Here is a 263,470-nt window from a genome sequence, read left to right as displayed (position 1 = left end):
TGGTCCAGCTCTCACTTCCATACATCACAACTGGGAAAACCATAGCTTTAACTATATGGACCTTTGTCAGCAAGGTGATATGGCTCTGCTTTTTAAGATGCTGTCTAGGTTTGAGAAGTAGACAGATCATGTTTAAATGATATGCTGTTATGTACTGCAACACAAAAGTCATACAATGTACTTTGCAATGGAGAACACTACCAGGCCAGCGGCTGGGGTTGATGAGAGTTGGAATCAGCAGCAACAGGTTCCTTGTCCATGCTTTACTTACCAGTTTTGCATTTTAAAACCTGCCTCTATTCAGCCCGGGATGGCTTTCTATGTGCATAACACAGGAGATGCACTAACTCCCCGTACTAACTCCTTGGTTAGTGGAACTTAATCCATTCCAGGTTTGTGGCATTCAGGAGCCAAAATGTCCGAGTACCAAAGCGTTTGACAACCAAGGTATGACTGTACTGTGTAATACAGTGGTGCCTCGCAAGACGAAATTAATTCGTTCCGCAAGTCTCTTCGTCTTGCGGTTTTTTCGTCTTGCGATGCACGGTTTCCCATAGGAATGCATTGAAAATCAATTAATGCGTTCCTAGGGAAACCGCCTTCAGACCAGGTCCGGGGACAGTCTGTGTGTGCCACAGAACCAAATCCCCACTGCTTTCCTTCACTGGAACAGAATAACTGATTTTCCAGCACTAGATCAGTCTTGAAGTCAAGGAAATGGGTTCACAGATTTAAAAATGGGAATGGTTTGCATTGTAGTCAGTGCATGAAACCAGACCTCTGATTCTATCTCCTTTCAGTCATTCCCAGTGTACGAAGACAGAGCAGTTGGGGAGGAATAATGAAGCCAATGGAAACAACAACAATAACAAAAGGATAATTTTCTCTCTCTGTGATATTAATACTCAGCTGTTACTTATAGGAGTGCAGCTTCCAATGGTCAGGGCACTTGTAGAACATCACAAGGATGGACATATTTAGAAACACAAAGGGATGCTGACTACTTTTTGCTCGTCAAATCATCCTTCTAAATGTCAGCTGAGTGGCAGCAGCCAAAACAGCCAATGGTTTAGTCACTCTTTGCTATGGGCAAGGGAAATGGTGTCCAAGCATGAGCAGAGTTTGCTACACATGCCGAGGCCTGCCAGGTAGCTTTATTCCTGTTGCTGGGTACCATGCCAGGTGGATAGAGACATCTTCCAAGACAAGTTACATCAATGCATAGTAGTCGAGAAGCCAGGCCTGAGACCTGGAACAAGGCCAGCTCTCCCATTTGGCAGAGGGAGGCAGCCTCCTCAGGCAGCTGATATGGGAGGTTTTTTTTTTAAAAAAAGCAAATTATTATTCAATTTATTAGTGTTATGTTTCAATTCCCAGGGAGAGAAATCTGTGGGGTATTTTGTACCTGAAGGAGCGTCTCCACCCCCATCGCTCTGCCCGGACACTGAGGTCCAGTGCTGAGGGCCTTCTGGCGGTTCCCTCGCTACGAGAAGCCAAGTTACAGGGAACCAGGCAGAGGGCCTTCTCGGTAGTGGCACCCACCCTGTGGAACACCCTCCCACCAGATGTCAAAGAGAAAAACAACTACCAGGCTTTTAGAAGACATCGGAAGGCAGCCCTGTTTAGGGAAGCTTTTAATGTTTAATAGGTTATTGTATTTTAATATTCTGTTGGAAGTTGCCCAGAGTGGCTGGGAAAACCTAGCCAGATGTGTGGGGTATAAATAATAAATTATTATTATTATTATTTATTATCAGGTGCCAAAAAAAACTTGGCATCAGGAAAAGGAGCACCATATGCTATTCCACCTCAGGCAGTAAATGCTGTGGTCTGGTGTTGCTCTCGTGCTAGAGGTACCACATTTATACAGCCATTACCCTTCATAGGCCACAGAATATAACAGATATCATAGAATCATAGAATCATAGAGTTGGAAGAGACCACAAGGGCCATCGAGTCCAACCCCCTGCCAAGCAGGAAACACCATCAGAGCACTCCTGACATATGGTTGTTATCGCTGCTTACTCTTTCATTTGAATACAATCAGAGGCTGGAGAGGAGGGGGACCAAGAGTCAGAGATGAGTTGGAAGGCGAGGGACCTTCAGTCCTCACAACTGCCTCGTTGGGGTAAGTTCTCCCGGGTAGTGTTGCTGTGCTCACGAGGCCTGGCCTCCTGAGCTGATTGTGTTAGCTTGAATAAAGAGTTTACTGATGCCGTGTCCTTGCACACCTCCCTCCAGCAACTCCTGCAGCCATATCAGCAAGTTGACAGGAGTTCGAGTCCTCTGTAGGGCTACAGGTGCTACACTCCTAAGCTGCGTTATAATTCTTTTAAGAAGGTGCTAAAGTGACCTAACGCAGCTGGGTTTCTGCGGCTTGTCTGTTATTCTTTTTTTGAAAATTGCAAAGTCAGAATAAATGAGCCTCCTAAAAGAATGGAAGAAGTAATGTCTGGAAAAAGAATGGTTTGATCACTCAGTTGTCTGGAGATGTTAGTGAGCTGGAAGTGTCCTCGGATAATTTGTATGGGAACAGTCGACTTTAAGTGAGTATGAGCTGTGCTCAGCCTCTTCGCTAAGAGCAGGCAGTTGTATGGGCAGTGCAACCACAGCATGTATGTATGTATACAGTGGTACCTCGGGTTAAGTACTTAATTCGTTCCAGAGGTCCATACTTAACCTGAAACTGTTCTTAACCTGAAGTACCACTTTAGCTAATGGGGCCTCCTGCTGCTGCTGCGCCGCCGGAGCACGATTTCTGTTCTCATCCTGAAGCAAAGTTCTTAACCTGAAGCACTATTTCTGGGTTAGCAGAGTCTGTAACCTGAAGTGTATGTAACCTGAAGCGTATGTAACCCGAGGTACCACTGTACAGGGAAAGGCCTTGAGATCTTTGCAAATATGTCTCTGTGTGTGGAGTTTTCTTGGCAGGGATACTGGAGTGGCTTGCCGGCATGCTCTGGTCCATGGGGTCACAAAGAGTCGGACATGACTAAACAACAACAACATTGTGTGTGTGTGTGTGTGTGTGTGTATGTATAAAATGCCTCAACTCTTGGCAGGCATGTAGACCATATATTTGCCTAGTGCCGCCTGGTGGCTATATGAAAGAAATTCATTTGAAAGTGTTCCTTTTTAAAAAAATAATCAGCGACTTGACAGTGTTGATATATTAACACATAAACTGCTAAAGAATAAAACAACTGTTCCAATGGATCACTTTAAAAGTCTCGTGCGCATAACAAATATTAATTAAGATCAAAGATCTCTATAAATAAATGTCCACATTTTTCTTTGTCTCTGTGAATTGAAGGGAGACCCTGGCTGTGTACACACTATATATATTGAAAGCACATTTGAAACAACTTTCTTTCCCTCAGTAAATTCTGGGCACTGCAGTTTGCCCCTCAAGACTTAATGATTCCAAAGTGATGTTTTGATCTGCCATCTTGATTCATAATGAAGCCTGGTGTCCAAATGGTGACAATGTCTGCTGCTTCACTTTGAGAACCCCGGTGCCAGGTTTGGTGATGATATCTCAAGTGGTGGCTGAACCTATGACAAAAAAAGACGTGAACTCACACCAAAGTCATGTTTCAGCCTGCCATTTTGATTCAAAATGGCAACCATCTTCCAAACATCAATGAAGAGTACTACCCCTACCTCAGAAACCCTTATGCCAAGTTTGGTGGCATTATCTCAGGAGGTATCTGAACATCTAAGGAACAAATAAATGTACTTGCAGACAGACAAACAAACCACTTTCTAGAATCCTGGAAACTGTAGTGTGTTAAGGGTGCAAGGAATTAACGCTCTGTGAGAGATAAACTACAGTTGTCATGATTATTTTTTAGGAAGCCACATGCTTTAAACGTATAGTGTGGGTGTGAGCAGACTCATTTACACAAGAATCATAAAACAGAATCATAAAACAGATGGTATCTCTTAATGGAAGAACTCTGGATGCTTAAAAGAAAATGGGTGCCTTTTCTTTTAAAGGACACACAAAGCACCAGTAATCACAGGTTCTTCCCACACAACGCATCAGCAAGTCACAATATTTGTGGGCACACGCAACTGATTACCTAGCTATTCTTACTATTTTTCCTCAGAATTTTTCTTTCTCTCGCTGAGTTAGCAAGAAAGTTGAGTAACAGAGGAAAAGGAAGCAAGAAGATGGGTGTATGTGGCTTTCCGTCTTCCATTCTGAGGTCAATCGCAAAAGGAACTTGGTGGCAAAAATTAGGGTTGGGAAATCATGAGCAAAAGCGTGGAGAGAAATGCACACACACACACAATGTAAACATGTTCTTCCAAACCAGGGGGGCAAATTCCATGTGGGACAGGATTATTTCAGTCTTGTAGTAAATAGCCATTCAGCTGGTCATTCACGGTGTGTAGAAAAAGCCACACCAGGCAGGGAATCATCTGTAAAGTGGAGAAGGTGAGACATAAATTGTTGCTTCCTTGCATCCCTTGCCACAGTTTTTCAGCCTAGCCTCCCTCACAGAGTTGTTGTGAGGGCAAAATGGAAAACACTGAACCATGTGCACTCCATTGACTTCCTTGGAGGAAAAGTGGGAGATACATGTAATAAATAAATCCTCCCCTCAAAGAATGTGCTCGGAGTGGATTTGTGCTTTTGATTCTCTCTGTATGTCTTTGTGCATTGAGCTCTGGTTGGTAGATTTTATTTTATTTTATTTATATACTTCCCTATACCCAGAGGTCTCAGGGTGGTTCACAGAATAAAATCAAAATATAAAACCACAAAATTCATAATCAAAATAAAAACAACCACAACAAACCAGTAGCTCTCTGCCACAAAACCCCCACACATTTTAAAAGGATGTCAAACAGATCAACCAAAGGCCTAGTTAAAAAGGAACATTTTTGCCTGGTGCCTAAAGGTGTATAATGAAAGCCCTAGGCGAACTTCCCTGGGGAGAGCATTCCACAGACAGGGAGCCACTGCAGAGAAGGACCTGTTCTTGTGTTGCCACCCTCCGCACCTTTTGAGGAGAGACACACGAAGGAGGGCCTCAGAAGATGATCTCAGGGTCCGGGTAAGTTCATATGGAAAGAGGTGTTCCTTGAAGTATTGCGGTCCTGAGCCCTTCAAGGCTTTATAGATCAAAACCAGCATTTTGAATTGGGCCGGGAAACTACAGTGGTACCTCGGGTTAAGAACTTAATCCATTCTGAAGGTCCGTTCTTAATCTGAAGCACCACTTTAGCTAATGGGGCCTCCTGCTGCTGCTGCGCCGCTGGAGCACGATTTCTGTTCTCATCCTGAAGCAAAGTTCTTAACCCGAGGTACTATTTCTGGGTTAGCGGAGTCTGTAACCTGAAGCGTATGTAACCCGAGGTACCACTGTAATTGGTAACCAGTGCAGTCAGACGAGGATCGGTGTAATATGCTCAAAGTGTCTTGCTCCAGTGAGCAACCTGGCCGCTGAATTCTGCACTAGCTGAAGTTTCTGAACCATCTTCAGAGGCAGCCCTATGTATAACGCATTGCTGTAGTCTAAACTTGAAGTTACCAGAGCATAGACAACAGTAGTCAGGCTATCCCTGACCCAATAGGGGCCTAGCTGGGCTATTAGCTGAAGCTGATAGAAGGCACGCGGGGCCACTGAGGCCACCTGAGCCTTGAGCAACAGCAAAGGATCCAGGAGTACCGCCAGGCTACGAACCTGCTTCTTCAGAGGAAGTGTGACCCCATCAAGAGCGACATACTAAAGATGCAATGGATGTAGCAAAGTATCTTTCTTGCTGCCTTCACTGCCACTAGGTAGGCTCAATAACGAGCCTTTGCCAGTGTTTGATTGCATTAATTTGGATCTTTCATCCACTTGCATTCAAGCCGTCTCCCAGCTTGTTTCCTCGCCCTAAGTTCTGGAGTATACCAGGGGGCCAAACTGGCTCCACAAAGTGGGCTCGCACTCGGGGGCGAGCGTGTCAATAGCTTGAGCCATTTGGGTGTTCCAGAGGTCGGCCAGGGCTTTGACAGGGGCGCCAGTCATATCAGTCAGAAAACTCCCAAAGCTGTTTGGAATCCCACTGGATCCATCAGCCTCCGAAGGTGGGCCTTCCTACTAGGTCCCCCACCTCTGCAGAGGGAAAAAGGTACTGGCTGCCTAAATCTCAACAGCAAGTGATCTGATCATGACAAGGGACTGAGGTCAATGTTCCCACCTTCAGATCACCCTCTTCCTGTCCAGTCGAGAAAACAAAGTCCAGAGTGTGTCCTGCCGTGTGTGTTGGGCTGGTGACATGTTGGGACAGCCACATTGTTGTCCTGGGAGCCATGAAGTCCTTGTTGGGATGCATCCAGGGATCGGGGGCAATTTGCAGGCCCCCAGTTGGCTCCAGCCCACCAGCCAGCTGCCGGGCAAACTCCCTTGGAACAGCAACAATCAGCGACTCATCGCTTCAGAAGCCCTCAGAAACTTGAGCACGCTCTGATCAGCAGAGTGAATAGCTCTTCACAACGCAAGTGGCGGACAGAGGCATATGTAAGCATATTTACAGCATTTTATTCAGCAGCAGGACAAAGGAAAAACATGTCTGCTTCCCTTCGTGTCCAAGCAAACAGCAGCATAGGCAAAAGCTATGTACAATGGAAGTTCCCAGCAGACTGTGCTGGAAGTAAACAGACATGTGACATACAACTCCACATGCCTGTTCTAAAGGTGGAATGGAACTATATCCTAACAGTCCTGAGCCGCCCCAGAGCCAGCTGCTTCAGCATGGATGTTGGAGTCTCCCAGAACCAGCAGTCTGGGAGTCCTCAACACTTCCTCCGCGACCAGCTCAGGTGGCGAGATTGCTGGGCAGTGAGGCGGCCGGTAAACCAGCAGAATCCCTAATCTGTTCCGATTGCCCAGCGCCAGGAACACACACTCTAGATCCCCCCCCCTGACTGGACAGAGAACCTGGAGACAGAGACCACAGCAACTTCCCCTCCCTGACCCTCAAGTCTGGCCTGTACCCTGGTGGGCACAGCTGGGTGAGACCAACTCCACCCTGTTCACCCACCCCAGCTTGCAGTGATACATGCCAGATCAACCTCCTCATCCATAATCAGATCATGGATGAGGGAGATTTTATTCTGGGCTGACCTGGCATTCAATAGCAACAGTTGCAGATCTGAGAGCTGGCTTATATGAGAACCACAATTCCCCAGTGAAATATACTCAGAGTCGAGTGTGGATTTCATGCCCTTTATTCAGCTCATTGTGGTGAGAAGGAATGGAAGTTCCCCCAGAATGTCTGCTTTATATACATTATTTACACAATGGGCCCCACGTGATTGGCTAATTCTGGGATTCACCTGTAGGCCAATCAGGTTGCGGATTCACTTCCACCTGGAGCTGGATTGGGTGGCTCCTGTGGACCAATCAGACTGCTGCATTCTGGACCCTATAGTTCTAGGACCAATCAGACTGCTGCATTCTGAATCTTATTGTTCTAGGACCAATCAGACTACTGCCTTTTGCATCCTATTCAACTCAGTACATAACACCCAGGTTGGAGGAGGGGCTGGCACACGGCACTGTCACTAACTACCTGTGGCCTGCCCGTCCTCCCACACCATACCCCTGTTAGAATTCATGCTCCATGATTTCAGTCATGGGATTGTTGTCTTTCACATGACGGTGTATATTTTGACTCCATAGAGTGGGAAGTGACGGAGACAGGATGTTTGTGTTACAATGTTCCATGAAATGGGACTATTGTCCTTTGTCCTTTTTCTCTTTGCTGCCTGATGCTAGAGAGAGAGGGAGCCACGTTGCAGTGCTCTGTGTGCATTTATATGTAAATAAAGTAGATTAGCCAAAATGCTGAGTTGCTGAGGTTCTGTCACGCATGATGCATAAACTCTGCGGATCCCTAAGTGTGCCGGTGTCGGTTGGCATCAGTCGCTGTGATGTTCGGGCTGAAGAAAGCTTATGAAGTTCCCAAACTATCGACCAGGAGGGAGAGAACATGCCAGACGGGCATGTGTCTCTGCCAGGGTCCTACTCGAGTGTAGGCTGAACTCCTGACAGCCTCCCCCTACCCATAACCACTGCAACTGGGCCTCTCTCTGCTCTACCCCGCTCCTCTACTCCCAGGCACATCCCACCAAGTGCCCTTACAACCCAGTTAAAAACAGTTAAAACATTTTTTAAAAACCAATTTAAAAGGATATAAAAAGCAATTTAAAAGCAAAGAAGAAGCCCTCTCTGAGCAACAGCAACAGTCCTTATAAAAGCTGCTTGAGTCAGGTGAAGAGAGGCAGGAGGATCTCAGCAGGGTTCTGGTCAAAATCAAAGTAGACGTGATGAGCCTAAGGTGTCTTTAGTCTCCAGGCGTGCCCCTCTCAAGGTGGCTTGCAGCTGGAGACGGAAGAGAAAGAGCTGTTGCTAAAAGAATAATGGGTTGCCATTCCCCCCTGGACCTTTCACTACAAAAGGTCACCGAAACAGTGGAAAGAACATCTATTAAAAGCCACCTGGGAAGAAAAAGTGGTTGCTATTGACTTAGTTTATTATTGCATATGATCGTTGCTGGGACAGACCCTTATTGCACCTGTTGAGATTTGAATAGTTTTTTTTTAAGAATGGGGAATCCCTTTCCCCTCTTGGTGCTCTAGAATGCTGCTGTGTTCACTCGGTGCTGAAGTGCTGTGTACATTGATGCAACGGCATCTAACTTCTCTGCAATCCAGCCAGCACAAATACCCCATAAATAGCTGCTGTGTAGCTTTCCTGCAAACTTTGCCCAAAGCAATCGGGATGGATGATCCGTCAACAGGTCATCTGCACTCAATGTTTGATGTCATTATCCCGTCAGGCAACGAGGCGAGCTTTTTAAATAGACACTCTAATGGCTGATTGATTCATTTTTTCTTTAGTTAATGATTTGAATAACTGGCGACAGTATACTAAATTTTGAAGTTTAGGAGCAATTCCCATTAGATCACTCAGAGACTTGCATGACTATACTTTATTGCAGGTCATAGGAGCCAACTCCTAGGGGCTGTGGGGTCTCCAGCCTCCCCAATAAAATATTTGAGGGGGCTGCCTCCCCCCAAGTTGATGGGCATTGCCATTCAAATGCTGTCTGCTTACTGCATCATGCGATTGAGTGTGCAGGGCAAGGCTTACTTGGGCCCTCCAATATTTTATTCAAGTTGGCACCCCTGTCTCTGGTTGTCTCTCACGACAGATAAAGGTAAAGGTAAAGGGACCCCTGACCATTAGGTCCAGTTGTGACCGACTCTGGGGTTGCGGTGCTCATCTCACTTTATTGGCCAAGGGAGCTGGCGTACAGCTTCCAGGTCATGTGGCCAGCATGATTAAGCCGCTTCTGGTGAACCAGAGCAGCGCACGGAAACGCCGTTTACCTTCCCGCCAGAGTGGTACCCATTTATCTACTTGCACTTTGAAGTACTTTCGAACTGCTAAGTTGGCAGGAGCAGGGACTGAGCAACGGGAGCTCACCCCATCACGGGGATTCGAACTGCAGACCTTCTGATCAACAAGTCCTAGGCTCTGTGATTTAACCCACAGCGCCACTCACGTCCCTCTCACGACATGTAGCTTGGTGTTTTTTTTAAAACAAGCAAGCAAACAAACAAAACAGCCCTGAATCTCTGGTTTATATTCAGGCACCACTTTACTACTAAAACGTGGGCCACCAGGGGTAGCTATGCAGCCAAGCAACAGGCATTTATGAAAGAAGAAAGAAGAAGAAAACAGTTTGCGTGTGTACCTTTCTGTTTACCTTGTAGAGAGGAATTATGTGCCCTTTCCCTATGCATGTGGGTAGCAAAGCACTTTAAAGTAAAAGAAAAAGATGGGGAAAAAGAAGGGATTCTTTATCAGTTCAACATATCTTCAATTTATATATTTTAAAAACATTCTCTGTTGCAGTTCAGGAATATCTACGTTACAAATTTAAACTGCTCTGTCACGACTTCCCCCCAAGGCAGGAGATTTAGGGTCCCCTTGGGGCCGGAGAGGTGGCCCCTGACTTGGAGCTGCTCAAATGTTTATGAGAGCAATCCTGTGCACCAGTAAAGCAAGCTGGTGCTAAGAAGTTAAACTGGTGTAAGGTTATAGCAGATCCAAACTTCATTTGGCAGTGGGCTAGCACTGGCTGAGCTGGCCTAGGCTTGGCGGAGGTCAAACAAGGCTTTTAAACAATGCTACACCACCCTTTTTGCTGGCTTAACTAACGCTGGGTTGCCGGGTCATGTGACCTAGCTGAAGGGGCTTAGGATCCCCTTCAAGCACCCTTTTCAGGGCTTACACCAGCTTAAGCACCACCAGGATAGGTGAGATACACATCTCCAGCTAAACTGAGGATAAAGGAGTTATGCTGGTTTAGCCAGGCTGTGTTAGGAATCTCCCAGCTCAGCTGGAGATCTGCTGGATCCTAACCTACTCATCCTGGCAGATCTCGCTATGGAATTGCTCCCCAGATCACAATCTATTGGATGCTTCCAGTTTTGCAGCAGGTTCTCCCTTGCACTGGTTTTGTTTTAGGACTTTTCTGACTGGGATTTTCTGCTGTTCTGATTCATTTTGACTTTGTTTGAATGTGTGTGTTTCAAAATGTACTTTATGTAAACCTCCCAGAGAACTTTGCTGCATGGGCACTATAGTCATACCTCAGGTTACAAACACTTCAGGTTGCACATTTTTGGGTTGCGCACGCTGCCGAACCCAGAAGTACCAGAACAGGTTACTTCCGGGTTTTGGCACTCGTGCATGCACAGAAGCACTAAATCGCGCTTTGCGCATGCACAGAAGCACCAAATCGTGACCCACGTGTGCGCAGATACGGCTCTGCGGGTTGTGAACGTGCCTCCCACATTTGTAACCCATTTACACTGTATATGGATGTATCCATATTATGATAATGATTGCAAAGTCCCAAGAGTGGATTATCAGTCCATTTTTTTCACAGGGAACTCTGGGAACTGTAGCTGTTTGGGGGGAATAGGGGTCTTTTAACAACTGTCAGCTCCCTTAACAAACTACAGCTCCCAGAATTCTTTGAGGGAAGCCGTGACTATTCAAAGTGGTACCATAGTGCTTTAAACGCATGGCGCAAATGTGACCAGGTTTCATACCCCTGCTGTGCTCTTGGGGCAGTCCCCACCTCTCAGCTTAACCACCTGCCAGCTAACATCTCTCAAAAGAGTTTTTGTGAGGAGAAAGTACAGAGAAAGAGAAGCACATATGGTATCTTGAATTCCTTGAGGAAAGGCAGGTTGTTGTCATTGTTAGTAGTAGGTGTGTGTGTGTGTGTGTGTATATGTCTCATGGGGAATGAAAAAGGAGAGGCATGGGTATGCCTAAAGTTTCAATATGCTCAGTTATAGATGGCTTCTGTATAGATGCAATTCTAAATTTAAATCTGAATACAGTGCATCTCATCAGAATGGGGAAATGACCGCTGAGAAGAGTGTTGGACTTTGGGCTTTCATCGGCTCACAGTGCGAAATCACAATTCGGTGCGCCTGCCTCTCACCCATTGTTGTGGGGCCCACCCTGTAGCATCTCCTCACAGTAGCATAGTTAGCCAGGGGTGGGAGCAGTCCGCACGGGGGGGGAGGGGTCTGTAGTGCATCATCATGGTGGCTACTGTTTGCTTCCTAAACAAAGCCCAACAACTTTAATCCACCCCAGGCACTGGCATGGGTTGCTGTTGTTGTTTAGTCGTTTAGTCATGTCCGACTCTTCGTGACCCCATGGACCAGAGCACGCCAGGCACTCCTGTCTTCCACTGCCTCCCGCAGTTTAGTCAAACTCATGCTGGTAGCTTCAAGAACACTGTCCAACCATCTCGTCCTCTGTCGTCCCCTTCTCCTTGTGCCCTCCGTCTTTCCCAACATCAGGGTCTTTTCCAGGGAGTCTTCTCTTCTCATGAGGTGGCCAAAGTATTGGAGCCTCAGCTTCAGGATCTGTCCTTCCAGTGAGCACTCAGGGCTGATTTCCTTCAGAATGGAGAGGTTTGATCTTCTTGCAGTCCATGGGACTCTCAAGAGTCTCCTCCAGCACCATAATTTAAAAGCATCAATTCTTCGGTGATCAGCCTTCTTGATGGTCCAGCTCTCACTTCCATACATCACTACTGGGAAAACCATAGCTTTAACTATACAGACCTTTGTTGGCAAGGTGATGTCTCTGCTTTTTAAGATGCGGTCAGTGCTCCCCAAATCTGCCTCTGTAGGAGTGCAGAGAGAAGAAATGTCATGGTACATGTGTAGCAGCAGAACTGGACGCCTTCATCTGCCCCACCTGCAATAAAACATGTCTCTCTTCTTTCGGTCTCTACAGCCACAGCGGGTGCTCTCCAACAGTTTGACTTTACCCCCAAAGGTACACTCTTCCAGCTCTGAGGGCCTTCTGGCGGTTCCCTCGCTGCAAGAAGCCAAGTTACAGGGAAACAGGCAGAGGGCCTTCTTGGTAGTGGCACCCGCCCTGTGGAACGCCCTCCCATCAGATGTCAAAGAGAAAAATAACTACCAAACTTTTAGAAGACATCTGAAGGCAGCCCTGTTTAGGGAAGCTTTTAATGTTTAATAGGTTATTGTATTTTAGTGTCTTGTTGAAAGCCGCCCAGAGTGGCTGGGGAAACCCAGCCAGATGGGCAGGGTATAAATAATTATTATTATTATTATTATTATTATTATTATTATTATTATTATTATTGGCTCCCAAAATGGATGGATGTCAGCAACAATGGAGAAGACCAGTTACAGATAGGTAGCCGTGTTGGTCTGCCATAGTCAAAATAAAAAAATTCCTTCCAGTATCACCTTAAAGACCAACTAAGTTAGTTCTTGGTATGAGCTTTCGTGTGCATGCACACTTCTTCAGATACACAGATGTATCTGAAGAAGTGTGCATGCACACGAAAGCTCATACCAAGAACTAACTTAGTTGGTCTTTAAGGTGCTACTGGAAGGAATGGAGAAGACCATCAGGGGTAGAGGACCAAACTCACACAGGGTTTCCTCTGCCAATGCTTGGAGCTTCCTGACCTATATCCTCTCCCCCCCCCTCTTGTTTTCACTGCCTGCTCATGGCCATTTTCACATCACCTCAAAAAGAGGACAGAATTGCATAAAATTCACGTGGGCCCATTTTTCTCTATAGATTCAAATGTAGACATTTGACCTGTGTGCCAATGCTCATTCTGGAGCCCGTTGGGACTGGTTGGGAGAAAGGTAAGGAGCCCATCAGTAGGTGGAGCCAGAGCCAATCGCAGGCAAGGGCGACTAACTCTGGTTTTGTCCCGCCCCTCTCCTCCCTGCTGACTTCTCCAAGATCTACAAAGAGGAGGAAGCTGCCCACCAGTGCCACGCTTGTGGGGAAAAAGGCAAGCAGGGCAGACTGAGGTTGGTGGAGCATTGTCCCAGTCGCTGTATTGGCTCGGCTACCACTGTGTACATGAAATGAAGGTGAAATAATTCTGGGAATCTCCTGCAGGCCAATCAGGTTGTGGATTCACTTCCAGTTGGAGCTGGATTGGGTGGCTCCTGCGGACCAATCAGACTGCTGCATTGTTCTAGGACTAATCAGACTGCTGCATTCTGGACCCTATTTTTCTAGGACCAATCAGAGTGCTGCATTCTGAATCCTATTGTTCTAGGACCAATCAGACCGCTGCTTTTTGGATCCTCTTCAACTCAGTACATAACAGAAGGTGATGAGAAATAAGATGTTCAGATGCTTGGACAAGTGATAGGATTGGCAGTGCCACCGCTAAAGATGTTCTTGCCCGTCTGCCCCCGCACAGTTTGCTCTAGAGCTGACTCGAATTTCACCCTTGCCTGCCCTACAACTTTCTGGTTGTGAGGATAAAAAAGAGATGATCCGAAAAATGCACATTTCACCCTCATCTCTCTCTTTTGCTGTATCCTCTTGATTATCCATAACCCATGAAATAAGTAGGCTTCAGTGAGAGAGAGAGAGAGAGAGAGAGAGAGAGAGAGAAGGGGCAGATTTATTTTTTATTGTTATTACAACGCAGGTGGTACTTTCATTCTTCACCGTTTAGTTTCAATGTGCCTGAGATCTCCTTTCTTCTCAGAGAGGTTTCCCTGCTGAGTACAATATGAGTGATATCAACAGTACTTTGTGCACAAGGCAGTGTTTTCCGAACTACTGATAACCGTTTTCTGAATTTAAAATTATAATACGTCCATGATACAGGTGCTCTGGAAGCACTGGTTTTCAGAGTGTGGAAGTGTAAACAAGTAGCACAGCCTAAAGAAAATAAAGAGCAAATCCAGCATCTCAAATTGTGGTTTGAGTAAATATGCAACAGCAACAATAATGGCTAAAGTCCTTAGTGAAAATGTTATTTTTTTCGGTAAAGATGGGTTTCTCACTATAGGAGTAATATTGTTCTTTCGAATCCTTCACTTTCCACATGGTTATAAACCAAACTCACTCTGCATAAGAAGATATTACATTTAATATTATGCTGCAAGGCTTTGTGACATAGCATATTCCTGAGCAGTTAAAAATTATATATATATATATATACAGTGGTACCTCGGGTTACATACGCTTCAGGTTACAGACTCTGCTAACCCAGAAATATTACCTCAGGTTAAGTACTTTGCTTCAGGATGAGAACAGAAATCGTGCTCTGGCGGCATGGCAGCAGCGGGAGGCCCCATTAGCTAAAGTGGTGCTTCAGGTTAAGAACAGTTTCAGGTTAAGAACAGACCTCTGGAACGAATTAAGTACTTAACCTGAGGTACCACTGTGTGTGTATATATATATATATATATATATATATATATATATATATATGCAGGTTTTGGTGTCTTCGGGTGTCTTCCCGTGTAAGAGTCGGGGTGTCTGTGCGACGTTTCGACGAGGTCTCACTCGTCATCTTCAGGCTGGTGCTTTCGGCTTCTTGTTACTGGAACAGAGCAGAGTCTGGTGTTTGAGTTCCTATAAATACTGTTGAGGGGTGTGGTGTATAGCCTCCAACGTTCTGGGCAGAGAGGAAGTTCCTAGATTAGTGTGCCTTTTCTTCTTTTGTTCCTTAATTACTTGAGGGATATCTTGGGTGATTTCATGAGTGATATTCAGAATATCACTGGGTGGGTCATTAAGTGTAGATTAGTTGCTAAAGCTTTCGGTTCTTGACCTCTTGAGCTTGTGAAGAGTTTTTCTGAGAAGATGGCTGTGCTGCATTTAGTTGTGCTCTGGCTTGGCTTCGTGTATAGGGGCGAGCTATGGTTTTGTGCCTTGTGCCAGCCAGATCTGTGTAGGGATTGCAGGGGGGTGCAGCATCCGGAGGTGCCACTATAGTTTGGCTACTGGATGGAGTCTGTAATATGTCTGTGGAGAGGGTCTGGGTTTGGGTCTGGTGTGGTTGATTGGTGACGGCGTTCTGTGTGCCTCTGGTTCTGGTGTCGGTTTTTGTGGGGAGGGCTAATTTCCAGATGTCTGGCAGGCGGGACGTGTCGTCACGCTTGTTCATGTTGTGAGGGTGTTTCTCTATCTCGATGGCTTCCATGATTATTCTCTTGTGGTGATGTTCCATGTTAAAGAGCAATTTGGAATCTGCAAAATTAATTTCGTGTCCTGTTTCTTTCATGTGTTGGAAAAGAGAGGAAGTTTTTTCTTCTTTTTTGACGGCATTCTTGTGTTCTGCGATACGTGCATTTATTCGTCTGTTTGTTTGTCCAATGTACGTGGCTGGGCAGATTTTGCAGGGTATTTCATAGACCCCTTGGTTTTCCAGCTGGATTTTGTCTTTTGGGTTTCTGAGGATATTGGCTATTTTTTGGTTGGTGCAGAAGGCTGTTTTGATATTGTGTTTATGGAGGATTTTGCTGATTTTGTCTGTAGTGCCCTTGATATAAGGAAGGAGGGCCATGCCATTGTTTTCTTCTGTGTCTTGGTTTTTGGGGGGTGTTTCTTTTTGGATTAGCTTCGTAACCCTGTTTTTCTGGTATCCATTGGCGATTAACACATTTGAGAGATTCTGTAACTCAGTTGTCAAGTGGTCTTTGTCAGCCAGGCGTTTGGTTCTGGAGATGAGAGTCTTGGCTACGGAGTTTATTTGTGCAGGGTGGTGGTGTGATTGTGCATGTAAGTAGCGGTTGGTGTGTGTTTTTTTCCGGTAGATAGTGTGTCCTAGGGAGCCATCAGGTTTTTTGTAGATTAGGACGTCAAGAAAGGGGAGTTGGTTGTTGTCTTCTATTTCCATAGTGAATTGTATTTTGGGGTGTAGGCTGTTGAGATGTGTGAGGAAGCTATCTAGTTTTTCTTTCCCGTGTGGCCAAATTACAAAGGTGTCGTCAACATATCTGAGCCAAAGTTTGGGTTTGTGTTCTGACTTGTCTAAAGCATTGGTTTCAAAGTGTTCCATGTACAAATTTGCGATGACCGGTGAGAGGGGTGATCCCATAGGTGCTCCTTCTATCTGTTTGTATCTTTGTCCATTGTGGATGAAGTACGTGTTGGTTAGGCAGTGGTTGGTCAGGTCCAGGATGTATTTGGGGGGGTTGTATTTGTTTTGAATGGCTGTCAAGGCTTCATTAATGGGCACTTGAGTGAAGAGAGATACAACATCGAAGCTCACAAGTAGGTCATCGGGATGTAGGTATTGTTTCTTTATTGTTTCTATGAACTGGAAGGAGTTAGTAACGTGTGAAGCGATGGATTCTGCATAGGGCTGAAGTTGCTTAGCGAGAAATTTAGCGAGATTTTGTAGAGGTGAGCCTATGGAGCTGACTATTGGTCTGAGTGGTGTTCCTTCTTTGTGTATCTTGGGGAGACCGTAGAGTTTGGGGCATCTGGATGATTTTTCTCTGGGGATGATTCTTAGCTGGATTTCTTCACTGATAGGAGAGGCTTTTATTTTGGATTTGGTGGTTTTTTCCAGATAGGTGGTGGGATCTGTTTTTATAGGTTGGTAGGTAGGGTCTTGGAGTAGATTTGATAGTTTTGCTTGGTAGTCCGATGTGTTCATCACAACAGTGGCGTTGCCTTTGTCTGCTGGGAGAATGATTATGTTGTTGTCTTTCCTCAGGTTGGTGAGTGCTTTCTGTTCTTCTTTGTGTAAATTGCTTCTGGGTGGTTTGCTGGAGCAGAGGATGTTGGTGACTTCAAGTCTGATTTTATTGGCTTCATCTGGGTCGATTTTGGTCAGGCTAGCTTCGACTCCGCATATGATGTTTTCCGTGGGGATGCGTCTCGGGGCGACTGCAAAGTTGAAACCTTTGGAGAGTACTTTGGTTTCAGTTGGGGTTATGTACAAACAGTACATAACATATCGGACAGGATCCTCACCCCAACTGAAACCAAAGTACTCTCCAAAGGTTTCAACTTTGCAGTCGCCCCGAGACGCATCCCCACGGAAAACATCATATGCGGAGTCGAAGCTAGCCTGACCAAAATCGACCCAGATGAAGCCAATAAAATCAGACTTGAAGTCACCAACATCCTCTGCTCCAGCAAACCACCCAGAAGCAATTTACACAAAGAAGAACAGAAAGCACTCACCAACCTGAGGAAAGACAACAACATAATCATTCTCCCAGCAGACAAAGGCAACGCCACTGTTGTGATGAACACATCGGACTACCAAGCAAAACTATCAAATCTACTCCAAGACCCTACCTACCAACCTATAAAAACAGATCCCACCACCTATCTGGAAAAAACCACCAAATCCAAAATAAAAGCCTCTCCTATCAGTGAAGAAATCCAGCTAAGAATCATCCCCAGAGAAAAATCATCCAGATGCCCCAAACTCTACGGTCTCCCCAAGATACACAAAGAAGGAACACCACTCAGACCAATAGTCAGCTCCATAGGCTCACCTCTACAAAATCTCGCTAAATTTCTCGCTAAGCAACTTCAGCCCTATGCAGAATCCATCGCTTCACACGTTACTAACTCCTTCCAGTTCATAGAAACAATAAAGAAACAATACCTACATCCCGATGACCTACTTGTGAGCTTCGATGTTGTATCTCTCTTCACTCAAGTGCCCATTAATGAAGCCTTGACAGCCATTCAAAACAAATACAACCCCCCCAAATACATCCTGGACCTGACCAACCACTGCCTAACCAACACGTACTTCATCCACAATGGACAAAGATACAAACAGATAGAAGGAGCACCTATGGGATCACCCCTCTCACCGGTCATCGCAAATTTGTACATGGAACACTTTGAAACCAATGCTTTAGACAAGTCAGAACACAAACCCAAACTTTGGCTCAGATATGTTGACGACACCTTTGTAATTTGGCCACACGGGAAAGAAAAACTAGATAGCTTCCTCACACATCTCAACAGCCTACACCCCAAAATACAATTCACTATGGAAATAGAAGACAACAACCAACTCCCCTTTCTTGACGTCCTAATCTACAAAAAACCTGATGGCTCCCTAGGACACACTATCTACCGGAAAAAAACACACACCAACCGCTACTTACATGCACAATCACACCACCACCCTGCACAAATAAACTCCGTAGCCAAGACTCTCATCTCCAGAACCAAACGCCTGGCTGACAAAGACCACTTGACAACTGAGTTACAGAATCTCTCAAATGTGTTAATCGCCAATGGATACCAGAAAAACAGGGTTACGAAGCTAATCCAAAAAGAAACACCCCCCAAAAACCAAGACACAGAAGAAAACAATGGCATGGCCCTCCTTCCTTATATCAAGGGCACTACAGACAAAATCAGCAAAATCCTCCATAAACACAATATCAAAACAGCCTTCTGCACCAACCAAAAAATAGCCAATATCCTCAGAAACCCAAAAGACAAAATCCAGCTGGAAAACCAAGGGGTCTATGAAATACCCTGCAAAATCTGCCCAGCCACGTACATTGGACAAACAAACAGACGAATAAATGCACGTATCGCAGAACACAAGAATGCCGTCAAAAAAGAAGAAAAAAACTTCCTCTCTTTTCCAACACATGAAAGAAACAGGACACGAAATTAATTTTGCAGATTCCAAATTGCTCTTTAACATGGAACATCACCACAAGAGAATAATCATGGAAGCCATCGAGATAGAGAAACACCCTCACAACATGAACAAGCGTGACGACACGTCCCGCCTGCCAGACATCTGGAAATTAGCCCTCCCCACAAAAACCGACACCAGAACCAGAGGCACACAGAACGCCGTCACCAATCAACCACACCAGACCCAAACCCAGACCCTCTCCACAGACATATTACAGACTCCATCCAGTAGCCAAACTATAGTGGCACCTCCGGATGCTGCACCCCCCTGCAATCCCTACACAGATCTGGCTGGCACAAGGCACAAAACCATAGCTCGCCCCTATACACGAAGCCAAGCCAGAGCACAACTAAATGCAGCACAGCCATCTTCTCAGAAAAACTCTTCACAAGCTCAAGAGGTCAAGAACCGAAAGCTTTAGCAACTAATCTACACTTAATGACCCACCCAGTGATATTCTGAATATCACTCATGAAATCACCCAAGATATCCCTCAAGTAATTAAGGAACAAAAGAAGAAAAGGCACACTAATCTAGGAACTTCCTCTCTACCCAGAACGTTGGAGGCTATACACCACACCCCTCAACAGTATTTATAGGAACTCAAACACCAGACTCTGCTCTGTTCCAGTAACAAGAAGCCGAAAGCACCAGCCTGAAGATGACGAGTGAGACCTCGTCGAAACGTCGCACAGACACCCCGACTCTTACACGGGAAGACACCCGAAGACACCAAAACCTGCATATATATATATATATATATTTACACTGTTGCCAGGAAAGTTCAGCAGAGCTCTGTCATGGGAAAGAAGGGGAACCCCCATTGCTAGCAGCTCCTCAAAATGCTTGCCATACTTTTTTAAAGAAATATGTCCTTCAGTAATGTTTCCACATTCTTGTCACTGTCCCCAGGCTCTGCCTTCAGTCTGTCATGCAGAAACTTGGGTTGAGGTGAACAACAGAATGTCACACGACAAGCATGGGGTGAAGTTAACAGGAGATGGGGTGAATCACTACACATCTGTGAAAGGAGGAGAATATGGAGAATAGAAAGCGCAAGAGGGGAGGAGAAAAGAGAACTGGGGGAGGAAATTTTATGTGCTAGACACTCGTGGGATGAGGAAAAAATATGCTTTACATGACGCTGTTTGTAGAAACAGGAAAAAAGAAAGTTATATGTGCACCATACCCTGTCTCCAACATTTCTCCAATGAAAATTGGGGCGTCCCATCCCATAATAGTAATTATACTATCTGACTGGGTTGCCCCAGCCTCTCTGGGTGGCTTGCAACATATATAAAAACATAATAAAACATTAAACTTTTTTAAAAAAACAACAACAACAGTATACAGGGCTGCCTTCAGATGGCTCAGGGGTCAGATAGCTCCATACTCTCCAACATCTCTCTGATGAAAATAGGGACATCCTAAGGAAAAGTGGGGATGCGGGTGGAGCTGTGGTCTAAACCGCAGAGCCTAGGGCTTGCTGATCAGAAGGTTGGCGGTTCAAATCCCCGTGACGGGGTGAGCTCCTGTTGCTCAGGGGAACCTTTACAAGGAACCTTTACCTTTAAGGAAAAGTGGGACATTCTGAGATCAAATCAGAAACCGGGACTGCTTCTACAAATCCAGGACTGTCCTTGGAAAATAGGGACATTTGGTGTGCAAAGGCTGGTTGGGGAAATGGGCTCTTTGGAGGTTTGGGAAGGAAGAAGAAAATAAGATTTTTGATACTGCAAAAGCATGACATGACTTCTTAATAACAGAGTAGAAACTATGCCAAAACAAAAGAGCTACAGAGTGGCTTAACAGTCAGTCCTTCTTTCCAGGGTATTCTGGGCATTGCAGTTGTGTGAGGGGAATAGGGGTCTGCTAACAACTCTCAACACCTATAACCAACCACAATTCCCAGGATTCTTGGGGTGAGGGAGCTACAACTGCTTAAAGGGATATCATAGTGCTTTAAATATATAGCGCAGATGAGGTTGATGTTGCATCAAACAAGTGCTATCCCACACTTTCTAGTACTGAGTTGAATAGGATCCAAATTGCAGCAGTCTGATTGGTCCTAGAACAATAGGATTCAGAATGCAGCAGTCTGATTGGTCCTAGAACAATAGGATCCAGAATGCAGCAGTCTGATTGGTCCACAGGAGCCACCCAATCCAACTCCAGGTGGAAGTGAATCTGCAACCTGATTGGCCTACAGGAGAATCCCGGAATTAGCCAATCAAGTGGGTCCCATTGTGTAAATAATGTATAGAAAGCAGACATTCTGAGGGAACTTCCATTCCTCACTACTCTGAGCTGAATAAAGAGCATGAAATCCACACTCGACTCCGAGTATATTTCACATGGGCAGCATGTGATTGAATCCCGTTTGAAAACAGCAACCGTCTGGAAACACCCAGAGTGGTTTTTTCTGAGGGAATGTTTTGTCTTTCCAGAGAGGATGTGTCAAGGAGTTGAATCTGGGACCCTTGTGAATGCAAGCTTTGTGCTCTACTACCACAATCGGCTCCAAGGCTGAGAGCTAAGCTTATCCTAACAGGAAGAGGTCAATTTGAGATGGCGTGCGAGTTTCTGGAGTTTCAAAATGGCTGGGCCCTCAGTCACTGAGGCATTCTGACTGACAGAGTCACAAACTTAGCAGGAGATTATAGTTTACTCTGGCAACTTGAATCAGTATATTCCTTTGAGATTCTGGGACCTCGAGACCCTCCTCCTCTTCAGTGCTCATTCCACCTTGTGGGTCTCAGTAGCCAAACTCGTATTGTGTGTGTGATCCCTCTTTCCAGGCCCTTAGTTTGTAGGGTTTGCTGCCTGGTCACGGGCAGAATGTCCGTTACTTTGGGGCTTTCCCCCACTCAGCAACTTCCTTCAGGCTTTTCTTTTCATTTTGAACCATCTTTCTCATGCTTTCTCTCTCAACTGGTCCCCCCCTCCTGTTAGCATAATTCTACCCCTCCTTTCTTTTTCTTTTTTTCTCTTAAATAATCTTTATTAATTTAAATTACACACTTATACAGTGGTACCTCGGGTTACATACGCTTCAGGTTACATATGCTTCAGGTTACACATTCCACTAACCCAGAAATAGTGCTTCAGGTTAAGAACTTTGCTTCAGGATGAGAACAGAAATAGTGCTCCGGTGGTACGGCAGTAGTGGGAGGCCCCATTAGCTAAAGTGGTGCTTCAGGTTAAGAACAGTTTCAGGTTAAGAACGGACCTCCGGAACGAATTAAGTACTTAACCCAAGGTACCACTGTACAAAAAATTTGCAATCTCATACTACAAAAAGAAAATTTAAGAAAAAACAATTAAGGGAAAAGAAAAGAAGAAAATACAGAAAAAAGAAAGAAGACAAAGCAAATTTACGTACATAAAAAAACCTTAATCTTCCTAATTAATGTTAATTAAACACTTAAATAAAAAAGACTTCTGACAAAACGAGTTTTCCAATCACTCTCATTGAACTGTTTATATTGTCATTGTTTTTTCGCACAGTTTTATATCCTTTAATATTGTTCCCGTCTGCTCTGCAAATTGTATTTATTGTGTTTACAAGTATCACTCAAGTTCTGCTGATATGGTGTGGTTGGTACAATATGATCTTATATAATCCTTAAATATTCTCCATTTTCCAAATATTTTCTGGTTCAATACTCCTCTAACTCTTCCCGTCTCTTCTACCCCTCCTTTGTCTTGGAACACTAAACCTTTACTTCACGTGGGTATGCTAGTTAGAAGTCAAACACTTACTTATTTTTAAAAATGAACCAGGTGAAAAGGAACATATAGTAGTAGCGTGTGTGCCTGTCTGTATCGGAGAATCTGTAGCTTCCAGTGGCCTATGGGGATAGCTTTTCCCCCTCTCTGTCCATATCTGCAGGGAGTGATGATTCATATAAGCCCTGAACCAAGTCTATGCCATCTCAGGAAGACAGGAATTGCCAACGTGGCAATGCTGTGTGCAACTCCCATCAGCCCCAGCCAGCTCAGCTGATGGAAGTTGTAGTTCAACGATATCTGTGTCTCCACATCAGATTGACAAAAAGCTGCAGGAATGTGTCCACACGAAACCTGGAAATTCAGTATCAGGGTCATGGGCATAGCCAGGATTTATTTTAGGGAGGGGGGCAGGTTTTTGTTTTTTGTTTTGTCAGGGAGGCAGAATCGAGTTATCTGTGATGGAGTTGGTCAGTTAGTTAAGCATTTTTATTTATTTACTTCATTTTGGGGGGCAGCTGTTTCCCCTGCAACCCCCCTGGCTACACCCATGATCAGAGTTGGTTCAATCTAAATTACTGTCCAAGCCACACACAACCCCCCCCCCATAACATTGTATACTGTAATGTAGCATTACTGCACAGTTTATTACTGGATTTCACATATTAGGCAGTATCCTATAAGTGAAATCAACAGTCATGATTTTTCTACCAGATTTAAAGGATTACAGTGCCAATTATCAGCAACAAATGGATGGTATCCGTGAAATGTGGTATGTGACTCTAATGCTGCTTTGCCACGAATCGTAGAATCTTTGAGCTTGAAGGGACCAGCTCAAAGATTCCCCCCTGGAATGCAGGAACCTTGGCTAAAGCATCCATGACATATGACCATCCAACCTCTGCTTAAAAACTTCCAAAGGAGGAGAGTCCAACACCTCTCGTGAGAGTTGGTTCCACTTCCAAACAGCTCTTACTCTCAGAAAGTTTTTTTCAAATGTTTAGTCAGAACCTTCTTCCTTGTAACTTTAAGCCTTTGGTTTGAGTCCTACCCTCCAGAGCAGGAGAAAACAAGAATGAGATAAACATAGTATCTCAAGATAGCCTTCGTTCCAATTTACCTAGAAGTAAATTCCACAGTGGGACGCGGGTGGCGCTGTGGGTTAAACCACAGAGCCTAGGACTTGCCGATCAGAAGGTCGGCAGTTCGAATCCCCATGACGGGGTGAGCTCCTGTTGCTCGGTTTCTGCTCCTGCCAACCTAGCAGTTCAAAAGCACGTCAAAAGTGCAAGAAGATAAATAGGTACCACTCCAGCGGGAAGGTAAACGGCATTTCCGTGCGCTGCTCTGGTTCACCAGAAGCGGCTTAGTCAATAAAGTAAGATGAGCGCCACAACCCCAGAGTTGGCCACGACTGGACCTAAGGGTCAGGGGTCCCTTTACCTTTACCTTAAATTCCATACATATATTTAGTATGCCCTTTACACAGCGTTGATCATGTTAGTGCATGGTTTTTCTTACAGAAATAGCCAGCTGAGGGAATCCAATCTGAATTGGGACCCTGGAGAGATGGTAGGGGAGTTTAGCCCACTGCTGTGGTCCTAATTTAGCTCAGCCCGATCCCCACAACTTGCATGAAGGAAAAGCTACCATGGAAGTGAGGTACATCTGCATTTGGCGCGAGAGAAAACCTCTCCCATCGAGAAAGAGCCAGGAAGGGAGACTCCAGTGTGTCAAACTCCTTTTACTTCACAAATTCAAGTGGTTTTTCTCTCAGAGCACAAAATATAACAACTAATGGCCTAGTATAAATGGATGGCTTGAAAGAGTTTCATTCTTCCTCCACACAGTGTTCACTTCAGCCTCTCTTGGGAGTTCTTAAGACAAATGCTGTTCGCATGTGCTTCTGAGTGAGTCCCCTGTACTGTGGGGAACTCCCCTCTCAGGGGAAATTCAGGTGTAGTCACAAAAAGGGGGGGGGAGTCCCCAATGATGAGACCACAGTGCACAAGACCTCTGCAAAAATGGCCACGTGGCTACAAAAACTTTTGCAGTAACCCTATCTTGTTCTACAGTGGGTATACTTTGAGAGGAGAGCAAGAATTTTCAACAGTGCTCTTTGGAAGCACTGCTATTTATTAATTCCAGACACCAGTCCCAGATTTACAGAAGCTGTCCCACTTTTTGGTTTGATCCTAGAATGTCCTGCTTTTCCTTAGGACGTCCCTATTTTCATTGAAGAAATGGCAGAGGGTATGGAAGGAGATTCCTATTTTGATCAGAGTAATGTTGGAGGGTATGGAGTTATCCAACCTCTGAACCATCTGAGGACAGCCCTGAATGGGGAAGTTGTTGTTGTTTTTAAAAAGTGTACTGTTTAATTGATTGCTTTCGAATTATGGTGGTGGAGGAGACTCTTGAGAGTCCCATGGACTGCAAAAAGATCAAACCTATCCATTCTTAAAGAAATCAGCCCTGAGTGCTCACTGGAAGGACAGATCGTGAAGCTGAGGCTCCAATACTTTGGCCACCTCATGAGAAGAGAAGACTCCCTGGAAAAGACCCTGATGCTGGGAAAGATTGAGGGCACAAGGAGAAGGGGACTACAGAGGACAGGATGGTTTGACAGTGTTCTCAAAGCTACCAGCATGAGTTTGACCAAGCTGTGGGAGGCAGTGGAAGACAGGAGTGCCTGGCGTGCTCTGGTCCATGGGGTCATGAAGAGTCGGACATGACTAAATGACTAAATAACAACAACAATGTTTAATTATGTTTTTTAATATGTTGGAAGCCACCCAGAGTGGCTGGGGCAACCCAGTTAGATGGGTGGGGTATAAATAGTAAAAATATGATTATGGAATAGGACGTCCCTATTTTCATCAGAGAAGTGTTGGAGGGTATGTAATTCCCCACTATGCTCCTTGAGCATTTATGCACAACTTTTATATAAATACATAAATGAAATAACAATCCAGCAGAAATGAAAGCTACAAAGCTCTTGTCTCCTGTACATATTGTTATAGACTCAGGGTGGGGGCAAAACCCCAGAAATAAATAAATGGTAGGATTTTGATTATTTGGGATGTAAAGAGAGAAATACAAGCTGCAGAGGAATTCCTGGGCTACCCTAGGCAAAGCAACCTGGCCAAGGTAGAAACAATACAGGGCCATTGAGGGTCACTGGCAATGCAAGAGAACTGTCCTCCTCACCTTGCATTGAGGTGTGAACAGAGACTGAGAGTTGCAAGGTTGCCAGGGTAACTGTGGTTGAGGTGACAGGAAAAGAGTTTTGAGAAAGGGTTGCTGGGAAAAAGAAAAAGGAAGAGACTTGGATCCATCTTGGGCAGGTTGGCTGCAGGCTGGCTAAGAGAAATGCCTTGGACTCTGCACTGCTGTGGGGTATAAGCCCCTCTTGAAATGACCATGCTGTAAGATCTGGACTCCCTCTTGCAGTCTGAAGGTGTAAATAGGTGAATAAACCATATTTCTTAAAGCTACGACATTAGTCTGTCCAGTCAGTAGATGACTTCATATCTATCACGTTTCAACAGATTGTGCACAATGCAACTAGAGTAACGTTCTGCCACCTCATCAGTGGACCAAACCAGGAAAAATGTGATTGCGTGATCTTATGAAACCAAAATGACAAATTTAAAACATGTTCAAAATGGAAGCGATAAGCTGTCAGTAATAGCTGGGCCTTGAACTAGGGGCTTTCATATCGCTATCCTGTGGTGAGCTACTCAAGACCAAAGAGCGAAGTCTCTAGGAAGGTGACAGACTTTTAGCAGAACAGAAAGCATAAAGCACGCTGCAGTTATGCGCTCGCCCACTCTTTCCCTGAAACCTGGAATCTTCATCAATGCCATCTGAGTTGCAGAGAATGGATGTACCTATCAATTTCAGTTTCTCTCGGCTTCTTCTTTTTCCAGCCTTACGTTCACATCTTCACTAGTTCATTTATTATTGTTAAAACCGCATGAAAATTCACTGGCGAATTAGTGCAAATTTTCCCCGAACATCTACAGTTTAACACCCTTTTGCCCGATATATGCATTTTTACATGCCATTTCCTCTAACAGAATCTGTTATTTTCATAAATATATGCATTTTGATGAATACGTTGCGCAAGTATACGCATTCGTGTATGCGTTCCTTGGCCTAAGAACTCAAAAGTCCCAGCATTCTTTGTTAGAGAAGCCACCCAATCACTTTGGCTGTCCTTTTATTGTGTGTTTCTCAGCTGATTCCCAAAAGATAAGGCCTTAAAGCACCTCTGATAAACCTCAGGAGGAAAAGAGCTAGGGGCACCTCTGGATGAGTCTTTTAATGTGCACTCAACTCCGCCCTCCAGATGTTTTGGAACTACAACTCCCATCATCCCTAGCTAACAGGACCAGTGGTCAGGGATGATGGGAATTGTAGTCTCAAAACATCTGGAGGGTCAAGTTTGCCTATGCCTGGTCAAGATGATCTGTGAACTTAAAACTTTCTAGGGAGGTGTTATGTACTGAGCTTGGATCCTAGAACAATAGGCAGGTAGGATACTAGAAGGCAGCAACCTGATTGGTCTGCAGGAGCTGCCCAATCTGGCTCCAGGAGGAAGTGAATCAGCAACCTGATTGGCCTGCAGGAGCAGCCCAACCGGCTCCAGGAGGAAGTGAATCAGCAACCTGATTGGCCAGCAGGAACAGTCCAATCAGACTCCAGGAGGGGAGTTGAATCAGCCAATCACACGGGATCCATTGTGTAAATAATATATATATAGCCAGAGGTTTTTGGGGAAAGCCACTCACTCACTGTTTACCATGAGCTGAAATAAAGAGCATGAAATCAACACTCAACTCCGAGTATATTTCTGGAGGGATATGTGGCATGATTTGTACGCCACACATGGCCCATAGCTTCCTGCTGAAATCCTGTAATTTTTCATAACACAAACACACAAAAACACATTATGGGGTTTGTTCCTGCTTTTGTGGCACTGTAACATTGGGGTGCTCTGGCAATGTGCTAATGTGGTGTTTTCCAGATGTTATGGAACTACAACTCCCATCATCCCTGACCGTACTGGCTCCCTTGCATCTATGCCTGTGTTAGATCAGTTTGTGTTCAGTAAGGAGAGAACTCCTACTAAGCCAGGAGTTGGGAACCTTTGAACCTCCAGATTTTTCTGGACCACCTCTCCCATCAGCCCTCGCCAGTATGGCCAATAGTCAAAGTTGATGGGAGTTGTAGTCCAACAACTCTCTGGAGGGCCAAAAGTTCCCCAACCCTGAATTAAGCTAAACCTTGGCTTAGCTCAGTGTGGTGCGGGAACATAAAGGACCAGGGAGGTACAGAGTGGCTGCAAGCTTCTCTCTGGGAGCCACACGTTCATGTAGTTCCACTAAGCTGCAGTTTGGTTCACTGTGAACAAACCATAGTATGCATCCTGTGTTGGACTTCAAACTATGAATGCCAAAGAGTAAGACATGCACAGTTTGGGGTTGGCAGCCTCTTATAACGTGCTTGTTAATATTCTCTGGTGTGGGAATATAGAAGCAAATCCACAAAGTTCATCGGAGATTATAAACACCTATGAATGTCAACATCCACCACATTTGGAAACAGTTAGAGGAATGCACATATTGTATCGAGAGGGAGCTGTGTTGCAAAAACAAGGAAGAGTCTTGCAGCACTTTAAAAAGTAACAAATATATTGTGGCAAAGAAAAAGTAAAAAAACGTTGTGGCACAAAAGCTTATACCGTAACAAATTTGTTTAGTCTTGAAGATGCCACAGGACTCATTGTTGCCTATATGTATTTGTATCTACACACTCCTGTTACAATCATACTCCAATTCTTCATGTGTGGGAAACCTTTGGCTTTCCAGATGTTGTAGAACCTGCTATACTAATTTACCTGGAAGTAAACCTCATTGCATTGGGACGCGGGTGGCGCTGTGGGTTAAACCACAGAGCCTAGGGTTTGCCGATCAGAAGGTCGGCGGTTCGAATCCCCGCGACGGGGTGAGCTCCCATTGCTCGATCCCTGCTCCTGCCAACCTAGCAGTTCGAAAGCACGTCAAAGTGCAAGTAGATAAATAGGTACCACTCCGGCGGGAAGGTAAACGGCGTTTCTGTGCTCCAGAAGCAGCTTAGTCATGCTGGCCACATGACCTGGAAGCTATACGCCGGCTCCCTCGGCCAATAAAGCGAGATGAGCACTGCAACCCCAGAGTCGGCCATGACTGGACCTAATGGTGAGGGGTCCCTTTACCTTTACCTAAACCTCATTGCACTCAACAGGACATATGCAGTCCATATGTCCACACAGGTATCTAAATATGGATCATTATAAGCCACGTAGAAAGGGCAGCAAGATCTTCAGACCACCAATTAGGGGGTGCTGAGTTTTTGCCCTTCCAGCTTTTCAATACAAGTCACTTTGTCATCGTACATTTTGAGATGTCCTCCTGTACACGCAATTTTGAGTTAGAGGATACTGTTGACTGGTTCTGTGCTGAAAATCATGTTGAGATGCACAGCTGACTAAGCCTGTGAAACACACCTGCTTCACGACGCCAGAAGAAACAGTGAAACTCTGAAAATGGTTTGATATGGTTTCAGCTCTGAAACTACGACAAGACATTTTGGCAAAATACTCCAACCAACACAGGAAACCTACCTTCATTTCTATAGTGACTTACACCCCCCCCCCCGAATATTTGGCCAGATACTATCAGTTTATATTAAACAGTAAAATTACTCAGCAGTGGAAAAGCTCCTAAATATGAAATTGTCTCTCTACATTACTGCACTGCCCAGATATTCAAGCAGATTAAGATAAGTTTCATTTTCTGTGCGACAGTGACAAATAAAGGAACCATCACAGCAGGTGAAATAACAACAACAATAATATAAAAGGATATTGTGAAATTTCCTGGAGTGGCTGCTTGCTTTTATTTACAGAAATATTTGGTCAAGTGATTTGTTTGCTAGTGAAATGACTTCGCTGAGGGTGATAGTTTCCAGTGGAAAGCTGTGGCAAAGACGATTATATTTTGGGTGCCTTTCCTCATGTTCCATCATTAGATGACGTGCATCATGGAGGTTCAGATGGGTGGGGAATAATAATAATAATAATAATAATAATAATAATAATAATAATAATAATAGCCTGCTCTGAGGTAAGGTCTGGCACTGACACCATATTATTTCCAGCATCAAATTAAACCCCTTTTGCCTCAGCATTTTACATTAGGTCATTTCTAGCTGGCTGAATGGTTTTTAACTCTTAACTTTAGGGGATTGTTGGTGATGCTTTATATTGCAATTCTTGATTTTAAATTATTTTATCTACCCTGAAATCAATTTTTGGATAAAGCAGGACAGTGGCACAAAAACCTCCCTGGTCCATTCAGCCCATACAGCTTCCACTTTGTAGAAGTCACCAGTTCACATACCGTATTTTTTGCTCTATAAGACTCACCTTTTCCCTCCTAAAAGGTAAGGGGAAATGTGTGTGTGTCTTATGGAGCGAATGCAGGCTGCACAGCTATCCCAGAAGCCAGAACAGCAAGAGAGATTGCTGCTTTCGCTGCGCAGCAATCCCTCTTGTTGTTCTGGCTTCTGAGATTCAGAATATTTTTTTTCTTGTTTTCCTCCTCCAAAAACAAGGTGCGTCTTATGGTCTGGTGCGTCTTATAGAGCGAAAAATACAGTCTCTTTGATTACATACTTGCCTTCAAGAAGGGAGAGGTGGGCTGTCATTGCAGTAGCTGCCACCCTGATTGCAAAGTAATTCTTTCTCCTCTTATGTCTGGGGTGAGGGTTAACTTTGGGTGCTTTTTTCCAAGGTGAAATTTAACAATGGAGAACAATGATTTTTAGAGGACTTCATCCTTTGCCCTGGCCGGTGCCATGCAATGACAGAATCTGGACAGAGAGGTTTATGCATTTTGTGGTCCTAAAGGTGGGAGTATGTCATTGTTTGCCTGTCACTTCCCATCCACAATGTAGGCCACAGGAAGCTTTGGGAACTTCACACAGGCCATGCCATCTACACAGTCACAATAACAATGGGATGAAGGTGCCCTTCCTCCTACAACAGGTCCTGGGCTTGACAGACCTTCCTTTTTCCATGTGTCCAATTTATGAAGACAGAGATTTGCAACAAGTGTCATTCTAGTACTACCCTTTTCTGCATCTGGTTAGGACCTTTGCTGAATTTGAACAAAGGCCAATAATGTGCAGAACCATCCTTCAGATTGCAAAAGGGAACTCTGGTTATTCTTCATTTTTTAAGGGACTTGGGCTTTTGAGAATGGAGCTATGAGTCAGGGTAGTGAACCTGAGCTTTTCCAGACGTTGCTGAACTCCAGCTACCTTTGGCCTCAGCCAGGGGTGATGATAGCTGTGGTCCAACTACATCAGGAAAGCCACCTGGTCCCTTTCCTTGCTATAAATAGGCATACACATACAAGCAAAAGATATGGAAGTCAACCAACAAAGTATTTTTGGCTTTTTATCTCTATTATTCTCCGCTGTGCAAAATTAGCTATGATGCCCTTTTTTTGTTACTGGAGGAATGCCTTATTCTTATCACTGTATGACAGATTACTGAAGGATGACACTATTTTGCCTGGTGGGCTGTATCTAATCCCAGTCATCCCTTTAGGCTGAGAGAGAAGTGTGGCTCATTTAGTATATGGCATTAAATCGGAATGACCATAGGGCTTCCTGAGTGGGTTTTTTAATGTACAAAATCCATACCCCCGGTCCGAGATATCTATTTTCTCCATACTATCACAATCATGGCTGCCTACTGAACTACAGTGGTACCTCGGGTTTCATACACTTCAGGTTACATACGCTTCAGGTTACAGACATTACTAACCCAGATTAAGCACTTTGCTTCAGGATGAGAGCAGAAATCATGCTAAAATGGCACGGCAGCAGCAGGAGGCCCCATTAGCTAAAGTGGTGCTTCAGGTTAAGAACAGTTTCAGTTTAAGAACGGACCTCTGGAACGAATTAAGTACTTAACCCGAGGTACCACTGTATAGAATTGGAGGATGTTTGTAACAGAAGTGTGTAGATACAAATACATATAGGCAACAATGAGTCCTGTGGCATCTTCAAGACTAAACAAATTTGTTATGGTATAAGCTTTCGTGGACATTTTATGCCACAATGTATTTGCTGGGGGTGTTTTTACTTTTTCTTTGCCACAATATATTTGTTACTTTTTAAAGTGCTGCAAGACTCTTCCTTGATTTTGCAACACAGCTCCCTCTCGATACAATATGTGCATTCCTCTGACTGTTTCCAAACTGTATATACATGCAGCAGTTGTAAAAGTCATTGGGATTTCGATGTGAAAATTCTAACAGAAGCTCATTGTGCAGCCAACTGTCTCATAGCCTAAATTAAACAAAACAGCTTTGAGTTCCTTAGAGAGAGATACAAACATGATAAATTAGCACCTAATACAGTGGTACCTCGGGTTAAGAACTTAATTCATTCCGGAGGTCCGTTCTAAACCTGAAACTGTTCTTAACCTGAGGTACCACTTTGCCTCCCGCTGCTGCCACGCCGCAGGAGCACAATTTCTGCTCTCATCCTGAAGCAAAGTTCTTAACCCGAGGTACTATTTCTGGGTTAGTGAAGTCTGTAACCTGAAGCATCTGTAACCCGAGGTATCACTGTATTGGAGTAACGTCTTAATTATGTCCTATTTCTTTGATGGAATATGAGCAGGGTTCCTCTTGAGATGCTATGAATCTTATTTCCTGGCTTCAAAAAGGAATCTTAGCAGATTATAAAGCTTGCAAGACAAACATTCCAGCCTTATAAATTATTCTCTGGCTTGGATGTGTATCAAAGCTGGAAAAGGGGGTCAAGTCATTCCTTTCTCTCTCTAACTTCCTTGTTGCTTCAGTGATGGTGGGAGGTATCCCCCATTAAGGTAACAGGCCCCCTGCTACATCTGTGAATCAGCTGCACAGGGATATATGCACAGCACCACTAACATTCTGGATTTCCAACACTGCACTTGAAGTTGGCTTTTAACTCTGTTATTCTGTATTCTGGCAAACAAGCAGGAGTGATAAGATATGTAATTTCAACGAGGTGTATATCCACAGGGATGCCATTAGATCCAGCTTGTCTCAGAATAAACCAAGTTTTGGGGGAAACAATTCCAGTTTTCCAAACACAGTTCTAAGCTTGACCACAGGTGACTTTGCTCTGTCAGAGTGGAATCTGCTTGTGACCTGTCAGACCTGTGTCATACTTTGCTGGTATGTTGATTCCTGGTCCCTTTCATCAATGTTCTAACAGGCTATTGCAAACAGAATAAAGGATAGGGAGGAGGTCTGGTCTGCTTAAGTTACTAGCAACTGCAGATGCTTCTAAACAAAAAGGCTTGTCAACTATAAGAATGGCTTTTAAATAGTGCAGTTCCATAAAGTTTTGGCTCTCCAGTTGCCACACTCCAACTCCCATCAGTCCCAGTCAGCATGGCCAACAGACAGGGATGATGAGAGTTGTAGTTCAACAACATCTGGAGAGCCACAGGTTTCCCACTCCTGCTATAAACTATACTTGGGTTTTAAATTAATTATTTTTTTTAATGTGCAACTGTTTCAAGCTTGTTTCTCTAACTTTTGAGGTACCCAAAACACCAGAAAACCATTAGCTACTGTAGGAGACACAAAAAGTTCTTAAAGCTTGTAGCTCTATGACCCTTTTTCCTGGGTCAAACCACAGAGCCTTGGACTTGCCGATCAGAAGGTCGGCGGTTCAAATCCCTGTGACGGGGTGAGCTCCCGTTGCCCGGTCCCTGCTCCTGCCAACCTAGCAGTTCGAAAGCACGTCAAAGTGCAAGTAGATAAATAGGTACCACTGTGGCGGAAAGGGAAACTGGCCACATGACCTCCCGGAAGCTGTACACCGGCTCCCTCGGCCAATAAAGCGAGATGAGCGCCGCAACCCCAGAGTCGGCCACAACTGGACCTAATGGTCAGGGGTCTCTTTACCTTTAAGTTCCACTTCTCTTTTTAAGGGAGTATTTAACTGGGTACCAAACTGCGGGAGGCAGTGGAAGACAGGAGTGCCTGGCGTGCTTTGGTCCATGGGGTCACGAAGAGTCGGACACGACTAAACGACTAAACAACAACAATTTAACTGGGTGTAAACATGCATAGGATTCCATTGCACTAAAGCTGAGTAGGTTGTGATGGATTACAAACTGCACGCAGAAATCCCCACGATAGCTTCTGGTAAAAAACAACAGCAGGGGTTTTGAGGGCAATGGAGGCGGAATTTGCAAAAACGGATGGGATGAAAACACGGCACACACCACAGCCGATAACACTACCTTCGACACGCCCACAAAACAACAACTGCTTATCTCCAGCTCCGAAAACTTTGCTATAACTGGAACATCGAAATACACGTCGTGGTAAACAATGTTCCAATGTAGCCATTTACTGGAAGAAAAAAAAGATCCTGCAACGAGGGCTTGAACTCTTTTCTGACAAAGTGCTGATTTGCATGAACGGCAAAAAATAGAAATATTTTATATGCAAGAGAAGTAAGTCGCGGAATTGGGCTGCCCCTGCTCAGAAACTGAACGTCCACGCCCACAGTTCGCCTAGAAGCCCCAGACGCCGCTTACTCATCCTTCCAGGAATGAAAGCTCACGCTCCGCTACGCGTTCGAAAGGGCGGAGTCCGTGCTTGGCGCAGCGCATGCCGGGAGCTGTAGTCTTCGAGCCGCGGCTTAGCCCGGCGCGGGGTTAGAGTGAAAACTACGAGTCCCAGAGTCGCTGGCGGCGAGATCGGGGGGGGGAAGCTCGCTCGGCGCCTGGATTTTAACCGCACGTGGGAGTGGTTGAAGGCAAGGAGGGCCGGAGCGAGACGCAATTCCTGGCAAGGGCGAGCTCGCAACTAGTTCAAGCCGAGCTGCTGCTCCGATTCCAGCCGGGTCCAGGGGCGGCCGGGCGGAAAAACCTCCGATCATAAGACGCCTAGGAGGAAAGTCCCGGGCTGGCAGACAGTTTTGCGGGCGGGGGGGGGGGGAGATGCTGGCGAGCTGCGCAGCAAAATAACAACACAACCACCCCGTTTACCCAATTTCCCATTCACAACGGAGTAAATACTTCCTCCTCTGCCCATCGCGCATTTTTATTTTATTTTATTATTTGCGGCGTCCCACCAACTGGGCTGCTTCCAGTCTCTGGTGCTAAAGTTTCAGACCGCTTAGAGCCATGGGGAATGGGATGAACAAGGTAAAAAAACCCGCTGCTTATTCTGTTTTGTTTCTGGGTTTTGTTTTGTTTTTTAAATGCGTTCGCGCGCGAGGTTTCAGAAACGATCCAGTGAAGAAACAAATAGAGAGGATTCCCCCCACCCCAAACTAAGCCACCCGCTCGATGCTTGTTTTGATCCGTGGGAAATAGGGCGTTTTAAAGCGACGCTTCCTTTAAGGGGAACTTTCTGGATACTGAGTGGCAACAAGCGACTGCTCTTGTGGTGGTGGTGGGTGGCTAGCAAACGAAGGCGCTTGAAGAAATGGGAGGCTGGCTTGCCCCGTCTCTGCCCCCCCCCTCACGTGCATCCCGACCTCCCTCCCCCGGTTGTTTACTCGGAAGTAAGCCGCACCGAGGTCAATGTCTGAGACTTGAGGCTGCAAGTTTATTTGCTGCTGGGGAGGGGAGGGTAAGGTGCAAGCGGGACTTCCTTCTGGGCACACGCATCATCATGTGCGTAGGCTGGTTTTGTGAGCCTGTGTAGGACAGAAGCCTTACACAGTTGGGCAAGCTCGTTCCTGGCCTCACACCTCGAGTCCCCAGTATTGGAGAAAGCAAACGCCTCATAATTCGCGCGGCTGGATCTGCGCCAGCCTTGCCACCATCAACCTCCTCCTCCTCCACCACCGCACATAGTGTGCTATTTTCACGGCTCGTTTCCTGGAGGCGCATTTTGTCTTTTGCATAGGCAGGCGGAAACGCTCCGGTTAGTCGAAGAACTTGCAGCTGGGTTCCTCCTTGGCCAGCTCTCGTGCATGCTCTTTAAATCGCTAGAGGAGCCTCTTGCAGTCGCCTTCTCCTTTGGTCATAAGAAGAGTGGTGTTAGCTTTATAGAATCATAGAATAGTAGAGCTGCAAGGGTTATCCCGTCCAAGCCCCTGCAATGCAGGAATGGACTCGCATTTGGCCAGTGGTCAGGATTGATGGGAGCTGGAGGGTCACAGATTCCCCATCCTTGGTTTATATTTAAATAATAATAATAATAATAATAATAATAATGTAGAGGAGATCCTGGGCTTCTTGCACATTTCCACACAGGCTGGTAGCTTGCATGTGTGTGCATCCCAGTTGCCCCCACTGATACGGATTGTGTTGGAAGTTGGTGGCGTTCAGTGTGTGATGGCTTGGTGCTGCTGCTGCCCATGGCTTCCTGATGCCACAGTGTACCAAGGAGTGATGCCCGTATTGCAAAGTGGGAGGCTGACAAAAGGAAGCTGGATAGTTTCAATGCGGGAGAAGAGGAAAGAAGCAGAACACTTTGGCCAGACTTGGCTATGTCTGCCTGACAAGAAGTTGGATGAGATGATACACCATGATGTCTCTCTTAATAAAAAGGAGGACACAGGAAGCTGCCTTATATCAGGAGCTCAGTTGGTCGAGTAGGAGGCACTTAATCTCAGGGTCATGGGTTTGAGCCTCAGGCTGGGCAAAAGATTCCTGCATTGCTAGTTGACACTTGTGCTCCCTTCCAATGCTACAATTCTATTGTTCTAAGTCAGATCATTGGTCTACCCGGCTTAGTATTATCTACACCAGCCTTTCTCAACCTTGGGTTCCCAGATGTTCTTGAACTGCAACTCCCACCATCTCTGACCATTGGCCATGTTGGCTAGGAATGGTGGGAGTTGTAGTCCAGCAACATCTAGGGACCCAAAGGCAGTGGCTTTCCAGTGTTCCTGAAATGAATATTTCCCGGCCCTTTCTGGAGATACTGGGGTTTGAATCTGTTTCTGTACAAAGCATATTCTCTACTACTCTGCTTGGGTTACTCAGAACATCGTGGAAGTGGAAGTTTTATCCATCACAATGAAGTGTCCATGTAAGATGGTTTAGGGTTCTAATCCACTTATTATTATTTAAGGTACTTGGAGATGGCCTTTAATGCAGCTTACATAAAAGGCTTCCTTCGCCTAGATTGATAGGATCCTCTGGTCAAGTGTGTGGGCGTGGATAAGTAGGAGAGGTGGGCGTGCCCATGAAGAGTCCCACCCACCTTGTACTTTGATTTACCGGGCTAGATCTTGGCCCCAACAGCAGCAGGCAAGTTTGGCTGTAGCTGGGGTCATAAGTGTGCAATTAGGAGAGGAAGTGGCTGCTGAGTGAGTGGGCTTGCGAGCTGCTTTTGGCCACCTTTTTCATCCATAATTACCGTGATGGGGCTGTAATGACTGGTCGCAAGAAGCTCAGAGGCTAACTGCAAAGCCACGCACCCCTGGAGATGACCAGGCCTGTTGGTATCAATGCCCTTAGTTGGTAAACGGAGTGTACCCTTTTCCCGTAACCATGTATGGTGTAGGCAAGAGAAATCGGCCAGCAGTGGATTACTTGAATTTTTCCAAAAACACCGCAGCCCTTTGTTCGTAAGCCAGGCAGGCTTACTCGCTTCCTTAATGTTTCTGACAAAAGGCAACCCCCAGAGATTGCTAACAGCTGCTGTTGCCACAATTGGATCATCTGGCTGTTGTTTGCTCCTGCCCATTGCCTGACCCGTCTATAATGCTGCCTTCAGTCGCTCGCCTGCTGCTCGAACCTCCCTGAAGCGGAATCGGCAGCATTTGCTCACATTCTTCCTCTCACACACTGTGGTCTCTCCCACCCTTTGAGCCTTCGGTTTCCCCCCACTGTCTGTTTCATCTTGTAAGCTCCCTGGGGGCGGGGATCTGCCTCAGTAAGTTTGGCAAGTCATCGAAGATGCTTTGTTCCGAATCAGACCAATGCTCTATCTCGTTCGTCTTGTCCACACGGAACCGGTAGCAAGGTTTCCAGGGGTCTCTTCCGGCCCTTCTTGGAGTTGTGAGGGATTGACCTTGGCATCTTTGGAATAGAAAGCTTGTGCTTTACTGCTGAACTGTAATTCCCTCCTCTGGGATCTGATGTGCCATGATATTGTTACAAAAGTTGGGTGCCTCCCCTCTGTCTGCTGAGCGGTGGCAGGAGCCCATGGGGTTCCAGACACAGCGGAGACTGTTGAAGCTTTAAGAAATGGTTTATTCACAAATTTACACCTTCAGTCTGCAAGGAGGGAGTCCAGACCTTACAGCATGGTCATTTCAAGAGGGGTTTGTACGCCAGCCAGCCAGCCAGCCAGCAGCCAGCCTGCCCAAGATGGATCCTAGTCTTCCTTCCCTCTTCTTTTTCCCAGCAATCATTGCTCAAGACTTTCACCTCACACCCAGTTACCTTGGCAACCTTCCAACCCCTGTCTCTGTCCCCTTCTCAGGTGGGGAGGGGGGAAGGACAGTCCTCTTGCATTGCCCATGGCCCTCAATGGCCCTAATTTGTTTCTTAATGGCCCTAGCTTGGCCAGGTCGTTTTGCATAGGCTAGCCCAGGAATTCATCTGCAGTTTGTTTCTCCCTTCACACCTCAAATAATTAAAATCCTACAATTTCTTAGTTTCTAGGGTTTGGGGAGTCTCCCCCAAATCTATAAGAATATAGATCATGAACAGGAAAATTAAGACACTCCAGATGTTGTTGGACTTCAGTTCCCATCAGTCATAGCCAGCATGGCCAATGGTCAGAGATAATAGGAGCTGTAGTCTAGCAACATCCAGTGGGCCACAGTTTCCCTATCCCTGTTGTAAGTAGCACTTCCCTCCCCTGTATTTAACCCTCGCCCCAAAAGCATGGGCAAAGAGTTTTATGCATCAAGACCATTTGTGGCTTCATTTCATTGTGCTTTGGAGTTCAGTGGGCAACACCGAAGCATACTGAAGTGCATTTATGAGGATCTTATAATTATCAGGCGGAACGGCTACTAAAGTTTAGGGACTAGGCAAGCATCTTCTTGTGCCAACTTGTGGCTCTTTGCCACTGTGATCTAAATCATGGGGGAATGCATGCTATTTTCTCCTTACGTAGCATCATTTCCACGTCAGCCTCTTCCAAAGAACGTGCGGTGCTGATGTGGTGGCATCGTATGGAGTGAGGGTTCGAGACCATCCGAAAAGTATGGCATGCATCAAGAGAAAGTTCTGATCCGGGAGATTAGCGTTGGTTCGAAGGGGCCAAAGTGTGAGAAGGGCATGGAAACAACATGGCCTGTTTTGTGTCAATTCCTGTGCGTTAGCAGTGCTACGTGTTAACTGCATTTTAATGTTTTAATGTTGTATTTTAATCTTGTATTTCAATCAATTGTTTTTCAATTCAATTGTATTTCAATCAATTGTTTTTATATTTGGTGTTAGCTGTCCTGAGCCCGGTCTTGACTGGGGAGGGCAGGGTATAAATAAAATTTATTATTATTATTAACGAGAGTGCAGCCTCATTTATCATGGCTGTAGAATTGTAGAGTTGGAAGGGACCACAAGGATCATCTAGCATAACTGCAATGCATGAAACTTTCACCCAACATGAGATTAGGAGTCTCATCCTCTGCTGGTTGAACGATCCCTCAGGACTGTGATGTGGCCTGGTCCTTGTGCAAAGGCCTGCCTGCCTGCCTTAAGAAGTGTTGTGAGAGGAATGGCAACTGTGGCGGGGAAAGGGGACGGCACCCTAGTCCACACATGTCTTGGTACATATGCAGGTCACATAGTACCTGCAGGTCCCTTCAGAGAGAGGCAAGCATAAGTGATGTACGAGAGTTGCATTGTTCTGGCTGTCATGGTTCTCTGGTGAAACAGGGCATGGAAAAGCTTCCTGTGACTTTAACTGGCATGTGCCTCTTGGTGCTGGCCTATTTTTTAAAAATGTCAAGTTACATGTTGCTTGCCATTGTCATACCTCTGATATCAGCCTGTGTACATTCCTAAAATGATGAGCAAATTTCCTGCCCCCCCCCGCTGTCTATCTCATTGTCACAGGAAGGCTGGTCTGCCAAAGATCATGAGAAGCCGGATAAATCTTGAGCACATTCTTTGTTCAAGCTGGCAGGCTTTTGATATATAACCTCTTGCCACACTCGATCCATGTGGCTTGCAGTCTTTTGCATTTGCTTGCTTTGAGTTTGGATTTCGTTCAGGACTTGGGAATGATAAAAGATGAGGTACTGGTCAGCCCCGGCTGTCAAGCGGCTTCGAGTGACCCATTTAGTCATATGGGGGATACTACTAATGGCCATGGCACCTTAGGGGAGGGATATATTCATCAGAGCTGCAGCATGGGGCAGAAGATTTAACCAGCTTCTCCTCTTTCACATGCTGGGCGTTCTCTCTCTCTCTCTCTCTGTGTCCTCCTTCCCTGGCAGCTATTTAAATAGGGCAAACCAAAACCACCCTAATCTGACATTGGAGCTGCTTTATAGGCCAGGAGCTGTTCGTTTGCATGTGGTTGTTACTTCAAACCCTCTTGGTGCCCTCCTCACCTCTACAAAATGGCGGGAGGGCTGGAGATCCCCTGCTACAAAAGCCACCGTACACAAATAGCTCCCCTTATCCAGCAGATACCACGTAGCTAGGAGCTCATAGCAGATCTGGGCTGAAAATCATACCATGGACACGGATAGTCCACCCCAAAATTTCTGGCTATCAATATATATGATGGCCATATAATGAAGAGGGCATGAAGAGTTGTCCCATCTCCCATAATCTCCAGTCCTGTTTCCACACCCACACTCTCTTCATGTCTTTTGCCTCTAAGTTTCCAAATAGAGATCTAGTGAAACCCTCAAGGTTCAGATATGGTCCTTGGACTGCCAGTGTCTGCTCCTTCCTCTAATTCCAAATGTGTAAGAGATAGATTGTGGATGGTGATGAAGACCCATAAACCAATGGCTACAATTGTATACACTGGTACCTCAGGTTACATACGCTTCAGGTTACATACGCTTCAGGTTACAGAGTCCGCTAACCCAGAAATAGTACCTCGGGTTAAGAACTTTGCTTTAGGATGAGAACAGAAATGTGCAGCGGTATTGCAGTGGCAGCAGGAGGCCCCATTAGCTAAAGTGGTGCTTCAGGTTAAGAACAGTTTCAGGTTAAGAACGGACCTCCGGATCGAATGAAGTACTTAACCTAAGGTATCACTGTATTAAGATGTAATGTAATTAAGTTCAGGACACTTCAAAAGAAGTCAGAAACCATCTAAGGGACAACTGAGGACCAGCCCTGAGTTCAGAGATAGCTTCAAATCAAGCCATTCCCATTACTGATTTAAGTAAAGTTACAGTATTTTTGGTGTAAAATGAGTGATAGATTCTTAGTTTAGAGCAGGGTTTCCTAGCTGTTTTCAAACTACAACTTCCATCATCCCTAGCTAGCAGGACCAGTGGTCAGGGATGATGGGATTTGTAATCCAAAAAAATCCCTGGAGACGCGAGTTTGAGAAACAGTGGTTTAGGTTTCTTTTACTGGTCCCCTTCCGCCTTTATTAAACTGCTGTTAAGCTACGGGACCCTGAAACTAAAAAGAAAAAAGCTTCAAAGTGAAGTGGGGAAGATTGGAAGGAAAAACACGCTGCCCTTACCATGTTGCCAGACTCTGCAGATATAAACAGTGTTATGTTCCATTCTGTATGCAAATTGAACTGCGTCAGATCATTTTACCACAAGAGATGTACATTTGATATTATATTTCTTTCTGTCTCACAGATTCTTCCTGGCTTGTTCCTTGGAAATTTTAAAGGTAAGTTCAGTGTCATTAGCAGTCATAGTGCCCAACCACATTTTGCTTCCAAACTTTGTGTCTCTCTGTGTGTGACAGCTTTGTCTAGGCTTTGTCTAGGCTTGCCATACGTCAGGAAAATTCCTGGCATGTCCTGGTTTTTGGGTGTAAAAATGGCATGGGGGGATTTGCTGAATTGGCAAAATGTCAGGGAAAACCTGGATGTATCACTATTTGGGGGGAGGGCTTCCTAAAAAAAAGCTGAACAGGAATGTCAGGAATTTTATTTTTACTTTGTCTCTCCCAAACTTTGGATAGTTCTTCTAAGGCAGGAGTAGGAAACCTGTGGACCTCCTGTTACTGTTGGACTAACCATCAGGCCGAGCTACCTTGGCTGATGTCATGGCTGACGGGAATTGTATTCTAATAAAAGCCATCAAAAACCACAGGTTCCTTGCCCCTGGCCTACAGTTGCTTATGTGAAAGAGACACAAGTCTCTACCTAAACCTGTCTGGTTTTGTGATCATCACCACTAAGCTTTCAAGTGGGGTATCTGCTTACTCCTTCCCCTTTGGTGCAGAGAACATTGCCACAGCGCCTAGAGTCTTGTATTTGAAGCTAGCATGGTGCACACTCCAAAATCTGAGGAAGGCAAATTCGGGTTTGCCCATTAAAGAAAATAAAAATGGTCATGGGACAGAGCTCAGCAGGTTCTCACAGAACAATATGAAGAAGCTTTGCTGAGTGGCAAGTCTGATGCTAGTTCCCATTGCCTGAAGAGAGGGAGCTGCAGGAATGATAGTTCCCCACATCTGTTCCATCACTGCTACCTACTCATTTTGGTCTTCAGCTACCCTGCTTTCCTCAGCTCAACACAGCCTTTGTAGACATTAGCTGAGGAATAGATGAATGAGGCCCATGCTGTAAGTCTGAGACATAGTAGTATGTGAAATGTTACTCTAGGGGCAAGCTCAGCATCTGGTGCCACAGAAGTATAAGATAAGGGACCCCTGGATGGTTAAGTCCTGTCAAATGCGACTATGAGGTTGTGGCGCTCATCTCGCTTTCAGGCTGAGGGAGCCGGCGCTTGTCCACAGACAGCTTTCTGGGTCATGTGGCCAGCAGCTCTAAACTGCTTCTGGTGCAACAGGTCACCATGACAAGTGCTAGAGTGCGTGGAAATGCCGTTTACATTCCTGCTGCAGTGGTACCTATTTATCTACTTGAACTGGTGTGCTTTTGAACTGCTAGGTTGGCAGAATCTGGGAGAGAGCAATTGGAGCTCACCCCATTGTAGGGATTCGAACCGCTGATCGGCAAGCCCAAGAGGCTCAGCGGTTTAGACCACAGCACCACCCTCTCCCCTGGATGGGCCACATAGCTCAAGCATGATCTGTAAGGATCATAGAACTGTAGAGTTGGAAGGGAACCCAAGGGTCATCTAGTCAAACCCCCTGCAGTGCAAAAGTTTGGAAGCTTTTACTTCTGTTTTCAATTAACCACAGTTTATGTACTGGCCAAACCTCAACAAACTGTGGTAAGATTGACTCTGGTTTCCTGAAACAAACCAACTTCAGATTGCAGTTTACGGAGTTGGCTTGTTTCATTAAACTATTCAATAATCCATTGTTCAGATTAAGCTCAGTTTAAATTCAGATGTAATGGTAAACTTCCAGCCTTCTTTCCCAGATTTGTTCATTCAATTCATGTAGTTTAGTATGACATGTGACTAATGTTGGAGTATTTGCACTGGCAACAGTGCCAGACTGTGCGTCAGTAGAGATTTTAATTTTGAAAAGTGAGATTGAGAGGCTTTCCCTTTTCACCTCTGCCCACAACCATTTTAAGGGAAAACGAGGTGACAGTGGCAAATCCTATGTTGACATTACTTCTTTTTTGCTCTAAAGTTGTAGTGGGCCATGGTACAATTTCAGCCTCATGGCAGAGGAATGGCATTTTCAAACAGGTAAAGACCGGATGGTGCGGGAGGCACTGTGGGTTAAACCACTGTCCTGCTTGGGCTTGCCAATTGAAAGGTCGGCGGTTTGAATCCCCGTCACAGGGTGAGCTCCTGTTGTTTGGTCCCTGCTCCTGCCAACCTAGCAGTTTGAAAGCATGCAGTGCAAGCAGATAAATAGGAACCACTCTGGCGGGAAGGTAAACGGCGTTTCCGTGTGCTGCCCTGGTTCTCCAGAAGCAGCTTAGTCATGCTGGCCACATGATCCAGAAAAACAGTCTGCGGAAGCGGACAAACACCAGCTCCCTCAGCCTGTAAAGTGAGATGAGCGTTGCAGCCCCAGGGTCGTTCACGACTGGACTTAATTGTCAGGGGTCCCTTTACCTTTACCTAAAATCCGGATGGGCGGCAAGGAAGAGATGGCAGGGTTAGACACTGTTGCCAACTGCATCCCAAGCCACACCTTGGGACAGTAGCACTGCTTAAGTTCATACCTGAAAAGGATCGTGCTACAGTTCCAAAAACAGGCCCCAAGCCAAAGAGGCTTAGTTGTGTAACCTTCACAGCACTATGTTTTTATCAGGTTTGGCTAAAAGCTTAGCCCCTTTATTGGTTCAGTGCTTTGGCAGTTGACAAGAATGTGTCATTTGGGGAATGTAAATAAACGATTAAATGGTGGATAAAGAATAAAACTGGTGAACATGGGAAGAAGGTAAGTAATGTGGATTAAGTAACACGGTGGTGTGGTTTTGCGATTGTGAGAAACAAACGTACAAACTGATCTGAGGTTCGTCGGCTGTAACACCGAGACCTTGGTGGCTAAAGGTTGAATACACCCAGCGCGGCGAAACCGAGACCTGGTATCTGTTTCCCAATTTGGTTCTTTTTAGATTTCTCCCTCTGTGATTGAGTCGAGGCAAAGAGAAGCTGGCTGATATTGCAGAGTGAGTCAGCACTTAACCACCGACTTCGAGCTGTGCAGCTTTTCTGACTTGCAACCTCTGCTAGCTGCTGCATCAGTTGGCCTGTGAAGTGTTGTCCACTGTTTCTATGGAGGCGATATATAAATGCTGGTGGTTAAGCTGCGGCAGTTTAATCCTTCAGCAAGCTGCCCGTTAGTTCACCAGGACGACTGCTGGGAACTCGTCCCAATTCAGCAATAAGATCTACAGTTGGTTGTGTTTCAGCATGCTAAGTGGAACGCAACAGGCCAATTTCTAAATAACTAACTCCTCTTGTCTTGGTTGTTCTGGACTTAAAATGTAAGATGGCTACATTTGAAAGGCCTCTTTTTAACTGCCATGGTTTTTACAGTTTTCTTGTTTGGAAGGAACAGACTAGTGCATTTGAAGCCTGCAACTCCTCCCCCCAGCTATTGGCTCCCCAAATGTTCCACTGGAATTACTGATATTTCAAGTCTGGATCATGTTTATCCTTAGGCAGTGTCCAACTGACATTAGGGAAATCTTGAATGGAGAAATGTTCTAAAATTTATTCTATGAGATGTAAAAATGGCATATTCTGTAGCATGTATATAAGTCACAAAACTTCAAAACAAAGTAGGCCTCGAGTGAACGTGTTTGGGGAGGGCGTTCTATAGTCAGGGCACCATGAGGGGGAAAAGACCCTGTCACTGTTGGCACTCCCCCTCAAAGATGTGGCACCCAGCTCTTCTTGTCAGAAAGTTCTTTCTGTTGTTTAGTCATAATCTCTTTCCTTGTAACTTGGATTGATTGGTTCGGGACCAGGAGAAAGCAAGCTTGCTCCATCCTATGTGTGACAGCTCTTTAGATATTTGAAGATATCTAAAGGGGTAGAAAGATGAGAGAGTTGGTTTCTCCTGGTCTCTCCACATGAAACTGGAATCTACTCATAACATGCTCCTCCACCTACCTCAAGGCCACCAAATAACACAGCAACAAAACAAAACAAAGCTTTGTTACATAAAATACCTGCCATCGCCTTACTGAGTCAGATCATTTCCCATCTAGCTCAGAACAGTCTACACAGTCTAGACTCTGTGCTGTCTGATGATGCCTCTCCTTGGTTGCATTCAGACAGGAGTCTTTCTGAGCCCTGCCTACAGGAGCCGGGAGTTGAACATGGGTCCTTGGGAGCATTCAAAGCACATGCCCTACAACCAAGCCGTGGTTCTATCTGTACTTTCCATAGACTGTAAATCAAAGCTGCCCACAAATCCAAAGTTGATATTTGCTTGGTAGGAGAGAAGCATACGTCTACTCAAAACACCAACATATACTTCAAATGTTGAGTGTTGCTAGAACCTAGGCAAGATTTGTAGATTTCTGGGTATGGTCTGTAAGCACATGAGGTCACCGCCTTGCTGAAGGTCAACAGGCTTTGGTCTGGTCAGTGCCTCAGTGGGTCACCACCACTTAGAGCCTATGTGTATGTTGACTTGGGTTTCCATGCAGAAGAAAGGTATGGTACAAGTGTAAGAAAATATACAAATAAATGAATAAATAAGAGCATAAGGTCCTGCTGGATCAGTGGCCCATCTATTCCAGCAGCGAAGCCCACAATATTATTATTATTATTATTATTATTATTATTATTATTATTATTATTATTATTACAAGGAGGACTCTCAGGCATATACCTCCACATGTGGTGGTAATGTCCCAAAATCCAACTCTTCTGGATATCATTCATACAAGAAATATGTAAAATAACTAAGCAAGTGTTAGAAGTCACCCCAGAACAGGCCCTACTCAACATCTTCCAAGACAACAATGCCCACTCATAACACAAAGAGCTCATTGCCCATCTACTCTCAGCAGCCAGAAGCATCATAGCCAGACACTGGAGAGACCTGTCAGGAGTAAGCATAGACCAATGGTACCAAATAGTATGGGAAACACCCTTATTAGAAAAACTCGCCAACAAACTGAAGCTGACATGGGGACAAATAGAAGAAGACACCTTCACCCCAGTTTGGTTTCCCTTTATCACATACACAGCCCAACAAGACAACAACAAGAACCTGCCAACAGCATTCAAATCAATCTGGCCAACCCAGGGGTCTGCAACCTTTAAGACAAAAAGAGCCACTTGGACCCGTTTCCGAAAAAACAACAACAACTGGGAGCCGCAAAAACATTGCAACATTTAAAACAAATATAACACTACATATATTGTTTCTGGCCTTAATGCTATATATACAGGATCGTGCAGTCAGCTGTCAATCTCAAGAAAAAAGGACAAATTAATAGCTAATTAAAATATTTAATTTACAACCAGGTAACCAGGTTAATGGGACTTTTGCTCCTGAACCTCAGTGCTCAGTGTCTGCACATCAGGGCTGTAAGACGTCACCTTCATTTTCACACAGGCTTGCAAGCTGTCATCTGTGAGGCGTGATCGGTGCTTGTTTTTAATATAGTTCATGTTGGAGAAGACCTGCTCACATACATATGTGGAAGAGACCACAAGGGCCATCGAGTCCAACCCCCTGCCAAGCAGGAAACACCATCAAAGCACTCCTGACATATGGTTGTCAAGCCTCTGCTTAAAGACCTCCAAAGAAGGAGACTCCACCACACTCCTTGGCAGCAATTCACCAAACTTTCACCTGCTTAAGTTTAAAAAGGGGCTTCAAGCAACTAAAACGGGGCTTCAGGCAACTAACTCCACGTGGAATTCCACGCGACCGCGACTGCATAATCAATGCCACAAAATGCCAAAGAAAATTAACCAGGGCCCCAGTGAACCATAAATCATAATCAGTGCCTGATGTAAATAATAATTAATAATGAGGGCCCAATGGCATCCTCATCATTATAAAAATAATCCCTCTCTTCGTGCCGCCCAGCCTCCCAAGAAAAAAACCCCACTTCAAACGGTCACAAAGCACAAATTCCACGCGACCGCGACTTGCTATGCCCAATAATCAATGCCCCCAAATGCCATAGAAAATTAATCAGGGCCCCAGTGTACCATAAATCATAATCAGTGACTGATGTAAATAATAATAATGAGGCATTTGTCATTATAAAAATACCGTATTTTTCGCCCCATAGGACGCTCCGTCCCATAGGACGCACCTAGCTTTTTGGGGGGGAAATAAAGGGAAAAAAAATTCCCTTTATTTCCCCCCCAAAAGCAGGTCGGGGAAACCGAACCAGGTCGAGGAACAGCGGGATGGCGGCGCTTCGCCTCCCTGCTGTCCCCCGAGCTTGTGGGGCTGGCCGATGCCTGTGGGGCGGCAGCCTGCTATCCGCAGCGTGGGAAGCCTTGCCGGGACCTCCAGCAAGGCTCCCCACGCTGCGGATGTCTGCCTGGCGAGGGGGGCGCTCTGCTTTACGGCGCCCCGCCCACCGGGCGGCAGGCTGGTCACCTCCGCCCCTCGCCTCCTCCCCTCGCCACCGCCCCGGAGCCGCAGCAAAGGCTTTAAAGAGCCGCATGCGGCTCTGGAGCCGCAGGTTGCCGACCCCCGGGCTAACCTGATCAAAACACACACCCCACTCACAGACAAAAGCAGATTTCACTAGAGCCAATCAAAGACAACCAACCACACCCTAGGTCAACCTCTTTCACCACCAAAGGAATACAAGCGAATAGTAAAGAGAACTCGCTCAAGTGACACTGACACACAACCTCACACATACACTAAGTAGAATAGAAGCATTGCCACTGGACCCCACCCCCACTCAACAGTCCCCCCTCCACCTCTTTCCCCCTTTTCTTCCTAATGTAACACAAAGGTCTCAGCAAATGAAACTGATCTGTAGAAAATGTAACTTGGAAAAAGGGACATTGCACATACTTTTGTAAACCAAGAAATGTTTAATAAAGATATATTAAAAACAACAAGGAGGAGGACTCTCCTTGCTCCTGCAGTTCCCAGCAAATGATTTTCAGAAGCATCTGTGTCCAAACAGTAGAGGCAGCCAACAGGGTTAGTAGCCACTGATAGTCTTATCACCCATGAATTCTTTCCTGCAGAAATCTTCAGTGCATGTATTTTGAGTGTCATTTTACAGTACGGTATATAGGAGGTGTATAGGAGGCTAGCAATACCTTTACTGAAAAGCAAATGACAGCATGAGTCTATTTCTAGGTTTTGATCTATAAAGTCTTAAACAACCTATGGCCTTTTTTTGTGAAGTTAGGAGAGATCCTCACCAGGTCCTCTGGGGGAGAGCTCAGTAGCTCGAGAGGTGGGTGCATTTAGGACTTAAAATGTTAAAATCAGTACCTTGAATTGAGCCTGGAAATGAACCAGGAGTCAGTACCACTGGCCTAGAATTCACTCCCCCCCATATACTTTGACGTCTAATGTACAACTTTTAAGGTCGTAATTGGTGATAAATCTAGATTCCGCCCTCCTCTATTCTCCTCATTGTGACATGAATTGTTAGTTTAAATGATTAAGAAGATTAACTGATCATCTACAGAGCAGCACTTTCCATTGAATGAACTGCTTTTGGGGCTCGTGGTTTATAATGGGAGATGCCAGGGATTTTCCCTTCTTCAGAAAACATCCTTCTCCAGTTTATGCGTTCAAAAGCTTTTCTCTGCCCCCCCTCCCCCCGGCACAGAGATGCTGTGATTGGGGACAAAGATTGTGACTGCTGAATTTTGAGCTATTATGCAGCTTTTAAAGGTGCCTGAGCGAATTGGTGTTACGGTGACAATTCTTGTGATCATATATGTCTGGTTGTAAAAGAGCCATTGACTTTCCCCAAAAAGAACTCACCCAGCACAATCCATTTATAGCATTTATATCTTCCTGTCCCTTTAAGGAGCTCAAATCGGCACCCATTGTTCTCTCCCCACAACACCCCAGTAGGTTAGGCTGAGAAAACGTAACTGGGCCAAGCTCACCCAATGAACTTCATTCCTGAGTGGGGATTTGAACCCGGGTCTCTGCCGTCTTACTCCCAGCACCCTAGTCAGCACAGCACACTGTTGTTGTTGAAAGAAGAGGAGGAGGAGTTTGGATTTGATATCCCGCTTTATCACTACCCGAAGAAGTCTCAAAGCGGCTAACATTCTCCTTTCCCTTCCTCCCCACAACAAACACTCTGTGAGGTGAGTGGGGCTGAAAGACTTCAGAGAAGTGGGACTGGCCCAAGGTCACCCAGCAGCTGCATGTGGAGGAGCGGGGAAGCGAACCTGGTTCACCAGATTACAAGTCTACTGTTCTTAACCACTACACCACACTGGCTCTCTTAAGACCATTAAGTAGTCAGTCAGTGCTTCTGTGTGGCAGCAGATGCTCAGGAAAGCTTCTCTTCTTTGTAGCTCAGCAATCCACTGCTAATAGGGAGAGGAGCTCATTTCAAAGTTATGCTTTTTGTGGTGCTATTTGATAATTGAGTTAAATATGGCTCACCGTGCTAATGGATTTTCCTCCCTGGTCTCCTTTTCCACAGATGCTCGTGACACCGAACAGCTGAAAAAGAACAACATAACGCACATTCTTTCGATCCATGACAGCGCCAGGCCCATGCTGGAGGTAAGGGAAGAAAGTTGGTACAGCTTGAGCCATCATCACCTCCCTCACCACAGCCTTCTCTTAAGCTCCCCGTTACATTACTCCATCACGGTGTTTTAAACTTGCCTTGTACAGTGGTCAGTGCATCATGGGCACTTTCACCTGATCAGTCAGGCTCCGGAGACTTGGCTTCCTCCCCCCTCCCCCGCCATTGGTTGTAGATAAGCAGGACAAAGCGAAAAGAGTCCCTTGCCAGAGCCAGGGCTTTTTCGGACGTGGCCTCGATCTGGTGGAACACTCTATCACAAGAGACTAGGGCCCTGCTGGACTTGACATTTTTCCGCAGGGCCTGCAAGACGGAGCTGTTCCACTAGGCCTTTGGCCAAGGCACAGTCTGACCCCCTCTCTCCTTCTGCAATCCTCATAGAACTCTAGCCCAATGGTTGCCATTAATTTGACTCTGAGTTGATTTTAGAATGAGTTGATTTTAGAATGTATTTCAATTAATTGATTGTGATTTTATGTAAACTGTGTTATTTTTACTGTTGTTAGCCGCTCTGAGCCCGGCTTTGGCTGGGGAGGGCTGGATATAAATAATTTATTATTATTATTATTATTATTATTATTATTATTATTATTGAGTCTTTAATGATCACAGCAAAAGGTGTTCCCACTTCCCCCTAGTCACTTCTGTCTTGGAACCTGATCTCGCAACCCCCCCTGTTTTTGTATCGCCACCTTATCTGCTCTACGTGACCTTAGACTGATAGGCTGGACACTTTCCAGCCAGAGAGAGTCTGTTAGATCTCTCTCTTCCAGTTCTTCTTCACCTTGCTGTCCCCCTCCCAGTACGCCCCAACTTTTGTCTTCAGAACTATGCCCCTCTGCAAACCACCGTTCCAAATCTATACTGCTCCACTGCTCCTGGGCAGCTTCAGGATCCTGGTCAGGAGCAGGGGGAGGCTCCCAGTTGCCCTCACAGTTTGCTCGCCGACTTCCCAGGTTCAGCTGGGAAACACAATCTATGGGTTCATTCAGACTTCCCCTTCTCTCCCCTCTTTTCCCCAGGGGAAACCCAATCTTTAGTGCTGAATTGGAGCAATTGTTTGATGGCGGAGCAATATCCTGGACAACGGATGATGCAGAAGCTCTCTCTCCCATCTGCTTTCACAGGACTTGGGTTAGGATCCTTGGGCTGTGATCATCCATCTTGCTTGCTTGCAAGGGGTGTGGAGAGGCCTGTATTTGGGTGGCAACATTCGGAAAGGCTGAAATTTACGGCCAAGAGCATAATATCACAATTAAACACACACACACCCCGCCAGCAAGAAAGGTTTGCTCAGTTTGAAAGTCTAGGTTACACTGTGGTTATTTGATGTGTCACAAATTTGGCGAGCTTAATGTGCACTCGGCTGGGTTTATACTTTCTTGACATATATTGCCATCCACTTGGAAAGTTGCCTTGAATCTTCTGTGATTGGCGATGAAGACTCCATCTGCACTATGCATTTAAAGCAGTATCATGTCATGTTAAACAGCCCTGACTTCCCCTACAGAAGCCTAGGAATTTTAGTTTTTAAGGGTGCTGGGAGTTGTTAGGAGAACCGCCCCCCCACACCCCAATTCCATGGTCAGAGCCAGAGTTCTCATAGTTCCCTGGGAAGAGGAGTTGATTGTTAAACCACTCTGGAAATTGTAGCTCTGCGAGAGGAATAGGAATTTCCTACACTCAGCACCCTAGAAAGGATTCTTCAGAGGAAGCCATGACTGGCATGATACTGCTTTAAATGTATAGTACAGGTGGATTGAATTGGATAGCACTGAGGTTAAAAATCAGTGGGAGTTCTGGCATCTATTCTTTTTGGATGTGGATGCACACTTTTAAGAAGGTCTAAATTTAAAGGCACAAGGGCACCCTGACTAACATGTCTTTCAGAGTTTACAGGGTAAATTTTCACAGCAAGTTCACGTTTTACAAAACTGATGGGGGGAACTCTGCTAAGAAAAAACAACACCATTCCACCTATATGCTTCTGGCAGGATAGTTTCACATGAGTCGTGCATGTACATCTTCAAAAAATAGTCAATAAGACATTGACTTGGATTTGTTCCAGATTATAATAGGGATGATTGTTCACTCTTAATGCTTTATGAATTGACTGAAGAGATCTGGGAGGCAATTTTATTTTTCTTTAGTTACAGGATGCAGTTGACCTCTTCACAGCTGCAATTCTGCGGGGAATGGTGCTGTAAATTTCATCACACCTCGATCCGTTTTATCAATTTACCGTCAGATTTGTGGCTTTTAAGATTGAGAGGTTTCATAGTACAGGCTAATTAAATGTTTCTCTGTTTTGAATTTGAGATCTTTCTGTGTGTGAAGCACTGTCGGATTTCATTTGATGGGTTGATCAGTTTCCCTGTTACTAAGCACATTTGAATTTTAATTTTATTCTCCAAGCTGAGGGCAGGACATCCCCTTGCCACTTCTGTAGTCTGTGCCCTCATGGCGTTAAAGAATCAAACAGAATTGTGATATGAAAACAATTGCTTGGAATCTGGGGAAAGCCAAGGTTCCACTGATCTCTTTAGAGAAGCATTAGGTTTACTTGAAATGATCGTTTTTTTACTTTGCCTGAAGAAGTTTTAGTTCAAGAGTTTACCATTGGAGTTTTAATGTTTCTTATATTTTGGTTCTCAAGACCAGGAATTCAGTTGCATGAGGATCTGTTTTTGTAAGGCGAGGTCAATAGGAACAACGCTCAAGGATGGTCAGGGCATTTCCGAAGCAAATTCAATCTTAAGATTGTGATTCAACAACCACTTTTATTAGTGGTGGAATGGAACCTGTCCTGGTCGGTTAGTCTCTTGAGTTCGGAAACAATTGCACAATCCACCTTAGTTGGTTGCCTTCTTGTATTTGAATTTTACACAGCCTGTTTCCCTCATGTGTTTTCAACAAATATTTCAACGATAAAATAACAGCGAAATGGCTTTGCTTATTGCTGAAACTTTTGAATATTTTCAATAATAAAATGAGTCATGAGCATTTGTACTGTACTTGGGTGACTGCTCCTTAAAGCAACTGAAAGGACAAATAAACAAATTACTGGGGTTTTTTCTCCCCCGAAGCGGTTCTTTAGCTGTACTGGGCAGAACTCTTGATAACCTCTTGTTGTGTTTGAGAAAACCTTGAGAAACCAACTGTTTCCTAATTAAGCCGTTTTGATGAAATGCCTCTCATTCGAAAGAGGTATGTCCACCCCTCATCTGTTGATGTGGCAAGTCAAAATAACACATGGGGTTTTTTTTTCTGGGCTAACCTGAAAGAACTTGCCAGGTGTTTGAGGGTTTTTATTTGCATCTTCCTTCAAAATGAGGTGCCCCGAGGTTTTGTTTTTGGCTCTTAAAGTGTTTCTTGGAAGCTGTCGTTGAAAGGTTTACATAAATTTAAATACCGAGAAGTTCAATGCCAAAAATAAGGCCTTTCTTTCTTTCTTTTTAAACTGCTTAATTTCAGCCTAGAAATTTGTGGTCATTTAGGACAGCTCAAAAGTCCTGATTGGTTATTGCCCTTTCCATTTAAAAAAGATGATGATTCATACATCTCCGAGAAGATAGGCATCTAAAGTTTCAAAGTTTCTGAAGTCTCAAATCAAACTTTCAAACGGGAGATTGGTGTTAGATCAGGGGAATTAAATATCTGAACCTAAATTTGTTTGAACAGCATGTAACTGATAGAATGTACTTAAAAGTAGATGGTTACATTTTCTTCATTCATGACAAATTTAGAGTACTTGGATTACTAGCTTAAAGAACTTGAATAAGTATTATTCTTTTCGCTGAGAATGTGTATATAAGAATGAAACAATTGGTTTAATGATCTTTAATGTGGACATTTGTTTCATTTATGTTTCTTTGAAATAAACTCTTTGGCTTCATAACTTTCTTAAAAAAATTGTTGTTCACATTCATTTATAGCAACTGAATGCAAGTTGCTATTGTACATTCTGGAGATCTTACTATCCTGCGTTTGCTCATTCTTTATTCTTTTAAATGAACAAGAATTGGGACCTAGTTAAAAACAACAACAATTACTGAGTGGTCTGTCTCCTTCAGAATCAGAAGTGGTGTTATGTGGCTAACAAAATTGTGAATCAGAATTTTCAAATTGTTGTCGGTTCTCCAGAGTGTTAAAACAGAAGCTAAAATACCTTTCTAAAGAGATAGCCAGCTATTCAGTTCCATGCCCTAGAAATTTTAAAGCATTTTCTTTATACAATTTTTATTTGTATTTTCTATATAAATGTAGAACTCATTGTGGGTTTCATGAGCAAATCTGGTAACTAGCTTAAAATACTTACTGCCGTGATTTTCCTGTTAACTGAAAACGAATATATGGGTTTGGAAAATCTGAAATATATGTAAAATTTGATGACAGCTTTTCTTTAAAATGTAAAATTGAGTGAGTAGTTTTTATCTGGGCAAAGCCCTGGTGAGGCAATTTACCTAGCATCAGAATTTCCCAGCATCTTGACCTGGTACCAGCATGATGGCTGTTAGAGTAATAAGAGCGAATATCAGACATTCTGCAGAGCTGAACTCTTGCTTCTTTCAGCTATGACAATCTTGAAATCTGAATACTTGCGCTAGTTTTGTTAACTCTCCCTTTGTATCGGTTTAACAGTTCGCTTGACTTTCAGGGCCTAAAGAGAAATAAAAAAGCTTCTCTTTGTGGTTACTCTTGTCTGATGAAATAGAAAACTGAGAGGAAAATGAATTTATTGGCTTCCAATGCACGCCTTTTCGAAGGCACTGGAATTTGGAGAAATTGGCCTTGTTGTATTTTGACTGAGTTTTGGTTTTTGCTGGTTGATGTCCCACTCTAGATATTATGCCAGCAACCCCATACCCTCCAACATGATGTCAGGAAAAATGAGAACACCATATTCCGGGGCCGCACTCCCACGTGAGTCATGTGACCTGCGCGAGATTGCAGTCCCAAAGAAAGCACTTTTGGGGACACTGGACCCAAAAAGTGCATTTTTGGGCACCACACAAGATCGTGCCCGCCAAAAGCTTTTTTTCAGGCATAGTGCCCCAAAATGTGTGAGATTGTGTTTTGAGGGGGTGAGAGGGCACCCCGAAATCACATGAGACCACGGTGGCCAAAATATCCACCATGCTCTCGCAGGAAAAAATGAATGTCCCTGTTTTTCTGGGACAGTTGTGGGGTGTGCAACCCTGATGTAGTAAGTTTCAGGGTGAGGCTCTTGTCATGATGACCTGTGATAAGACAGATTTTTGTTATGGCGCTGCTTAGAAAATACCTACACAAAATTGGGAATTTGCATGAAACTGCTCATGCCTGGCAACTATGTTTGTTGCTGCTTCCCTCACCATACATAAGTAACCCAATTTTTATGCATCTATCCTGCTCTTTATATTGTGAAATTCAATGCAGATTGGATGAAGTTGCTCACAATACCACAGAACCATTGAAATTGGACCTGCAGGGGATGTGATTCAAAGACCAGCTGGAATCGGCCGGGTCTTCCATTCACCCCACTGCCATGTATTCACCAGCCTTGCCGTCGATATTATCTGCACCTTGAATCAGTTACACTGGTGGCTGTCGTTTCCCCTTTTCTCTTGCAGTCAGATTTCCTTTAGTCGTCCACACTTAGCCACAAAACCCCCGATGAAGTCTGCTTACATAATAAGCAGCAAAGTTTGTTGTTGTTGAATGTAATGTATACATATCAAAAATAGATGGATGCTAGATAGATAGATAGATGATAGATAGATAGAATATATTGCACTAGAACAGTGGCTTGTTGACAATTGGAGGTCATTTTGGGACAATTCTTAGACAGCTTGTATGCGGGTGTGCACAGGAAGGATTCTGCTTTTGATCAACTACGACTGCAAAATGAGCCCTGCAATATTGAACACATCCCTCATATATATATATATATATATATATATATATGCTTTCGTAGATTTTCACGGGTACAGGAATGCAGGTTTTGGTGTCTTCGGGTGTCTTCCCGTGTAAGAGTCGGGGTGTCTGTGCGACGTTTCGACGAGGTCTCACTCGTCATCTTCAGGCTGGTGCTTTCGGCTTCTTGTTACTGGAACAGAGCAGAATCTGGTGTTTGAGTTCCTATAAATACTGTTGAGGGGTGTGGTGTATAGCCTCCAACGTTCTGGGCAGAGAGGAAGTTCCTAGATTAGTGTGCCTTTTCTTCTTTTGTTCCTTAATTACTTGAGGGATATCTTGAGTGATTTCATGAGTGATATTCTGAATACCACTGGGTGGGTCATTAAGTATATATATACTTAAAAATCATCCAGATGCCCCAAAATCATCCAGATGCCCCAAACTCTACGGTCTCCCCAAGATACACAAAGAAGGAACACCACTCAGACCAATAGTCAGCTCCATAGGCTCACCTCTACAAAAATCTCGCTAAATTTCTCGCTAAGCAACTTCAGCCCTATGCAGAATCCATCGCTTCACACGTTACTAACTCCTTCCAGTTCATAGAAACAATAAAGAAGCAATACCTACATCCCGATGACCTACTTGTGAGCTTCGATGTTGTATCTCTCTTCACTCAAGTGCCCATTAATGAAGCCTTGACAGCCATTCAAAACAAATACAACCCCCCCAAATACATCCTGGACCTGACCAACCACTGCCTAACCAACACGTACTTCATCCACAATGGACAAAGATACAAACAGATAGAAGGAGCACCTATGGGATCACCCCTCTCACCGGTCATCGCAAATTTGTACATGGAACACTTTGAAACCAATGCTTTAGACAAGTCAGAACACAAACCCAAACTTTGGCTCAGATATGTTGACGACACCTTTGTAATTTGGCCACACGGGAAAGAAAAACTAGATAGCTTCCTCACACATCTCAACAGCCTACACCCCAAAATACAATTCACTATGGAAATAGAAGACAACAACCAACTCCCCTTTCTTGACGTCCTAATCTACAAAAACCTGATGGCTCCCTAGGACACACTATCTACCGGAAAAAAACACACACCAACCGCTACTTACATGCACAATCACACCACCACCCTGCACAAATAAACTCCGTAGCCAAGACTCTCATCTCCAGAACCAAACGCCTGGCTGACAAAGACCACTTGACAACTGAGTTACAGAATCTCTCAAATGTGTTAATCGCCAATGGATACCAGAAAAACAGGGTTACGAAGCTAATCCAAAAAGAAACACCCCCCAAAAACCAAGACACAGAAGAAAACAATGGCATGGCCCTCCTTCCTTATATCAAGGGCACTACAGACAAAATCAGCAAAATCCTCCATAAACACAATATCAAAACAGCCTTCTGCACCAACCAAAAAATAGCCAATATCCTCAGAAACCCAAAAGACAAAATCCAGCTGGAAAACCAAGGGGTCTATGAAATACCCTGCAAAGTCTGCCCAGCCACGTACATTGGACAAACAAACAGACGAATAAATGCACGTATCGCAGAACACAAGAATGCCGTCAAAAAAGAAGAAAAAACTTCCTCTCTTTTCCAACACATGAAAGAAACAGGACACGAAATTAATTTTGCAGATTCCAAATTGCTCTTTAACATGGAACATCACCACAAGAGAATAATCATGGAAGCCATCGAGATAGAGAAACACCCTCACAACATGAACAAGCGTGACGACACGTCCCGCCTGCCAGACATCTGGAAATTAGCCCTCCCCACAAAAACCGACACCAGAACCAGAGGCACACAGAACGCCGTCACCAATCAACCACACCAGACCCAAACCCAGACCCTCTCCACAGACATATTACAGACTCCATCCAGTAGCCAAACTATAGTGGCACCTCCGGATGCTGCACCCCCCTGCAATCCCTACACAGATCTGGCTGGCACAAGGCACAAAACCACAGCTCGCCCCTATACACGAAGCCAAGCCAGAGCACAACTAAATGCAGCACAGCCATCTTCTCAGAAAAACTCTTCACAAGCTCAAGAGGTCAAGACACGAAAGCTTTAGCAACTAATCTACACTTAATGACCCACCCAGTGGTATTCAGAATATCACTCATGAAATCACTCAAGATATCCCTCAAGTAATTAAGGAACAAAAGAAGAAAAGGCACACTAATCTAGGAACTTCCTCTCTGCCCAGAACGTTGGAGGCTATACACCACACCCCTCAACAGTATTTATAGGAACTCAAACACCAGATTCTGCTCTGTTCCAGTAACAAGAAGCCGAAAGCACCAGCCTGAAGATGACGAGTGAGACCTCGTCGAAACGTCGCACAGACACCCCGACTCTTACACGGGAAGACACCCGAAGACACCAAAACCTGCATTCCTGTACCCGTGAAAATCTACGAAAGCATATATATATATATATATATATATATATATATATATATATATATATATAACAATTATTGCAAATCAGGGAGGCTGAAGGCACATGGATCCACATGTGGTGGAACTGTAATAAGATTAGACAGTTCTGGAAAATGATTTATAACAAGCAGAAAAAAATGTTCAAATGCTCCTTCCCTAAAAATTCGGAAGCCTTCCTGCTAGGAATTATGGGTAATGAAATTCACAAAAAGTTTAGGAGAGTCTTTATGTATGTTGGGGGACGCGGGTGGCGCTGTGGGTAAAACCTCAGTGCCTAGGGCTTGCCGATTGCATGGTCGGCGGTTCGAATCCCCGCGGTGGGGTGAGTTCCCATCTTTCGGTCCCAGCTCCTGCCCACCTAGCAGTTCGAAAGCACCCCTAAGTGCAAGTAGATAAATAGGTACCGCTTTATAGCGGGAAGGTAAATGGCGTTTCCATGTGCTGCGCTGATGCCGGCTCGCCAGAGCAGCTTCGTCACACTGGCCACGTGACCCAGAAGTGTCTCCAGACAGCGCTGGCCCCCGGTCTCTTAAGTGAGATGGGCGCACAACCCTAGAGTCAGACACGACTGGCCTGTACGGGCAGGGGTACCTTTACCTTTACCCTTTTATGTATGTTACAGTTGCTGCCAGAATTTTAATTGCAAAAGGCTGGAAGGGAAAAGATATCCATCCAAATAAGACTGGCAAAATAAACTCAGAGAGTATGCTGAACTAGCGAGACTATCAGTGAGGTTATGAGACGTTACAGATGAAAAATTTATCAGAGAGTGGGGCATATATAGAGTTTATGTAAAAGAACATTGTCAAAATATTAATCTGTTGGCAGGTATTGATTGAACTTAACTTCTGTGAGTGAATAGGATAATATTAGAAGACTTAAAGTTAGTCAAACAACATGGAGAAAATAAAGTTAAGTGCGCATCCAAGAAATATAATCTGGGAACATAATGGAAAGATCGGAGGTCACGTTGAAATCAATTGCAGAAAGGTGTAAAAAGAAAATAACTGAGGAATGAACGACTGTAGATTTTTTTTCTTTTGTTACTTTTTATGCTGTCTTCAACATCTAATGATAATTTCTGTTATTCAATTTTCAATTAATAAAGCATGGAAAAGGGGGGGGAACAATTCTTGCAAATCTTGTTTTTAAGCAGTGGCATTTAGATTGAAGCAGTAGAGCAGGTTTAGCATTCATAGGTAAAATAAGCGTAGACTTTAAGTATTGAACTTAAGGTAAAGGTAAAGGGACCCCTGACCATTAGGTCCAGTCGTGACCGACTCTGGGGTTGCAGCACTCATCTCGCTTTATTGGCCGAGGGAGCCGGAGTACTGCTTCTGAGTCATGTGGTCAGCATGACTAAGCCACTTCTGGTAAATCAGAGCAGCACACGGAAATACCGTTTACCTTCCCGATGGAGCGGTACCTATTTACAGTGGTGCCTCGCAAGACAAAAAGAATCCGTTCCGTGATTCTCTTCGTCTTATCGGATCAGCTGATAAGCGGCTTAGCGGCTTAGAAAAAGGGGGGGAAAGGAAAAAAAACCCCGCAGGAGCTCGCAAGACATTTTCGTCTTGCGAAGCAAGCCCATAGGAGATTCGTTTTGCGAAGCACCTCCAAAACAGAAAACTCTTTCGTCTAGCGAGTTTTCCGTCTTGCGAGGTATTCGTCTTGCGGGGCACCACTGTATCTACTTGCACTTTGACATGCTTTCGAACTACTAGGTTGGCAGGAGCAGGGACCGAGCAACGGGAGCTCACCCCATCATGGGGATTCGAACCACGACCTTCTGATCAGCAAGTCCTAGGCTCTGTGGTTTAACCCACAGCGCCACCAATGTCCCTTAGCTGTGTGTTATAAGTGCAAGGGCAGGTCTGTTCTTACGAGGATTTCTTACTGGCTCCATCAGTGGCAATTCTAACAGAAAGCTATCTTCTTATTCTGAAGCAGTGCAACACTGAAGCCATTTCCAGGTGACTTGTGAGCATTGATTCTGATGCGTTTGCACAGTTTGTGGGGGGCTCACGTGGTACCCACTGTTCATTGAGCATTTGTGGCACATTGAACAAGGGGCAAGTGGCACATTGAACAAGGGGCAAGTGAACATAATGTGCTGAAGCGACTCCGGCGTCTCCCTATCACATTCGCACATGGTGGAGGCTTGTCCCTTTGAGAATCTGTCTCAGGACATTGGAGGGAAAAACGTTAAACCTCGCTTTGGTGAAGGCCAGCCTATGGGCAACAGACGAAAGGGAGGAGAGGTATGATGGAACGCAGTAAGTTAAAGTGATACCAATGTTCTGGGGCGAACAAACACCTCCCCCCAGCGTATAGTTTCGCTGTAAATCAATGTCGTCCAGTCTTTGGCGGATCAGTCTTAGAGCAATGATTTGATCTAGATTAAGGGAATCTAAGGGAGAGATTCCGTAACTCAGGAGTTTGGCATGAATTCTACTAGTCCAATATTCTATTCAGAGCATTTGTTCACAGGCAGGTTACATGACTTCCCATCAAGTAGTTGTTACCTTGTAGTTTCCAATACATTTCTCCAGGACCAGCCTTATTGCAGAGAAGTCTAGTTTTGTGGGCGACGGGAATGGATTTGTTGCCCAAGCTATTGTGCAACCTGCATGTGGTGGAATCCCACACACAAAACAGGGCCATTGTGGTTCTCTCCTTATGCTGTTTGACTCCCAACGCCCATCAGCCCCCAGCCAGCATGGCCGGTGGTCAGGCTTGATGAAAGTTGTAATTCATCTACAGTGGTACCTCGGGTTACACATGCTTCAGGTTACAGACTCCGCTAACCCAGAAATAGTACCTCGGGTTAAAAACTTTGCTTCAGGATGAGAACAGAAATTGCATGGCGGCAGTGGGAGGCCCCATTAGCTAAAGTGGTGCTTCAGGTTAAGAACAGTTTCAGGTTAAGAACGGATCTCCAGAATGACATAAGTTCTTAACCCGAGTTACCACTGTACATGCGGAGGGCACCATGTTGGCTACCCTGGCCTTTGGGCATCCTGGTGCCGTCCGGATGTTGATGGACTACTGTTCCCATCGTCCCATGCCATGCTGGCTGGGGCTGATGGAACCGAGAATCCAACAACACCTGGAAGCCACCATATTGGCTGCCCCTGCCCTAGAGCACCCTTCCCCAACCTGGTGCCCCCCCATACGTTTTTGATTGTGCTGCCTGGTGCTCATGGGAGTTGTAGTCCAATTCATTTGGAGGATACCAAGGAAGGATCCTGTAGAGAGATGTCATTCTATATACGCAGCACTTAGCAAGACGGTCCCATCCAGCACTACAGTTCTATGAGTCTTTAAGATTGGTCAAAGGTCTGTCTTGGTTTAAGTTGGCTTCCAGTGCGGAATGGAGTATCATCTTTGTGCCCAGCTTTTAAAGTTTCAATGTTGTCTGACTGGCTGCTGTTGAAATGTTGCACTAGATGAGACTCTTCCATGAGTTATATGTATCTAGTGAAGCAATTTTCTTAAAAAATATAATCTTTATTGATTTTATGATTACATACTATACATATACACATTAATTTACATTTACAGTGGTGCCCTGCAAGACGAATGCCTCGCAAGACGGAAAACCCGCTAGACGAAAGGGTTTTCCGTTTTGGAGGTGCTTCGCAAAACGAATCTCCTATGGGCTTGCTTCGCAAGACGAAAATGTCTTGCGAGTTCCTGCGGGTTTTTCCCCCCTTCACCCCCCCTTTTCTAAGCCGCTAAGCCACTTATCAGCTGATCTGATAAGCCGATAAGCCGCTAATAGCGCTAATCCGCTAATCCGTCAATGGGCTTGCTTCGCAAGACGAAAAAACCGCTAGACGAAGAGAATTAGAGAGCGGATTCTTTTCGTCTTGCGAGGCACCACTGTACATTTACTCCTATGAGTTGACTTCCCTCCTTCCCTCTTCTGGCTTTTTAATGTCGTCTCTAAGTTTTTCGCATTGTCTTTATTGATTTTGTATATTGTTGTTCTTCTTTCAACTTTATCCGTACAGTGTCTATATACAAATAATTTTTTCTGTATATATACATCTTGTTGTTTGTCTATATTCATTTACAGATACAACTAGTTACCTTGATTGTATTTTACATTTTAATTCATATTGTCATTAACATCCAATAAAGTTTCTTTTAATTTCCCATTATGAAATCAGTAGAATGGAAATAGTGAAGCAATTTTTAGCTTAGGTTTCTTTCTGTCTTACTACCGAGACGCCCACTTCTAACTCTGTCTGAGATTGAATTATTTTGGTGAGGACTGATTAAGAATACGTTTTATTGTGGGGAGGGAAGGCTTCATTCAGCTCAGCACTGTAATAATCTTGAGAACGAAAACATCTATTAAAAAGTAATACCCATGCTACACCGTTACTCTTTGCTTTCCATTACTTATTTAACTAATTCAGTATAGCACGGCAAATAGTAACAGCCTTCCCCAACCAACATTGAATGCACACTTACTTAATCTACATTCATTTTAAGAAAGTGGTAAGTTGTGTAAAATAGCACATTAGCAATTTATAGCATTGCAGGACAAACAAGACATGTTAAAATGACAAATGCAACAGAAGGGCTGGAGGTAATGTTTCCACTGCCAGAATTCACTTTGACGTCTGGGTACGTGGTGGTTTGTGATCGTGCGCCGATGAAACCAGGTCTTAAAATGGCTTCCCGGGAGCAGCACCAAATGAAAGAAGACAGTCTTTGAATGTGTGTGCACTTTCTCTTCCTTGATATATTTATATTGTTTTTTAATGCAGGGAGTGAAGTATCTGTGCATTCCTGCTGCAGATTCGCCCTCACAGAATTTGTAAGTATTTTTTTTTTAATGGCAACACTAGACAAATGAACTATAGACCCGGTACTGTTTGATATGGAATGCCTCCCTCTTGGATATGTAAATATCTTTGATTTCTTAACGACTCCATTTTCCTTTTTATTTTTACATGCAACAGGTGGCGGTATTCTGTGCTAATCCTACGCAGAATAGTTTCGCTTAAGTTAATGGGCTGGTTTGTGTCCCTTCATTTCGTTGGCTCTACTATGTGTAGAAGTTTGCTGGATACAGCCCTATGTCTAAAAGTCCTGTTACTGGTGAGAGATAGGTGTAATGGTGGACTCTTTGACTCGGGAGATCTGAGCTCAAATGTCTATCTGTGCCATGAGGTTTCCTAGGTAGCTTTGAGCAAGTTGATGTCTCCTTATCTGCCATATTTCAAAAACACAAAAGTTGTTGAGCTTTTTAAAATTTTTGGCCAAAATCTCAAAGAAGAAGAAGAAGAAGAAGAAGAAGAAGAAGAAGAAGAAGAAGTAGTTTAGAGCTATTTTTAAGGAAACTTGCCAAAATCTACACTTCTGACGTGTTGACGTATGTCTTCATTTTCCTGGACATTTCAGTGATTTCCCCCCGAATGCTGTTTACGACGGCCGAATCCTGGCTGTGTCTGGGAATTCCAGATGTATGGCAGCCCTAAGGTTGTTGGGAGGATAAAAGGAATCAGTGTTCCTGGAAGAGTTATGGCAGGATAGAAAAGTGGTAGATAATGGGAATCAGAAACATGGTGTCTGTGAGCCTGGCTACAGTCTCCTAAAACAGGTCTGTACAACTGGAGATACACCAAGCCAAATGCAGCCAAATGTTCTAAAAACCCCTTTCTTTCGTTGCCTCCAACCTAGAAATGCAAGAATTGGGAAGGGGGGGAGAGGAGAGGAGAGATTGTCATGCACCTCGCAGGCCACAATAGCTGGCTGGGGGAGCTTGCATTTGAGTTGCCAGTTCTCAGGTTGGGTTGACCATGCAAAGGGGCTTTGGGCTACCTTGACTCTGAAGAGTACAGTGGTACCTCAGGTTACATATGCTTCAGGTTACAGACGCTTCAGGTTACAGACTCCCCTAACCCAGAAATAGTACCTCGGGTTAAGAACTTTGCTTCAGGATGAGAGCAGAAATTGCACAGCAGTGGCCTGGCGGCTGCAGGAGGCCCCATTAGCTAAAGTGGTACCTCAGGTTAAGCGCAGACCTCCAGAACGAATGAAGTTCTTAACCCAAGGTACCACTGTAATTGCATCAACTTTACAAGAACACTTGGACAGGAACCAAGTTTTTCTTCTCGTCTTCACTGTTTATGCGTATGGGAGGTGAGGAGGGAGGGGAGTTTCAGCCACTTCCTGATAAATTGTTTTATAGAGAAACAAAAGTAGTTTCAAAGGGCCTGCCTGGTGCCTACGGAAGGAAATGTAGCGCTGCCTTTTTCTCTCACATCAAAGCACTGCCTCTTTGGCCTGATGCTTTCGAGAGATATTTTTAGTAGATTTGCTTCTCTCATGCAACAGAGAGATCCCAAATATCTTGAAAAATGGGTTGATTGATTATTTCAGTTCATGTTGGGAATACTGATCTGGGGAGCAATATTTGAGCACCTTTCCTCTTTTCATGGTTTTTGTTGCTTATATAGTTCCATTTATGCCCATAGAGCCTCACAGAGTTGTAATAGTATTGAGAGAGGCTGAAATTGACACTCCCTATATCTGCTGATCTGAAGATACAGTGCCATACCCTGCTGCTGCTTGGCACATGGAATATTTTCATCTGTGTTTCCTGGTGGTTCTCAAGGGTTCTAATGTGGCTTAGGGAACTGGATCAGGCCAGCAGACCAGATTCTCTGTCCCCTAAATCTATCCCCCACCTTGGGCTAAATATAACAGGTTGGCAGGAACTCCTCCTGTTCAATCATGTGGCATTACAATGACACTGAGTGATGCAGCACTTTAGAGTCCCAACAATCAGCTGCTTACTGGGACGTCAAAGCACCATGTTGGGTTCTTTAGGATATTCCTCTTTGCTGATATGGTTTCTGCAGTTCCTCTTGGCTTATCTCTGTGTTAAGCCTTTTTGCAGTTCCTCTTCGGTCATCTGTGTGTTAGACTAGTTAAGACTTTTTATCTATTAGTTAAGAGACTTAAAAGAATAATAATTTGAAGCAAAAAATGAGATGTGACGTTTTTGTATCATTGGAAGAGTTTCCAGCTACAGATTCAATGAATTCAGGTGCATTTGGATGTCTTGAAAAGCTACCACCCTGAAGTGAATTGTGTGGCACCCCCCACCCAGGTGAATCAAAATGTTGGAAGGTTGTGAGTCTAAGGAATGGGTAGGCAAACTAAGGCCTGGGGGCCAGATCCGGACCATGGACGGTAGAGGAATCAGCGTGTTTTTACATGAGTAGAATGTCTCCTTTTATTTGAAAAGCATCTCTGGGTTATTTGTGGGGCCTGCCTGGTGTTTTTACATGAGTAGAATGTATGCTTTTATTTAAAATGCATCTCTGGGTTATTTTGGGGGCATAGGAATTCGTTCTTCTTCTTCTTTTCAAAATATAGTCCGGCCCCCCACAAGGTCTGAGGGACAGTGGACTGGCCCCTGCTGAAAAAGTTTGCTGACCCCTGGTCTAAGGACCTTTCCAAACTTACCATTTATAGTGATATAGTTGCTGGGTGTTTTTTTGTTATTTTAAAAAATGGCATGGTTCCAGAACAATATAGTCAAAAAATCCATTTCTTTCTATTGCAAAAAATAATAATAATCAAACTTTTGGGAGAGATCCGGAATAGTAATAGTAATTTATTATTTGTACCCCACCCATCTGGTTGGGTTTCCCCAGCCACTCTGGGCGGCTTCCAACGAAGATTAAAAATACATTAAAATGTCACACATTAAAAACTTACTGGAACAGGGCTGCCTTATCTGAATAAGGTGTCTGAATAAATTATCTGAATTTAGATGTCTTCTAAATGTCAGGTAGTTGTTTATCTCTTTGACATCTGATGGGAGGGCGTTCCACAGGTCGGGCTCCACTCCAGAGAAGGCCCTCTGCCTGATTCCCTGTAGCTTAGCTTCTTGCAGTGAGGGAACCTCGCTGTTTCCATTTGTGTGGCATGTACCAATCATGGTCCCAGTTTCTGTGCAGGAAGGGTTGTTGGGTGCGGTTTGGGAGATGCCTGTCTTGCACCCCTTCCCCTCTGACCTGTGCAAGTGGTCTGTGATCTCAGCTCAAAGAAAAGAGATGGCAGAGAGAGAGATGATGGTGCTGACTCAAAGTCCTGCCCACGACAGCAGTCATTAGCTACAGACAAAATTTCATCACAGTAGCCAGGTTTTCCATAGCTCAGGCACAAATGTGGCTCTTTTTCTAATTTCCTGGTATGCCCCACAGAGGACCTTAAGGTCCATGAATAATCATAGTTTAGAGGTCTCAGGCCCTAAGGAAGTTAGATTATCCTTCACCAGGGCCAGGGTCTTCTCAGTGATGGCTCCGACCTGGTGGAATGCTCTGTCCCTTGAGACAAGGACCCTGCAGGATTTAACTTCCTTCCGCAGGGCCTGTAAGACAGAGCTATTCCGCCTGGCTTTCAATTTGAACCTGGCCTGATCTTTTGTTCCCCTTCCTTCCCTTCCCCTCCCCTTTTTGTGAAGATTGCCTGCTCTGAGATCCCACAGCTGGTTCTCCCCTGGTCTCCTCGCTGGCCCAAGTGGGACTAATTTAGCCAGCTAGCCCTGGTGATCATCTAATGTTTATTGGATGAATTTCCCCCTTAAATTGATTTTTGATTTTATTGTTATTTACGCTTTATACCGTATTTTATGCTGTTGTGTGGGTTTTTTGTAGCATCAATTAAGTGTTTTTAATTTGTTGTTAGCCGCCCTGAGCCTGGTTTCCTGAACCAGGAAGGGTGGGGTATAAATAAAAAAATATTATTATTATTACTACATACAGGGTGTTGAGCATTAAACACATATATACCCAAAGGAAGCATGCGCCTAACTCCAGTGTGTACTGGGCTGGAGGAGCACAAGAGTATACACAAGGGGTGTGACTAACGGACACAGAACATTTCTCAACTTGGGCACAACCCGCCATTAGTGTGGAAAGGAAAACCCCACACTCGCAGTCTAATAATGGCAGTGTGTGACCAAAAGTGCAGCCGGGGCAGCTAGAAATTCACTCTTGAAAACGTTGGATCAAACAGCTGTCAGACCACTATAAATGGTGCGCGTGGAAAAAACCCAGTGTGATCCCTGTTTCCTAATGAGTCGCCCTTCCGGCCTGCTGAACTGGTTGTTGAACGAGCTACCAGCCCTTTCCCAGAAACCAGATGTGTACTTGGTGCTGTCACTGGGCGAAAGGGCAAGATGGGGACATAGGAGCTGCCTTCTTCCAAGGCAGATTGTTAAGTCCATCTAGGCCAGGACTGTCTATGCTGACTGGCAATGGCTCACCAGGTTTCAAAGAGGAATCCCCCAGCAGAACCTGGTACCTTCTGCATGCAAAACATGAACCTAACCGCTGAGTTACAGGCTTCCCCGCATGGCTGTTCGGTTCAGTGAGTTCCCTTGAGACACTGTGCTGCTCACTGTGGTTACCGTGACTATACTAATAGATGCCTTTGTGTATGTGTGATCTGGTAGCTTTCCCAATTTAAGTAACCAAGACCCAGATCTCCTGTGCTCTGGATTTCCCTGGGCCTTCCATTTATTCCCCCGTGGCTCTTGCGTTGCCTCGGGTGGGCCACACCGGCTGCTGCCCCGGGCACAAGATTTTTAGGATGTGTGAGATTTCAACACCCAGTGCTGCCTCAATATAGCTGGGCTCCATTGAAAACAAACCGGGAAATTACCATATTTTTCGCCCTATAGGGCGCACCAGCCCATAGGGCACACCTAGTTTTTTTTAGGGGGGGGAATAAAGAAAAAAAATTTTATTTCCCCCCCAGGCACGGGGCTGGGGAAGCCCGAGCTTCCCCTGACCCCAGCCCCCAGAACAGGCTGCTATCCGCAAGCCTGGGGTTTAGGATGCAGGCTGCTATCCGCAAGCCTAGGGAGCCCGGCGGGAACTCCCGCGGGCTCCCAAGGCTTGCGGATAGCTTCCTGAAGCCTGGAGAGCGAGAGGGGTCAGTGCGCACCGACCCCTCTCACTCTCCAGGCTTCAGCGAAAGCCTGCATTCGCCCCATAGGACGCACACACATTTCCCCTTCATTTTTGGAGGGGAAAAAGTGCATCCTATAGGGCGAAAAATACGGTACCTCTCCGGACAACGTAATGACTCTTCTTTTATTATCTCTGCAATCTCCCGGGTGACATGGACATCGTTAAGCCATTGAATGTGCATGTGTATGCCATGCATCTCCCTCCCAACCACCCCTTCCGAGTGGCCCTGGGCACAGGCAAACCACGCTATGCCACTAGGAAGGGCCCAAGCATCTAGTGGCGCTACAAAATGGCAAGAGTGAGAAGATGGGTTCTTAATAGTTGTAAGACCTGTTGCAGCAGTAAGAACAAATTCAAAGAGCCCTGCTGGGTCAGCCCCAAAGGCCCATGTAGTTTAGCATCCTGTTCTCTCCGTGGCCAACTGTATGCCCATGGGAAGCCAGTCAGAAGGACCTGTTTGCAACAGCACTGGTGATTTCCAGCAAGTAGTAGTCAAAGGCATAGTGCAGGCATAGGCAAACTCGGCCCTCCATATGTTTTTTGAGACTACAATTCCCATCATCCCTGACCACTGGTCCTGTTAGCTAGGGATGATGGGAGTTGTAGTCCCAAATGTCTGGAGGGCAGAGTTTACCTATGCCTGGCATAGTGCCTCCAACAGTGGAGATGGAACATGCCCTTTGTGGCTAGTAGCCACTGATAGACTTATCCTCCATGATGTGTACCTTCTCTCAACACATTGTTGTCTAAGCTGCAGATGAACCCCACAAAAGGGGTTGTAATTTCCCAAGGCTGAGCTGAAAAGCTAGGGGTGGGTGGGAAGACTCTAGCCTTGCAGATGTAAGATTTAGGAAGTTTACACTCTGAGAACGATTGTGGGGATTTCTTCTGCGTTGGGTACAAATGTTTATTTCAGACTGTGCTGTGGGTGGTGATGAAGTGTCCCCAGCCGTGGAGCAGCTGCTTCAAATGAGCTACTAACACTATACAGTGGTACCTCAGGTTACATACGCTTCAGGTTACATACGCTTCAAGTTACAGACTCCGCTAACCCAGAAATAGTACCTCAGGTTAAGAACTTTGCTTCAGGATGAGAACGGAAATCGCGCTCCGGCGGCAGCAGGAGGCCCCATTAGCTAAAGTGGTGCTTCAGGTTAAGAACAGTTTCAGGTTAAGAACAGACCTCCAGAACGAATTAAGTACTTAACCTGAGGTACCACTGTATTTTATCACCCATTATCCCACCCCTCCTTACAACAGCTGTATAAAGTAGACTAGGACCCCACGTTAAGGTCCTTGGAATACAAAGGCGGTATATACCGTATTTTTCGCACTATAGGACGCACTTTTTCCCCTCCAAAAATGAAGGGGAAATGTGTGTGCGTCCTATGGTGCGAATGCAGGCTTTCGCTGAAGCCTGGAGAGCGAGAGGGGTCGGTGCGCACCGACCCCTCTCGCTCTCCAGGCTTCAGGAGAGCCCCACCGCCAGCCCCACAAGCTCGGGGGGCAGCGGGAGAGGCGCAGCGCGCCCTTCCCGCTGTCCCCCGACTTGGCTAGAAGGCTGGCGGGGGGGGGGGAGCCTGCTCCTCCCCGTCGCCAGCCCCGCAAACTCGGGAGACAGCAGGAGAGGCGCAGCGCGCCATTCCCGCTGTCCCCCGACTTGGCTAGAAGGCTGGCGGGGGGGGGGAGCCTGGTTTTGCGGGAGGCGGGGGAATCCCCCCGCCTCCCAGGAAAGCCAGGAGAAGCCGCGATCTCTTTAAAGGGTTTGCACGGCTTCTGCGGGCTTTTGGGAGAGGTGAGGGAATCCCCCTACCTCCCAGTAAAGCCAGGAAAGCCCTGTGCAGCCCCTCCGCCAAGGAGAGGCTGCACGGGGCTAAAGGGGAAGCCAAAACAGCGAGCGGGATCCATCCCGCTCGCTGCCTTGGCTTGATCCATAGCTGCACGCAACCCCTCCGGCAGGGAGAGGTTGTGTGCAGCCTGTACGCTGCTCTTTGGGGCTGCGGGGGGGGGGGAGATTTTTTTCTTGAATTCCCCCCCTAAAAACTGGGTGCGCCCTATGGTCCGGTGCGCCCTATGGTGCGAAAAATACGGTAAATGTAATAAATAAATAAAATATCTCTTTATTAGACTTGACAGCTGTGGCTGTAGCTTGCCTAAGGTTACCCATAGGCTTCATGGCTGGGCTGAGATTTGATCAAGCCAAGGAGTTGTGACTTGGACCAAGGGGTCCTGGTGCACAGAGTGTGCTGCTAACCACTGAGTTGCTTGGTGTTATTCATACATCCGGACCACACTGTGTGGTCCGGATGTACAGCCACATGTCACCACCCAATTTACTGGCTGCAAAAAGTGGGAGGCCGGGGAATTTGGGAAGAAGAAATGAGGGTGGAGGACGCTTGGTACCTTGATTTTCTTGTGATAATCACTGGCAAGGTAGCCATCATACATACATACATTCATAAAAACGTAAGAAATCATTACACATTATAAAGCTTCCCTATACAAGGCTGCCTTCAGATGTCTTCTAAAGGTTATATAGTTATTCATCTCCTTGACATCTGATGTGAGGGTGTTTGGCAGGGTGGGTGTCACTACTGAGAAGGCCCTTTGCCTGTTTCCCTGTAGCCACTGGCGGAGGAAGAGGAGTGCGGGGGGAGCGCACCGCCCCCAGCAGCGCGATCCCAAGGGTGACGTCGCAACTGCTGCCCTGCCTGCGCTGGGCGCCATGCCCCTGGGACGTGCGCCAGCCCTGCCCCCACCTGCTCTCCGCCCCCCGGTGCCGGAGCATGAAGCTCCACCACTGCCTGTAGCTTCACTTCTTGCAGTGAGAGAACCACCAGAAGGCCCTCAGAGCTAGAGCTGAGCGATGGGGGTAGAGACGCTCCTTCAGTAACAAGGGGAATGTCCTTCCCCGCACAAAGAAAAGATGAAAAGCAAGAACAGGCCACAAATCAAACCACATCAAGTTCCACACGCCTGGGAGAACAAGAAGGCTTTTGCCCTTGTCCCCAGAAACCCACAAAGTTGGTGTTACTCAGTATGTTGCATTGCTATCCAAATATTTGGCTGCAAAGGCAACCATGTCTCTCTAAAATACAGCACTGGGCAATACTGCAAACCTCTTTCAGAAGCCAAATCAGTGGGACAGAGGAATAAGAAATCCCTTAGCTTAATTGGGACTAAATCAAGTCTACGTCTAATTTTTAAGGGTCAGACACTTCAAAGAAAGCATTGAATTTATCCATGAATGCCGACTTGGAGGTCAGAGCTGCCTTGTTCACTGGTACGTATTTCATTTAAGACTATTCTACATTTGATTATTCCTGGTTTCATGCTCACTGGTCTGTTTTCAGGCTCCTATAGGTTCTCCCCTGTGAAGATATATTGTAGTCCTGTAACCCTTTGGGTGGCGCAGTGGGTTAAACCACAGAGTCTAGGACTTGCCGATCAGAAGGTCGGCGGTTCGAATTCCCACGACGGGGTGAGCTCCCGTTGCTCGGTCCCTTCTCCTGCCCACCTAGCAGTTCAAAAGCATGTCAACGTGCAAGTAGATAAATAGGTACCGCTCTGGCGGGAAGGTAAACGGCATTTCCGTGCGCTGTTCTGGTTCGCCAGAAGCGGCTTAGTCATGCTGGCCACATGACCCGGAAGCTGTATGCCGGCTCCCTCGGTCAATAAAGCGAGATGAGCGGCGCAACCCCAGAGTTGGCCACAACTGGACCTAATGGTCAGGGGTCCTTTTACCTTTACCTAACCCTTTGGGTTCCCTCTGCTGATACATTTGGTGTGTGAACTGTGTGTCTTGGCTACGTAAGGATCCACACTCAGCTCTGAATTTCAGAAAAGGCGAAATAATTTGAGACCACTGTTGTGGTGGTGGGGAAGGAAGGAGTATTTTGGGTATAGGGTTTCAGCAACAGTAGCTTCTATGATCTTTCAGTTTGGCAAAGGTAGCTTTTCCACTGAATGAAGCTGGAGTAGAGCTGGGCCTGCACAGATCACGACAGAGGGAGGCTGGTCGAGCCCCATCAGCCTGATGCTTAGCCAAATGGGAATCTTCTCAGCGCATCGGCCTCTGCTTGACTTCAAAACAGTGTTCTGGGATGAGCACAGGGCAGGGCAGAGATAATTTGGGCCCCATTAGATTACCATGCGGGGTGGCGCTGTGGGTAAAAGCCTCAGCGCCTAGGGCTTGCCGATCGAAAGGTCAGTGGTTCGAATCCCCGCGGCGGGGTGCGCTCCCGTTGTTCAGTCCCAGCGCCTGCCAACCTAGCAGTTCGAAAGCACCTCCGGGTGCAAGTAGATAAATAGGGACCGCTTACTAGTGGGAAGGTAAACGGCGTTTCCGTGTGCGGCTCTGGCTCGCCAGAGCAGCAATGTCACGCTGGCCACGTGACGCGGAAGTGTCTCCGGATAGCGCTGGCCCCCGGCTTCTTAAGTGAGATGGGCGCACAACCCTAGAGTCTGTCAAGACTGGCCCGTACGGGCAGGGGTACCTTTACCTTTACCTTTAGATTACCATGCAGTCTGGCAGGATGCACCCTTTTTGCTTCTCAGCCTTTCCAGTCTTAGTCATGATCCTGCCTTCCGCTCCCGAAGATTGGGGGAAGCAAATGCGTCTCTGAAGCGTTGCTGCTTCCCCCTGCTGCTTATTGTACTGGAGAGAGGCAATAGGCCCACTTTTGTCATTCCTTCCATGGGTCCAGAAAAAAATGTGGCATTGAGAGCCGGGCTATACCCGCAATGTTGCTGAAGCCTGACTGTGTGCATGCATGTATACCACGTTCCAGCTGTGCATTGTTCCAAGTTGCACAGAGCATATATGCTGCTGAAGGCATGAAGGTGCCCATTTTAGGTTGCCTGCTGGTGCAATGTCTTTAGAAATAAGGTTCATTGAGGGCAGGGCATCTTTACCAAACTACAATTCCCAGAATTCTTTGCGGGAACTCATGCCCACTGAACTGGTATAAGCTTGTGGCGCATTCCTGTAACATTGGTAATGATTATAATTATAATTTATTATTTATACCCCGCCCATCTGGCTGGGTTTCCCCAGCCACTCTGGGCGGCTTCCAACTGAATATTAAAAACAATACAGCATCAGACATTAAAAACTTCCTTAAACAGGGCTGCCTTCAGCTGTCTTTTAAAAGTAAAATAGTTGTTTATTGCCTTGACATCTGCTGGGAGGGCGTTCTACAGGGCAGGCGCCATTACCGAGAAGGCCCTCTGCCTGGTTCCCTGTAACCTTGCTTCTTGCAATGAGGGAACCGCCAGAAGGCCCTCGGCGCTGGACCTCAGTGTCTGGGCTGGATGATTGGGGTGGAGACGCTCCTTCAGGTATACAGGACAAAGTATTTTCCGCAGATGCTCGTATTTTGGAACATTGCCATCATGTTCAGCACTGCACTGCTTTGGGAAGTATGCCTTGCTTTGAAACTTGAAATTTATACACTTGTTGAATGAGAATCATCATTATTTTGTATGGTTTGTTTGTTTGTTTTTTTAAAAAGAAAAACATGCTTTCTGTCAAACCTAATGTCCATGATGCGCTTTCAGCTTACTATAACCTCTGTGTATCTACTTGTCCACACCTGCTTGGCAATGCAGCCTTGCAGGCGTTTCCAGGAGTGCCACCTTGGTTGTGGCCTACATAATGACCATCACTGATCTCGGCTGGGAGGACGCGCTGTCGGTAGTGCGAGCATCGAGATCGTGCGCCAACCCAAACGCGGGCTTCCAACGGCAGCTGGAAGAGTTTGAGAAAACTGAGCTTGCTCATGTAAGTACGTAAGGACTCCACGCGAGAATCAAGGTTGGGGAACTCCTCTTAACCTGAGAGGCCCGTTCCGTCTCTCCGGTAGCCTTCTGGGGCCACTTGCCGGCAGTGGGTGGGGCCAGAGCAAGACATTTAGCAGCAGCTTGGCTGCAGGAGTTGTGGGAAGGAGGCATACAAGGCATCATCCAACCATCTTAGGGACTCCACTCTGCATTTACTCCTTAGCCATTTCCCGAAGATATCCCGCAAGGCAGCGGAGGTGGAGGATCAGAGTTTACCTTCTCCTAGATGGGCTACCTTCCCAGGTTGATGAGCCCCATCTGCCCCTCACTTCCCTCTACAGCAGCCTTTCTCAACCTGTGGGTCCCTAGATGTTGTTGGACTACAACTCCCATCACCTCTAGCTACCAAGGCCAGAACTCAGGGATGATGGGAGTTGTAGTCCAACAACATCTGGGGACCCATAGGTTGAGAACCACTGCTCTACAGCATGTGCAGACCATTGGACCCACTATTAGTCTCATCCACTCTATCTGCCAGAGTCTGTCTTTGCATGCAGAGGAAGTCCCAAACCTGCCAAGCATTTGAGACCCATCAGCTACCCTCACCTGGCCAATCAAAACCATTTCTTGGGGTGTGGTTGCTGTCGCATGCTGACAGCTTCTAGGAGCCACAGGTGAGAGCTGAGCGCAGGGTGGGGACTACCCCAGAATAATGGGAATGTGTATTAGTTTACTTCACAGTGTGGTAATAATAATAATAATAATAATAATAATAATAATAATAATAATAATAATAATAATTTATTTATACCCCGCCCATCTGGCTGGGCTTCCCCAGCCACTCTGGGCGGCTTCCAACAAAATATTAAAATATCGCAATAAATCAAACATTAAAAGCCTCCCTAAACAGGGCTGCCTTCACATGTCTTCTAAAAGTCTGGTAGTTGTTCTCTTTGGCATCTGATGGGAGGGCGTTCCACAGGGCGGGTGCCACTACCGAGAAGGCCCTCTGCCTTTCTCCCTGTAACCTCACTTCTCACAGTGAGGGAACCACCAGAAGGCCCTTGGCACTGGACCTCAGTGTCCAGGCAGAACAATGGGGGTGGAGACGCTCCTTCAGGTATACTGGACCGAGGCCGTTTAGGGCTTTAAAGGTCAGCACCAACACTGTACAGCACTTGTAAGCCTTTCCTCCTGTGTTTGGGGGCCCATCCTGCTTTTTGTGCTGCGTGGGGCTGTGGACCTCTGCCCCCAAGGCCTCCCTGGATGGCAGCACGGATCTGACATGTCAAATGTCCTCTAATATATGATGCATTCATTAGTACATTTTGGGCAGCTCAGTGCGTTTGTAAAGTCTGTTTAGCCCCTTATCTTTTAAAGAAGAGGCAAACTGGCTTTGTTAGAACATGCTTGGTAGCTCTGAATCAGCTGCTGCATATAAAATGAATGTATTCTTCAGCTCTGAATATTTGTTTCATCTCAAAGGCTTACCGTTCCCAAGCAATGGAGGAGTAGAGTCCATGGAAATAAACTGACTTTACAGAGGGACTTTCCAGCCTGGTTGTCTCCCTCTTTAATTTGAACCCTCACAGTCATTTCTGATCTGATAAAGTTTTGACTTGAAATGATGGATTGTCCTTGCATTATGCAAATGGTGTTTAGGAAGATCATCGCATGTATGTGGGTTTGGCATTTTGTGCTGTTCTTTTCTTTCCTTTTTTCCAATTCCATGTAGGAGAAGAGTCTGCAGCTTTCATAGAAAAGCACATGATATCTTGCGAAAATATAGGGGCTGCTCCATCCATCTTGCACATATGGCAGGAGTGCCATGTCCACCTGCCATCATATATATATAGCGAAGGTGAAAACCTGCCTTAGCCAAAAGTGGGGTGACAGGTGGATCAGTTCCCAGTACAGTAGTACCTCGGGTTATATACGCTTCAGGTTACAGACTCCGCTAACCCAGAAATAGTACCTCGGGTACTATTTGCTTCAGGATGAGAACAGAAATCATGCTCTGGCGGCGCAGCAGCAGCAGGAGGCTCCATTAGCTTAAGTGGTGCTTCAGGTTAAGAACAGTTTCAGGTTAACAGACCTCCGGAACAAATTAAGTACTTAACCCGAGGTACCACTGTATAGCACTTTGAAAGAGGCTCTCAAGTCAAGACGAAACAATCATCTGATTGGTGGGTCTTGCTGAGCCTCTTTGAAAACGCCATCTTGTGGAACACATTGCATCCCCTGATGTCATTGGAACATCGGGTGATTGGCAGGTGGGTAGCCCCGCCTACCTGTCAAACATGGCCTGCGAAGGTTAGGGGAAGTAACCTGGCTTGCAGACCAGATCGTGTTCCTCATCCCTGCTATATATGTATGCAGTGCTTTTTTTGGAGGGGGGACGCAGGGGTATGCATACCCCTAAACATTTTGTGAATCTAAGTTTGGCCACATTGAGGGGCAGTATTTCAATATGAGTAGGAAAATGAGACTACCCCTAAACATTTTTAAAGAAAAAAAGCACTGTATGTATGGGATCTGTACATTTCTCCCTATGAATCGGGGGTGCCAACTTAAATCAAATATTGGGATGGGGAGGTAAGCCCCACCCCACATAATCACATGACATGACACTTGATGGGCAATGCCCATCAACTTTGTGGTGGGACCTTCCAATACTTTATCGGGTGGACTTTTGCCCCTAGGAGTTGGCTCCTATGCTCTGTGTTATGTATCTGTTGCCAAAAAATGGGCAGTTTTGATGTTGACTGCTAACAACATGGAGCTCTAAGCAATGAATCCTTCTCAGCTCAGTGCGTCTCTATAGGAAGTGTGCATTGCAGCCCTGATTCCTGCTTTCCCCTGCCCCTTCAAGTCGTGTGACACCTCAGAATAATGTAGCTGCCAAGGATGAGTGAGGTGCAATCCATCTCTCCTCTTCACCTAGTGCAGTCTGAGGCATTTAACGTTCATTTTGCTTTAAGGATGGTCGTGCTCAGAGTAGCCAATATGGCGGCCTCCAACTCTTGTTGGATTCCCAACTCCCATCAGCCCCAGATATCATGACCAGGAGTCAGGCATGATGGGAGCTGGCTCTCAATAACATCTGGAAAGAGATCCCAAGAGTTAGAGCCAGGGGAATAAATTGACTTAAATTCATTCATTTAATTCTACCTCCCTCCGTTAGTTACCCATTAGGGTAAGTGCTGCTTTTCTCTGCTCCACGAGCCTTTTCAAAGGAGCAGAAAAAGAAACCCCCTTTGGCTAAGGTTATTTCTCTCTCTCAGCTATGTTTAGCCATTTCACAAATACTTTTAATCTGATTTTTTCCCCCTTTCAAAGGATGCCGGCTGTCCCTTCCTGGTCCCCCAAGGGAAACTATTTCCTGTTTGTTTTATTTAAAGACCACATTTCTGCCAGGCTTGTGTCCACCTCCCACAACTAGAAAACTGCTGCTGCTACTACTGGGTTGGCTATCCTAGTATGAGAATAGTTGGGAGAGAGATGCTGCTGCCGTCATCCTTTACTCACCTTCATAGTTGGCACTCCTGTCATTTATATATTCCCTTTCTATTCAATGTATAAATATTATAAGCTGCTGCAATCCTAAACACACTTGCTAGGGCAGGCATCCCCAACGTTCGGCCCTCCAGATGTTTTGGCCTACAACTCCCATGATCCCTAGCTAACAGGACAGGTGGTCAGGGATGATGGGAATTGTAGTCCAAAACATCTGGATGGCCGAACGTTGGGGATGCCTGTGCTAGGGAGTGGCCCACACTGAACTAGGAAGCTCTTCATACCAATCTAGACTGCTAATCCATCTAGTCAGTACTTTTTTCGGGGGGGGGAGTGGGGGAACTCACCACAAAGTTTGTTTGTTTGTTTGTTTATTGTGGGCCCAAGGCACAGTGCCACAGCCCTGCCCCACCCTGGTAGTGGCTAAATGTAAGATGTGATTAATAAACTCAAGCAGACAATGATCTGAATTAGAAATGGCCACAGCTTTATTGATTACAGATAGAGGTGGAATTCTGGCTCAGGCATTGGGTGTATATCTGTTCCAGACTCCTCTCCCCCCACCAACCAACAAACAAAAAACAATTTTTTCAAAGGTAAGGGAACACAGTTCTGCCAAGTTCTGTGTCCAGTTCTGGGCACCACAATTCAAGAAGGACACTGACAAACTGGAAGGTGTCCAGAGGAGGGCAACCAAAATGGTCAAAGGCCTGGAAACAATGCCTTATGAGGAACGGCTAAGGGAGCTGGGCATGTTTAGCCTGGAGAAGAGGAGGTTAAGGGGAGATATGATAGCCATGTTCAAATATATAAAAGGATGTCACATAGAGGAGGGAGAAAGGTTGTTTTCTGCTGCTCCAGAGAAGCGGACACGGAGCAATGGATCCAAACTACAAGAAAGAAGATTCCACCTAAACATTAGGAAGAACTTCCTGACAGTAAGAGCTGTTTGACAGTGGAATTTGCTGCCAAGGAGTGTGGTGTAGTCTCCTTCTTTGGAGGTCTTTAAGCAGAGGCTTGACAACCATATGTCAGGAGTGCTCTGATGGTGTTTCCTGCTTGGCAGGGGGTTGGACTCGATGGCCCTTGTGGTCTCTTCCAACTCTATGATTCTATGATTCTTCTATGATTCTAAGTTCCTGCTATAAAAATAAGCCCTGCATCTATCTCAGTTTTAGCGACAGTGATGAGAGCAGCTCTTCAGGATTTCAGATGGAATTTTTCCCCATCCCTTCCGGAAGACACCGGAAGAATCTGGGCCCTTTTGCATGCAGAGTATATGTTCTGCCACTGCACTCGTCATTCCTCTTAGTGGGGGCTTCTCACTTAAGCATGCCTAGATTGCACTGATAGTCTAACTGTGAGTGGTGCATAGTACATACATTTTAGCTTGTGCATGGGCTGTTGTTGCCCAAATTTCATTATCTTTTCTAAAACAAGCATTCTTTGGATCAAACCTATCCATTCTGAAGGAAACCAGCCCTGAGTGCTCACTGGAAGGACAGATCCTGAAGCTGAGGCTCCAAGACTTTGGCCACCTCATGAGAAGAGAAGACTCCCTGGAAAAGACCCTGATGTTGGGAAAGATGGAGGGCACAAGGAGAAGGGGACGACAGAGGACGAGATGGTTGGACAGTGTTCTCGAAGCTACCAGCATGAGTTTGACCAAACTGCGGGAGGCAGTGGAAGACAGGAGTGCCTGGCGTGCTCTGGTCCATGGGGTCATGAAGAGTCGGACACGACTGAACGACTAAACAACAACCACAAAACAAGCATTGGCCTGATTCCACAGGCTCTACTTGTTTTCTCTTCTTTTTAAGAAGGGCAGATGGGTTCAAAAGCCTTTCTTGGGGGGGGGGTTGGCCCAGCTTAGCTTGTGTGCGCAGAATTTGTTGAGGGGACAGCTCCAGATGGGTTGAAATGGGTGACAGGCAGCCAAGAGGAGGAGCCAGGAGACACATCGAGGGGAACCACAGACATATGTTGGTAGCAGTAGCCAGGCCAGGCCTACATAAGGCTACCCAGTTATAGACAACAGGATGGCAGTACAATAAGTATTTAATTCAAGCTTATGCTGTCAGAAGATGCAGCCATATATTTGGATAGACAGTGGTACTTCGGGTTACATATGCTTCAGGTTACATACGCTTCAGGTCACAGACTCCGCTAACCCAGAAATAATACGTCGGGTTAAGAACTGCTTCAGGATGAGAACAGAAATTGCACGGCGGCAGCAGTGGGAGGCCCCATTAGCTAAAGTGTTTCAGGTTAAGAACAGTTTCAGGTTAAGAACGGACCTCCAGAACAAATTAAGTTCTTAACCCGAGGTACCAATTTATTTGAAACCTGTGCAACACTACCAAACATAGGTGCCGAGTTGCACCTGACATTGGGGAGGCTAATGTTGCACATATTCCATGTCACATGTGTGGTGAATGTTGCAGGCTGACTGGGCAGGCCTCCTCCCAATGTAACATTCACCTGCCAGCCTCCGCTGGTCCGTGTGGCGTCTCCCAACGCTGTGCGGCATGGGACAGATTCCTGCCAAGCCGCGCTACGTTTCCCAGGGTAATATGTTGCCAGGCCTCCTCTGCCCCCTCTCAAAATTGTGGATGCTGAGCTCCATCCCAGTGGAGGCCTCAGCCCGAAATAAAGTATTTTCAAATAAACCTTTAAAATGTTGGGGGTGATCAGGGCTTTATTTCAGCTGGAACTCGTTGGATCTCAGTTCCTGCACCTCTCTGATGGGTGCCATTGACATTATAAGGAAACAAGGGAGGCGTTCATGGTTCGTTCTGGCACCTATTTTTCTAGAAAAATAGCACTGGGACAATGTAAACTTGCGTCAGATAACCACGAATTGTACTTAGATTTCTTTCTGAAAACAGCCTCTGGTAGTTCCGGGAAAGATCTCTCCCCAAACTTTTGACCTTTCGAATAGCATCTAATGTCATATTACATCTTTGCATAGCCTAGGTATACGATTTTTGCCACATGTCAGTCAGTCAGTCAGACAGACAGACGCTCCATAATGTTTTTGTGTAAGGGAGGGGGGTTGCATTAAAAAGGCTTGCATTAAAAAAGGACCTAGAGGTGGATTATTATTTTTTTGCATAGATTCCAATCAACTAGATAAAAATCAGATTTTATTCAAATTCCAATTACCTAGATTAAAATCGCTTAGGTATATAGTGGTTTTTAAAAAGAATTCTGTATTGACGATCCAGTTTTGAATGCAAATTTTCAGTTCGCTTCTTTCCCAGAAGAGCTAAAAGCAAACTTCCACCTCCACATTTATTTTTTCACAGGACAAGATGCCTCCATTTTAACTGCTGCTTCCCATATTGTCCTTTTTATACCCTTTAAATATTTTTCTGGTATAGGTACTTGTATTTTAAAGAGTGGTTTTTTATGTTTTCAGGGTGCCTCCTGATTAATTGAAGGCCTATTTAGCCAATCATAACTTTTTTTAAAAAAAAGAATCATCCAATGGCAGGGGGACATTTGACCCAAGTCCCTGCTTGATGCAGGAAATCCAGAGCCAGGATATGTTCACCTGACTGTTTCCTCCACACCCTCTGCTCATTTCTGAAGCTGCACTCACATGACATTAGCCACAATCCATATTGATCCACGGGTTCTTACAAAAATACTGCTTTTCGGTGTTTGTATTTCGCCCCTCAAACTAGCTTCAATCCAATTAGAAAACATTGCCGACAAAGGTCCGTATAGCTATGGTTTTCCCAGTAGTGATGTATGGAAGTGAGAGCTGGACCATAAAGAAGGCTGATCGCCGAAGAACTGATGCTTTTGAATTATGGTGCTGGAGGAGACTCTTGAGAGTCCAATGGACTGCAAGAAGATCAAACCTCTCCATTCTGAAGGAAATTAGCCCTGAGTGCTCACTGGAAGGATAGATCGTGAAGCTGAGGCGCCAGTACTTTGGCCACCTCATGAGAAGAGAAGACTCCCTGGAAAAGACCCTGATGTTGGGAAAGATGGAGGGCACAAGGAGAAGGGGATGACAGAGGACGAGATGGTTGGACAGTGTTCTCAAAGCTACCAGAGCCAGTGTGGTGTAGTGGTTAAGAGCGATAGTCTCGTAATCTGGGGAACCGGGTTCGCGTCTCCGCTCCTCCACATGCAGCTGCTGGGTGACCTTGGGCTAGTCACACTTCTCTGAAGTCTCTCAGCCCCACTCACCTCACAGAGTGTTTGTTGTGGGGGAGGAAGGGAAAGGAGAATGTTAGCCGCTTTGAGACTCCTTAAAGGGAGTGAAAGGCGGGATATCAAATCCAAACTCCTCCTCTTCTTCTACCAGCATGAGTTTGACTAAACTGCGGGAGGCAGTGGAAGACAGGAGTGCCTGGCATGCTCTGGTCCATGGGGTCACAGAGAGTCGAACATGACTAAACGGCTAAACAACAACAACAATTGGTTCCACAGTTCACCTGTACACAGTGGCATGTCATAGGCAGGACAAAGGGGGCGCAGGTTTGTGGATTTTTTGAGGGTGCATTTTGCTCCTCGTGCCACCCCTGCTAGCACTGCGCTGCTTTATGAGTCTGATCACTCATCCCAGCCTCTCAAAGCAGTGTGGGGTTGGCAGGGCATTAGAAGGATGCAACAGGCATGCGCCCTTAAAATCAGCCCAATCAGACTGATTTTAAGGCTGCAGGCTTGCCCTTCTGCGTCCTCCTCATGCCCTCCACGTACTCCCCCCGGGTATACCCATGCTCTCTATCCCTCGGTGCCTTGAGGACACGCTCCGCCACTGCCTGTATATACCGCTAAGAATTTTCTCTTAATAGTCACCTGACATCTTCCTTCCTATAGCTTAAGTCTACTAGGCAGAACAGGGGTTCTGCCTAGTAGACTCTCGATCAAGGGCCTTTCGATGAAGGGCCATATCCACTTGGAGAGGATCTGTCAGGGGGCCACATGTGAACAGTGGGAGGGGCAAAGGACTGGTGGGAGGGGCCAGAGCCAAAAGTGGGCAGGGCTACCCCTTTTCCTCACTCTCTTTTTGTGCTGCCTCCTCTTTCCTCCTCATCCAACAGCGGAGGGACATATTGCCCTCACCAGAGGTATGAATGGCCACTCACAGGGCTTTTTGTCATTAGGCCAAGGGGTTCATGAAACGAAGCTGAGGGCCACATGCGTCCAGGGCTGGATTTAGGTTTGATGAGGCCCTAAGCTACTGAAGGTAATGGGGCCCTTTATATGTCCAGCTGTCCTTTGTCAACAACAAATTGACACTGTTTTTTTGTGTTGAATATATGCTATATGGTAATTTATGGACCTAATAGGTATTTTTATAATAGGTAATTTATGGACCTAATAGAGACGCGGGTGGCGCTGTGAGTTAAACCACTGAGCTTGCCGATCAGAAGGTCGGCGGTTCGAATCCCTGTGATGGGGTGAGCTCCGTTGCTCGGTCCCTGCTCCTGCCAACCTAGCAGTTCGAAAGCACAAAGTGCAAGTAGATAAATAGATACCGCTCTGGCGGGAAGGTTAATGGTGTTTCCGTGCGCTGCTCTGGTTTCACCAGAAGCGGCTTAGTCATGCTGGCCACATGACCCAGAAGCTGTACGCCGGCTCCCTCAGCCAATAAAGCGAGATGAGCGCCACAACCAGAGTCGTCCACGACTGGACCTAATGGTCAGGGGTCCCTTTACCTTTAATAGGTATCTAAAGCCATTTGCTCATGCAGAATGTGGGCACCCTATACGTAGAAATGAGCAAACCAGTGATATTTTAGGGAGCAGGCTAGTGGGCGGGGCCCATTACTTACATCATAGGAGCCTACACAACACAAAACATTGTTGCTGTATGTAGGTTTTATTTTATTTGTTTTTTTATCTTATATTTTGGAAATGTACATCCAGGTTTTTTCCCTTTAATTTTTTTGGGGGTCCCCAAGAGAGTGGGGCCCTAAGCTATAGCTTGTTTAGCTTATACATAAATCTGGCACTACATGCATCCCTCCCTGAGATCTGTAATCATTTCCAAATCAATTTTAAGACTACCTAAAACATTTAAAGCCGCTCAAACCCTTTTTATATCATGCCGTGTTTCAATGTTTTTCTTTGCCTTTTCTTTGTTTCGTCCCTCCAGGTCAGAGAATGGCTCAGGGCCGAATATGGAGAAAGCCCATTGCAAGACAAGCAAGAAGCCCAAGATCTTTTGCAGAAGTTCAAGGCGCATGCAGCAGCAGCAGCAGCTCAGTCAAGTGCTTCTGGAAGGCAGTGGAATGATAGCTTTGCATCGGTGGCCTCCTTGTCAATGCCTGCTCCTCAGTAGCAGCAGCTAGCACACGAATGCATTGCTTTTCTGTGGCTTCATTTGGACAACATGATAAATCATTGTGGTGGGAATGAGCCTAGGTATGTCTTGGGCTCACACGTTTCTCCTCCTCTCCTCCCCGCACAACCACACAGAGAATGGAGGTTTTAGATTAACCACAGTTTCGCTTGTGTCTGAACCCTAAATTGTGGCTCATCATAACTACGGCTTGCTGAAACAAGACAGCTTCATAAACCATGGCTTGACGTTGGATTGTTTCAGAAAACCATGGTTAAGAATAATTATGTCCAACTATTGGCATGGATATGCCCAAGTTTAGAGGACACAACAAACGGTAGTTAATCAAAAACCGAAGTAAAAAAAACTCCTTGTGGCTGTGCTAGAGAGGGGAGGGAGGACACACGTGAAGCCAAGGCCCTCCTAGACTCATTTCCATCACAATAAACCATAGTTTAATTATGGTGTCTGAATGCAGCCAGTCACTAGACAGAGCACCTTTGATGCCCTCCTGCACATGCACAAAGAGGGCTTGTTTTGTATGTGTTGGCTCCATGATGAGATGTCTTACATTTTCTTAGTAGGCACATCTCTGAGATATGAGGAGCAGGACTCCAGAATTCCCAACTTGGCACCAACTTGCAGGTTGACATTGGCTTCCATTGTGTGGGCACCAAGCCCCACTTTCTCTCCCAGTGGCTGTGTAAAGAGGATGCCACGTTCTAACCATTGAGATGCCAAATTGTTTTCTATGTATCCCTCGCGTGTTCTTCAGGTTGTCTGTATAACCAGGGTTTGGCACAGCTGCACTTTTCAAAGTTTCTGGTTCTTTCGGCACGTAGTGCTCTAAATAAGGGCAGTGCGTTTCACGGAGGCCTTTGTGCTCACCTTGAGCTCTGGTTTTGCTGCGGGAAGCCCCTTGGCTGAAGAGGCAAGCCATTTTCCAATGTAAAAAAACCAGCTGCTCTCTTCAGCGACAGGGAAATGCTGCAGTCCCATCAGGGGACAAAGCTCTGGCGGTGTGCATGGTTGTCTCTTCTTGTGTATATCCCTTCTTAAATTATCTTGGAATGTATGGCTAGTAAAGTTATATATTTTGCTCTAGAGTGAAGCAGAAGTATCACAACTAACCTCATCAGTATTTATTGTCATGGCTTTCACCTCAGAGAAGTTGTTCACGCAAAATATTTTTATATTTTGGAGGGATCTGAAAGTATATTTCAAGATGTATATATAGAGAGAAACTAAAGATAGAATGGCTGTTGTGGTGAATTAAAGTTCCGAATGTTATTTTCACAGTACTACTGAAAAAAGGTTTCTTGTATATTAGTCAGCTTGATGGAGTTCCATCTTTAATTGCCCTCCCCAATGGCATATATTCAATAAAAGCTCCAGTCTTTTTCTAAATAAAAAAAAGCCAATGTTACCTCATTGCATTTTTCTGGATAAGAATGACCGCGGTTGACATCAGTTGTTGGTGATGCCATTGAACGATCAACCAACCTGAGTGTGTTATGGAATCTGGACAAACTCCCAGAAGACAATCGGATTTGTGAGCTGTGTCTTATCTATAGGGGAAACGAGCCATCTGGTTTCATCATGGCGGTGAAAAATGCCCCACCCACTAAGGTTAAGAAGTGGGGAACCCCCTCCCAAGAGTGTTAGGGCTAGAATTTCTTTAAAGTATTGCAGATCCAATGCTTAGAATACTGGTTGCCTGAATCAGTGGTAGCAGGGGGAGTAAAATCAATGTCCTATAGCCTGATAGCAATTTCAAGAGCACGACAACACTATGTGTTTAGGACAGGCCATAGAATCCTGGAGGTACCTCTAACAAACTACAGTTCCCATGATTCTTTGGGGGAAGCCATTGGCGTGGATGTGCCCCAATTCTTCATATGCCTGGAAAAGGGTGTGGTTGCCTAAAATCCTGAATTGGAGAACTCCATATGGCAACCTCTTGTTGCTGGTCACACTTGTAGCACTTTAGTACTCAGCTTGCTTTAAGTACTTTACCTTAACAAGGAAGGATGAATGTCAACAAGGTATTTTGTACTGCATTGTAGATGGGGAAGGTGAATAATAGGGAGAAGGGAGTTTGGTTAAGACACACAAAGCAAGTTCACCCCCATCCTGTCTTCAGCAGCAACGATGCTCAGAATTCACTACATTACAAATTTAAATAATAAAAAAATATGTTGATGGAAGTATTTCATTAATAAATATACCATGAAATTAAACAAACCTTTTCATAAGGTCTACCAGTGAAATATAAAAGCATATAATAAAGCAAAAAGGGTCCCTCCAAAAATAGTTCATGGCAGAGTCAAAATCTGAGCTAAGTTCAAGGCAGCTTACAGTGAATCTTGCTTCAAACTAGTTTCTCATGTGAATAAAACCCTTTGGGTTTTATTGCAAATGCCTAGCCTCCATCTTTATGCTCATTCATTTTTATTTTGTGCTTTTTTTTGTAACCCACCTTGGGACCATTCACGGGCTTGTAAGTACAAATACATTTTCTAAATAAGCTTTGCACATGAAAACGTGCTATTCCCTTGGCTCACTCTTCCTCGCTAGATGATGCTCTCCAGATTTTATGTGTTGCAACTCCCATCAGCACCAAACAACATGGCCAACAGTCAGGGGTGATCCGAGCTGTCGTTCACAACATCTGGAGGGTACTATGCTAGCTATCACTACAGTAGATTATTAAATACTGGGATCTAATGAGTGGGGAAACCCAGGCAGATGGGTATAAATAATAAATTATTATTATTATTATTATTATTATTATTATTATTATTATTATTATTCTCCCATTGGGTGTTTGGCATCATGGCCTGATCACAGAAGGAGACTGACTGTATACTTGACCTGCTGGTGCAGCTTCTCTCGATTGTTACAGCATATCTGGAAGTGGTTGTGGTGTGGTTATTGATTTAGCAACAACGAAAAGGCAGATTTGAAATGCCTTCTTTCATTTCTGAAAAGCAAGTATCTGGGGGCATTATCAGATGCGTGTGATTTTTGTGTCACCTATTGCACACTCTTCGTGGCTTGCTGCCTTCGCCACTAGGCTTGTTTTCATTGGGTGTGAGGCTCTCTTAAAAGAATTCACAGGCTCATGTCCTGACAACCCTACAACCACTCCCACCTGGGTTGCTAGGAAACAAGCTAAAGAGATGAGGGGGGGCCAGGCATAGGTAAACTCGGCCCTCCAGATGTTTTGGGACTACAACTTCCATCGTCCCTGACCACTGGTCTTGTTAGCTAGGGATGATGGGCGTTGTAGTCCCAAAACATCTGGAGGGCTGAGTTTGCCTATGCCTGAGGTAGACCAAGCAAGCAGAAGAGAGGCATGAGTGCAGGCAGGTGGGACCTCAGGGCAGGGATCTCAAGAAGAGAGCTAGTTTTGGTGGTACTGATGCTACTTGATAAACGTGTAGGTTTCTGCTCCACTTTCTATAGACAGCTTTTTAAAATCTGAACAGACTCAGTGCCTCTCCTAGGGTAGTATCCATGGCTAGTCCACACCAGAGTAGACCTACTGAAATCGAGATGAGTAACTGAGCTCCATTTCAATGGGTCTACTCTAAGTAAAACCCTAGTTGGCTACACACTTGTGTACATGTTCTGTTGGTGTCTGGCAGGAGCTGTCCAAAAATATATGGAGGGCACAAGGTTGGCAAATGTTGTATAGGCCTTCAAATCAAAACAACTGAACATTAATACAGACGTAGAACGTGTCTTCTTGAAAATGCAGTCCCTAGTACTTAACAGGAATGGGGTTTTGTGTTTGTAGAAACCCATATTTCCATTTGGTCTGAAGGCCCACCCACCCTTTGTGACAAACCATCCCTGAGTGATAAAAGAAAGCGAGAAGGAAAAAACCCAAGAGTTGATGATTCAGACAGGAGTGAGGACAACCAGTCATTTGAGATATGTAGATGACCATAATTGTCATCCTTGGATGTAATGATAACATGAGGGGGAAAGAAAGATCACAGTCATTGGCCACCAAAGACCGACACTCAAAAATCCCACGCTTCCCCCTCTTCGGTTGTCTCAGAAAGAAGACAGCTCTCTGGTTCTGTTACATTTCATGGCTGTGGCTCAAAGCAGATGAATGGCTGGATGTTGCTGAGGCTCATGGGATAGCCATACGCCCTAATACGAATAAGGATCATGCTGGCCTAGATGAAATGAAAGCACAAGGTAATTCAATATCTTTTTCAGTTAACACTGGCATATTTGCCATGCTGCACTTGTGTCTCCCATAAAAACCGACAGAACTTTAAAAATGATTTTAACAGACTGGAGCATGCCTGTATTGTTGTGTTTACAACTTCTGATTCTAAACTCTGGTGTTGCTGTCAGAGGCCTTGCTATGTATGTTGCTGCCCTTAGAGCATGGGTAGACAAACTAAGGCCCCGCCCAATTGCTTTCTAAATCCAGCCCGCAGACGGTCCGGGAATCAGCGTGTTTTTACATGAGTAGAATATGTCCTTTTATTTAAAATGCATCTCTGAGTTATTTGTGGGGCCTGCCTGGTGTTTTTACATGAGTAGAATGTGTGCTTTTATTTAAAATGCATCTCTGGGTTATTTGTGGGGCATAGGAATTCGCTCATTCCCCCCCCCAAAAAAAATTCTAGTCCGGCCTCCCACAAGGTCTGAGGGACAGTGGACCGGCCGCCTGCTGAAAAAAATTGCTGTCCCCTGTCTTAGAGATTAGGGCTGCAATTCTAGCCCCACTTACCTGGGAGTAAGTCCCTTTGAACCCAATGGGACTTACTCTGAGTGGACAAGTTTTAGGATTGCACCGTCAGCACCCCTGTAGAACAACACCTGTACAGTTACGGCACATCTCTCTGGAAGGCCAGCTCTTTGTTCAGAAAATGGGTGGGAAAAACCTTTACATTACAGTACCATACTTTGGATGCTTGGCATCTGTGTGTGTCTGTGTGTGTCTCTGTGTGTGTGTCACTGCAGGAGCATTCAGAGTCACTACTAGCTGTATTAATCCTCAGCTTGCATTTGTTATCAGTTTGGATCTGTTGTTGTTTTATTGAATCTTGATGCTTTCCCTTGTCTTTCTGCTATATACAGTGGTACCTCAGGTTAAGTACTTAATTCGTTCCAGTGGTCCGTACTTAACCTGAAACTGTTCTTAACCTGAAGCACCACTTTAGCTAATGGGGCCTCCTGCTGCTGCTGTGCCGCCGGAGCACGATTTCTGTTCTCATCCTGAAGCGAAGTTCTTAACCTGAAGCACTATTTCTGGATTAGTGGAGTCTGTAACCTGAAGCGTATGTAACCTGAAGCGTATGCAACCTGAGGTACCACTGTATTAGGATGTTAGAGGAGACTGGAGGGGCTGCTTGTGACCCAAAAGGTGGGGCTAGGGATGGGAAAACTAATATATCTATCAAACATTTTTTGGTATCCTGGGGCATTTTTGCCACAGATTGTGAGAGGGAGCGAATAGCATTTTGATCAGGTTGTGCAGGGAAGAAGGTGCCCATCAGGAAAGTCAAGTATAGTGTTAGCCTGCAGGACCAGGTCTAAGAAAACCCAGCTTCAAATCTCAGCTAAGCCATGGAGCTCCCTGGGTGAGTTTGAGCCACTCACGATCTCTCCGCCTAAGCAACCTTACAGGGTTGTTGTGAGGATAAATTGAAGGGGAAAGAAATCCTTTCAGGAAGATGTGGATAGAAGTGTAAGGTAAAGGGGACCCCTGACCATTAGGTCCAGTCGTGACTGACTCTGGGGTTACTGCGCTCCTCTCGCTCTATTGGCCGAGGGAGCCGGCGTACAGCTTCCAGGTCATGTGGCCAGCATGACTAAGCCACTTCTGGCAAACCAGAGCAGCGCACGGAAATGCCGTTTACCTTCCCGCCGGAGTGGTACCTATTTATCTACTTGCACTTTGGCGTGCTTTCGAACTGCTAGGTTCGCAGGAGGGTAGAAGTGTAATTAATATTAAATGATCTTCTCCTTCATCTTCACATTCTTATGCCTCCCCCCCCTTGATCCTTAAGTATTCAATTTAAGAGGGATTGCACCTTCACTTCCAATTTGCTTTCAGTATTAATTGCTTTGTTTTATTTTTCCACCTGTTAGGGCTGGAGGTGCATTCAATCTCCTTATCTGTCTGGAATCTAGATGTGTCTGTCTGCTGCTTGCACCACAGTCGCAGTTCAGGGAAAAACACTACCTGCTTTGAAGATGCTACTGTAAACAGCAGCGAAGCTTCCCTAAACCTTGCAAGTAGCACTGTAAAGTTGGCTTCACTTTTTTTTTTCTGTGAAAGCTTATGAAGGCCCCCCAGTGGCTGTTGCTTTCAATACCTCTTCTGGATGACTCTAGACTGAAGGACAGTAAGAGCTGCTAGGTTAAGTCTTGTTTGCCCAGGCAGGTGGAAAAGGGCATACATTTGCATTTTGGTCTGCTCTTTGGTTTTGGTCTTTTGCATTTATTGCACATTATTATTATTATTATTATTATTAACAACTTGGACTCCTTTTGGGTGAAGGACTGCTTAGAATTTTTAATAAATATTTCTAGTAGAGAGCTATTTTTTTGGGGGGGTGTCTTCCTTCCAAATCATTATCCTTAGTACACATGAGTTGTTATTGATGGGTGATGGTTGTTCTTTAAATCATTCTGTGTTTAGAGTTGGGAAATAAAGGTAGTAAATAGACACACACACACACACACACACACACACACACCTTACCCTTCTTTAGCTTTTTCTTTCTTTCCCTTTTCTCTCCTTCCTCATTCTTCAGGTTTCTCCTTTCCTTGCCTTTTCTTCCTCCTGACTTTGTTCTCTTTTAGACTAAGTAGCTGTTTTATCTCAGTATATTATTAAAAAGATACTTTGTAATCGGTGTGTATTTTTGTATATCTTTGAATAAGTATCAATAAGTTAATTTTTTTAAAAAAGATAATCAAGGTAGTAATCCTCAATACATGTTACATTGATTCTACCAAAATCAGGATTTATTTCCAGGTATCTGTTTAGGATCAGAGACAAGCTCTCTTTTGGCATTCATTCTGACCTAACTAGGGCTGCCAAATGGCCTATGGTCTTCCGATTTCAACAGTAGTGTCCCTGGCAGAAATGGGTAGAGTGGGGGCTTTTCACAGCACTGAATTTATTTAGTGTTATCACCTCCTAATGTCTGGAAAGATCATGCCCGCTTTTAGGAAGAGGAGCAGGAGCCAATAAAAATTGGCACCTTGAGACTTTTTCACATGAGGGGGAAATGGGCCGTGGGAAAGCTTAAGACAAGCAGCTGCAAAAGATGGCATGGCTTGTCTTGCAGCTTGCTAATAGTTGTGTGGCAAAGGGAAATTAGGTCAATGCAGTTCACCATGCGAGCAGGTGGAGCTGCAGCTGCTGTGAAATTCCCCTCCTTCGTCCCCTAGCAAAAGGTAGAAGAGTCTTGTCCTCATTTGCATCTGGTCTCCCTCGATGTACAGAGGCCAACTCTGTGCTCAGGCATGGACAAGCAGAAGAGAAATACAGTGGCACCTCGGGTTAAGTTCTTAATTCGTTCTGGAGGTCCATTCTTAACCTGAAACTGTTCTTAACCTGAGGTACCACTTTAGCTAATGGGGCCTCATGCTGCCGCCACCACGCGATTTCTGTTCTCATCCTGAAGCAAAGTTCTTAACCCGAGGTACTATTTCTGGGAAACCTACCAATCTCCAATCTGGAGAACACTGAACAACATTGAGCTGGACAGACCCACAGTCTGACTTGGGAAAAGGAAATGAACTGCTGTTCTGGGGATGAAGCTTGCTGAGATGTGTGCGTGTCCAATGACGCCCTATCAAAAAGGCCTTCAGCCAGGGAACAGTTTGGGTAAATACTTGGTTAGCTGCCTGTCCAACTCTGTACAGTGGTACCACAGGTTAAGAACTTAATTCGTTCTGGAGGTCCGTTCTTAACCTGAAACCATTCTTAACCCGAGGTACCACTTTAGCTAATGGGGTCTCCTGCTGCCACTGCCGTGTGATTTCTGTTCTCATCCTGAAGCAAAGTTCTTAACCCGAGGTACTATTTCTGGCTTAGCGGAGTCTGTAACCTGAAGCGTCTGTAACCCGAGGTACCACTGTAACGCACAACTATTCCCCATCATCCAACAATGCAGTTACCCTGCATCCATTGTGGAGCCACTTCCAGCATGTATCATGAAAGCTGCTCAGTGGACATCAGGCTGATCTGATTTGGGAGTCAATTATAGAAAACTGGCATCATCGCATTGCTATCCAAAGTCCTAGTTCAAAGGCAGGATCAGCCACCCTCTAAACAGCCACCCACTGTGTCATTCCCCACCGCAGTGTGCCATAAGCAGAGTAGGAAGATTACAGGAGGGAGCTTTCAAAAGCAGCTTAGAAACACGGAAGCCAGCCAGGCAAGTTATGTGTTACAGAGGAAGGCAAAAGGCGCCCCGAATCTCCCACCAGTGGCAGTTGTACATGGGGCATGATTTCTCTCCAGTCCAAAAGTCAATGTTGATGTACAGAAGGGACTGGATACCTTGTGCGATTTGGACATCTCAGCTACCTGCTGTCTGTGATTTCTTAGATCAGAGGTTGGCAGGAGGTAGATTGGAATCCACTTGTGATTTGCTGTGGATTGGCAAGGTTTTTCCGCCTCCCAGTCATTTAACAACAGCAGCAACAAAAATACTTCCGTTTACCTAAATTTGGTTGCTGAATGGAAGAAAGCTAGCCCACGGTGGACTTTTGTGCGAAAGGTGTCTGAGCTGTAGCACTGAAAACTAATTCCTAGCTGCAAAATGTACTTAACCTTCTTTGTTAATTATAAGTGTATGTCTTTCGCAACTGGGGTTGTAGTAAAAAACACACCACCAAGTAGATTTCACATGTCTATAGCCTGCCTATCCTTGGTTTAAATAAGAGGGGAGAGTAGATTGCAGGCAAATTATGAGTTCCCACAGCCCTGAATTTTAAAAGAGCTAACTTTTGATTTAACGGGAGAATGAGGAGAGTTTATTCCTGATCTTACTTCATTTTTAGCCACAACTTGGAAGTTTCCTGCTGCGGACATCATGTATGATTTTACGTGCAGGGAAAGTGGGTGTGATTTACCCAGAATGCCTGGTTCTCCACCACTGGCCTAGACGGTGATCTAGCTAGCAACAACACCTTTCAAGTCTTATGCTATCTGGGAGCCAACGCCACCGAGTCTCCAGTTATACCCAGGACCCTAAGGCAGGACAAAACCAAATGCAAGAGCTTCATGTGGTTGTGGTCTTTTGGATTGCTCCATCTGATCTAGTCCAATAACTCTGCTTCACATGCAATGGTCCAATATGCCAAGGAAATACTATGGGAGTGTTAGCTACCCCTCTTGCTCCAGTGCCAGGTAATGCTTGGTATCCAGTATGGTAGCAGGCATTAGAAGAAGTCTTTGCTCATCCAGGGCTGCATCAGATGAGGATGATGGTGATGGTGATGATAATTCATATTTTATTATTTATATGCTGACCACCTGACTGCATTGCCCCAGCCGCTCTGGGTGGCTCCCAACAAAATATTAAAAACACAACTCTACAACATTCTATCTGAGAACCCCCTGCTATTCTATCATATGCAACAAATAATTTCTAGGAGATGTGACGGTGGTTTATTGTATCTGCAGTGCATGATGTTTTTATGGTTTCTATGGTTATTGTTGTTTTTCTTTGCGTTTCCTTTGTGAATGATGCCATGACCTTTGGCTAATGCAATAAAGTAGTTGATGATGATGATGAACAAGTATGGTGTTTGCCTCCCAACTATTACAGTACTTTAAGGACTAGGGACATGGGTGGCACTGTGGTCTAAACCACCAAGCCTCTTGGGCTTGTCGATCGTAAGGTTAGCAGTTTGAATTCCTGCAACGGGGTGAGCTCTCGTTGCTCTGTCCCAGCTCCTGCCAACCTAGCCGTGTGAAAGCATACCAGCGCGAGTAGATAAATAGGTACTGCTGTGGCAGGAAGGTAAACGGTGTTTCCGTGCATTCTGGCACTCATCATGGTGACCCATACGCCAGAAGCAGTTTAGTCATGCTGGCCACTTGACCCAGAAAAGCTGTCTGTGGACAAACACCAGCTCCCTTGGCCTGAAAGTGGAAAGGACACCGCACGCCATAGTCAAATTTGACTGGACTTAACCGTCCAAGAGTCCTTTCCCTTTACATTTACTTTAAGGACTACCATTTCCCCCTCTTTCCCTTCCTGTATGTGTTGCTCAACCTGGGAAGTTTGGCTCTGGGTCCCTCAAGCCTGCCTCATGGGCAGCTACCATGGACAGAGATTTCTCTGCACTGCGAGCTACGTTATGGAATTCTCCTCTGACTGAGCTTCACCACATTCCGTCTCTTCCTTGATTTAGGATGCCAGTAAAACAAAAACAAAAACCCTGTTTTTTTAAAAAAGGCCTTGGCCTAAATATTCCCCCTGTTTTTTGGAAAGCTTTTTCGTCTGCTGTCCCTAGGCATCGGGTGTCGTTGTTGTTATGGGAACACTGTGTTATTTGTTTTTAGCTTTCCAAGATTTTGGAAGCAAGACAGAATATCTACAGTTGAAACTCGAAAAATTAGAATATCGTGGAAAAGTTCGTTTATTTCAGTAATTCAACTTGAAAGGTGAAACTAATATATGAGATAGACTCATGACATGCAAAGCGAGATATGCTTCTACTTCTCAGAGGTCCAATATTGCTCTATTTGCATTCCTTGTTTTGCTGATTTCATTTAATATGCTAATTTTCTGAGATTGTTGATTTGGGTTTTCATCAGCTGTACGCCATGATCATCACAATTAGAACAAATAAAGGCTTGACATATCACACTTTGCATGTCATGAGTCTATCTCATATATTAGTTTCACCTTTTCAGTTGAATTACTGAAATAAATGAACTTTTCCATGATATTCTAATTTTTCAAGTTTCACCTGTATTTTGCAGAGGAGTGTTAGAGCTGCCACCTTCTACCTTGAACCTTCTTCTGCATCTAAGAGAGAGTGCCCACACTGCAGAAATGAACCAGGCACAACATTTCCTGCCATGGAGAGTGTTGCCTGAAAAGTTTGTGTGCTGTGTGTGCTGCTATTAAAGGCCCAGGGGGCCTTTGGGTCAGTAAAAATGTTAGGAACATTAAAAGCTGTGGATTATAGCCTTGGTATTAAAGTTTAACATAAAGCAACCAGATGCCAAGTTACTGCAGTTACTGCAGAAAAGGAACTGGCAGGTGCAGTCTGTCATGCAGGGGTGCACCTGAGGAAATTCCCACTTCGATGCAGCTGTCAATGGTACAGGAACCCTGTTGTAAATGGCTTCTGTCAATCAAGATTGCCAAATATTCAGCCTATTTCTGTAGCTGTGCCGTTAACAGCAGCTTGATGTGTTGGCATTAACCGACAATCAGGGACTTGATCGAGTAGGCAGAAAACCCCTCAGGGTTTGAGTAACTTATCCTCAATCATTTTTAAAATGCTTATTTTGGTATATTTGCTTTTCTGTATATTTGCTTTTTTCATTGGCTTGAGGATTTTAGCTATGTTTTATCTATACTTTTATCTGTGAACCCCTTGGAAAAAGTAGCTTATGCATTTTCTTTTTACACATTTTTAAAGCCTTTTCAGCATTGCTAATAGAATCCCCAAGTGCTCAGGGAAACTTGGGGAAATGACTTAGGGCAGGAGTTCTCAAAATGTCGCCTGTGGATCACCAGTGGTCAGCAAGCTTCATTCAGGTAGTCCGTGGCATGTTTGTAAAAATGCAGTTAAAATCATCCAGCATCTAGCTGGATTACCATCTAGCCCAGGTATAGGTAAACTCGGCCCTCCAGATGTTTTGGGACTACAACTCCCACCATCCCTGACTACCAGTCCTGTTAGCTAGGGATGATGGGAGTTGTAGTCCCAAAACATCTGGAGGGCCGAGTTTGCCTATGACTGATCTAGCACATTACCATTGCTACGACAAGCAGGAGATTGCCATTGCTACAACATTACCAAAGTGTTGCAAAAGCACATTGTCTCCTCTCCATTTCAATTCTCAGTCAATTGATTGACAGCTCCCACTTTTTGTGACTTAGATGGAATGCCCCTCTCTTGACTCCTTTTTCACTTTACTTTGGCTATATGTGCATAGTCCACTTTTGTTGTTGTGGTTACTCTCTGCATTTTTTTTTAAAAAACCTGTAAGCATATCATTTAAAGCAATTAAAAGCAAAGCACTCAGCCATGCTGGGAGCTCAACCTTTCGAGTCTCCTTCCTGTTCACGGTGAGCAGTCAGGCATTTAGTGGCACTTTTTTTCATGAAGAAGAGAGGAAGGCGATTCTCTCTGGGCTTTAGTGAGATGCAGTTGAGATTCCATCAGCCGTCAACAGCTGTTGCAGCTGCTTGTTGGAGGGGAAAAAATGTGGGTCACCATTAACTGTCAGAAAAAATTTGCAATCTTCAGAACCTGTTCATAATTTCATCATTGAGTGGAGCAGGCCGAGTTACTGATCTTCCAACTGTTTTCTAAAACAGCAAAAGGTCTTTCACGGGGGATACGGGGTGCCAGATTTTCGATGCTCTGTGTGTTCCTCTTTAAGGCTGCAACCTGATGTATGTTTCTTTCACTGAATTCAGAGCAAGGAGGCATAGGATCAGACTGCATGTGCTAAAAGGTCCTTTTGCCAAAATTTGAGACTGTGGAGTTTCAACAGCTCTGTGGAGTTTTCTGGGACTCCTCACATCTTCTGCGTGCAAGAAGTTCTGTCCCTGTCATCTCCAGGCAGACCTGAGAAAATATCTGAAACAGAGAGTTGCTACCAAGCAGTGAAAATACTGAGTAGATGAACCGCTGCTCTGGCTTGATATAAGGCTGCTTCCTATGTTCCTAACAGAGGCGGAAACAAATCAAATGTCTTTGCTGGACCACCTGCATGTGTTTAAACCAGCAGTTTTTAAACTACATACCGTAATTCCCTTGTGTTGTTCCCCCACCCCAAGAAAAAATGGGAGAGTTTTGCATGGAGACACCAAAGATGAAGGTTTCTTATCTCCCCCAAAATGTTGACTCATATGTTCTGCTGAGTTTGCTGAAAGGTACTTCTGTTCTTTAGAAAATGGCATGGGAGTGTAAACCAATGATAAAGGTAAAGGAAAAGGGACCCCTGACCGTTAGGTCCAGTCACGGACGACTCTGGGGTTGCGGCGCTCATCTCGCTTTATTGGCCGAGGGAGCCGGTGTACAGCTTCTGGGTCATGTGGCCAGCATGACTAAGCTGCTTCTGGCGAACCAGAGCAGTGCACGGAAACGCCATTTACCTTCCCGCCGGAGCGATACCTATTTATCTACTTGCACTTTGACGTGCTTTCGAACTGCTAGGTTGGCAGGAGCTGGGACCGAGCAACGGGAGCTCACCCCGTCTCAGGGATTCAAACCGCCAACCTTCTGATCGGCAAGTCCTAGGCTCTGTGGTTTAACCCACAACACAACCCGCATCCCAGGTAAACCAATTATGCACATGTTTTAAAATCCAGTTTGATCTGAGTGACGCGTCCTGATTGCTCTGCAACATTGTTCCCTATGTGGGGGTTTTTTAAATGTTACTTTTAAAGATATAACTCTATGGTTTATTAAAAGAGCATGTCTCCCCCACCCCGAGTGATATATGTTTAAAAACATATGCATTATAGACACCCAGTTATCAGAAAGCTGGGATTGGCTGTAGCTGACTGCCACATATGTATTTGAAGTTAAACCTGCATGTGTAATATATGAACTAGTCCATTGTCATGATCCTGTGACAGCTTGTTATGACTTGTGTATTACCCTGAGACGCAACTGTGTCCAGAAATCACCCCTCACACCTCCAGTTCAACGGCTGCATATTATCTGGGTCACAAGTTGGCTTTTCATTATCTAAAAATACTTGTTGAACTTGTCACAAAACCAGAAGGACGCTGCATATGCTATCCAAGCTGGCTGGAAAAACTCCAGGCTCAATTTTCCCCAAGCTATATCCATGAAGATTATAATTTACTCCATTCATGATCTGTTAATGGCACTCCCTCCCTTGTTATTTAATTTTAAAACAACAGAACTTTTCTCATTACATGGTCACAATGTTTAGGATTCCACAGTATGGTATACTAACAAAAAAAACCTTAATTTTCTTAGCACTGGTTCTTATGTAACCAAAACAGCACTGCCCACGCAGAAGAGGAGGGTGTCTGTACACTCAGGAAAACCCCAGGGTTTGCTAAAGTGCTTTTATTTTTAAAAAAGAGGGGGAAACCCTAAAGTGGGGACCCCCACCAGTATAGTCCAATGAAGACTGAGCATATTTAGTGGCCACAGAATACTGATTATTACTTTTTATTTTATCATAATTGTTGCATTTGTGGGAGAGAGAATAGAACGTGGTATCTAGACCAAGAATACTCTACGGCCACCTTTTGTTATGAGACCCACTGGTTATTATTGATCCTGTTTCCATGCATTTCAAAACATGGGAACATGAAGCAGGCGAGTGAGAAAAGTGTCACCTGAGTAATTTCTACACAGAAGAAGGACTAGTAACAGTTGGCAACTCTAGTGCTGTCTAGGATACATCTGCAAAAATCTGTTGGGTGTTAATGTGGAAACAGGTCACAGAAAAAGGTTTTAACAAAAAACCCCTCAGTCATACTAGGATAAATTTATTTACTCTTAACTGAATTTATACAGCCAGCCCAAAACGTAAGTTGCTCACAAAACGAATAAAACAAGGAAGATTCAAAAATAAACTACCAAAAGCTATTAAAAACTAAAAAGCAATGAATTCGCAGATTATAAAGATGAGGAGAAACATTTGTTCATTCATTTTATTTTTGATGTGGATCTTTATATGCCCCTTGTTCCTGATTTAAATCTTCCCTTATTCCCTCTTCACTGTCAGGAAGGGGGGCTCCATTTTGTGGTTTGCCTCAGGTGCCAAAATGTCTTGAGCTGGCTCTGACACCACCAGACACACAGATACACAGAGGATGTGGATGTTTTCATATGGCTTCCATTTTCAAATCGGATTGTAGTTGGTTTTAGGGGAAATTCATCAAGATGCAGTATATTTCAAGAAACTACAGGATAGGTGTGGGTTGTGGCTTACAGTTGTGCGTACAGAGTTTCAAAACCCAGTGTTGGGACAATACTTGTTGTTTAGTCGTTTAGTCATGTTTGACTCTGTGACCCCATGGACCAGAGCACACCAGGCACTCCTGTCTTCCACTGCCTCCCGCAGTTTGGTCAAACTCATGTTCGTAGCTTCGAGAACACTGTCCAGCCATTTCGTCCTCTGTCGTCCCCTTCTCCTTGTGCCCTCCATCTTTCCCAACATCAGGGTCTTTTCCAGGGAGTCTTCTCTTCTCATGAGGTGGCCAAAGTATTGGAGCCACAGTTTCAGGATCTGTCCTTCCAGTGAGCACTCAGAGCTGATTTCCTTCAGAATGGAGAGGTTTGATCTTCTTGCAGTCCATGGGACTCTCAAGAGTCTCCTCCAGCACCATAATTCAAAAGCATCAATTCTTCAGCAATCAGCCTTCTTTATGGTCCAGCTCTCACTTCCATACATCACTACTGGGAAAACCATCGCTTTAAGTATATGGACCTTTGTCAACCCAAGCTTATTTTATAGGGTGAGAAAGAGGATAAAATGTAGGGTTGCCATATGCCCTCTTTTTCCAGGACACCTCCTCTTTTTCGTGGGTATGTAAAATGAGAGACATCACAGCAATCCAAAGTAGAAGCCGGCAAATGTGTCCTCTTTTCTGATCTTCAGAATATGACAGCCCTAAAATGTACATCTGCTTGATCTCCATGAAGGGATGCATATGAGATAAGGAAGTTTTAAAAGATTAAAATTAAATGGTTTTTAAGGAATGTGTTTTAGTACTCTGTGTTCCAATTAAAATCAATTAAAATATTTATGAAATATGAAGTTGGTTATTAAGATCTGCAGTTTTCTTTTGAAAATGTTTTTAACTGCTATTCGTACTTGTGTCAAACTGATTCTGTGCTCCCTGACATTCATTATGACACAAAATTTGATATGGCCCTTTTTGTTTTGCAGCTTCTGTGTGAACATGCTGCATCCCAAAGAGCTGTCGAAAACAGTGACTCATCATTTTCTGCAGAGTGTTGGGTCAAATGCAGTAGTCCTTTGAAGATCTGGACTCAGGGCTGGATTAACCATTCAGCAAAATAAGCTCGTGCTTGGGGCATCAAGAGAAGGGGGCCGCCACAGACATTTTTAACATTAATGGTCACAAATTTCTCATCTGAGCGTTTGTTTTCTCAGTCGAAGTATATTTTTAAAAATCCCAACAGAACAACCATGCAACAAGGCAGGCTGGATGCCTGATCTCTACTAAGTATAGAAGCAGATGTGTTACATAAGATTCGTTTTGAGGGTCTGAAAAAGATTTTGCAATTGGAAAAAGTAGGGGAATTTTTTTCAATAAAGTGGAAGTATAAAAAAATAAACATTGTTTTCCACCTCACTGTAGGTTTTGTTTCATTTCAAAAAATGAAATATTATCACTGTTTATATTTTGAATTAGATATATATGGGGGCACCAAACTCTTTTATGTACTTATGGTCTTAATCAGGCTTCTTTATGGGCTATGCTCTACAGTAATCCTTTATGAATGTAACACCGCCCACTCCAATCGGCGCTGGGCTAATTTCTGTTTTCTATGTGAATTTGACATCTTCCGGGAACTCTTCATACTGAAATAGCTACTTAGATCAGAGGGAGATTCAGACCAATAACCAATAACGGAGGTGGTAATATCACGACTTGAGGGTGACAGATGATGCCTCAGAATCATACAGAAGAGATGCACAATGCTATATATATATATATGTAAAGGGATCCCTGACCATTAGGTCGAGTCGTGGCCAACTCTGGGCTTGCGGTGCTCATCTCGTTTTATTGGCCGAGGGAGCCGGCGTACAGCTTCTGGGTCATGTGGCCAGCATGACTAAGCCGCTTCTGGAGAACCAGAGCAGCGCACGGAAACGCTGTTTACCTCCCCGCCAGAGTGGTACCTATTCATCTACTTGCACTTTGACATGCTTTTGAACTGCTAGGTTGGCAGGAGCAGGGACCACCGACCTTCTGATCGGCAAGTCCTAGGCTCTGTGGTTTAACCCACAGCCCCACCCGCATCCCTATATATATTTATCTTTTAATGAGAGCCCAAATCTGCCCCATGAACTTGTGACCAAAGGCAAATGACACCCGATGTTAGTCACATAGGTCTGTGCTTTGTTGGCTTGGTTTAAAAAAAGAAAAAAGAAAAACAACAAGGTTGGGACCTTGAGGCCAGATTTGGGGGGATGCCAGATGGACTTTAATCCTTTGATCCTGTGTGTGTGTGGGCCTAAAGATGTAAAGGCTCAAACAGGAAAAGACAGATGTGGGGGGACTTCCCCCATTTTGCCCCAAAGCCTTTCTCCCCCCCACCCAAAAAAAAAACTGAAGAAGGAAGCCTTATGAAATAGTATTTTAGAAAGATGATCAGAACACTTAAGACAAGGTGTTCCTATATTTAGTCCCCCAAAATGATTTCTGAAACTTTTATTTAAGTCAGATCATTATAATCTCTGTATACTGACTACAAGCAAACCTTGAGTTGTACACTGAGCAAGATGCATTTCTGCCTTTTGGAGGGCCCTGACGTGGTCTGAAGAGAAGGAAGAAGGATGTCGTATTTGCATGGGGCCTCCCTTTTGCTGGCTTAGTTCATACTCTCCAACATTTCTCCGATGAAAATAGGTGCATCCTATTCCATTATTGTTGTTGTTGCTGCTGCTGCTGTTGCCATCCACTTCATGGTGTTGCAAATTTGCCGGATCCAAGATTCAAAGGCAGAAGTGTAAGTGATGATAATGCAGCATGATGAAACTACGAAGCAAGCAGCACACTTAGAAGACATATGATGGCAGCCCTGTTTAGGGAAGGTTTAAACGTTTGATATTTTATCGTGTTTTTAATATTCTGTTTGGAGCCGTCCAGAGTGGCTGGGAAAACCCAGCAGATGGGTGGGGTATAAATATATTATTACTATTATTATTATTATTATTATTAATAATAATAATAATAATAATGCTGGAAAGGTACTTTCAAATGTTGCAGGGTATAGAACATGGGCATAGCCAGGATTTTTGTTAGAAGGGGGTATTTGACCAAGGAATTTGGTCTGGGATTTTGCCAAGTACAGTGGTACCTCTGGTTAAGAACTTAATTCATTCTGGAGGTCCGTTCTTACCCTGAAACTGTTCTTAACCTGGGGGGGGGGGCACTAAGGGTGCATTGGAAGATGGCCGACAATAACATCTCTCCGACCCACACGAGGTAATTAAGAGGCTGTGATGGGAGTATGCAGCCTCCCTGCCCCCTAAGGAGATGGGGGGGACTACCCTTGCCTGCTGTGCCCACATATATCACCCCCGAACTCGAGGGGGTGGGGGCACTAGGCAGAAAGCCCTTGTGTGGACTTCGGCTCTCCTGGACGCTGTCTCTAATTCGCGCCACTAGCTGCAGCAACTTCAAAAGAAACAATTAGAAAGAAGCAAATGCACATATTTCAAGGAAGCATGGGGAGTAAAGACTGCTAATTGAAGAGATCTCTGATAAAGAAGACGGGTCGGATAAACAGGAATACATCATGAGAAGACACACCAAGGCTCGGTATGTCGACAACGGGACCGAATGGGGGGGGGACTTTCCTTTCTTTTTTTTATGTGATTAACCAAGAAACACCCCCCCAAGTCAGAAATGCCGCTTAAATGACCTAAGCTGATGATTTAAGACTGTGTGGAGATAATTTCTAACCAAAAGCATGTTTTAAGGGGATCGTGGAAAGTACAAGAGCTTTGGGATGACGCGGTAAAAAACAGCGTCGCCATTTTGGCAAGTTCTGTCGAAAGACTTATGTCTGGGAGGAGGAAATTCATTTGTTTTCATACAGCGTGCGAACCTCTTCAGAGGACAAAAGAAGGCGACAGATTTGCGAAGATTAATGATGGAAAGAGTGCTTTTATTTATGGAAGTGATGATACATGGAAACCATCTTGATAAGGTTACTGGACGAATGGAAAAATTCACACAGGATTACAATTTGTGTTTACCTGCTTAAGGAGATTATCAGAAGAGATCACAAAGAAAAAAGAAAAATATATGAAAATAACAAGAGGAGATGTGGAAACAGCAAGATAGGACTGAATAGAACTGTGAACATTATTTGAACAGATTTGTGGACATTGATGCAGCAGCAAGAAGATGATTGGAATCCCCTTCGGAACTTGAAATATGGGTACCCCCAACAAAAATTTAAAATTCGGCTTTGTAATTCGGAATTTATGTGATTTGATTTGATTTGATTTGATTGGTCAGTTAATTAAAGTTATTTTTTTTTTAAGAAACTGTTCTTAACCTGAAGCACCACTTTAGCTAATGGGGCCTCCTGCTGCTGCTGTGCCGCCGGAGCACGATTTCTGTTCTCATCCTGAAGCAAAGTTCTTAACCCGAGGTATGATTTCTGGGTTAGCGGAGTCTGTAACCTGAAGTGTCTGTAACCTGAAGCATCTGTAACCCGAGGTACCACTGTATATCCCTCCTGCAATGTGATAGCAAAGCTTTTGCACAGCTAGGGTTGCCATATTTCAAAAAGTGAAAATCCGGCAAAAAAAAAAATTGAGGGGGAGGCAAAATTGTTTAGCTTTTTTGAGTAAATCTCCAAAAGAAAAAGAAAAAATGACACCTCTTGCTTCTTATCTACTTCAAATTCCTCCATCTTCAGCAGCATGTGAGAGAAACTGGTCCATGTCTGGAAATACTCACAGCAAATCAAGAAACAAACTGACATATGAAAGTGTAGAAGCTTGTTTCAATCTGGGCAAGCCTTCAGTTTTTAGAAGTCCATGATAAATATGATTACAAATAGGAAGAAACAGAAACATAGTGATACCTTAGAAAAAGAGGTTGATTCCATTTCATATAGTGTTTTCTTCCTCCGCCCCTCTTTTTCTCAGCTCTTTCTATGGAAATGAGTATTTATCTCTGCTCGACACTGTGGAGGACTGGAGGAGTCATAATAATTTTCAGAATAAATAATAATATGTTTTACTACAATGTTGATGGTTTCAGCTTTCTTTGTTTTTGCCTGCTCCTCAAAAGTGGCAAAACCAAAGACATGCTAGTTTCCTAACAATTCGGCAGCTTACAGCTCCATGTGTAACAAAAACTTTGAAGAAGAAATCCCGTTTGTAATTATTATCTGAACAAACTGTAATTTTAACATACCAAACATGACAACTCCATAGTAAACCAAGTTATGCAGAATGCATTTTATGTTCCTAAATTAACAAAGAGACTTTGGAAATGTAAAGAGAGCTAAAGAGAAATATTGCACTTTTTTCTTCTTCGTTTTTGCAAAAACATTTGCTGTACCCCCTCAATGCCTCCCCCTCCCTGGGATAAAACTCAGGTGTGTGTCTCCCCCCCCCAATGACTTTATAAAAATCTAGAAAATTTACATCTCTAGGTGGGCCTGACTCGGAGGAAGAGGGGCTGCAGTTTGCATTGCTTAAAAAGGTCCCATTGAAACGAACAGAAACACTGAATCTTTGAGCGGAGAAGACCAATACAGTGGTACCTCGGCTTACAGACGCTTCAGGTTACAGACGCTTCAGGTTACAGACTCCGCTAACCCAGAAATAGTACCTCGGGTTAAGAACTTTGCTTCAGTATGAGAACAGAAATTGTGCAGTGGTGGCGCAGCGGTAGCGGGAGGCCCCATTAGCTAAAGTGGTGCTTCAGGTTAAGAACAGATTCAGGTTAAGAACGGACCTCCGGAACGAATTAAGTACTTAACCCGAGGTACCACTGTAGTGGGTCCAATGGTCAAGACGGCAGTTTCTACATATGCTGTGGAGGGAAGTGAGGGGCCGGTGGGGGCTTGTCTGCCTGGGAAGGCAGTCCATCTAGGAGAAGGAAAACTCTGATCCTCAACATCTGCTGCCTTGTTGGACATCTTTGGGAGAAGGAGCAAACCATACACATATCCGGAGCCGAGTCCCTAAAATGGTTTGATGGCACCTTATACATCTCCTGCCGGGAAATCCTGCAGCCAAGCTGGTGCCAAACATATTGCTTTCCTTTCCTTTGGAGCACATCAGCGAGATCATGGGGGGGGGGGGGTCTCGTCATTTCAGCAGCCTAGGACCTCCATACACGCTGCCCAGGCTTGCGTCCCAGGGTGTTGCTAAATCAAGACAGATGGATACCAACAGCCAACCAATGTCTTACAAATTCACAAAGCAATAATGCATTTGCAAGATCACCTAACTATTAAGGAACCTGTAATGTGTGTGGGGTTGCTCGTGCGTAAGTTACCGCCACTCCTGGCTGTGTTGCCTTGTTAAACCTTTCTGTCTGGACAGCCCTTCACTTCGTGGCTGCCTCAGTCGCTAGCAGAATCCGTCAGTGGGCGTTTCTTAAACCTTTTCCAGCATTAAAGCTGTTTGACGCCAAGTCTCCTCCTACTCTCCCTGCACAGAAGTCTTCTGCGCAGGGAGGGCGTGGGTAGCGGAGGACCCGTGCTCTCCCCGCTGGTGTCCAGTGAAGAGTCCTGGAGCCCCCTCGCCGATTCCCCCATCTGCCCCCCTTTATCCCTGGTGTTATGCTGATTTCCTTCCCCAGCTGATGAGCTGCCTCTCTCCCTGCTGGCCCCTTCTCCAGCATCATTTGAGAGCCTTCCCTCCGCCTCTAGCTCCGATGTCAGTTCCCTGACAGAACCCTTAATATATGTTCTTTGATAATAAATACCTTCCTGGAACCAGACCAAAGTCCATGTAGTCTAAGGTTACCAGACGTCCCCATTTCCTGGGGACAGTCCCCAGATTTACAATTCAGTCCCCTGACAAAAGCCATCTATTTAGTAGGAAGTTGAAAAGTGTCCCCAGATTCAGAGTATCCATGCAGAACTGCAAAAAATGCTAAAGATCTCTTTCAATAAAAAAACCAGAGGCCTGCCTCCTGGGAATAACAGATTTGGATATTCCGCAAAAGAGGAAGGGTATCTTTTTATATGCGACAGCGGCAGCAAGAGTTCTGATCGCGGCAAAATGGAAGAGTAATGAAATCCCCTCTATACAAGATTGGATCCAAAAGCTGACAGAATATGCCGAATTAGATGGTCTATCAGAAAAAAATAAAGAATAAATCAAAACAAGAATTTGTTTCAAAATGGGAGGTTTTCAAAGAATATCTGAAAAATAAATATAGTAGTTTAAATTCTGTTGCAGCATTCGAGGAACTTCAGTAATAGTTGCAAGGTAGATATAAGAAATTAGATATATTAAGAAAAAGTTTAATTATGATAAAAGTGTGTATTGGCAATAATATGAAATCGAAATATGGAATAGACGGGAGGTTGGGTCTTTAGTGTTAAGACCAATATATGTTTTATTGTTTGCTAAGAAAATTATGTGTCTATGGTTATTCCTGTATGTAATTTGGTATTTGTGTTTTTTTCTTTTTTTCTTGCTGCATCAATAAAAATCTTTTTTTAAAAAAGTGTCCCCAGATTCATTGAAAAAAATCTGGTAACCTTAATGTAGTCCAGCCCCTATCAGGATAAGTTAGCTGGTCTACCAGATATGGGCACATGGTGTTGAACTTCCCTTGTGTTATTTCTGTTTGCAGAAATTGTTTGCAGAAAGGAAAAGGCCAGGCATCTATAATGTGAATAAGCATTGTAGCCATCATTGGCTACCTCTTCACATTACAAACATCTAAATGAAGTACCGCTAAGAACCACCAGGTTGAAATCACACAAACATTTTCAGGTCTTTTATGATCACAGGGATTCTCCCCACCTCTGTTTTATGTTACAATACTACCATTCACAAAATTTTGCTTTCACACACTCTCTCCAGCTAATGCACGACAAGCTACCTTCTTGCTTAACTGCCCCAGATCCTGCTCTGCACTGACTTACTACTCGATACAGCTGCGGTCCTCTCGTGTTGTGGTTGATGAATGTCTTGACAGTGCGTGCTGGCTTTCATTTTCTCAACATTTCATTCATGTTCCCATCCCTCTGGTGAAACTGGGAGTTTTCACCAATACCTTTCTAGTCAGTGATGAAACTGACAAACTTGGGGGAAATTCTCAATTTCACCGCCATCTTTTGTTTCCTTTATTACTATCTGTGTCTGCAATGGTGCACATACTGTTCATTTGAAAGAAATGAAAAGGTCAGAGAGTGGTGCAGGAATAGCAAGGGCAAGGGCCCCAGCCACAAACAAGAGTGGAAAATTTCGAAAAACAAATTGTGTAAGCAGCTGCACTATGTCTGTTCTCGGGGCCACAGAGATATAGGGAGGAGAGTTTAAAATGTGTGTATTTGCAGGTTCCCAAATGTGTACAACCTTATGGGGGTAGATGAAGAACTAAAAGGATGCAGTCAGAATGGATGCAAACAGAATGCATCCATTCATAACGGACCCTGAAAACATTATAATTGTGCAAAAGTTGATTAAATGTAATTTTAAATCCTCCTTTCCGCAACCCATCGTGTTGCCATCTATCTGTCTCGAGAGACAATGGAGTGCACCTCCAGGAGTGAAGTCAAACTATCGTGTTAGCAGCACCACAGTTATCTCTCTGGGGTGTAAGCCTGGGCAGTGTATCTGGAAATCCTAGGCTGCCCAGACGGCAAGACCCTGCCCCCCTCAGTCTCACTGATGTGGTCCAAAGGAAAGAAGAGCAACACATGTTTGCAAAATAAAAAATTCCTTCCACCTTAAAGACCAACTAAGTTAGTTCTTGGTATGAGCTTTCGTGTGCATGCACACTTCTTCAGATACACACGAAAGCTCATACCAAGAACTAACTTAGTTGGTCTTTAAGGTGCTACTGGAAGGAATTTTTTTATTTTGACTATGGCAGACCAACACGGCTACCTATCTGTAACATGTTTGCAAGAAAGTATCTGGGGCTGATGGAAGTTTGGAGTCCTGTCATTTGTGAAAAAAGGTCACCTTGAAATGAAAAGCTGAAATCACTGTATATGTAACGTTACTACTCATAAGTATTAGCACTTTTTAAAACTTTATGGAACTGTTTAGAATGTTTACAGCTGCCTGGAACTTCCTGAATCTTCCTAAAGCAGGAGCCATCCATTCTCCAGATACCAAGAAATCATCACTGTGCAGAATGTGCAATCAAAGCAATGTGGAAACTTTATGGTACTTGCAACAGAAACAAAGACGAACTGCAATCTCAAATTAATCTATGCAATAAGGGCCAAACTGTGTGATCTTCCGTCTCTTCATTGAGAGGAAAGAAGTGCTCAGACATAGGTGCCTTCAGCAGGCTGCAAGGAGCGCTGGTGCTATGACATACAGTGGTACCTCGGATTAAGTACTTAATTCATTCTGGAGGTCCGTTCTTAACCTGAAACTGTTCTTAACCTGAAGCACCACTTTAGCTAATGGGGCCTCATGCTGCTGCTGCGCTGCCAGAGCACGATTTCTGTTCTCATCCTGAAGCAAAGTTCTTAACCCGAGCTACTATTTCTGGGTTAGCGGAGTCTGTAACCTGAAGCATCTGTAACCCGAGGTACCCCTGTACCTTGTACAATGTACAAAACAGTGTACAAGTATAATCTCTATTTTTCCTGTATTGTAATACATGCCATGCAAATTACATAATACATTATACAGTCACATATACAAAAATCGCTTTATTGATTTCGGGGAGACCTTTTCCCAAAAGGCTTGGAAATGGGAGTTCATTCCTTTGTTTTTAGGCAAATGTTCATCTAAACTCAGCTACAGGAACACAAGGTTGTAAAAAAAAGCTATAACTCTAGATGTACACAGCCCCCAGATGCAAATAAATGTATGTAGGACCCTCTGTTGCATCTCAAGAACTTCCATTAACCCCTGAGAACTCAGTAGGTGTTTGAGGCTAGGTGAGGAATCCCTGAAGGAGGCACAGTATTGGGGAAACAGCATCTCTCACAGAGGGGAGCCAGTAATAATAATAATAATAATAATTTATTATTTGTACCCCGCCCATCTGGCTGGGTTTCCCCAGCCACTCTGGGCGGCTTCCACAGAAACCAAAAAACACTAAAATATCATACATTAAAAGCTTCCCTGAATAGGGCCGCCTTAAGAGTACTGAAGAGTGGCTGAGGGTGTCAGCAGGGAAGTCCTCAGCTTATCTCACACCTTCGCCACAACCCAAGAGGTCCCTCTGCCTCTCGATAACTGTCATGTGCAGATATAAGGACTTTGCTATCACGCAAACCTGCCTTCCCCCACCTTTGCTCAACCACAAACCGAAATTATGCCTTCCTAACTTAAATGGCTTATGAGGGAGCAGTCACATCTCAAGGAAGCCATAGAATCTATGAGCTTAACCCCACCACCACCACCCCATTTAAGCATGTATCATATGAAAGGTAAAGGTAAAGGGACCCCTGACCATTAGGTCCAGTCGTGACTGACTCTGGGGTTGCGGCGCTCATCTCGCTTTATTGGCCGAGGGAGCTGACGTACAGCTTCCGGGTGATGTGGCCAGCATGACTAAGCCGCTTCTGGCGAACCAGAGCAGCGCATGGAAATGCTGTTTACCTTCCTGCCGGAGCGGTACCTATTTATCTACTTGCACTTTGATGTGCTTTCGAACTGCTAGGTTGGCAGGAGCAGGGACTGAGCAACGGGAGCTCACCCCGTCGCAGGGATTCGAACCACTGACCTTCCGATCAGCAAGTCCTAGGCTCTGTGGTTTAACCCACAGCACCACCCGCGTCCCATGTATCATATTAGGGAGCCATTAAATCAATAGACATCCCTGGCATAGGAAGACAGGCAGATTGAGTGGACGAGATCAATAGCAGGTCGATAGGTCAATAAGGTGGTTTCTGCATGCGCTGTAGGGGCAGAAGGGGTACAGGCAGTTTTAAGGTAGTACGACTGGTAGGAGACACCACAACAATGCTGTAGAACGGGCCACGAGAAGCAGGGGCGTTGGCAAATTTTGATTGCCCAAAGTCCACCTTTGTGTGGAGCTCATCCACCTGGGAAGGTAGCCCATCCAAGAGAAGGAAAACTCTGATCCTAAACTTCTTCTACCTTTGGGAGGAGAAATGGTTCAGGGCAGGTATAGGCAAACTCCAGCCCTCCAGATGTTTGGGACTACAATTCCCATCATCCCTGACCACTGGTCCTATTGGCTAGGGATGATGGGAATTGTAGTCCCAACCATCTGGAGGGCCGGAGTTTGCCTGTGCCTGGTTTAGGGGGTAAGCCCTACATAAATCCAGAGCGGAGTCCCTAAGAGGGTTGGATGGTTCTTTGCACATCTCCTTCCGGCAACTTCTGCAGCCAAGCTGGTGCCAGACGTATTGCTCTGCTTTCCTTTGGATCACATCGGCAAGGCTGAGGGGTGTGTGTGTGCCTTGTCATCTGGACAGCCCAGGACCTTTATACACATATGGAGATTAGGTCCGGAGGGTGGCAACACAAGAACAGGGCCTTCTCTGCAGTGGCTCCCTGTCTGTGGAATGCTCTCCCCAGGGAAGTTTGCCTGGCGCCTTCATTATACACCTTAAGGGGCCAGGCAAAAACATTCCTTTTTAACCAGGCCTTTGACCTGCTTGACACCCAACACCCTTCTAAAATGTGGCTCTTTTGGGGAGGATGTTATTGGGTTAGTGTTCTTATTTTGATTTTATATATTGTGATCTTTTCTGTGAACCGCCCTGAGACCACTGGGGATAGGGCAGTACAGTGGTACCTCAGGTTACATATGCTTCAGGTTACAGACTCTGCTAACCCAGAAATAGTGTTTCAGGTTAAGAACTTTGTTTCAGGATGAGAACAGAAATTGTGCTCCGGCGACGCGGCAGCAGCAGGAGGCCCCATTAGCTAAAGTGGTGTTTCAGGTTAAGAACAGTTTCAGGTTAAGAACGGACCTCCGGAACGAATTAAGTACTTAACCCGAGGTACCACTGTATATAAATTCAATAAATGAATAAAGAATTCTTTTAAAGATTAAAATTAAATGTGTGTAGGTTTTTTGGTTTTTTTGTAAAATGTGTTTTAGTACCCTGTGTTCCAATGAAAATATTTAAGAAATGTGAAGATTATTAAAATTTGCAGTTTTCTTATTTAAATCATTTCAAATGCTAATCCAACAGATTCTATGCTCCCTGGCATTAATTATGACACAAAATCTGTTCAGCTATGGCCCTTCTCGCTTTGCAGCTTCTGTGTGAACATGCCGTTTCCCAAAGAGCTGTTGAGAACAGTGACTCATCATTTTCTGTAAAGTGTTGGGACAAATACAGTGGTCCCTTATAAACCTAGACTTCCTTCTTCATGGGCTAGGCTCTACACTTATTCTTTATGAATGTAACACCACCCACTCCCTTCGTTGCTGCACTAATTTCTTTTTTCAGTGGTTTGACTTCACCCCTGGGTGCACACGCCTTTGTCTCTCGAGACAGATGGATGCTGACCAGCTAACATCCAAATCAATACATTTCTCTCTCTCTTGCTTTTCATTTTTTAAAAATATAGCTTTATTAATTTAAAATAAATACATTTATGAAAGAACAGACGTACATAAAAGTAAACAAACATACAATCAAACAAACAAATAACAGAAGAATCAAACAAACCCCCACACTATAATTTACAAGAAGATTAAGATAATTATCATCCTAAAAACTCCTTGTGGAAATGTTCAGGGATGCAGGAGAGGATATATTGACTGATTATATCCTTATCCAACTTGTGCTAACAAGTTCTCAAAATATCAGCAGAGTAAAACATTCCCCTTTATTTTAAGTTCCCAACGGCCATGTGTGCTCAGGTTCGCTAGAACCTCTATAATAATTACTGTGGTAATTTCCACTTTGTTCCCTCTTAAAATAGAAGACACGACAAAGTCCTTTACAAAAGTATAAAAAAGAGTTTACTCACATTCTGTTCACAATCAGATCCCAGAAGGCAGACAGCTTAATAAAGTAATATACATTTGGATTCTATCTTATAAGAAGATAGTCCCTTTGTCCTCTCTTGGCTGGGAGCCAAGAGGGCATCTTTCACTCAGGAGAGATGTTGCTTCTTCGAAGGAAGAGAAGAGAGAGAGAGATGGCTGCCCCTGCCCTGTGCTTTTGCCGTTACCTGCACAGGTGAGGCCACACCCACCTCTAGTCACATGCAGAGGAAGTCTGTCCCAGCTCAGAGGGAAACAGGAAGTTTACCTGCTGGCTGGACAAACATCCCTCCCCATGTCTAAACATGTACACTCTAGGAGTGTTGTAATTGACTGCTCCTGTGTTTCACATCCCACACCCCTGATACTGAACACAATTATAAAACTGATATAGAATAAATTTAAAACTGACTTCCAATTAATCTCACTGTACTTAATCTACCCATTACTTTATACTTGCTTTTCATTCAGATTTTCATTTCCCAACCTGGTAGTCCAGGACATCTGCAGGGCATTAAGTTGCCAAAGGCTAACGCAGGCCTCCACTCCTAAAAATGTTCTCCACTCCTAAAAATTAGTCAGCTGGCTACACAGCCATAACAGGAATTCCTTTCCACTTAGGAAGAAAAATTTGGGGGGAGGGGGGTTCCTGTCTGGTTTCACCCCCACCCGCTCCCAAGAAGGAGAACATCAAATTAGAACTATTTTATTAATATCTAAAGAAACTAGATCAAATTTCCTAAAGCCACCTATATTCGCAAAGAAATTCGTGGCAGCCTGATTTGTAGGAGATGGGAGGGAACTCCCAGGTAAACTCTTCAGGGATTCCCCCCCCCTTGCATATTTCTGGTTACCTTGTTGTTGTTGTTGTTGCTGTTTAGTCGTGTAGTCGTGTCCGACTCTTCATGACCCCATGGACCAGAGCACGCCAGGCACTCCTGTCTTCTACTGCCTCCCGCAGTTTGGTCAAACTCATGTTTGTAGCTTCAAGAACACTGTCTAACCACCTCATCCTCTGTCGTCCCCTTCTCCTTGTGCCCTCCATCTTTCCCAACATCAGGGTCTTTTCCAGGGAGTCTTCTCTTCTCATGAGGTGGCCAAAGTATTGGAGCCTCAGCTTCAGGATCTGTCCTTCCAGTCAGCCCTGATTTCCTTCAGAATGGATAGGTTTGATCTTCTTGCAGCCCATGGGACTCTCAAGAGTCTCCTCCAGCACCATAATTCAAAAGCATCAATTCTTTGGTGATCAGCCTTCTTTATGGTCCAGCTCTCACTTCCATACATCACTACTGGGGGAAACCATATCTTTAACTATATGGACCTTTGTTGGCAAGGTGATGTCTCTGCTTTTTAAGATGCTGTCTAGGTTTGTCAATTAAAAGAAGCAGGTGTCTTTTAATTTCGTGGCTACTGTCACCATCTGCAGTGATCATGGAGCCTAGTCCATGCAATGTGAGAGGATCCACCAAACCAAACGTACTGTACCAGTTCTGTATTGCCAGCCTGCAAGCTGTTTTGCAACCTTCCTGTTTTGAGAGTCCTAGGTAGGGGATAAAGTCAAGAAGTTTATCTAGTCCCCAGGTGGGCTGCTTGTCCGGGAGCTGTATCTCTAGTATCAATGTCTAATGTCGCTGCATTGCAGGGGGTCGGACTAGATCAGTGGTGTCCAAACTTTTTCCAAAGAGGGCCGCATTTGATGAAGTGAAGGGCCGTTGGGGCCAACCAAAGGGCCAACCAAAGTTATTGACCTTTTTTTTAGGATTGAAGTGGTTGAGGGTTTTTTTTAGGATTTTACACCTGGAAACAAACTGCCACGGGGGCCATATTAAACCGACCAGTGGGCCAGATTAGGCCCCCGAAATGGACTTTGAACATGCCTGGACTACATGATCCTCAGGGTCCCTTCCAGCTGTATGATTCTCTGATTCTTGCACAACAGACCTGCTTTCCCCAAAATGTAGGCCTTTCTGTGACAAGGAAATGCACTGGAAAATGTGGGATAACATTTGTGTTCTTGCAATGTCACCTAACCTTCCCACAAACAAGACAGAATGTGGATACTCGTTGAATAGCCAATGTCATCTAATCTCCCTATAGGGATGTGGGTGGTGCTGTGGTCAGTGGCGAAGCTGCATGCTCTGACACTGGGGGTGGAGAGCAGGCAGGGGCGTGACACGCCATCTGCGGGGGGTGTGGCACTCAGTGCGGTGGGGGTGTGCATGGCACATGTCCAGGGGGGCAGCTGCGATGGTACCACCCTCCCCGATGGTGCCAGGGGTGGTGTGCTCGCCCCCCCATTCCTCTGCCAGTGGCTGTGGTCTAAACCACTGCACCTCTTGGATTGCTGATCAAAAGGTTGGGGGTTCGAATTCACAGGACGGGGTGAGCTCCTGTCTCTCTGTCCCAGCTCCTGCCAACCTAGCAGTTCAAAAGCATACCAGTGCAAGTAGATAAATAGGTACTGCTGTGGTAGGAAGGTAAACAGCATTTCTGTGCACTCTGGCTTCCGCCACGGTGTCCTGTTGTACCAGAGGTGGTCTAGTCATGCTGGCCACGTGACCTGGAAAGCTGTATGTAAACAAACACCGGCTCCCTCGGCCTGAAAGTGAGATGAGCACTGCAACCCCATAGTTGCCTTTGACTGGACTTAACCGTCCATGATTCCTATACCTTTTATCTTTACCTAATTTCCCTGCAAACAGATCGGGAGAAATGCTCAATAAACAGACTGGAAGTGGACACACTGAAAAGTGTGGAAGGAACAAATGGTTAAACACCTCACAAGCAAATCGGGATGAATGCGGGATGTTCATTGTCATATAACCTCCCTGCGATCATATTACAGTGGTACCTCGGGTTACAGACGCTTCAGGTTACAGACTCCGCTAACCCAGAAATAGTACCTTGGGTTAAGAACTTTGCTTCAGGATGAGAACAGAAATCACACTGCGGCAGCAGGAGGCCCCATTAGCTAAAATGGCACCTCAGGTTAAGACCAGTTTCAGGTTAAGAATGGACCTCCAGAACGAATTAAGTTCTTAACCTGAGGTACCACTGTATAACCAATGCTGGATTGGACATAGTCTGACTCCTGCATAAGTTTTGTGCAAGCAAATCAGAATAAATGCTAAATAAATATGTCATCCTGAGGGTCTCCTGAGGCTGGGAATCGGGCTTGCAGTTTTAATTCTGGCAGGAGCAATTTTAATTGCTGTGAGACAGGTATTGACTCACCAGGTGTGGTCTCCCCCTTGTAGAGATAGGGAAAGTGACACCTGCCGAATTTCTGCCTGTGGCTTAGCTGAGAGAGAAAAAGGCTAAAGGACAGACTAGGCTCCTCTCCCCGCCAGCAGTCACATACTCAAAGGCCTTGAGTTTAGAAGAAACAATAACTATTTCTGGCAAATGCTTGGTGCGACTTCAAAAGAAGTGTAAAAACACCAGTGGTTAACAGAGCAGCATAGTGGTTACGAGAAAGCGAAATGGGCCTTCCTGTGTGCAGAGTTCATCCTCCTACCTTTCCTGAAAGGCTGAAAATTTAGGTCCTTTAATAATTTCCCTGGGAGTAAGTCCCATTGAACTTAATAAGACTTGCTTCAGAGTAGGCATTCATAGGATAGCACTATTAGTACACTCTGTTTTACATCTGTTCTTACTCAAGATAGTTTGTCTGTGCTAGATTTTCTCTCTCCTCTCTCTCTCTTTTTTGTAAAGTAACTGTTTCCCAGAAATGGCAATATGCTGAGGGGATTCACAGGCAAGGTAAAATTGGTATGAATAGCTTAAAAACGGAGGGGAGGGCAGAACATTTCTAATATTTTTACATAATAATATTTTATTCTTCTTCCATATTGAAAGTTACATTTGTTACTCAGCGGTTATATTCCAAAACAGCAAAACTAGGGACTTCCTGCTCACCCAACGTCAATTTTTATAACCCAAATTACATACAGTTGCGTTTTAAGGTTCCGCCTTACCTAATTTCATCTTCTTTGATGGGTTTCTTCATACATTCTGCTTCTTTTCTTGCGCTTCTAATATTCAAAATGTTGGAAATTGAGAATGCTCTGATTACAAAGGAAATTGTAGCATCCTGTCACATCCTAAGTATATTTGCTCTAATTATCTCAGTTTGAACCCAGGAATCGGTTGTGAGGCCATTCACAGATCCACAATATCTCTTGATTTCCTGCTGCTTGATTTCTTAACACTTGAGACCCACATCTGACTGTGTGAACTGCCCCCTTCCATTTTCAACAAGTGCATTTGAATGCTCATTCGGTGCTATAACTGGGGGGGAGGGCAGCTGCAACAAAATGTTGCAGTATATGCCAACCTCACTTAAGAATGCTCTTGTTTAGGGTTGCCCAACAGGCCTGAGCCTTGTAGGCTACAGGCTGAGGAAGGTGAGTGAGACACATTTGCTCTCAATGGTGGGGCTCTCAATGCTGGCTCAGTGGGGGGGGGATCCCTGACATCTCCAGACAGGACAGGGAGAGATCCTGGTCTGTAATTCTGGAGATCCGTTGCTAGCCAGCTTACATAGAATCATAGAATCACAGAGTTGGAATAGACCACAAGGGCCATCGAGTCCAACCCCCTGCCAAGCAGGAAACACCATCAGAGCACTCCTGACATATGGTTGTCAAGCCTCTGCTTAAAGACCTCCAAAGTAGGAGACTCCACCACACTCCTTGGCAACAAATTCCACTGTCGAACAGCTCTTACTGTCAGGAAGTTCTTCCTAATGTTTAGGTGGAATCTTCTTTCTTGTAGTTTGAATCCATTGCTCCGTGTCCGCTTCTCTGGAGCAGCAGAAAACAACCTTTCTCCCTCCTCTATGTGACATCCTTTTATATATTTGAACATGGCTATCATATCACCCCTTAACCTCCTCTTCTCCAGGCTAAACATGCCCAGCTCCCTTAGCCGTTCCTCATAAGGCATCGTTTCCAGGCCTTTGACCATTTTGGTTGCCCTCCTCTGGACACGTTCCAGTTTGTCAGTGTCCTTCTTGAATTGTAATACAAATACAAATACAGTGGTACCTCGGGTTAAAAACACCTCAGGTTACAAACACTTCAGGTTACAGACTCCACTAACATGGAAATAGTACCTCCAGTTAAGAACTTTACCTCAGGATGAGAACAGTAATCATGCGCTGGCAGCAGGAGGCCCCATTAACTAAAGTGGTACCTCAGGTTAAGCGGACCTCCAGAACGAATTACCGTATTTTTCGCTCTATAAGACGGACCAGACCACAAGGCGCACCTAGTTTATGGAGGAGGAAAACAAGAAAAAAAAATATTCTGAATCTCAGAAGCCAGAACAGCAAGAGGGATCACTGCACAGTGAAAGCAGAAATCCCTCTTGCTGTTCTGGCTTCTGGGATAGCTGCGCAGCCTGCATTCGCTCCATAAGACGCACACACATTTCCCCTTACTTTTTAGGAGGGAAAAAGTGAGTCTTATAGAGCAAAAAATACGGTAAGTTCGTAACCAGAGGTACCACTGTAGTTTCACTCAGTATAAGGAAACTTCTCACAAGGAGCCTATAATGAAACTTTGACATGGGTTGTCGGGGCAAAGGAATGGGTGGGGGTGGGGGGAGAGACCATATAATACTAATCTTGAAAGACCTACACCGGCTCCCAGTACATCTCCCAGTACCAGTGGCGTAGCGTGGGGGGTGCCAGGGGTGCCGACCGCACCAGGCGCAACATCTGGGGGGGGGGCGCGAGTCCAGAGGGAAGGGACAAGTTCCTTCCTCCGCCGGGCTCCCCGCCGCCACCGCCAGCCTTGCGCCCTAGCGCGCGCGCCCCCCGCCGTCGCTGTGGCTGCGCTCCGCTCACTGCTCGCAGGAGGAGCAGCCGCTGCAGCAGCGCCGACGCCGCCACCGACGCCTGGCCGGGCACGGGCAGCCTCTGCACCCTGCCGCCGCCGCCATCCCCTCGGCCCAGCCACAGGCGGCTGCTGCTTCTGCCTCCATCCTCCTCCGGGCAAGCAGCGTTGTTTGCGCGGCAACTCGCAGGTTAGGGGTTGGGGGGGCGCAAATTACTTGCCTTGCCCCGGGTTAGGGGGCGCAAATTACTTGCGTTGCCCCGGGTGCTGACAACTCACGCTACGCCGCTGCCCAGTACCAACAATTCAAAGTGTTGGTGCTGACCTTTAAAGCCCTAAATGGCCTTGGTCCAGTATACCTGAAGGAGCGTCTCTACCCCCACCATCCAGCCCGGACACTGAGGTCCAGCTCTGAGGGCCTTCTGGCGGTTCCCTCATGCGAGAATTGAAGTTACAGGGAACCAGGCAGAGGGCCTTCTCTGTGAAGGTGCCTGCCCTGTGGAGCACCCTCCCATCAGATGTCACGGAAATAAACAACTATCTGACTTTTAGAAGACATCTGAAGGCAACCCTGTGTAGGGAAGCTTTTAATGTTTAATAGGTTATTGTATTTTAATATTCTGTTGGAAGCCGCCCAGAGTGGCTGGGGAGGTCCAGCCAGATGGGTGGGATATAAATAATAAATTACTATTATTATTATTATTAAGCTCAAGAGGGAAAGAATGTGAAGTTGTTTCAGTTGCCCATGCCTAGGTTTGGTTACAGGCTTACCTATAGCAGCAAGTGGATATAAACAAGTAAGCCCTGAGAAAGGATTTGAAGGAAGTGCTCTGGGAGGCAAACTCCAAACATAAAACACAGCAAGGGAGAACGGGCTGAATATTTTTGAGGAGCAAGAGAGTTGGAAAGGACCCCATTGTTCATCTAGTCCAACCCCCTGCAAAGCAGGAATCTTTCTCACAGCCATCCCTGGGTGGGCTTGAACCAGCAACCTTCTGGTTAACAGCCCGACCCCCTGACCCCTTGTGCCACCTGAGATCTCTTATCTTCAGCCGGACAAGGCTGGTAGAACAATAGGAGTGAAGTTCATTGAATTGTTTAATTGTTGTTGTGACCTTCCCTGGGACCTTGGAGTGAAGGGCAGGTACTAAATAATAATAATTATTAATTATAGTGATCATGATAATAATGATGATGATACAGTGGTACCTCGGGTTAATTACTTAATTCGTTCCGAAGATATTTCTAAGGATCAGGTAGAGTGGCCATATTTGGTCCCAAGACATGGTGATCCTCATGCCTGCAATATACAGTGGTACCTCGGGTTAAGGACTTAATTCGTTCTAGAGGTCCGTTCTTAACCTGAAACTGTTCTTAACCTGAAGCACCGCTTTAGCTAATGGGGCCTCCCGCCGCCGCTGCACAATTTCTGTTCTCATCCTGAAGCAAAGTTCTTAACCCGAGGTACTATTCCTGGGTTAGCGGAGTCTGTAACCTGAAGCATATGCAATCTGAAGTGCATGTAACCCGAGGTACCACTGTAATGCTTCAAAAAGCTCAGAGAGCAAGGAGAGCAAGGCAGGGGTGGAGAGAGATAAGGAGAGTGTCCTCTGGGTCTGATAGATCCTCAGTGATTTCCAGAAAAACATTGCAATTGACTCCTGAATATGTGTGGACACTACTTCCACAGGGGTTAGGGAGAAGTGCACTTTGCACATTCTCAGAGCTACCGTTTTCTTGAATTACCACTTCAGATATCTAGAAGTAGGCCTTGGCCCTTAAAACCTGGCTAGCTAGTTCAGCCTGCTCCTCAGCTTGCTCCCAAGGGTGTACATGACTTTTAGGTAAAGGTAAAGGGACCCCTGACCATTAGGTCCAGTCATGGCTGACTCTGGGGTTGTGGTGCTCATCTCGCTTTATTGGCTGAGGGAGCCGGCGTACAGCTTCCAGGTCATGTGGCCAGCATGACTAAGCTGCTTCTGGCGAACCAGAGCAGCGCACGGAAACGCCATTTACCTTCCCGCCGGAGCGGTACCTATTTATCTACTTGCACTTTGACATGCTTTCGAACTGCTAGGTTGGCAGGAGCAGGGACCGAGCAACGGGAGCTCACCCCGTCTCGGGGATTCGAACCGCCGACCTTCTGATTGGCAAGTCCTAGGCTCTGTGGTTTAACCCACAGCACCACCCACATCCCATGACTTTTAGATGTCCCCTAAAACGGTCAGCGGCACCGATGAACCGCATCTTCCTGCTTCTCTTTTGCGCAGCCCTGCATGATTTCAAAAGGACCACCTTGGGAAAGTTGGTGACTGTCTCGAGAAGCAAACGAAAAAAGAAAAAAGTGTCAGTTGATGGGTCTAGCTTTGCATACATGCAGATAAAGGGGTGTGGGGCCTTCCCCTGTAATTCTGGAGTTGCAAAGCTGCACAGATGGTTTTTTTGACCTGAGTGGCTCTTCCAGTGTTGTTGGGCACCAGCTTCCATGCAATGGTCAGGGATGGAGGATATTATATTCCAGCAGCATCTGAAGGGTCACAGGTTCCCCCAAGGCTGCTGATACATACAACCAATTGGTCAACGCTGCGTGTTTCCTCAATCTGGAACATAAGCAGGGTGGTGGCATCATGCTCCCACCTTTGCAGAGACTCATACCCAGCATAGGGTGGCGCTGTTCTCAGTTCCAGTTGTCATCCAGTTCTGAAAACTAAGAAGAAGAAAGCCCCTAGGCTTTACTTAAATGAAACACGAAAGGTTTTGTCGAGGGCTCTTTGCTGAACACTTTCGCCCTTTGGTGGAAACCAGATATCTAGAAGAAGCTTTTTTCAAAACAACAGAAGCTTCCTCTAGAACCCGGGTCAAACTGGGCGGACGAAAGGGAATGGAATTGAATAGAAACGTGATTTCTGCTCGCACTTTCGTGGCATGTTTGTGGGTCGGATCCGGAGGGCGGGGGGGGGGGAGAGACGGACAGAAATGCCACAGATCTGTTAATGCAGAAGGAGCACACAGTGGCGTAGCGTGGGTTGTCAGCACCCGGGGCAAGGCAAGTAATTTGCGCCCCCTAACCCTAAGCCCCAGATGTTGCGCCCGGTGCGGCCGGCCCCCCCTGCACCCCCCCACGCTACGCCACTGGGAGCACAAGACCTTCGGCTGCCCCAAAGTTTCAGGCAGGGGAGAGGGAAGATTGACCACAGAAACCTGGCGTGCCGCTACTTTTTGCTCAGAATAAAAGAACCCACTTCTTCTTCCTTTCGTTTTCTTTCTTTCTTTCTTTCTGAGACTAATGTAACTTGTTCTTTGGTTCTAAAGGAGAGAGGTAACCGTGTTCCCTAGGCTTGTCACCTGTTCAGCCCTGGGACACGGGAAGTCATACAGTCAAGGCAGGAGGAGGGAGCCCCTGGCACTGGGGCAACACAGCTTTGGGGCTGGTTCACACGTTCACGTGTAATGGGTTCCTCTGCAGCGGTTTCCTGAGCATACACGATGCGAGTAGCGGTTGGACGTGTGAACAGAATCCATCCGAAGTTCTGTCTGCGCTGGCCGGTCCTTAGCCAGACAAGTCAACATCTGAGACGCAACAGTCACGGTGGGGTGAACTGAGCACGTGTGAACCCGCCGTCGGGGGTTTGAAGGGTTAGGGCTTCCAGGGAAAGGGTGGCGTGGGAGTCCCTGGCAAATCTCGTTTAGGAAACGCGGGGATGTATGGAGGAAGCCCTACGTCTTCTTCTGCGCATCTTCTCTGATGCTGAAACGCCCTCTAACGGGACGCATCCAGCATTCATCCCGCTGTCAAGCCCCGCCCCCTAAAGCCCCGCCCCCCCTCAGGCTCTCCGCTTGGGTCATAAAAGAGAGTTCCCCTTTCCCTCTCGCGGCTCAGTTTATTCCGGTTTGAAATCTGATTTCTCTCTCGCCCCCCCCCTCTCCAAAATCATTTGGAGAAAAGGCTCTGCGCTCGCCCTCCGCGAGGGAGGAAAGAGAGAGAGGTAAGTTTGCCAAATCGCCTTCTTTTCATTCAGGGGGTGGCGGGGACAGTTGATGGTGGGGAGGGAGCCAGTTCCGTGTCCAATGGGATTTAATTCGGAGTAAACGTGCTCCAAAGATCCCGCTCTGGAGTGAGGTATTTTTTACCTCAGGTGTGCTATAGATCTGGCACACGGGGACCCTCAGCCTGTTTTAAGTCTGAGTCATTCACTCATCGGAGAGGGAGGCAAAGCAAAGCAAAGAAGTCCTGGAGTTTGGACTTGAGGGAGCCGAGTTCGAATTCCGAGTCCTCCTGGTGATCTTGAGCCAGTCGACTCTTTAACGCGCGCAGCCGCGGTGGTGACAAGAGTAAACCGGGGACAAATTAATAGAATGATAGAGTTAAAAGAGACCAGAGTCATCTAGTCTAAACCCTGCCCTGCAACGCAAGAACCTTCTACCCAAGTTGAGGCTCGAACCCACGACCCTCGAGAGTCTAGCGCTCTACCAACTGAGCTATGGGTACCAGTGCGTGGCTGCAAAGCGCAGTCCTGCCCTAGCCCCCTTGAATCCCGTAGGACTTCTCTCCATCTGGATAAGATTATTGCAGCCATAGGTGATGATCGGAAGGCCATATAGCGACGGGTTCAGGATACGGACCATTAGCAAAGCAATTCCCACCCCCCCATCCCCGCCTCTCGAGTTCATCTCGGTGGTGTGAGGGCTTAACTGGCCTGTGGATCCTCTTCCAGAGCTTGTTCTAAAGCGTCGTCTCCTCTCCCTCGCGCAGCCCTTTTTGCAAGTTGAATCTCTTTTCTACCCCTTCCGGCGGCTCCGCTCCGCTTCCCTTATCTCTGCTAGTCGAGATCGCGTTCGTTGTCTTTTATGAATGAAGTGCATTTCGTAGTACTCCGGAGAGACCGCGTGGCGTGGCGTGGCGTGCAGGTGCGGGACAGAGATGTGGGTCTGATCCTGGCCCAAGACGAGGTGATGCCGAATCACGTGGCTGAGACTTCCTCTGTGCCGGGACGGGAAGAAAGGTGGCTAAAGATTTGGCTCCTGGCCTGTCGTTTCCCTCTTTCTTTTTGGTCTGTTCTGTTAAAAGGAGGGAGGCGGGCGATGTTTTTGGGAAGCAAATTACCCACCGGATTCCTAGTCCTTTCGGTTAAGGCCTGCCCAAGCGAGGTTTCTCACCCCACAACTGCTGCAGGCTGCAGAAGTTAAGGCTCCGGGTGGTCTTTCTTTTATTTCTGATCGCAACCCGAGAGCCACGTTCTTTCGCGAGGCTCGCGTTACCGAGCTTAGTCCATTCCGATTGATCGACGGGGAGGTTAGACGACGTTCCGTCATATAACAATCGTTACTGTCCAGCGCATTCGGCTGCCTCTTTCCTTACCCCGAAAAGTGCCCTGTAAGCTGACTTTGCCACCCGAGTCCCACCCGAAAATAGCGACCTTCTGGAAGCGCCCCCGCAGACTTCAGCTAGGAGACTTCAGCCCTGTTTGTGCAAATATTCTGTGCAAATATTCTGCAAAGATACTCTTTCCTCTGACCCTAGCTATACACTTCACTTAGAAAGAGGGAGCAGCTAAGATTGCAATCCTAAACACACGAGGGAGTAACACCCATTTACCCTTCCCAGCAGTGCATAATGTGCAGAGGATTCCACTTCACGACTGTAGCCCAGCGTACACTTACTCGAAAGTAAGCCCCACCAAGCACAGAGGGGTTTTACTTCAGAATAAATACGCCTGTACGCTGACACTGACCCTAAGCATGTTTACTCCAGAGTGAGCCACACTGAGTTCAGTGGGACTTAGCGCCTTGCAAGTATGTTTAGTTCTGCAGTTTTAGTTTCCGCAGGTTTGGTCTCCGGCACAGCCGCATGGATCTAAAAATCCCTTTAGCATAAGAAATTTGGCTCTATTATATTAAGCAAGTTTTCGAACCGCACAGAGCTTTCCTTCCGGACGGGAAAGGAAAATTATGTGCTACCCCAAAGTTTGCTGCAAGTATAGACCAATTCAGTAAGGAAAAGCCTACTACTGGTCTCTGTAGGGGACAATTTCTCTTCTGACGCTGCAGTCTTTCAGAAGTGCTTTAAAAAAAAATCAACTTGGTGATGCCTTAGAGGGGAACAGTTGTGATTGGTCATCGCGAGCTTCCCTGGACCAGAGCTGCTTTCTGGCCCAGGAAAACGCACGAGAACAAATTTAAAAATTATTTTGTTTTTATTTATTAGATTTATATGCCTCCCTTCGTCCTAAGAGCTCACCTCGGAGGTGGTAGGAGGTTTTTGTCTTTGCTAGGACAGACTTCGACGCTGCTGCCCGATCTTAATGGAGATCAAGTGATTCCAGAACTGTCCTTTGATTCTCAGACTCTGCATTTAAGACCCTGGTAACTTTGAGGACCTTCCTATTTACTCTCATATCAAGCTAATCATGCTCTTTAGGTCAGCAGCAGCAGTGGTGGGTGGGTAAATAGTATTCGAATATATCTATATTTCGCTTGATTGCTTTAGATGATTAAGACATCGGTAGGGGTCTCGCGCAGCTGGAAGAGTGGAAAATTTGTTGGAAGGGGCGCTGTCCCTCCAGCCCCCAGACCCATTCGCATATGGGTGAGCTGCCATATAGGGTGGGTGAACCCTAGAGGAAGGTAACTGAAGCCATTGTTGGGAGAAGCTATAGGCAACGTAAGTTACGGTGATATGGAGGCAGGCAGGCAAGTATTCATTTAGCTATCCTCTCCTAAAGCTAGATAGAGCCTCCAGGATCAGAGGCAGTGTATCTGGCTGCAAGAGGGCGAGCAGCAGGGGAGGTTTCTAGGAAGTTGGCTTATACCGAGTCAGACCAGTAGTCCATCTAACTCACTGGGGCACGATCCGGATGTTGCTGGACTCCAGCTCCCAATAGCACAAGTCACAGGGTCTCAGGATTGCAGCGTTGGGAGGGACCCCGAGCGAGGATCATCTAGTCCAACCCGCAGGCACATTTCACCCCGAGTGGGGCTCAAACCCACAACCCCTGAGATGAAGAGTCTCAGTGCTCTACCAACCGGAGGAAGATCCCTCCTCCTCTCCTCACTGTTTTAGGCAGGGTCCTTTTGCATCTTACCAGGGGATTCGAACTGGTAATCATGCATTACTGGGGGGTTGGACTAGATGACCCCTAGGTCCCTTCCAACTCTACAATTCTGTGATTCTTCACACTCTTCCACTGATCTGTGGCCCTTTCCTCGTTGCATTCATGCCTCCCTTTTGTGCTTCCTGCAAGTGTGTGGATAGCTGCTGTGGGAGGCAGGATACCGTGCCGACTTTGGGTCTGATCCTGCACGGCTTACTCTCAGGTTCTACTCTCTTTACGCATAGCAGATGGGTGCAGTCGAATGACCCCCCAAGTCTTCTGAGAAACGTACTAAAAAGGTGTGTTGGGTGTGTTGGTTCACAGGAGGCAGCCATGTAGACCGCAGCCTCCTGGGCCACGACAGGACGAGCAACAGAAGTGACTGGGACAGCTCAGTCGTTAGAGCACTGAACTCTCAATCTCACGGTCCTGGGTTCGAGTTCGGAAAGATTCCTGCATTTGCAAGGGGCTGGACTAGATATCCCTCTGGGGTCGCTTCCCAACTCCACAATTCTGTGATTCTAAGGTTGAAAGGGGAACGGGAGCAGTTTAAGGCTTGACTACGACTTCAGGTCGAGTACAAACTTTGCCCGCAGCACAAGAGAACCAAAGTATATTCTGAGACCAATCGAGGCAGCTGTTGAATTTCAACTTTTTTTTTTGCCAGCCTTGAAGAGGAGACGGAAAAAGGACCCCCCCCCCGCGAATTTGGGGACTCGGGTTCTCTGAAAGCAGAATGTGGGTTGTGCAAAGCTCAAGGAAGCATGCGAGGGAGGGAGAAAGTAGATGCGGGTTTCGGTCATCTCGTGGGAATGGCCACCGTTTGGAGAGGGAAAGCAAACAGTTCATAGAATCATGGAAGAGTTGGAAGGGACCTCAAGGGCCATCTAGCCCAACCCCCTTGCAATGCAGGAATAAAGAGCAGGTGATTCTTGTTTGGGGGATGGGGTGCGGGGCGCAGCAAGCGCCAGGTCTCCCGGGAAAAGGGCCTGGCGAATGAAAGAAGCGGGAGACCAGATGATACTTAGCGCATAACTAGCCCTGTAGCTCATATGCATTTCAACCTACGAGATTTTAGTTTATAGAAGGGCATGAACCCCTGTCCAGGCACTTTGCCGGGAGCTTCCCGTCGAAATTTCGACGGAAGGCGGGAGGACAAGAGCAGGAGGGAAGGGAGAGCGAGAGCAAGTGATGGATGTGCGCAAATACAATCCTGCCTCCGCCGGGGGTCTATGATTACCCATTTATTCCAATTCAATGAATGCCTCTGCTTAATAGAATACATTCACTTTTACTATACATTCTATATTCCCTTTTTAAACTTCAACCACCTCTGCTTCCCTATGGGAAGGCAGCATCCACCCGTTGGTAATAATATTTATTTGCATGTAGATAAGGAAATGTAGCCGCCGATCTCTGTAAGGCATTGCACCCTCCACCAGCAGTGCAGTTCCAGAAGGAAGCCCCATTGAGTCCAATGGCACTGAAAGTGAGTCTGGGGTTGTGCCTTGCCTTGTATAAGTCTCCTGCGGCCCACACGTAAGCATTGCGGTGTGCGCAGCGTTTATTTATAGTGCTTAGCTTCGTGGTTCAGTAAGTATGCTTGTGTTTTGGTGTAAATAATGTTTATATACATACCGATCGTCTTTTTTTGGGGGGGGATGTGCATGTGTGGCTTTTCAAAGCACTTTCTCTGCCACTGACAAGGCTTTGCTTCGGTAATCGCCCTTTGGGATATTCGTTAGTGTAGAATTTATGCAGGTGTGCTTGTTTACCGTTGATCTCTATGGGTGAAAACCTGCTTTGGGGTGGGACGACCTCGTTGCTTAAGGGCAGTAGCAAAGGCTTGATGTCTTCAATCGCAGCACCAGAATTTCCGCAGATCCTGCCTTGAGTGGTTACATAATACCCACAATGTATTTCATTGTCGAAACAACTCCCATCGATTTTCAGCGTGTTTGGAAGATGTCCGGCAGTAGCAGCCTAGCCGCGCGATCCTCTTACCACTGGGTAGCTCCGTTTGGCTAGAGCATGGTGCTGATAATACCAAAATCGCGGGTAAGGGACAGCTGCATATTCCTCCATCGCAGGGGTTTGGGCTAGATGATCCCCAAGGTCCCTTCCAACTCTTGGATTCTAGATTTACTCTCAAGCCCCGCGAACATAGCTGTCAACTTTCCCCTTTTTAAAGGGAAATTCCCTTATTCCGAATAGGATTCCTCGCAAGAAAAGGGAAAAGTTGACAGCTATGCCCCCGAAACTCGAAGACACTGACTCGCAGGCTGCACACATTTACTAGGGAGCTGTTTAAACAAACCCTGCGCGCGACTTAATGCCGAATAAATAGGCACAGGATTGCGCTGGAGCAGGCCGATCCTATGCACGTTTACTCGGAAATCACGCCCCCAAGGGGGCGCCAGTGGCCTCGCACCCCGTGGGCGCCCACAGCATTGCGCTGAGTGCTTTAGAAGCTTTTGACTGCTTCCAAGTCGGCGAGGGGCCAAATGGTACTGTTTGAGCGCAGCTGCGCCAACGCGCGCCGCGATCCTCGCCGGGGCACCTTTTCCTGGGGCTGGCCCGAGAAAACGCGCTCGAGAGCCGCCGCGGCGGAGGCGGCGCGTCTGGCCACTGGCGCAGCGCCATCCCCCGCGTCCTGGATCGGCGGGCGCCCCTCGTGCCGCGCGGGCGGGAGTCCCGCCGAGCCGGGGCGGCCGCGGGTTTGTGAGGCAGCGCTTCAGGGGCGGCTGAGAGGAAACGTGTCACGAGGGCGAAGCGGCTGCTCGGCCTTCTCTGGGCCGGGGCGCGCGGGCGGGAATGACGGCAACAGGGCCAGCCGCGTTGGCGAGCGAAGGTGAGGAGTTTCCTGCGGAGAGTCCGCGGCGTGGGTGGGAAAGCGAAGGGGGAAAGGCCTGGGGGGGGGGGGGTTGAACAGAGAGAGAGAGGAAGGAGGGAGGGAGAGAGAGAGAGAGAGAAGGACGGCGGCCGGGGAGAGAGTGGAAGGGGCTTCGGTGAGTATGAGCAGTGGCGTAGCGTGGGTTGACAGCACCCGGGGCAAGGCAAGTAATTTGCGCCTCCTAACCCTAAGCCCCAGATGTTGCGCCCGGTGCGGCCGGCCCCCCCTGCACCCCCCACGCTACGCCACTGAGGATGAGGAGAGGTCCGGCTCGTGCCAGCCGCGAGGAAGCCCAGAATAGCGGAAGGAAGCGGGGACGGATGAGCGTCTGCAGGAGAGGGAAGGCGACAGGGAAGTGGGAGCTGGCTGAGGCGCGGCTTTGGGCCATGTGGGTTGCCTGTCAGGGGGGAAAAACAACACCAAAGACGGCTCTGAGGGGGGAGGAGTGCACAAAACGAAGCAGGCGCACGCAGAGAGAAAGATAATTCGGCGTGTGCTCCGAGGAAGAGCCGGTCAAGGCGAAGTGTGACCAGGAGGGCGGGAGGGGTGGGAAAACGGCTTCGGCCGGCAGGTTCTTCAGGGGCAGCAGCAGACACACCTCCCCCCCCTTTCTATGCCCCCTGTCCTTCTCTCCTGGTGGGGAGGGCGGCACCATTTTGTGGCTCGCCTCAGGGGCCGCTCTGAAGTGTTTGCGAGGAGAGGAGGTGCGCGCGAGGGAGACGCGGCACAAGCAGGGGCTACTCTGTGTTGGCGCCAAACGAGCGAACGGTCTCTCTGCTTCCTCGTCAAACGGGTCTCTCTCTCTCACTCTGGATACCAGGAGCGCTAACTTGACCGTGGGCGCCGCGAAGTGTGCATGGTGGCCCTGGCACCGAAATTTGTGGCTGGGAAATTTGGTGGGTGCTTGGGAGACCGTGGTGGACACACCGGCGCCCCCGAACTTCGCTTGCCCGCTAGCAAAAGGTGGGCGTGGAGGAGAAGTCCGCGCTTCTCCCGCTAAACTTGCGGAACGGCGCGTTCTGTGGGCTAGAGAGAAAGGAGAGCCCGGAGCCGCTGAAGCGCGCGCGCGCGCGTGTCTGGCGCGTGGCGCGTGACCCTTCTCCCTCCCATCAGCAGGGGAGGCGCCGGAGCAGGCGACGTCGGCTGGGCGCGTGGCATGAACCTGGAGGGCGAGCGCGGCATCCACAGCACCAGCGAGGGCGGCGGCGGCGGGATGAGCTCGGTGAGCTGCGGCAACGGGAAACTCCGCCAGTGGCTGATCGAGCAGATTGACAGCGGCAAGTACCCGGGCCTGGTGTGGGAGAACGACGAGAAGAGCATCTTCCGCATCCCCTGGAAGCACGCGGGCAAGCAGGACTACAACCGAGAGGAGGACGCCGCTCTTTTCAAGGTAAGGGGTTGGCCCCGGTTCAGGCGCGCGCCAGATTTCGCGATCCAGTGGCTTGGATCTCAGCCAGAGGCGAAGGGGCTGTTTGCATTTCCTTGCGCAAGTTTGGCTCCAAGTCTCCCATCAGAAGCAAAGTGTACATTTACTTGGAAATGGCCCGTGCTTTTAAGTGGAACTGGTTCCAGATTTAGGGTCAGGTGCAGTTAGATGATTTAGGACCATTGGGTAACGTACATGGAATTGGCTCTTTTATCTTGTCAACAGTCTGCAAGGTAGACAAGACAGGTTTGGCTGAGGCCACTCAGAGAACTTCCTGGCTGATCTGGGGTATGAACCTAGAGCTCATTGGTCCAACTCCACCCTCTGTCCACTTTCATCCACACTGGCAAATTCCACAAAGGCGCAAGGTCCTTTAGCCTGTAACAAGTGAAAGTACATTTTCCCTAGCAGTAGAGGCTCACCTGTGACTAGTTAAAGAAATGATATTTGATGTTCCCTAAACTGTGTGTAGACTGAAGAAACCAAGAGGTAGATTGGACTCTGCCCTATTAGAATTGCTGGAGAGTGGAATTACGAGGGTCTTTTATTTTAGGGCACTTCTTTTCTCTGACTTTAAGAGAGAAATTAAATGATCACCAATCAATGATGGAACTATCTTTTCTACCCAACGAGCATCCTAGATGCTTCTGAATTAAAATGCCAGCCAAGCTGCTTTCCTGTCACACTTGAAAGAGTCCTTCCATGTTCCACAATTCCCTCTTCCTTATTTGATTAACTACCCCAAGGCGTGACTCTTTATGGCTGCAATGATGCTCTGAGTTGCACAAACTTGCATTCTGTAGACATCAATGGAACTTGTGTACAATTTTGAACAGGATTGCAGCCTTTGTCATTAAACTTCAGCAAGCACCATAATAACTGTTTAGCAAGACTTCCTTTTTAAAACTCCTTCCGTTGATTGTTATTGAATAGCATTACCTGGAGCAACACTGTTCCATTTCTGCTAAAATGAATGTAGCTAATTACTGTTAATAGTAACTCATTTTTAAAAGCATCCATTTACGCTACTGGTTGAATCCACAAGCAACGCCTTCCCTCCTTAATTACTCAGCCTTAATGTTAAACGTTGGTATGGCTTTCTTGGCTTTGTGTACTGAACTCATACTGTGACATGTCTTTTTAAAAAGCCATCTCTTGACTTGAAAATAGTTTTAAACTTTTAGCTACCTGCAGACTAGACTGGACTTGGCAGAAGTTATTTCTACCTCAGCATGATATGAAACAAGAGTTCATAACTCCTGACTAGAGTGGTACCTCGGGTTACAGCAGTGGCGTAGCGTGGGGGGTGCAGGGGGGGCGGCCGCACCGGGCGCAACATCTGGGGGTTAGGGTTAGGGGTGCAAATCCACGGGTTAGGGGGCGCAAATCCATGGGTTAGGGGGTGCACAGTTTCAGGTTAAGAACGGACCTCCGGAACGAATCAAGTACTTAACCCGAGGTACCACTGTACTTGCATCTTCAACCCCATTCCCATGCCTCTCGCACCCTCCATCTGCACCCCAGCTATCACCTTCACTCCCTTTCCCCTACCACCCTCCTCTTCACTTTTCTCAACTCTTCCGTGCACACAGAGCATTCCAGTTTCATGCTTCCTCTCTCCTATTCTACACCCCATTTGCACAGGGCTCTTTCTCTCATGTGAAGCAGCTGAAGAATGGAAGAGGGAGAAGTTTGAGTACAGCAAGAAGGGAGATACCCTGAAAGAGGAAAAAAGTGGCTGTTTTAAACAGTGGCAGAAGTTTGAGTAAAGTGGGGAGTGGATAAAAACAGAGGAAAATGGCGATTTTAAACAACAACAGTAAAGCAGGGATGGCGTGACAGTGAGGGTGGGTACAACACAAAAGATAATACCAAAAAGAAAACACAACAACAACAACATAATAATAATTTATTATTTGTACCCTGCCCATCTGGCTGGGTTTCCCCAGCCACTCTGGGCGGCTTCCACAGAAACCAAAAATACACTAAAATATCACACATTAAAAACTTCCCTGAACAGGGCTGCCTTAAGATGTCTTCTGAATGTCAGGTAGTTGTTTATCGCTTTGACATCTGATGGGAGGGCGTTCCACAGGGCGGGCGCCACTACCGAGAGCCTTTCCAAACTCCCTTCTTACTGTACTCAAATATTGCTTTAAAATGCCAGTGTGATGTAGTGGTTAAGAGCGGTAGTCTCGTAATCTGGTGAACCAGGTTCGCGTCCCCGCTCCTCCACATGCAGCTGCTGGGTGACCTTGGGCTAGTCACACTTCCCTGAAGTCTCTCAGCCCCACTCACCTCACAGAGTGTTTGTTGTGGGGGAGGAAGGGAAAGGAGATTGTTAGCCGCTGTGAGACTCCTTAAGGTAGTGATAAAGCGGGATATCAAATCCAAACTTTTCTCCTCTTCATCTTCTTCTACTTCCTCCCCCACATTGTCTTCCTCCCCGACCCGCTTGCTCTGCTCAAACTTTTGCCATTCTTTAAAATCACTACTTTGTTCCTCTCAGTGTTCCTCCATCCATGCTTTACTGAAACTTCTGCTGTTGTTTAAAGCACCCACCTTTCCTTACTTTCAGTGTCTCTCCTTTCATGCTGTACTCAAAGTTCTCCGTCTTCCATTCCTCAGTTGCCTCAGGCGAGAGAGATAAAGGACACGGATTCCTCAAATATTCCAAAGTATCTTTATACAATGCCACTGTTTAAAATTGCTTTCCCCCCTCTCAGTGTCCCTCCAAGCTATCCCACCATGACCTCATGCAAATTCAGAATTGTGATGCAGCACTACAGACCCTTCAACGGATTACATTTTTATTATATAAAAATCACACACACACACATTTTATACCCTATTGTTCTAAGCTGCCCTGTGCTCCATACTGGAGGAACGGTGGGACAGAAACTATCTAATTCATAAATGAAGAAATAAAACATGTTGTGGCTACTCCATGCTGTTTTGCAGTGAACTAAAATAGCACAGGGCCTTTGCGAATGGCACAGGGTCTATATACTTCCTGCAGAACTGAAGTATCTACTATGAATCTAGAATGATATCTAGTTCTTTTACTGCAGTCTTCTCTGCTGGGTCCTGATAAATTGCACTGTGTTGGGAATTTGGTTTGTAGCTGAACTATGCCTAGGCAAGTGAAAATCCTATAGTGACGGGGAAAGCTAATGATGGTCCCATCAGAGAACTTCCAAGATGAACACACGTATCGTGCTATTTATATTGTTGAGTATAGGTATGTTTAAAGGAGTTTTTAAAAACAAGATGTTAACCACCACCAATATTTCCAGGCTTGGGCTCTGTTTAAAGGAAAGTTCAGAGAAGGTATTGATAAGCCAGATCCCCCCACCTGGAAAACAAGACTGCGGTGTGCTTTGAACAAGAGCAATGACTTTGAAGAACTCGTTGAAAGAAGCCAGCTGGATATATCAGACCCCTATAAAGTGTACAGAATAGTACCAGAAGGAGCAAAGAAAGGTAAGCTTGCATTATACAAAACAATCCCATTTATTGAGATGGTGCTGGGGTAGGGTGGGGATATACAACAGCACTATAATTACTTTAAGCAATGAAGTTTGGTGAATTAAAAATCTAATGCTTGTTTATATAGGTTTACAATAGAAGCACCTAGGGTTCAAATAACTGATGCATTTCTGCCTGATTCTGTAAGCAAATAAATTATACAATTCAGGTGATTTGCATGTATGTTGTCTTTTATCCTGATAAAGTTTTCCAGTGACAGACTTCTAGATTTATCCCTTATCAGTAAAGCATACCAACAAACTTCATGGCTATGAAGTAGACCGAAGCAATAACAATGTCATTTTTAATGTGCAAGCTACTTTTCTCACAAGGTTCTTCAAGATACACATGCGTAAATCTTCCTGTTTTATATACACAGGAGCAAAACAGCTTAGCATGGAAGATCCCCAAATGATTATGAATAATACTTACACCATGAACTCATCTTACTCTGCACTACCACCTCAGGTATGTATAAATACATACATATATATATATATATATATATATATATATATATATATATATAATGGATGTATTTTAGCTTTGATGTCAAATGATGAAGATGTACTGATACCATTGCTGTTTCATTCCTTGATCTAGTGTTAGATTGAAAAAGAGTACCAAAGAGTACAAATACAACTTAAGGAATGTTCTCAAAGAGTTCATAGGTGTTGCTGTGATTCGGTTTGTTTGTTTTTTGAACCCATACTATTAGCTCTTATTACATTTCATATCTGTTTCATCATTTGCAGTCCAAGTATTCATCTTCATACATTTCAAATATTTACACCCCCCTGTGAATGCCATTTAAAAAAAATTAATTAACAACGCTGGCTGTGCACCAATGCATCAGTTTTGTGTGCGCTTCCTCTTCCAAGGGGACCTTGGGTGCTGTATCTTCATTATTTGCAGGGGAGAACCTAAGGATTGGTGGTGAAACACATCTTTTGTGTGCATAGAGTCCCATGTTCTGCCCCCTGGCACCTGTACTCAAATAATCTCTGGTAGCAGGCTTTGGAGAGAACACTGTGCAAGACTCTGGAGAGCATTTTGTGTTTGGACATTTTGATGATGGGATGTAGAAATGAGGATGGGTGGGAAAGCTGAAGATTCTGTCTGCAATTGACTATAACTTATATGGGGACACGGGTGGCGCTGTGGGTTAAACCACAGAGCCTAGGACTTGCCAATCAGAAAGTTGGTGGATCGAATCCCCATGACGGGGTGACATCCCTTTGCTCGGTCCCCGCTCCTGCCAACCTAGCAGTTTGAAAGCACATCAGAGTGCAAGTAGATAAATAGGTATCGCTCCGGCGGGAAGGTAAATGGCATTTCCGTGTGCTGTTCTGGTTCACCAGAAGCGGCTTAGTCATGTTGGCCACATGACCCGGAAGCTGTACGCCAGCTCTCTTGGCCAGTAAAGCGAGATGAGTGCCACACCCCCAGAGTCGTCCGCGACTGGACCTAATGGTCAGGGGTCCCTTTACTTTAAAACCATTATGTGATGTGTGGGAGACCGCAGACTGACCCTGCACACTTTATTCATGGCTAAGTAACTGGTTTGACAGCACTGGAAGGACCACACAGCTGCTTTGAGAGCTCATTGGTTGGAGGACCTTTCTTCTCCTGCAGCATATGAGAACATTACTTTTGTCTGAAGTTGTAAGGATCATAACTATTCTGAGATCTTGGACCCCTACTCAGAGCTGTTTGCCTGACTTGCATGCCATATCTGTCAATGCCTCTCCCATCCTCTTTTGTTATTTTGTATTATTGGTTTTGGCCACACATACCTGCTTTTTGCAAAATTGCATTGTGAATTGACATACTTTGCTTATGTGTTTTCTTTCTTCTTCTTAGAACTGTGATGGAAAACCTTTTTTAAAAAAATGCATTAAAAAAAACACCACCACATCATGTAATATTTTGTTAAACATGCAGGTGCCAAGCTACATGGTGTCTCATGACCGTAATTGGAGGGACTATATGCCGGAGCAGTCACACCCCGATATCTCCTACCAGTGTGCAAGTGTTCCTTTTGCAGCTCGCAACCACCATTGGCAAAGCCCAGCATGTCAGAACGGTAAGAAGATTCCAGTGTTTTCAGACAGAGCTGTATCTGGTGGTTATTTAAATTGCGAAAGAAGTTGTAGTTCCTGACCCAGTGGCTGTGTCCATGTGGTTGTGAATAAGGTGTAAAGTGGATTTCCTCATTCATTTCATTAGAAGACACTGCTCAGTATATCCAGCACTTTGTGTATGTAAACATCCCCTCTTCATTGAAATGAATGGGGAAACCTTGGGAAGTGGGAAAACTCTATATGTGCATTCCACTGTTGGAAGAAAGTACAATGGTATGAATGAGATTAGGCAGCCAAAAGTAAGGACTTTAAAACCTCATTTAAGGGATAGGCAAGCACTTGCAAGATCCCTCTCACTGAAATCAATTGGACTTGCAGAAGTGGTTAACTTTGGAGCATGTTCTAAGGTTACATTACAATGAGCACTCAGTATAAGAAAATGGTGCAATCTCCACAGGAGTGTGGAGTGCTTTTACTTTGAATATTCAGAATAATGAACGAGGCAAAGTAGGTAAGTCAAATGGGCCTATTTCTGATGGTGCACATAATGAAAGCTTTTCAGTGTTGACAAAACTGATGTTATTCTGCTGCATAAGAGCCAACCCCTAGGGGTTGAGGTCTTTTTGACTCCCCAAAATAAAATATTTGAGGAGGCCAGGGCCCTCCAAATTTCATGTGCATTGCCATTCAAATGGTGTGTGTAACCACATCATGTGATCAATTATGTAGGGCTGGGCTTACCTGCATCCTCCTGTATTTTAGCCAGGTTGGCACCCCTGTTCTGCAGAGTGGGGTCACCAACATGGTGCATGCAAGCACACATGTGCCTGCCAAAGCTTTTCCTGGTGCCCACAGTAACCCCTCCTCACACCACACCCATTGTAGTCTGGCCTGAAAGAAGAAGAAGAAGAGTTTGGATTTGATATCCCGCTTTATCACTACCCAAAGGAGTCTCAAAGCGGCTAACACCCTCCTTTCCCTTCCTCCCCCACAACAAACACTCTGTGAGGTGAGTGGGGCTGAGAGACTTCAGAGTAGTGTGACTGGCCCAAGGTCACCCAGCAGCTGCATGTGGAGGAGCGGAGACGCGAACCCGGTTCCCCAGATTACGAGACTACCGCTCTTAACCACTACACCACACTGGCTCTCTCAGAAAAGACTTCTTTCTTTTCTGTTGCAACCCAAAAAAAAATCACCCTCCCCTCCTGCAATTAGTTTTTTTAAAAATAAAATACTATGATAGAAGGCTTTCCCCAAGCCTAATTGCCTGTGTGTGTGTGTGTGTGTGTGTGTGTGTGTGTGAGAGAGAGAGAGAGAGAGAGAGAGAGAGAGAGAGAGAACTTCCTGGAGTGGGTTAACCAGTTCCTGCTCAGCCACACTCTCCAGGAAGATGACGCCCCTCCCCTTGCCAAAAACAAATTAAACTTGAAAAAAGGCTGAAACACTGTTCCCTGTTGGAGGGCAGATGGGGTTGAGAATGGATGATTGTGGGGCATGTATATTTGCATGGCTATGGAGTGTGCATAGAATCATAGAACTGTGGAGCTGGAAGGGACCGTGAGGGTCATCTAGTCCAACCCCCTGCAATGCTGGAATCTTTTGCCCAGCGTCAGGCTCGAACCCATGGCCCTGAGGTTAAGAATTTCATGCTGTACCAAATGAACCCTGCCAGCTGCCTGTGTGGTTGCAGTGCCGTGCCAATGCCTATTACTCAGGTTTCCAAAATTGGCAATCGCTGCTCCAAGTGCTTCATAAACATGGAATGTGTTCAGTGAAGCCTGTCAAATAAAAGCATATTGCTTTATTAATTTTTGGCTTCCCTCTTTCACCTACTAGCTCGTGAGCGAATCTGGCTGATTTCAACGCAATACAAAGATACATTATAAATGAACGGATATTTAAGGCACAATGATACACCCCAAGTCAACCACTTCTCTAAGTCCTATTGATTTCTGTGGTAGAGTTTATCACTGAGATGCTTTTGCATCTCTTTCAATCCTTTTTTTTTTATAAAATTTTTTATTGGGTTTTCACATTTTATATAGACAAAGACAAAAACACGAAAAACATAAAAACAAACAAACAGAAAAATAAAACAACAAACATATATAGTTTCCAAAAAAAAAGAAAACTTATTTTCTAACCCTGGTCATTGACTTCCCCCCACCCCCTCCCTTGCATCCCTATTCCCAAATTTGTATCAGCAAATTGGCATTTCCTTTTCCATCTTAATATTAGTCCTTTATATATTTAAAAAAAGCAAAATTAAATTTATTCTAAGTTGGACCTCAGTTCCCTTCCAACGATTTCCCATTTTGTCTTAAATAATAATCTTGTTAGCTAAATCCCATAGTCTTAAGTGTTGTTGAAACTAGATTCTTCCCTCCCTCCCTTCCCCGGTTTGTGTCCCTTCCGAAAACATGTCCAAAATAGCAATTATTAGCCCGGATTCCTCACGTCCGAGGCTCTCAAATCTCTTTCAGTCCCTCTCCGCCGGCCTAGTTGGCAATCCTTTATGTCGGTCTTCACGTCTCGAAAGAGTTCTTTCACAGTCAGTCCAAAATCTCTTCCCATATTTGCAAGCAACTGCTGAGGAATTTCCACAAGGCATGAATTTTGAACGTAATCAAAGTCAGAGTCTATGTGGAGGCCCCAATTATATTTCTTTATTTTAAATTCCTTGATTTCATAAATTCCCAGGGCCTCCACTTTCATCTTCTGGATCTTTCGTAGATTTGTAGTAGGTTCAGTCCAATAGTCTCCTTGTTTATATTCCACAGATGTCAGCTTCTGGACAATATTTTCCCATTTCAGTTCTTCTCTTTCTTGTTTTGTCTTCTCCTCTTCTTTGGTTATCATTTCCGGCTCAGCTGTGGATTCTTTCTCAGCCAGGTTCTCATTACATTGAACAGAACTACTTGTTTCAGGATTCAAGGTCATCAATTGTTCACTCATAGCCGTAGTCTGTTCCTGTAAGATTCCAACCAAATAAAACATCCTTTCGATTTCTCCCAGTATCTTTCCATCCACAGCCATTGTAATTCCACAGATTTCCCCCTAGAGGGAATCTGGTTACTTAGTGTTCTTTTCTCCAACAGTCCTCTGTCTTATTATTGATTCTTTGTTTCCAACAATTTTAGTTCAATTGTAACTCCTTTTAATCCAGAGGGGTCTTAAGTAGCAATTTTTCTACTATTAACAGTCCGTTTGACAGCTTTGACAGCTGTCAAACTCTGCTCTTCTTATACAAGCTCCAAAGTAGGACACTCCCGGGCCCGGGAGGGGGGGTTGTTTACAACAGAAATATACCCCTTCCAACACTCCTCTCTCCTGCTCAAAAAAAATTCCTTTTCCAAATCTTGGAAGTTACTGTCTTTTTAAACTCACCCTTTACAGGGTAGGCACTCCAGCTTAGTTCTTTTATCGTTGCTCTGGATCGTCTGCAAGGGGGGGGGTGCGGACTTCCTTTTAACACATCCCCCGATCGTCTCAAATTCAATAGGTGAAATTCTTAGAATCCAAATTCAATTAACTCACGGGTTCTTTTTCTCAGCCGAATTTCAAGGAAGGAAGTCAGCGCTCTCCGGTCATGGCTCGCGGCTTCGCTCAGCAGAGGTAGCGATGGACTCTTGGTGCCACGCCACCCCCCCGTATCCCCTCCGCAGCCTTTAAAAAGGCTCTTTGCGAATCAGGGGGGGCGCTTAAGGCACCCACCGAGTCTTCAGTCCGCAGGCTTCCGTGCCTGCGGTTTTAAGGGTCCCCGTGTCGCCGGCACGGCAAAGACCCGTCCCCCGCTGAGCCGATTCCCTCCGGAGCTCGGAGGGAATCCGCCATTCCCAGATCGCGCCAACCCCGGAAGTCTGCATCTCTTTCAATCCTAACCATGAATCATTAAAGCTGAATGCCTGAAGAACCCCCTTGAGGGTTTCCTAGCTCTGTGACATCACAAAGCCAGCTGATCCTATGCAAAGCAGGTTTTAGTTTAAAACTTGCACAACCGGGCATTCTTGCTTTTCTTTTTCTTTTTCTAAGTGCTTAGCCTAAGAGGGACAAGTAGATTTGGATGCAATCTAGTGAAAGCATTCCATACTGTTTCCAATGCTGTATAAATGTTAAATCTGCCTTCACTCTAAGGCTGCAAGCCTGTGCGATGTAGTAATTAGAGGGCTGAACTAGGATCAGAGTGACCCAGGTTTAAATCCCCATTCCACCAGAAAATTTACTGGGTGATGTTGGACTAGTCACTATCTCCCAGCTTGGCCTGCCTCATAGCAGTGCTGCCAATTCCAGGGGGCCACAGGGGCCCAGACACCCACAATTTTTTTTTGCTGTGGGTACCCAGCCTCTGCCCCCTGCCCATGCCGCCTGTTGCCTTGCCTCTGGTGTTGTGGCACTGCAGCAGCGACTGGCCCTGTGCTCTGCCGCAGGGTCTCTGTTGGGGCCCATTACGGCTGCAGACATGCTTCCAGAGTGCGACTACTGCTGCAGCAGGCCCCAACAGAGGCCCTGCGACAAAGGTGCAGGCACTGGCAAAGTTGCCACTGCGGCAGCAGAGCACACATGCGCCATAACATTGCATTGCGGTACGGCATCACAGCGTCACATTATGACATCATAGCGTGCATGCGCTGGGCACCCACAGTCTGGGGCCCAAGTTGGCACCACTGCCCCATAAGGCTTTTATGAGATTAAAGTGGATAGAACCACATGTGCCACTTTGAGCACCTTGGAGGAGCGAGATACTAAACACATTTACAGTGGTACCTCGGGTTAAGTACTTAATTCATTCCAGAGGTCCGTTCTTAACCTGAAGCACCACTTTAGCTAATGGGGCCTCCTGCTGCTGCCGCGCCGCCGGAGCACGATTGCTGTTCTCATCCTGAAGCAAAGTTCATAACCCGAGGTAATATTTCTGGGTTAGCGGAGTCTGTAACCTGAAGCGTATGTAACCTGAAGTGTATGTAACCCGAGGTACCACTGTACTAGAAAATAAGCCCCTGAAGTTAATCCCAGTGCCATGCCTCTTCTGGAGTCATGCAATGGTTTAAAGCAGCCTTTCATAACCTGTGGGTCCGCAGATGTTGTTGAACTACAACTCCCATCACCCCTAGCTAGCAAGGCCAGAGCTCAGGGATGATGGGAGTTGTAGCCCAACAACATCTGGGGACCCACAGACTGAGAACTGCTGGTTTAAAGCATCCATGAGGTACCACTTAGTGTGAGGAAGTACAGAAGCACCAAGGGATCCATCTCTGCAGCCAGCAGAAGGCCCTCCTAACTCAGCCAAAACATCCAGAGTCCAGGAGAAGGGAAGCATCTGCCAAGGTTTTCGTAAACTACCTGGGAGCTCTGCTGAAAGACAGCATATAAACAAGCAAACAAAATGTGCTCAGGTCTAAATGGAAGGTGAATTTCTCAGACTGGAGGGAGAAAGCCTTCAATGGATTTTGGACTGCTTGGCAGCATAGTTTGTGAACAGAAACCTTTTTGTTTGTGAAAGCAGGTTGTCAGGTAACTGGAACCTTTTACGCTTGTGCGCCACCTGAGGCACAGACTCCTGGGATCCCAATAGAGACGAGCATAAGGTCTGGTGAAGCTCTTCCATTGTCAGGTATATAAATAATTCAACAATTGGCAAGTAGCAATGAATTCATGAGAGCCCTCTCATAACTTTCACACACACACACACACCCTTTCCCCGTGAGCTCAGATGAGAGGATAACTGTGAAATTTCCATCAATGTTTGGTTCTCTGATTTGGTTTTAAAAAATGCAAGGTGAATACAGGGTGTGCATAAATGTTGGTTGTCCACATATATATGAAGTGTGGAGAATGTTCACAGACAACATGAACAAGGAATTTTGTGCAGTGCCCAGTCAATATGCGTGGAATTTTGGGCAATGCCTAGTGAATGTGCCCGGGTTCCACATGATGTTGGAAAAAGGTGGCCAAAGTCAATTAAGGTGGTGTGTTTATTGGCCAGTCAAAGCAGGAAGCAACCAGAAAGAGCTCCTCCTCAATAGAAGTTCCTATCTGTGGAGTTCTCTCCCAAGGATGACCTGTCTACCACCAACCATGTTATTCTTTCAGTGTTAAGCAAAGGATTATCCCAGACACTTGAATATATTTTCCTCTGGTTGTTAAATATTTTATATTATTTTTGAAAACTGCTATGGAAGTTCCACTGAAGAGCCGCATATAAATATTTAAATGACCAAAATTATCCTGTCGGGGACTATGTGGATTACCCAGGCGATCAGTGAAACATATGTGGAGGTGTTGCACATCAACCAGGCATTAAAGTACAACTGATCAGTTAATTTCCCCCCAAATCATTTGGCAACGACTCATACCTTCGGCTGTAACATTCCCTGTTAATTGTTTGGTAAACTTTCTCCATGCTGTCATGTGAGTGTACATTATGACTGATGTTCATGCACAACTACTAGTCAATTCCCATTAATGTACATGTTGACAAGAATTCCGTACCACTTAAGCATTTGCACAAAGTTATTTTTAGTGGCGTGTTTGTAGATGTGTTATCTTGGTGTAAGGGTGGCTGATTTCACTAACTGTAGCTCTTGCTGCCCGTACCTACAGCACAGCAGCCATATTTATTACTTGTTCCAATGCTCCACCACCAAAAAACCCCCCCATGGAACAGCTACCTATCAGTTATCAAGTAGCCTGCCTTTTGACTTGGCCAACAAGTCATAGCTCAACTCAGTGAATCATAGGAATCACTATGCCAATATCCTCACAACCAGCATTTCCCCAGCTAATCTGCTGTGTGGCACAATCTTACACATGTTTAAGTCTCACTGTGCTTAATTTCCTAGCAAGTGTATTTAAAATTGTATATGCATTCTCAGGTTCAAAGTCTGCCACTGAAAAGTGGTCTGAAGCCACATCTCCGAGATGCTATGTGCAACTCAACCTCAATGCTTCATAGCTTCCTCGTAGACGTTACATGACATGCCATTGTCTGGTGTCCAACGGTTAACAACAATTTTGCACAAATATGCTTTCAGATTGCCGATTGCACATCTGTCTATATTACCACGAAACTCTTGTGAAAGAAGTCACTACTTCAAGTCCTGAGGGGTGCAGAATATCTCATGGCCAAAGTTATGAGGTCAGCGGGCTGGACCAAGTTCTTTTCCCTTATCCAGAAGATCACAACCAGAGGAAAATAACTGAAAAATCCTTAAGCCACCTGGAAAGGGGAGTAATACTCTGGATGACACCTGACGGACTCTATGCTAAGAGACTTTGCCAAAGCAGGATCTATTGGGATGGGCCTCTGGCATTTTGCAACGACAGGCCTAACAAATTGGAAAGGGAGCAGACATGCAAACTTTTTGATACTCAGCAGTTTTTGTCAGGTATGTATATTACAGTCATAAATGCATCCTTGTAGGTTGTGTGATGCAAGCTTCTTCGTTTGTCATAGTGGGTTTCAGAAGGAGTTTGATGCACATTCCCTCTATTTGACCATAGCATGAGCTGAAATATTACCTAATTTGCTAAAAATTTCTAATTAGCCTTCACTTGAGAAATGTAATGTCAACTCACCAGTTGTCCTACTGTCGGCTAATAATGCTCCTCACACACATTTTTTTGCCTGCTAGTCAGTGGTGTAATATTTCAGAAGGTTTCCCCCCCCCTTATCTTATCTGCATTCTTAAATGCTCCTTTAGTCTTTGGTGTCCAGGGTGCTAACACTTACAGTTGTACAGTATGTATAACTTTTAGTATGTACAACACTGGCTGCTTTGCAATAAAAATAACATTGTGCAGCTTCAGGTTTTACTTTGGTGAGATCAAATGGGCTAATATAAACACATCTGCTTAATTAGAGACTGTGATATGTGGACTGGATATAGAAACATCTGGACTGAAATAAACATTTCTTATCTCCAGCAAATTTGAAAGTGGAATATTTTAAGCAGATTATTTAGTGGTTTGTTTTTTAAAAAAACAAAATGGAAGCACCATTTTATAGATTTTCCTTTTTGGATTCCAATAGTCTTTATTATAAAATCCCCATAAACCCCCAGTGATACCATTTTGAGTGAAAAAATTATAAATTGTAACTCCGCTAAAGGCATGTGGGAGACTTGTGTCTTCTCCATACATATTTTAGAGGTTCTCCTCTAAAATCTGGGGTCTTTTCTGAAAGTCAGCTAGCTCTGGTTTATCCCAGCTTGAGGGTAAATACAGACAACCATGGCATACCTGGAAGCACTCAGTAAACTGGAAACAGTAACGTTCTGCCAAATGGAGAGAAATTTTATTATGCTTATGTACCTGATCGGAAAGATGGAGAAGTTTACCATTTTTAACATTGCTGGGTAGGATGTTGCAGATATGTACTGATTTGGATTCTAGATTTTGTTAGGTTTTTTGCCATCTTCATTGCTGCAGAATCTTTTGATCAGTAACATAGGCTGATTTTCCATGATATTTGTTTTTCTGCCATAGCTCTGAAGTTTAGTCCTACATAATAGCTTGAGTATTTTCTGTTGGCTTTCCAGAACTACAAGTATTTGCCCACCATGGGCGGCCATTGCCTAGATTCCAGATTGTGTTGTGTTTCGGTGAAGAGTTTCCAGATCCACAAAGGCAAAGAAAACAAATTACAGCCCATGTAAGTATAAATGATTTGCTTTGCTTGAAACTAGGGTCATGCAAATATATTAAAGGGGGTAAGGTAAATGCTTAAAGTGAATTAAGTTAATCCAATATATTTAAATAAGGTTGAAAAAGAGCATTGAAATGAAATGTAAGTCACCACTCTCACAGCTAGGCAGCACAGTATAACTGAAACTTCCTAAAGTACAATAATCGCCTGGAAATATGCAACACCAGTTTCTGAGTGATTCACATCTGTGATTACATTTCTGATTTAAGCTAAACGTTACAACAATTCAAATAGTCTGAAATTGGAAGTCACAGTTTGTTTCAATAAATAAACTAGACATGAACTATAAAGGGGGGGCTTTTGGCTTGCCACCAATTGTTTGTGCCGTGTTGGTGTTTTTATAGCATTCTACAAAGCTGTAATAAATGATGCTTTGAGCAAAGTGGATGAGTGGAAATCTTGCCCCCTTACTTCCATAGTGATTCCCTCCTCCCACTTACCTCGTGCTCCCTGCATTTTGTGTTCTTATAGCCAACGCCTTTCATCCTCCTTTATTTAGGGCTATTTAGCCTATAATTGGATAGGGATGCGGGTGGCGCTGTGGGTTAAACGACAGAGCCTAGGACTTGCCGATCAGAAGGTCAGCAGTTCGAATCCCCGCAACGGGGTGAGCTCCCGTTGCTCGGTCCCAGCTCCTGCCAACCTGACAGTTCAAAAGCACCTCAAAGTGCAAGTAGATAAATAGGTACCACTCTGACGGGAAGGTAAATGGCATTTCTGTGCGCTGCTCTGGTTCACCAGAAGTGGTTTGGTCATGCTGGCCACATGACCCGGAAGCTGTACGCCGGCTCCCTTGGCCAATAAAGCGAGATGAGCGCTGCAACCCCAGAGTCATCCGCAACTGGACCTAATGGTCAGGGGTCCCTTTACCTTTTATTAGCCTATAATTCACAAAGCTGTTAAGACGGAACATCAGTGCACCGGTGTCCTAAATGGCTTAAATAGGTTGTGAGTCAGGTTATCAATTGTGCATTCTATTATAAACAATACTAAGAAACATTCAGCAGAAGAATTAGCTATACAAGATCACATTATTTGACCAAGGTAATCTTGGAGAAATAAGATAATCTATGTTTTGAGCTTCAGTGCAAGTTGTTTCGAAGTACACGTAATACCTGCAATTCTCATATGAGTTACAGTGGTACCTCAGGTTACAGATGCTTCAGGTTACAGACGCTTCAGGTTACAGACTCCGCTAGCCCAGAAATAGTTTCTCGGGTTAAGAACTTTGCTTCAGGATGAGAACAAAAATCGCATGGCGGTGGCATGGCGGCAGCGGGAGGCCCCATTAGCTAAAGTGGTACCTCAGGTTAAGAACAGTTTCAGGTTAAGAATGGACTTCCAGAACAAATTAAGTTTTTAACTTAAGGTACCACTGCAACTTTGTCCTGAAAGCTGTGTGTCAACGTAGCCCCGAGTGACTCCTTGCATGAGTGGATTGACTTCTGCCTGCACAACGGGACTCCCCCCCCCATTCTCCCCCCTTTGCCCACTAAATCTGTTCTCTCTGGAGCTTATTTGGAGGTGGTGCAGGGCATGTGCAGGGGAAGGAATGGGGAAATCCCATTGTGGATAGAAATAATTTTACTCATAGATTTAAGCAGATACCACCCTATGTTTGGTTGCGGGTCTTTTCTCTCTCTCTCTCTCTCTCTCTCTCTCTCTCTCTCTCTTTTACAATTTCCGCTGCAACAAAGTTGATCATGTAAGGAAGATTTAGCTCTTATTGCAACTGATCAAGTAGGCAATTCACATAGTGAAGAGGAATAACATTTCAAACATCCCTACCACTACCTTTGTATGCCTGTGTGGAGTTTTTGCTATCTCCAGGGCTCTGCAGGAGCTCCATACTTTTAGAAAGTCCATGTTCAACAAGGGAAAAAATATTTTTGTCGTCATTCACGGTAGGCAGTAGATGTTTCAGGTCAATGTTAGTCCAAGGCACATAAAGGATCTCAGACCTGGTATGTTCTGAAGCCTGCACTCGTACATGTGTATAGACTTCTGTGTACATGAAACTGTAGTAGAATGCTGGACAGCGCCATGCCTGTTTTTTTAGAAACAAGTCCTGCTGATTTCTGTGGGTCTTGTTCCTAGTAAGTGTGTACAGTGGTACCTCTGGTTACGTACTTAATTCGTTCCGGAGGTCCGTACTTAACCTGAAACTGTTCTTAACCTGAAGCACCACTTTAGCTAATGGGGCCTCCCGCTGCTGCCACCGTGCAATTTCTGTTCTCATCTTGAAGCAAAGTTCCTAACCCGAGGTACTATTTCTGAGTTAGCAGAGTCTGTAACCTGAAGCGTCTGTAACCTGAAGCGTCTGTAACCCAAGGTACCACTGTAAGTCATATGATAATTGCAGGTATTACGTGTACTTCGAAACAACTTACGCTGAAGCTCAAAACATAGACCATCTTATTTCTCCAAGATTACCTTGGTCAAATAATGTGATCTTGTACAGCTAATTCTTCTGCTGAATGTTTCTTAGTATTGTTTATAATATACAATTGTTTATAATTAACAACCTGATTCACAACCTATTTAAGCCATTTAGGACACTGGTGCACTGATGTTCTGGCTTAACAGCTTTGTGAATTATAGGCTAAATAGTCCTAAATAAAGGAGGATGAAAGGCGTTAGCTGTAAGGACACTGAAGCGTATGTAACCTGAGGTATCACTGTATATGATTGCTACTGTAAAGAAGCATGTGCTGATAAACTTCAGTATCTTCAGCAAGTCCATTGGAATTGATAAAACTAGATAGAACACAAATGAAATGCTTTCTAATGAGGAACTCTGTTGACTTGTCATGATTAATATATATATTCAATATGAATGAATCAGACCATCTGGCTATGTGTCCCATTAACTTTTCTATCTGTTAAGGTTGAGCCCATGTTTGCAAGGCAGCTATACTACTTTGCACAGCAAAACACCGGACCTTTTCTAAGAGGCTATGATATACCAGAGCAAGTCACCAGTTCAGAAGACTACCATCGAGCTCTCCACCATTCCTCCGTTCCAGAATAAGCATGTGAAAATCGGTGCCTTTGAAGCATCGTGTTGGATGTTATGCCTAATGCAAGAATCGTTGGTTCACAGCTACATGTTATAAGTAAATGCTTGGATTTCCCCTGGGAAAAGAACAACAACAACAATTAAGTTCAAAGAATGGTTGTGGTCAAGCCTAAAAATATATTACAATGGACACATGCTCTCCTCCTTTTTTTGGATTGCTGTACCTCAGATTCTAACACTGGGGTTAGCGGTGGAAACTGACAAAATACTTCCTATGTTTACATGTTCTTAAAGGGAGGCAGTGTCTTATAGATGACTTGAACTTATTTCAGACTCTTAATTATTTATTTGATTAGATATCTCAGGGCAAGAATTCCTAGACCGAAGCAGCAGCTTACTTAAGATATAAGGGGGTACACAAAAGCACATTATTCAACGAAATGGAATTATTCTGTAATTTTTATAAGTATACTATTTCAAAAACATCTATATAGTCTTTAAAGAAAGTTGCAGTGTACAGGTGTATGGTTGTGGGGTTTTTTTTAAGAACTATAATTTCTGACATTTTTTCACGTTTTTAAAAAATGTATATTGTCGCTCTTTTGAAAAATTGACATGCGCAGCACATTCTGCATCAGGATTATTCCTAGGATAAATGTTTTATTATCATGCTATGTTATTTATGCCATTATATGTCCTTTTCATAAAGCTCATTTAATGCTTAGTAAGCAGTCAAAGCTTCTTTCCAATAACTGCTGGATTTGCTGTGCAATCCTATACATGCCTACTGAGAGTTCAGTAGTACCTGCTCCCAATAGTACCTGCAGCCTCAGGCATTTTTAAAAAAACAATTACCAAAGAGTGAAACATATGTTTGCACAGGATTTAAGATGAATCAGTGTAAAGCTATATACAAACCGATTGTGAACTCACAAGCGCACTATAGTTTAATATGAGCCATCTAAGCACTCAAAACAGTTTTTGGACAGATTCACAATTGACTTTATTGTCAGAATTATTTCTTCTGAGTGATAATGTTGACAGACATTGGCACTCATTCAGGACAGAGTTAAGTGCTCTGGTTACATAAGTAACTATGTGACCACAAGTGATTTCCTTTTTTAATATTAAAATTTATTGAATTTCAAAAATGCAAAACAAAAAGACACAAATGAACTTCAACACACATTTTCCTTAATGTTTTGACTTCCCACCCTTACCTCCATGTTGTTTTTATTTCCATCACTATTTTAATTTTAAAAGTAAAGGAAGGACTGAAATTTCAGGTTATTGGTTATTTGCTTGATCAGACATGTCAGTATCAAAGCAGCATATTCTAATGAATCATAGGAAATAGTCATCAAGATCCCTTCCTTCCTTAAAAACTATTTGTAGGTGTGTGTTTTTTCCTGCATTGAAGTATTAAAATTAAAAATGTGTTCTACTTGAATTTCTAATCAGGGACAAATTGTATATTTTTATACAATTGGCAGAAGACCCATGTTCTAACCCCCCACCCCCCGAATTTATACATCTTAAAGATGCATGATGCCTTGGGATATAATATCCATTTCCTTCTCCTAAATAGCTAGTCCCATCACCTGGCACATTTTTTCATGATGTATTTAGGCTGCAATCCTTATCATGCTTACTACAGAGTAAGGTCCATTGACATTGCGGGACTTACTTCTGAGTAAACATGCCTATGATGACTGTACTATTAATCTTATTCAGCTTGAAAAATTGATAGACGTTGCATAGATGTTTGGTTCTTTTCAGACATATACATTTGTGGTGTTGATCCATTCAGCAAACAAGCACGTTCTCTCTCTTTCTCTCTCTCATGTGTGACAGACCTTTTTTTTTTGCTTGCAGCCCCCTCCCCTTTATTTTGTTAGCTGTATAAAGAAATGTTATTTATGAATTCCACTTATGAAATGCAGCTTATGTTTAGTTTTCAAAGGCTTGATGACTACATCTTTTTCTCATACAAAGCCGTGTGAGATCTATGTTTATAGCACACTGGTTCATAATTCATTACTTGGAGGACAGTCCTATTGATTTGAATGGAACATATTTCCAAGTGGTACAGAAAGCACTTCAGTGGCAACTATGGAATAAATGTATATATAAATGGAAAACGCTGGTGCGTGCTGCGAACTACTTCAGACTGGATTCGAGCACTTTTATCTAAGGTGGCATAGAGGTTTCCGTAGCATGAGCATTTTGTGTGTGCGTGTTTTCTCCTACAGATAAGGAACTGAAGCAACTTTCAACTGAATGGACACTCTTGCTGTTTTTTAAGAGGGTTCTTTTTAAAAAGGTGAAATTCCCCCCCCCCCATAGTAGAAAAGAATGGGAAAGATGGCCAACTGAACTAGTAGCATTCAGTTTGCTGTCCAGTACATCTTTCAAATGACTTTTACAGGCATAAGAACTCAGACCTGAGCTATGGGAGGAAAGAACAGTAATTTTGATTTCCAAGATATTTCTGTATACAGCCTAGTCATCACTATAAGGAGTTGCAAAGGTTACCAAGAACCAAATTGTGTTTTGAATATCCAAGGCAGAAGGGAGTGCTTTTTCCTACTGATTCATTTATGCAAACTGAGCTTTTGCAGTGTCTTATCTTATGGGGTATTTTTAGCATTGGAAGGAAGCTCAACGTTAGCAATTTGTTTTAGGATTGCCAATACCTTTTGGGGGAAATGTATGGAAACCACAGTTGGAAATGGCTTTGGCAAACATGATATATGCAAATAGCTGTGTCCCAGAATCCAGAAAAGTGATACCTGTATTATTTCAATGGGCTGCAATATTCGTTTGTATTTAAACACAAATGAATTTTGGAAGACTGCAGTTTTGAGCCAAGGAATATATTTTCTGCTTACTATTTTCAAGCAAAACCACCCTTTTCCAACTGCCCTACCCACACTGTTCCACATATGTGCCCTGCTTCTATGTGGAACACATTGGGGAGAAAAGCCACTGGGGAGAAGGAATTGTGAGCAGAAAAAGTGATGTCAAAAAAAGGGATGAGAAGCTCTGTTTCCATTCACCCACCCTCGGTTCAAACTCTGCTCATCAATTTGAAGTTGCTTGCCAATTAAAAGAGGTCAGGGTGATGTAACAGACCTTTCTGTGTAATGTTGAGTTTGCCCTTAAGCGAAATCTTAAATCTCAAAATTATTTGGGTTTTGTTGGATCGTGCCTTCTGTATTGTTTTGAGGTGCAGTGTTTACAATTTCTAAAACCACATTTCTTTTTTAAGCAAGTTCCATAGCTCTTAAACGAAACTTCCTTTTAAGTATTTGGGATCACAGGTGTGCACAGAGTATTTAGTTTCAAGCTTTTATTTTGTCTAGTTTCTGCAGGAGCAGCCGAGGAAGGTTATAATAGAACAGATAGAATTACTGGATCAAGTTGTTTATGAATACAGTGGTACCTTGGTTTAAGAACAGTCTTGTTTAAGAACATTTTGGTTCACAAACTCTGCAAAACCGGAAATAGTGTCTTGGTCTGAGAACTTTATCTCAGTCTAAGAATGGAATCTGAACAGTGGAAGGGCACTGGTGGCGGGAGACCTCATTAGGGAAAGCGCGTCTCAGTTTAAGAACAGTTCCGCTTTAAGAACGGACTTCCGGAATGGATTAAGTTTGTAAACCGAGGTACCACTGTATTGGCTAGTAGTAGAACAGAGCTATAAATGTACTATTAATAGTGGAAAAAAGAAAGCTGGATTTTTGAGACATTGTTTGAAATGTAATATTGTAAAATAAAGTGATGAATTTTTAGTCTCTTTCCCAGTGTTGCTTTCAAACACATCAATGGCTAAAAGGGGGTGGGGGCTTCTGAACAACTTCCTGTTTCTGTTCAAATTCTGCTTATATCCTCTTGAGGTCTACTTTCTTCCTGCTGTTGAAAACTTATCTCAAGTCTTTTAGCAGCTCATAAGATCGTAAGTAGATTCCTGCTAGATAAGACAGAAAGACCATCTAATCTAGCATCCAATTCTCCCAGAGACCAGCTAAGACATGAATGAAGGGTATGAATGAAGCATCATTCTTCCCACTTGCAACTGGGGTTCAGAGGCATATTGCTTCTGCTACTAGAGGTAGTTACACAACCATCACAGCTAATAGCCTAGCCTTACCCTCCATGAATTAGTCTAAACCCATTTTAAAGCCCTCCAGGTTGGTGGTCATTACTATATATTGTGGTGGCAAATTCCATTGTTTTATGCAATCATATACACTTATCTCTCTCTTTTTCTTCTTTTTACTTTTATTGATAAATGCAATACTTACAAACACAAACCAGAACACTAAACACACTTATTATACATAGATACATACACCTCTCAACTTAGATTACAAAAAAGAAAATAAACGTACAAACTAAACATACAGACATAAATTTTGACTTCCCTCCACCTATATGTGGCTTCCTTTGTTTCTTCTTTTCACTGTGTTATCAATATTATTTTTTACTATCTCATCTTATACCCATTTCTTCTTAATTTTTTAACTCTATAAGTTTCATTCATTGCATATTGATATATTAATACCAGAACAATATTTTTTGATGTATTCCTTCACGCCAAGTCCACTCCCCTATCAGTTTTTGGTCTGATTGGCCCCTTACCACTGCTGTAAGTCTTGCTGATTCTATATATTCACAAAATCTTATTTGCCATTCTCTTATTGAGGGAGTTTTTTCTCCCTTCCCATTTTTTGCTATAATTTTTGCTGCAACGGTTGCATATAAGAAAACTTTTTTCCTAGCGGCAGGAATGTCAGTCGATATAATTCCCAAGAGGTATGCCTCTGTTGGTTTTTTTACATGATATTTTAAGCGTTTTTTAAAGTTCCTCTTGAATGTCACTCCAAAATTGTTTAATATACACACTCCCACCACATAGCAATCATATACACTTCTCTTGGACTCCGCCTCATCTAATTCAATAGGGCTTTGTCGTAAACGTATGGGATTGCACTGGGAGTCTTCAAACCTATGTACAGTTACCTGGGGATAAGCTCCATTAAAGATAACGGGCTTACTTCTGAGAAAACATGCATAAAACAGAATTGTAGAGTTGGAAGGAACCCAAAGGCTCATCTCGTCCAACCCCCTGCAATGCAGGGATCTCAGCTAAAGCATCCATGGCAGATGGCCAGCCGACCTCTGCTGAGAAACCTCCAAGGAAGGAGAGTCCACAACCTCCCAAGGGAGACCGTTCCACTGTCGAACAGCTTTTACTGCCAGAAAGCTCTTCCTGATGTTTATTCAGAATCTCCTTTCTTGTAACCTGAAGCCATTGGTTTGAGTCCTACCCTCAAGAGCAGGAGAAAATTTTGCTCTCTCTTCCATGTGACAGCCTTTGAGATATCTGAAGGTGGCTATCATATCTCCTCTGGGTGTCCTCTTTTCCAGGCTAAACATACCCATCTCCTTCAACTGTTCCTCATAAGGCTTGGTTTCCAGACCCTTGATCACCTAAGTTGCCCTCCTCTGCATACATTCCAGCTTGTCAACATCCTTCCTAAATTGTGGTGCCAAGAACTGGACACAGTATTCCAGGTGTGGTCTGACCCAAGAAAGAATAGTGTTGCTTCCCTTGATCAGACCACACCTGGAATACTGTATCCAATTCTGGGATGTGTCCAATCGATCTGTGATGGGTCTATTGCTGAAAACCTCCGACACTGTCCAGCCAAAGTTTGATTTCAATGGGAGAGTATTAAGTAGGTATTTAATTCTCCCATTGAAATATATGGAACTTGGAAGTTTTTAGCTTTGACTGGTATGTTGTAGCTCCTGCAGGGGCTTTAGGTTATGAGCCCCTATGTTTCGACAGATTTATGGAAAGAACAGAGGATTCAGTGGCCTTTCAAATTAGCAGATCTATGCTGTTTACATCAGCATTTGTCACTGGCATGGAGGTGGGGAAACACCTCGTAAAACAGCTTTCAGGAAAAGAAAACCACCGCCCACAGATTACTAGTTAGATTGACGGCGGCCTGTAGCTACGGTAAATATCAACTTCCTTTTTGAATGAGAAACCAATCAGCTCAATTTTCCTTCATCTCATTGATTTCTCTGAGAGCTGTGTTAAAAGCAAAGGGCTCCACTCTCAAGCTGCATAGCTTATTCATTTATAAAATGCACGTGTTCCTTATGCAGAACATACAGGAAAAAGTCAAACCAATAAGAACAGTGAGGATAACAGCAGCATTTTTTTAAAAAAATTAAAAACCCACTTCTGCAATGAAACTGATGTTTATCTATACCTTGCCATCAACAGCTTGTCACTTTGTTTTAGAAGGCAAAGATGAGAACTTAAAATAACTTAATTATAGTGGCTATCACCATGTGGAAGGCATTATTCCTTAAGTGTTTTCCCATTTCCAGTATAAACTCTAAGGAACCAGATTTAAGTTCCTCCTCCTCCTTGCATCAGTTTATGTTTCTCCTTTTCATGCTTCGTTGAGAACTTGATCATGGGTCACAATTCCCCCCACCCACTAAAAGTCCTGTGGATTTGAAAGAAACCTAAAAATCACAGTATGCAGTATGTCTAGCTGTAACACAGATTATACAAGTGTGGGAACAGAGATGATAGGATCCAGTTCTACTGGGGGTGGGGTGTGCAAAATAATTTTTAAGCAGTTCCTACAGAGCTGCTAGGGATGCAGGTGGCAATGTGGTCTAAACCAGGGCCTCTTGAGCTTGCCAATCAGAAGGTCGGCGGTTCAAATCCCCGCGACGGGGTGAGCTCCCGTTGCTCGGTCTCTGCTCCTGCCAACCTAGCAGTTCAAAAGCACGTCAAAGTGCAAGTAGATAAATAGGTACTGCTCCGGTAGGAAGGTAAACGGTGTTTCCGTGTGCTGCTCTGGTTCGCCAGAAGCAGCTTAGTCATGCTGGCCACATGACCCGGAAGCTGTACGCCAGCTCCCTTGGCCTATAGAGCGAGATGAGCACCGCAACCCCAGAGTCATCCATGACTGGACCTAATGGTCAGGGGCACCTTTACCTTTACCTTTACCTTTACAGAGCTGCTAAATAATTTGCAGAGTGAATGGAATACAGTGGTACCTCGCAAGACGAATGCCTCGCAAGACAAAAAACTCGCTAGACGAAAGGTTTTTCTGTTTTCGATTTGCCTCGCAAGACGAATTTCCCTATGGGCTTGCTTCGCAAGACGAAAACGTTTCACGACTTTGTTTCCTATGGGAAACCGTGCATCGCAAAACGAAAAATTCGCTAGACGTCAAAACTTGCGGAACGAATTAATTTCGTCTTGCGAGGCACCACTGTAGTTGCCTTGATCTTCCTTTGAGGTCACAATGAAGGCAGTTCACCCAATCCAAAGCATAACGTATGGTCTTTTATCAACTAGAGAGAAAGTCTTACTGGTTTGGCTTTCACAAGTTTCAACAAGAGGAAGGCTGAAAGATCATATCCCCAATTCCCCACCCACAAACATGGGCATCTACAGAGGGTTTTTTCCCAAGGGAGGAGGCAAAGCAGATACTCCAGACGAACGAACAAACATAACACCAGAGAGAGAGATTCCTGATAGGTCCAATGACCTCAGCATTTTCTTAAAAACACCAACCACAAAACAAACAGTGTTAGTTTTCCCCCTAAAAAAATAGGTGCCAGTACTCACCATGAAGTTGTTACAGTAAATGCCACACTTTTTAACAACAACAAAAAGATGTGCTGGTACTATGTACCCTTGAGTACCCCCTGGGAAAAAGCACTGCATATATATATATAGACTAAGGGGGCATTCCTATGGCAAGATCTGCTGGCTTGAGCAGTTTAGGATTCCTGGCTCAATCCCAGCTCAGCTGAAGATACTCTGGTGTAACTTGCTCATTCCACACTTCACCCTTACCAGACGGTCCCAAGCAGGATTACAGCAATAATAACATACAGCATTAAAAACAATTGATAACAAATGAGAAACACAGCTAGCGTGCATATATATATATATATATATATATATATATATATATATATATATATAATTAGTGTCAAAGGCCAGGTAAAGAAGTGAATCTTCAGCACATGAGGAAAGCCTACATATAATTAAGGTGCCAGACACATTTTAATCATGTTGAGGTGCATTTTCTGTGGATTTCTTCTTTTCACATCAAAACCTCCATAGATAGTTTGTCTTTTAAAGCAGAAGTGTGTGTGTGTGGGGGGGGGGGGTTTACAGTCAAGGAAAACCCTCTTGTCAGTTCATTTTCATTTGGTGGCACCTTTCCCCTCAGATAGCTTTTGCTGTCTCTCAGATATAATGTTTCTGTTGCAATCAAGTCTTTTTCTTCCCTCTGCAAACGAAACTTCCATCGATACCCAAGCATCGAGATTTAGGAATCAAGACGAAACGAAAATGAAAACAAACGAAGAGAGTGACATTTGAGTGACAGGAGTGGAATTGTCCTGTCTCTCTGCCTGAGAGGGTTGGCCAGTGGCTTCTGGCAAGATCTTGCAAGAGCCCCACAACAACGTCTTGTGGACACACCCAGAGGCCTCGCACAAGCTTCCTGAGACCCCAGTGAGCAAGGTAGAACGCCCCACTTTCCGGGGCCTTGGGAAGGATGTGAGAGGCCTCTAAGAGATCTCGCAGGGCTCTTGGGGAACCCAGAAGCAACCGCCACTACTTCCCTTGGATTCTGCTTCCCGGGGAGTGGTGTAGCATGGGTTGCTGGCTTCCGGGATGGAGCAAGTGTTGCTCCCCTCTGGTGGACTGGGCAGTGGTCAGTCCTTTCACGGGCCCACATTTAATCAAGGGAGTCTCTCCTTGAAAACTAGCCCTGACCTGGAAGCAGAGATAAGCCAGAGAAATGTGAAGCCAGGTGTGCCGCAGTGTCGCCTTGCCCTCCTGTCCTTCCGGCAAGGTGCTTCAGGCAATGCACATAATAATAATAATAATAATAATAAATTTTATTTATTTATATCCCGCCCTCCCCAGCCAAAGCCGGGCTCAGGGCGGCTAACAACAATCAAATAATCAGTCAAATAATCACACAATCTAAAATATTTCATTATAAAATTAATTAAATAGCTCCGGCAGTGTTTTTCCACCTTCCTCTTCCTTCCTCCATCCTTGGCGGGTGCTGCTGCTGCCCTCCCACTCCCTTCCCTTCACTGGCCATGAGGAGAAGGAAGTGCCACTGCTGCCCCAGTCCCTAAGGCCCGGGCCAGATACAGCTTGCCTCCCTGCAGCTCCAGCTTCAGTGTAGGAGCCTGTCCTGGGAGTGCCTAGTTACACTCTCTTGGAAATTTGCGCGCAGGATCATGCCTCCCTGGCCCTCCACACTATGCCTCTGCTCTTGAGGCGGCTGCCTCAGTCCGCTTCACGTACAGGATGGCCCCGTTGAGAAATTACCCCACCCCATGTATCAAAATAACTTTTGAGGCCCCCTTTAAATATTTATTTATCGGTATTAGCCCCAATCCACAGGCAAAGGAAACATGCATTGGAGAAGAAGCATCTGTCAGGAAGAATAGCCACCCCTATGTACAAGGTGTAGAAGCCAAGTTAGTACATTGTTTGCAAGTACTCCCAACTACTTAGCCTTTCGGATGCCATTTTGAATTTTGAGAATATTAGAAATGCCTCTCCATTTCGGTAGTTGCGGCTGCCCTGTGGAACGCCCTCCCATCAGGTTTCCAGGAAATAAACAACTATCTGAGTTTTAGAAGACATCTGAAGGCAACCCTATTTAGGGAAGTTTTTAATGTTTGATGTTTTATTGTATTTTTAATATTTTGTTGGAAGCCGCCCAGAGTAGCTGGGAAAACGTGGCCAGATGGGTGGGGTATAAATATCATTATCATTATTATCATTATTACCTGAAGGCATCCCTTTTTTGGGAGGTTTTTAATGTTTGGTGTTTTTAAGATTCTGTTGGGGGCTGCCCAAAGGGGCTGGGGCAACCCAGTCAGATGGCCGGCACAAAAATAATAAATTATTATTATTTTAGCAGAAGGTGAACGATTTTATTTTTGCTCACCAGATGTACTTAAACTATTGAACTCAGTGCTTTGGCAGTGACGTCACCAGGATTCTCTGTAATAAATGAGCAAATGAATTACGTCACTTCCAGAGAACCTATACATGTCTAATGCGACATAAAATGATACGAAAGTCTGAGAGCATCTTATCTCTGTGTCTAATTAGTATTATTCATGCTATTATAAAGAAAGCGAGGACCAGAGATCTCATGTTCTTTATTAGCTACCCTCCACTCTGTCTTTTTCTCTGTTATTCCTAATCTCTTACTCCTATTCAGTTCAATGGAGCTTAAAGGTAAAGGGACCCCTGACCGTTAGGTCCAGTCGTGGACGACTCTGGGGTTGCGGTGCTCATCTTGCTTTATTGGCCAAGGGAGCTGGCGTACAGCTTATGGGTCATGTGGCCAGCATGACTTAGCCGCTTCTGGCAAACCAGAGCAGTGAACGGAAACGCCATTTACCTTCCCACCGGAGCGGTACCTATTTATCTACTTACACTTTGATGTGCTTTCAAACTGCTAGGTGGGCAGGAGCAGGGACCTCACCCCATCGCAGGGATTCAAACTGCCGACCTTGTGTTCAGCAAGCCCTAGGCTCTGTGATTTAACCCACAGCACCACCCGCATCCCTCAATGGAGCTTACTCCCATGTAAATGGGTACAGGATTTCAACCTCAATATATGAATAGATATTTGTTTGTGGAATAGATTGCCAGCTATGGTGACTTTGGTGACAGACTTTGCAGTGATGTTTCTCACAGCGAAAGCCCTGGTGGCTTCTGGGGGGTATTCCCACGATAATTTTGCTGCAGACAACATTTCATGGCGTGCAAAAGGAAGTCAACAGCAAAAAGGAAAAGGGGGGGAGGAAAAGAGGGGGCAAATGTCAGGATAATGTTCTCTTACAAGGTAATTAGATAGCACAGACTACGTTCTCTCTACAGGAACCTGCCCATCATGCTCCCCTGCTTTTTTTAAGGTCAGGTGGGTAACTACTGGAGAGAGGACTGTTTCTGTGGTGGAATCTGAATTATTGACTTCTTAAATAAAAACATTAATAAACCACTTCATATATTTTAAAAATTCCTAAGCAATTTATGGGGCTCTCTATTCAGTCACAGGGACGTGGGTGGCGCTGTGGTCTAAACCACAGAGCCTCTTGGGCTTGCTGATCGGAAGGTCGTCAGTTCGAATCCCCATGATGGGGTGAGCTCCTGTTGCTCTGTCCCAGCTCCTGCCAACCTAGCAGTTCGAAAGCATGCCAGTGCAAGTAGATAAATAGGTACTGCTGAGGCAGGAAGGTAAACGGTGTTTCCGTGCGCTCTGGTTTCCTTCACAGTTGTGCCAGAAGTGGTTTAGTCATGCTGGCCACATGACCCTGAAAGCTGTCTGTGGAGAAACACCGGCTCCCTTGGTCTGACAGTGAGATGAGCGCTGCAACCCCATAGTTGCCTTTGACTGGACTTAACTGCCCAGGGATCCTTTACCTTTTTTATAATAAAAACAACAACCAGTCATATTTGCTTGCTGCCATCTTTGTTACCTTTGGGGTGGTAGGTGACACCTTTCCTGTCATCCCCCCTTGCAATTTTTTAGATCCTTCTGATGTAGCTTCAGTTTTGTCATTTAAGCTGTTTTGGTTTTTAATCTGGCTGGTGGTTGTTTACAATTGTCTTTTTTTATTGTAAAATGCCTCGAGGGCAAGAGATGGGATGCAATTTCTATCAACAGCTAAATTAATTGCTGATGAAGAATCTAGAGTACCTGTAAAAGTACAATTAATTCTCATTGAACTGAGTAGCAAAGCTCAGACCACGGGCCTGCCTAGTTATCTTGGGAAGCCCACATGGAGGACACAAGGCCAAAAGCACTCCTGCTCTTGGCCAGCAAATGGCATCCTCTGGCATGTTGCCTCTGCTTCTCGGGCAAGCATATAATCAGCAAGATTATCATAGAGTTAAAAATCACAGAATTGTAGAGTTGGAAGGGATCATGAGTCCAACTCCCTGCAATTCAGGAATCTTTTGCCCAAAGCGAGGCTCAAACCCATGACTCTGCAATGAAGGGTCTCTTGCTCCACTCACCGCAGTATCCAAAGTCCATCCCAGTAGCCACTGTGAGCTTTATCCTCCATGAATTTGGCTAAGCCTCATTGTTGTTTTATTTATTTCATTTATAGGCTGAGAGACAGTGAGTGGCCCCAGCTAACTCAGGGATCTTCATGGTTGGCTGGGGACTAGATCCTCCCAGATCTTAGCCCAACTCTCATCTTTTGAAAATTCAGTCCTGCAAAAGGATCAAAAAACATGAACCCATTTCAGGGCTTTTAAAAAAATAATAATTTCCTAAGTTGTGTCTCTTTCTTTCTCAGTTTGATCCTTTTACATGGTTTTGTGTGTATTTTGGTATTTTATGCATTGTGACTTGCAGTTATTCTGATTGATCATAGTTTAGTAGATATTGACTGTAAGTGTTAAGAGTGAGTTTAATTATTACTTGCTGATGTTTTGAGAGTTAATTTCATTGTGTACTATTATATACCAATAGATTATTGAATATTACTTTGTTGGATTTATAAGTCATTCATTCTAAAGTTACATTTTGTATGTGGGTCCTTCGTTGTGTATTTTGTTGCTCAGTGGCGTAGCGTGGGTTGTCAGCACCCGGGGCAAGGCAAGTAATTTGCGCCCCCTAACCCGTGGATTTGCACCCCCTAACCTCCAGATGTTGCGCCCGGTGCGGCCGCCCCCCCTGCACCCCCCACGCTACGCCACTGTTGTTGCTGTAAACTGACATGTGTAAAGCAATATAGAAAGGCGGTACACAAATCACAAGTGAAATGAATGAAATACTTTTGCTCAGTGCCTATTTTTCTTTCTTCCTGCTCCAGAGTATGGCTTGGCTCTCTTGCTTTAGTCATCTGCTGCACAGGAATCTCCTACAAAAACTTGCTCTCTGCCTGTGGTCTGAATTGTCTGTGTAGGCAGCCACTATGTGGATAGTCCTGGCCTTTCACCCAGAGAGCTGCACTACCTGGCCATTAGGATGCCACGAAACTACAGGGAAAGGGGTGACATTTCAAAATGTGACATTTTAGGTGAGCATGTAACAAAGGTTGACTCCCCTCGCAAGTCTAGCTGAGCTCACCATGTTCTCTACACCCAATTTCATAGGCTAATAGAGAGGAAAGGCTGCAGGAGATTTCTTCTCACAGTCTTAGGACATGGGAGTTTGCCCAACTAGGACTGAACTGATGTTCTCAGTTTCTAGACTCAGGGAAAAGTAAGCATCGTGAAACAACCGATAAATGAAACCAACGTATTGTCTCCTGGAAATGGGCGCCAACAGGAGGTGAAATAAAATATCAAATACAACTTGCAAGTCACCGGCTGAAGCAACAGCTTAAGCCAACAATGTATTAGATGACACAGGTCTGACTACCCCGTTACTCAAGTTCTGTGGTCCTTGACAGAGGATGTTAATTTTTCCACTGTAGATAAAAGGTCATTCATTTGCTAGGTTTGTCTGAGTTTCGTTATTCCTCATGTCTCTGTACGCAGACACCCAACTTTGCACGGATTGTCACAACAGATTCTTGAGTCCAGGCCCACCTGAACTCCCCACCCAAACCCGGAAACTCCTGGGAGATGCTCCAGGAAGCACCCTAAACTGGGCTGTATTGGTACTGTGGTGCTATAGCTTCCAATGTGGAGCTCAAACCCACAACCTTGAGATTAAGAGTCACATGCTCTACTGACTGACGACAACAAGGAATCGAGCCTTTAGTGTCACTGGCTGTAGAATACTCTGCTAACAGATCCAGCAGGTGCCTTCTGCTTTGACTTTTTCAATGCCCACTGAATATGCGTGTGTTTTTTTTAATGCAGTCAATTAAGAATACATCTTTCCACAATGGTTAATTGATGTCAGTTTTTAACTTGTTTTTATAGTATGGTTTTATGTATTTTTGTTGTTTTTAATGAAATAGTTGTCAATTAAATAAATAAATAAATAAATAAATAATAAAAATACCTGCAGTCAGAAATTATATAGTCTAGGGCAGGCATGACTACTGCCTTCTGCAGATTGCATAAGCCAGCTATAAACCAACCATGCAATATAGGGAGAATCTGTTGACGTACAATGGTTATTTGCACCCAAATTATGCAATGATACCATTACTGCTACAAGAACAGCATCTGTTCGCTGGTCAAAATTAAGCGACTTGGTTCATGAAAACAGTACATTCATGGGAGAAGGGTTTCCCTTTTATAAGAGAGCAGAGATCAAAAGTTAATCATCCACCAAACCACTGAAATATCTCTTCTCACCAAATCCTCTTCTCTTCCCCCCTGGGAGAACCCACAGCCACTTTCCTTTCTCTTATTTCAGAAACAGGTTTTTAAGTCTCAAAACTAGTTTTCTTTTTCTCCAGGGTGTACTCAAGGATATGCAGTACTGGCCCCTCTTTTTTTAGTTGCTAAAAAGTGAGGCACTTACTGGAATAACTTTATGGTGAGTTCCTGCACCTATTTTTCTAGAAAAAAAGCACTGCTCAAAACCAAGACCTAGATTTCCTCAAAGCTTTGGTACACAATTGTGGCGAAGGCTTTATAGTAGGAAACCTGAGTGATAAGCAGCAAGCAACTTAGTTAGATAGACCATACTGCCATGTTACTGTGAGTCCGCAGTGGGAAATCTGGTTATCAAAGGAAGACTGTGGTCTTTCAAGAACCCAAAGGAAACTGGACTTCTGCAAGAATCTTCAGTATGTGTATACCTTGGGATATGGGGCTTAGAACAAGGTTAGCCCTCACAGTGCACACACCAGGAATGAGGAACCTCCAGTCTGGGGGCAAATGTGACGTTTGAAGTCTCCCTACCTGGCCTCCAGGCCTCTCCTTAAGCTACACCCCTCAGTGGTGCTCCTCCATACCCTCCTTGAGTGCTTTTGCCTGACTGGCTTGCATCCTTGAACTCTGAGGAAGACAGATGAATGTGTGGAAGTCAGGAGTGGGCCTGCAATAAATCACACTGAGTAAATGAAGTTAACTCTTTATTAGAAGAAACAAGGTCTGCTCAGGAGTGCAGGCCCAAGGAGCCAACATCTTTTCTTGGTAAATCTTGCCCCTATGAGGCAGTTGTGGAGACTAAAGGCTCCCGCCTTCCTGCGGCTGCCTAAGCCTCCTCTCCTGGATCCTTCCCAAGCAATCGGAGAATGTGCTGATGCACTTGTCTCTCCTCCTCTATCTTCATACCTCTTCATGTCTTGGGAGACCAGGCAGGAGGAGAGCTTGTCGCAGTAGGAGGGGAGACACCCTGGCTTCTTCACCAGCCTGATTCATCTCTGCCTCCCCTCCTGCTTCTGGACATCTGCCAGACTCTCCCTACTCACTAAATCCTGTTACCTCCTCAGCTTCCGACACCTCCTCCTCCCAGGCTTCTCCCTCTGACCATTCATCCCACCACCAATACCTGGGTTCAGAACTTTCTTCCCTTAGGTGTTCCCCAACTGGTTGTTCCCATCATTCCTCTGTGTCCAACCCGTCCATGACAGTGGCATGTAGAAACCGCTGGCTTTTGTGAACCTGAAATGTACTCTATCATACAATGATTGGAGACACATCTGCCATGAGTCTGTTGGAAGTTCCCCCATGAGGCGTTGTGGCCCTCAGAGCTGTAAAATGTTCCCCACCCATCGTACTTCATGTGGGTAGAGTATACCTGCTTTATGTGAAACACAGCCTAGATCTCTTGGCCATCAAGTGCTGGAAAAGGGGCACGTAGCTTTTGGGTTCCCTTCACGTGTGAAGGGCTTGGCTGATGGACAAGTCAATAATCAGGCACACCATCCAGTTAACTGGGAAATAACATTCACTGTCAGCGTTTCAGCACTGCACGGCTTCAATAATCTTGTCAAATGGGACGTGAACCTTCCTGCTTTAAATATGTCTGTCAAATGTACTGGAAGTGTTTATGACTTAAAAACAAAACAAAAAGCCCAGTTTCCTGGAATGACTCCTTTTAATTCTGGTCTAGGTTTCATAGAAATGCTCTGAGAATGCTTCTTATCTGCAAATTCTTGAGGGCTACTAGGGACAATCCACTTAATCATCTAATGGCTAAATGTTACAAGAGTTTACAAATCACACAGCAAGGACCTTTCACAGGGTTGAGGAGCATTTTATTAGGTTTTGGACTCCTTAACCTTTCTCACATTACATATTGATAATGCAACGCACAAAAACTGATGCAAAGTCTCCCCATCAATATTGCTCCAGATGTGCCTGAAGACACCTCCTGCTGTGTTATTAATTTTTTTAAACCACATATGCTCTTGCATAGATTGCCAGATCAAGAATGACATTTTTCTAAATATCCCCTCATGCAATGTGTCACGTGGTTTGCTTTAATGTAAAAGCCCACACTGAAAACACACAGCAAAATATGATTAATATTCCTATAAGCCAGCTGTTTGAGAGCCAGAGAAGTACAGAGTTCATGTCTCTAACTGCCTACAATCCAGCCTCTTTGTGATCACTCCCCATTATTATTGGCCTAAACTAGGATTTTTGTGTTCACAATTGGCTGCTGAACACACCTTCTCCCCCACAAAGGGGGAGAACCCTAAGGAGTCATTCTGCAACTCTTGCTTGTTTTTGTAGGAGTTCAGGTAAAAGGCAAGTGACCTTCTTAACCTTTTTAAAAATATGCTTCACGTAAACTCCAGAAGGGTTCTAAACTTAGTTTATCATCAGAGACTAAGCCACGTTATCACAAATATTCCAGTTTAGACAAAGTGCTGAGGTCCCAGAAAATGATAATTCCCAGAATTCAATGAAGTAGAAATAGAAGATGAAAATATAATGGAAGATGAAAATTAGAGGGCTATTCAACCCAGCATTGTGTTTTCTATAGTGGCCAACCAGTTGCCTAAGCAAAAATTATAAAGACCACAAATCCTCTCCCATTTTATTACGCAGGAACTAGAAGTAGAATATAGTCATCAGAACCAGTAGGCATTGATAGCCACATCTTCCATGAATCAAATTTCTCGGCCTGCCTAAGAACTACTATGATGGATCAGTTCAAAGCCCACCAGACCAAAGGTGTACCATGATAACTAAAGCAGGGTCAGTACAGAGAACAGAGGTTTGTAAGCTCACAAAAAATTGATGTCTTATTATGAAACTGGATCTGTTATAGGACTTCCTTGTTGTTGAACAAAGTATACCGTATTTTTCACTCCATAAGACACACTTTTTCCCTCCTAAAAAGTAAGGGGAAATGTGTGTGCGTCTTATGGAGCGAATGCAGGGGGGAGGCAGGTGGGAAATGCCCCCCCCACTCCACGCGGCTCATGAAAGGGAGCGCTGAGCAGAGCCTGGGACGCATACAGGCTCTGCTCAGCGCTCCCTTTAAAGAAGATTTTTTTCCTTGAATTCCCCCTCAAAAAACTAGGTGCGCCTTATGGTCAGGTGCACCTCATGGAGCGAAAATATGCAGTAATTAAAGAACTGACTACATTCTTGCTGATACGTGTACAGCATGTATTTTGTGAATTAATTACATTCTTCTGAACCAATTAAAACATTTGTAGTATTTTATGATTTGTGTTGGTGCACATCTTGATATATATCAGGGATGGGGAAACTATGGCCCTCCAGATGTTGTTGAACTCCAGCTCCTATCAGCCTCAACCAGCATGGTCAATGGTCAAGAATTATAGGAGCCAACATCTGGAGGGCTACACGTTCCCCACCCCTGACCAGTGCATGGAATGACTTGAGTTCAGTTTAACAAGGTTCACTGGATCCATTGAAAAACTTCAAAACTACCCCTGAAAGTAGGTTCCACAATTGCCAGGTGAACAGAACTTGAATTAAAATCACTTGGGGGCAGAACGATTTCTAATTCATTTTCAACTTCACTCTCTTACGGGTGCTTGTTATGCTTTTGATCTGTATTTGGGCCTTGAAGCTAAAATATAACAATTGTGAGGAAAAATAAACTCACTTTTCCCTGTGAGTTTTGGTGTTTTCTTTGTCTTAAGTATATTTTATACTCCTACAAGACTGCTTGTTGTATTTGGAACGTTGAAAATCTTTTGCCAAAAGGTTGAACTTGAACTGAACAAACTTGTTTGTTTTGTAAATGGACAAAAATGAGCGGGAATTAGTTCTTCTTTGGATGCACTGAACTTGGAACAAGTTCCTTTTAAAAATGAACTTTTCAAGCGCTGCCCTGACATACAAGTTTGTCAGCAACAAATCCATTATTAGCCCTTTTTAAAAAAATGGCTGACTCTAAAGTACTCCAGAAACTATCACTCTCTCATAACTTGCCTTTGAAATTTGGGAATAGAGGAGGAATTAGATAGCTACATTTTAGGATTGGGATAAGAAAAGACTAATAGAGGCAGCTCTATTTCTGGTCTTACTGTTAAAAGCACATAAAAGGAATGTGTGACCTATTTATAAGTTTTGTTTGCAGGACACAATCAAACAAATCCACAGAAAAGGATTGAATGATTCTGTCACTTTCTAGCACCTAACATTCAGGACTTCACTTACAGCATGAATCTGACCTAACATGCGTTTAATCATCTCTAATGTTAATAAAACTAGGAGAAAATCCATGTTGTGAGATGGCAGGATGAGAGCAATCATGCTTAATACAGGAGTCGTGTGTGCAGGATCCTGTTTTAGGGCAGAAGATGGACTTAATGATCTCAAGGACCTTTTCCAGGACTGTGAATCATAGCATTCAAAAAGATGAGTAAAATTAGAGTTCTTTTCAGTCTTTCGGGTGCACTGTTATGTTATTTCCCATCAACAAGGATGCCAGTAACCGACAGGCTTTTGTTGTTGTGAATCTGCATGTAGGGCACCCTTATCCTACAATATAACTGTTGCCAATAAACTATCACTGTGGGGAAGAGGTGTTGGGGATTTTCTTGGCTTCAAGTTATGAGCCTCTCCAACCCAGGCAGCCAGCGGAAGCACTTCAGGAAGTAGTGCAAGTGCTGCTGCTCTTACGCCAGAGAGGGAGCTCTGCTTGTGGGATGACACTTACCTTCCTGGAGAGGACTGTTCTGGGGCCGGGGAGGGGAGGACTGGATGTGTTAGGGACACGATCCACCAGATCCAAAGCCCTTTGTTCCCCTGACACACCTGCAGAACTCTATGCCAGGGGTGGTGTAGGTAATGGGAGAGAAGAGGAAGCAGTTGCCTTCTCCATTTCTCATTCTGGATGGTGGGCAGAAATGCAAGGTACAGTCATGGGGAAAAGAAAGTACACCTGTGATGGTAACATAGGAGAGTGCTGGAGGTGAAATAGTTAAACAGGTTACCCAATCAGAACCCGGAGGGTGGAGTCAGAGGGACTATAAAAACCAGCTCTGGGAGGGGTGTAAGGGGAAAGGTCATTGGGAGTTGGGTGGTTGGTTGGAGTGTGAGTGAATTGGGATAGAGTCCGTGGGTAGGTTGAGTTTGTGTAGCGAAATAAGCTGAGTCAGGAACAGTTAGGGGCTAGGAAGACAAGTAAATATCTGAGAGGTGGTTTAGTGAGTGAGAGCAGGTAGCAGAAGTTATAGGTCTGGATAGGCCCCCCATGATTGTAATTGACCGATACCGTTTATGAAACCACACGCTTGTTAAACTGCAATAAATTAACAGAAGTTTATGTTCCAATTTAACCCTGACTGGGCTCAGTATTGTACCAGGTAGGGCCTGGGTGGTGGCAGCGAGAAATAAAGTGGTGGCACAGGGATCAATAGATGGTGAAACGTCCGGGGACCCTGTGTGAGCGCCACAACACCTTCTTTGAATTTCATGATTTTACATACTGTATTGGCCTGAAAATAAGCTGCACTCCCCTCCCCCCATTCCTACTGTGAAAAGTTAAGTTGTGGCTTATATGCATGACACTACAACACGAGGGCCGTTGGGGGTGCGGGACAATGGCGCCCGGCCCAACCCTGGCTCCCAAGCCTCCCCTGAGCCACTGGCTTATTTGTGGGTGCGGCTTACATTCGGGCCAATACGGTAACAATCACCTACTGCTTAGAATCAGGCACAGGCAAACTCAGCCCTCTAGATGTTCTGAGACTACAATTCCCATCATCCCTGACCACTGGTCCTGTTAGCTAGGGATGATGGGAGTTGTAGTCCCAAAACACCTGGAAGGCCGAGTTTGCCTATGCCTGGCTTAGAAGGTCTTGAAATTAGGTAAATACAATCTCAGATGAACAACAACATGGCATATTACACTGTGTTGTGGTTTATTTAACAAAAAAGCGAGAGCCAAAAATGGAGAAGCCATGTGTGAAAAACTAGGTACACCCTTACTGCTTGGCTCTCCTATCCAGTTTCAGCTCCACGGTCTCTGCTGCCTGGCAAGCCTGACTCATGCAAAATGGTGCCTAACTCTCTAGAATGGGGTTAGTAACTGACTGGGGAAACCAAGCAAGGGCCCAGCGCCCTAACTCATTATAGAGCCACCACTGCTCATGAATTAAGTGTGAGGGAGAGGCTAGCAGCTTCCCCAACCTGGTGGGTTCTGGCAAATGGTTCGGTATCATCCAGGCCTGAAAGCAACGCTGTAGTTTGTGGAAGATGCGTAACCTCCATACTGAGCCTCTGGAGTTTCGTCCATATTTTTAACTTCGGAAAAATAAGTGTCTATGTGAGTGTGCGTGTGTTTTACTCCCGCCATCAAACTTTAACACACATTCAATCACGAGTACACGCTTATATTTATTAGACAGCAACATTTCAGTACATTCTTTGTCTTCCAACTCCTGGATAATAAAGCCGTTTGATCATTTGCTGACATAAAAGTCGCAGCATGTTCTCTGGTTGAAACAGATCATTACAAAGCTGGCAAATGGGGTAAGTAAAACCGAGAGGACTGTTGGTGAATACAGATGACAACCACAATCTGCATGTCGTCACCTGGTAAGTCAATAAACTGGAGAATTTTACCACATTTCTGTAGTTAATTAGAAACACGGGGAAGCTGGAAAATTCTCATTGTTTGATAGGATAATTGGCATGCCAAACACATGTGCTGTGGAAATTACCATATAGAAAATTGCAATTGGCATATTTTCAAGACAAACCCCCAACTACAAAAGCTTCTGTTAGGCATTCTTTCTGGCAATGAAAGGCTGGCAAATCTTTTTAACCTCTGGAGTTCGGATTCAAGAGACACAAATGGACCAACATAGTTACTTGTCGGCAACTAAAATACAGTAGCACATAGAGAAGAAAAAGCAATTATCGGGACTGATGCTGTTTCCTTTTCCTAACGCGATTACATTTCAGAGTTGTCTTATGTCTTCACCATTGTGGAAGAAGAAGCTTGAAAGCAGGTGAGCTGCAGCTGCATGCTACTCTTGAATATATTCAGCAGCTCTTCTAGCAACCTGTTCGAAAGGAAAAGGCTTTTAAGGTTTCGACCGGCTTGCGCAGTATTTTGGTCATGAACAGAACCAACAAACTTCATACGCAGGGGGAATTAAGGCAGAAACAGAAATACATTGTGCCACAAATTGCTGCCTGTGGGCTCCTTTGGAGTATGAGGTATAAATTTAATAGTAAAGAACGCAATGCATTGCATACACACATATAAGATTATGTCTAATCTGCTATGTACGGTATGCTTACTAGGAGTGCTAGTTTAGTTTCATGGGACACATGGGAGAAGACTCATAGCAAGGTTCAATGACCTGTTTTCTGATGTGTTCACAATAAAATGGAACCCCCCCCCCAATAGTATAGTATAACCATAGTATAACCCCTGGTTTGAAACTTGGGCAAAATGGCCACTTTTTCTGGATTCTTAAATAGTGTCCTTGATTCTTACACTGAAGTGAATCACAACGAGTGGTGGAGACCCTGTGTCCTCCAGATATTGTTGGACTCCAACTCCTATCAGCCCTAAGCTGATAGGTCAGGGATGATGGGAACTGTGGTCCATTTGGAATGCCACATATTCCCCACTCCTGCCATAGAACTTATGTCTCGTTTTGCAGGCTCACAGATCTTTTTGGCATGTGTGTGTGTTTGAAGTTGCAACAGCTTGAGGAAATTCAGGCAGACAATGTGATTAGCCTACATAACCTCACTGTGTGGCACAACCAGAAACTGAAACCCTGTTGTTTGGGCTCCTTTCTCTTTGATTGCTATGTTTACTCATTAGTTAAATCAAAGATGCAATAAACATTCTCAGATTGCCAGATACCTATGATAAAGCCAAGCCTTTAGGTGGTAAGCATAATTTGTGTGCGCGCGTGTGCGTGTGCGTGTGCATGCACACTTGTGTGTGCATTTTTTAAAGGATCAGTAAAACCCTCAAAACTCTAGGAAAGAAAAGGGAAGAAACCACATAATTTTGTATTTAAAAAAAGGTTGAGCTAGTCGTTAGGCAGCCACCACCAATTTCCTTTTGAAAAAAACGCAGCATTTAATAGCGGCAGTAAATTCCACAGCTGTATAATCTGTGCCAGGGCCAGCAAGGAAAAGACATAAACATGTCAGTATCTACTTCCTCAATAACACCCTGCAGGAACAGGTACTAGCAGGGCAGCCACACACAGGCAAATACTTAATAAGTCAATATTAAATATAATATGTCACTGGCAACACGAACAGGTCTAAATCATTCCATAAATATGAATTCATTACAAGAAGTGTGCAGCGAGCTTGCAGATGCAACAACAGTGTACGAGGGCAAATAATAAGGAAGAGGGAATATAACCCTTAAGTCTGCCAGCTGCGTTCTGGAAGAAACTCAAGTGTTTTTGTATGCCAATTGCTGCTTGAAGTTCAGCACTGAAGCTGCTGGAGGCAAACCAAATCCCAAAGTTACATCTGGAAATGTAAGTGTGTTGACCTCCCAGCATCTGAAAGGAAACTTCCCTCTTGGCATCACTGAGGCGCAACGGGAAAATTAAAAAAGATACAGGCTTTTTGGTGGCAGTTTGGTTAAGTGGACAGGGTGTCGTGTTTGGATGTGGGAAGGACAAGATCATATTCCTGATACTGCTTGTGTGGTGCTGAACTAAATTAGCAGGTCAGGAGTGGCGGATGTTAAGCCTGAGGCCCAAATGTAGCTCTCCAAGCCTCCAGTTTCTCCACCTCTGCCTTCGACTAAGTTGCCCCACAGAGTGCATTCAAAGACGAACGGCATCATGATGATTCTGAACGTGTGTGCAGAAAAGGTTCGTAAGAGAGACATCACCACTTTAACCACAAGCAAGGTGGTTACTTCTTGGACTAACCTTATGAAATATCATTTATCATCATGGAACATTTTAACCATCCTACTGTTCATAGAACATATTTTCTAACTTATGAAGGGGGCATAAACTTACTTTTTATCTCCACCACTTGACAGCTGTGGCAAGGCTTCCAAAGCTTGCTTAAAGCTTGAGCTGTAACATTAAAACACACACTGATTGTATCTCAGATCGGCAATGACCTTTTTATCCCCAACCTATATCCATGCTTTAAGCATAGACTTGTTTTTTCGATTATGCAGGTTGTATAGTTATTTCCACAATACAAGCATTTACCCTCTAAAATTAACATCACAATAAAATGCCTCAATTTACAACACTTTCCAGCATGTAGCTAGCATTCAGTGCACATGTACAAATGCACACGTGTGCATGCATGCGACTGCATTTCGCTCCATGAAAAGAAGCTTAAAATTTTAGCCGTTTCCCGCTCCCTGTTTCACTTGTTTTGATTATGAAGCCTTTTCTCCATTTGCTTTGAAAACTAGCTGCTCTCTATGAATTCCTCCACATCTAATCCTTTTAATAAATGACAGATTATTATTATTATTTTAATAACATGCAGGGGTCCTTCACAGAAAGAACCAGGAAGGCGCTATGTTAAGGCTCCTGCTTTCATGGGAGAGAAGAGTTCATAACAGTTGCACCCAACTGGTCAAAACAAATGAACGCACAGGCTCTCTCGTTCCTGTTCTTGATGGATGTGTGGGAAAGGGAGCCTAATAGGAACCATACTGCCGACTGTTTCAGCTAATGCCAAGTAATTTTTAATCTCTGCTAGACATTTGTAGAGCAGGGTAAAAGGTAACACACTTTCAAAATTATACAAAACTCAGCTGCGAAGAGTCTATGTGCGTTGCTTGAAACTATAACCCTTAGCACAGTGTAATTTGTGGTTCCGCTGCAGAAGAGGAGCAGCTGCCTGGAGAAGAAACTTCAATTCCAGGAACTCTACCTAACCAGCAAGACCTCACAATTGGTTCAAAATTGCAGTTCCCATTGCTTTGCTAATGTGTGGTAGCAATCAACGAAAAAGAAAAGGAATGATAGAGCCCAGCTACAGCCTAACTCCTCTGGACTGAGAGCATCTGTGTAATCTCTAAATGAACCAGATGACTGATTGGGGATCCCTTGGTTGGGAGTTCTCAAAAATCTTGCCTAGTGAGAGTGGCTCATGTGGCCAGGGGGAACCTCTCCCCAAGGGTGATGTCATTGCTTCAAGAAGCCTGTCTGCTACCCAGGAAGAGGCTCAATCCTTGTTGTTAGTGTGCAGTGTGGTGTAGTGGTTAAGAGCAGTAGACTCGTAATCTGGGGAACCGGGTTCGCGTCTCTGCTCCTCCACATGCAGCTGCTGGGTGACCTTGGGCTAGTCACACTCCTCTGAAGTATCTCAGCCTCACTCACCTCTCAGAGTGTTTGTTGTGAGGGAGGAAGGGAAAGGAGAATGTTAGCTGCTTTGAGACTCCTTAAGGTAAAGGGTAAAGGGACCCCTGACCATTAGGTCCAGTTGTGGCCAACTCTGGGGTTGCGGCGCTCATCTCACTTTATTGGCCGAGGGAGCCAGCGTACAGCTTCCGGGTCATGTGGCCAGCATGACTAAGCCGCTTCTGGCGAACCAGAGCAGCGCACAGAAATGCTGTTTACCTTCCCGCCGGTAGTGATAAAGCGGGATATCAAATCCAAACTCTTCTTCTTCTACGCTACTCAGGAGGTGATAATACAACAGCATAGGCTCCTGTTACCTTTGTGCACATTTGCTGAACCTCCAACTTTTGCACTTACTTGCTTTCAGATGTGAGGAACACAGCCACTGCATCTCTCAGTGCACAGATTTCAAGCCGGGCCTAAAGGACATAAATGTTCAAACGTAAAGCCAGTGTATTTATAGCTTCAGAATCTGATTTCACAAGGTTTGGCTGCATAAGCAAAACAATGTTGTTGCTGGTGCAGCAGGAGGAGGCAAAAAGTTAAGAGAACTTCACCGAAAATTTGTTTCCTGTGCTGGAAACATCAGTCCCAAAACAGCTGTAAAGACAACAGGAGATCTGGGAAGTTCTGGAAACGAATTAAACCAAATCTGACTATCAGGAAAAGTTCACAAATATAGTTTCTTAAAGTCTCCTACCCCCGCCCTGTAAATGTAAGGTAAAAGTCCTGGGAAGTGCTTGCATTTATTCTTACCAGGGAGGTTCTGGCCTCTTAATATACAGTGCCACCAAAGAGGAAGGAAGTGCAAAAGGGTGAAGTCTGTCAATATGCATCTTGTTCTCTCCCTGCCCCCCTTTCTGGCTGCTGAACAGTAGCAACAACAAAAGGCTACCCTCCACCCCTTCACGTGCTTTACATTCAGTGATTTTAAGAAGTTCATTTATGTCAGTCTTCTTTACCCTCCAGATGTTTTTGGACTACAACGCCCATCATCCCTGACCATCACTGGCTGGGACTAATGAATGTTGTAGTCCAGCACATCAGAAGAGCACTAGGTTGGGGAAGGATGAAGGGATAAATGGCCTTATATACCTATAGCAGGGGCCAGCAAACTTTTTCAGCAGGGGGCCGGTCCACTGTCCCTCAGACCTTGTGGGGGGCCGGACTATATTTTGAAAAAAAACCAATAACGAATTCCTATGCCCCACAAATAACCCAGAGATGCATTTTAAATCAAAGGGCACATTCCACTCATGTAAAAACACGCTGATTCTTGGACTGTCCGTGGGCCGGATTTAGAAGGCGATTGGGCTGGATCCGGCCCCTGGGCCTTAGTTTGCCTACCCATGACCTATAGTAATTGTATAGCCCCACTACTGATCTTGCAAAAGAACATTTTTTAAAAAATCTACCCTCTTCCTTTGCCCCTTTATCTGATAGCATGGAAAGCAAAATTATGCTGAAGCAGAGAAGAGAAGGCATGCCTGAATGTTGCAGGGGGAGGATTTTTTTTACTGTTGAGGGGCGCATTGCTTTGAGGGCTACATGCCAGTGGTGGGTGGGGCCAGAGTCAAAAGTGGGTGGGATCTTGCACAGTCCTCTTTCATATCCAAACCATGTGTAATGTAATAATTACAAAAGGTGACAAACTGTGGTGCGCTTAAGCGCTTACTGTTAAACTGAAAGTATCAGCAAATACCACACTGCTATATTCTTCCAGCTAGATATTCTAGTTCTACTGAAGCCCATGAAATAAGAAGGAGGTTGGCTTCACTATCTTCTCCGCAACTTGCGATATGCTATTAAAAATGTTTAGATTCCTAACTTCCTTGGGATGTGAGCGAATCAAGAAAACAGAGAAAGCTGAGCTCTGGCTAAATGAATCCAAATTGTTTTTTTCTCTCCAATTTTTTAAATTGATTTTCAACATTTATCACAAAAATAACATAACAAAACACACAACAAAGAAAAACACACCACACTACAACAAACTAAACAAAGAAAAACACACCACACTACAACAAACTAAATACACACAAAAAGAATATCTCTTCAAATATCCAACTCTCATCACATTGATAACTGACTTCCTCGAGTCCCCTCTAACTGAATTTCATTATATCTCCTGTATAACAGTTCTCCAAGTTCATATTTCTAATAAAATTATCTCCTTTCATTTACTAACCTCTTCTCCTTTATTGATATTCTAATCCTTAATATTTACTATCACATATTCTTATTCTACCCCTAGGCTTATTTGTAACTTCCAAGAATTTTCTATTTATATCACAATATTTAGCTAAATATTCTTTGAATTTCACAAATGAATCCAAATTATTAGAGAGCAAAATTTGATCATAGAAAGAGTTCAGTCTCCCCTGGCACTCTGACATGGTTTAATACACTTAGAAAAACAATAATTTGCACGTCACAATGCAGTAACTCTGTGTGGGTGTCAGACACACCAATACTTCTTCAGAAATGAATCTACAGCACCCTTCCATCCTGGAGACTACACTTGATCATTTTTGCATTCACTTGCTCGTTGCAGGCTTCTAAGACATGTCTATTTACACGTACTGCAAATGTGCATTCATTTCATAGCAGTTTAACTGTAATGGCTACCCCGAATTAATTTTTGGAATTCCCAGCTGGTGGGGATGTGAAGATGTCTAGGTGAGATCCCTGTATCTGTGCAGGGGCTGGAGGCTGCCCACACCTCCTCAAACTCTTGACCTTTCCACGTAGGAAGAAAAGGTCTTAAAGGAGTGGTGTGTGTTCAGCTGCACACAGTTAGCCTGTGGTTAGTCTGTGGTTGCAAATCAAGCAGGGTTTCAGATTGTGAAAAGGACTGTAACCATGTTCAGCTAAATGCACTTACAATAGGGTTGCCGTATTTCAAGAAGTAAAAATCCGAACACAAAAATCCTGACATTTTGCCAATTTCCCGAATTTCCCCAAGATTGGAATTCCGTCATTGGAATCCCAGACATGTCTGGGAAAATCTGGACACATGGCAACCCCAATTTACAACCTCCTTCTGAACTTCTTGCTCAATGCAGGTTGGTTGGGGGTAGAGGGAGTGCCCCCTCCATGGATACAATATACAAACATCTGAGCAGGACTTAACTGTGTTTAAAAAGCTACATTTGCTCGCCACTTGTAGAATTCAGTTACCTGCAGAGCACCATTTCTGCTGAAGGATGAAACACATTGCATTAGCCTGCTGAGTTCTTCGGCGACTGCTTCAACAATCCTCGACAGCACTCGGGGTACGAGCTCTTTAGAGATGGCAAATACCTGCAGATTTCAAATTAAAATAATACAACCGAAAGCTCAAAAGCTGGAATTGCTTTTCCCCTCTGAAAGCCTTGTCAGCATTAAGACCTTTTCTCCTGTCTAAAGGTGCACCCATGTTTGGATGGGACACAATCGCCTAGCAGCAAATTTGTGATAGCTGCTTGGGAGGTCTTTTGCAACAAACCAACTTCCCCCAAAGACTTTTTTTTTTGCTGTAAGGAAAGTGATGGAGGAATGCCCTGGAAAGTGTGGGATTAACCCTTGCTTTGACACCGCACCACCCAACCTTTGCACAAATAAGAAGGAATGCTTGTTAAATTGTCATCGGCATCTGGTCTCCCTGCAAACAAGTTGGGATAAATGCTCAATGAACAGGTCATGTAGAAGCAGCCTAATACCTGCCGACCATAAGTGATCCAAAATAGGTATTTAAGAAAGGAAAGTAAGTGAGCACTTGCAATGACCAGTGTCATGCCAGTCTCAAAAAGGAGTGCTCCTATTCTATCCAGATCAGGTCTTCTTCTTCTGCCTCTTTCTAAAATATGGATGAAGTGCTATTGGCAAAGCCCACCAAAGGCCAGGGCCTGCTCACAAGTCACAAACTGAATACCAACAGAGCATAGTCCAGGCTAATATTTATTTGGAACGATTCTCTGGCACTGAAAAAGGCCTGCTTTTCTTGAACTTCCAGTTCCACTGATATGTTTTGGTTTAAACACATTGACACTCGTCATAGATAGTCTGAAAGCCTTACCTCGGCATGCACAGCAATGATGTGAACTAAGGCTTCCTTCAGATAGTTCCTGACACCTGTAATTAAAAAAAAAATACAACAAAATAGTTGGTGATTTTCATTCTGTTATGCTGAAATATCACTTGACATGCCATGCAGGCCTTCTTATCCTGTAACAGGTACAACGTTGACTACGATACCAGCATACAGAAAATGAAAACTTCTCCAAACCACACCACTAAAATCTATTTCCTTTTTGAAAGTGAAATGGAGAAAGGCACATTTCCTTACACAAAAGGTTAAAGAAGCCAGAAGTTCCTAGTCTCGTCTGGCATCCCTTGTTCCCTCCTCTTCAAAATAGCATCAAGGGGTGGTTGTTGTTGTTTTTTTGGTCATTCTTTCAAATACTATTCAATAAAAGGCAGCTTTCAACTGCGATTGTCTTATTAAATAGATCTTACTATTATTAAAGAGAAATATGAGCTTAGAAAACAGGATTGCAGAAATACCAACCATCTCATTTCTAAGCTGGCAATACCAACCATCTCATTTCTAAGCTGGTTGCTTCAAATGTAAAGGTAAAGGTACCCCTGCCCGTACGGGCCAGTCATGTCCGACTCTAGGGTTGTGCGCCCATCTCACTTAAGAGGCCGGGGGCCAGCGCTGTCCGGAGACACTTCCGGGTCACATGGCCAGCGTGACGAAGCTGCTCTGGCGAGCCGGCACCAGCGCAGCACACGGAAACGCTGTTTACCTTCCCGCTAGAAAGCAGTACCTATTTTTCTACTTGCACTTTAGGGGTGTTTTCGAACTGCTAGGTGGGCAGGAGCTGGGACCGAACGATGAGAGCTCACCCCGCCGCGGGGATTCAAACTGCCGACCATGCGGTCGGCAAGCCCTAGGCGCTGAGGATTTACCCACAGTGCCACCCGCGCCCCGGCTTCAAATGTAACTCATGACAAAGGCTGTGCAGACAACTGCGATCAAACAGCCCAAAAAGCTTGTGGCACTAAGCACAGTGAAATCAAGGTAAAAAGAAAGGCCATGAAATTTTCAGCATTTATTTCAACAGAACCAATATTTTACTTGTTACCAATAAATATAAAGAAAAAGTCTAACAAGCTTATAAACCACTTTGAGCTTTCTAAAGACAGGCAATCCATTTTATAAGTAATTAAAATATTGAAACAGACAGGACTTTTCAACAGTTAGAGTGTGTATTAACATAGTAAATATATTTATTCACATTTGCTTATTTCTGTCGCTCTGTTGTGAATATTTTAAACTGAGTTTGGTGAAATGCATTGAGAGCGCATGGGTCTGTTTAGCATTCAAATGGTTCTTTACAATGGAGGGAGATAAGCCAAGTTTAGAATGAGAAAAATAAAACGTGCTACAATAACGTCAGTGATAGCTTATAAATAGAACGGAAAGATATTATTCTGGGGAAAGCAGAAACTAAGATGAACTGTGAATCAGTTAGTCTTTAATTGCAGTCACATGACCTGTTCAAATACAGAGCACAATTGACAAGGAAGAAAAGCAAGAATATTGTACTATTTGTTCCATTTAGGTAACACAGTCAACTAGCTGATCTAGACATTTCATAACCAGTCTTTCATCTTTCATAACCAGATCTAGACATTTCATAACCAGTCTTTCATCTGGCTGTCTGAGTAAACTAAATCAAAATAAAAAAAGATGAAATATATTTTTAAGAGCCAAAATCACTGGTGCAACATCTAGTACACTGATATTAGTTGGCCTATCTTCCCAAGTGATGTGTAAGATTTTTCGGAGACACCATTGATGGAATCTTTCAAGAAGTTGGAGATGGAGTTTGGTCCATGTTTCACAAGCATACAGTAAGGTTGGTAGTACAATAGCTTTGTAAACAAGCATTTTGGTTTCCCTACGAATGTCCCGGTCCTCAAACACTCTGCACTTCAGAGCAGTAGAAAACAACAGGCCTGTCTTCAGCACCCAGTTTGGCACACTCAATGGGCCTGATGCCCGGCTCAGACAGCATCCTTTCTGCCTTCTTATTTTAAAAAGCGTTTTATATGCTGGAGGCTCCTGACTGCGCAAACACATAGTTACAGGTGCAAGATTATATTATCTTTAACTGCAACAAAACCGATTGTTTAACCATGGTAAAGAAGCCCCAATGAATTCCTGTAGGCACAATGAAACAGTACTATGATTTAAGCTAAGCCTGGAAGACCATTTTGTACTGATAAAGAACTAAGAAATGAGTAAAAATCTGAAGTAGGCTCCACAGAATAGTTGTAGGAACAAAATCACATTGCATAAAAGGCTGGAAGTTTTATTATTTGAACTGAGTGCCTGGTTAGGGCACAGAGAAGGAATGCTCTCTCAAGTTTTGTGTTCTTCGCTGTGCTCTGAGGTATCAGAAATGGGTTATTGGGTGAGACGGATTTATGTTAGAAGGTTAATTAAAGTTTCTCTTGCAGCCCCCATCCTAAGCACGGGACTATTGGAGGCAGTCTGGGAGTGTAAGAGGGCATGAACTTCAAACGCTATAACCCCCTCCACAGCCTCCAGAACAAAGAGCGCAAAGAACGGAGTTAAATGCTGCCAAGAGAGCAGGAAAAGCAAGAATTCTTTTTCAACTCAATTTCCCTGTATGTTAAGCTCTTTGAGGTTTGCCCAGTCTGAAGATATGATGAACAACGCTGGCTGAATTAGGAAGTGCAACCTGCACTTCCCTTTGACAAGAGATCTGTAGTTTACCCACACATCCAAGACCAAAACCCCTCAAACCACTTTGAAAAGTGAAATAGCACTGCTTGCCAATTTGCAAAAGACCTATGTTTTATTCGAACGCACTGAGTTGTGGGTGCTTCAGGAGCAGAAGAGCCCTTTCTGCATTCACTATCCTAGTCTGGTTGGGAGCTGTGTGCTGGCATGTACAGCTTCTGAAGGGAAAGATAAAAACCTTCCCCAATTCTCTTGGGTATAAACTCCTGAAGCCTTTGTGGCCTTCTGTACCCAGACCATGACATGAGCGTTACCATATCCTCCAACATTTCTCTGAGGAAAGTCTATGTCAAATTTGTGCGGTCCAAATCTATCTCCTATATACAGCTCATGAAATGCACATCCTACATGTGGCAGAGTGTGGTTTTTTTTAGCACCACCCATAAAATTGGAATACCACACTGCTGGCAGCACAAAGACCCCATGAGCTGGGGATGCTGTGGTCCAAGCAGAAGTCCCTTCCAGAGCTGAAATGGAGGAGGAAAGTGAGAGGTATTTTTGTGGCATCACAGTACCTCTTGAGATAGTTCCTGTGGTGCATATTATTGTCACACTACTCTTCATGGCACTAAGAGCTCTAAAGCCATCTTGTCAATTTCATGTGATGGCTTACTTCTTACAGGTGGAGGCCTGCCAAATTTGATAAGTTGTGTGAGGAATGCTGCACCGAGTTGCCCCTAGGTACGGCCTTCAGTTGGAGTGCTTCTTTCCTTGCCATTTCCCCAGTTCAGTGAAGAGGAGCAGTGATCACATAATGCTGTGAAAATGAGTCTTTCCATTCCCCGCCCCCAACGAAAGAAAAGAAGAAAATAAACGGAGGTGGAGGCAGCACACCTTGAGGTGCAGAAAAGGGTGCTATTTCCTCAGAGTAGACCCCACGGAGATGAACGAACATGACTAAGTTAGATCAAATTCAACAGATTTGTTCTGAGTAAAACATAGTTGAATACCACTCCCAATTAATGTGCAGGTCAGTGTAAAAACTTGTGACTATTGTGCTTTGTGACATGGGTTTTTATCAAGTCTTCCTAACGGCCTTAAAAGAAAAGGAAGCCTTGTAAATCAAGTGGGGTTTTTTTGTCAGTCAGTGATGAACAAGGTATTTCTGATGAAGGTGCAAGTTATAAAAACCATAACCTTCTACATGCAAAGACAGACATAGGCAGCAGATCTGATGTCATGGTATTTGACAGAACTGTCCCCACCCACATGCCTTCTGACTCGTTTAGCAGAAGGTAGAAGTCTGACTGGGAAATTCCCCAGGGACACACAAAATAGACTGCTGTATTCGCCTGAGTAGGAAAATGGATGAGATAGAGAGAGAAGGGGGGAAAATACACCTGATTCTTCACTAAGATACCACACTACTGGCTGGGCAGGTAGCATAGCATTACATTAGAGTCATCCTGTAGGTTCAGGCTAATGTTCAACTATCCAGAATCCTGTTCTCAACCAGCCAGCCTCCTGATCCAGCCACAAGCAAAAATGAACTACTCACATGCAGCTTTTAGCAAAATCAAATTAAATCCCAGCATTTGAAAGAACAGCCCTGCAGGATCAAATCAATGCCCACCTCAGCCAGCATCCTGTTCCCACAGTGGCCAAGGAGATGTCTATGGGATGTCTGCAGGCAGGACCTGAGTACAACAGCATTCTCCTCTGCCATGGGCACTGTATGGCTGTGCTGACTTTCTGGGTCTCCCAGTCTAGCATTTATTATTTGTAGACATCAGGGCCATGACCCAGTCTGACCTGGGGAACAACTGACCTGACCCAGATCTGGCCATAAATCAATTTGGGGTGCAGAGCTAATGCAATAGACAGTTGTTGTTTTTAAAGGGTGTTTTATTTGGAAAATGATTTACTCCTGCTTGGTGCTGGCCTGTAGCCAGCGGGACTGCATGCTCCATGGCTTTGCAAGCATCTTCCTTGCGGAGGAATCCATGCAGTACTTCTACATTGACAATTGAATAGGAACAGCAGGAGTTCTCTGAAATATATACAGTGGTGCCTCGCAAGACGAAAAGAATCCGTTCTGTGATTCTCTTCGTCTAGCGGTTTTTTCGTCTTGCGAAGCAAGCCCACTGACGGATTAGCGGCTTTTAGCAGCTTATCTGCTGATCAGATCAGCTGATAAGTGGCTTAGCGGCTTAGAAAAGGGGGGGGAAGGAAAAAACCCAGCAGGAACTCTCAAGACATTGTCGTCTTGCGAAGCAAGCCCATAGGAAATTTGTTTTGCGAAGCACCTCCAAAACGGAGAACTCTTTCGTCTAGCGAGTTTTCCGTCTTGCGAGGCATTCGTCTTGCGGGGCACCACTGTATACAAAGACAGAGCAGCAGCTCTTTCTAAACCACACTGGGATGTGGTGGTAAGGGTGCATGGGATTCAACAAGGTCACATTTCCAGGGGCATTCAGTCTTGCCTGGTGGGGACTGAAGGCAGGATCTGCCCCAGGACTGTATCTTTCACTGCAATGCTGAGCAAAGGCAAAAGAGAATAGACTACTCCAAAGAGTGCTTGAAGGATGACCCTGATCATGTCAGTGACTGTGCAATCATTCTAGCTTCAGCCAGCTGCTAGAAAACTGCAATGTGCTGGTCTTCCCTCTGCTTTCCTGCACAATGGGGACACAAAATAGACCTCAGTAAACAGTTCCCCATGCCTGGAATGGACTGGGACACCCGTGCAAATTTGTGGCACTCTTGCCAACCAATGCTGGATCAGCCAAGGATTAAGGAGGAAGTTGGAGAAATGCCTCTAAATACGCATTGAAAGGATTAAAGGATACTGAATGCTCAAGGGCACTTCAGCATTTAACATATGGGGTGCTGATCCAAATCCATGGCAATGACTGTGAGAACAGGGACTAGGCATGTTCCAATCAAGTAAAGAGTAAGAGCATGTGATTTTCTGAAGTGTCAACAATTTCAACTGGTACAGCCTCTGGAAGTCAAAGAGGAAGCACTTTGTCAAATCTGAGGCTGTGATACTAACCTCACTGACGTCTTCGGCTGAAAGACCGCACTGTAAAACCTTAAAAGGGTTTCTTTAAATTTCTTGGAAAATGGAACTATCAAAATCGGGATTTTATGAATATGCCACTTACTTGTAAACTGGTGCCACATGAATAAAACTAATAATTGCAAAGTAAGGCCACTGCCTTCCATACTTATGCTCACAGACCCTTGATTATAATTTTGTTCCTCTTCAAGAGAATAAACTTTCCAAGAGCAAAGGAAAAAGGAGATCTAGAGTGGCCATGTTTAGGTTGACCCTGACTGTAATTTAGAACCTGAACAACATGCACAGAAATCCAGAATGAAGAGGTTACAGTTTGCTTAAAACATTTACTGGAAGTGAATGGTGATCATCTGCATGAGGAAGGAAGTATTTTCTTCTATGAGCCATTTCCTGCTTTTAATGGAAACATTCCTCCACTGATCATAGCAGGATCTCAAGATGCTCTGCACCACTTTGCTTTGATATCATAGTAGCTAGAAAAATAAAATGTGAACATGTAGGCCAGCTCTGGAAAGTCTTTGGAGGGACTACCCACCACTTTAATCACATTTCCTGTTTTTAACTCCTTAATTCTAACGTAGTTGTAACCTGACAAAAATAACTTGAAGAAAACAGTTGCTATAAATACCCTAGGGTTCTTTTCTCTCTCCTTGCTTTGAGCTTTTTTTTTAAAAAAGGGGGTTTTCCTTGCTCTCCTGAAAGCAGAAAGGTACCTACTTTGCACAAAAAGCTACCGAGTTCCAGCAGAGATCCCAAACCCCCAGCACCACCGCTGGATGGTCCTCCGACAGGAAATGCAAGGAGAGCCAGTAAAAACCAACTTCCCGCTTTGGCCAGCACAAGTCCTGCGGGAGGAATTCTACCCACATACGTAGGCTGGATTGAACACTCTGATTTTGTGAGCGCAAGCAACATTTCAATAGCAGGAATTGCTTTCTCAAGTAGACACCCAAGTGCAAACCATATGAGATGCAGGTTGCTGGCTGACTTCTACCACTGGCTAAGCCACTAGCATGGTTTAATCTGGAAATGGGCGCCATGCTCTTTTGAGGCAAGAGGCGCTGGAGGACCCATCTCTGTTGATACGCACCTCTATGGAAGATGCAAAGAGCTTAACTATGCATCTTTTCCCCAATCTGGTGCCTCTATTCATTTTTTAAAATGCTACCAGCAGTCTTCATTGGTTTGAAAGACACAAACTAAGTTACTTAAATATCTACTTTACAACACCACTCTATAAGCAGAGAGTGCTTATTCATAAACATATCAGTAATAGGTACATCTTAATTTAAACCCACTTTTTATTTAAAAAAAGGTGCCACCCACCAAAACAAAACAAAAAATAATGCTTTAGTGTTTGGGCATTTAATCCACTATTTCTTTTTATGAACATAAACCATCCACTGGGTGCAAGGTGTTATTTTCTCCAAACCCTCCCATCGCTATGATTTTATAAAAAATTATATGAAAATCTTCAATACACAAACTAGCTGAAAAGTGATAGGCGCTTATAAATCCATAAAGCTGTTAGCTGTTGCCATAATAATAACCTGTCATAGCCTTTACAAGATGAAATGACAGCAATTTTGCAAATGAAGAATGGGCTTAGAGATATGCAATGTTTATGAATTTAGTTTGGTTGTCACTCAAACATTATGAATATTACTTTTTAGAAAAATAAGAAAATGAATCCATTGATCTGAAAAAGGGCTTCATCTGGGGGAAAATGCCTGGAATGTGATGGAGATTACAGAAGCCTAATTCTCTCTGAAATACTTGTCTTCTCCTTGCATGGCCATAAAAATGCCAAAACCTTTGATGAGAGACAGAGGCTATAGTACATTGGGTTTGGGGCAAAAAAATTGGAAAAATTCAATATAGGCAACCAAGTCAGAATAGCTGGGTAACTGGGCAACCATTCTGTCCCTTTTATTGTGTTATGAGTTGTCTCTGAGAAATGAGAATCCTCAAGCAGTCTAGGTTTTCATCTGTTACATAACAACAACACCATTATCCACCCTTCAACCTAAGGTCCCAGAACAAGTTACAATTAAAACGGCAACATTAAAAACAGTTTAAAACAAATCACAATTGCAAAAGTAGGGCGGGTCTTAAAAATATACACCTCAAGTGCCAAAGACCAGAGTAAAGAGGTGTGTCTTCATCATTCACCCAAAAGAGTATAGTGAAGTTGCCAGACGCACTTCTGTCGGGAGTTCCACAACTTAGGCACTGCCCCAGAGAATGCCCTTCCTGCAGCCAATCAGAAGCTGCAATTTGGTTTTCGAACGTTTTGGAAGTTGAACGGACTTCCGTAACGGATTCTGTTTGACTTCCAAGGTATGACTGTTCTTGATTCTGACCAAACTAAGCCTCCAAGGAGTATACACTTTGAGGATACACTTTCCGAGTTAATGCTAAATACATCACTTCTGGTAAATGAGCCCCCACAGCTGCTAGATCAGGGGTCAGCAAATTTTTTTCCGCAGGGGGCTGGTCCACTGTCCCTCAGACCTTGTGGGGGGCCGGACTATTTTTTTTTTTTGGGGGGGGAGGAATGAACAAATTCCTATGCCCCACAAATAACCCAGAGATGCATTTTAAATAAAAGCACACATTCTACTCATGTAAAAACACCCAGAGATGTATTTTAAATAAAAGCACACATTCTACTCACGTAAAAACACGCTGATTCCCAGACCATCTGTGGACTGGATTGAGAAGGCAATTAGGCCGGATTGGGCCTTAGTTTGCCTACCCATGTGCTAGAGGATTGTGGAAATTTGTGCCTCAGGCTATTTAGACTTGTCTACCCATGTACTATCTGAAACCAAAGGGGCGCATTAGTTGCCCAATGTGAAATATATTTGGCATTATTTTCAGCTCTCCCACCCCACTAAAAGATATAACTTGGGGTTCAAGGTTACCATTGTGCCAATAATAATACTAATTTCTGTTACAATCTGCTTCCAGAATTTGTGTACACAGTTACATCTGCCAGTATGTTCCTTGTACCTTACAAGCCTGCTAGCTTAAGGGGGAAATAGCTACTACAATTTGTGGTAGACCACTTTCAAATTAATCTTCCTAACATTAGCAGACACAGACCCAAAGGGGCAAATGGACCAAGGAGTTGAAGCTGGCATGCCACACACGGTTCCTCGCCTCTCTTTTATTCTCACAACAACGCAGTGAAGCAGGTTAGGCCAGTCACTATCTCGCAGCCTAATGTCACCCAGTGAGGCTCCTAATTGACTTGAACCCTGGTCTTCCCAGTACTAGCTCAACCCACACTGCTACACTGGATGCTATGATTCAGAACAGACAGAAGGAAATACTTATTCATATAGGGCATAATTAAACTATGAAATTTCCTACCACACCAGGTAGTGAGGGTCACCACTTAAAAGACAATTGCAGGAATTTGTGGGGGGATAAGATCATCAATGGTTACTAGTCCAGGATCAGAGGAGGAGGCCTCTGAATGCTAGTTGCTCAGAAGCAATCGTTGGTGAGGGCTATTCCTCTCATGCCCTGGGGTTCTCATAGGCATCTTGATGGCCACTGTGAGAAACTGGATGCTTCATTTGTTCCTTTGTAAAAAAATTACTAAGACCAAATACATGCTACCGCTGCTGAGAACTCAGGACTATTTATCATCGTGTGTGTGTGTGTGTGTGTGTGTGTGTGTGTGTGTGGAGACCCAACACAAATGTTAAAAGGTCAGTTCCTGGTACAGGAGAAGAACTGGATTAATTAAAAACCAGTGGGTTTCTAGGTATTAGGTGCATAGAGATATTTCAAACACAAAAAGAAGGCTTGGGACATCCCAAGATCTGAACAAACATGAATTAGGGTTTCTTTTTTTAAAGGTGGACTTTTGTAAACCACTTCGAATTTCTGCAAACTGCCTACGGATTTGCTCACAATCGCATGGTATACACCTGTTGTGAAACAAAGTGATACAGACGGTGCCAAGGATACTGTTTGTGCTGCTGAAATTGTGAATTCCATATGCACAATGTCAAACACTCTGCCACTGCATGCAAACTATACAGTGCAACAGACACATATATGAGTATATGTCAAATCTCTATTTACTCTTCTATTTCAAAAAACTAATGGGATGATCATGGGAGCCAGGAATGCATGTAAGCAAATACATGTACATACTTGCTGCATAAGAGGCTGAACCACAAGCACAAATGGAATATATATGTGCCCAATAGATTGTCCCACACTGAAAGGACGTATGTGGTGTGTGGGAATCACAGAAATTCAACTGCAGTAGCTCAATCTCAAGGGCGCACACATGTATTTCCAGTCCAAAGGAGATTGTCTGCATGGAATCACATGTGCAAGGAATTTCGGGGAAGAGAGAACTGGGCCATGGGAGTTTTTGTGTGAACTGACCCTCTTGTTCTGTGTGCATTACTCGGTTCAGTTATTTACAGCACAATCCTAATCAGGTTTACCCAGGTTTACTATTGAATTAAATGAGGCTTACTCCCAGGTAAGTAGGATTAGGATTGCAGCCTCAGTTTTCGCAGTCAAATTGTAACGCCCATCCTTATCTCAAGACTGCTGCATGCATTAAAGTCTGCGCAAACATTGGCAGCCTATTAAGATCTCATTATGCATGTTCAGATATTATGCTTCCTGAAAAGAATGTCATCTCTCAATGTGTTTGAAGATTTTAATAGTGAGCCCAATGAGATGCGAACAATTAATTAAATGCCACAAGGTAATAAGACAAAATTGCAGTTTAGAAGGATTGAACTGGCAAACTTTGATAAAAATGGGATACTTTTACACACTATGTGCTACATGGTTTCTAAGTAGCTTCCTATTTACCCCACTCAGAGGGAGACTACACAACTTTCCTAGTACACACCTTTAAATGTTTTTAGCAGTTCACGCTTCATTTTCTACTTCCAAAGAATCATCATCAAAATGAACCATAATCTTATATACTTGGGAGAGTGGCAGAATGGAAAGTGGTTTTTTTTGTAGTGTGAGCTATGGCACTCAGCTCAACATTTGGAACTTATCTAACCTTATGAATGAAGTAAAGAACTGGAAAGCTGAAGATTTTTCACAGTTCAAAGTTAGGGGTTTAATAATTCTGAATCACTCCAAGCTACAGAACAAGTCCAGAGCTCTAATCTCATCCAAACATTAATAAAATTGTGAAGTGTTTCATTAAATTGAAATTGCTAAGCAGAGTGTAGAGAAATTTTAAAATAATGAAATGTTTGCTATTACAATGGCCCTGCTATACTGGTTAATGGATCATTCGATCTCCCAATATTACAGCTTGGCTCCAGACTAAGGTTTACATTCAATTCACCAGCCAAGGTTTTTTTAAACCTAAAACTCCACCAAAAAAATTATGGATCGAAAAACATTATGTTGAAAGCTACTAAAGTCATGTGTTGGGAGGAAAACCCCCCAAAACAAACCAAATTCTTTTCCTGTTGCCCACCAATAAACTGTTTTCATAGTTTAACTTACCAGTGAACCCAACTCTGTAAACTGAAGAGTGCCTGAGAATACTCTAATGTAGTAAAGGAGTTCACTGCTATGATTGTGCTTCAAAACAAAGATTCAAACAGTTCATTTTATTTCTTTATTTATGGGGGGAAACGTCAAGCTTAGCAGTCACTTCAAGGTAGCCCATCCAGAAAAAATGGTAATTGCCTACAGGTAAATTGTTAATTTTATTTATTTGCATTTATATTTCACCTCTGCTTCCCAGAAGTCCAGGGTGCTATTGTCTCTGGTCAATCAGGTTTTGCAGCTGTGCAATACTCCCCCCCCCGCTACAAAATCTTTTTGACTCAACTTGCCTGCAGGTCTTCTGATTCTGTGCACCATAATCATCACACAAGCTGGGAGGTGGGGAGGGGAAGAGCTGCATGGACTATTGTATTAGGTAAAGAGGTAAAGGACCCCTGGACAGTTAAGTCCAGTCAAAGGCGACTGTGGGGTTGAGATGCTCATCTCACTTTCAGGCCGAGGGAACCAGCATTTGTCCACAGACAGCTTTCCAGGTCATGTAGCCAGCACGACTAAACTGCTACTAGCGCACGGAGGACCGTGATGAGTGCCAGAGCGCACGGAAATGCCGTTTACCTTCCCATCGCAGTGGTACCTATTTATCTACTTGCACTGGCATGCTTTTGAACTGCTAGGTTGGCAGGAGCTGGGACAGAGCAACAGGAGCTCACCTTGTCGCAGTGATTCAAATCGCCGACCTTCTGATTGGCAAGCCCATGAGGCTCAGTGGTTTAGACCACAGCGCCGCCCACGTCCCTACTATTATTCTATCTGGCAGGGTGGAAAGCAATGAGAAAATATGGGGGCCAAGATCGCACAGGGGAAGTCTACGATACTGGATCTGACCCGTACATTTAATTCTTTTACCACCCTTTTGAATTAAATACCCAACACAAGGAATCTAACAAAAGGACAATATGAATGAACTCTCTGTCCTTCCTATGGCAAAATGACTGGTATTGATGAACTGGAAGATATGTACAAACTCGCTACACATGAACAAGTTGCATACAAACACAGATTTGCCATGGACAAATTTAACAATGTTTGGAATTCATTTTTATAAATACCATATTAGGTTAAGGTCTGGTTAGCTACAGTAACAATTTCCCCTCTTTTTTTGGTACACAATATCTTTTTCTGTTTTGTTTTCTTCATGGGTACTATTTCTTGTTTCTTCTTCTTTTTGTGTCTTTTCTTACCCTGTGCACTTGTAATTTTGTACTTTTTGTTTTTCAATAAAGAATATAAAATAAAATAAAAACCACGGTGAAGTGTTTAGTCAATACCTGGAAGGTAACTATACATCCCTGGGCCCATGCAACTGCCTGCTAATAAAAGCAAGGGTTATATATTTACACAACATTTTAAATCTTAAATAGAAGGGTTTAAACAACCAGTATTATATTAGCACACAGAATGATAGAAGGAACTTAAGTTCCAAATAAACGTGACCTCAAAATGAAAGAATATTATATTCTGTCTTCTTTTCTTACTCATCACCTCTCAAAATTTTCTGAGTTACGGTGGTTAAACCTAGTATATTTTTTGTGCGCAGGGGACTGCCATAAGACCAAAATTTCACTGTCTTTGCCCACTATTGATCCTGGATATTGAGAAACTGTTGAGATGGCAGTGCAGTGAAGCTTGGTTTGGGAGAAAGCAATGCCCCTTGCACTACAAGTATGTTCATATGATTTGTGAGACTTCATAGTAAAGCATTGTGTTCCTTTCTGTGGGTGCTAGGGTTGCTTGCCCCCACGCCATTAGCAAGCTGCACATGCAATGGTATAGTTAAGCCATTGCTCTGTGCACCCCTGAGCCACCAGGACTCATACTGACTGGCTGGCCCTAAGCAGAATCAGTGCCAAATGGATCTGAGCAGAAAGACTCGTTCTTAGGTTCCTCCTCACCTACAACCGTTTCAACCATTTATGGTTCTGTCTCTCTTGTGGATACAGCACCAAACACATGCAGCCTTGGGCAAGTCACAGTTATCATGTTGTTCTCAGTCTGTAAAATGACAATTATAATGGCATCCCACATACATAGGGTTGCTGGGATGGGAAAACTCGTGCAAATTTTAAGTTGCTTTTAAAGTGTTTTCCTCTTGCTGCGATTTCTGATGCTCGCCCTCGCTTTTTCTGCTGCTACATTCCCTTGCACCCATCCCAGCCTCTCTCCATTGCATGGCTTTTTCAGTCCTTTGCCTCCTGTCTGGATCCCCACCCCGTACCCTCTCTTCCTCCTCTGGACCCTCTTCCTTTCCTTCCCTCTTTTCCTCTGCCAGGATCCATCTTCCTCTTCCATTCTTTGCCTTTCTCTGCTTTCCAGACTCCTCCCTACCTCACAGCGCTTCCACAGAGCATTGCAAAAACAGTGCCAGGGCTGCGGAAGCATCCAAGAGCCCTTACACTGCCTTCTCAAAATCAGGCAGGCTATGGGAAGGAGGCAGGATCTACCCCTCGCTCAAAAATGCAAAAAAAGAAACCCTCAACAACTCTGTCCAGATTTTCACTTTTAGAAATATGGCAACCCTACACAAGTCTATATTTACGGGATTAAATCCTCCTCTCCTGTCCACTGAAATCTTATCAGTGGAAAGGTGCAAGGGGTACCCTTTTAAGGATGAGATTTGGTGGCAATGAAAGCTCAAATGCCCAGTAAACCCAATTTGAATGACAGGTACAGGAGTTGTAAAGTTCAGGGTACCCTGTTGTGTCAAGTTTCTAAAACAAAGTGTTGGCTCAGTGACAGGCACTAAACCATCCATCTTGCCACCCCTTGCCTAGCACCTCTGGGTATGTTGCCTGTCAGAGCAAAACCACATATTATTCAAGAATGACTGCAATGCGTTCTACATGGGGATACCTTGTAGAAGGTAACTTGGAAACTACAATTAATCCAGAATGCAGCTGCTAGACTGATGAGTGGGAGTGGCCGCTGAGACCACATAACACTGGTCCTAAAAGATCTACATTGGCTTCCAGTATGTTTCCAAGCACAATTCAAAATGTTGATGTTGGGTTTTTTCCTGTATTTTTGTTGGAAGCTGCCCAGAGTGGCTGGGGCAACCCACTCAGAAGGGTGGGGTATACAAACCAACCAACCAACATTATTATTTCTGATTCTAAATCTCTTGGTAACAGTTAGAGCAACAGTGGCATGTCACTGGAAGTTGATGACTATATCAATGTGTGCATAAGGAACTCTGGGACAAACATCACCACAGAGAACAAACTTGCACATCAAATTTATTATGAAAAAGGTGACACAAATCAGATCCTACTGGATTAACTAGGACAACTCTGCTAGGGTAACTGATCAGCTGCCATTTGGCTCCTTCTCTCTCTCAACTGCATCCATCCTCACCTCTCTGAACCATTTGCAATCAAGCTGGTCATTCCTACACAACTTAAAGGATTGATGCCACAGTTTCCAAGTTTCTCTCTTTTGTCTCCATTACTTTTTCCTTTGGGGGGTCTTCACTTTTAGACTGAAAACCAGAGGGCAGGGACAGTCTTGTTCTTAATCGGTTCACAGTGCTTAGTAATTATAGGCAAGTGAGAAATAACAACTCCTTATCACAGATCACAAATTTACTATTGGAATGAACTCATCTTACAACTTACTGAAATATTCACATAAGTCTGTCCAAGAACTCCGGCTAACCGTATGACAACTTTCACCCCTATTCTTCTCTCCTCCCTTTTGCTTTCCAGTATGTTGATTCCCTCGATACCTGATTGCATCAGATTTTGTATCTGAAAACTGTCTATAAGTAAAAAAAAAAAAGGGGGGACAGCTATGTGGTATTTTAAAACACTAACACATTTCTGACATAAAATTTCATAGGTAAAAGCTACTTCAGCAGACGCAGGGGCAATATCCCTAAAGAGAGAAAAAAGGTTTCCCCGAAGACGTCTCAAGTAATAAACACTTTTACTTTAAGTCTTTCAGACTTTGGTGTCTATAAGGACTTCATTTGTTTTTACAATTAACATTAATTTGTATTTGAAAAACAGTTCTGTTAATATCCTGTAACACTAGCGGGGATCATTGTACTGGCTTTCACTGGCACAATGGTTTCACTGAATACAGCCCTAAGTGTCATAGCTGAGAGGGGATCTGATTTTCTGTTTCCTTGGTCTATTCCCAATGCTCAGCCCATCTGTGGCAACAGTTCCTAAGCCCTACTTAGCCAAGCAACAGTTTGCTATAGATTTAAGTATGCCATCTAATCTAGGTCAAACGCTGAAGCTCTACTGCAGAAAGCGAAATACAGATGTACCACACTTCATTTGATCAAGGACAGCAGCGGCACGTCCGAAAGTACTGAGTAATCAAGCGGTTCATATGCATACACAAACCTTAACACATCTTGACTATTGACACTACTTTCAGCAAAGCACGATGTAAATGTCTGTAGACCTGGACCTATGTTATATCGAATATGCTTGAAAATTAGTGTGGAAAATGGATGTAGAAAGGAGGTAAAAAGTGATACGTTATTTCAAGAGTCCTGTGTACATGTGCCTCAATGCACATATGTAGATTTTGGAGGAAAAATCTACTTCCAGTAGCAAGCTTCCTGTGCAATGCCAGATAGCACTCAATAGGTTCCTGTGTCTGAGGCAGGAAGTCAAGGTGTACTCAGCAAGCCTTAAAAATCAATGTTGGCCAAAGTCTCTCGACCAAAGAGATGCTTATTGGACATTCTGGAACACTCAGTTTCATAACACATGCAGCCTCGCCCCATCCCTGTTTCCTTGGGAGAAACCCTTGCTCTGCTCAATGGGGCTTACTCCTAAGTAAAAGTGGGGACAAAACTGCAGCCTAAAAAATATCGCTGCAAACTGAGAATTGCATTAGCTAACATTGTGAGAGGAGGAACCGCACTGAGAGATCCACCAATGTAGCAACTTTCAGGATTCCTGAAGTTCATGGCAATAGCAGGATTAGCACGATGGGCAAAACTGCACATAAGTTGTAGGCTGGTTCTAGCACATTACACTGTTCCTGCTTCACAGTCTCCTGCTCCCTGCTGCCACAAAGTGGTAGCTGCAAGAACTTCAGGCATGCCTCAGCATGCGCCCAGACTGGGCAGAGATGCTATCACTAGACTACAACGTACCAAACTTTAAATAACTTTTAAGATCCTTGAGTGTTTATATTTTTAAACGAAACTCAATTCTAAGTAGGCACAGATAATTTGCTTGTTAAATATATGCTTTGATGAATAGCGATCTTTTAAAAAAAAATAATACTGAAAATAACACCCATTACATATTTTATACTTAAACACGTTTATACCAGTTTCTTTTATCATCTGAGGGAGTGGGTCAGGTCAAGCTTCCCTCAAAAGTGCTATTCTCACACATTTTCTTACACAATGGCTTTCTGGTATCATACACAAGTGACCAGATTTTATATAATGGATTTGTAAAAAAACAAACAGCAAAGTTGTTTTTCATAACTATTCAAAAATGTATGAAAAATGAAGGTGGATGATAACAAAAACAACAATTCAGAGAGATTAGCACTGATAGAAGATGCTATAATTATATGGGTTATTTGAAAAGCATTCTAAGAATTAAATACAATGGATCCACTGAAGGAAAAAAGCTTTAAGTAGTGATATATATATATATTTATTTTTTAAAAAATCATATCTGTTTCTACTACAGTTTCAGAGGCTTAAAGATTCCTACCTGTTGGAGGAAGACAGTCTTTCCAATCAAAATAACCTGCATAAATGCCAGGTTCCAATGAGCCTACTATTGGATCAGCCTTTAGTTCAATGTACATTTCAAACAGTCGTTGATCAAGTTCTTTTAGTGAGTCCATACTAACCTAAAACAAAAAGGTACAAATATGATTATTTACAATAGTATTATTGTGTGTAAATCTCCTCTCATTTACTAAAAAAAGCCAGGCATCTAATACTTTTATAATGTTATACAATGTATATTTTGGAAGTCAATATTTCTGTTTTAAAAAAATGAACAAAGAGCCAAGCAGCTTCATAAGAAGCTGGCAGATTCCTCAAAGTCAGATGGATGGTATATTTTGCCAGCCAGAATAGTATATATTCCTTAATCATTCACTTGGACTGAGATGTTGTCCTGCCTGATAGGACATGCGGAAAAGCTTCTACCTATTGATTTCTCTTCTTTTTATAGAAACCTGTCTGAGTGAAGACCCAGAAATTTGGTAGTAAGATGAAGGGCAGCTAAGAAATCCTTTTACAGGGAGGCTCTCAAAATGCACAACAGAGGACATTGGCTCCAATACTTCCCCAGCATGAAGGCACCGGGAATAAATTTGTGACAACCAAAGGGCAAAATTAAAAGTATGTTGGACTGGGCACTTATGGATGATGTGCATCAAAGCCTTTATTATATTCAATGCAGGTGAAGCTGTGCTGAAACAAGAATGGGAATAATAATGACAAAATTGTAACATCACAGATGTCTATATAGTATGATTTTGAGTCCTAAAGACTAGCCATCAGACTTTGTAAGTGTGAAAGAAGCAAAGATTAAAGGATTCTATCAAAAAGGACACTGCAGGATAGCTCTATTTAGGTTTAAACCAACATTAGTCAAACCAATGGACAAGTAAGACTAGGTCAATATAGCTAAAAATCATGCAGCAGTACAAATTACGAGTAGTAAAATACAATAGAGATCTGGTAGATATAAATACTGATGGGATGGTTGCATTTTGCCTCTCATGCCAGCACATTCCCTGTCTTTCTTCCTTAGCACAGAGAACTAGGGCTCAAAGAAAAGGAGAGTTCTGCATGCAGGTGCCATAGTGATGCACTATGTTATTTTTCTGGCACATCTAATTTCCAAAGGGCTGGAACAGGCTCCAAGAATAGAGCTGTGATAGTACATGTGAGCAGGGTGGAGCAAAAGGATGGGTGGTAGGTATGTTTTGCTACTTGGCTGCATGTTGGGGGCACCTTCCACGTACCCTATGTGAGGGACAAATGTTAAGGTTGAAGAAAAGGAATGGTTGAATGTAATTTACAAAAATAGAGTCACCATAAATACAGCTGTTTAGAGATGCCTTTGTTGTGTCCTAGAAAATGGCAACAGTAGCAGGCTTACTATGAAAAGTATGCACACTTCTGTGTAAGAAACTAACTGTATAGTCCTAATAAGTCAAAATATTGCAGATTAAAAAGCAAGTTATTAATTTACAAAAAGTCAGGACAATGAGACATCATCTCCCGCCCACTTTTGACATTTCTCTTCTTTGTTAAGAAGCAAAACCCCAGCACTTGGCTGTGGAGTTTACTTTTTTTTTTTAAAAAAAATGTTTTATATACCTTTGGAATTTTTTAATGCCACAAAAAACTATTACAACTATGTACCACAGACTAAAATTGTTCATAGAAATTTGATAAACAGATGAACATGAATGCAGACGCCTTCCCTATCGTGAGCTCAAAAAGCTGAGCCTTTTTCATTTAGAGCAAAAAGAAGAAAAAGAAGGGGGGGGGAGAGAAATTAAAGAGGTTTATCCAATTAGTAACAAAAAACAAGTATTATCTTTCTCAAAGCATCCACTTAACATACATTTCCAGCAGGTTCAGAACAAGCAAAAGAAAATGTCATAATCCAGTCCGTAGGCTAGATTTCTCTGACCCCATTTTTTCTATTGCATTAGCCTGATCTGTTGCTTATCAACAGATGGACCCCAACAGTTGGACCCCAATAGGCTGTGTCAGGGAACTGACATCGGAGGAAAGGGAAGTGGTAAGGCTCCCAGAGACTGGGAGAGAGTCAACAGCCAAAGCAGGGACCAGCAGGGGGAGCGCGGGGTCTCTGGAGGAGGATCTCAGTAATGCTGAGAGAGACGCAGCAGCCCAGGCAGGAAGCAGCAGGGGAGAGAAAGGGGTGAGAGACACTTCGAGCGAAAATAGCGGGGAGGTGTCAGAAGCAACTGCAGGGAGACCCATGCTTCGCCGGAAGCTGCCACGTCGTGAGTCCAGGAGACGCGTTTCCGTTAAGGAACTTCTTTGCTGGAAGCGCTTCCGCAGACAGCCACTGTCAGACTCTACTAGTGACTAGAGCAGACATGTCTGAGGAGCTCTGTCACACACAGAGGTTTGTGGGGTCGCACAAACTCTGAAGGGGCACAATTTTAAGCACAAGCAGCTAACCATCCCCTGACAGCAGTCTGACAGTCTCTGTACGCTGCCTGTGCAGGAGAAAGCATCATGAGCAACCCAGTCGGAACCGGAGACGCAGGGGTTGGAGCTGGTCCAAGCTTGGAAGAAAGGTATCAAGCTCTGGAGGTCCAACTTGCGCTGCAGACGGCGAGGCTCGAGGAGAGAAGGGCTCAGGATGCTGACAAAAAGGGGAGAACCACTCAGTTCCCCAGAAAGGTACCAGGATTGGTGCAGAAGTTTGGGGGGGACCCCAAGGATTACCATGCCTTTAGGACTGAGATGCAATATGCTCTGAATGTGCAGTTTGATGAGTTCCCTGATGAGGAATCGCGAGTTGCGTTCGTAATTGGGCATCTTGAGAAGGGGGCGCGGGACTGGGTTCGACCCCTGATGGCAACGCACAACGATATCCTAAAGGACACTATGAAATTCTTTCGTGCAATGGATATCATGTTTTCCAGCGATATTGAGGAAGGGGTGGTGCGCAGACAGCTAATGGCTTGCAAGCAGGGAAGCAGATCTGTCCGTGAGTACTGGACTGAATTTACCATGCTGATTCACAGATTGGGGTGGGATTTATCGGCAGCACCCATTCAGATGCTATTTGAAGAAGGTCTTTCTTCAGCTGTGAAAGACGAGCTGGCCAGGAGCCCCAGGGCGGTGTCTATGGATCAGCTGACCAAATCTGCGCTGACCATTGGAGCGCGCCAGGAGGCAAGAGCCTTGGAGAGGCGGGAAGGGAGAGGGGAACGTTGGAAGGAGTTACGCATTCCAGACATTCCTGAGCCAGCTTTCCCGCCGGCAGAGCCGATGGAAATCGGAACAGCCCGCGCGCGCGCAGTTTCAAAGCCCAGTGAGGGGGCGAAGAAGGAGGGAAAGGGAGCCCGGAAATGCTATCTCTGCCAACAGCCAGGCCACTTTGCCAGAGTCTGCCCCCAGAGGAAGGAATGGCAAGGGATGGTGGGAGCTGTTGAGGGGGAAGAGCAGGGAGAAACGGAGCAGGTAAAAGCCAACGCCTGGTTGCCAGCAGGGCACTGCAGCCAGGCCAAAGAGCAGTGAAAGTGCCCCTTCCCCAAGTGCCAGTGCCAGAAGCTCCTCGACCTGCTCTAGTGATTGAAGTGTCGCTAGAGCTGCAAAATGGACACCCCCTAAAAATAAAGGCGCTGTTGGACTCAGGCAGCTCCTGCAATTTCATGAGCAAGGAGTTTGCTGCTGAGCACCAGATACAGACTATCCCTTTAAGCAACCCCCTGCAGGTGACCACGATCGATGGCAGGGAACTGTTGGGAGGAGGCGTCAGCTTGCAGACCGTCCCAATGATAATGAGGGTGGCAAGGCACACAGAACTGATAGCGTTTAATGTGGCCACCTTGGGAGGCGCTCCCATTATTTTGGGAATGAGCTGGCTAGCCCTACATGATCCGCTGGTGGGCTGGCATCAAAGAGTGGTTTCCTTCGGTTCCGCACACTGCTTAGAACACTGCAGGGCGGAAAAGGGGTCAGCAGGGGCCCAAGCCACCCTAGCAGGGACGGAAGTAATGGAGAAGGGGAAGGTGCCACCACAGTATGCTGATCTCAGCGACGTGTTCAGCGAGAAGGAAGCGGACCAACTACCCCCGCATAGGCCCTTTGATTGCCAGATCAATTTACTCCCTGGAGCACAGCTTCCTGTAGGCAAGTTGTATGCCATGTCAGACAGGGAGATGCAGGAGTTGCGAGCGTTCATTGACAAGAACCTGAAGAGAGGCTTCATCAGAGAGTCCAAGGCAGCGGGGGGTAGCCCAGTGTTTTTTGTGGATAAAAAAAACACGGACAAGCCGAGGCTGGTATGTGACTTTCGGGCCCTAAATGCAGTGACAGAGCCGGCGGCTTTTCCTATGCCCAGGATTGATGATATTTTGACCAGGGTGCGAAAAGGAAAGATTTTTACAAAGCTGGACCTAAGGGGGGCGTACAACCTGATACGTATAAGGAAAGGGGATGAATGGAAGACCACCATGTTCACCCCTTTGGGGGCATTTGAATACCTCGTTATGCCTTTTGTATTACAAACAGGCTCCGCGTGTTTTCAAGCCTTTATGAACCATGTACTGGGGCCTTTGCTCTACAAGAATTGCGTGGCCTTCTTAGATGACGTGTTGGTGTATTCGGAGAATGAGGAGCAACATGTGAGAGACGTCAGAGAAGTGTTGAGCAGGCTGCAAGCCAACAGACTGTGGGTGAAACTGGAGAAGTGTCAGTTTCATACCAAGGAGGTGGAATTCCTGGGGTACCGCTTGTCAGACAAGGGGCTGGCCATGGACCCCGGCAAGGTTCAAGCGGTGCTGGAATGGAAAACACCCAAGACCAAGAAGGATGTGCAGAGGTTCCTAGGGTTTGGAAACTTTTATCGTAAGTTCATCCGAAACTTCGCCCACCTGACGGCGCCCATCACGGACTGTCTCAGCAGCAAAAAGAAGTTTGTTTGGACGGGGGAGGCGGAGCGAGCGTTTGAGGAACTGAAAAGGGCCTTCGCCTCTGACGAACAACTTCTACATGTGGATTTACAAAAAAAGCTGAGGGTCGAAACAGACGCTTCTGACAGAGCCATAGGGGCGGTGCTTCTTCTGCAGCCGGGGAAGGAGGGGTCAGAGTGGCGACCGTGTGCCTTCTTTTCGCGAAAGCTGAACAAATCTGAGAGAAACTACACGGTGTACGACCGGGAACTTCTTGCGATTTATGAGGCCTTCCGGAGATGGAGGCACCTACTAATTGGTGCACAACAGAAGGTGCAAGTGTGCACGGACCATAAGAATCTAGAGTATTGGAGAACTGCGCGAGTGCTCAACCAAAGGCAGTTGAGATGGGCCCAGGAGTTCTCCAAATTTAACTTTGAGATTTGTTACGTACCAGGCCCGGAGAACGTGAGGGCGGACGCTCTCTCACGCAAACCTGAATATTTGGAGGGAGAGGGTGCACCCGAAGAGACCCATGTCATTCCCGAGGACCGCTGGGTGTGTGGGGCGGCTTTGGTGGGGCAAAGGGAACTGGTAGAGGGAACGGTGCAGGATGAATACGCCCAGGACAAACTCAGGGGTCTCAGGAGGGAGGGAGACAAACCCGGGGGTTTTGAGGAGAGAAACGGGGCGTTGTACTACAAGGGAGCGTTATACATACCTGAAGGGGAATTGAGGGAAAAGGTACTCAAGCAACTGCACGATAGCCCCACAGCAGGGCATTTTGGGCAACACAAAACCATGTGGCTGGTTACCAGGGAATTCTGGTGGCCCAAGGTCAGGGAAGATGTGCGTGAATATGTGAGAGGGTGTGACCGATGTCAACGAGCCAAGGGGGAGAGGCGGGCACCGGCAGGTTTATTAGAACCACTACCCACGCCGGAAAGACCATGGGAGGCAGTGGCAATAGATTTCATGACTGATCTGCCCAGGTCCAAAGGGAAGACAGCCATTATGGTTGTGGTAGACCTGTTAACCAAGATGGCCCACTTTATAGCCTGCTCACATGCGGTCACAGCAGAAGAAACCGCTAAATTGTTTGTGGAAAATGTGTTTAGGTTGCATGGTGCCCCCTTGAGGGTGGTTTCGGACCGAGGGAAACAATTTACTTCCAGGTTCTGGAGGAAGCTCATGAGCTTATTGCATGTAGAGGTGAATTTTTCCACTGCCCGTCATCCAGAAACCAATGGGCAGGCGGAAAGAGCTAATGGTGTCCTCCAGCAATATTTGAGGTGTTATGTGAATGACAGAGAGAATGATTGGGTGGAGAAGCTGGCGTTGGCAGAATTTGCCTATAACAATGCAGAGAACGTGTCCACGGGGATGAGCCCTTTTTTGGCCAATCATGGGTGTCATCCCCGAGCCTTCCCAGGGGGGGAGGGGGAGAACTGGAGCGTTCCTGCCGCAGAACAGTTCGTTGAAGAAATGGAAGCGATCCATCGCCAGCTCCAACTTAATTTAAACAGGGCGAAGGAGGAATATAAGAGGCAGGCAGACAAAACCAGAAGGGAAGGGGAAAGCATTAGGGTGGGGGACCAGGTGTGGCTGTCCACCCAAGGGTTACCATTTAAAGGAGGTTGTAAGAAGTTAAGACCCAAAAGACTGGGCCCATTTGAAGTCACGCAACAGGTCAACCCAGTGGCTTTCAGACTCCGGTTACCGAACCACATGAAGTTGCACCCAGTGTTCCACAGATCATTGCTGTCACCGTATATAGGGGACAGAGAGGGGAGGGTCAATAGGGGACCAGCTATGGAGGAAAAAGAACACAGCTACCATGTAGCGGAGATTCTCGATTCCAGGTGGAGGGGAGAGCAAGTAGAGTATTTGGTAATGTGGGAAGGGGAGCCGGAGTCGGAAAACACCTGGGTCAGGGCAGAGGATGTAGATGACGAGGTTTTGATTGAAACTTTTCATCAGAGATTCCCTAGAAAACCCCAGCCAGTGGCGAGGTTCCGGAGGGAATACTTCGCCACCACCGACGACGAAGAAGAGTTGGAGGGGTTCGCTGATTCCGAGGTGGAGGAGGATTCAGCGAGTCGGAACGAAGACCGATGGAGGGAATTGTTCGAGACGTCTGAAGATGAAGAGGATTCTTTTAGGGGTTTCAGCTCCTCACCGCCCAGAGGAGAGAGTAGGGGCGGGGGAGAGGGGGGCCCTGGAGGGGAGGTGGATGTCAGGGAACTGACATCGGAGGAAAGGGAAGTGGTAAGGCTCCCAGAGACTGGGAGAGAGTCAACAGCCAAAGCAGGGACCAGCAGGGGGAGCGCGGGGTCTCTGGAGGAGGATCTCAGTAATGCTGAGAGAGACGCAGCAGCCCAGGCAGGAAGCAGCAGGGGAGAGAAAGGGGTGAGAGACACTTCGAGCGAAAATAGCGGGGAGGTGTCAGAAGCAACTGCAGGGAGACCCATGCTTCGCCGGAAGCTGCCACGTCGTGAGTCCAGGAGACGCGTTTCCGTTAAGGAACTTCTTTGCTGGAAGCGCTTCCGCAGACAGCCACTGTCAGACTCTACTAGTGACTAGAGCAGACATGTCTGAGGAGCTCTGTCACACACAGAGGTTTGTGGGGTCGCACAAACTCTGAAGGGGCACAATTTTAAGCACAAGCAGCTAACCATCCCCTGACAGGCTGGTAGGCTTTGCATCCTAAGTCCAACCTGCTTCTGCAGCAGGGTTACTAGTTTAGGTCTCCAGGCTGGTTGCTGTCCAGCTGCCATCTGCAGAAACAACACAGATTTTCCTGACCAGCTTCTCTGTCTTTTTATCAGTCCTGTAGTTTCAGATCGGTTTACAACAGAGCATTTTGGCTTCATTCTGCAGGGATGTGGCTAGAGACTCTGGTTTATGTGCATTTGCTTGAAACTCATCTATCTTTACCTTTTCACACAGCATGCAATACATTTAAGGAATTAATTGCTACAATGATGCAACACTAGTCATTGATTCAAATTTTTTTTTACAAAGAATTGGACAATTCGCAGATAGCAAATCTTACAAGAACCAGCTATAATTGAGGACAATGTAGTCTCCAAGTGCAGAAGATATATACTTCTGATTACCAGATGCTGAGGCCACACAGTAAATGGCTGTGCTCAGCATACACTACGCATGAGTTTCCCAAGGTATTGTGACTGCTGTCACTGAATATCGGACTAAATTAAATTTTGCTCTGATTTAGCAAGGCAGTTCTTATGTCAATCTACATATTTCTTTATGAATGTGGAATATGCCGAACTATGGATGTAGTGCATTTATTCTACTTAAAAAAAAATCTAAAGTTGTAAGTCCCAGACATGAAATCTGACTGAGTACTTAAAAAAACAACTTGGTAACAATGTAAGTTAAAAACAACAACAAAACCAAATTCTCTAGATTAAAAAAAATAAACAGAGTTGAGGAACAAGATGTAGAAACTCCAGCATATGTGCTTCTGAGCAACTGCAGATTAAATTTCTACTCAGTGGTGCTAATCTTATTTATAATTTATTTTGGAAGCCTACTGAAAACTGAGACTGAAAGAATTGCAATCAAATACTTACTTGAGTGATTTTTTCAGCTCCTTGGAAGCCATGTTTCTCAAAGTGTTCAGCTAGGTTTAGGAAAGTGTGACGTTCTAGATAGCAGCAGTTGCTAAGCACAATTAAAAGTCTCCGCTCCTAAATCAAGGAAGATTTCAACAAGAAAAATGAATTAATGGCACAAGAGAGGCACACAGGTAAACAATTTTGCTAAGAAGAAAGCAACTGTTGTTTAAGACAGGAATCAGGATAAGGTTACAAATTATGGCCATGGGGCAATACTGAGACTTTAAAATAGAACTTTCTGAAAGACAAGTGTAACCTTAACATGGGCACCAAACACAGTATTCAGATGAATTGCTAACCTATTTGCATAGGTGAACCAGCAAGTCTGTTATACAGCATTGTCCCCAACCACAATATTCTTGATGCAACACTGCCTACCTGTCCTTGAGTGGGCAGTGGAGTTTCTGTATCATTGCTATTTGGCTACCACTTCCATAAGGTAGAGGCCATTTTTAACTCCTCAAAATGTAATGCTAATCTCTCTTTGCCATAACTGAAGCTGTTTAACAGAGGTCTAAATAGGGGAGTTCGGAACATAAATAGAATTTTCGATAGGGCTTTCATCTTAATTGCAACTAATCTGTCCATAATAGCAAGATTGAGCTTCCACCCAGACAAAGCCTTATATATTTGATCCCACACAAGGCCATACTTAATGATGAAAAAAATACATATTTAGATTTTAGTTCTATGTATGCCCAAATACCTGAATGAGACATAATGCGTCTGAAAATTTAATAACATGGAGGACTCCTTTTGGATCTTGGGAGGGATATGAAAAAACGTGGGATTCTGATTTTTTTTAATTTAAAATATACCTTCAGGCCAGTAACCAATTCAAACTCAACACCAACTTTTAAGTAGATGAATGAAGGGCTCAGAAAAGGTAAGAGCGATACCACTCACGTCGATTCCTAACAAGTATTCCTTTGCTTTAATTTTAACAACTTTCATTTCTGGATTGTGATGCACCTTTTTGCTACACCAGCATAATTTACACTGGCACATATGACGCTAGCTTCCTATCATTTGGATTACTCTGCCCGTATGTGTATGTCACACTTACCAAAGACAAACTGGAGTCTTCATGGATACTTCCAAATAAATCTGAAGATGAAACATCAGCTGAAAGACTGAAAGATTTTGTAAGAAGTTACTGGTGAAGTACTTGTTCTAAACACTTAAGAATGTATCTCTATACTACTAACTCAAATTGGGTTTACGCCACTTAAACCCAAAGAGAAACAGGTTGCCTATTTGTAACTGCAGTTGTTGCAAGTGGTCATCTGTGAAGTCAGATTTTATCTATGCAGTATGGAATCTATGCCCATGCAAAGCCCCGTTAAAGAACTTTTAAGAGCTTGGTGAGAAAAGGTTTTGGCAGGAAGCCTGCTCCCACACCTCAAAGGACATGGGTTTTCACCTTCCTGTTCAAATTCTTTTTCTTCACTGTCATACAGGCAGCATCTGTAGGAATTTTCAGTTCCCTCTCTTTCAGTGGGTGGGAAGTGAGCTAGGCCTTATTTCAAATATAAAGACTGTGTGAGACTGCACAGATCCCACAAAGAAGAACCTGTAGTTCAGAAAAGGTGCTGAGAATGGTCTGTAAGAATTCTTAACCTCCCTAACAGAACTGCAGCTCCCAGGGAAGGAATGATTCTGTTTAACAGTATTATGGACATGCACTTAGACCAGGGATGCCCAGACTTTTTTCAAGGAGGGCAGGATTTGATGAAGTGAACACACTGACCAAGGTTGTTGCTTTTATTTAGGACTGAAGTTGCTGAGCTTCTTTTAGGATTTTACCCCAGGACATATACTGCCACGGGGATTAGATCGACTGGCGGGCCAGATTAGGCCCCCGAAACAGACTTTGGACATGCCTGACTTAGACCTTTTGGAGTATGGCTGGAATACAATGGGACCTCTGGAGTTAACAGCTCATGAACAATCTTGGCCTAAGTCATGGACTGGAAACATGTGGCCCTCCAGATGTCAGATTTAAATTGCCATTTTCTCCAGCTGGCATAGCCAACAGCCATGAATGATGGAAGTTGTCATACAATAACAATCCGGGGGACTACAGGTTTGCCATCTCTGGCCTAAGCCATCATTTTAAAGTCTTTTGTTCAGAAACATAATATCTAAATTAAAAAAACACCATAGAAACAACTCCAAAAACAAGAACCAGAACATTGGAAGAATACCAATAAACTAAGACTACCTAAAGATGCTGCTGAATAGATATGCTTCAGTGTTGGCGGTTGAGACAATGAGGGAATGAGAAGGAACTCTGCCTCAGATGATTTCTCTTAATGAGAAGCATGGCACCCTTCTCCATGGGGAAATGGTATTTTACTCTTTGCATGCACATCTACCAGTAATGCAGGCTTCCTCAACCTCGGCCCTCCAGATGTTTTGAGACTACAATTCCCATCATCCCTGACCACTGGTCCTGCTAGCTAGGGATCACGGGAGTTGTAGGCCAAAACATCTGGAGGGCTGAGGTTGGGGAAGCCTGCAGTAACGCAACCAGAAACCACTTGCTGAACTTTGGAATAAGTAGCACACTGATTACTGCCAAAAAGACCACGACCAGATTATTTTACTTACTGTGTATTATCTACATCACCATCAGGCTTGGTACTTAGCTGTTCCAGGCAGTCAATGAATACCTGTGAAGGATGAACGGAGGGGGAAATCACTATTTAACACCACTACTTTGACTGTTAGGAACATCATTAGCCAATAGTAAACTCTCAAACCACATATTCATAGCGTTTTCCCCCTTCACTCTCACAACCTGCAATTTAACCAAATTTTAATGGCCTGTGTCATCACATTTTTTGTATTTTATTACTCAGACCTCTCCACTTGAGAGCTGAAATTAAACTAATAGAAGGTATAATCTATGACAACAAACCCACACTTTTATAATAAGTGTATGCCTGTATCAATGGTTGCAGTTCTTCATGTTTCAGTTGTGCCTGTTGCTAAAAGCAGGAACTGCACATTATGAGGAAAACACACCCCAGCTCTGTCTTTTCTTCAAAAGGCAAATGCAGATGGAGGATAGACTTGCAGGAAGAAATCAGTGGAAGAAGTTGTTTAATCCTGAAGCAGGCTTTAAATAGCACACACTGTTCTTGGTTGCACAAAGCAGTTGTGTATTTGTGTATCTGAAATGTGAACTCCTCCCTCTCTCAAATCTGCAGGCCTCAGTTCAGACCCCTCTGTTCAGCTACATGGCTTGGTCATTTGCAGTCAGGCCTCCCTCCGACTCATGATCTCCAGTTGTACATGGAAGAGGCAGGGTCCATGCAATTCTGAGTCAGGACTAGCTCTAAGGCAGCTTCGCACAACACAAACTCATATTTGAGAGGGAAGAGTTAACATTCTGAGCTGCCTACTCTTGAACCCTCTAACCCACCCCTGACTGAATTAGACTAAATGCCAACTGTATGAAAAGCGAATGCTCTCCTCGATTTCTCAAGTATGTAGAATTCAACAGACACACATTTACTGCTAAGAGAACTGCCTAAAGCCACACGTTTGTATTACCTGCATAATATCAGTGCTCAGTCGGCACACCTCTTCCTGTATTTTTGGATGCTGAAAAACCTAAAGAAACAGAAAATGGCAACTGAGAAAAGCAAGCAGGGAAAAAAACCTTTTAAATTAATAAGACAAAAACATGAGGACAGCATATTATGGCGATAGAGTAGAACAGTAAAATCTTAAGGCCAGACTTAGAACTTCCTCTTCGCTCTATCTCATGCCATTCCTGGTAATGTTAGAATGAAGAAAATGCACAGGCAGGGTGGAGTTATATGGGAAGAGGAATGCTAATGTCATTTTTCCAGCATTACCATTGTTTGTGTGATGCAGTGGCACTACAAATAGTATTTGAATAACCTCTTTACTTATCTGAATAGCATTATTAGTAATTCCTTATAATCCCTTCCATTTATCCTGAGGAGTGTGTAAGGAACAAATTATTGTTCCATATACGTAAGAAGTTGAAATGATTTCAGTGTCCATCATGCTATTCATACCCTTGAATTTCCCCAAACACGACCTGACATGACTTACGCTGGTCTCTCCAGGTTTGCAGTCCAGGACACCTTTAAGCGACTGCACAGAATGCACAATACACTGCTCAAACTGGGATGGCTAAAAGGTAGAGAATAAACAAGAAATTACTTCTGAAACCTAGAAATCATGACTGCAGTGGAATAGTCCTGGTTTCCAATCAACCATCTATTAAAGCTCCCGCTCTCAATGTCCAGTCAGACCATACAGGGATTTATATGCTCGTTATATTGTGTAACAGCTATAGTGCCATGTTAATTGGAAGTCAATGTTACTATCTAATTATTAAAAATACCTTATCTATCCAGTTAACAATACAGGGCTCTCCTCTCCCCTTAACGAATCGCAGGCTGAGAAATAGTAACACAGCAAGACTGAGTTGGAACTTGATTCTAGTCTGATATTTTACTAGCTCTCCATATACTGATATACGTAGAAATTTAAATAAATGTAATTGCATTTACTAACATTGATCCTGGCTTATCAGGAGAAGATGACTAGGGCATGTATCAGTGTTTTCACTGATATGAGGGGATAGAAAAGGGTGGGATTTTCACAGAAGAGTGAGAAGAAACGAGGCTACTTTTCACCAGCAACTCATGAATGGGGTTAAGCTACTATATCCTCATAACGCACCCATTGAAGTAGATTAGGCTGAAACGAATACTAGGCCCAAGACCCCCCCCCCCGCCAGTTTCATACTGAGCAGGGAGTTGGACTTAGACTACAGAATCCATCATTCAATACAGATGCCTAAAGACATAGCAGCATACTCACCAAACTGGTTAGGCCTTCATTGTCCACCACCCAGTCTTCTTTTTCAGCTAATCTCTTTACATCTGCAAAATGAGACAAGTTTTTAGATGGTTATTTTTCGGTAAAAATAAAAATGAGGAAAGCCCTCTGTCTATCACTGTAGTGATTTGTCATCCAAATACATTGTCGCTGGTACCTTAAAAAGATGGCAGCAGCTTTATTACGCATCAAACATGCTTACAGCAAGGCAAGTCAGCTAATTACAGGCATGTAACAGGTTGGATATAAACCATGCTGTGTCACAGAGATTATGTGTGAAATAGTTGTTTTATGATATAACACTAATGCAGCATATTGAAGCCACAAGAGTGAAAATGACTGTTGCGAAGACCGATACTTGTAATCCTTTGCTGAATTGTCATTTCTACTTTTAATATGATGACACAGCAGTACACCCAGTTTACTAAAACACTTGAAAATAAGAGCATCTAATAGTACGCCCGACATATATGAAGGTAAAAATCACAAAGAGGATAACATCATTTAGGAAAAAAATCCCATCAGAAGGACACTCGTGTTGATATACACCCAACAAGACAGATAAATAAAGTGTCTTTTACTACCTTCAGCTGTATGCTGTAATGTGATCATTATACAGCGAACTCTGAGATCCAAAATAAGATCCTGGATGATCTGAAGCATATCATTTGGTATTTCAAGTGCAGCAAGAGATTCATAACTAAGCCTGGAAAATGAGGGAAATAATGTGAAGTTATAGTTTTTGATGTAGTTCAGGTGCTAAGGGGAGTCATAATTTCTTGAGAACCCTAAGATTTGAAGAGAAGTAGGCTTAAAAAACCCACAAAATCACAGCACCTCCCTCTTTTCTGTGAGAGCCACTATGCTATCATTATTCATCTGTACTGGGTAATTAATTCCATTCTCAAACTTAATACACTCTGCACTGCCTGGGAAATTACCAACTGCTGGCAAGAGAGGCCACTTCTTTCTTGGACAGTGTGTGATCCAGCTGCTAAGCTCCCTTTCCTTGCCTCAGAAGACCTAAGCAGGTGCTGTTGCCTGGGAGCAATGGAAGATTTGCCTCCATCACAGAGCTGAGCAACTTCTAGCTGCTCAACTCCTTTCCTTTGCATTAGAGGACCTCAGTGGGAGCAGTTACCTGGATGACACCAGGGAAGAACAAGGATCATTCAGGAAATGCTGTCTGAATAATCCTGGGACTCAGCTATACAGCTGCAAATAGGAAGCTTTAAGTGTGTTATACCCGTACAAGCTTTAAGTGCAATATACAAATGTGACACTAGATGGCGATACGGAGCTATGCAAAATTCAACGTATTTTTCAAAACTTTTTTTAAAAAAGCATTTTCACTCCATTTTTATATGTGTGTAGATTCTATCCTGGTTTCATATGGACGTAACAATTTCCATTCCTGATTCGGTAGAATCATTTGAAGAACTTTAAAGAGCTGTTTGGATTGTGTTCCGGAGCTATAAACTAATATTTAAGCATTCTAAATAAATAAATATTTTCTCCTTATTTGTGTGTGTGTCACTACATGGTCCCAAGAAGCCTAGAGGTGACAATACTGATGCTTTGATAACACACTCTGCTTTTGTGTTTTCTCCCCAACCCCTAGCTAACAAGCTGATGCCTGATTCCATCTTCTGAGTACTTCCCACTTGCCATAATTTCTATAAATACTATTTGTCAGCAATCTACCCCAGTAAAGGTACTGAGCGGACACCTGGATAGTTGCACTGCTTAAATACCGTTTACACCTTCTTGCTTTTGCTCTCTGGGTCTCAGCCATCCATTTCTCTGGGTTGTTGATCTGGATCAGGGCCAAGCTGTCATAACACCATGACTCCCAATTGTTTGGCTTCACACAGGACCCACGACTGGGTCAGAGAACACAGCTCCCTGAAGCTTAACCCCATGTCACTTATCCCAATGCACACAGATGGTCTACTGAGTTACCACAGTACTTACCTAACTGTCTGGATGACATGAGGTAACCACTGGCCAGAAAGTTCAGATTTCATCTCCCAGCCACCATATTCTCTCAGTTCACTTTCTCCAAGGCTGAATGGAAGCAAAGCACCTCGGATCAGTTTGACCAGGGACTTCATCACTTGCTGAATCATCATCTACAACAGGAAAAGGAAACATTTCGTGGATAAACACCGGAACATGTGTAACGCTGTGTTTTATGTAACCAGTTACCGTATTTTTTTGCTCTATAAGACTCACTTTTTCCCTCCTAAAAAGTAAGGGGAAATGTATGTGTGTCTTATGGAGCGAATGCAGGCTGCGCAGCTATCCCAGAAGCCAGAACAGCAAGAGGGATCACTGCGAAATGATCCCTCTTACTGTTCTGGCTTCTGGGATTCAGAATATTTTTTTCTTGTTTTCCTCCTCCGTAAACTAGGTGCGTCTTATGGTCTGGTGCATCTTATAGAGTGAAAAATACGGTAATTCTTAAGACCAGGGCTTTTTCAGATGGAACTCACTGGAACTCAGTTCCGGCACCTCTCAGGTCGGTACCATTGCCATTAAAAGAGAACAAGGGAGACATTCATGGTGAGCTAACTGCTAAATTATTCTACTTATTTCTAATTCAATGCATATATCAACTAAAACAACAACAGACCATAAATGGGGTTTCTCCTGCTCATTCCCCCCTCTCATCCAATTTTATTTAACTTATGCCTAATTTGCAATAAATAGACAATGGAAAGGCTATTATGTGTATAATATGTGAATGTCCAGAGAATCTACTGCAGGTCTGCCACATCAGAGAGAGCCAATTCCTGCCCTGCCTAACTGCACCAGCTATCTGAAGTGCAAACAAATAAATGGGTGAAGCATGGTGCTAGGCGCAGTAAGGATGGAGAGCTCATAGAGCTTTAAAACCAGTATCTTCTTGATCGGGTGGTAGCAGCTTGAGTGCACTGAGGACTGTATGTCTCATTAGGTCATCCCATTACAATATATTATTAAAAATAAACCCCTGCTGGTCTTCAACGGTTTTACACCCTTCCACTTTGGGTGGCTGCACACCTACTTACCTTGAAATCATTCTGTCTTTGTCTAGCATTCTTCTTTGATCTTTCCATTTGGCCTGATTTTTCGGCAGTCTTGGGAAACAGAAAAACAACAACAGAGATACTACGGCTGATGGCTATTGCAAACATTCATCTGGAACAAATCAGCAGGTCTATGAATTTTATCTTAGTAATGGTATATGTCCAGGTTAATTCTTAATAGACAAAGTCTGATTAGTTTAAGAAACAGTAGAAAATTCATGCTTAGATCAAACATATCAACATGCCAGAAAACTTTGGCAAATTAATAAATCATAGAAGACTAATGTAGTAGTGTAGTAGTGGTAATAGTAGTAGCAGTAGGTTTCCATAGCCACTCTGGGCGACTTACAGCATATCTAAAAACATAATAAAAACATCAAGCATTAAAAACCTCCCAATACAGGACTGCCTTCAGATGTCTCCTAGAAGTTGTGTAATTCTTTATCTCCTTGACATCTGAAGGGAGTGCCTTCCACAGGGAGGGTGCCACTACTGAGAAGGCCCTCTGCCTGGTTCTCTGTAACTTTGCTTCTCACAGTGAGGGAACCACCGGAAGGACCTCAGTGTCTGGGCTGAATGATGGGGGTGGAGACACTCCTTCAGGTATACTGGGCCGAGGCTCTTTAAGGCAGGCATCCCCAAACTCGGCCCTCCAGATGTTTTGGGACCATAGCTGTCAATGTTTCCCTTTTTAAAAGGGAAATTCCCTTATTCCGAATAGGATTCCTCGCAAGAAAAGGGAAAAGTTGACAGCTATATTTGGGACTACAATTCCCATCTTCCCTGACCACTGGTCCTGTTAGCTAGGGATGATGGGAGTTGTAGTCCCAAAACATCTGGAGGGCCGAGTTTGATGATGCCTGGATTAGGGCTTTAAAGATCAGCACCAACACTTTGAATTGTGCTTGGAAACGTACTGGGAGCCAGTGAAGATCCTTTAGGACTGGTGTTATATGGTCCCGCGGCCACTCCCAGTCATCAGTCTAGCTGCCGCATTCTGGATTACTTGTAGTTTCCGAGGCACCTTCAAAGGTAGCCACACATAGAGCAGTAGTCCAAGCGGGAGACAACCAGGGCTTCTGTTGGAGAGGAGCACCCCAATGCAGAAGCCACTGTCAATGGGGTGTCTCAGATCTTGTGCAGACCCTGCTGCCACCATGTGACGACTCAGATCTTGTGCAGACCCTGCTGCCACCATTTGACGACAGGTCCAATCTAGGACTCTTCACTCTACTAGCTTGGAAGCTGCCACAGTGAAGGGGTATTTTCCCTGGCTCCTCCTCCTCCACCACCACCACCACCACCTTGTGCCCTGGGCCTGCACAAGAGCCAGAGCGGTGGATGCACTTTATCCAGTCTTGCTGCTGCTGTCCAGGGGTTATGATTGCAGCCTTCACATATTGTTACAAGTGAATGACATCTAATGCAGTGTTTCCCAACCTTTTTTGGGCAAAGGCACACTTGTTTCTTGAAAAAAATCTCGAGGCACACCACAGCCCCGTGACGTCAGCGCGCAGCGTCACGCCGGGAGGGACGCACGAAAGTGTAAGTTTCAATTCCCCCCCCCTGCCTTCCTTCTGTGCCAACCGCCAAAAAGCCAAGAATCGTGGGACTGCCGGCGGAGGAGGGGAGGGCGAGCGGAGGCAGCGGCGAGCCCCGTTCCTCCCCATCCGCCCCATTCCGTGCAAGGAGCGCGAACAGGTGTGAGAAGGGGGTCAAACCTGCGGGCTGGCGACGGGGAACCTCCAAGCTTTGGGGGTGGGGGGGGAGGAGTCAGCAAAGCGAGGCAGGAAGGAGAGCGCGGCTTGGCTGGGTGAGCTTTGGCAGGGGCAGGGAATGAGAGCCGCGAGGCGGGCGCTGTGGACGGAGGCGCTGCCCGCCGAGCTCGCAGGCAGCCAGGCAGGCAGACGGTGAGAGCCCCGCACTGGGCGGCCTCTCCTGGGAAGTTTCAAAGCTGTAGTTAACTTTTTTAGATTATTATAAAAAAAATTGAATGCTGGAGCACGATTTCTGTTCTCATCCTGAAGCAAAGTTCTTAACCCAAGGCAATATTTCTGGGTTAGTGGAGTCTGTAACCTGAAGCCTCAGTTACCCGAGGTACCACTGTCCCATGTAATGTAGTTTTGTGTTTTTGTGTTGTGAGCCTTGGATGTTAAACAGCCACCACCACCGCAGGCCCTTAAAAACAAGGTACTTTCATATTCATCTTTACTTGGAGGCAAGCCTCCCTCTTCCCAAGGGGGCCACTTCCCAATTCAGAGTGCTTGGCATCCTAAGGAGGGGAGCAGCGCTGGATTTGGGACGCTGCTGGCGGCAGAGGGGCGCAAATAACAACACTGAACAGATCCGTTGGAAAAAGCAGCTGTTACAAAATGAATTATTGCGAAAATGAGGGATATTTGAGGGAGGGGCCGTCAAATGTTGTCCTTGCCCAGGATGCCACTTGAAGGAAGCAGCGGGGGCGTACGCGGGTTGGAATCCTCTCAGCCCGGCCTCCCTCACAGGGTTGTTGTGGGGGGGGGGTAAATGGCGGGGAGCCCCCCCCCCACGGAGCTCCTGGGAGGGAGAAAAAGGAATGCGAAAGCGCTAATAATAAAAGCCAATTTATATATGTGGAGAGAGGGAGGGAACCCTGAGGCCGCGTCAGGCCCACAAAGGCGGGAGGCGGGAAGGGGCCCGATCCTCCGCTGTGCAGGAGGCGCCTGTCCCGCAAGAGGCCGGCAAAGGTCACCTCTGACGCCCTTGCGCCTCCCTCCCTCCCTCCATTGCGCGCGCAGCGGGGGGGGCGCCGCTCACCATCCTCCGTGGCTGCGCGTGGCGGCTGCAGGTCGGCGGGCCCCTCTAGCGCGCGTGGACGGCGGCGCCCCTGGCGCAACTCAGGCGCTGGAGGGAGCGGAGCGAGCGGTACATGGCGGAGGCTGAGGAGTGAGGCGCCGCGGGCGGGCGAGGGGGAGGACGGAGTGGGCGGAGTCGCAGCCAATGGGGTGGAAGAAACCCACGTTTCCTTTTTGAAAGAGAAACTTTTAAACGAGCGCGTGGTTGAAGAAGGCGCTTGCCCAGCTCCCCTCTGCGCCTCGGAGGGCAGGTTTGAGCACGCGCAATGCGCCGCCCTCCCGCCCTGCGCCGCCGCCGTCTCGCGCTCCTCCCTTTTGCGCGCGCTGCCCCGCCACTGCCCCATTGGCCGGGTCCTGTCAGCTGATCCTGTGTTATTTCCTCTGTGTGTGTGTGTGTGAGGGGAGAATGAAGAGAGAAACCTTGGCACCACCACCGCGGAGCCGCCCCCGGCTCGACGCGGATCCTCGCCGCCGCCGCCCCGCCTCTCGCCGCCCGACTCACCCACCTCCCTCCCACGGCACACCGGGCACCGTCTCGCGGCACACTAGTGTGCCGCGGAACACCGGTTGGGAAACACTGATCTAATGGACAGTAGTGATGATAGCAAAACTGGAGTTTGGAAAAGTTTTATCATTTTTTTTAATGATAAAACTTGTTGTCTTTCTTTTTTATTTTTAAAAAGTGATGTTTCTAATATGGGTGAAACTAAAATGGCAATAATGGAGTTCACATTTCCTATATTACATTCAAGTATACAGAGACAAGTCTGTCAGCTACAAAAAACCCTTTTTCTATACTTTCCACTTTCTAAAGTAATAATCAGACCCTGCCTACTAAGAATGAGCCTAAGTATGTACTGCCCCATTTAAATATTTGCTAAACATAGGAAGCTGATTCAACTCGGCCTGTCTGTATACCTTGCAAATTTTCAATATTCATTAAACCTGTTTTGCTTACTTCCTGTGTTGTTCAGTCTGGACAAGTTGATCAGAGGGAGAATGTGACAGAGCAATGGATGACTCCATCTTTGTGCAAGGAGTTAAAATCAGAGGTCCTCTGCTCCCGCTCAACCCTATAGATTCTAGAAACACGTAAAGGTGCACCAAAGCTACTGATTCCCTTCCACCCACCACTGATTTTGCTGAATAGTTAAGCACCTACCTATACAGACCTCTGTGGTAAGTACCAACGGTTAGTTTTGTGTACAGATTCAATCTGTACACAGAAATGGGTCTCCGTTTAGCTACAAACCTTCTGTTGAAAAAAACTGAAAACCCTAACCAAAACGTGTGCATTTTTAAAGAAATACAGATCACCCTTATAACTTCAAGAAAATAAATCACAGTTCCTTTATTACTGGTCGTTTCCTTTCAATCATTGCTCATCACTTTCATGACTACATGAGGCCCCTGTGGGGTTTTTTGTTTGCTTCTTTGTGCCTCAGTGTCTATGCTCAACTGTCCTTTTAGCTGTAAATTGTCAGAAATTCAGAACAGCCATAAAAATTATGGGCTAAGTGGGATGAAACCCCAAACTGCTTCTCTCCCTGCCTGCTTAAGTGTGGACTTCATTTTAAGGCACCCAGAAGTGTACTGGATGTTGAACTTTGGGTTCATATGAAAGTCCAGACGTCAAAAGTACTAGAGGAAAATAATGGAGGACCCTTGTCCTCTCAGAAGATGGGGGGCTCCAGGTTTGGGGGGCACAATATTTAATGCCCCTTTAATAGGTATGAGAACTCATCCTTTTCAGCCCTCTCATCTGCCATACAGAAATCCAGGGTCAGCGGCAGTTGTGGCTGATCTTCGGTGCGGTAGTAGAAATAAGGTAATGAAGGGGAGCTGCTGTCAGGACTGACATGCAGGGGGACAGAGGGACCCAATCCCCTCCGCCATGCCCACCATCAAGAGAGGGAAGGCATGCCAGAGTAGCAGGGGCCCTCGCTGTACCTTTGGCAGCTGATCAGTGTTGCTAATCACTGATGCTGGTCTGCAGCAGAACCAGACAAAAAAGGCATTATTATTATGTACAGTGGTACCTCGGGTTACAGACGCTTCAGGTTACAGACTCCTCTAACCCAGAAATAGTACCTCGGGTTAAGAACTTTGCTTCAGGATGAGAACAGAAATCGTGCAGTGGTGGTGGCGGCAGCAGCAGGGGAAGGCCCCATTAGCTAAAGTGGTGCTTCAGGTTAAGAACGGACCTCTGGAATGAATTAAGTTCTTAACCTGAGGTACCACTCTATTAGGTTTATATTCCGCTTTCCTCTCAAGCATTCAACGCAGTATACTTGGATCTGCTTCCCTCTCCTCTCCTCCACCAAATCTTTCCTCAGAAGAGCCCTGAGACATAGGTCAGGCTTAGAAATAGTCCTTTGTTTGAGGTCATTCAGTGAGCTTGGGGAGATATGAACCTCAATATCCCCAGGCTAATTTGATACTCTAACCACTAGACATATTGGATCTCAAGAAGTGTAAGGAAGCAGTTTCAATCCAGTTGCATTGACAAGTCTCACACCGGCTGTTCCAAGGCTCTTCATCTGTTTTGGCTAGCAAGAGGGGACTGAGAGACTACAAAGCATGACTGATACATAAACAAAAGAAACCTGGAGAAAGATGTCATGTTCCTCCAAGAACTGTATACAGCTGAAAGTATGGGAAAGACTGAATGCCATACCTCACTAAAGAGGCTCCCATTCACATAAGAAATCCAGAGTTTCCAGAAGTTGGGGAGCTGGCTTACGACAAGCTTTGTTAGCTTTTCGACAAACGCCACCTGCTGAGGAGCTTTAAATCGCCAAGCTGGAAAAGGGGCAACAAAACCAGCAGTTAACTACTGAAGGATCATCGGTAAGGAATTGTTTTCAATTGTAGATGTGTCATTGGAATTCGTCTGCTTTACAAGTTTAACCTTAGGCAATTACAGAGGTGCTCACATCAAGAAGGAATTTTAACTGATTAACAATCATCTGAGAAACATGCTGCTACGAGGGGGCCAGGACAGGATTCCATCATGGTAGAAGAAATAATCTGATTAGTTTCTCATAGGTTTCAAGTTCTGGTGACAGAACACTGTAAGGATGCTGTGAGGATGCGGAGAAAAAAAATCATCATCACCAATCTACATAGCTCTATATAACATTCAAACCACTTCACACAATTATTCTATTGTAATCCTTACAACTGAAGTCTCAGGATGAAATGGCATGAAATGGCATGAACAGTACTGGATGCTTAAAGACACCTAGTGAGTTTATGGAAGAGGTGAGAAATAAGCCAGGAAAACTTCCTGATTCGTGGATTTATTTAACATGATGTATGTATCACTTGATTGTAAGAAAACCTCTAAGCTGTTTACAAAAGGATAAAAAACAAGGGCACTGAGAAAGTAGGCATCTGCTTACGCGCCCAAACATTCTCCCCACAACCCAATAATCTGCTTCAGAGGGTTGGAGCATCCCCCCAGAGCAGATTCTGGGGGCACACGGGTTTGGGGAAGATGAGAAACCAGAATTCCTGTTGCACAAAAAGATTCCCATTGTGCAAGCAGGCAGACATGATCAGGGCATCACACCAGCATCAAATTGCAACACCGGTTTCTCAAAAAGCAGAAGAAGAAATAAAATCTCAGCACCTACTTTCATCACGACTGGACTGATTGCTGCTGCCTCTTTTCAGTGAAGCACTCCGACTGAGATGGCCAAGTGAGGAGGAGCGTACTTCACTGTCCAGATCCAACATTGGACTGTGCAGTAATGGATTGCCTGGGAAGTGGGGGGAGGAGAATTATACAGCTATTGGCATTAGCAATCTGTTGATCTGAACAGTGTTAAAACACACAAAATAAATACAGCATAGTGTTGAGGTCTATACAGACAGGCAGGTGCATGAAGAAAATGATGTATACTTTTCTATTCTTTATGATATATACTTTTTGCAAAGGGCACACCCATGCTTCAGAACCCACATGGAATTTACCTTTCCGATATAAACAACACTAGCCCATTTCCACTATATTTTGGTAGGCCAGTAGCTTTATGGCTTTTTGCTGCTCCTGCAACATTGGAGGTGGACTCCAGAGCATGAGCTGATGCACATAAGGGTAATTTCCATGATACAAGTATAGAGGTAAGCAATATGGAATTGGGTTAGAGGCAGCATAGGAAATCTACTGCTCCTCCCTAAATTATGGAAGAACATAAATACATTTAAGCAAAAAATGGAGAGTTTGAATGCAGGGGTTCCAGAGCATCCAATAATACAGTCTTTGATTAAATGTTGATGTTACGTTAGCCAGGCATGGCCAAACTTGGCCCTCCAGCTGTTTTGGGACTACAGTTCCCATCATCCCTGACCACTGGTCCTGTTAGCTAGGGATGATGGGAGTTGTAGTCCCAAAAACCGTTGGAGGGCCAAGTTTGGCCATGCCTGCATTAGACAGTTGGGAAGGTGGAGCAGGGGAATTCACAACCTCAGAATAACTTTCAAAACATGTACACAGTAGTGCTGCATGTCTGAGCAATTAACAAAATGTGGTTGAGCAGGGAGGAAAAGCTATGTCACAAGTGACACCCACAAAGCACCAGTAACACCCGGGAACCCACAATCCACACTGCAGATACAAATGTTATGACTTATCTGGGAAATGGCTTTTTGCCTACTGCAAAATGCAACACTGGCTACTTGGAAAATGAAACCCGCTTTTGGTTCCATTTCTCTTGGCACTAAACACATGAGTTCACTATTAAGCCGGAGTGATTCACAGACCCTTAACAAATAAACCTAATTAAATTCAAAAAGGTATATGCAAACATTACTCTTGGAATCTTAATGCAACCTGTGTCTCCTTCCCTTATCCACAGAATCCCATTACAGTGGTACCTTGGGTTACATACACTTCTGGTTACATACGCTTCAGGTTACAGACTCCGCTAACCCAGAAATAGTGCTTCAGGTTAAGAACTTTGCTTCAGGATGAGAACAGAAATCGTGCTCCGGCGGCGCAGTGGCAGCAGGAGGCCCCATTAGCTAAAGTGGTGCTTCAGGTTAAAAACAGTTTCAGGTTAAGAACGGACCTCCAGAATGAATTAAGTTCTTAACCCGAGGTACCACTGTATTCTGTTCTCATCCTGAAGCAAAGTTCTTAACTCCAGGTACTATTTCTGGGTTAGCGGAGTCTGTAACCTGAAGCGTATGTAACCTGAGGTACCACTGTATCCTAAAGATACCACAGTCTCCGCTGTCCCTTATTCCAAGAAAACCGAACCTTGGAACCCCTGGAATCTTACACCGCTCAGAGATTGGTGGCATGCAAGCAATATTGAAGATCAGTTCTCCTGGCTTTCCTGCAAAGATGATTGTGATTGGTTGTTGCACCACTGTCATTTTAAGGCTGCAAATGTAGAATGTGTCAAGTTTCTTTGCAAATCTGCTTCGACTTCTTTTTAAAGAAGCAGGCGTATAAAGGATTATGCTGTAAAATATGGATCAGTTCAGTCTAGTTCTGCCCTGTTCAGGCATTGACTGGGCCTAGCCGCCACTGCTACCAGGAAAAGCTTGTGCAGAGGACCCTAAGGGCTAAATGATGTGATGTGCTTATTCTGGTATACGCAACCTTAGTTTGGTAAAAAATATTATGATTCTGCTTGGTCAATCAACTGTTTTGGGACACCAGCTCAGTCAACCACAAAAGAAAGTTACAAATGTAACCTTTATGGAAATTTTTTGCAACCTTAGTAAATCTATATAAGTCCTGACTGAAAAAATATACTGTAAACAATTTAATACAAATATTCATGAATTTTCTCAAATACTGTCAAAATGTTCATATTAAACAGCACCCACCTACTTTCAAACAAAAAGTAAACAATTTGGCAGCCTGGCTATTCAGTCCTTTATTTCATGGAGTGACTGATTTAAGCAATGGGTTTATACGAACTAAAGGAACTGTTATTTAGGGTTAGCTGCAAAACAATATTTAAGAGTAAAGCTCAGGCACCAATGCTGTGAAGGAGAAAAAGAAATAGTACAGGGAATTTACAAAAGTACTTGAAAAACACATCTACTTATGCAGATGTATATACTGAGTGTGGGCATTTGACCGATATTTGCAGAATGGCTTTTAAACGAATTAAATTAGCATTAGCGTAACCTCTCTTAAACAGGAAAACCAAACAAAAACAAACAAAAAGGAAAGCATGCTAATTATGATTTTTTTTCTTTCCCAACCCAAAATTCACAAGGGTATTCTAGAAACCCTATTGAAATTCTAAATGCTTTGAATCACTCATTTTACATACATATGGTTTTCGCTCTGTTGTTTAAAACTAAGTCAAATAATCTGTAAATTTCCTGAAAATCACTGGAAAAATATAGTAAGACAAAACAAAACTGAAACATAATTATTCTGTTTGGAATGGCTTTTTCCAGGTCAAACGCTCTTCTTCATACATTAAAGCTATACATTATCCCTTTCTTTGCATATTCACATCAAAAACATTTTCCTGGCATTTTAGTATTAGTTGATTAAAAAAATAAATCCAGAATGTTTCAACTTGCATTGCAAAAGGAAAGAGTAAAAACTATAGGTTTCCCCCCTCCTATGTGCTTTTGATATTTCAAAACACATTTCTCATTTATGCATTGTAGCCTATTTCAAGTTCAAAGGATTTCTAGTAATTAGGATTTTTTTAATAATAATAAAAAAGATAGCTTAGTATACTGGTATGGTTATTTCAAAAAAATACACCAGCTCAAAAAGTGATCCTTTTGTAGTATTGGTCAAAACAGCTTGTCTGTTACTAGATTGATATGATGAGAGCATGACTACACCAAATTGCCACTCCTGCACTAAAAACAAAAAACAAAAAAACCCCACCAATGGTTTGTTTATTCACCAATAATAGAAAACAGGGCAAAGAATACGCTCTTGTTCCACTAGAAACCACATCATCAGTTTGCAGTGGTACCAGGAAAAGAAAGTTTAACATGAAACTAATTTCTTAATTGGTTGTCTAGCATTACAAGAAAGTACAACACAGGAGCAGGGAATGGCAACAGCACATATACCCTCAGGACTAATGAACATCTGGAGCGCATTAGCAAAGCTGACTTTTTTTCAAGTTGTCCAGGAGATAGCGCTTCAGGACTACACATTGCAGCCAGGGGAGAAAATGAGTTCTTGTACAAATCAGCATTCAAACCTCACTCACTAAGAACAAAAAGTTAAAAGCGTGGCCATTTAAAACCATGCACCGCGATTTTAAGCACTGGGTGTAGATGTTACTATCTAGCTGGCTGTGTTTTCTCCAAATTCAGGAGAAGTTATTGTAGCTTTCAGACTTCAGACATGCATTGAGGGGAAATTTTGGGGCTCACGATCTGCTGGAAGAAGGTGTGTTGTGTGTGAAACACTCCTAAATTGCTGTGATTATTTTTTTAAAAATACGTTTGCCAAAACTAAGAGTAACAAAGAAAACACAAGACACGTTCAAAATAACATAAAACGTCTGTGAACAATGGAGAAACCAACGGACCTTAAACAGAGCAAGTGCTTACCTTTTAAAAGGAATCTTTTTCAACATTTCGGTATGCTACTTAAAATGGCGTTTAGAGAGACTGCAATTTATAATCTATACAAAGCTGCAACTGTGTTGGGAAAATTTACATTTGCACAATCTATGTACAGGTTTCAATACAGGTCCCTGAAAATTAACGTGAATCAGTTATTAAGAGTGTGGCTATAGATAAATTTGCTAGAAGTCTAGGTTTAGCAAGAATAATAATTTTGAACTAGGAAGCTTTGATATTTTAAGAAGCAATGCACAAATGTTTGGTTGCAATTTCGTTTCCCCAGAACATTTTATTTTTTCCAAAACTTCATCTGCACAATTCACGTTAAGCGAGACACGCGGTTTAACGTGGTTGATAAGAGCTAATGTAAAGTTTAGTTCTATCTGTTTTTGATTTTTTAGCAAAAACATTCCAATGAAATTATTTGTGATCTTGCTTTAAGCACATGGCTTATCTAACGGATCTTTGTTTATATAAAGGAAAATCCATCAAATAACAGAAAAATCAACTGTTACGCATAAGAGTCTGTACACAAGTTTATGAAAGTTCTACAGATATGTCACAACATGATGAAACTGCAGTATTTTCTCTTGCTTTGCACGCCATATCGTGGTCTCTCTTAACGGGTACAATAGTGAGAAGAAACACTGATCTATAGCTGTTGGATTCTCTGAAGGGCAGCAGACTTCCTTACCGCCCTTAAACACCTTTGAACATTTTTTCCTGTGCACAGCAGGCCCTTGTCCTGAGCTACAGCCCGACCACCCACCGTTGCTTGTTGACCAAACAGGCAGTGCCTAAAGCCTGCACCGACACAAGGAGGATAGGATTCCTTTCAAACACGCCACACAGAAGACTTTCAATTTGCCGAAGCAAGAAATTAAGGAAGTTCCTTTAAAATTAACTTGAATCAACAATGTATTTTTAAATGTCCTGTTTGTTCCCTGTATCTGTCTATATTTGGAAACTAAGACGAGCCATTTATCAAGCGCACATTAAAAAGATATTGCTAATAAAAAAAAATGCCTTTCATTTATAAAGCTTTTTGCTATCACAACTGCCAACTAGTTCAGTTCACTTTAGAAACATTTTTTTTTTTTTTTTTACATTTAAAACAAATACACATTTTGGTATTGAACAAAGTGGTTTTAATATCTATCAATTGATTGATAAATGATTTTTTTAAAAAAACAACCCCCAAGTTACCAGATTTTGCAGTGTATTGAAGTAAAACCTGCCATTAATATTTAGACTGTTTCCGAGTTCCTTCTTTTAGTGCTTTAGGTGAATGGTAAAATCCTGAATGTGCCCTCCTAAGAATTTTATGCATTTAAAATGTGGGGAAGCTCAGAATTAAGGGTCAGAGTCTAATCCACAAGAAAACTAAAGTCTTGCAGCAAACATCTAACATTAGTTAAACACAGAATAGACTTACTAAAATCAATGGGCTCAAGTTACTTAACATTTATTTTCATAGGTGTACACTGAATAAGGCCTTAGTCGGATATTCCACCCCCACAGTCAAGAATTGAAAATTATGGAGCAGTTTTGAAAATGAAGATAAAACAAACTACATATAAAAAGAAAAATTAGGAAAACCCCCTCCATGTTACTTTAATATTTGGACTAAGCTCTAAATGCTAGTGGAGGTGAGCAAGAACTGTACCAATACTATAGCCCAGGGTTTCCCAAACTAGGGTTTCTAACTGTTTTTGCAATGCAGTTCCCATCATCCCTGACCACTGGTCCTGCTAGCTAGGGATGGGAGTTGACGTCCAAAAACAACTAGAGACCCAAGTTTGGGAAACCATGTTATAGCCAATACAAGTGGCGCACAGACTCATGCCACTCCTCTGGGACTCTGAGGAAGAAACTGTAGAGGAGAAGGCATAACTGTACATTGCCCTTGAACTTCATCATGATGTCATTTTTGAATGAGCAGTCCACTCATTTGTTCCTGATGTATGTATGTCTAGGTTAGCAAAACACCACAGTGAATGCAATTTAGAGCTTTGTTTGTTTTAAACAAGGCAACCTACACCTTCTGCCTCATATGCTCAGGGAAGGTTGCCATTTCACGGGCCGTGTGAGAAGCCTCCTCTTTGGTTGCACCTGCTAAAAGCTGGAGGGAAAGGGAAGAAATAGGATCCAGCTGCTCAACTGCTGCTGTACTTGCTGCTGTCTTCTGTTCAGCATGGAGGAGGTCAGCAATTACTCTAAACCCAATTCAAATTGCTGTAGAGTGAATTTACCCATACAGATTTAGTAAGACGCTGTGGTCGGCTTTGTGACAGTGTGGAGCCTATGTATGGCCTATTTTAAGATGCCTTGACATAGTATGGATTATACGATGAACCTCTCTTGTGTAAGCCCCAATGAAAAGAGTTGCACAATACCAAATCTATTTAATAGAGTGTGCCTCTGAGCGCTGGTTGTGATTAAACTGCATAAAATTCAGAGGAACTGGAACTGGTTTAATTTGAACAGGGTTTATATAGACATTTCTCTGCAAATTTCAAGAACCCAGTTGACCAATACTGACCTTCGCTGAGCTTTATTATACTTTTTAAGATCTGCAATATTTTGGTATAAATGCACTTGTAGTCATGTCCGTCCTATTTTAAGATGCGGCCGACGGAAGTAGGTAAGCTACCTCAAAAGTTGTGAAAAGTCTGCTAAGCTGGCAAGAGTTCAAGAAGCAAATGCCAAGCTGCATAATGATTATTAGTTTAATTTCATAACTGATACTACATTAAAGCTTTGTCTGAACATTCACTGTTAAAAGAATATTTCTATTAGGAACAGGGGATGTGAGTTAGGGATGAAATAACTCCCAGCTGCAAGAGGCCTTCTTCCAGATGTACAGTATGCAAAGGCAACAGAGGAGAACCAGCTGCTAGGATAACAAATTGAAAAGGCTCCTTTGACACAGGCCCTGTTGGCCTGTCTGTCTGATCAAACAAAGATAGATCATTCATTGCAAGGTGAATAGAAGTCTGGTAGGAGGCACGAAAGGGCAAAGATCTGTCTGATTTCCGAGCACTTAGGCAAAGCTACTGGTACGTTAGCACTAAAAGCAAACACATATCTTTACTCCAGGAACAGAAACAAGTTTCACAATTTGCTTGATATTCATACTTTTCTATCAAAGTTGAACGTTTTGCAAAAGTGCTCAGAGATTCTGTAGGAGCTAGCATGATATCAAGCATACCTAGGAATAAGTTAAGGCTTTTCTACAGATATGTTTAAAAGACTTCATTTCTAAACTGCATAGCACTCCCTTCCTGATTTTCTTGTTTGTTGTGCTATACAACTTGCGTTGGGAAGTCCGTTTGAAACCCTCTTTCCTCACACAATGCCAACAGACAAAAAGAGAAGCAGTAATCAGGCAGAAGAGCCACAGCATATTACTGTATTTCCCCAGCAGCAGAAATCAGCACTAAGCACTAAGATTTCTGCTACTCTGGGGAGTCTTCAGCGCAACTCAGACATAATGATCTCAGGCTGATAAACCATGCTTTATTGGCCCCCAAACAAACAGAGAGCCTGCGTATTCCACTTTTATGTATTGCCCTTGCATGCCCAGCTGCAGTACTAACATTGTGACTTATTTAAACCACAGTTTCCCCTTACTTGAACTGTGGTTTAATACTAACCAGGATCTAAAACCAGATCAAACTCGGCATGCCTTAATCATGCACTTGGTCCGAGCAAAGACAGCAATGCACTATAAACTGTTTAAACCCACTCACATCTCTTCCTAGACACAGTTACTTATTTCTTTCCAGTCCCTCAATTGCAAGCTACCTTCTTCCATAAAAAAAAAAGGTTTTGCAGCTTTTGTGTCCCTGGAAGAAGAGCACATCAGCAGGAATGCTCTCATGGGAGCTCCAGCTGTCACTGCTTCTCTTGATCACCAGAAAAAGTGGATGGCAAGACAAGCAGTGACTGGGTATCATTCCTACCAGGAAGGGAGTTGTGTTTTTGTATCTTTCTCCCTGTCAGTTTCAAGAATCGTAAGAATTCATATGAAATATGAATTCTTGTAAAATAAGATGGATCAAAACTGAATAGCTGAAAAGGTTTGTGTATGCGAAATCTATACAAAGAGAGAGAGAGGCGGCGGAGGGAAAACCTATACCGCAGTCTTCAGGTTCAATGGAGGACACTTTTTCAAACAAAAAATTAATTACCTTTTTGTTCTTTGATATAGCTCTCTTTACAGTTGTGCATAAGCTGCAGAATCCACTTATGTTGGGCAGCGATACATTGCCAAGCTGGGTCCCCTTCTGCATGGAGATCAGAAAGATACCTGCAAAATTATTATGCTGAATAAATGAGGATTCAAAACCAATCCATGTCGCTTCTGTGTTTCATGGATCACTACCCTTTCTTCCCACCCACCCCAATCCTGGGCAAAAAGGAGCAAAACCAGAGTTCTGAAACAGAATTGATGATTTGAAAATTAACAGTGCAATCCCAGTCAAGAGTAAGTCCCAGTGAGTCAGTGGGGCTTACCCCCAGGTGAGTGGGATACGGCTTTAGCCTATGTCACTATTACAATCAACAGAAAGACAGCCACAGAGCTTGTGTTAAATGTGCATCTTTTCGCAATATTCCAAGGCAGCTGTTTCCAGTTAACAGTGCAATCCTAGACATGGACATTTTAGAACCACCGAGTGCAATCGAGCATACTTCCAGGTAAAACAGTACGTATAGGATTGCAGCTTAAGTACAACTAATCCTGACTTCTGAGTAAGACAGGCCCAGTTCCCAAGCAAAATGGAAAGGTAGCCAATCACAGGTAATTGGAGATTAAGGCTTGTTACACATGCAAACATTCTAAGTCGTTTAAAAAAGTGGCCTATTCACCTAGCTTTAAGTTTCCAAATACAAAAAAAACCTTCACTAGTAAATGCCTAGAGACAGATACACTAATACAGAAACAAATCATGTGCACATAGTTATTAATACTGATTTTTATTTTTAAAAGAGTTTTTGTAAATTCACTGTGAATCTGGAAATGGAGGCATTGTGGTATTATGCTTTCAGTCTGCTGTTTTGTTTTGCCAGATTGTGCTACCATAGGCAGTTATTTCTAGCTAACACCATGGCATTTTTATATGGGGTTGCATTCATACCGCAACACTATTTTCCAAGGCTATAGGAGTCTGTAGACTCTGCAAATGATAACTGCAAATGATAACTTATTTACTACACCTATATCAGGTAGTACAGGCAGTGACAAGACCTGCTCAGCTTCAGCCAGGTTGCTGTGTTAGATGCAGACTACAAGACATAAACTAAAGGCAGCCCCTTATTTACAAATGCATAGTAATGTTAAAAGGGGGGGGCACCTATATCACTCATATCCTAGTAATACACCAAAGCAAGCTGAGAAGTTTTAAGCCTTTTTAAATCCCCACTCAGTATATGTGTGTTGCGGGGTTTGACATAATATAAATAAAGGGATATAGTTAAGCCAGAGCACTTTTATTCTTTCTTTCTTTTCCCCACTGGCAAGTATTCAAGATTTCTGTCCTAAAAAAAATAAAATCAAAAAATTGAATAGAGGGTGAAAAAAAGAAGCAGCTAATTATGAAATATGTCTCTAGCTAGTACACCGAGTCTTGGGGTGCAGCTCCTCCCACTGTCTACTCTACCTCACTGCATCTTTCCGTATTACTCAGCTGTGATACCACTTCCCCTACATTTCTTGGGGAGTGAAGGGGAAGTCACTGAAAAATTATTCTAAGCTCTTGCATCAGCTCCAGGGGCTTAAGCAAACTGAGCAGTTAGAGTATTTGGCAAGAGGATTCATTATCCATCCTCACAGGTTGAGGAGATATATAGGACCCTAATTCAGATGCTTACCTGAGCCAAATCCTGTTCTGTGGGACAGAAGCAGGAATATTCCCCTCCATCGTGCTCATAATGCAACACAGTAAGGGAAGCAGGAATATTCTCATAGGGGAGGGGGTGGGCCAAATTGTGTGATCTTCTGTCTCTTCATTGAGAAGAACTGCACAGACATAGGTGCATTCAGCTGGCTGCAAGGAGCACTGGTGTTATGACATACAGTGGTACCTCGGGTTAAGTATTTAATTCGTTCTGGAGGTCCGTTCTTAACCTGAAACTGTTCTTAACCTGAAGCACCACTTTAGCTAATGGGGCCGCCTCCTCCTCCTGCTGCGCTGCCGGAGCACGATTTCTGTTCTCATCCTGAAGTAAAGTTCTTAACCTGAGGTATTATTTCTGGGTTAGTGGAGTCTGTAACCTGAAGCGTATGTAACCTGAAGCGATGTAACCCGAGGTACCATTGTACATAGTAAGTGTGGTGATGGGATGTACAGAATTGTCTGCTCCTCCACAACTGGAACGGGATTTTGACCCAATTAAGCGCTGCTTAAGCTTCAAGTGTCTCTTCCCCATTCTCACTGCCTTGCGCACGGCTACTGTGAATGAGAGGCTGACACACTGTGCTCTCTGGGGACTAGCGGTGACGATCTATGTTCCTGTCTGCACCTGGCAGACATTATACATGAAGTTAGGCATATGCTACTAGCTTCCTTTTTAAAAAAAACCCCAAACCCTATATGTTCCTAAAACAGCATTTCAGTTCTTCAAGGTTCTTTCCAGTCAGTCATATATAAAGTATGCAATATTTCCAACCATTGCAACAGGAGCCTTATTAAGAAACTTGTGGATATTTAGGCTTCAGGACACCCAAAATTAACTTTAGGTTTGCCTCATAATTAAACCTGTGCAATTTTGTCTAGAAATGTGTCCTGACACACATTGCTGATCAGCAGTGCCTGAAAACCCTGCTGAGGTTGGCAGCACTGGGTATTCCCTTGCTTCAGCAGTGATCAGAGGCACTCGGGGATTTTCAGTTCCAGCAAATATCCCAGTGGGTCTTGCAGGCACACACTGCCTGAAAACCTCACTTTTTTGAACCAATCCTAGTGGGGCTTAAATTAGGTGCCAAATTTAAAATGCCCTGAATACAAGCCCCACCGAATCATTTCAAGCTCTTGCCAAATGTTCTGGGTCTCAGAGTTTAGGATGCAAAATATGAAAAAGAAATCATGATGAAAATGGGCCCTCTGTTGCTGCAGGGATGCATATAGCACACTGCTTCTAAGCAGGAAACAAGATGGATTAAGGCCAACAGATGAAACAGCAAATCCCTGTTTGCCCCATTCAACTCCATCACTTGTGCAGAAGCATCTAGCGGTCAATGTGGGTACAAAACATCAGCACTATTTTGTCTCCTCTTTAAAAGAAAATGACATAAGCTAAAATAATTTGCTTTAATATCCATCTCTAAAACCATTAAATTCGTATTTAGTTATCCAAGCTAAATATAGCCAACTGAATAAACTGGACAACAAGAGAAACCAAAACTTCCTGCCCCCAGAGTGATATATAGCTCCTTTAAGATGCCTTGTATACTGTACAAATTTCCAGATACTCTGCATTGCAGGAAAAATATTGATTAGCTGCATACGTGTTTTCAAAGCTCTGTATGTGTCTTCCAAAAGAAAGGGTGAAATTAAATGAGTGTTAAAGGACACAGCAATACAAAGGTTGCAAAGTGTTTTTATAATTAACTTCTCCTAATTTCAGTATTGTCCATTTCAAAGGTATTGTTAATACGCACTTTCAGATGAAAGCTACTTTACACCTCTTACATTGCACAAAATCAACCATAAAACCAGTATGCCTAGTATTAGAATAATGCATTCTATAATGAAACAACACAGGATCTAAGTGTTGAATATTTGTTGTGTTTCCAGTTAAACACAACGTCAGAAACACTTTGAAAAAATGAATCAGGAAAGAGACTTTTTCAAACTTATCTAAACTATTAAATGTAATCTGATGTTAATGTTTCACACAAAACACTACAGTAGAAAAACATTATAGAGATTTTGCCATTATTTTATGGTAACACATTACTACGTTAAGAAAAAGGTATTATCCAAGAAATATTCCCATCGATACAAAAAACATATATAAAAGACAAAAACGTGAAAATGTCACCTTATATAGCGTTTCTGATCATGTAATGTTGACGGAGTCTCAAGCAATTTATCCAAAAGCAGTTTCCTTAATGCATCAACTCGTGTTTCAACTTCAGCATAATCTATGGTTGTAAAGAGGATAAATTTGGTTTTCCTTAGCATAGAATGTTATGCATATGTAAAGCTAAACCTTTTAAACAAAACCTTTATTAGTTCAAGCTTTTTAAGCAAAACTTTTAGTAGTCAAAAAAAGCAAGATATTACACAGGTGACTCTCAACTTACAAAGGGGTATATTCTGGTGATAGAGCGAAAAGCCAAAACTGTGTATAATCAAAACACATTGGGTTCAATGGCGGATGGGATTGCCAAAGTTTTTCCCCAGACATTTTTTTTTTAATTGCCAAGCATATACAGCTGAATACAGGAAAGTTAGATGTGCATAATTTGTGAGTTATCTCTACTACTATCACCTTCATATAATTTTCTTCCTCATTCTTACATTTGTTAGTTCTCTGCTTTTCATGCCTAACTACAAGTAGAAAGTGAAACTGGAATTTCTGTTACTTCTTCAGTCAAATCCTTGATTTGTTTTATTACTAATTTCTTCCAGTTTCATTTCACTCTGAAATGATAGTTTACTTACAGATCTAGAAATATGTACCTTGCAGAATATCAAAACCACATGTAATATGCAACAATGTATTTTTAGAGAATCAAGAAAGAACTCGTACTAGGATTCAGAATCTTTTTCCGCACTCAGGCAAATACACAAGCAACTTATATTTTAATTTTAGCCTGGAAAGATTTGCAAGAAAAGTATTTTTTAAAACTGCAGGCTGCAACTCCATAGCTTTTTAAAAGATGCAAATATACCAAAAGAAGACACCCCAAATCTCAACCTGTTTCATGTTACATTACAGCAAAAGGACTGACAAACTCCTGCTATATGCAGTACAGAATAATGTACATTCTCTTGTACTTCTCAGGTGGAATCTGCACTGTTGTTTCAAGTAATTATTCCACACATTGCAAAATGCCTCGCAGAAACAGAAATTAAATGCCACAGAGGGCTTCTTAGCTTGTGCTGTTACTCTTTCCTAACTGACTTTCTTAAAGTTCAAAACTCACATTTTTTGAACACTTGAACCTCAGTCTTCCCAAACAATGACTTCGCTTTTTCATAGTCATTAATGACTACATCATAATCACCCTTGAAAAATACAAAAAAGAAAGAAAAAAGATTTGCCATCAGAAATATATAGTGTTCATGCAGGTAAAAACCATATCTGTACTGTATCTTAAAATAACAAGTACCTTTTGAATGTTTCTTTCAATATTCAATGGAAGATTAAAAAGAAATTTGAAGCGTTGGAGGACATTGAGTGCATTTCTTGTTGAATCTGCCTTGTCTTTGCGACCCAAAACTTCCTGGAACAAGGTATCTGCAGTGTTACTTGCTCCTTTTTAAAAATAAACATAAAAATTGGAACATATATGTAAATAAGTTGTTTACAATGGAAAGTAGAGTAGCTTGTAATGAGTTTTAACTATGTATCTGTCAAGCTAATTATAGTGATTAATTATAGCTACATTAACACATACAAACATGCATATTAAATCTGTAAGAGATTTTTTTTAAAAAAAAACCGAAGGTACTGAATCAATATTTTATAAGTGTTGATTACTTAAGACTTTTAATGTGGTAGAAACCACAGTACAATTAAGGCAACCCTAGTTCTTAGACCAAATTCTTTGACTTCATTGTGGTGAATTTAGAGTTTGCTTTGGCTACAGAGCTGAATTTTGCAGTTCTACCTAAGCCTTGTAGGCAATTTGATCATCACACAATACATTCCTTTCATTACAGAAGGATACAATGAAGCAAACACAATTTTTAATGCCATTGTTATGAGCATCAAAATACAGATTTTGTTCTTTGGTGGGAAGAGAAATAATAAACAGATAATTGGACTTTTTAGGAAAATGTGACTAGCAGGGTGCCCTTATTATTTTCCATTAAATGATTCTGTTTAAGAAATTTATCAAATTACAAGCTCTGACTTTTCTTCGGATCCAGAGTTTTGAGCAACACAGACTCGTTTCAGTAGATCCTGAACCAGGAACCTAAGGACCTGAGTGGGTAAGAATTTCTGTGTTAAATGTTTAAATTATGAGAGATCAAGCCGTTAATTGTGTTTAATCTTCATGCCTAACATAGTATATCCAATACTAAAGCATGTTTCAGTTTGACAAAAATATGCCCCTGCCTCTTTCACTCACAATAAGATGTATTAGACATTTTACTCCCCCCCCTCAAACCTGTGACTTATTTTTAATTTACCAGAAAAAGGTGAATGTTTTTAGCTCTTTTGATGGCTGCCTGTAAAAAAAAAAAAAAAGTTTCTACATTATCTGGTCTAGTGACTATAATTTAAGCAAAGATGAAAAAATTACATCAGTCTCACTGGGTGGCTTGCATGCCATTTTCTCTCGTCAACACTGTGGGTGGGCTGCTCATGTTAGAAGTAGCCTTTGTAAAATAATTGTTATATCTAAATAATGTTTAAACACTGATGAAGTTTCAAGCCCTCGATGCAAGAAACTTTGTTTTGCCAAGAGAATTGGTCCTACTACATTTCATGGTTGTTAGGGGGAGAAAAACAACACACCACAATTACCTGATGTCTCAAACCTAGTGGGGTATTTTTGCTAAATCCTATTCTTTAGAAATGGGTTACCGGATTATATTTTACATTTTTTTGTTTTTTTAAAAAAATGGTTCTGGAAAATGAGTATCTGGAAGAAAACAATGTTCCAATAAGGAAATAGGGTGATATCGAGCCAAATCAAATGTGGTCTTCTGACAAACAAGTGTCGCAAAATGCATTTTGATTAAAAACCGCATGGCATTATTCATTTAAAGTCTGAAACAGATTCAAAAACATTTATAGTCAGCTCAGAACAATTTACTGACATTTTAGTGATTTTAAATTTCCAGTTTTGAAACATAGATCAGCATAGTCAAGGAACTCCAAGATAGCATATTCAAAAACAGCCTTCTTCCAGTTGGTAGAAACAGTGAAAAGCTATTTTTATTCAAACTTTGTTTTTCTTTAATAGTCTGCAACAATTAATGTTATACCATTTCCTATTACAGCAAATGGCACCTATTCTGGCCAAGATGACCAGGAATTTGGCAAGAAATTAGTATTTTTTAGAGATCTGTATACAGTATGCAACATCTTATTTATACAAAACAAATGTTGTCAGCCAAACTTCTTTTATTTTTTTTTTAAACTGACCTTATTCAAACAGGGTTGTTTTATACAACTGAAGTTAACTGGATCTTGTCTTGAAACCCTCAGAACTGCTACATTTGTCATATTGTAAAAGTTCGTAAAATTGCTTTCTTAATCACTTTGGTTTTAAATAAAGTTCTTTTCCCAGATGTCCTAAGACTGAAAGAACTGGGATGTGAGAAGCTGTGCCTGAAATTCTGGCTCACACTTGCTTCCCTCCAGCTTTGCCTGTAGGGAAATGAGAGTCCCAACAGACAAGTAAACTATAAATATGAGATTCTGTATAGCATACCGCTGTTCAAAGCTTACTACTTCCAATTGCAGTGGTGAGACTTTAATCATACGCAAACAAAACATCCTGACATGAAAAGGGAGAAGAAAATGCCTTCATGTCACTTTTCTGATTTCATTCAATATCCTCATATCCTCAAAAAGTGAGTCAGTTATCAGGATGCAGTTCTGTGCTTACTGATACAGTTTAAGGGAAGTATTGCTTCCACTGAGGAAGGTAAAAGAACTTACATCACAATGAAACAAAATAAGAGTCTTTTGCAAAATACTTTTCTTTTCAACCAAATACCCTGATTAGCCATGTGCTGGAATTTATCCAGTATAATATCCATTGCAATTTACCACCACCAAAAAACCCCCACTTTCTTCATATTTTAATGGTTCTTCTGAAAGACTCCTTGAACAAAATGCCAAATAAAAATGTTTCCTAGTTTGGAAGTCAAGTTATTTCAACTAAACTCTGGATAAGATAGAGAAAAGCAACACCTAATCACATATTTAGAAACCAGCCTTCAAATCATAAACCTCTATTTAAGTTTGATTTAGAATGCTGGGATGAATATTTTTTTATATCATCTAAGATTTCAGCATTAACTTGTCTTCTTCCTTCAAAATGTAGTTTATTACAATCCCATTATTTATTAAATTGTGATATGTGTTTCAAAGCAAGTCAGGCAAAGGTTACATCTTCTGCTAAAATAGCTCGAGTGGAAGAGTAGAGTGTGGCAGATTAGGATATAACATACCCTTAGGAAGTGGATCAGTTACTCTAAGGCCGTGGCTTCATCCAGAGAAGGCAAAATCTCTGTATTCACCAGGCAGGGTTTGAAATGAAACCCCTATAAAAGCTTCAAGCTGGTATGTTAAGAGAACATGAATATCTCTCTCCCTTAGTGCTAGGAAATCAAAGATCCCATTCTGCAAAAAGAAGCCACTTCAGAGGTGGGAAGTTTTCACAATTTTCCAGCCCTTTCCACAGTCCCCCCCAAAACAGGTGGTCCACAGGGTCCTTTGACTTTCTGGAGTCAACTTTCTGGGGGGTACAAGGTCCTGCAGGGATACCAGGGTTGAACTGGTGAACCCTCTCATGTAGCAGGATCTTGCAATCTAAGTAGAAAGCTAAGAAAGAAGTCTGATCATACATAATATAATTATTTCCGTGGAATATAACACGAGACAAAAACTCCCAGTGTCTCTGCAAATCTCCCAAGTATTTTCAGAAATGCCATTAAGTGACAAAGGTTTTGTGTTAGAAATCACATTCTGTAATTTGAAGGCTTTTTATATTTAGGACAGGGGTTGTGCACATTTAAATATATATATACTGTATAGAGAGAGTTCAACAGATTTTTTTTAAAAATAAATAAAGTGGTATCACCAGACTGAGGCACAGAGCATTCCTGGAAACCTAAAGAGGCTAAGGAATTTGTCAGATATAGCAGAAATGGAAATGTTAGTGTCTTCAGCGCACATCAAAGACTCAGGGAGCCATCCTATACACAAAGCAAGCCAGTGTAAGTTAAGCTGATGTAAAACTATACCAGATCCAAACACCACTTGGCTGTGAGGCTACTGCTGGCTGAGCTGGAATAAGCATGGCAGAGGAGAAACAAGCCTATAAAATAGAGTTTGAGTTAACGGCTTTTTGCTGCCTTAACTTTGCTGAGGTGCCGGGTCATGTGACTGAGGTGACCATTTTTCCTGTCTCGTCCCACACCCAGAACAGCCCTTTCACCAGCTTAAGGTTTAGCAGGGACGCGGGTGGTGCTGTGGGTTAAACCACAGAGCCTAGGACTTGCCGATCAGAAGGTTGGCGGTTCAAATCCCCGCGACGGGGTGAGCTCCCGTTGCTCAGTCCCTGCTCCTGCCAACCTAGCAGTTTGAAAGCACGTCAAAGTGCAAGTAGATAAATAGGTACCGCTCCGGCGGGAAGGTAAACGGCATTTCTGTATGCTGCTCTGGTTCACCAGAAGCGGCTTAGTCATGCTGGCCACATGACCCGGAAGCTGTACACTGGCTCCCTCACCCAATAAAGCGAGATGGGAGCTGCAACCCCAGAGTCGGTCATGACTGGACCTAATGGTCAGGGGTCCCTTTAAGGTTTAGCAAGCTTGGCTCAGCTGGCTGGGTCCCAGATAGGTCAGGATGGAGGAGAAATGCCAGTGTATGACCAGGTAAGCCGAGGAAGAGGGAGTTCAGCCAGTGTAAGCTGGCTATGCTGGAAACCTCAATGATCAACCAGAGATCCTAAACTGCTCATGTTAGAGGATGTTACTATAGGATTGCTCCCCAAATGGCTACCATTTATCCAATATTTTCACAAATGGCACCCAATGTAGAGAAACAAGACCATGTACTTGCAAAATTATTCCATGTCTCGATTGATATTCAAAACTCTTTCTGAAGAATATGAAATGTTAAATGATATAATAAAAGCTATTAAACTAGGCTCCGTAAACCTGCCTCCTATCCAGATGAATTGCCCTTTGTAATTAAATCCTATGCAATGCTATCATTTGTTAAACTCTTAGGCTCCATATATTCTCATGATTTGGAAATAAGAATCTGGAAAAAAATGTGTTTCCCCCAAAATTTCAAAGTCCAAGAAATATGCCTCAACTTGTTATAAAACACGAAGTCTATAAATAGCTGTTACTGGGTGTTCAAAACTCACTGTTCAGAACATTCTCTAGTTTTTGCGTCATGGATCCTTCCACTTTTTCTGTTCCATCCGCTTCCAGTTTTTGATGGATTGCTGAAATAAAACATCTTGTTAAATGCCAACCATTTTAATGGGTGAGACAACATGTCTGAGCAATACCCTTGTTAGATCTGAGCGGTACGTGTTTGTTACAAAAGAATTAGCGATCTAGTGAAGCGGGCACTGTTGATAAGAGCCAGATACTTCAGACTTCTAAACTCTCCTATTCTGCAAGCTTACGGTATGATCTTTGGCAGTACGGCTGAAGTCATCAACCTGTGGGGGGCCAGGTTTCCTTATTTAGTCCTCTAAATTAACATTAAAATTCTGTATTATATATTGGGCTTTATTGTATGTAGTATAAAATAGTTCTGTTTCGTATATTTTATTTTGTTTCATTGACTGTAATTTCTTGCTTTATCCGACTCTCAAGAAGCAAATTTATTTTATACCACTTTGTAGGTCCTACTGTGCTCTAATATGGAAAGGTTAATGCGGCACTGTGGAATAGGATAAACTAAATATAATTGTTATCTCACCAACTTTTCACGCCTTCCTCAAACCACTGGTCTTCACTAACAGTACCTGGGCACACTGCCACGACTTTCCTTAACTCTAGAGCTTTTCCATGCCTGAGTTCTTCATTTATTTATTTAGGGTATCTTACCAGAAGATTCCTATGCTAGCTTCCAAATTAAAATACTCCCCCCCCCCACTTTGCTTCCTTCACTCCTGATGTCCAGTAACTTTATTCTTGTCCTATTATTCTCTACTATTGCTTGTTCTGTAGCATATTTCAGGGGCTATTGTGACTAGGAATCAGGGAGTTTATGAAGAACACACACACAGGATTTCTGAATAACGGTTGGACTGGGAACATAACATTTGAATATTTCCAGTTTAGGCAATGGGACCTCTTGCTTGAGAACGGTGGTGGGAGAATATTTGCTGAATTCATTCCCACCAAAGTCCTTCATTTATCAATTTACACCAAGGGTGGGAAGCTTGTTCTGCAGGCCTATGCTTTGAAACTGACTTTCATGTGAAAATAAGAAATGAAAAACCTATAGGGCAAGCCAAAAATATGCCAAAGTAGATGTTAAGACTTCTTGTGCCGTGTCACACATCAGATGCCTAAGTAAATAACGCTGAATTAAAAGCCATTATCCATACCAATTTGGAATGTGTAATGTCTACAAAACTATTGTTTTAGATGTGAAACGGGAAAGGGAAAGAAGGGCTGATCTTACACAGTTTTGCCAAACAACAAAATGTTCACTGGAAGGAAGTTCAGTAGTGCTTGCTTTGGCATTCCCAAAGGATTTACAAATCAGGTAAAATGATATATTTTACTGGATCCATTTAATGTAAAAATACGAAATCTTCTTGATCACCTTGTATGTTTGTATACCCACATAAGTTCACTCAGTTACATAGATGCCATTTCTATCTGCATCTCACAAATGATCAGGTCCCATGCTGGCATCATCTAAATGCTACCACTTTACAATTAAAGTACACAGGGGATTATAGACAAGATCTGACAAGAGAGATCTATTAATTTTTCTATGCAAATTAAGATGATCTGCATAGGTAATTGAAAAGAAAATTTTCAGTTTGCATAGGAAAATGTTCTGATGCCCCAGAGAGTGATGTAATTTAGTACAGTGGTACCTCGCAAGACGAATGCCTCGCAAGACAAAAAACTCGCTAGACGAAAGGTTTTTCCGTTTTCAATTTGCCTCGCAAGACGAATTTCCCTATGGGCTTGCTTTGCAAGACGAAAACGTCTCGCGACTTTGTTTCCTATGGGAAACCGTGCATCGCAAGACGAAAAATTCGCTAGACGACAAAACTTGCGGAACGAATTAATTTCGTCTTGCGAGGCACCACTGTATGTTTATATTACTTGCATTTGGTAAGCAAAGCTAAACTCTTTGAACCTGCCAAGCTTGCCTAGTTTCATATCTGCAAATGGCATCGATTCACTAACAAACTTACAAAATAAGAAGATCTTGCCATGGAAAAATAAAGTGTAAAGTGCTGAAAAATGTTCTGCCCACATGATTAAAATCTGATATGTCCACCAAGAACCAGATAAAATATATTCAAGGGCTGGATTTGGACCACCATGCCTGTCCAACAGCAATGAAGGCAACTGGTAACGCTACAACTCTTTAGATTATGAAGCATCAGTTACATGGCATCCCTACTTTCCCAATTTTTATTCCCTGCTTATACCAGCAAACACTAGAAATATATTTCTTTTTGTATGCTGCCAAATGGAAAGAAGACCCAGATTATGTGGCTTTCACACAGACTGGCAATTAGTTAAAAAGCAGAGAACTGTCATGCTTAAGCCAATATCCATTTTACAACACTAATTACGAACAAGAGTTTGTTTTTCCAGGAGATGTGCCTGATCAAAACAATACAATAGATAAACTAAGAAAACATTTATTATTATATTAGTGCCACAATATTGATTTTATCTGTGTGGACTTAAGAGCATAGGGCATTTCTGCTTTGCACTATCAAAAAGCTGGAAAAGCCCCAAAAAGCTTTTAAATACTGAAAAGCACCTTCTATGAGATACTGCAGCACACTTACTCTCCAGTTCTACATCCACACAAACTAAACAATAAAGGCAGTTAAGAAAGCCTATAAAAGTGCAGAACACATTGTAAATGTTCCATGACCAGAATCTCACATTTCTGAAATGTAATTCTTCCCACGAGGGAAAAAAACAAAACACTCTCAACAAATGGGTAATGACAAATGTTCACGTAAAGGACTTCTTTTCTGATCCCAGATAGCAGCTTCCCTCAGATTCCTCTGTGCTGATAGAACTAGAGAGCTTTTCCTTCTATGAACTACAGATTGTTTTAAGATGAGACGTAAGCATCAGTTTATGCAAGGATCCAGTTTACACAAATCTCTGAACTCAGGGGCCTGCTACAAACTGTGCTGAAAGAGAGCATCTATGTATTTAATTTCCAGAAAACAAATGTATTTTATACCAATTCTTACCTCAGTAATATAGAGAAGCCTGTTAACTCAGTCACCAGAGTAAAATAATGTAAGCATCTATTCACGTGAGTTAATGCTATTCAAAAGTAAGAATTAGCATTTTTGGAGAGGGAAGTTATAAAATCTTTTGGAAATACCTAACAGGTACTTTTCTCTATCGATTTACAGCTCTTCAGAACTTCCTGCCTCCACTAGTGACCTTAGTCATCTATAATGTTCATATTTGTCTGATCCATGTCCATCCACATATTCTTCTAGAAATCAGGGCAAAAATAAAGGCAATTAATACAGTATAGTTTTCTGTATACTGCATCTGACACTTACCTGATAAGGCATCTTGTGCTTCAAAGAAAGTACTGAGACCTCCTTTGACATACTGTAGACTTCCCTCGTTTTTCTTGTTGGCTTGTTTCTTCAAATTCATAACTGCCATTTTAAGTTGCTCAAAACTGAAACCAAGAGGCAAGAAAGCAAATTGAATTCATTCATATAATAAACACGAAATGAGATACTTAAATTATGAAGAGATTGAAAACCCTAGCTACAGACTTAAGAGACACCAGAATGCCTAGTGGACAATTTCCTAATTTCTCCAGTGGCATGAGCTGACTAGGCATGTTGCAGTGTTGTGCTTGCTAATACTTGATGGAAGTTGTAAATTACCAGGTTAGAATATGAGAATCAACCATGAAAAAGCCATGGTTATGTGAATGCACCACCAAAAACATTTGGAACAGGTAAGGAGAAGGAAGAGAACAGAACAAAAAAAGAGGAAGATTTACAGAAGATGTGAGACCAGCTAGGTCTCAATATCTATTAGAAACAATATTGTTAACTGAAACACAAAGTATTGTAATGGGTCCTTTACATTTTCTTTTTTTTAAAAAAACCACTAGATTTTTGGGGGGAAGAGAAAGAAAAGGAAAAAAGAATAGAAATAGACAAATTAACAAAATTGTCTACAGCTGCATGATATAGCAAACCAAAATGTCATTCATACAAATCTTTCATCTCCTAGTTGCTGTTACTAGTCTAAAACAATAATTGGATCTTGGCCTTTTAAAATTTCGGTTTTCTATCCTTGTACTTTTGTTTATTCTTGTCATAATGACAAATGTACTTGGTTCAGCAAACATGCCAAGAGGAGGAATATTCAATTTAAATAAGTAAATACGTTAACAATGAACTCCAGCTATGAATTATGGCTACCGTCTAGAGGGCTACATTCCAAGAAATGAAAGAGTTTGGTATTTCAAATAGATGGAGGTATGAAATAATGCATTCTACACACAAAAATGGTGAAATGAGAAGCACAATTTTTCATACATATCAGAGGCAAAGTACTGGGGTGGTTTACTTTTTTAAAAACACGGTAAAATCAAATTATTGGGGTTTTCAAGCAAAGTAAGAGCAGCTCTGCTGGATCAGACAAAAACCCAGGAAGTTCATCATTCTATTTTCGCAGTAGCCAGCCAGATGTCTATAGGAAGCCCAGTAGCAGCCCTCTTCCACTTATGAGCCCCAAGAAGTGGTGTTCACCTATTGTGATAATGGCAATAGATAGCCATCATGATTAGTACCAACTGATAGTGTTATTCTCTATGGATTTGTCTAAATCTCTTTTAAAGCCATTCAAGCTGGTGAACGTTTTCTTGCATTCTTCATTCAAATCTTGCATTCAATTAATATGATAGTAAATCTTATGAATAGGAAAATTGTTCCCTGAGTTATTAATTTATGGCTAATATTAAGACATTTACACCAAATCTCAGAGTTAAGATGCAATCCACAACCTTTGCAATTGCTATTATTCATTATTTATTCGCCTTCCACATGTATGTCTCGAGGTGATGTGCACGACATAATAAAAACTGCTAAAAACAATTAAAGACATAATTGAAAATAACAGCAGATGAGTTGAAAAAGGAGAGGGAAGGAAAAACCCATGGTAGAGATCTGTTCATCCAGCTGGGAAAGCTTGTCAGAACAAAAATGTCTTCAACTGTTTCCGGAAAGTGCAGAGCGTGGGCAAGTGGAAAGTGCAGAGGTAAAGGGACGCATGACCATTAGGACCAGTAGTGACCGACTCTGGGGTTGCGGCGCTCATCTCGCTTTATTGGCCAAGGGAGCTGGCGTACAGCTTCCGGGTCATGTGGCCAGCATGACTAAGCCGCTTCTGGCGAACCAGAGCAGCACACGGAAACGCTGTTTACATTCCCGTCGGAGCAGTACCTATTTATCTACTTGCACTTTGATGTGCTTTCAAACTGCTAGGTTGGCAGGAGCAGGGACCAAGCAAAAGGAGCTCACCCCGTCACGGGGATTTGAACCGCCAACCTTCTGATTGGCAAGTCCTAGGCTCTGTGGTTTAACCTACAGTGCCACCACCTCGACAGGAATACAGTGGTGCCTCGTAAGACGAAAAGAATTCGTTCCGCGAGTCTTTTCGTCTTGCGAAGCACGGTCCGTCGCAACTGCGCCTCTTCAAGCAGCTTTAAAAAAAAAGCACAAGACGTTTTCGTCTTGCGAAGCAAGCCCATAGGGAAATTCATCTAGCGAAACAACCGAAAACCCTTTCGTCTAGCGAGTTTTTCGTCTTGCGAGGCATTCGTCTTGCGGGGCACCACTGTACTGTTCCACAAAACATAGGAAGCCATACTAAAAGCCTTGCTTCAAGTTACTGTGGAATGGGCTTCTGATATCTTTGAAACTTGCAGGAGAAGCTCTCCCATGCTCTGCAGTGACTACTAGGTATTTAAGGGTTAAGGAGATCTCTCAAGTAACCTTATCCTGAAGTCCCACAATTAGGGAATTATATGCTGGCGATAATTTGCCTGCACAAGCAATCTAGCTTGCCACGTTCTGCACAAGATGAAGCCTATGGACCAACCTAAAGGTTGCCTCACATAGTCAGTAAAAGATGTCACTGACACAAATCTTTATGAGCTACTGATCTGCAACCATTAACCGCCAATTCACACCCAGTATTACTGATCCTTCCTGGATAGTATTAAAGCACCCACACAAATTTCGTATTTACTAACCTTGTTGTTGAATGGTTCTCTATCAAATACCAGGCTGCAGAAAAGTTTTCACTGGTGAAGTCAGCACTCATCCCAGGAAACAGAGCTTCCAGCTCCTTTTGTGGAAACTTTCCTCTGAAAAGTAAATAAAAAATATTTACAGAAACAAGGCCAGGAGGAAGAATGCTCTCTTACATATACAAACACAATGGATTGTCATTCAAATGAAGGTATCAAGCATTAACATTACAATCCCACATACAAGTTACATGTGTCATGGGCATCAATGGATTTCATGGCACTTTTCATGCAAATGTCTGCAGGTCTGTTTTAGTGCAGCTGGGGATTTTTTAAAGCTCTGAGAGTGTAAGTCACTGGCATGGCAGAGGTGAGGCACCACATCCAGAATGATACTCTCCCATATAACTAATGACAGGGGCACCCAGAGAAGCACTTCAGAAGACAAACTTAACATTTAGGTAGGCTCATGTAGGGGAAGGCAATCTATTAGGTACAGATTGAAGGGTTAAAACCAGCACTTTGAATTGTGCTGTGAAATGGGACTGGAAGCTAGTGTGGTTGTAACTGGCAAGGTTCCATTCAACCAGCCCCAGTCAACAATCTAGCAGAAGTATTCTGAAGCAATTGGAGTTTTCAACTGTCTCTCCTTCACCCCCTTCCGAAAGAAAGAAAGAAAGAAAGAAGAGCCCTACATACAACACACTGCATTAAACCGATCTGAATGTCATTTAAGCAAGCTCTATCATATTACACGGCTCCTTGATTCGCGTGAAACTTAACAACTACATTATGTTCCATGATGGATGAAACCTGTGACTAATTTGTTTTCCTGTATTAATCACCCCTGCACTTCTACTTATAGTAGTTAGCCATGGATCACCTGTTTAGAAAATTCACTGAGAGACCACAAACAAGCAGAAACCAAACCTCTTGTTTCTTAACTACTCCAGCGAACTCTGCAATAAAAGCGAACACTCTACGGTGCATGACACATTTAGAATAAAACAGAACCGCCTTTGAGTGAACATCCTGTTCTTAGACCTGAGTCATATGTTACCACTGAGGCATGGGAAGCAACATGTCTGCTAAACCTAAGCCCACGAATTTTGTGTACAGACATTACCATTGCAGGGTGGACCACATGGAAATGGATCCCAAGCTTTTACAGTAATAAATAAATTTGCTTTCTTACAGAATAATAATATTAAAATTTATTATTTATATTCCACCCATCTGACTGGGTTGCCCCTTATTCCCTTTTCTTTATCTTCTTCCTGTTCATAAAATGGGAATAGAAACAGAAAACAAAATAATTTGGTATGAGTTTAAGGCTCTGTGTTATAACATCAGGTCAGAAATGGAAAAATGAAGAGGATATTCTGCCTTAGGGAAGGGTATTGGATTGGATGCCCCATTTATTTCCTTGGAACTACATGGCTCAATGAAAATTAGAGCCCTTTGCAGGTGGTTCAGTTTAGAGCCTATATAGCAACGTTAGAAACTCAGGTACATAAACTAGGCTGCAAATGGCCCCTTAAACCAGGGTTACAGTCGCCAAAATAGAATGCCTAGTTGCCATTTTGGGGCCAGATGGCTCGAAAGTCCTATTTTTCAATACGGCTTTTTGGTTCCTGAAATTCATTCTGTTTGTGCCGATAAAAATAAAACAGATAGAATTCTATCCGATAGCCAGGTGTGAAATGTGCCTGGAACCTGGTGAATTCCGAACGTTAGCCTATAGACATGATGGAGATCTGGAACCACTTTTTCCTGCCCTACTCCAATATATCTTTTAGTATGGGTCAATGTGGTTATAAGCAACACATGCAGATCGGATCCACACCATCAAGAACCCTTTAAATTGGGAAGGGGCAATGATGCACTAAGGGTAGGGGCAATGACATCTTTACCACACTGATACTATGGGTCACAATAACACAGGAGCATAGCAAGTTACCTTATACTGATTTCAAACGAGGGTCCCTCCCAGTGCTACCTGGAGATGCAGAGAATTGACCCTTGGACCTTCTGCATGCACTGAGCTAGGTCCTTCCCTAACCTTTATTATGCCAAATTACCTACTCATATAGAAACACATTGTTTTGAGGACAGGTATTGCTTACTCCTCCATATGTGTGCCTCAACTGTGAGAGCATTTGGGAAACCTAGATCTAATGCATCTAGCTATGGATAACATCTTGAAAGCTGAATAGTGGAGCTTAGATCACCAGAAACCACATGAGTGCTATTCTTCACAAGATTCTACTGGCTCAAATGAACTGAAGAACAGATATATCTAAATCACTCAGCAATTGTCAGCAACAAGGATGCCTTCCTCCCTCTATTCCCTGTCCTCCTGTCTTGCTATGGGTCCAAAGGCTATAATGTTACAAATGTTACAAATGTTGCAAAAAATAGACAGCAGAGCTGAATCTTGCTACGTATAAAGGCAATACTTTATTTTGCAAACTTTATTTCCTTGCTTACTAAATGTATTAGTTAGTCTCCTGATAGCAAACACTATTCAAATAATAACTATTTCAGTACATATTTAAAATATAAAAAATAAAAAGCAAAATTACAAAAATCCAACAACAATATAAAAACAGCAATTCAACAATTAAAAAGGGAGCTAAAACATTAACAAGAGGTAGACAGTCTTAAATGCTAAGAAAGGAAATGGGATTTTTTAAATTAAAAAAAACCTGCTAAAACAGAGGCTGTCAAAGTGGGCAGTAAAAAAGAACAAAGATTCCACTTGGCTCTGAATGTTGTTTTTTGTTTTTTAACTGATATTGAAACTTTCAACTGTATTATTTTTAGTTTTGATTTTTTTAGTTTTAATCCTGTTACCCTTAATTTTTTTTTAAATAAACCACATTGGAGGCTATTGTTAGGGCTGAAAGGTGGCATAAAAATGTTTGAATAAATAAGTAGAAGTCCCTTTAAAAATGAAATAACATTTCAAGATGTTGACTACAGCACCTAGTATCAATTTCTATGCTTCTGGAAGCTAATCACAAAATACACACAGGCTTATGAAAGCATGCCAAAAAGAAATCAAGTGAGACTGTGATAGGATGAGGACCATTGGGCAACGTCCATTAATAAAAACAGAATTGTATTCTGGTAAGTGGTTTGATTATCATAGCTCAGTTTGTCAAACGGACTGGATGACAGTATATGAGACAGTTGGCTCCACTCAAAGTGTGTTATGCTTTCATTGCATTCCACTGTCAAACTAATTTCTAGGACTTGCTTACTGGCTCAAGTATCATAGTCAGCCTGCAACAGTAACAATGGCGAGTCTATGATCTCTGTCTTACTTGAGAGGTGAGAGTCAAAATACGGGGTGGCAAACGTCAGCTTGTAACCAAAGAGTGACCATGCTGAGCCGCCTGGAAAATGTAAAATGGCATTATGTATCTAATTTATCTTAAAAACAAAATAAAAGTGTCACATCAAGAAGAATGCAACTTCAAATGCTTTTGCTTTGGCTGGCTCCCCTGGAGGTATGTCGAGAAGCAACACCATCTTTAGAATTTTGGGACGTTTCCCCATAAACAGCTTTTCAAAGGGGAATTCACACATGCATGTTCACCACTTGATTTCTTATCACATGACCACTCAACAAAGCTCTATGGTGGAGGAGCTATGGCATGATTATCTATGGTAATGAGGATTCCTTATGGATCATTCACATATGGAAGTCGTTGACTCATTACATCATCATTAAGCGATGATACTGATGTTATGAATGAGCTGCCCATGATTTGCAATGCTGATTTATAATCTTCCAACTGAAAAGTTTCTAAAATTAAATTGAAATAAAAAGCATTGTGCTTGGGATCATATTGGGAGATCTTTGGTGATTAATCTATTCTACAAATGTAAGTCACTCCTCGGTTCTGCAGTCACTGAGAAGTAAACATACCTTACACCAGAGTTTTCCAAACTTTTCATGTTGGTGACACACTTTTTAGACATGCATCATTTCACAACACAGTAATTCAGTTTTACTAGCAAACTAACCCCTTTCCAGCCCCGGGAGGAGCGCAGGGAGTGTTTGCACAACACAACTACACACTGTAGCTGACACACTAATGTGCCGCGACACACAATTTGGAAAGCTCTGCCTTACACAATCACTTTTTCTGAGATAAATCCAAGTGAAACAAATTAAGGGAGTGTTGTTTACACCACTGATAAAACTAATCAGATTGATGTACTTTAGACTGCAGTTCCACCATTTGGGTTTAGCTTGCAGATGCTCCTGGATCCATTACTTTTCCTGGATAGTCAAGTGGTGAATATGGATAGATTTCTTTATTTTTAACGAGATTCGGCTGTTTTGGAAGTTATGGCCTCTTCTGGAGAAGACAGATACAGCAGAGGCTATTCATGTCTTAATTACATGCAGATTTAACAACTGTGATCAGACCAAAAGCCTATCTAGTCCAAAAAGTTGAAAAGTAGGACATGAGGGTAATGGCAATCTCTCAGCGTTCTTTCCTAGCAACTGGTATTCAAAATCATGGGATGATAGCCAATGATGGTCATACTCAGAGCAAACCTACTGAAGTCCATCAACGTAAGAAACTTAAGTCCATTAATTTAAATGGATCTACTCTCAGTAAAGTGCAGTTGGATATCAGCCATGGTACCTCTAACCCTGAAAGTAAAATAGTCATCATGACTAGTAACTATTGATAGTCGGATCCTCCATGAATTTTTTAAGGCCCTCTAAGTTGGTGGCCATCAGCACATTTCATGGTAAATAATTCCAAAGTTCAACTGTGCAACATGTACAGATCCCTTCCAATTGGGTTCTTATTACTGTCATTCCACTCAATGTGCTCTTAAGAAATCACTGAAAATTTGAGTTATCCACAAAACTGAGTATTCAATCATTTGCTTTTTAACTTGGCTTATTGAGTCATAGACAAGTCGGTAACAGAACTATGAAGAGCTGTAAAGAGGATACTAACTGTTGGAGGAGCCATAGTGTTTGGCCAGTTCATCGTACCCATGAAGAACAAGAATTTGCTATGGCTGTGGTTAGGGTTTTTTTGGGAGGGGGGTAGCGTATTTACTTGGAGACCCCTGGCAGGACAGTCCTGGTGGGGAAACCCTAAAGGGGCTGACACCAAAGAAATGACTGCTTAGGGGGGCATTCTTTCACTGTCTGATAAGGCTGAGGCCACTCCCCCATGGCTACTGTTGTGAATGAACTTGATTAGAAATGAGAGACTGGAAAAGGTGGGGGGGGGGAGTGTGAGTTATCCCAGTTTCCAAAAGGAATGCTGGGAATTACATCTGCGCTGAAAGCTGCCTGTGAAAGTGAATGGTGGGTATTTGGATATTTGCTATATTGTTCTAATTGACTGTACTGCCTTTTTTCTTTTGTAGTGTACTAATATTTACTTTGTAGTACTGTTATATTTTATATTGGCATTTTGTATTAATATTATGTTCAGCCCCAAAAGCGGTTAAAATATAATCTGTAGCATATAACATGTATGTTTCATTATTACTGTTTTATACCTTTTAAGGACAATCCATCTTCTTCCCACCTCTTATCATCTTCCTTTTGTCACGATGATTTCCTCTTTTAAATTCGTTATCAGTATGTTGATAATCTGCAGTGCTTCTTTTATTCTTCTAATCGCTCTTCTCTTTTTATACCTGTCACTGCTATTCTTCCTTGATGCCTCTGCTTGGCTCATCTAAAACTAACTGTGGAGAAGGAACTGCTGGACTTGCCTTTCAGTAGCCTGACCAGTAATTGGCTAGGATGGGATGCCAAAATGCAGGGGTGGGGCTGGCAAGACTTGGAAAGCCTTCAGACTCCTCCTGATGTCTCATAAGCCTCAGAAGTACCGTATTTTTTGCTCTATAAGATTCACTTTTTCCCTCCTAAAAAGTAAGAGTAAATGTGTGTGCGTCTTATGGAGCGAATGCAGGCTGTGCAGCTATCCTAAAAGCCAGAACAGCAAGAGGGATTGCTGCTTTTGCTGCTTTCTGGCTTCTGAGATTCAGAATATTTTTTTCTTGTTTTCCTCCTCCAGAAACTAAGTGCGTCTTATGGTCTGGTGCGTTTTATGGGGCGAAAAAATACGGTAATTGTGGAAATGGGGTAAGAAGAGGAGAGGTTTGAAGAAGACAGAGGCTGCCTCTTGAGGAAAGGATAAAGTAGGTGGTAGCCTTGGTTACTTACTTCCCCCTAAGGATGAACAGGGCTCTTGAGGTTGGATGGGAAGACAGAAAAGGAATGCAATTTTTCCTTCTCCCTGAGTCATGGGTTGGGAACCTCTGGCCCTCCAGGTGTTGCCAGGCTACGATTTCAGCCCTAGCTTGGAAACTAGGTGCGAGAATACTCCATTTAAGCAAATGCTTCAGAAGAAACAGTTTAATACTATTGCTTCCCTTGAGAGAATTTAGTTATATGGTGGGATTTGACAGGTTTATATAAGAAGAAATGTAAATCTGTGCCTCACAAATAAAGCTTTTAAAAAGTTATCAACCACCCAGAGGTAATGATTCTGTGCACAAAGCCACGTAAAATCTATTTAAAAACTAAAACCAGGCAGTTCTACTGGACACTGTCAGTGAAAAGTCCCGTGAACTGGATTCCATAGGATTTTATAGGTCAAGAAGAGCCATTTTAAGTAAATAAAGACTGAATGGCAACCACCATAAACAAACTAAGTAACCATTCACATTCCCCCCCGCCAGACTCATAGGAGCAAACGTTTGTACCAGCTGTATTCTGTTACTCATGCATGCAGAAGACCAGCAGAAAGGATGCTGGAGTAGACTAAACAGGACAAACCCAAAGGTGTTAACAAGGACTTTCTCCAATGGTAGGACAGAGGACAAGGATGGCCTTTGGAAACAGTCCAAAGGACAGCTAATGGCAAATCTGGACCCAGCCTAAGGGCAACACTGATGTGGCAGAACCTCACTTCACTATTGCTGACTGCATCCATATAAGACAGTGGGGGACAACAGAAGGACCTTCAACTGATGGTGAATACAGGGCAAAATCTGATCAAAGCTGAGCACTTTTATTCCATTCAACTGAAGAGCTGAGAGCACAATTAAATCATTGGAAATGTTTTAACGCTGGCCAGATTAGGCCTATGAAGGCATCACCTTGCCTATATTGCTATGAAGTTTTCTTTCCTTGTAAGATTTTGACTTCTGATGCTGACAATCAAAATATTTAACTGAACCTGCAGCTAGCTTCCCAGCTGAGATGCTGAATGACAGTCTTCTTGTATTTACATATAAACAAAAAAATAAACTACCTCTGATAAAATTGTCAACTTTGCCTACACAAAAGAGGATTCACACACTCCATTAGATGGCAGTGTATGCTCAGCAAGCTAGACCTTGCAGATGGAAACCATTTTTAAATTTACTAATAAAACGACATGCAGTGCTACTGCGAATATTTCGAGAAATGCCTAGGAATGACATAATAACTGGACGCAAAGCACACACAGGCTTTGTACTATTATTCCTAGCCAGTCCTAGGCAGATGAAGTATATGTAGGATTGCTCATTACTGTCATATTTTAGGGAATGCGTATTCATGTCAGAGAAGAAAGGAGCTACAAATCAGTTTTATCAGCACAGAGTAACTGCAGTGGCGTAGCATGGGGGGTGCAGGGGGGGCCGGCCGCACCGGGCGCAACATCTGGGGGTTAGGGTTAGGGGGCGCAAATCCACAGGTTAGGGGGCGCAAATTACTTGCCTTGCCCCGGGTGCTGACAACCCACGCTACGCCACTGAGTAACTGTATTGCTCAAAAAGACACAGTCCTATGACACTTTAAATGCAAATAAGTTTATTGTAGTCTGGGTTTTCACAACAAGTCTGAAACCTGAGTGACCTTGTTCTATAGTGGGTGTTGGGAGAGAACAGGCAGCTTTCCTTGTGTGAACTTCCTTAAGTTAATTTTTTAAGGATCCAAGCATTAGCCATTATGGAAGAACGGCTTTCCTGCTAGAATTGGTTCTCCACTGCTGTAGACGTTTGCACTGCTACACATATAGTCCTCTTGGAAATTAAATAAAGTAACCTAATTTATACGGGATTGAACCTACAATACATAGTAACTACTGTCTGCTATATTTAGGAGAAACACTATACCCAGATTAGAAAGATTTTTGTTAAAATTGCTATTGTAGCACTGAGGTCACATGCTAGCCAAAACTACTATGTTGTCATATGTTGTATGTCAATATCCCTAAAGTTAGTTTTGTTGTTATTTTTTAAAAAAGATGAGCACTATTCGCTGTGCTGGTTTATCTGAAAGCCTGCTTTTCTCCGTCTACTGTGCAAGTATTGAGGTTCAGCCTTGCTGAGACCTGGAGCTGCTTGTCTCAATGGAAGAGGAGGACAAGGAGCCATCAGCAGACCCCTGTACCACCACTGACCCTAAGGAGCTCCTGAACACAGCCATGTCTACCACATGGCCAGAGATCTCTATAACCACTGTTCTCGTTCCTAGCTGGTTCCTTCACCACTAGGACTGCAGAAGTAGACAGGACAGCACACCAGACAGGAACCTCAGGGCCGCTGGCGAAGTGCCCAGCTATCTGCATCTACTTCTTCATGGTATGTTCATCTGCAATATTAGAGTGGCACTGCAGCACTTAACTTGCTATGACAGCAAGTGTTTTAAATATATATAAACTGTTTTTTATATGAATGCAACTACTGGAACCTTTGCATAAATGTGGCATTTGTGTATAAAAACACTGAGATTTGTGGTTAGGAAACAAATTAGTATTTCAATAAAAACTAAAAGAAAAAAGACAGATGGATGGAAAATATATTTTTACTCTGCAACTCCTGCTGCAAATCCCAACCTAAACAGAATAACATAAAACTAGCTAGTGCTTTTAACAGCTGATCTCAGCTCATTTGCCACCTCATCCTGTCCTCCCCCACAGCTATTAAAATTGTTCACACTGTATGAAGTCTTAACTAGATTTCATAGAATCATAGAGTTGGAAGAGACCTCAAGAACCATTGAGTCCAACCCCCTGCCAAGCAGGAAACATCATCAGAGCACTCCTGACATATGGTTGTCAAGCCTCTGCTTAAAGACCTCCAAAGTAGGAGACTCCACCACACTCCTTGGCAGCAAATTCCACTGTCAAACAGCTCTTACTGTCAGGAAGTTCTTCCTAATGTTTAGGTGGAATCTTCTTTCTTGTAGTTTGGATCCATTGCTCCGTGTCCGCTTCTCTGGAGCAGCAGAAAACAACCTTTCTCCCTCCTCTATGTGACATCCTTTTATATATTTGAACATGGCTATCATATCACCCCTTAACCTCCTCTTCTCCAGGCTAAACATGCCCAGCTCCCTTAGCCGTTCCTCATAAGGCATCGTTTCCAGGCCTTTGACCATTTTGGCTGCCCTCCTCTGGACACGTTCCAGTTTGACAGTGTCCTGATTTGTTATGTTTTATTACTGTGAACCACTTTCATATTCCTCTCTGTAAATAAAAAGTGGTGTGGAAATATTTTCATAAATAAAAATATGAACAACACTAATATTCAGTATGTTATGAAAACTAAGGGCCAATGTCAGCCCCACTCAAGAGTTCACGCACTGAAATTAATGAACATGACTAACAGTTCAATTAATTTCAATGAGCCTATTCTGGGTAGGACTTAGTTGGCTAAAACGTGATCTGTTCTGGGGGGTTCCGCTTAGCTGTCAAGAATAGATTTGGGGAGGGACTGGCACACATGCAGGGGGGAAAGACCTGTTGCACATGCAGAAATTCTTGAGTTGATAGGGCATAACCTCAGACAGAAATATACAGTAATTATTCTTCCCACTTCCAGAATAAGAAACTGAAGAAACATTATCTTTCCATGGCAAAGTGAAATCATACTATAGTCTTGCTTTCTTCAAATCTCACATTCTGAAATATTTTTGAATTCTTGCAGCGAAGTCAGGTAAGAATGTAAATTGATACTACTTGGTACTCACTTGTCTATCTCAATACCAAGAGGATTAGCAGGGCGCAGAGACAAAGGGGGCATCCCTTTGTTCCTGTCAGTGCGCATGTCGTAATAGTTAATTTCATCAACCCAGACTGCAGACTGATCCAAGATACCTTGAGAAAACAAAAGAGATATCCTTAGAAAAACAAGCTCTGTCGAGCATCGTGAAGTTCTCATGCACTAAGTCAAAAAGTCCTACAAGTATAAAATGCATACTTAGATAATTGTCTGGGGGAAAATAGGGTAAAAGCAACCTCGAAACCCTGCTCCTAATCTGCCTCTGCAGCCAAAGAGTTACAGAGCAATACGGTTCAGAGGATTTTATTTGGATTTCTCACCTACGACACAAAATATGGTGGGTTGATGTTGTTGTTTGCTTTCCTGTATCTATACTGCAAAAGGAAAACTTCAACTGGCAAAAATAATACATTTAATTTTGGCTTTAAAATGCACACGTGCCGAAATAGCATCAGAAAGATTCAAATATATTTTACGCTATCAAGGGCTGGTATATCATGTATATAATCATATAATCATAGCAGTTTTATTAGAAACTCAGTGGAATGCCCATTGGATACAACAGAACATACCGCTATACAGAAGTCCATGAGCTTGAGGTGCTAGTATGAGAATAGCCTAATTTAAAAATTGATCAGCAACCAAGAGAAGCTCAAGTATTTTGAATTCATAAGATTTTACATAGAACAGCTGACGTTCAAAGTCAGAATAAATACTCTACATGGCCTAGGTTCAATACCAACCTCAAGGACCAGGCATGGATAAAACCTATGCCTGAGACAGGTTGGGGAACTGTTGCCAGTCAGAGTTGACAGAACTGGACTAGATAGGCCAATAGTATAAATCTGTATAAATACAGTATTACGATTTGTTCAAGAAACCCACTTGCACATCCCATGAATTTTTTACCAAAAAAAATTATTACAGAACAATACTTACAGGAAGAGAAATAAATGGATAATACAACCATACCTATTTTATCAGGTTTCAGGAGTTTAAAAGAAACAGTGGAAGTTCCTTTGCCTCCTGACTTTGTAGTGACAATAATGTCCCCTTTGTCATTCTTAGCTTGACCTACTCGACACACAATTTTGCTGGCAGACATCCATTCAGCAGTCAGAAGACAGTTGTGTCCACAGATTGTCAAGCCTGAGAGAGTCACACAAAGCAGAGGAACAAATGTTGCTTAACAGTGAATATTTTTTATTTTATCATTATCGGGGGAGCCTGAAGTGCTTTCAGCCCACAAACGCATCTCAAGTGTCTTATGGATTCACTCCAGAATTTTTTTTAAAGTTTTGCTCTAAATACATAAACATTAGTAGCCAGTACTGAAATACTCAGTCTTGACTACCGGGTGAAAGTGATGATACAGATACAACACAGCAAGCTTGCTCAAAGAGAACAAGTGGCATGTTACTGTAGTGATTCTAAAAACTGGGGGCATGAAGGGGCAAATTAAATTTCCCCTGGCAGAAAACCTTTCACTGCATCCCTTCTGACCCATCATTTCAACATGATCTGAGAAAAAGGAAGAAATACCGCAACAATACTTCCCTTGGGCTGGACTCAACTAAACAGTTCTGCAACAGGGCTCCCCCCTCTTCCCCATCCCTCAAATTGGCTCCAGAGGTGTCAGGAGAACCCCCAGAACAGCACATGGGGTGAGAGGGGTTGTTCTGTCATGCAAGTGGAAATACTAGAGCTAACTGAACGTTTGTTTTAGCACAACACTGAATTCCTCCCCCAGTATTTAGGAAATATCTCTTCAACTTCATGAAGAAAAACCAACAACATTTTATTGTCTATCAAGTGTTTTCATAATACCACTACTGTAAATTATCAGCAACTGCACATTTCCAAATAAACTCTGCTGGATGCATAGTACTGCCATTGAGACGGAAACAGCTTTCTTGACTTTACCTATTAGATCTGTTGGGCCCATTCCCAAGTTCTCTCCTCGAATTGTGACCTTCGTCCATGAGATGCCTTCATTGGGAGAAATGCCCGTCACAAGAGGGGGCTTGCGTGCATGAGACATTATAGCTTTCTTCTTTGAGGAAAGACTGATATATTCAGCAGTCTAAATCAGGGAAAAAAGTGAAATGTTGACATCGCACCAATTACGATAAAACCTAGAAACGCTCAATTGTGTGATTTAAAATGGCTTGCTAAGGTGTGTTTAATTCTTAAGTGCTGATGGAATATCAAGATGAAACTTCTCAACTTTCGAATTAGGGCTGGGTCAAATGCATGGGGGCGCCCATCTGAAAACCCTAGGAGCTCCCAGGATCGCTGCCAGGCTCCCAGCCAACGCTGTCTGTGTGAACTACTAGCTCCATGTGGGTGGCCTGTACACGAATGCCCTGATTCCTGCTATACCAGTTGGACATTCAGATCCACACCCATGATGAGAATTAGGAATTAAAGTTCTATTTACTTGTGTCAGCAACTCCAATGGAACTACTTTTACGGCAACATTACCATATTGGGCATTAAGTTTGTTTTCAGAGATATCTGAAAGGAACCATGAGCCAAAATGATTCACATCAAAAGAAAGCATGAAATTACCTGTCAAAGTGCCCTTCTTTCTACAGGATATATCTGGGTTGGGCAGACTTCAGGTGTGCACTATTGCAGTGTGCAAGATGGGGCACCACAACTGCACCATTGTTCTGCATGTGGCAGTGCCGCTGTTACGTGGGAGTATGGTAGCAAAGGATGCAGGAAGCAGTGGAATGGTAGTAACAGGTGAAAGCATGCATGTATCAATGCCTGCTCCAGCCATCCGATTGCTTCCCCTGCCCTTGTCACTGGATCCAGCAAGTGGCAACACCATCGCTGCCTGGACGGTGGCATAGCAGCAGTGGTCCACCTTATGTACTGGGCTTAGGGTCTTTTACTAGAAAGACAGATACACACACTAAAAAGAGCCTGGTTCAAAAGACTTGCACTTGGAATTAAATCAATTTGAGTACTAAATTTATTTAATTCTGTAGTGTAATTTAGGGCAAGTGGGGGGCATTATTTCATTCCTGCTATTTTTAGCTTAAGTTTGGAATCAGAAACCTTGCAGATCTACTGCAAATCACCCAGGCCTTCTGCACTAGGCAAACTTAACGGCCAGACATTGGCATGAAAAGGTGACAGGAGCAACCCATGGGCATGACCCCCATGCTCAAGGCAATGGCGGCAACAATAAACTGCTTCAAGGCTCAAATCCTTCACTAGCTTACTCCAGAGTAAAGCCTCACTGAGCATGGCAAAACAGTACTTTTGAGTGAAGCAAGGTTAGGATTAGGCATTGCAAGTGCTGGATCAAGTACAGCCGTACCTTGGAAGTTGAACGCCTTGCGAGATGAACCTTTTGGCTCCCAAACTCTGCAAACCCAGAAGTGATTGTTCCAGTTTGCGAATGTTATTTGGAACTCGGAACATCCGATGCGGCTTCCGATTTGTTGCAGAAGGTTCCTGCAGTCAATCGAAAGCCGCATCTTGGTTCCTGAATGTTTTGGAAGTCAAATGAAAGGATTCTGTTTGGCTTCCAAGGTATGACTGTACAAGGAGGCTGAACCAGAACATGTTTCATGCCCGCTGAGTTGTGACACTAGGCTGGCCGTGACCCATGATAGCCTGGTGGCCCAGAAAGCCCAAAGCGCACGGTGGCATCCCAAGGCTCACCTACAAGCCGGCCAGTGGGGTATGCATGTGTGGTGGGTGTGCTTGTATTATTGTTGTTGTTATTATTATTTCATAATATGAATAATTATTTCATATTATTATTATTGCATGCTTGTATTATTATTTCATATGTGTGTGTGCCTGCATTGTGTTTTATATATATGTGTGTGTGTATATATATGTAATATATATATGTATGTATGTATTGCCCTTCATCTGAAGACCTCAGGGCGGTTCACAGCGTAAAAATACAAGATAAAAACAGAAAATGCATAATACAAACAAAAAGCCCCTCCCAGTTAACTCCCTTCCCCCACTCTCTTCCTTGGCAAAATAAAATAATATAAAAATAAAAGCCCCACCCAACCAGTCAGCCGGGCTTCCCCTCAGCGCCCTCGGCTGAGCTGGAAACGGAGGTGGCGGAGAAGGACCGTCTCCCAACCGTCAACCGCCACCTGAGGCAGAAAGCCTGCAGCCGCCGCCCCGCTCCCTAAAACGCCACTCAAGCGGAGACCTACCTCCCGCCGGAAGAGCAGCTGGCGGAAAAGGGGCGGAAGGAGCGTACGCAAGTGACGCGACGGAGCGGAGGCCGACGCACATGACGTGACCGGGCGAGCGCCGGCTGGCTGGCTAAGCCGGCGCTGCCACTCAGCCGTCCGCAGCCAATGGTTCGCGAGAGGAGGGAGCGGCAGAGTTCTTTGCCCCGCCCCTCCTCCTCGCTCCTTTCCATGCCCCTTTGCCAGGGTCGAGCGCGCGCGTTATATCCGTGCAAATTGAGTTATTGCTGCTTCTCCTCTATCTATGATACATTTCCTTTTTTTTATTATTCGTTCAGTAGCAAAGCATTCAGAAAACAATTGTCCTTATGCTGTTGGTTCAGGTATGCTACCCCAGATTTCAGTATGTTATTTCACTGTTAGCTTGTTAACACTGCGGTATTTGCAGTGTTCCCTCCACGAGAGGCTCTGGACGGAAAGTTCACAGCGCAATGTGGTTGTTTCAAACAAGGCGAGGAGACAGGTCGTTGAAGCTAGGAGGGCGGCAAGTGCTGCAATTTGCAAAACCACCTACTTTACCCTGGTGACCTGCAGAGTTGCCAACCTTCCTCCCAGATTGCTGCAATTCAGGGGCAGTGGGGTAGTGCAGGGATAGAATTCCTCTATCAGTGCAAGTTACAGGTAGGTAGCCGTGTTGGTCTACCGTAGTCGAAACAATTTTTTTTAAAAAAAATATTCCTTCCAGTAGCACCTTAGAGACCAACTAAGTTTGTTATTGGTATGAGCTTTCATGTGCATGCACACTTCTTCAGATACACTGAAACAGATGTCAGTACAACATGACCCCATCTGATTTGCTCAGCGTGGCTTGTTTCCCTACTTGTTAATATTTATTTAGAACATCCAACAATGTGCACGGAGCTTCCTGGAACTATAGTCCAGACTCAGAGCATTTACACACAGGGGCGATGTTAAAACTGATGCAAAAAATAAATAAACTAATGTTGTTGATCTGATACTTTCAGTGGGGTGTGTGTTTGTGTGTGTGGAGATTGCAACTTTCTAACCTATTGAAAGTTTGAAACTCTGGCAACAGGCCAAAGTGTAAGAACATGAATACTGTGCAAGGAGCACAAATTCAGTGAATTACCCGAGTAAAAGACATCCTTATGCACAGTAAGACATGTTGGGAGAACAATAATCCTAGGGTCAAAAATAAAGGCCCAAACTATTATTATTATTTTTAAAGCAATATTAATATGAAGGAAATTATATGCTGAAGATTTATTTTCTCCGTATTTATTCCCCCCCCCCCAGTTCCACTTTCCCCTTAGTCTATAATGCCAAGGCATTCAGGTGATGCACTGGAATTAAGAATATACTAGACAGTAATATTAGAAAATATTGCAGCACGCTTTATTGGATTTCAGAAGCTGGCACACTCTACCTCTTTCCATTACAGTATGAATTCATGTAATAAAAATGCTGAGCCTCCCAAAATCTAATATTTCTACTCAGGTATTTCCTTGCTTATTGCAGAACACTTTAAAAAAAAAATGCACTGGAATGGTGAGCATGAAGAAAAGACTCAAGAGCATTATAGTGCTTTGAGTTTGACCAGTGTCCAATATCAGCGAAATAAGTAAATTTAAAAGAAGCAAAGCTTGAGCAATGAAAACATTGTGTTTACATTAGGACTGTTACACAATAATTACATCTTTGATTGCTTAATATATTTATCAATTGATTAAATTTGCATATGAGAAAGCAGTACATCTACAAAAAAATATTGTTTTTAAGACGATGTTGGGACGTGGGTGGCGCTGTGGGTTAAACCACAGAACCTAGGACCTGCCGATCAGAAGGTCGGCGGTTCTAATCCCTGTGACAAGGTGAAATCCCGTTGCTCGGTCCCTGCTCCTGCCAACCTAGCAGTTCGAAAGCACATCAAAGTGCAAGTAGATAAATAGGTACCGCTCCGGCGGGAAGGTAAACGGCGTTTCCGTGTGCTGCTCTGGTTCACCCGAAGCAGCTTACTCATGCTGGCCACATGACCTGGAAGCTGTATGCCGGCTCCCTCGGCCAATAAAGCGAGATGAGCGCCACAACCCCAGAGTCGGTCACGACTAGACCTAATGGTCAGGGGTCCCTTTACCTTATGCATGAGGGGAGAATTGACTCCAACACAGGCTGAGCAATTTCTGACGGCTTAGCCCCTCTCCCTGGTTTTAGAGGGCATCCATGGGAACCAGTAAAGAAAGACTGTCTTCACCATGGACTGAGCAAAGTTCAACTGCTCAGTGTCTTGCTGCAAGTGCTGACCTCCACAGCAACAAAGCAAAGCTGATTTGTGCAGCGTTCATCCTCAATGTGACAGGAGAACAGCCTTTGGGTGTTGCTTCAGCAACAGTCAGACTTCGAGCTATCCCTATGTAGGAGCAGCCGTTTTGTCCCAGTTGCAAGTGAAGGAGACCGGTTGTACTGGGGCTTCTGCGATAGAGTCCTCTGAGTCAGAGGATGGCAATACAACATCCTTAGGCTGGTGGCGTACTGGCACCAAGGTATAGTCTTGTGGCAGTGCTTCTGTCTGCAATTTCTCCTTTGACCCCACACCCTTGAACTCATCTGCTGAAGAGGGAGAGTTTGACTCCAAGGCTGTGATACTCAACTAATTTCAAAGAAACTCAGTGGGCCTCCTGTCCCACTGGCAACACCAGGGAGGACCAAGAATGAGTGAGAAATGTTTGGGTCTGAATTTAAATTCTTTCTTTCTTGGTATTTTTTTTAGTTGTTAAATGTATGAAATTGCATTTTGGTCATTATGGAGGTCTTAAATATATGCTGTCTTCTGTTGATATTGTAGTGATATGGAAAGCACTTTGGGGTCTTCTTAAACATAAACGTGTATAAACACTGCTAATAAATGTTATTTCTGAGTATGGGTCAAAAAGTTTTTAAACGTGATTGAATTGTGCAAATATTTTGTAAGCTGCTTTAAGAACCACATAAGGATAAAAGTATTCTGAATGAGTGAGTCTTAGAAAGCATTGTCTTAAAAAATACAGTCCCCCTGCTGTCTCATGTTTTAAAAGTGTGATACCTATATGGCATTATTATTGCTTTACTTCTTATGTAACTGGTTTGCTGAACAACACAACATCCATTCCAACTGGTCATTATAAGAACAAAGCAAGCTGCTTTAGACCGACTGAAGATGATCTGCCCATCTAGTTCAGTATTGTCTATACTGACCACTGAGCTATGACCCTTCCCCAAAGAACTTATATTTAACTTTGTTAAACTAAGATTTGATGACTGTTTACATTTTTTCTCCCCTCTTCCCCCCACCCCTGTGTGTCATGTCACAGGCAGGGACTGAAACAGTGAACCATTTCACTTCTTCCAAGCTGTGATCTGAGATCACTGCAGATAATACAAAAACAAATTAAGGAAAATTAGAATTCAACATAAATGCAGAAATATAGTAGACACAAGTTAAAACAGTAAGGCACTCCCCCCCCTCTACCTCAATACTTTTTTTAAAAAAAAAATGTTGGTGATATTCCTTAATCCCTTTGGAGAGCTTTAGCCCACAGATTTGCAAGAGCCTTCACCACTGCTATGAATATTACAGCCTTCAACGCTGCATCAATAATACTAAGTTCATTCCTGCAAGTCTGCCAGAAAAGACTAGGAATGAATAAGCTAAACAATGCTGGAATTCCAAGTCATATTAAGAGTGAATGCATGTTTATTTGAATAATGAAAGGAGACTTGTCATTTTAAACAAGTATTGGTCATGAATGTTACATTTGGTTCAAAAAAAAAAATTCTCAAATATCTCTAAGCTACTTAAAATGAAAAGATAAGCACACATAAAGAAACAGTCTAAATAACTAAAGGTTAATTTGCCTTATCTTGTCGTAACCGGCATTCACATCAAGCAAATATTAGCAAATGACAAGTCAATTTTGAATAGGGTTTTTTTGTTTTGTTTTTCAGTACAATCCTCTATGTCTCTACTCAGAAGTAAGTCCCATTGAACATATTTCCAGGTAAGCAAGTATATAAGGTTGCAGCTTTATTCTAGCATTCCTAATGTGCTTTACTATCCCAATAAACAGGCCTTTGAAGCAGTTTACGGTATAATATCAATATGTACAATAAATAAGAAAATAAAAGCAGATTTCTGGCATTTCACCAATTCTAAAGCAGTGAGCAAATTAAAATGTAAATTAATGGGAAAGGGTCAAAATATGAATATAAGATTGCACAACTTGAGCTTCATTGCATGACCCAAATAGATCTGGAATCTAGATTACAATTTTGTATGCCACAGCTAAACACACACACACATACACACACACACACACACACACGTCTTTAAAAAGACCTGCTGTATCAGACTTCATAGCTACAGTACATATTACCAATATCTTAAAATTCCTGCATTAAATAACCCACAAAAAGTACATCTTCCAGGATTCAGAGACAGAGAGAGAAAAAGAGAGAGGGAGATCCTATCTTGACATAGTAAAACCAAAATAATCACAGCACTCAGCAATGCCATTAACATTTCTGAGTCACAGGGGATTAGCAGGCTGGACTTGAAGCAGATGCTGCAAAGGCACTTGGTCGAGGAGTTCAGCACATATTTCAGACTGCGCCGCAGCTGTGAGGGATTGCTGCCACTAACTGTGGAATCAAGCTCAGGAGAAACTCTGGGCACAGTTCCGGCATCCGAAATAAATTAAAGTAAACAGAGTTGCTCTCTCTCATCCACCCTGTTAGCAGCCTCTCGGCCAAGCTGGAGACCACACACCCAGACCACACAGCACCAGCTGAACTCACTCGCACGCAACATCAAGAGGCTGTCACTCAGCTGAGGTACCGGCAGGGTGGGGGGTGGGAAAGTGTGTGTGTATTTAAGAAAGCTGCTTGTCGCCGCCTCCTCCTATCTGTACAGCTGGCCTGAGGGCTGTGTGGTTTGGCGAGGAGGGACGTGGGGATCCTCGGGCCTTGCTGAGAGCACACACTGACGGTCATGGCAGTCTTGGGCACCTCCTGGAATCAAACTCGCAAGAGCGTCCGCTTAATGACTGCCCCATCACAGGTTCTTACAAGAATTGACCATGTCCATTTTAATGGATGTGAGTTCTTCCTCAGATATTACAGAAATGACCATTAGAGAGAGCTAGCGCAGCATAGGAGGAAAGGGACTTCGGCATGAGCTAGGAAGTCCTGGTTCAAACTTTGCTTCTAGTCTGACACTAATCTGGACGTGAAAAGTGGGGCGCTGCAACAGAACATTGCAGTATGTTGTGTTTGTGATCAGGATTCCAGACATTCATTCCATTTCCCTTCTTGGCCTGCACAGTTTTGCTCTTGCCCCCCACCCTTCAATGGTCAGTGAGCATTTCATATCCACCGCTCAGTCTTTGGGCTATTTGTCTATCTCCATTTTGAGGGTTTTCTTTCCATTGCTGAACAAAGTTGGGTGATGGGGTGTTATATATGCCCAGTTGTAGCTAGATTAGAATCCTGGAGTTCTCCATTGGTTCTTATGAGCATTTCTCCCTTATATCCTCAGGACATTAAAAATATATATTATCAGTGTGAACCAGGAAATGACTTACCCAGACTCTATGCTTTTTACAGCTACGCATCTTTTCCTTCTGCTGTTTGGAAGTCCTTCTGTGGACTCAGTGCTAGCTGGGGAAGACCAGTAGCCAGGAATATGTTCCACCAGCTTCGACTAGTGCACCAACTGTGGCTCTATCTGTAGAGGTCAGGCCTAGCCCCAGTGACTCATCTTCTAGTCACTATTAGGCTTGGCTAGTTGTATGTGCTCCATGTGAGGGCATCTTTGAAGATGGCTCAGAAACTTCTGCTGGTTCACAGGTTCACAATGCAGCAGTAAGAAAGTTCTGTCAGTGGGGCAGTTCAATCCTGTAGGACTATTATTATACCAGCTTCTCTGGCTTTTGGAGCATTTCTGAACCCAATTCATAGTGGTGGTTTTATTACTTGTATTATTATACAGTGGTACCTTGGTTCTCAAACTTAATCTGTTCCGGGAGTTTGTTCGGCTCCCAAAACTATTCGAAAACCAAGACACGGCTTCCAATAGGCTGCAGGATCTTCCTGCACTCAAGCGGAAGCCATGGAAGCTGCGCCGGACATTCAGCTTCCGAAAAACGTTCGCAAACTAGAAAACTTACTTCTGGGTTTGTGGTGTCTGGGAGCCAATTTGTCTGACAACTAAGCCGTTCGACATCCAAGGTACCACTGTATATTTATTTATACCCCTCTTTTCCCCCTGGTGGGACTCAAGGCAGCCTACAGATAAAAAAAAGAGAATCACTAAAAACATAAAAATGACAATAGTTTAAAAGCAATTAAACATCGATAGAATTAAAACTGCATACACATATCAAATGTTTTAAATACACAAATGATTACAATAAAAACAGCATGGCACGAGCCCTTTCATTAAAACCAGTCAGTTCCCAATCTTTACCTATTGGTGAAAGGACAGCAAAGAGGGAGCCAGTTTAGCTTCTCCAGGGCACATGTTACAGAGTCTGGGAGCAGCCACTGAGAAGGCCCTTTAGAGGTTTTAACCTTTAAAGTCTTAAATTATTTGAACTGGAGCTATTTGAAGGGCTGCCTGCATATACTGTATATATCAACCTGCCAGCCCATAATATCTACAACAGAGTCCTTTCTCACCTGTCTGCACCTCAGATCAATGAAGTTTTCAGGGATGAGGGGAGGACCTTTTCTGTGGTGGCCCCAGCGCTCTACAACTCTACCAGTAACCCCCGGAGATGGCCACCTAGCTTAGTCATTCCAAAAGGCCTTGAAGACTTACCTATTTCAGATGCCACGCACAAGAGCTGTATTTTCTTTTTGATTTGGGCATTCTTCTGTATTCCCTGAACAGCTGGGTTTGTGGAAATCATGTTTTACATTATAGGCTGGGTCTTTTTATTACTGCCAGGGAGATTTGTAGTAATGTTATTTGCTTCTATGCTTTGTTCTATTTTTATTATTATTATGTAAGCCTCCCTGAAAGATTTTTATTATTATTATGTAAGCCTCCCTGAAAGATTTGTATTCATGAAAGTGGCCTATAAGTATTTTAAAATAAATGAAATAATAACTGCACAAAGTCATGATGTGTCGGCATGTTTTCAGGAGTAAGATCTGGAGATCATATTTACAATGCATTGTGGAGGTTGTCAGACATGCTGTTTATTTTGTATAAGGGTACCCCCTTAATGGTTACAAATTGGAACTGCAACTTTATATGATAACTTGTATGTTAAAGCACTGGTGGAGTGCTAAAGCAACAATAAATTCAACTGAAACATGCATATTTTCAAGTTTAATAAAGATATTTGTGCAACACAATTCTATGCAGGTTTATCCAGAAGTACGTCCCACGACATTCAGTGAAGTATATTCAAATATGTATTACAGAAGCTGTCACACAATTTTTATACATGGACTGTGTACAAATGAAATTTAAGGTGTTGCTTTTGTAACAAACCAGCACTTGCCTACCTGAATATTTTGACTGGAGGTGAATGGGATGGTGAAAGCAAACTGTTCTTAAGCCATGTAAAAACCTTTTTGCTTGAGCTTTGGTTTATTTTTAAGAAAAGGATTTGTTTTTATTGTGATTAAAATCAGTTTCAGTTGCCTTGCTGTAAATCAACCCGTCCTGTTACACATAAAAGGAAAGATCATATTAAATGCAATATTAAAGGCATATCCCAGTGAAAATATACATGACCTTGGGTAGAGCTCAGAAAGCAGGATGGTCATAGATAGGGACTGAAAAACAGGCTTATCAATCCATGGGAAAAAGGACTAATTTCTAGCAAACTGCTTGTTAGAAGCTCGAAGTGACAAGCGAATCCTGAACATCTTTTGGGTGGCTTTCCTATAGTAAAATGTTTTGGCTACATGTTTTAATAAAGAATGGATAAAAACGTTGCAAACCAGCTTCATGTCACAAGCCCCCACAGATACTCAGCCTGAAGACTAGACTAGGGCATCGCAGCCATCAACAGTACCATTGTTTTCTATAACCTAGGTTTTTACTTAGTGGTTTTAAGAGCTTTTTAGAAACTGCCCTGTTTATTTCCGGGACTGTCTAGCCAACTCTATTTAAAACCATGTCCATATCACCCTTCCCAGTTAATACAACATGGCAGGAAGCTGTAAGAGTTATGGATAAAATTCTTCTTTTCATCTCCAAGTAAGAGCAGCATGCACATAAGAGGAGTCCTACTGGATCAGGGCAAAAGCCTCTCTAGTCCAGCATTCTGTTCCCACCGTGGCAAATCAGATACCCATGGGAAGTCCGCAAACAGAACTTAAGCACAACAGCGCTGTCTCTGTGTCAAGACTCTGTCAAGGCTTCGAGAAAGCCATTCTGCCCCCGGTTTCAGCAAGGGCAGAGAAAACAAGGTATAGTCCTTTTTAATTGAGTTTTATTTAATCTTAATAATGGGAGGCAAAAGAACACAACACTCCTTAACAATGGCATTGCTCCAAACTGGGCTCCTCCTCCCGCCTTCCTAGTAACAGCATCTCCCTTTACGGTGGCTGCTTGTGGCCCAAAATCTCTGATTCCGTTGTTACTGCACACTTAATGAACACTGAGTTCTGGGAGAAGGGGGGTCAGAAATACTCTCCAGTGACAACGTGTCAGCTGGCTGCCCTGTCACAATCCCCCCACTTCTTCTAACACTTCCCAACTCTTTTGTTCATCTATCTCTGAGCTGTGACCTTCCTCAAACCCCTGCTGTAAATCAATACTGCATTCCCCTTCTCCTGTAGCGTCAGGAGAAGTGGTCTCGCCCTCTTCAGTCCAATCCCTAACACTCTGTCTGTGATTTCTAGCCATTTGTATTCAGAGGTGTACTGACTCCAACAGTGGAAGGTAGAACATTCTGTAGCCACCGCCCAAAAATGGAAGCAAGAAGAATTATCGACGATTGAAGAATGGAGAATGAAGTTAATGGACCATGCAGAACTAGATAAACTAACAGGAAGGATTCGAAACCTGCGGGACCATAAATTCACGGAAGACTGGAGTAAATTTACGGACTACTTGAAAAGTATTTGTGAAGATCAGACGACATTTGTAGGTTTGCAAGACATTTTGTGAGGAGTATTATTGGAAGTATTGCAAAAATGAAGAAGCGGAAGGATGATTTTTTAAGAGATGTAAAGGCAATATAAAGTTAAGAAATGCATAAGAAGTGGTTAAAACGGTGAATCATCAGAGGTGCTGATGGAAGTCTAAAAAGTATAAGTGATAAGTTT

The 263,470-nt window shown here is 43.9% G+C and overlaps 3 protein-coding genes across 6 annotated transcripts; 2 read left to right on the top strand and 1 right to left on the bottom strand.

The window, feature by feature from the left end:
• The first annotated feature begins 34,680 nt into the window (after positions 1–34,680).
• Positions 34,681–85,470, top strand: DUSP22 (dual specificity phosphatase 22). Its single transcript, XM_082234686.1, has 7 exons — positions 34,681–35,041; positions 41,593–41,626; positions 49,962–50,044; positions 63,229–63,278; positions 71,663–71,737; positions 74,065–74,236; positions 83,869–85,470. Exons 1-7 carry the CDS (start codon positions 35,021–35,023, stop codon positions 84,052–84,054), a joined length of 621 nt encoding a protein of 206 aa, XP_082090812.1. The 5' UTR covers positions 34,681–35,020; the 3' UTR covers positions 84,055–85,470.
• Positions 85,471–121,880: 36,410 nt separating this feature from the next.
• On the top strand, positions 121,881–150,515 carry IRF4 (interferon regulatory factor 4). Of its 3 annotated transcripts, none has more exons than XM_082234520.1 (9): positions 121,881–121,962; positions 129,074–129,350; positions 132,683–132,869; positions 133,294–133,382; positions 134,859–135,000; positions 140,502–140,609; positions 142,030–142,383; positions 143,536–143,648; positions 146,590–150,515. In XM_082234520.1, exons 2-9 carry the CDS (start codon positions 129,117–129,119, stop codon positions 146,731–146,733), a joined length of 1,371 nt encoding a protein of 456 aa, XP_082090646.1. In that variant the 5' UTR covers positions 121,881–121,962; positions 129,074–129,116; the 3' UTR covers positions 146,734–150,515. The 3 variants fall into 3 exon arrangements, with proteins under 3 accessions (XP_082090646.1, XP_082090644.1, XP_082090645.1); XM_082234518.1 differs by having other exon boundaries at positions 140,499–140,609; XM_082234519.1 differs by lacking the exon at positions 121,881–121,962 and having other exon boundaries at positions 129,004–129,350; positions 140,499–140,609.
• A 16,977-nt stretch (positions 150,516–167,492) lies between these two features.
• EXOC2 (exocyst complex component 2) lies at positions 167,493–254,187 on the bottom strand. Of its 2 annotated transcripts, none has more exons than XM_082234272.1 (28): positions 254,150–254,187; positions 251,874–252,033; positions 250,923–251,099; positions 249,919–250,045; positions 239,904–240,017; positions 237,184–237,308; positions 233,803–233,883; positions 228,853–228,998; positions 228,667–228,748; positions 227,556–227,658; positions 223,703–223,821; positions 215,576–215,701; positions 214,615–214,739; positions 209,086–209,154; positions 208,007–208,164; positions 206,617–206,738; positions 206,015–206,076; positions 205,238–205,318; positions 204,707–204,766; positions 203,759–203,820; positions 202,212–202,278; positions 201,101–201,217; positions 192,593–192,734; positions 175,541–175,596; positions 174,664–174,786; positions 171,841–171,902; positions 170,134–170,193; positions 167,493–168,183 (listed from the first exon to the last, which is right to left on the bottom strand). In XM_082234272.1, the coding sequence occupies exons 2-28, from the start codon at positions 251,989–251,991 to the stop codon at positions 168,090–168,092; spliced, it is 2,778 nt and encodes a 925-aa protein (XP_082090398.1). In that variant the 5' UTR covers positions 251,992–252,033; positions 254,150–254,187; the 3' UTR covers positions 167,493–168,089. The 2 variants fall into 2 exon arrangements, with proteins under 2 accessions (XP_082090398.1, XP_082090399.1); XM_082234273.1 differs by lacking the exon at positions 254,150–254,187 and adding an exon at positions 253,994–254,122.
• Between the last annotated feature and the right edge of the window lie 9,283 nt (positions 254,188–263,470).

The sequence above is a fragment of the Podarcis vaucheri genome (genome assembly GCF_965113315.1).
Source record: "Podarcis vaucheri genome assembly, chromosome: 8".
NCBI classification, from domain to species: domain Eukaryota; kingdom Metazoa; phylum Chordata; class Lepidosauria; order Squamata; family Lacertidae; genus Podarcis; species Podarcis vaucheri.
This window is presented reverse-complemented; position numbering and strand designations above follow the sequence as displayed.

Coding starts and splice junctions, on each gene's coding strand:
- DUSP22 (XM_082234686.1), top strand. CDS start 35,021: ATGGGGAATGGGATGAACAAG. Junction 50,045..63,228: donor GCGCCAGGCCCATGCTGGAG/GTAAGGGAAGAA, acceptor TTTTTAATGCAG/GGAGTGAAGTATCTGTGCAT. Junction 74,237..83,868: donor AGAAAACTGAGCTTGCTCAT/GTAAGTACGTAA, acceptor TCGTCCCTCCAG/GTCAGAGAATGGCTCAGGGC.
- IRF4 (XM_082234518.1), top strand. CDS start 129,117: ATGAACCTGGAGGGCGAGCGCGGCATCCACAGCACCAGCGAGGGCGGC. Junction 132,870..133,293: donor ACCAGAAGGAGCAAAGAAAG/GTAAGCTTGCAT, acceptor TTATATACACAG/GAGCAAAACAGCTTAGCATG. Junction 140,610..142,029: donor TGAAGCTCTTCCATTGTCAG/GTATATAAATAA, acceptor ATATGCTTTCAG/ATTGCCGATTGCACATCTGT.
- EXOC2 (XM_082234272.1), bottom strand. CDS start 251,991: ATGTCTCATGCACGCAAGCCCCCTCTTGTGACGGGCATTTCTCCCAAT. Junction 205,319..206,014: donor ATGAAGGCCTAACCAGTTTG/GTGAGTATGCTG, acceptor TCTACCTTTTAG/CCATCCCAGTTTGAGCAGTG. Junction 192,735..201,100: donor GAGCTGAAAAAATCACTCAA/GTAAGTATTTGA, acceptor TTTTTGTTTTAG/GTTAGTATGGACTCACTAAA.